Source organism: Dendropsophus ebraccatus, chromosome 7, assembly GCF_027789765.1.
Source record: "Dendropsophus ebraccatus isolate aDenEbr1 chromosome 7, aDenEbr1.pat, whole genome shotgun sequence".
Classification (NCBI taxonomy): Eukaryota; Metazoa; Chordata; class Amphibia; order Anura; family Hylidae; genus Dendropsophus; species Dendropsophus ebraccatus.
Window position 1 is genome coordinate 103878222 of NC_091460.1, and position 288358 is coordinate 104166579.

General features: G+C 40.3%; 1 protein-coding gene across 1 annotated transcript; it reads right to left on the reverse strand.

The window, feature by feature from the left end:
* Positions 1-62656: 62656 nt before the first annotated feature.
* EPHA5 (EPH receptor A5) lies at positions 62657-240751 on the reverse strand. The gene is made up of 15 exons (XM_069978056.1): positions 240132-240751; positions 151889-152044; positions 145258-145593; positions 102179-102303; positions 99345-99504; positions 96307-96412; positions 89568-89635; positions 88216-88359; positions 83949-84134; positions 80065-80126; positions 77397-77606; positions 73751-73900; positions 68976-69169; positions 66614-66769; positions 62657-63401 (listed from the first exon to the last, which is right to left on the reverse strand). Exons 1-15 carry the CDS (start codon positions 240727-240729, stop codon positions 63296-63298), a joined length of 2757 nt encoding a protein of 918 aa, XP_069834157.1. The 5' UTR covers positions 240730-240751; the 3' UTR covers positions 62657-63295.
* Positions 240752-288358: the final 47607 nt, after the last annotated feature.

Here is a 288358-nt window from a genome sequence, read left to right on the forward strand (position 1 = left end):
AGACATCCGACTTTTGTTCTTGGTCTGATTAGCCAATCTGGATATAAATTTACAATCTTATAATGGGTTATGCAAAATACCAAAGCCTGCAGCTATATGTTCAGCATTTTTCACAACGCCAACTATACTTTCTGAAGAAGAATAATAGCTCCCAATACTTCGGGCAGCTAAGTGACTTAAACTGACCACACTGACCACACGGACCAGAGCATCTATAGGGTTAATTATCGGGATTTGAACACGATTCCGGTCCCAATACTTGTGGTGGGTGCCTGGCTATGATTGACAGCTGGGACCCACTGCAGATGGCATGGGCAAAGCTACTGTGCCCGTTTCATCCATGGACATGTCAGCATGTTCATGTGTGGAACATACGGGGGTGGGGAGAATAAAAGTAGATGTGGTGGCACTTCCATATGCGGAAAGGGGCTAAGCATTTCTTTTTTCCTTCTTTATGTTTTGGACAAATGTCTTTCCATAACACTAAAAACAAATCTCTAAATCCGCACACGGAAATCATGAAATGGTTAATCTACATATTTTACAGAGATTTGCTTTCCCATCCCACTGTTTCTTCCCAGAGAATTGTTCTATAAAATTATACTAATTAGTTTTTAATGAAGTCTCCAATGTGCACTAATTTTGGCAAATAGAGTTGTCATGACCTTAGTACTCTGACAGTGCTGGAATTAGAACAGCTCCTAAGTACAAGCAAGAAACAACAAGCACATATTGACAAAGATAACTTTTTTTAATAACTTTGGAAGCATACAGCACTTTATAGTAAAATAGTTCAGTACAAAGTATTAGTAAGTGTGCTCAATGTATATACTGACAGCAGCTCCCTGTGTACCTCATAGAGCTAAAATCAGACTCCCCTTCACCAGGCTTGGCTGCCCTGCTCTGTTTTGTTTCTGTCCATAAAATGGCTGACATGGAGGAGCATGTGACCATGCCCTGTCCCCTGTGTCCTCCATAGACATATACAGGCTCAGTGGTGGACACTGGGGGGCGGGGCATGGTCACATGCTCCTCCATGTCAGCAATCTTATGGACCAAAACACCACAGAGCAGAATAGCCCAGCCTGGAGGAGGGGAGTCTGATATTAGCTCTATGAGGTACACAAGGAGCTGCTGTCAGTATATACAGTGAGAACACTTACTAATACTGTACACTGAACTATTTTACCACAAAGTGGCCAACCCCTTTAAATGAGGTTAACATTAGGTACTCCTGCAAATTATTTAGGGTATTGATGGAGGAGTTATTGGATTTCATCAGAAGAATAACCCCTGGTGGGCAACCCTTACAATTATAAAGTTTAAAAGGTTAAGGACACTATTACACGGAACGATAATTGGCCAAATCGGCCTGATTTGGCCGATTATCGCTCCGTGTAATAAATAAAACGATCAGCCAATGACAACGATCATCAGCTAATCGTTGATACAGGTTAGATCGCGCATTGCTATGTGTAATAGCGATGCGCGGCTGGCGACTAATGATATACATTATCTATCCACGCTCCAAGGCTGCTCCTGTGGTCCGCTTCTCCTCGGGTCCCGCGCGCTCTAGCTTCAGAGCGGCCTGTTGGCCTGACAGGCCGCTCAGCCAATCACAGGCCGGGACTGCCGCGGCTGACAGGCTGCTCTGAAGCTAGAGCGCGCGGGACCCGGGGAGAAGCGAACTGCAGGAGCAGCCCTGGAGCGTGGATAGGTAAAGTATACAGTTTAAGCAAGGGCTGCAAGGACATCGGTAACAATGTCCTTGCAGCCCTTGTTAAACAATTATCGGGCCGTGTAATAGGCCCAGTATGTTTCAATAGTTTTTTATGAACAGGAGTTTTCAAATTTTACACAAGACAACAAAAAAGATATTATAACGCATCATCTATCGCAAATTTAGAGTACAATACATCAAGTAAGCTTTGTAAGCAACAACATGCAACATACAAGGTGAAAATATAAAGCAATATCGAGTTTCCCTGGGCGGGCCAAGCTGTACACAAAGTCCTCAATGGTAAGTAATGATAAGGCTCGATACTGGGGTAAAAATAAGAAGTGCACGAAAACAGACAGCAACAAAGAGACATACGCTTGTGGTAAGCCAACAGGAAACGAATAGAGACAAAAACAGTGGACAACACGATCAAGACACACAGACAGGACAAGAAGAAGAACAACAAAGAAAAAGGAGCATGTTGCTCGTATGATAATGAACAGGACAGAGACTAACACGCCACTTTCCCATGCAGCCGAGTAAACAAAGTAGCATACAGAGAATAGTATTATATATAACCATATGATATGAAGTAAGCAATCCCATCAGGAAACCACAAGAGTAAAGTTTCGCAAAGCTAAAGGAGAAATGGGTAGTTACATGAAACTGAGCAAACATGGTATGGGAAAAGGCATAAACCTTTAAACAACATGCAACATTTAGGGCACCAGAGCTACGACATTCAGCCAATCTAGGTATCTGATCCGTAGATAGCGAACCATAGGTAGGGCACTGAGTCCGAGATGAACCGAGGAGTAGGATCTTAATCAGGTGTTATATAGGTCCTTAGGGCTAGACACTAGTCATTAAGACCGAGATCGGAGCCATCAGAGTCGCTGGGTGCTGGCGGGCCTGGGCCTGATGATTCATAGGGTGCCGGCTCCACTATTTCAACAATTGGAGACCAGATGTGGCATCTCTGATGAAAAAGGACTCTGATCCTTGAAAAACAGTGAGGCGAGTCGGATAACCCCACTGGTACGGAATGCATTGGAGTGAAGCATTGAAGTAACCTGGGTTAGCGATCTGCTCCATTGTAAAGTTTTTGAAAATAAGTCAGCATATACTGAAATGTTCTTGAATTTGTCAGAAGGTGCCGTAAAAAATGAACCAGACCATTATTTCGGGACGGAAATGCCGTAACTTACGCCCGTAGCGTTACATGCGGTCCCGTACGTAGTGGTGATTTCTTCATTTTGAAAGCTTTTTGTGCCGATCCAAAAGGTTCTGTGGGGTGTCCAGGGCTAGGCGAAGATTTCCAAGTAAAAGACCGCTGTCAGATCGCTACGAAGAGCGCTCAGGAAGCGTAAGTACACTACGGGCGTAAGTTTGCGTTCCGTACGTATCCGGCCGCAACTTGTGTAAAGTCCCGGCTGGAGTTTCATACGTATATGTCCGGCCGAACACGAACACGAACAATAGTATCTCTAGGGACACCTGGTTGTAAGTTGGCAGGTTTATTAATCCGCCTTGCCCAATCAACAGAGAGTTCCGCCTGATTACAATTCGGTAACACATCTCTCAGAAGAGCAGTAGCGATTTTAGGTAAGTCAGTCGGTGGAACTTCCTCAGATATGCCACGTAGTTTGACATTGTGATCTCTAGAGCGGTCATCCAATGCAGCCAGAGCATTATGCAGGTGTTGCGTTTCTGCTTCTAGAGACCCGTGGGAGTCGAGCAAATGATTAATTTCAGTGATGACAGCAGAGACGCGGTCCTCAGCTAGTTGCATTCTGCATTCTAAAGATTGTACAGAAGTCTGTATGTCACTAGTGGTGTGTTCAAAACCAAGCAATATAGCATTGTAAAGCAATAGTAGTAGGTCTTTAAAAAGATGAAATTCTAAGAGGAGCATCAGAAGCGGGTAGATGATCAAAAATGCTTTCTGGAGGAATAATGTGTCCCTGTATAGTGCCGTTGCAGCTGAGCACAATGATACTGATGACAAGCAAGAGGGGAGAGTAGTGCCTGATGAGCATACTTATATGACATGGGAAGAACAAGGTTGTTCACTGTTGGCAAGGACAGACCTCTGCTGCTGGGTGTCAGAGACAGACATTTTAAATGGGTCTCCGCTGTGCTGTGGTTAAGAGGGAAAGTCTTTAGTGTAGGCTGGCTTTATTAGGTCGCAGAGAGCGGTCCCCGTGGTGTGAGGTTGTTTGCAGGACGGCACAATCGGCGCACTCGTTGTATAGGAGGGAGGAGGGGCCGGAGGGGAGCAGGAGAGGGGGAAGGATGTTGCTGCATCGCTTTGCCAGAGCACACACGGAGCTCAGGGGAGCCCTCGGCGGAGTTCTTACCCCTCCGGTTGTTGTTTTCCACTGGATGCAGCGGTTTCCAGGCAGCCTCCGTCTTGTGAGCCAGGCTGTTCTTCTTCTCTACTGTTTTAGATGCCGGAGCGGTCTGCCACTCTGCTCTGACATCTGCAGGGGAGTAGACCAGGGGGCGTGCTGCAGAGAGGCCAGCGCTATGTTGTTTAGCCGTGGCCGCGGGGATGGAAGCCTGTCTCTTCCTCCTGAGTACAGCCGCCGCTCGCCTAGAGGACTTTGTGTCGGAAAGATAGGAGAAAGCTATACTCAGCCGCAGTAGCAAAATAAAGTAGAATTCTTCTGTGGATGTGTCGCTAAATAGCTGCTAAGTCAGGAGCTCTGTAGGAGCACGTCCTTTCTCCTAGAGACCACTATAATGACTGTAATAGGCCCAGTAAACGAGCGCCGATCTGGCAGATCGGAGCTCGTTTACAGTTGTTATCGGGCCCCTATCGGCCCGTGTAATACCACACTTAAAGGGATTGACTGGGGACAAAAAGCTCTGGGAGCAGCCAAAGTAAAATAAAAAGGCATACTCGCCTGCCTCAGTCCTCTGCTGCTGTAATCCTGTCATCTCTTGGTCCCCGGTGCCCAAATCTTCTTCCTGCTTCTTGTTACCTGGTAAATAGTTGGGAACTTCACACGTACCATATCCGTAGCGGATTTCACGCTGCAAGTTTGTAGTGAAATCTGCTGCGGATCCTGTACCGTGAAGCTGAATGGGTCCCATACACACAGCGGATCCGCTGCGTGTATGGTACCCGGCCCCTTTAAACCCCACCACCACCACCACCGCTGGCCGCCCGCAGCCCCTGCCCCAAGCATACATTACCTGCTCGGCGCCACGGCTGTGCGTGACGCTTCTGGCTCCCCTGGCTCCTTATCAGCCAGTCACTGCTGCCTGATTGGCTGATGAGGAGCGAGGGAAGCCGGGAGCATCACACACAGCCGCGGCACTGAGCAGGCAATGTATGTATGGGGCCGGGCGGGCGGCGAGGAAGTTAAAGGGGCCGGGTCCCATACACGCAGCGGATCCGCTGCATGTATGGGACCCATTCAGCTTCACAGTACAGAATCCGCAGCAGATTTCGCTACAAACTTGCAGTATGTGTGAAGCTACCCTATTGGTGCGTTTATACAGAGATTTATCTAACGTTTTCTTTAAGCCAAAGCCAGAAATGGATGTGAAAGCAGGATAGATCCCATTCTTTTGTATATGACCTGTTCTCTGTTTATGGTCTGTTCCTGGCTTTGGCTTGAAAGATCTGTCAGATAAATCTCTCTGTGTAAACGCACCATAAGACGCATCACTGCTGTCAGCTTTTGGCCTACATTCTTAAAGGGGTTGGCCACTTTGTAGTAAAATAGTTCAGTGTACAGTATTAGTAAGTGTACTCACTGCTCTTACTGACAGCAGCTCCCTGTGTACCTCATAGAGCTAATATCAGACTCCCCTCCTCCAGGCTGGGCTGCCCTGCTCTGTGGTGTTTTGGTCCATAAGATTGCTGACATGGAGGAGCATGTGACCATGCCCCGCCCCCCAGTGTCCACCACTGAGCCTGTATATGTCTATGGAGAACACAGTGGACAGGGCATGGTCACATGCTCCTCCATGTCAGCCATTTTATGGACTGAAACAAAACAAAGCAGGGCACCACAGCCTGGAGGAGGGGAGTCTGATTTTAGCTCTATGAGGTACACAGGGAGCAGCTGTCAGTATATATAGTGAGTACACTTACTAATACTTTGTACTGAACTATTTTACTATAAAGTGGCCAACCCCTTTAAGTAGTCATCACATCACAGGAAGCAGAGAGCGCCTGAGACTGGGAACCAGTGGGAAGTTTTCTAGATAGGTAAGTATGACTTCGCTTTATTTTGGCAGAACCAAAAGTTTAGTCACTGGACATTCATTTAAGGCCGGGTTCATGTTGCATTATTGTTTCAGTTTAATGTACTGTATATGACAAAAATAAAAAAATTAAAATGGATGGTAAAAAACAGTTCTGCTGTATACCAAACGGATTTTTTTTTAAAGTATGTACTGAAATGGAAAGAGTAAAATGGATAGAAGAAGACTGTGTTAACCTAAATAAGTATTCCTAAATATTGAAAGCTTATTCTATCAGCAGAATATTTATTTAGGCTTAGAATTTCAGTCATGTGTCTGTAGCTCAGCTGATATTTACAAGCCCAACCGATGGATGAGATACACTGGAAAGCTGTGACTTCTTCATATTGCCAATCATCAGGCCTCTTCATAGCATTACATACTGCTTCTAGTCCAGTGCCATCCTCCTGCCTCCCATGAGTGGTTGTGCTGCATTGGGGTATGCATTGTGTATGCTGCTACTTCTGCCCTGGTTCCTGGCTCTCTCTGAAGTTGATGGTTGTCTTGCTATTCTTACAATCTTAAATTTAAATATGTTTGGCTACCCTCCTTTACTTCTCAAATACTTAGTACTGAGTTGTGCTGCCATTTAGTGACTACTCTGGGGACCATTATGCAGGGATCCAACTATTTACATCCAGAAAATGTGCCTTTTCTTGACTTTAGTTAAAGGGGTACTCTAGTGAAATAAAAATTGTTGTCAGTAACTGGTATCAGTAAGTTTAACAGATTTGTAAATAGCTTCTAATTAAAAAATGTCTTCCAGCACTTATCAGCTGCTGTATGTCCTGCAGGAAGTGGTGTATTCTTTCCAGTCTGACACAGTGCTCTCTGCTTCCACCTCTGTCCATGTGAGGAACTGCACAGAGCAGTAGCAAATCCCAATAGAAAACCTCTCCTGCTCTGGACAGTTCCTGACATGGACAGAGGTGACAGCAGAGAGCACTGTGTCAGACTAGAAAGAATACACCACTTCCTACAGGACATACAGCAGCCGATAAGTATTGGAGCACTTGACATTTTTAAACAGAAGTAATTTACAAATCTGTATAACTTTCTGACACCAGTTGATTTGAAAACATTTTTTTATTTCACTGGAGTGCATCTTTAATTAAACTCAAGGAAAGGTTTAAAAACATTTACAAATCAACTTTTAAGGTTTTCAGTGCCTTATTATACACATTAAATTCAACATTGCCGTATGCTAGTATAACCCACAACAGGTTGCAACTCATCAATGTGAAAGCAATGTAGGTATGTTTCTCTGACATCTAAAGTTTTTTTTTTTTTTCTTTTATGACCGGTACTCCTAAATGTAATAGAAATATAATTATTAGTTTAAAAGGCTGAGTTACAGCACATCATGTAAATGAAGCTACATTCAGTGTCATGTAGTCTGTTTTTATTAGTGTTTTGCACATTGGAAGATGAATGTACATATAAGATATTCAGAAATATTTTTCAGTTACCAGTAGATGGCGCTAATGAGAAAAAGTAAGTAATACATCAGATTCCCCATAGGGAAATTATTCTTTATTCTTATAGAATTTAGTTTTGCTGAAAATGAGAGGTATATGGTACTAAGTCACTTCAGCTGCTTTATAATCAACTTTTAAGCATTGACTAAACTAAGATTTATTATTAAAAGAGCCGTGATATCATTGGCAGCAGTGAATTCTACTAAAAACTAAAAAGGGTAACTAATAGAGATGAGCGAACCTGGAGCATGCTTGAGTCGGTCCGAACCCGAACTTTCGGCATTTGATTAGCGGTGGCTGCTGAACTTGGATAAAGCCCTAAGGCTATGTGGAAAACATGGATATAGTCATTGGCTGTATCTATGTTTTCCAGACAACCTTAGAGCTTTATCCAAGTTCAGCAGTCCCAGCTAATCAAATGCAGAACGTTCGGGTTCGGATCGACTCGAACCCGAATCCTGTTCGCTCATCTCTAGTAACTAACAGAACAATTCCCAGCAACATCACATGGCTATTGATAAAGAAATGAGGGCCATATTAAGATTGCAAATGTGGGGACACGGCCTGCTGTTTATTTTATGCTCATTATTTTACTTAAAATAACAGAAATCTACACCATAAAATCCCTAGCATTAAACATGCAGAGAATTAATTATAGGGGAATGGACCCTTAGGGGTTAATCACACACCTGTGAAATGCTGTTCGGGCATGGGCTGCATTCTGTGGACTAGACCTCGGAGCTCTCAGCAGCATCATTCATTATGACGGTGGAAGCTCCGAAACGGTCTGAATATTCGTGCTACTGTACTGACATGCTACTGTACTGACTCACATTACCTTCAACTGAAGGTTTAATTGCTGGTATTATATCCTACGATTTTAACAGGTGCAATTTTCATAATCAGTGTTATTCACTTCACTGGTTTTATTGTTCTGACTGTTACATATTCTCATTGGTGTATGCCTTGTCCCCACAATTATGCCAAAGCTATCATAACCCCCCCCCCCCCCCCCCACACACACACACACAAAATTGTTGGTCTCCAGGACACCTTAAAGCACAGTCTGTGATGAGGTCAGGTGTCTAATTCAGCAGAAGAGGTTAATTACTAACTGATCCATGGGCTGCTCATATATAATCTCAAGCACACAAGGGTTTGTTCAGAGCCGGATGTTCTGCATTTGATTACTGGTGGCTGAAGTAGTTGGATGCATTCCTAGGGAGTCCTGGAAAAATGAATACAGCCTATGGCCTATGGCTCTATCCACGTTTTTCAGGCAGCCTTAGGTCTGCATTCAACTACTTCAGCCACCAGTAATCAAATGCAGAACATCCGGCTCTGAACAAACCCTTGTGTGCTTGAGATTTGCTCAAGGGGAGCTGGTTTGAGCACAGCACCCTGTGGGATAGGTGGACTCTATTGGCATTGGATTACCTGCTTCATACAGTTGGATTCAATAAATCTCTTGTTCCCCAGACAACCCCTTTAAAGTGGTCATAGGATAGACTAGGGTCAGCTGTTTATAGTATGCGGTTGCCTCTTGACTCTCCACTGACAGATTATGTCTGTAAAGAGATGCATTGGGTGTGTTAAATTAGTTTTGCTTGACCCCCACCCCCCCAAAGGTCATTCATGTATATGGGGAAGTTGGGAGAGATAACTGTGTACCAAACTGACAGTTAAGGCCTTATTAGAGGCCTGACTCTCAGTATCAGCGAGCATCGAACTGCTAGATTGGTGCTTGCTAGAGATGAGCGAACCTCGAGCATGCTCGAGTCGATCCGAACCCGAACGTTCGGCATTTGATTAGCGGTGGCTACTGAAGTTGGATAAAGCCCTAAGGCTATGTGGAAAACATGGATATAGTCATTGGCTGTATCCATGTTTTCCAGACAACCTTTGAGCTTTATCCAAGTTCAGCAGCCACCGCTAATCAAATGCCGAAAGTTCTGGTTCGGATCGACTCGAACCCGAACCCGGTTCGCTCATCTCTAGTGCTTGCTTATCAAGCCTACACATGGCTCAGGTGGTCCGTGCAGCCCTTGCTTTAAAGTGGTAAAATAGTAAGATGGTGCTTACCTCTTCATGCTCCCAGTGTGCTCCTGAGTTGTCATTCTGCACCCCACTGACTGCAGTATCTGTTTTTTCATTCCTATTTTTGGATATTTTCACCCCTTATGGAGTGTAAAAATGAAATATACAAAAATTAGAACAAAAAATATGATAAGTTACTGCAAGACACATTGGAACTTTAATGGTTCACCCTCATTTGACAGCATACCACCGGAGTTCTAATGTGTCTTGCAGTAACCTGAGCACTACGAGGTCCTCAGACGGACATAGTGTTGATTTAGCCCCCTAATGCTCAACACTAGGAATGACATATACTTACATAGTATGGTACAACTCTTAGCATAGGTTAAGTAGCCATGTGGGTGGTGCTAATCAGTAACTGACAGTTCTATCTTTGGGGGTCCCATACACAGCTGTCAATCACTAGGAGTCGGACCTCCCACGCACATTACTACTTTACCTAGAAGAAGCAGATGTTTCACATGAATAAATTACATGTTATCCTGGAACCTTTCTCACAAAACTATATATTAATCTGCTATGCTCCTCATGCTAAGGGAAGTGCCAGGGGCAAGGAGGGCTGTTAGAGAAGAAGAATAAGCAGGTATAGAGAGAAGGAGAAGACTGTAATGTGGGAAAGTAAAGATGTTTGAATACTTTATGAATGCCCTTTGATTGTCAGTTGCATGTTGATTTCGGTAAACATTTCAAAATATAATTTTACTTTAGCATTGCATTGTTTATTGGCAGTAGATGCTAAAATGGTGAGAATCTACTGTGATAACAGTGATTTGATGTAAGTTGAATATCATGTAGTTTGACAAATATTTCATCAAACAAAAAGATTAAAATTCTGAAAAAGAATATTAGTCAACATAAAAAAATCTTTAACCCCTTCCATCTTTGCTCAGTACTATACATGTAAAGCGCAGTGGGAGTTTACAATCAGCACTGTACATGTCTGTACATGTGTTGCACTTTAGGTAACTTTTGGTTGTACAGGCTCAGAAGCTGAGTCCATGTTATGAAAGGAATGAAATGACTGTCAATCACTGTATACACTGCTGCATCTATATGGATGATTCCTGTCCGCACACCACATCAGAGGAAATTTTGAAGACAGTGTCTGACACTGGGCAGCCTTGGGACCTAGGATGGGTAAGTATAAAGGATGAGCGAATTTGCAGTAATAACAAAGCGAATAGCTCTGTTATCTCAGTAGTCTGTTTATCAATCTGCTGCACTTGTAAATAAAAAAATATTAATCCAAACAATCCCAATTTCCTTCGCCACCATGGATGTCCACACCTTTGTTGTGTATGTACACAGTGAGATAAAAAAGTGCATGAAGGCATTACAGGGTGAGCGCTGGGTGAGCATATATTTGCTGTCTTGTGTGAACAAGACTTTAAGCGAGGACCATAGCCCATTTAAGCGAGCACTGAGACCATTTTTATGGTCAGGAAACACTGATCAGGATGCCTTTCAGGGGGCTTCAGGAAACCATTAGTGTTTCATGATCGTAAAAACGAAGGAGGAAAAAAAACATATTTACCTACTGCAGCAGTGACCTCCGCCGGCTTCTCCCTCTGTCTTTGGGCTTTGCGAGCACACAAGTGACATCACTCATACGCCACACTGCTGTGGAAGAGAGAACAACTTCTTGTGAGGCACATTGCTGCCAATGGCTAGAAAATTGATTGACAGGGTTGGAAGCCAATGGCTCCTTGCCCTGTCATCACACCTCCCTATTTAACTGTATGCACTCCTGATAAGAAGCATATACAGATAAAAGGCCAGCATCTGCACCCAGCGGTACTTGCCTAGGTGCTGGCACTGCACAGACACCCTCAGGAAATATTTCTGAAGGGTGTCCATGCACATTAGAACCCAATAGATCCTGATAAGAAATCCAGATAGATTTTCCTGAAATGTTAAAGGGGCCTAAAAGTTAAAGGGGTTATCCAGCGCTACAAAAACATGGCCACTTTCTTCCAGAGACAGCTTCACTCTTGTCTCCAGCTTGGGCGGAGTTTTGCTGCTCAGTTCCATTGAAGTGCTCAGTGACTCTGAACTGGAGACAAGAGTCGTGTTGTCTCTGAAAGAAAGTGGCCATGTTTTTGTAGCACTGGATAACCCCTTTAGGTGCACAAAAGCCCTCTACGACACGTTACCTTTAATGTTTTTGCATCACATTGTAAAATATCATTTACTTGTATTAAATTTTTCTAAAAATCTTACCAGCACAATCTGTATATAACATCCACAACAAATCCAGATGCTAGATAGAAGCTAGCACAAGTGTGGTGCATACAAGTATGAGCAGATGTTAACAATGAAGAGGTCTCCTCCAGATAGATGGTCTATGGTGGGGTACTAAGGGTCGACCTGCACTGTCCTAAAATTAATGACCTGTTCTGGAGATGGCCACCAATTTTCAATGTCCTTTCTAACCCATTTAACCTAAATTTATTTTTGCAAAAATTAGATTAGTAATACAACTTGCATGATGATGGTTTTAACAGTAATAATCTGATTATCCTTTCTAATCCATCAGTATATAGGAATTGTGTCAGACTAGAGATTGCTAGAGATTCTCTTCCTTTTTAAAGGGATTTTCAGGTTGTAAAGTCAAATAACAAATCTACCGTAAATTAAATAGAACCTCCTCAATTTACAATGAATTGTATTATAGATAGTAAAAGGTACATCATTGATACAGGAATAGAAATTATCAACACCAGACACAAATGCTGAGTCTTCATAACTCTGCTCTGGAGTCAGCGATCACCCTTCACAACTGTTATGTGAGAATAAGAGGTAACTGCAGAAGTACATCATCTTGATGAATCCCAATAGCTGTGGAGGCTATGATGATTTGTATAACCCCTGTATACCTGGCCTTGAAATTGCTTACGATTTGCTGAACAATGCACATGGATAGAAAGAATGATTCTGCAGTAAAAGAAGTAGACTTTTGATAGCTAACATCATGTTCTTTCCTCAGTTTGACAAAACACCTCTGATCTAAGCAAACTAATATAATTGCAATCATCTTTATACATAAGCATTGACACCATAACTACAAAATTAATTTTAAATCAACTGGTTTCAGAGAATTATATAGTTTTTTAATTTACTTCTATTTAAAAATCTCAATTCTTCCAGTACTTATCAGCTGCTGAATATCCTACAGGAAGTGGTGTATTCTTTCCAGTCTTACACAGTGCTCTATGCTGCCACCTTTGTCCATGTCAGGAACTGTACAGAGCAGTGGCAAATCCCCATAGAAAACTTCTGCTCTGGACAAAATATTAGAGGAGCTTAACAGTTTTACATTGAATTTTATATATATATATATATATATATATATATATATATATATATATAAGATTGCCTAGTGCCAACAGGAAAATTGCTTTCATATGTCAGTTTTAACCTTTTAAGCAAGACTGCATGATTTTGTTTACTTTAAAAGTCCAGCAGCAGTTAGCAATAGAGGTGAGTGAACTGGCCGAAAGTTTGGATTTGTCCAAGCAGTGAGAATCAAATGTTGAATCAAATGCCGGCAAGTTCGCTCATCTCTAATTAGCAATGATATTGTTTTTCTATATTAGTTGTGTCTTAGTCTTAGTAGAATTCTTTTTTATGCCCAACCCTAAAGATGCTTCAATATGAGGGAAGAAGCAGGACTCTAACTAATAAACATTAATTGGGGCATTTATTAAGACCCCGCCTACCTGCCCATCTGGGCAATTGGAAGAAATACGCCATAGAAAAGGGAACCATCTGCATTTTGATAAATGTCCCCTTTCGGCTTAATGCATACTTTATGTGGGCACAGTACTCTATACTAAGGAGTCACTGGCACTCCATGTGCCCCCACATTGAGCTTACAGATGGCACCATTTTACAGAACTATTTAATGACACAGAGGATTTGAGTGGGTACTACTAATGCGTACCATTGTCCAGGTTACAATTCGGGAACTAAGCGGTTTGTGGTGGTGCTTATCTTAAAAGTTGACAAGTTTGTGCAAATGTAGTCATTCAAAAAAACTAGCAGCTAGCAGGAGGGCACATAATAACCAAACATTACTTACCTCCTCATGTGTGCACGAAGAGCTGTGCCACAAGCTGTGGGACCCCCGCTTGAAGGCATTTTCCTCCATCTCTTGATGATGTCATAAGAAGGGGCAAAATGCCGACCCGACTGATAGAATATGCGCTCAGCCAATCAGTGACTGCAGCCGTGTCCCGACCCAGTCAGTGACTGGCTGAGTGGCCAGTCCATCAACTCGTGTCGTGTCATTGGCTTAGAAGAGATTCCGAAGCTCAGTGGGGGTCCCTTACCGGCGATCCAGCGCCGGAGAGGCACAGGGACAGGTTAGTAATGATAGTTCATTATGATCCCCCCCCCCCCCCTCCGGCCACCTTGTTCCCGCCTTTTAAAAAATTCTTACCAGCATCGGTAAAATAAGCATCACTGTCAGGGCAGGGCAAGGTACACCCAGGTGTTCCTGTTGATCCAATATTTTGGGAGGTATTGTTATAACTTCTTTACTTGCTATGCTGAAGGGGAGCCTCAGATATATACCTTCCTTTCCCTACAGGTTCTAAAATTTTTGAACTTTTTTTCACCCATAAAAATCTGAAATTTAGTAATTACCTATGTGTCTAGTGCATGTTAAAGGCTACTTTTCAGCTTTTGTAGCGGTATTCTGTTAGTTTTGCGATACAATCCTATGTTCTACTGTTGAAGCACTGAGCTGATACTGCTACTATTATTTTGGGAGAATGCTGTTGCCTTGTACTGGTTTCTCAGTAACCTGAATTAGGAGTCACTTTATGTGGGTGCTCCATATCCTGTGTCAGGATGGGGGGTCACCATGGATGCTACCGTTTGTCAGATAGACATGGGGGGACATTTACTATTGAATCTAGAACGTGAATTTTCTACAGAGTATTCTTCTGTTTTTCACCAAGCCAAATAAGACTCATTTGACAAACTATTTATAAGTGTGTGAATAGAATATTCTCATTATTTGCAAAAAAATTGTGCAAGCAAATTCACCTGGTACTGACCAGACGTAGGCCTGCTCCAGTTTGTGCAACTTTTAAAAAATTTGCAAAGGATAAATTTGAAGAAGTTTCCAAATTATACTAGTTTTTTGGGGAATACTGAAAATAGAAAGATTAGAATAAAATAAAAAATGCTTGTTTATAAATAGAACTTAGACCAAAAATGGGCTAAAATCCATTTATTCACCTAAAAATAGACGCAAAGCCCTTGATAAATTTACCACATTGCCTCTATTTTTGTCGGTTCTCTAAGATATGTACAGTTTGTGCTGCCCTATATGCAGTGCTCAATGATCACTGTCAGAATGTGGGAGATTGTTGAAATGTTCCCAAAGGAGATGCCGACATTCACAGGATAGTATAGTAACTCTGACATATCAATGCTTGATAGGCTCAGGAGATTGCTATCTAGTTCACTGCCTATTATGGAACAATTTGATATACGCTTTCTAATTGTCTGTCTGATGTCTATTTCTCCTTATAGCCCTTACCAAGCGTGCTTACTGAATGCACCTATTAAAATTTGCCATGCTTTACATTGTCTGACATGTTTTGTCAGTCCTCGATAACGTTATCAAAGTACTGGCACTGGCAGCCTGGAGTTATTGGGGTTTTGTATATTGGTTGTGGTGCCCCGATTGCTTACCTAACCTATTAATTGCAATTCCTGTTTTTTAATTTTCAAATGTACTAGGTAAGGTATTGCTATATTTGTACAACCAATGATATATATCAGATAAGGCGCTACAGCATTTTGCGTCTGCCCCTTTTCATTTTTTTTTGTATTTGCATTTTTCTTGTGCATTTGCTTATACTGTTCACGTTTGTGGACTACACAATTTCCTTTTTGTGTTTGGCTACATTGTGCATGTATAGTATTTGACTTTAGATTCTACACTAAAAATTAATAATAATTTTTATTTATATAGCGCCAACAGATTCCGCAGCATTTTACAATTCTGGGGTACATACATAGACAAAAAAATAGACATTACAGAGATATACATATAATTATCCATACTTGAGGAGTGAGATCCCTGCTCGCATGCATGAGCTTACATACTATCAGGAGGGGGTTTGAGACAAAATGGCAGAGGGGCAAAGTGCATCATTGTTCTTATGGTCCAGCCATCTTTATAAATAAGGCAGTGCAGGTAAGGGTGGGTGAACCTGTCACCAGCTAGTGCCTGCATGCAAAGGTCTAAGTGCTTAAATGCTTGGCGTGTGTGTATGTGTCTGTGTGTGCGTGGTGGAGGTGTGTGTGTGTGTGGGGGGGTTGAGGGTAGCAGTCAAAATTAGGGAACCTGGTAAGCCTGCTTGAACAAATGTGTTTTGAGGGCACTTCCATTCAAGAAAATCAAAGTCCGTGAACATGCGCCACAAGCAGCCCCTTCTGAAGGTTGTAGACTAAGAGCAATGTCATGCATGAATTTTAATAGCTAAATTCAGCTTGGCGTAGTAACTCACTGGTTGCACGCTTGGCAATAAGGAGAAATAGAGATCAGACAGATGGCTAGAGAGTGTATAGTAAATTGTTCCATAACAGGCAGCTAACTAGATAGCAGTCTCCTGAGCCTATATAGTACTAATACACCAGAGTTACTATACTATCTTGTGAATGTCGGCATCTCCTTCTAAAGCATTTCAACAATCTCCCACATTCCGACAGTGATTAATGAGCACTGCATCTAGGGCAGCTCAAACTGTACAGAGAACCGACAAACACAGAGACAATGTCTGACACTGGATACGGAGAACATTTAGTGACTCCTAACTGATCAGGTTACTGAGAAACCAGTACAAGGCAACAGCATTCTCCTGATAGACAAAATAATAGTAGCAGTATTAGCTCAGTCCTTCAACCGTAGAAGATAGAAGTGTATATCTACACTACCGCTACAATAGCTGAACAGCAGCCTTTTAACATGTACTTGACACATGGGTAGATTTTAATGAATGAAATAAAAGTTACATTTTAGAACCTGTGCGGAAAGGAAGGTAAATATCTGAGGACCTCCTTAGAATACCAAGCAAAGAGGGTAATAAACACAGGTAGCGCAGAGACAATTGTAGCCCTGGCGTTGTCCCACGTCTACTTGCTTTAACGTGTCCTAGGCTTCACAGGACAACTTGAAGCCACCCCCATGGTAATATAGATGGGACAGGACACAAGACAAATATTATACATACGTAAAAAATTACGAGACAAGGACAAATATACATAACAGTGGATGGTCAGCAAACTAGGGTCAAACCAGGAGAGGCAGATACCAGTGCAAAGTTGTTAGGCAATAAAGAGTCGATAAGTCAAAACACCAGAGGACAAAAATACAGACCAAGTCAGGAGATAAACACGTAGTCAGTGACACAAGCCAAAGTCAGGTCACCGATAACAAGATAGCAAATCATACGGTAGGAATCAAGTATATGCACACTAAGTATACACTATAGCAGACATCAAGTATAGTGAGTGATTGAGTTTTAAAGGAAACCAGGTCCCAGTCGCAGAGGTAATTGGACCCACAGACAAAGACTTGAGGAGGACATAGGCAGGATAATAAAGGTGCGTTTACACAGACAGATTTATCTGGCAGATTTTGGAAGCCAAAGCCAGGAATGGATTTGAAAAGAGGAAAAATCTCAGTCTTTCCTTTATGAAATGCTCCCTGTTTATAGTCTGTTCCTGGCTTTGGCTTCAAAAATCTGCCAGATAAATATGTCTTTGTAAACACACCATGAGGCTATGTTCACACTGCGTATGATTCCGTCCGTAGTGCGAACCGCGAATATACGCACATAGTTTTGAGTTTGATGCGTTCGCTTGAAAGTATACGATATTCGCCCGCATAGTGCACACTTCGTATGAGCTTACGGCCGGATCGTATACGGCGCCGTGAAAAATGAACAAGACCATTGTTTGAGGACGGAAATGTTGAAACTCACGGCCGTGGATTACTATGCGGTCCCGTACGGAGTACTTATTTCAGCCAAATTGAACTTGATTTTTCGATCCAAAAGGTTCTGTGTGGTTTACGGGGCTGGGCGAAGATTTCCAAGTAAATGACCTGCCTCAGATCGCTTCGAAACAAGCTAGGGAAGCATAACTCTACTACTGGCGTATGTTCGTGGTTCGTACGCATCCGGCCACATGTCTATTTTTCCCACGCCCGTAGTTTCAGCCGCACATGTACAGCGGCGTATGAAATGCAGAAATGACTCCAGAAAATGCACGGGCGTTAACCAGAATTCATTCAACTAGCCCAAGGCAAAATCAACCCATATTCACATTAGACATATACTGAATCATTCCAGCTGCATCTTCCGTAAAACAAAGGACGCCACGTCCCAGGTAGGTGCCTGGCAGCTGCTTACAATCACTCACCAAATGCGGTTTAGTGCGGTAGGTGGGACAGCTGTTTTACAGGTAAACAGGCGTGTTGTGGCCATGAATATTACGGACGTGTTCTTCTCCTCTATGATATGCAGTGGAGCATGCCACATTTTTCGGATTCCCTTTGAAAAACCTCTGTATGTCTCCATTAGACTTTAGAGGCATATGTATTGTAATAGACTTCTATGGGTGCTGCATCACAGTTTTGGAAAATCCATAATAGTATAGTGTGCAAAGTCCTCAACAAATTGTTACACCAAAAACACTTTATCAAGATATTCGTCATATGCAATTTTCTCTGGTGCGGCCTTCAAATCCTCACATGTTTTGTATATTGTAGCCCTTGCGGGCTCAATCCCTACGTTCCAGTCTGACATTTAACTTATTTATGTAATGGTTTTTGACTTTTTAATGTACTGTTTGTTAACCCTTATAGCTTGTAAAGTGCTGTGGAATCAAGGGCGCTTAAAATAAAAATTTGATATATCATTTTCATACTGGCCCTATTTTAAAAGTTTCACATTTTTGTGTAACTTTGCTAAACCCAGCATGCCCTCTCAACAGTAGTGAATACACTTTTTTTTTTTTTATCCCAAACAGAGCACCAAAAAAATTCCCTGGACAATCCAGTTACTTGTTTTTTTGAGGCTATGTTCACACAATGATTTTCAACGTCTGATATTTTAAACTCAAAACATTAATGATGGCCGCTTTTAACTTTCTTTTGGGTGTGGCTATTAAAAAGTTGCATTGGAATTATTGTAAAAAAAAATGTGGAATGGCGACCAGAAAAAAATCTATGTGTGGACAGCCAAAAATAACAGCCGTTGGTCCTAAAATAAATATCATGAATGTTAATATGACAGACACTGTGAACTTATTCTTTACATTGTGTGAACGGTGGCCATTTCTATGGGAATTATTGAAATTAAAAATAACATCTGTTATTTCAAAAGAAAAAAAAACAACAACATGTGAACATAGTCCTAGGGTGTATTTATTTATTTATTTATTTATTTTTTTGTAAAGCCAAAGGTGCACACACTGTTTGGTTTGTTTGTTTTTGCATGTTTGACAGCCATCTTTTTTTAGCCAATTTTGAGGCCAAATAACGGAAGTTATTTCATAATGGCGGTCACTTTTTCAAAATAACGGCCGTTATTTTACCTCAAAATGACGGCCATCCAAAAAGCCTAGTCATAGGTAGGAACAGATCATGATTGGAGAGCATGTACAAAATAAATACTGAGACTTCTCTTTTTAAACCAGTTCTTGGCTTTGGCTTGAAAAACATAATTAAAAAAAAAAACACTTTTTTCTGTAGCCTGTTCTCTCTGTATACACTGTAGGATAACCAGCTATAATATTGACTAAATCATAATTTATAATTGCCGCATACATTGGATTAAACATCGGAGAGGAAACTGTTGACAGACTGAATCAAATGAATTTACAACTTTGATCTGACCTTTCACTCAGCATGAAATGATTCCCTGTTTTGGGGAGTTCTTCTATTGTATATAGCCTCTCTTCTTTTCTCTTGCTATTTGTGATTCCGATCCTGGGACATTTATTCTCGTTTTGTTCCAAAAGGATGGACATTGTTTTAGCTTAATAAACGCCAAGTCGTTCTTGGCCAGAGATCAGCCGTACCACCATCTTGATTGATGGACCTTTTCTCAAGGAGACGTTAATATGCACATGAAATGTCAATTCCCTGAAATAATTTGCAGAAGATTAGCTCCATGGTGATTCTATTTGATAAGAAAAGGTATTAACATTACCTCAGTGGGCCTATTTGTAGCCTTACCCGCTGTATTGGTCATTTCCATAAAGATCACTGAAGTGTGAATGATAAAATAGCGGAAGAAAGGACTCTATTGCTAATACCAGCTGTGACTGAATTCTGGATTTCAATGTGTTCTGGTCCCTTAATTTATTTCTCCATTACATTTACGACTTCGGACCTGGCTTTGCAGCTATCATTGTCAGCCTTTTGGCCTCTAATTATGGTAAGCACAGCACCTGAATATTAATTATATTCACCATATTTCACCTCTGCGTGTAACAAAGAAACCATCTGATAGCTCCTGTCTGCTAAGGGAGGAGTAGATTAACACAGCATATCCCCTTTGAGATGATACAGAGGATTTAGAACTGTAGGCACTAAATAGTATACTAGTGAAAAGCGTTGGAAAGCGCCCAAATGGTTTCGTGGTTTGTGTAAGATTCTTTGATGGAATCTAATTAATATGGTTTAACCGCTGAGTAATCTAGCAGAAGATTTCACCCAGACCTCACTTTCATTCCCTTATCTTTTATATTTTAAAGGGATTTTCATGCACTCAGTATATAAAGATAAAACGGGGAACACAACAACTTACGTTACAATGCTCCTCTGATCAACTTTAGTGCCTGAATTTTTCAAACTGTGTTTTCTTGGTTGAAATATACTATTTAATAGTTGTGGAAGCTTTAGTTTATGAGGGTTTTATACTTTTGTTGAAAGCAAAGTAACAACATAAAGTAAATGCAATATTTTAGGTCCCGAAGTCTCTAAGGTGGCTGAGAAGTGAATAAATGGCATAAAACATGCCGCCCCCCCCTCTCTTTAATGTTTCAGAGTACATTTATTTTGGAACAAAAAAGCCCTTATGTGGCTCTCTAGAAGCAAAATTTTGATTTCCATGGTGCTTAAAGGGTTAAAAATAAACAGCCACAGAATAAGTTGACAAGCCATAATTAGCGCTATTTTGATGTGGTTTTTGCAATCAGCAGTAAAATAACTATACTCTTGCCCCTATTTTGACAGAACCGCAGCAAAAATAGTGCTATTTTACAGTGATTGCGCAATTTGCAGGGAAAATAGCGCCAATAAATCCTAATTAAACACTAAGTGTGAACTAAATAACTGATGCACACCATCAAAATGCCGTTCTTGTGAATGGATGTCATTTTTACAGCAAGTAACGACCATTGTTTCATACGGGCAGGCGGACATAGTAGGAACATAGCCTAAAATATTTATTTTTAAGCATTCCACACAAGGACAGACTAACCACCTGTCAGGTTAGAGAAACATGGCCACTTTCTTCCAAAGACAGCACCACTCTTATCTCCAGTTTGGGTGTAGTTACTCAGTTACATTGAAGTGAACGGAGATTAATTGGAAATCACACCTGAACTGAAGACAAGAGCTGTGATGTCTTTGGAAGAAAGTGACCATGTTTTTCTAAGGCTATGATCACACAGCGTATGTGACCGGCCGGTCTCTGCCCGGATCATACCGGCCAGTACTTAAGATGATCTTTCTGGCCGTAGGGTTCTGATGTGGGTGCATCAGCGCGCGCCCGCATCAGAACTTGCCAATGCCCACAATGAAGCAAGCGGACGGAGCCGCTCGCTTCATTGTGTGAACTGACAGGGTTTCCTATGGCCGCAATTCACTGAATTGCGGACGCAGAAAACTGACATGTCAGTTATTTGCGGGTCCGCATGGCATCCCGGCCTGAGCGTATACGATGTGTATACGCTCCGGCCGGGATCCCATTGAAGTAAAGGCAGTGCCGATGGCAACAATGACCATACTTTTACATAGTGTGAATATAGCCTAAAACTGGATAACCCCTTTAAGGCTAGTGGGACTGCTGATAAATGTGTATTACAATTCACTAAGTTTATTCATTTTTTACTATTTCTTTTTCGGCAAATACAACTGTAATGTATACTTAACGTTGGTAGTAATATGACACCACAATACGTCAGCCTTTTCATGTTATAACACCCAGAAGTGGCTCTCACTTCAAATACAAGAGTGCAGGTATCACAGCACATTGGTTTGACCTATAATCTTTTCAGGCCATCATATTACTTCCTCAAGGGTAAGTTATAATGACGATGACTAAAGGTGAGCAAATTTACAGTATAAATGAAGCAAAGTGCATCGTTGGCTATGTTAGACAGCCTCCAAATCTCAAAAACATATGATCAAAAAATACACAAAAAGTATAGTTGTCTCCATTCACTGAGCAGTGTGGTGCAGAACAACTGATTGGCTCAGGTCAACTAATCAGTGACTTATGAGCTATCCTGTGAAAAAACAATTTAAAATAACTTTCTCATATATACCCTGTCCTGGAATTAATAGAGCTTTAAATTGTACCTGTCACAATTGTGTACCTGTCAGAAAAAAAATTACAAAGACATGTGATTGGGGTCTGAGTGTTCAGACTATAACCTGCTCTGTCAGGAAAACGAGTGGGATGAGACGCGCACAGCTGAGTGAGGTGGTATCATAAACCTAGATTATGTGGATGTCACAGTGCTGGGAGAGAAAGTCATCAGCACGGACTCGCTCATTCTCCTGATTGGTGATGAACTAACCACTCAGACCCCGACCAATAATTACTTTTAATACTTCTTTTTTGGTGACAGTGCCCATTTAATAATACTAATCAGTTCCCTTGTACCTCTGCTATCTAGCCTTTTGTTTGACCTCTAGCTGACCATGCTTTACTTGCTGGTTTCTGAAGTACAGTTGCCACCACAATGAGGAGGAAAAGAGGACAGGACAAGCCCAGACTCCAAAATTGTGGTATAGACAGCCTATTTTCTGCCTCTGTAGAAAAACTGGAAAATCAACTGGTATCAAAAGGGGACATCTTGTCTGAGTGACTTGTGGGGGTGTCTTCTTTAAGTTAACTACAGGGGATGTCTTCTCTGATCAGAGTCTCTCACTTTATACTTTCTTCTCCAATCTAGATGCTACTGAGCACTGACTATGATGGTGTGTAATTTTATTCCAGTAACTAATATTTGATTCTTTTAATAAGCAAAGGTCAACAAAAACTACTTTTTATTAGTGGGAGTAAGTTGGGGTGTGTTTTAGGCTTATGGCTCTATTTCTTCAAGTGTGATATAAATCCACCCAGACTTGCCCCCTTTTTGGCACATTTTGTTTGGGAGCCCTATAGTAGATTGCCCCCTTTGTGTTGCCCCATGTATTAGATGGCCTGTCACATGTTCCCCCGAAGCTTTTGCTGGTTTCCAGGCACCCTCTCCTCTCTTCTGGCACAGGCAGCATGTATTACAGACCTGCCTATGCTGGAAGCCCTGGCCGCCTGCGCCCAATTAATTGCATGTGTCTATAAGACGCACTCACAATTGAATGGGGTGCTCCCTCAGGAATCCCGGACTTGTGTCCCAGATTCCTGCAATGGCCCTGAAGTGCTGCACAGTTTGACACTGGCCCCCTGTGGGCCAGTCCCATTTTCCTTCTAGCTGGTCACCCCCTTTCCCTATGGTATGGGAAAGGAGTTGCTGCGCCAGGAGGAGCACAGGACTGACCCACAGAGGCCCTCGGCCCTTCTGGCATTTAATCGAAATGCCAGATGGCCAGTCCGGCCCTGGCCTTAGGGCACCATCCAATTTCTGCAGCTGTGGGGAACCAAACATCCAGCGTTTGGGTTTGAAGAATGTTTCTAAACCCAAACAGTTTAACAGGTCCATTTAATGCTATTCATGTCACAAACAAAGGTGGCAGCAGAGACCAGACTGGAAATAGAACACCACTTCCTGCAGGATCTACATCAGCTAATAAGTCCTGGAAAACTACATAACTGTATAACTTTCTGACACCAGTTGATCTTAAAAAGAAAATTTTTAACACTGTAACTTTTGCTTTTAATCTGTTTAAGATTTTGTAAAATTATCCAAGCAGATTCGAACATTTTGACTTGTACAGGGTGTATCAGAAATATTACAAATTATTACAAATATAAACAAATGAATAACTCTAATGAGTTTAGATAAAGTTAATGAATGAACATAAACAGTTACAGAGTAAGTAAAAATGAACAAGATGTCACCTTATCCTATCAAACATTTCATAATGCAATGTCTCCTCATTAAAATACTTTAAGGTAAATTATTGCTGAAGAGTAAACAACTGTTCTTTTTTTCTGTAAACTTCTGTAAACTCATCTAAAATTTTTACAGCTTTGCCTCGATGCAAAGCTTTCATCTAAGCGTTACTAAGTGAATTGTTCTACATTGTGCACAGCAAGTCCTATCATAACATTTGATCAAAATGAGGTTGTACATTTGTTCTGCCTAGCTTTCCCCTCCTGGATGTAACTATGGAAGATTTTCTGACAGCTGTGGGAGGTAGTCATTATTTGTGGCCCAAAAAATCCTTATTTTTCTTATTACTGTCAAATTTAAATATAATTATACAAAGAAACTGTAATAAGGTTTGAGTTGTTGTGAGTCTTACATATAGGAGCTAAAGCTTTAAAAGTTAGTGTTTTAGCATCACAAGTATTAAAGGGATTATCTGGTTAGGTACTATACATGTTGAATCATTCCCCCACCTGAAGGCTAACAATTCGTTCTATACTTGGTATTATGTTTTTCTTCCCATAGTTCTGATCCTCTTGCTTTTTGCTGAAGACACAGAGAACTATGAGCTGTTTTCATAGTCTCCACTCTGATATCCCTTCTCCCTCTCCAGTCCAAAATGACTCATGTACACAGTGTCCCTGGATGTCTCTGCACTCTGTAATGCCAGTTTCATGTTTGTACCTGTTTGGAGCTCAGCGCTGCCTTCAGCTTGTAGTATGCGGCTAAGCCTGCATTTGTAGTCATGTTTTGTATTTGAATAATATTATTTAGCATTTGTCTGAGCTCTGTCTGAACACTGTCCTTCTTCTGCACTGCTGATTGATTCATCTGACACACCTGTCTCTTTCCTGCTAAGTTTCTTCTGCCCACTTCCCAGTTAACCTCTGTTTTGCCTAGGTGATTGACATCTTCTGTCTCCACTCACTCTTGCTGGATTCTGAACCTCTGTTCCAACCACATTCTGGTCTGGACCCCTGACCTCAAATATATGCTTCTTCAGTCTGTTAACCCTTTGCCAGCTATTAGTCTTACTCACAAAGCATGCTTAAATTTCTGGTGTACTGCTCTCTGTTTGCTATTCCTGGCTTTTCCTGACCTCGGCCCTGTTACCTGACTATTCTCTTGGATCCTGATTTTATACCTTGCTACCTGTTTGGTTTTGACCCCGGGCTGTTGGCCTTCCCTTGTATGTTAGCTTGTGTTGTCCCTGTTCTGTGTCATCACCTTATAGCAAGAATGTTTACTCATCACTAATGCCTTGTAGACTGCTGTATATTTTGACAGGCCTTTCCTGCTCTCTATGTTTCACAGTGTGGTAAATACTTGTAAACAAAGTATTTTAGGAGTGATACCTTTATTGGCCAACAAAAAGTTGTTAGAGCTGTGAGCTTTCGGGATTCACAAGATCCCTTCGTCAGACAAGTTTACAAATGAATGGCTTACAGAAACAGCACAACATTTTAGGGATATTACAAACAGGAAGGGAGAGACATCTGTGAATTGGGGAGGGGGGGGGGTGAGGGGGTATATACATCACATAGATAAGCCAGGGCAATAAAAAGGACGTGTTGTAAATTAAAGTTTATTTAGAAGTCCAAGATTCTTGGTCAGTTCAGTCTTATCTGTGGAGTGTGTCCATGTGGTGGGTCATAAATCCAGGTGCCAGGTTTAATCCATGTGTAATGACTGGAATGTTTTTATCAATTTAAATTCCCACACTTTCCTCTCTCTGTCACTCTGGAAGTGACCTTTGAGGATCATAACCTTTAAATCTGTTATTCTACGGTCCAGTTCTGAAAAATGTTGGCTAACAGGGGTGTTGAGACAGGGTATGTTTCACAGTAAAATTTTAGTGACCTCCGGTGTAGGCTGAATCCGATAAACTTCCTTATTGTCTGTTGACTGATATGCATGTCTTAAAGTGTACCTGTTGTTATAACTTTCAAAATCTAAACCAAAAGTAGATGTGATATAAATCAAGTTTGCAATTTACATTCATTGTTTTTTTTAGTTATTATCGAGAACACGGCACTTCCTGTTTTCTGACTCTTCTTTCTCATGTGATTGATGGACGCATTGAGCCGTGACACTCTGCACTGGCCGGAATTCCTGTGTTTAGTCTGTTTTTTTTTTTCAATCAGAACAAGTAAATCTGCCTTTAGGAGACTGGACCAGGATTTCTGGTTGAAAGTTCAGCTTTGTTTTACAGCATGATAACAACAACTAAAAAGTAATGAATGTATATTGCAAACTTGCTTTATATGACATCCACTGTTGATTTAGATTTTGTTATAACGACAGTGACAGTTAAGCATATGTATTCCAATCATAATTTTTCTGTCAACTTATATTTGTTTTTTAATTTTGCCTAGGTTTAATTGCAACCTCTAAAAATACATGTTTTATTTTACTTATAACCACATTTTTCAATACATTGCAATTTTGTAATGTATTTATTTTCCTGCGGTGCATGTTATTTTATAGAGGGTTAAAGACCATGGAATATCTTACCTGTAGGAGTTCTTTAACCCACCTCCAACAACCTACCAGCAGTTTAACTGAAGAATAACCATTCCACTTTTTCTTCTCTGGTTTACCTCTACTATATTATTACATCCACAGTCTATTTCATCCATCAGATAGTTATAAAAATCCACTTTCCCCTTTTTCTTCACTTAATTTAACCGTGACACTAAAAAGTACCACCGCAGATCTGGAAATACAAAACACCCTCTTTTCTGGGGTGCACAAAATTTGTTGAGGTGAAAGCGAACCTCATATTTAAAAAAAATCATCAGTGTCTATATCTTTTTTGAGGTTCTGAGCTCTATCCATATTGGACTTGCTTCAAAGAGGTAAGTAAATCACAGATTTTGCTCGCATCATTTTATCCACCATAGTCTTAACCAAATGAACCCATAATTCTATCTTTTATCTCAGATTTGCCTCCTTGTATTTCTGCATCTTGCTGGTAATGTTTGTCTCCATTTTTTAGGACTCTCACTTTCATCCCCCCTACTTCTAAACTCATTAGTGGGCATGAAAGAGGCATTAGTATTGACTTCTCCCAGTTAAAGGCCGGACCTGAAAATATCCCAAAGTATTCTATAACCATAATAACATGACCAATCAAATCTTTTGGCCTTTTTATTGTCATCAGCATACATTTTAATCTTTAATCTATTCTTCTTCCTCCAAATCCCTTCAACTGCTTATCCTGCACCCTTGCCTGGAGCCTCTTTCTAGAAGAAAAGTTTTTGAGTTTTTACCATAACTGCCGCTTTTGCCTTCTTATATCCTTTATCCTTATAACAACTTTAACATATTGATAAAATTGTCAATTTTACCGAATGATGAACAACACAAAAAAAGTGCTGCACAGAACAAGCCCTAAAGAGCCTCTGTAGATTAAAAATTAAAAATTAAAGTGTTATGCCTCTTAGAATGTTGGAAGAAAACAATGAAAATAAGTAAATAAATAAATCACGATCCGTAAGGGGTTAAGTAAAAATACAAATTTTAAAAATCTAACCAGACAGAAGATATCATAGGGTTAAACACTTACCTTTTCGTGTATTTGATTTCAAACCTTGCTATATCTCCTACTAATAGCTATAACTGCTACATTTCACATTGGAAATATGATTTCTTTCTCAAATCATTAGCAGTGAAAGTCTCATAGGGCATGAGGAGTAATATTTTTCTTGTGGGAAATCTAGGTTCTCTACAGAAGTGACATAAATATTGAATTGTATAGAGAAAAAAATATCTTTTATCATTTAAATTAAGATGGCTTCCAATCTGATCAGTAAACTGATACAAAATAACATTCACAATTTACCACTTTTTCACCCCCTGCCTGCTGGGATATCCATTATTTTTTCATCTGCCAGGTTTTTCTGAAACACATCTATTCCTTGGAATGGTGCAGGTGGTCATAGTAAGAAGAAAATGAAATCCTATCAATCCCAAGAAAAGGGCTTTTTCGTATAATAGAAGATTGACGTTTCATATCCTTCCATAGTGAAATCTCGACGATTTCTCTGTTATAATTTATATGCAAATAGAGTTCTTGTTAGTGAATACAAAGCATTTCCCTTAGATAGAACTTCCAAAAGATTTTCTGTGAAATATCTGGCAACTTGACAGCAAACATAAAACCTATTGTAATGACTGAAAACTTAGCAGTTTGCAAAAATAATCATTATTGAGTGTTATAAATGACATCCAGATACTCAGGGCATGCTATTATGTATAATAATAATTATTAATGTAGATGATTGATCTATCATTGCCAGGAACAGAAGAGATATATTTAAAGTATTTAAAAATACCTAAGCACTTAACAAAGAGAATAATACTTTTTTTTAATACAGCTGCTAAGCATTTACTTTTTGAAAAAGAACATACTTTCTATAATAAATCCCTAAAATTTGAGGGTTTTACATTATTATGTTACGAGCTGGCCATCATGCTTGGCTCCTGACACTGCCTGAGCATGAGGCAGGCCTCCTTCCGCCTCAGACGGCGTCCCTGGTAACCAGCCTGGCCTGGTGCACGGATCACGCCAACAACCAGTTGCTAGGGGCGCGTTGACATTGTCTTTGTAGCTGCAGCCCGGGCTTCTCCGCCCCCAGCCGATCGGCAAAAGTGTTTTTACATTTACTGACTGGTGGATGGCACCGTCAGTCAGCTGTTGGCATTAACCTGGAGCTGTAGTCTCAGCCCCAATCATGGCCTGTTGTTGGGACTCCAGGCTCCATAAGTATCCTCCCTTACGTGTCCTCCAATGCTTGAGATAGAGCCTCAGTACCTGAGTGTAACTAAGCTAGTGTTTTTGTAATTGTATTGTCTGTTTTTTCTGATTTCTTGCTTGGCTTCTCACTATTCTCCTGACTTCCGATTTTGTACTGCACCGACTGTTTGATACTAACCCTGGCTAGCTGACCTGGAATTATTGTGTTTGTTTGTGCGAGTGCAAGGGCCTCACCTGTCTATTGTCTCTTAATCCTGTCCTGACATTTGGGTGGGGGACTGTGATGATCAGCTGTGGGAAAGCATTGCATTCTTGGGAACTGCTCAACCAGGAGGTACAGAAACACAATACAGAACAGGTAGTTTCAAAACTGGGATAGACAGGTAAGTAATGCTATATGCCTCTGCAGACGTTTCAATTTTTTAAAACTCTACCTGGAGTTCCCCTTTAAATCTTTCTGTACCAATTCTTAGTCATGGTACAGGTACAGAATCATTGCCATAAGCGGTGGCTGCCTGCTGTAATTCAATAAATGCTGTAAGTCTTTATTGGCCTGCTAAGATGCCACAGTCAATGTCAATCACAGTGGTTTTACAGATGCAATGCCACCAGTGGTCCTGCAATCATTAGTAAAGGGAAAAAAGTTTATTTTTTATATAAAGTTAACATTGTATGCCTACTCCAATTCGTTTTACCCCCACACCCAAATATGAATAAAAGTTACTAAAGAAGTTGTTACCTTAACCCATAGCTGCACCAGGACGTTATTGAACGTCCTCGTGCCGCTATGGGAGTTCAGAGGGGGGTCGCGCGGCGACCACCCTCTGAACTGCCGCGATCCCGGGTGCCGCGTGTAGCCCGGGCTCGCGGCTATTAGCGGGCACGGTCCGATCGCCGTGCCCGCTAATTAAGTACTTAGAAGCAGCTGTCAAAGTTGACAGCTGCTTCTAAATACTTGCTTTTATTCATACCTGGTGGTCTAGTGGGGGGATCGCCCCCCTGCGGCGCGATTGCGGGGGGGGGGGCGATCCCCGCATCCATCCCGGGCCGGGGTCTGCTCCGTAATGGCGCTGATCCCGGCTCGGCATTCTATTGCTTTTGGCTGCAGCAGCCAAAAGTAATAGAACACCGATCTCATGGATTCATGCAGTATAACTATACTGCATGGATCTCTATGAGAGATCAGAGTGCATATACTAGAAGTCCCCCAGGGGGGCTTCTAGTATATGTCTAAAGTAAAAGAAAAAAGTATTTTTAATAACACAAAACCCCCTCCCCTAATAAAGTCTGAATCACCCCCCTTTCCCCATTTTATAATAAAAATAAATTAATTAATTAATAAACAAACATGTTTGCTATCGCCGCGTACGTAATCGCCCAAACTATTAATTAATCACATTCCTGATCTCACACGGTAAACGGCGTCAGCGCAAAAAAATCCCAAAGTGCAAAATTGCGCAATTTCTGTCGCATCAAATCCAGAATAATTGTAATAAAAAGCGATCAAAAAGTCATATATGCGCAATCAAGGTACCGATAGAAAGATCACATCATGGCGCAAAAAATGACACCTCACACAGACCCATAGACCAAAGGATAAAAGCGCTATAAGCCTGGGAATGGAGCCATTTTAAGTGACGTATATTTGTTAACAACGGTTTGAATTTTTTATCAGATACAATATAAGTTATACATGTTACATATCGTTTTAATCGTAACAACTTGAGGAACATGCATAACAAGTCAGTTTTACCCCAGGGTGAATGGCGTAAAAACACATTTCCCCCAAATAAAAGAAATGCGTTTTTTTTTTTCAATTTCACCACACTTTGAATTTTTTTCTGGTTTCCCGGCACATTTAGGCAAAAATTACATCTGCCATAGCAAAGTACAATTAGTTGCGCAAAAAATAAGGGCTCACTTGGGTCTCTAGGTGGAAAAATGCAGGCGCTATGGCCTTATATACACGAGGAGGGAAAAACGAAAACGCAAAAATGAAAACTGGCTGTGTCCCCTAAGGGTTAAAATAGAAACTTTAAAAATAGTCTGCCTTGCAAAAGCCATCGTAGAGCTACAGTGGAATTTTATAAGAACATTATATCCTCAACTGCCTGTACAAACAAAGAAACATAGAAGATTGTCGGCATTAAAAGACCACCTGGGTCAGCTAGGGCCATCATCAGGAATTTTGATGTCCCATACAGCCAAAGCCCCACCAAGAGCTACAACCCAAAAATTATATTAAAATCTGGGACATATTAAAGTACTAAATAGTTGCTGATTTACAAACCAAAATATCAGGGTCCTCTCTGTTTTCCATAACCAGTCAGATACATATGAAATAGTAATAACCTAATAAGACCAGGGTGGAAAAAGCCATTTAATAATGCCAGCCTGTTGCCAAACCAGACACTGACTGTGACCATGACAGTTGATAACTGAGATGATGGACCAATGCAGTATATATGAACTGAGTTGATCTGTATGAGTAATCAAGGCAAGGCATTGTACTACGGTAGAGCTTAAGAGTCCATTCACATATATTCTGCTGCAGATCCTGCACATGTGAATGAACTTTTAAAGGAGAAGCCCAGTCATTTGCAAAATTTTACAGCCAGCAGGGGGCAGGGAAGGACATACCAATCAATCATTGCTTACCTTTCCCTGTGCCTGCAAAGTGCCGCATGACAGACTCCGGGACCCTCGCTGGAGGGGATTTCCCCCCAAGTTCTGATGACATCACGACTTCAGTGAAAATTCCCGTCACAGTTGATGGATTGCATGCTCAGCCAATCAGTCACTGCAGCGGCAGCAACCCATCCCAGTCGCTGTCTGGCTGAGCGGGCAGTCCATCAAATGTTAGCGCCTTAAGAGATCCCAGAGCCTGGTGGGGTCCCAGAGCGACCATCCAGCACTGGAGAGGCATAGGGAAAGGTGAGTTGGGATAGTTTGTTCTGTTCCCCCCTGTTCCTGCAGTTTTAATTTTTTTTTACATGGCTGGACTTCTCCTTTAAATACTGTTTTAGTCCCCCTAAAACTCCTCTGTAGAGAGAAAAATTAAAGAGTTATGGCTTTTAGAATGTGAGAAGGAAAAAACAAAAGCAAAAATGAAAATGTAAACCTACATACAAAAATCTCCAAATTAATCACTCATAAATTCAGAGATTATATTTCTTTTATTTAATGCAGACAAAATCCCATAAAAATACAAATCACATGAGACAAATTAAAAACAATAGGTGGAAATCAGGACCAAAAAAATTACAATTACTTTAGGTTTAGATTTATTATTGTAAAAATCTTGTGTAGGTTTATACGCAGGAATTTTGTGATGTTCTGATACAGGTATTTGAATTGAAAAATAGCCCAATCCTTAACTCCTACATGACCGAGGTCATTTGTGCCCAGATGCAATATTCCTCCTCACCTTCTAAGAGTCAAAGTACTTTTATTTTTCCACCTAAAGGGCTAGTTGGGATTTTTATTTTACTTTTTTTGTTATCATATTGGTGTAAGAGAAAAATGTGAAAAATTAAAAAAAATTTAAATTTTTTTTTATTCTAAATATATATATTTTTTTAAATCAGCAATCCTGGTGGAGTTTTTCACTTTTCATTTACCGTTCACCGTGTGGGAAAATATTGTTTCATTTAAATAGATCAGATAATTCTGCACGCTATGATATTTAATGTTTTTTTTTTCTTATTTTATTTTTAATTTTTATTTGTATAATGGGAAAGGGGGTAATTAATCTTTATTGGGCCATTTTTTTTATATGTTTTAAAACTTTAAAATTTTTATCTTTTACACATTTTGCATTGCATATACTGAATTCTATGTCATAGCATAGCATTCATCAGTATTTTCGACGATCTGTAAATAGAGTCTGCCTGAGAGCAGACTCTACGAACAGATCGCTTATGCGACAGGAGGGAGATAAGTGGCTTGCCCCCACTTGACGGTACAAGTGATAGGGACCAGCTGCGGTCATACTGCGGGGGTCCCGATCAGTCAGTAACAAGTCCTTGTCCTGTCAGTGACTACCTTTAACGCAATGATCTCTGTGCATCACAGCGTTTAAGGGGGTTTATGACAGGCAGCTGCGGGACCGCGGTTGCCTGTCAATCCTGGGTCTGAGGATAGTAATGTTTGCAGGGCCGATGGCATTGAAAAGGCCATGCACACATTAAAACCCCTTCACAGCCAGGAACATTTACATACGTTCCTGCTGCATAGGGTGTGTGCAGCAGGAATGTTCATAGCCGTATGGCTAATGTGAACGAGCTAAAAGCTTAAAGGTTTCGAATATGTTCTCCCTTTCTCTACGTTCCTCCAGACAACACAGATTTAATTCTTTAAAGGAGAAGTCCGTTGAAAATTATTATTAAAGTATTGTATTGCCCCCAAAAGTTATGCAAATCCCCAATATACACTTATTATGGGAAATGCTTATAAAGTGCCTTTTTCTCTGCACTTACTACTGCATCAAGGCTTCACTTCCTGGATAAAATGGTGATGTCACGACCCGACTCGCAGAGCTGTGCGGGCTGTGGCTGCTGGAGAGGATGATGGCAGAGGGACACTGAGGGACACATGGCACTGAAGGGACACTGAGCATCCCCCTGCCATCATCCTTTCCAACAGCCACAGCCCGCACAGCTCTGGGAGTCAGGTCGTGACATCACCATTTTATCCAGAAAGTGAAGCCTTGATGCAGTAGTAACTGCAGGGAAAAAAGCACTTTATGTGCATTTCCCGTAATAAGTATATATTGGGGATTTGCATAACTTTTGGGGGCAATACAATAGTTTATTTAAAAAAAATTGCCGGACTTCTCCTTTAAGTCTTTTCTGATATGTTTAATGCTTCATCCTCCAGCATTTAATACATCTATATACCTATATATGCAGAGTGGTTGATGGTAGAAAGCATTTCTGTTTATAGGCTAATCCAAGTAGAAACTCAAAGCTGCTACAAATAAACATTTTTATTAAGATAGTTCAACAGCTTATATCAAAATGTCTAACTTACAGTGGAGCACATCAAAGTGCAAAACATTCAGTGTTACAAACTACTTTCATTTATCAAAGGAAAGGGTGAAGAATGAGTTTGACTCTTTTAATGTCAAGTTAATGTCATAGCATCTATAATTCATCTCATTTTGTTTTTTTTTATGTGGTTATTGAGATGAAACATGTTTGATTTTGCAACATCCTTCATGTTTTTAACAAAATTGAACTGGAATTTGAGCAGTCAAAAATTGTAAGGCTGGAAAAACACACAGCAATTTTTTTGGGAAAACCAGAAGATCCAAGAGAAAAGAGAAGTACAAGTCCTCCCTTTACATCTTCCATTCCATTTGACGCTGTGTGTGTTTCTTGCCTCAGGATAATTTTCTGCATTTGTAATTGTCATAGAAAATCCAACTGATAGAGGTTGTCCAAAAATTTTACTTTGCTAATGTGAAAGGCTTATCGTATTTTTCGGACTATAAGGCGAACCGGACTATAAGGCGCACCTTCAATTTTAGCCTGCTAAGCCATCTAGGTTCATACAGTATATAAGGCGCACCGGACTATAAGGTGCACCGCATTATAGTGTATAAGTTTGAATGAACGAAAAACGATCATACAAACGAAAAAACAATTATGGCAATAATGTGCATCTGATGCTGATTCCCTTTAAATGAAACAAAACTCAGACCGTAAATCATACCGTACTTTATTTAACTTTTTAACAATAACTCACAACTTGTTTAGTTGTAACTGTAAATCAGTACACTTGCGGTATATTCTCAATTCATTCCTCCACCACAAATCCATCAAATTCTTCATCTACAGTGTCGGAGTTTAACAGTTGGGTGATTTCGGCATCAAGCATGCTCTGGTCCCCCTCATAATCATCATCTGAGTCGGTCTCGTTGCTGCTAAGCTCTTCAGTGATGATTCCAACCTTCCTGAAAGCTCGGGTGACACTGGAGACTGATACCTTCTCCCAGGCATCCACGATCCATTTGCACATAGTAGCATAAGTTTCCCGGGGGTTGCCTTCCTGTGTTGGTGAATGTGTGGTCACCTTCTGTCATCCAATGCTCCCATGCAGCTCGCAATTTAACTTTAAATGACCTATTAATGCCGATATTTAGCGGCTGGAGCTCTTTCGTAAATCCACCTGGAATAACAGCAAGCTCAGAATTAGTTTTCTTCACTTGGGCTTTGACATCGGTCACATGGGCGCGAATAGAGTCACAGACCAATAGGGATGGGGATTTGTGAAAAAAGCCATCCGATCTCTTGACGTAGACCTCCTTCCGCCACTCAGTCATCTTCTCCTCGTCCATCCAGCCCTTTGGGTTAGCCTTGACGATGACACCAGCAGGTAACTTTTCTTTTGGCAAAGTCTTCCTCTTGAAAATTACCATGGGTGGTAGTTTCTGGCCATTTGCCTGACAGGCGAGAACTACAGTAAAAGATGATTTCTCATCTCCTGTGGTACGTATAGATACCGTACTGGTCCCTGTTCTCTCAACAGTACGTGTTACGGGGATATCAAAAGTGAGGGGGACCTCATCCATGTTAGTGATGTGTTCTGGTTGGATATTCTTTTCATTTATTTTGGTTTTGCAGTAGGTGCGGAACATGGCCAGCTTCTCATCATAATCCTTTGGCAGTTGCTGGCAGACAGTTCTGGTGCGGATGGAGAGATTACGCCTTTTCATAAAACGAAAGCACCATGAAGGACCTCCTTGAAAGTCCTTGATCTCCATGTCGCGTGCTAACGCTGTGGCTTTGAGTCGGATAGAGACAGTGGAGACACTTCTCCCTGCAGCTCTCTGTTCGATAACCCACTGTTCTATTTTATCCTCCAAATGTGACCATCTTGCTTTGTGTCCTCTGAAACTCAGTGTGCTCTTCTTTACTTGGCGTAGGGCATCTTTTTGTTTCCTCCAGTTATGCACCATAGATTCATTAATGTTAAATTCCCTTGCAGCTGCTCTATTTCCATGCTTTTCTGCATAGCTTATTGCTTTAGGCTGGGTTCACACTACGTATATTGCAGTCAGTATTGTGGTCCTCATATTGCAACCAAAACCAGGAGTTCATTGAAAACACAGAAAGGATCTGTTCACACAATGTTGAAATTGAGTGGATGGCCGCCATTTAATGGCAAATATTTGCTGTTATTTTAAAACAACGGCTGTTATATTGAAATAATGGCAGTTATTTACTGTTATATGGCAGCCATCCACTCAATTTCAACATTGTGTGGACAGAGCCTTTCTGTGTTTTTAATCCACTCCTGGTTTTGGTTGCAATATGAGGACCACAATACTGACTAAAATATACGTAGTGTGAACCCAGCCTTAAGCTTAAAATCAGCATTATAAGCATGTCTTTTAACAGGAGGCATTTTTGGGGTCTGCTGTAAGTCACCTGCTGATCACTGTACTTACTGAGGCTCCTTACTATGTCACCTGCTGATCACAGTACTGTATTTACTGAAGCTCCTTACTATGTCACAGTACTGAGGCTCCTAACTATGGTGGCCGTAATCCACCATGCAGGATAGGCAAAATTCTGCCAGCGAGTCCCGTTGGCAGAGTTCTGCATGGAGCATTGTGGCCACCATAATTAGGAGCCTCAGTACAGTACAGTGTTGCTCTATAACCTCCGGCCACTAGGTGGCGCTATTGAATGAAAGTCTATGCCTGAAGCCTATGCCTGAGCCTGTATGTGGGCTGCGGAGAGCAGGGACAGCGGGAGAGCGGTACAGCCCTACAACGGGAGAGCGGTACAGCGGGAGAGTGGGAGAGCGGGACAGCAGGACAGGCCTGCGGAGTCATGGGCCGGGAGTCCAGGTGAGGGAGCGGGGAGATGTGAGCTCAGCAGCCTATCTGCGCCATGGAGGCCGGAGCTGTCCCGGTCCATATATAATCCGCACTGGACTATAAGGCGCACTTACAATTTCTTAGAAAATCATAGTATTTTAAGTGCGCCTTATAGTCCGAAAAATACGGTACATGAAAATTTTATTACAGTCAAACACTGGAAATTTTAAATATGCAAAAAAGGGGTCCTGGGAACCTCGAGTCACGAGTCTCAAAACTCAGAAATAGCCTGATATCCCTCCTGAGAAACCTGTTGCTTAGGGGTGCCTACTAGTGAGGAGATCACCAAACCACCCTGATATGTAGCTTCTTAATACTCTCGATTGAGAGTATTAGGACACAAATAGGGAAATACCAGAGTGGCTCGTTTTACGTCAAAGTCTAACTCATTAGCGAGTATTGCGACATGACAAGGCAAAAACCAAAGCCAGGCATCCATCCACAGACAGCTGTTTCAGGGTATTGCCCCTCATCAGTGCAAAGTTGGATTCTGGGCAATAAATAGTAGACTTACAAAACACAACAATCAGAGAGCTCAGGGATATCAGCAAAAAAATTCAATGGAGTACTCATTCAAGAGTTGAAATTTTATTTGAATATGCAAAAAAAAGGGTCCAGGGAGCCGCAAAGTCTCAAAACACTCAGTTGTGAGAATTAGGACACAAATAGGTAAATACCAGGCTGAAAAATTGGTTTTTGACAGAAGCCATCACCTGATATTTACTCCTGTTATTAAAAAAGTTCTCCCCCATTTGACTTAAGTTGTCAAACATATTATAAACCCTATAAACCATATCTCTAAAAGAAAGACGTATCACACGAAAATCCAAAGCACTCCAGCATAAGGTGGAAAAAGGTGGTGGTTTATTACAAAAATGTGCAAAAACACAGGATGCAACGTTTCAGTTCTCTCACAGAACCATTTTCAAACATAAAAAAAAAGAAAAAAAAAGAGACGTATCAAGAAACTGTAGCACGGTTGTGCAATCAGGATATTCTATTTCATGATAGTAACATCTACATTTTTAGGGATTGACTATAGGTCTGGAGATCTACAGTCATGAGAAAAATACAAAAAAAGTACAACTTCTTTTTAACTATATGGAGTTTTATACCATACATAATAAAAAAATATCTGGTTCTTAAAAGGTCTTAAAATTAGGTAAATAAAACCTCAAATGAGCAATAATTTAGGATAATATATACTGTGCCATTATTTGTGTAATAAAATCTAAGTCAATATGCAGAGGCATTAAAACGTGAAAAATGACGCCCTTACTGCCTGCAAATAAATTAAGAGGGCAAGTAGCAGTCAGGTGCTGTTAAGTAAAAGGCCTTTATTAATTAAACATCAGTAAGTGTGAACACCACTGTAAAATCGGATATTTTGGTAAAAGTATGGCATTACTCATTGGTCTCTAAAAAAGGTTATTTAATATCTATAAATACTTAAAGAACTGAGTAAAAACAGATACTTACAGAACAGAATGAGTATGTATGAGCCCTTGGTCATGCAGCTCCCACATAAATCCTGCTGCTTCACTTCACTGGTGTTCACACTGACCATCGCAGCGACAGGTATGAGACATACGGGGAAACATTCTCCAGGGTCTGTCTGTGTTAATAGAAGTGCTGCACTCATGTCCCAAGTATATGTGATTTGATGTGTGCTGTCATTCTGTTTTGGCCCAGATGGTCCCAATGTTGGACCGTTCTTTTTTGCAAGAATTATCATCATCTTACCTGTTATTTGATCCAGGACTTGAGGGGTTAAGATGTGGACTCTTCTGATTACTCCGCCCCTTCTATGACCCTATTGGTCGTTCCACAATCCCAAGGTTTGCTCTGATTGGTCCATGATGTCTTCATTGTGTGGACCCCCCGTAGGCATGCACAATTTTGCGTTCCAGAATATCTGTGCATTCCAATTGATCTGGGCATGATTTATACACAGTGTTTTCAGCTTTCTACAGAATTTACTGTTCACATCAAAGTGTCTATTATGGGTGAGCTCTGTTCTGTCTGTCCTCATGTGGAGATGATTATGTAATTAACTAGAGATAAGTTTTTAATGCACTGTATTTTCCACTTATTATAAATACACATGTCACAACACTTATCTCAGACAATGTTTTATGTATATGAGCTTACTGGTTTATGCACATTTTTGCACATATATATATTGTTCCATGGGTCAATGAACCCACAGTGCTTTTTTTTAACTCGCTGGAGAGCTACTGTTTTTTGTATTTTTTTTTTGCTTTTTAGTATTTCGTTTTTTTTTTGCTTTTTGTATTTAGTACTCACCTCTGATATCAGGTGTTACTGCTGGCCCCCACCTTTCTTATTTATTTCTGTGTGCAGCAAGCCTATTTTTCGATAGATAGATATGATAAAAATTCCACCTAGGTAGACTATAGCGAACTATAAGTAATGGAACATTTTGTCATGTAAGTTTTTCCCATTAAGCATAAGAGAAATAGAAGTCTAGCGCCTTTTCTAATTGCATGGAGCCCACAGGCAATTCCAGGAAACCTGCATTAGCAGTGGAATTGATGCTATTTCAGGCTTTTAAAAATTGATTTTTTTTTCTTAACTTTGAATTTCACTGAAAAACAAAGATACAACAATCTATGATGATCAGCGTCTGTATTTAAAGAGTAACTGTCATGTTTTTTTTAATTGCAGAAATCAGTAGTATAAGCGATTTTAAGAAACTCTGTAATAGGTTTCATCAGCCAAAAAAGCCTCCTTCTGTACTCAAGAAGCAATCTCCCAGCATCCCCCCCTGACTTCTTATCTGTGCATTATCAGGCAAACACGTCTTCATTACAGAGAAGCCAGTGAAGACGGGCTCTGCTCTCTCCATTGTAAGCCTATGAAGGGGGGAGTTGCTGAGGGAGATGAGGGAGCAGGAAGAGGTGACATGAAGGTCAGCTGTTTCTAGACTCTCTGGGCACCTAAAACGCTAAATTCAGGTGTCAGAAAGGTCAGTGCTTATCTATGTACTTACTGAGAGAAGATTGCAGGGTGTTGTGCTGTGCAGAAATCCTCCGTGCTCAGTCACTCCTAACAGCCCCTCCCCTCTCCATAGCCACATAATGGACACAGAAATCCTGCTTCATCTGATGTGAGGGGGGAGGCTGGGAGATTGCTTTTTCAGTAGAGAAGGAAACTCTTTTAGCACATAAAACCTATTACAGAGTTTCTTAAAATCGCTTGTACTATAGATATTTAATGTTTTCAGAAAAATGACCCTGAAATGACAGTTACGCTTTAAGAAAGAAATGAGATCAAGAGTCTAGTTTTGCACATAAATTAAAAAAATGCGTTTTATAGGGTTTTTTATATTTTATGCAGAGGTGACTGTAGCTTGATCTAATGTCTGACTGTTCTGACACATGGCTCTCACACAATAATGGATCTCTCTGTCTATCACATTTATAGACAGCTGTCTTTATAGTAAACTATGTTTCCAGATCTCCAATTCTCCCTTAGGGTACAAACCCACTTGACGTATTTGCTGCGTGAATCAGTCTTAAAAATAAGCAGGCAAAACGCAGGTTGGCTTTATAAGATTGTTCTGCATTAAAATACGCAATTGCGTATTTTTGAAGCATGAAGCTTGTTGTTAGCAAAGCATCAGTTGTTAACAACCTGTGTGAAAAACGCATGTAGCTTCACGCTTCAAAAATACGCAATTGCGTATTTTAATGCAGAACAATCGTATAAAGCCAACCTGCGTTTTGCCTGCTTATTTTTAAGACTGATTCACGCAGCAAATACGTCAAGTGGGTTTGTACCCTTTTAATGAAATCAATCAGATTTATCCATCCACAGTCATATTGTCACCTTTGTGTTTTAACTTTGTAATTTAAATTCTGCATTTCAATGTACATAATCATTCTTTTATTTTTCTGCAGAATCTTATTAGTTAGGCCCCCTCTGTGTGTTCATATTGTAGTTAAGTAGTATTCCCCATGAAGGCATCAGCCCTGTAGGTAGTAACCTGGTAGATAGCACCACAGTAAGTTGGAACACCCCCACCCCCCTTTATTGTACATATCCCCATGTAGGCAATTCCTCTGTAAATAATCCTCTTAGTAAAAAGACTCCCCATGTGTGCAATCCCCCATTTCCCCCTTGTAGGTATTATAAAAAAAACAAACATCCATACTTACCTGGCACAGTCCCTGGCATCTCTTCTTTCCAGGGGCAGATTAACTTCACTATAGGCCCTGGGCTGTTCACGAAGCCTGCCCCTTCCCCCCACCCCACTGTAACTATGGGGGCAGAAGCGTGGTGTTCATAGTATAGGATAAATAATGTCATATTACCCTAATTTGTGCAAAATCACAAAAAAAAACAGCAATTTTTTTTGCAAATCATGGCAGAATTGTAGCCAGGAGACAATACACCACTAAAGCACAAGTCTGTTTGGGTGGCCATGGGCCCCCCAGGAGCTCAGGGCCCCGGGCTACCGCCCGAAACGGACCTATTATAATCCACTACTGCTTCTTTCTTCCCGGTCTGCAGGTATATAAGTAACATCACTTCTCTGCCATAGCAACATGAGAAAGAGCGGCCTCTTGTGACCACAGGCAAAATTATGCCAGCAGCCGTAAGATTAATTGGCAGGAGTGGTCCCACTCTCTTCCTCTATGGGCCTGGTCTATATGGGCCTTTACCTGTGGGGGTGCCCACTCTAAATCAGGGCTAAATGAGTGATTCCCTGGTTCCCTAGTGGACCAGTTCAAACATGTGGATAAGGTCTCTATAATATTTTAACCAAAAGGAGTGACAATAATGTTTTCATTCACTGGCAACAGAGATCTTAAAGCTGGAGAAGAATTGAAACTTGAAGAAGGATGGTTTCATAACTTTTTTATGTAGCACTGCAGCTTTTAATGCAATATTTTGAGAAAATGTCAAAAGTGGATCTAGGGTGGAGAAGAGGTATATTATAGTGGCTTAGGCAGATTGAGAAATCCTGATATATGTACACTGTCCAGTCTCTAAGGCTAGTTTCATAAGTCAGTATGTGGCTCAGTATTTTCCACCAGTATGCATGAGCCAAAGCCAGAAGTGGGTTCAAAATACTTTTCATGAAATTTATTTTTCTGTAGGTTCCTCTCCTGGTTTTGGTTTATAAATACTGATGCAAAATACTGAGCCAAATACTGCCATGTAAAGCCAGCTTTAGCACTGTCAAGATTTTGTTTATACTACCTATTAGTTGGCTTATTTCTGGTAATGATAATGTGCAAATATTTTGGCTCCTATTTTAGGCCATGCTCAAAAGTCGAGTCAGGCTTATTTTCCTGTCCTATTAGGGTCACACAGTATAGTAAATCTGGTCTAATTGCTGTGTGCCACAATGTCCATGCCCTTGCCTTAAGTGTAAATTAATACATTTTATACATACCTGTTCATGCTCACCGTTTTTCTTCTAGCTTCTGCATGCTCCCTGCTTCCTCCACAGGAACTTCTAAGCCAGTCTCTGAATTGACAGGCCGCTCAGCCAATCACTGGTGGTCCCATCTGAGCCAGTATTGTCACTGTCACTTCAGAGACCGGCTCAGAAGTTCCAGTGATGGTTGGAGCGGGCAGAAGCTAGAAGAACACAGAGGGGCATGGACAGGTATAAAATGTAATTATTTTTTTTTACACAGCTGCCGCTGTGCATCACTATTAAACGTTGAGATGTGCGGTCAGTGACCAATGATTTTTCAACATGTTGATAGACAAGAATCAGCTTATGATCGTTTCTTCAGCGGATCATTGTCATAATATTCTGCCAAGTTGTCCTGATCCATGTAATAGGGCCTCTACACATACAGGTGATAAGCCAAAAATGTTGGAAAAATAATTAATATGTTACTCTGCAGGCAGTACAGTAGGCATGTGCCCAAACCTCGGAGCAATTGTGGTGTTGTTGTCCCCCCAGTTCCATTTGCCTGTTTACCACAAGACTTAGGTCTTTAACCGATCTTCTACCTATACAGCCATGACCTTTGCCAACTGATCAACTCTTTTATATCCTTCTTCCCACTTTCAATCTAGACACCCAGACATCGTGTTTATCAGCCATCTTCTTTTTCATGTCTTTGTGCTTCCTGACAATTAACGTGCACAAGACTGAACCTGTCATGTTTTCTCCATCACAATCTGTTTCCACATCTGAAATAGTTTTATCTGTCAACAGCACCCCTCTATTTCCTCTTCACAAGACATTGCTTAGAAATAACATTACACTTGGCAGGGAAAGTGAATGCCTACAATCAGAGACAATGTCATCTGTGAGTTACTGGCTTTAATTGCTATTTACCTTGCCTCCAACTGCACCTGTTCAATACAGTATTCATGTCTGCAGCATAGAGATGCCCTGCACAACACCTGTTACCTGCTGGCTATTTCACAGCTATATGGTGAGAAAAGGTTTAATTTGTTCAAGATGAAGTAAGGTGCTAGTATATATGTTACCGTATGTCATTACTTTACACTTTAACAGTAAAGTTTACTTTAGTTTGCAATGTTAGATTAAATGTCAATTAGCTAAAAATTAGTATGAAAATAGTTAAAGTAAAAAGTATAACCACAGCAATGTAGACTATATTCAACCAACTTTTTATTTTTTTATTTTTTTAACCTTGTAGCAAATACACAAATTAGATGTAGGATAGAGTAGTATACACTACCGTTCAAAAGTTTGGGGTCACATTGAAATGTCCTTATTTTTGAAGGAAAAGCACTGTAATTTTCAATGAAGATAACTTTAAACTAGTCCTAACTTTAAACAAATACACTCTATACATTGCTAATGTGGTAAATGACTATTCTAGCTGCAAATGTCTGGTTTTTGGTGCAATATCTACATAGGTGTATAGAGGCCCATTTCCAGCAACTATCACTCCAGTGTTCTAATGGTACAATGTGTTTGCTCATTGGCTCAGAAGGCTAATTGATGATTAGAAAACCCTTGTGCAATCATGTTCACACAAAACAGTCTAGCTTGTTACAAAAGCTACAAAACTGACCTTCCTTTGAGCAGATTGTGTTTCTGGAGCATCACATTTGTGGGGTCAATTAAACGCTCAAAATGGCCAGAAAAAGAGAACTTTCATCTGAAACTCGACAGTCTATTCTTGTTCTTAGAAATGAAGGCTATTCCATGCGAGAAATTGCTAAGAAATTGAAGATTTCCTACAACGGTGTGTACTACTCCCCTCAGAGGACAGCACAAACAGGCTCTAACCAGAGTAGAAAAAGAAGTGGGAGGCCGCGTTGCACAATTAAGCAAGAAGATAAGTACATTAGAGTCTCTATTTGAGAAAAAGACGCCTCACAGGTCCCCAACTGGCATCTTCATTAAATAGTACCCGCAAAACACCAGTGTCAACATCTACAGTGAAGAGGCGGCTGCAGGATTTTGGCCTTCAGGGCAGAATGGCAAAGAAAAAGCTATATCTGAGACTGGCCAATAAAAGAAAAAGATTAAGATGGGCAAAAGAACACAAACATTGGACAGAGGAAGACTGGAAAAAAGTGTTGTGGACGGATGAATCCAAGTTTGAGGTGTTTGGATCACAAAGAAGAACGCTTTTGAGACGCAGAACAAATGAAAAGATGCTGGAAGAATTCCTGACGCCATCTGTTAAGCATGGTGGAGGTAATGTGATGGTCTGGGGTTGCTTTGGTGCTGGTAAGGTGGGAGATTTGTACAGGGTAAAAGGGATTCTGAATAAGGAAGGCTATCACTCAATTTTGCAACGCCATGCCATACCCAGTGGACAGCGCTTGATTGGAGCCGATTTCATCCTACAACAGGACAATGACCCTAAACACACCTCCAAATTGTGCAAGAACTATTTACAGCAGAAGCAGGCAGCTGGTATTCTATCGGTAATGGAGTGGCCAGCGCAGTCACCAGATCTGAACCCCATTGAGCTGTTGTGGGAGCAGCTTGACCATATGGTACGCCAGAAGTGCCCATCCAACCAATCCAACTTGTGGGAGATGCTTCTAGAAGCGTGGGGTGCAATTTCTCCAGCTTACCTCAACAGATTAATAGCTAGAATGCCAAAGGTGTGCAATGCTGGAATTGCTGAAAAAGGTGGATTCTTTGACGAAAGCAAAGTTTGATGTAAATACAATGTTATTTCATATACAAATCATTATTTCTAACCTTGTCAATGTCTTGACTCTATTTTCTATTCATTTTACAACGTATGGTGGTGAATAAGTGTGACTTTTCATAGAAAACACAAAATTGTTTGGTTGACCCCAAACTTTTGAACGGTAGTGTATATCCACAAGAAGAAAGCACAAAAGAATAGCGGTACTAATTACCTCTTTACTTTGTACATGGTATTCTTTTGTGGTTTCTTCTTGTGAATATGCATTGATGCTGTGCTCCACGGAAGGTTTGCAGAGTGTTTACAGAGTGTCAGTAGGGAGGATATTGCTGCACTAAGGGGCCATTCACATGTCAGCAAAATACTGCACAGACAGTATTTTGTGGACCAGACCTCAGAACATCCGACATCAGCATTTGTTACAATGCTGGGAGCTCCAAAACTGTTTAAACATTCCACTGTGCCATATATTGTATATATTGGAGCAAGTCATCTCCTGCACACATAGATTTACATTAGACAGAAAGCTATATAAAGAGGCAGGGGTATAGCGGGTTATAGAAGGTTGGTTAGGTATAAGGGAGAGTTAGCGGATAGTGGGAGGGTAGTAGTGTAAGCTGAGTAGTTGTGAAATTGCTCCTGTCCTGTCACTTTGTGTGTCAGTACACGCTATTCACTGTTCTCCTGGGTGAAGTTAATCCTGTGAAGCACCTGTTAGGTTACAACAGGTGGCCTGTCCTAAAACCGTGTCTGGCAGCAGAATAAGTGTGATTGTCAATGACACTTTTTCTGCTGCCAGACAGTTTTACAACAGGTCATCTGATGTAGCCTGGCAGGTGCTTCACATGATTAACTTTACCCAGGAGAGCTGTGGACAGCGGTAAATCACTAATGCACAATGACTAATTTTACGCCTGTGATCTATCAAAGTCACAGCACTCCAGTTTGAAGTTAACCGCTTGAGCCACCTGCCAGGTTACGTCAGGTGGTCTTTTCTAATACTGTGTCTGTAATAAGAGAAACAGATCGTTGATCTCAGGGAGACCAGCCAAACGAAAACACTGCCGGCTGCTAGTAAAAGCGCTCAATGCAGTGAAGTCCTAGGTGCATTGCATCCTGGGAAACAGAAGAGCCTGTGGAGCATCATCAAACAGTCTCAAAACACAGGACTAGCCAAATATCCCTCCGGGAAGGACCCTGCCAAGGGATGGCTCCTGTAAGGAAATCACCAAAACCACCATATTAAGTGGCTCTAGAAGTCAGTGTAATGACAAAGGAAAAACCAAGGCCAGGTATCCATCCACATACAGCTGTTTCGGGGTGTTGCCCCTCATCAGTGTGGAGCAGGATCCTTGCTAGGTGGGAGCAATGCCTAGTAGAGCCATAAGAGAAACAGATTGCTGATCTCAGGGAGACAAGTCAAACGACAAGACAGCTGGCTGCTAGTGAAAGCGCTCAATGCAGTGAAGTCCTAGGTGCATTGCTGTCTGGAAGCAGTCCTAGATGCATACTGTGTCTGGAAGCAGAATAAGTGTTAAGTGCAAAACCATCTCTCAAATACAACACAATATATATTTAATATAATAGCAGCATAGGTGAATATTCACAAATATAGTGCAATAACCATGTCAGTGCAGCCCTTGCTGCATGATGATTAAGCCATGTTATAGGCTTAGTAAACGAGCACCGATCTTGCAGCAGTCCACCATCCACATGGCTTTCACATAAGGGTATACTCCACCTTCTCACTTGGTTCTAGGTTATGCAGGTACTCCAGAAGAGTCTGCTTTTACTTGATTTCAGGCAGGCAGGTACACATATTTATCTGTCTAGGCTAGACAGATTAGAGAAACACACCAGCACAAGGCCTAGACAAAACTCTGGACTGCTCATAAGTAGGTGTACAAAGACACTCATACCAACTGTCTGTCATCTGCCAAAGCTAAATCTTTTAAAATATATTAAATTGGAGAATATTCAAGATAGACAAGCTGCCTGTAACAATAAATGTGAAAAATACTGAAAATAGGCCCAGGTGCCTTGTGTATTACCATAGGTACAAGGGAGAAAAGTAGAAGAAATGCTGCTCACCTATTACTTTGGGCTTTATGTGCATTGCCCCTATTCAGATGTGAGATATACAGAATCCCAGCACAAAACACAAAGCGCTAAAAAGCAAAAACTTCTTATATAAAGTAAACTATTACAGGACTAAATGGATCATACTCCCAACTAGGGATGAGCTAGCACCAAAGTGCTTAAGTGCTTGTTTTTTTGAGTCAAGTATTTCCCAAAGCTCAAGTGCTCGACTTGAGTAATGAAAGAAAGTAATAAATCAGATGTCCTCTGAGGCTACCTGGTCAATCTAAAAGTGACTGGCCCTCAGGTGGTTATGTTAACCCTCTGAAGCCCAGATTGTGGTCTGTTGGTGGTGGTGGTAATGGGAGTGGAAAGAAAGAAGTACACTTACCTTTCCGGTTTTACCTTTCCGGACAATGAAGACAGAAGACCAAAGTGGTTAGTACTTTACCTGCTCTCCCTCTTCCCATTTGGTGTAAAGTGAAAGTTTCCTGATCGGACATTTAGAATCAACAGTGAGATTCCCTGGTAGTCTGGAAGGTTGAGTCTCCATGGATACGGAGACACAGTAAGGCTATAATGCATTTTCATCTGATTGCGTCTCCATTGCCATGAAGACCCAATCTTCTGAATTAGCCGAGGATCTCGATGTTGATACAGAAGTGCCGATCGTGGCAGGTACACTTTAAGGCTGTGGAAATGCATCATGCTACTCAGCAGCCTTTCAACAAGCTTTTGTTAAGGAGCACCTGAACAGCATGCAGAACTTGCTCCACTATCGAGTATGTTCGAGAAGCCCGAATACTATACTAAATAAAGCGTGCTTGCTCCTCTCTACTCCCAACCTCCCACAGGGACAGGTAACTATAGAGGCAGGAGAGGAGGAGCCTGTCTTATCTTAAGGTCTCCTGTTCATGGGGATGAGGTCCCTCTCTCCATGATGCTGTCATGGTGATAGGTAAAAGGTTTGCCCATTGATCACTTAAAGAACAATTGGTCTGGTAGACCAAAGCATAAAAAGTTATGGCTCTTTGAAGGCAAAGATTAAAAAAAATGGCTCAGGGGATAACATAGAACTTCAGGTAGACCTACAGAATTGTTTTGACAAAAATAAATTCAGCTCTGTAATTTTGGTAAATAATAAGTACAATTACATGATAAAAAGGCATTTTAAGAGAGATGTTTAGCAATGTTGAGCTACAAAACACTACTGGTATTTTTATTTCAATAATGGGTCTTGCAAGGAGAAAAATGATGAGATCACAACAGGAAGCCCATACCTGAGGCAACCAGCTACAGTCGCTTTGGAAAATGACAGCACACACAAAGTAGTTATTATGCTGAAACTGTTTGTTCCAAAGTGATTATCTCAATCAGGAATATAGCTTCATCAGAATGTTTTGTCTGCTATTAATGATAATGCCATACAAAAAAATGAAAGGAATAAAAGACTTATTACTGGAACAAAAATACAAATCAATCTACAAAGTGACTAATACATGTTCCACATCATTTTCTGCAAGCCTAAGAATTATCTCTACATCAATATTATGCCATCTCTAGGTGAGTGTAATAATTCAACTAAGACTGAGACCTTTTCTATTTATCGGCTGTTAATATGGTACACTTATTTGCTAGGTTTTGCTGGGGTGACATAATAATCAGATGGAACCTTTACTAGACTACGCAGGATTATGCAGGGCTACGGAAAACTAGTCAGACGCGACATTGGGTGAATTTGTGAGATAAGAAATAAGTGTGGAATAATCGGATCAACTCACCTATCTTATACACGATTACTAGAGATGAGCAATTAGTGAAATATTCGACTTTCGAGAATCCAAATCGAATAGGCACCGAGATTCGACTATTCGAACGAATACTCGATCCCATTATAGTCTATGGGAAAAAAATTCTTGCCATTTGGAAATCCAAATTCGACCACTTGTAGGTCACCAAGTCCCCCATGAAACCTCCCTAAACGATGCCAACACCTCCGGAATGACACTGTGACATCAGGGGGAGCATGCCTGGGCGCACCCAACACTCCAAAATCGCTGTATAATGCCAATCTCCGCAGTTGTGAATGAAAAATGTTTGCGAATGCTTTACGAATGTTTACGGTAATGTTTACGAATGTTTACGGCAACGCATCATGCTGTACGAACGTTACTGGAACAGTATGTATGACGTGCCTTTTACTAGGCTACTGGAACAATAGCTACACGTGCCTTTTACTGGGCTACTAGAACAATAGCTACACGTGCCTTTTACTGGGCTACTAGAACAATAGGTATCACGTGTCTCTTACTGGGCAACTGGCACAATAGGTATCACGTGCCTTTTACTGGGCAACTGGCACAATAGGTATAACATTTACGTGCCCTTAGTGGGCTACACCAGGGACACTATAAGTCACTTGTTCACACAGGGTACTGGAATGAATACAGCTGCTGCTGATGATGATGATGATGATGATGCTGTTATACCATCTATGTCTTAGCACTGAGAAGTGCTTTGGATTCAAAGATGATTTTTTTCAGTTGATAATAGCCCTGAAAAGGACTTTTGGGTTCTGTAGTAAGCCTGCCTAAACAAAAGGCTACTAAAACCTATCTCTCCCTGCTTCGAGATCTTTCCCTGGCTAGGTTAAAAGCGCATCTGCGGTCTAGAGGCCGAGAGGCGGAAGTCAATTATCCAATGAGGGTACACGCCGTTTTCGCACTGCGTGCGTACTCCCAGGGTCCCTCACAGCCTCCCTGCATGGTGATTGGATTAAAAAAAGCGCCAACTGCAATGGGAGGGGTTTAGAATGTTTCCCACGTATTCGTCACACAACTCGATTGAATTTGAATCTTTCGAATACCGCAATATTCTAATCGTATTCGCTCATCTCTAACAATTACATTTCAAACAACTCCACTCGTCTTACATCCAGGGTACGGTACCAACCAACACCTGGGCCGAGTGTGCATAGATTAGTAGTGTTGCTTCCACTATAGAACAACATGAACAACACGTTTTGAGAGTAACTGGAGAGTTGTATATATCATGTAAAAATGTGGATTTTATTACTTCCAATCTTTTATGCGTCTATGGTCTCCGCTCATACATGGTGTCTATACCAAAACTTACGCTATTCAATTATAGACTAGGCAAGAAGATACTAATGAATTTAGTTCAAAAACATAAGTTGCAAAAAATAATACAAGTCAAGAGTAAACAGTAATAAAATAAAGAGTTAGGCTATGTTCACACTACGTATATCTTCGTAAATCTACGGCCATTGTTGCCGATTGCAACAACGGCTGTGATTAATACGAAAATATACGTTACATCATTGTGTACACTCCATCCTGAATCCCTAGCAGTGCTGCGAGAAACTGGCATGTCAGTTTTCTGCGGCCGCTATTCAATGAATAGTGGCCACAGAAAACCCTGTCAGTGCACACTATGGAGCAAGCGGCTCCGGCCGCTCGCTCCATAGTGTGCAGTGGGAAGTTCTGATGCAGGCGTGCATGGATGCGCCTGCATCAGAACTCTGTGGTGCTAAACATCATCCGGCCGATACTGCAGTACCGGCCGGGATGATCTTTTCTGAGACCGGCCGGGTCGCGGAACGGCCAGTCTCTTACATAATGTGAACATAGCCTTAATCCAGAAAGAGGTTCAATGAATTAGAAAGTCGAAGTGGAATATTGATAAATATAGTGACAAGGGATGCAAAAAGTATCCACGTAGCCTCATAGCAAAATTCTGAATAAAGTTCCTGTTGTTAACCAGAACCATATAATTATAAAACTAATTTGCTTTCTGCTGTTTGTTTTCCCTGTTTACTGTTTGCATCCCCCTTCCGCCATCCTCATTGATCCCTACAGTAAATGAACCTGACCTAGTAAATAACGTGGAGACAAGCGTTATTTGATACAGCCCCAGCGAATATGATATGCATAATGGCATGACAATTTATACAATATGTCTATCATGAGGTTTTTATGTTTAATTTTATACACATCCTTATTTTCTTTTTTTATTATTATACTTTACTTTATGAAGAAAAGTGCAATGGTGGAAGCGTGGTGATGTGAAGATATTAACTCAACTCGAGCATGTTTGGGTCCGTCTGAACCCGAGCTTATAGCATTTGCATAGCGGTGGCTGCAATGGCTCGATATAGGCCAATGAAGTCCTGCATAATACAAACACAGCACTGCATTCATGTTTTCTGGGATTCCTAAGGGCTGCATCCAACTTCTGTCACTGTTATTCAAATGCCACACGCTAGAGTTTGGACAAACCCAAACATGCTTTAGTTGTGCTCATCTCTAGTAATGTGTTAGAGGTTAGCTTCACAAACACCGTATCGCAACGGATTTTATGCTGTGGATCCTGCATGTGTGAAAGCACCCTTAGGCTATGTTCACACAACGTATGAGATCGGCCATTCCGTGACCTGACTGGATCACGGAACGGCCGGTCTCTGAAAAGATCATCCTGGCTGGTACTGCAGTACAGCCGGATGATCTTTAGCGCCACTTAGTTCAGATGCGCGCGCATCCATGTGCGCTGACATCAGAACCCACCACTGCACACTATGAAGCGTGCGACCGGAGCCGCTTGCTTCACAGTATGCACTGACACTGACACTGACTATACGAAAATATATGCAGTGTGAACAAAGCCTTAAAGGGGTTATCCAGCACTACAAAACCATAGCCACTTTTCCCTCTCTCTTGTCTCCAGATTGGGTGGGGTTTAAAACTCAGTTCCATTGAAGCAAATGGAGCTTAAAGGACAAGTGCCATGAAAAACTTTTTCCCAGTAATTGAAGCACATTACAAAGTTATATAACTCTGTAATATGCTTCAATCACCTATCTGCCTCCCTTCCCTGTCTTTTCCCCCTCCACCCCCCACCAGGAAGTGTCCTAACTCACACAGACCTGATTACTGTCGTCACCGTCACCAAGCTCTTCTCTCAGGTCCTTCTCCTGTTACAGCAGCCCCCCCCCCCCTCCCCTGCCTACTCAGCTTGCTCAGCTCCCATTGGCTGAACAACTGCAAGCCATCACTTGGACTGGGGAGGGGGGGCTGCTGTAACAGGACCTAGAGCAGCCCTCCTGCTGACGACTCATCCTCACAAGAAGGAGCTGCCTGGTGACGGTGACGACAGTAATTAGGTCCGTGTGAGTTAGGACACTTCCTTGTGGAGGGTGGAGGGGGGAAAAGACAGGAAAGGGAGGCAGATAGGTGATTGAGGCATATTACAGAGTTATATAACTTTGTAATGTGCTTCAATTACTGGGAAAAAAATTTCATGACACTTGTCCTTTAATTGCAAACCAAACCTGACCTGGAGACAAGAGAGGGGGAAAAGTGGCCATGGTTTTGTAGTGCTGGATAACCCCTTTGAGGTAACTATCACTTACCTCTGTCCTAATACCTAATGAGTAACTGTTATTTAATAACAACATAATAGTAATGATATTATTATTATGATTATTATTACATTTTTTCTATAGGATTATTATAACAAGAACAATGACACATCAGCATGGTCTGTTATTGAAAGTTTTATTTTTTGTAAAAATATAAAATTTTGTATCTTACACTACAAAAAAAATGTACACAACCAAAATGCACATAGAGCGTCAGCAGAGGGAAACTTGGAGGGGATAATCACAGCAATGCTAATCTACATATGCCGGATGGTGACAGTCAGCACTTCATCCAGAGGTACAGTATGGTGTTAAAGAGATACAGCCTTGTTCACAAATGAGAAGATGTTGGTTCTGCTTTACTCCCAAATATTTCAATGGTGTACGGATAACATAGAATATATTGTGGTGCCGAGCATGGCCGTAATTTGATGTTTTTATTGAAGAAGGTTAAATACATTATGTTATATTCTAATCATAGCATCCATTGATAAGGCTGTGTTCATACATGGCTTTTATTTGTTGATGTCTTTTATGCTGCAATTTCCAAGCTATTTTGCTATGAATTGCCCAACTGAGGCAAAATAGCCAAATTGTTGCAATTTTGGAAAAATCGTGGCAAAAATTGTGTTATTTTACCACATTTGCCACAAAAACTTCATGTGTTGACACAGCCTCAACAGTTGAAGAATTAAATAAAATAAAAAAAAAAAAAATGAGGCTACGACCACACAATGTTATTTTTGCCCATTTGACTGACTTTTTTTTTTGGACGACCTTCATTTCACGTCTAAAAAAAACAACAGCCATTATTTGGAAAATGATGTCCATTCAAAAAACAGCCACTAAACGGCCAAAAATGACATTGTGTGGTTGTAGCCTAAGAAATACAACTTTCATAGCAAGCAGGTTATCTTATGTGTAAACCAATGCATAAATGTAAGAGCAAACAATATAGACACCACATACAGCACCAGAGGATACTTGACATCAGTATGGACAAATGTATTAACACTCTAAGCAAACATACGTCCATTCGGAACTGGACAACCATTACAATAAGATGGTGAAATCTCCGACAGATAAATGAGTATGGAAAGCATATGTTACATTGTTGATGGGTTCAAGAGAACATATATTGTAACATTAAAGGATTTATTTTAATACTAAATACTGTTATGTTAATATAAATGAATATCCATATACATAGTAGTATGGATTGAATAAGCCCCGTATTAGCGTACATTGTAATCTGAATCATACCATACATAGTACATTGTAGCATGGCGTGGGTTAACTTGAGGGAACCAGACAAAATTTCTTTCAAATCAACTGTTGTCAGAAAGTTATACAGATTTCTAACTTACTTATATATTTTTTTTTAAAATCTCAATTCCAGTACTTATCGGCTGCTGTATGTCCTGTAGGAAGTGGTGTATTCTTTCCAGTCTTTCCAAAGCAGGAGAGATTTTCTATGGATATTTTCTACTGCTCTAGACAGTACCTGACATGGACAGAGGTGGCAGCAGATAGTGTCAGACTGGGGAAAATGCACCACTTCCTGCAGCACATACAGCAGCTGATAAGTACTGCAAGACTGGAGATTGTTAAATAGAAGTAAATACAAATCTATATAATTTTATGACACCAGTTGATCCTAAATAGGTATTCCTTTAAAAAAACAAACAACTCCATTTTAGTATAAAGCAAATTAACCTCATTGTACAAATATACAGTTGTATGGGATGAATGAACTTCAAAATACGTATACAGTGTAGTATGGACCTCAAAATGTAATACTATATGCATATTTGTTGTTTTAATCCATTCATTTTTAAATTTTAATTAGTTTTTCACATGCGGATCATTCAAGAGAGCACAATACCTGGACAGTAATGTATATTAATAACCCGTTTATTCTTCAGCACCATGACAGCATCATTTCATTGACATGAACGCATATCACATCCATAACATTGTGTGTATATTGCTAAAGCGATTCTTGACAAGACAAGCATATCTAAACAATATTACCCATGATGCAATCCAAGGGACGTGGCACACTATTTGCTTATGTACTTACTTATGACAAAGTTGAATGAAAAAAAATTAAAACCATAAACTGTTAGAATTTGCCCCAACACCCTTCTAGAATTCTAGGATCTGGTGGGGAAGTATGTACGTCTTTAACGCTGTCATTTTATACAGATTAATCTGTCTTCCTTGGAATTTATTAGAGATGATTTAACTTACGCTTGGGCTGCATCCACCTTCACCAGGCAGCAGGATTCAAATGTCAATTGTTTGGGTTCATGTTAACCCAAACTTTGGGGAAGTTTCAGCAATTTCTAGAATGTATATTATTTTTCACGCTTTTGATCATGTAAAAACAAAATTGTTTGTCAGTAAAATTTATCCAAAAATCATCTTTTGTTTAGGTGGGATCTGATCCTGTCGTTAGGTGTGTAGAGACAATTGTCAATGAGAATGACTTATGAATGGTATTTACTTCTCATCTGTGTTTACTGTGATACCTGTCCATTTTACAACCTTCAGACTTCATGTCATAGTGTCATGTCAGAAGCTTTGATATAACAGAATTTGGCTTCACGAGGCAGAGAAAATGCCATATTTAAGCATCTTTACTATATGTATAACATGTAGACCCCAATGACTGTATCACAGAGTATTGGTAACTCAAACACTAAAATTTGGCAGTATCCGTACTCTTACCTAAACATGGGCTCATAAAGACAGTCACGTCACATTATTATGACCACTTTCTACTTTTGACATTAGCTCATGAAGGAAGTCATGTGTGGTGAGCTGGCTTGATGCTTATATAAGCCGTGTGACGTGAGAGGACAAAAGTAATGTGGAAACTGTGGAGCACCATGTACCATTGATGTGAGACTTAAACATTGGCTACACAAGAGTGGACCAAAACATTATATTGAAGCAGCCAACCACCCCAATGAATCAGGGGGCTACCAGACATGTGTCTTAAATAACAATGTAGTAAACCCTTCTTCCTATGAGGCTCCAAAAGCGGATGGAGGGTCACTGCACCATACAAAGTTGTATCACCAGAAAAGGCTTCAATTTTTTCCACAGTATCAGAACTAGGTTTTCCACCTCCGATGGTTGATAAATAGAGATGAGCGAACCTCGAGCATGCTCGAGTCAATCCGAACCCGAACTTTCGGCATAGCGGGGGCTGCTGAAGTTGGATAAAGCCCTAAGGCTATGTGGAAAGCATGGATATAGTCATTGGCTGTATCCATGTTTTCCAGACAACCTTAGAGCTTTATCCAACTTCAGCAGCTCCAGCTAATCAAATACCGAACGTTCGGGTTCGGATGGACTTGAACCCAAACCTGGTTCGCTCATCTCTATTGGTAAAGAGTTGCATTCTCTGATGAGTAATGTTTACGTCTTCACAAAACGGATGTTGGTGTCTCAGGGGAAAACATCAGAGAAAAAACACCCCGCAATCATTGTTTAGAGAACACAAGCTGGTGGTTGCAGCATTATGGTCTGGGAATGTTTTCGAGTGGAATGTGGAAGACACAACTTCAGCATGAATCCATCCTTGAAGATCACATACAGTACACCCAAACATTCTAATTATCTTCCCTTGGGCAGATGGGATCTTGTAGTAAGACATTGCACACTGCCACACTGCTAGAAATGTCTAACCCTGGATGGAAAAGCATGGATAAGATTTCCAAGTACCAACCTGGCCCCCTAATTCCTCAGATTTAAAAACAATTAAGCATCTGTGCCACTGCCTTGATCGCTTTGTTCGCTCTATGGATCCTCCCCCAAGCACCCTCCGGCAGATGTGAGATGCACTGCAGTCAACATGGCTCCAGATACCTGTGACCAACCACCAGGACCCTAATAGGTCACTCCCAGCCCATCTAGCTGCTGTCTCCACTGCCCAAGGTCACTACTGGATAACATCCGGTGGTCATAATAATGTGACTCAACTGTTTTGGTTTAAAAGATGTGAAGTGCTTAAATATCAGCAAAGCCTTTTTTTCCTCCCCTTCCCTGTTAGGTGTGTCCATTATTTTCACAAAAGTTTCACAGTGCATATTTTCCTTACGTTTTTGATATATTTATTATTCTGCTACTTTTTATTCTTTGCTCTGTAGAAAAAAAACAAAAACATAATTTTTGCTTCCTGAAAGCTGTCAATAAACCAATAATGTGGCCTTCCTTTTATTCTAATTATATGTTGGGGACCTTACTACTCCCAACAACTCAACAAACGAAACTAATATGATCAGCTAAATAATCTACTAAACATATACACATTAACAACCAGAGCTGCTTGGGATGTTTAGGGCCATGTACTACTTTCAGGTTCATTCACAGTAGGATATTCTAAAACAACAAAATATAGTTACTAAAAAAAATCCATCAACTGTGTACTGTTGATTATTTTCAAGTTGTTTTTTTATAAACATTAAAAAAGTCACTATAGTGATTTTTTTTTTTTTTTTTTAAATCAACAGAGGCTGGGATCACAAGCAGTTTTGCAATATACTCTCTTACTTTTTTTTTACATTTTCTATGTTGAAATAAACATTACACATATGGCCACTAGGTGTCTTTCTTTACTGCGCATGTGTGTACAGAGAATCTTGTGGGGGGCTTGCATTGTATGGTCAGCTCTCCTGTCACACAGCACCAAAACCTCTGTAACCACACAAGGACATTATACTGGCTGAATTGTTACATAACAAAGAGCATTGTCTACAAGTAAGCTGCAGAGGTAATAATATAGTTAGCAAAAATAATAATATAATTAGCCTAATTTAATTGCCCTGATGAACAGGTGTCTTTCCTTGTGTGAGCGTGCAACTGACTGGGACTTCCTGTGTTGGGTCTCTTTTTGTTAACAGAGAAAAGGCCAAATATTGTCATGGAGCATGGACCACAGTTTGGCCATATGTATAACATTGATTTAAACACTGAAAATTTTTAAAAAATAAAATAAATTGCAAAACTGCTTGCGATCACAACCCTTGTTGATTTCTTAAAAGAAAAATCGCAACAGGTCTTCTTTAACTGAAAAATAGGAAAGCACTGAAAATAAGCTAGAAATACAGCATAAAAAGGGGGGCAGTTCAAAAACAGACACACATGACAGTATAGGGTAGATGTATCGCTAATAGTGAGTATGTATAATTAAATGCAGATTCATTTCAGGATTTTGCTACATGAAGTAGAAAGGACTGAAATGATAACTCTAAAAAAGTACTTGCCATATTCACTTTTAATTGTACTGCAACATGAATATAAGGCATGTCTGGTTGAAAATATAAATCTGTAAAAAAATAAATATGAGATGGTAGTCAAAATGCTTAGATTAGAATTATACATCATAGGCCATGAAAGCTATTTGTAATGCAATAAGAATTTATGTATTCAGATAAAGTCTGTATAAATAGGAAGTAGGGAGTATGTTGATAGCTTTTCATTGTACATTCATCTATTGTGCATTGTTTTCATATAAAGGACTATCACGAAATATTAGATCTAAGGAAACACTGCAATTGTAGTAATATAGCTTAATGTTTATATACATATTTTCTTTCTTTTCTTTTTAGTAGATTACTATCAGGTAAGTTGGTTAAAAGTGCACCTGTCATTTCAAAAAAATTTGACATGTCACAACGTCAAAAGTTTTGATGGGTCTGGATCTGAGTGTTCAGACCTGTACCAATCAAGAGAATGTGTCACATGATTAGTCAGGCTCCTAGTGTACGTCTATGGAGCCTGACTCTTTTTCTTCTCACACAGAGCGTGCTGCAGGGCGGTCCTCTCTCTGTTCATTCTCCCAATCGGTACCGGTCCGAACTCTCATATCTGGTTTAATCAAAACTTTTATCATGACTCTGTGATATGTCAAAAGTTTTTTTTTTATAATGTCAGGTACACTTTAAAACCTCCCAACATCATCATTTTTAAACTGATACAAAATTAACACCTCCATGTAACTTAAGGTTATGTTCCCACTTCGGGAATGTATCGGGGGAAGGCGGCCATCTTGTAATATAGACAGCCACTAATAATGTTCATGATATTATGAGAGGGCAGCTTTTCCCTGATATGTTCCCAAAGTGGGAATATAGCATTAAAAAAAGTAGATCAGCGACAGGTCCTGACATTCGACTATGCTTACCTAGTTATTGTTTAACCACATTTGGATCTTGAGGATTCTGTTAATTTCTTGTTCATTTCTCAATCATTGAGAAAAAGAGCTTTAAGTCAGGTTTTAAACTAATTGGCTTACGAGGTATTCTGGATACAGGATTTTTATATATTGTGCTGGGGCTGGCATAAAAAAAGCATACTCCTCTAACTAACTATCTTAGGGTTCTCTCAAGATGATTTTCATTCCCTGCAGGTCGCTACTACTTTCAAAACCGACTCTCCTCGGTAGTGATGGCTCTCAAGGCGGGGCACCACTACAGTCAGTGATTGGCTGAATGGTCTATCACTGCTTCCATAAGTCCACCTTGTAGTCATAGGTTTATCAAGTGAACATTAGCTTAGGCTATGTTTACACACAGTAAGAGACCGTCCGTCACCGAACGGCCGGTCTCTGCCCGGATCATCCCGGCCGGTACTTAAGTATCGACCCGATGGTCTTTCCGGTCGGAGGGTTCTGATGCGCTCCCGCATCAGAACCTCCCATAGCACACAGTGAAGCGGCCGCTCGTTGAATTGCGGCCGCAGAAAACTGACATGTCAGTTATTTGCGACGCCGCACGGGTTCCCGGCCGGAGCATATACGATGTGTATACGCTCCGGCCGGGATCCCATAGCAGAATAGGCTATGTTCCACAACGTGAAAAGTACGGCCATTATTGCCAATGGCAACAACGGCTGTACTTTTACGTAGTGTGAACATAGCCTTATACTGAATATGGAAACTATTATTAAATGAGAATCTACAAAAAATGTCATTTGGATCATTAGAAGGTCAACACTGCAGCTTTGTTGTTAAAAATTCTGGGCTTAAGAATAAGGGTACCTTTTCTAACTAAAGGAACACCTATTTTTACATTCTAAATTCTAAAGAATGTATATTATCTGTATATACTATAAAATATTTTTTTTCATGTGCTTAACAATACAAACATATACTGGAAGAAGGGGAGTCATGGTGTGAAAAAAAAACTGTACTCACCCCTCAGCATCAGTTTTTCCCACTTTTTCCCCAAGTTTTAATATAATGTCCCCATGCACTGAACATGTGATGTACATGTAGTAAGAGACTGCTGTGATCAGTGATTGAGGTCATCATATGCCAACAGAGATGAGCGCAACTCGAGTATGTTTGTGTCCGTTTGTTTAGCATTTGGCTGAGGAAGTTGGATGCAGCTCTAGGTCTGGGAAAACATTGCTAGGTTACAGCTTACGACCATAACCATGTTTTATAGACAACCTTAGGGCTGCATCCAACTTCTTCAGCAACTGGTAATCAAATGCAGAACAATCAGACTGAGGTATGCGCAAGCTGTGCTAATCTCTAATGCTCAATATAAGGACATCATAGCAGCACTTGTAGCACTTCTAAGGCTACTGGGGTGAGAGCAAGCTGAAGGGTGAGAAAATGTTTTTCCTCCTCATTCCCTACTTATAAAACCAGATAAGCCATTTAATGTGGTTTCCCCAAAAACACATTTTGGCATATCATTAAGATACTCTATTAATGTCTGTTTGTGGAAGTCAAACCAATGGAAACTTAATGTAAGAACATTCATTTTAATTCTACTCTTTTTGACAGTTTCAGATTAAAAGTAATATAGAATGGACTGACTAGAACATGCAGTCCATTCTTCTATCTATAATTGTTGAGGTACTCTAGCTAATATGTTTTAGCTATCAATAATATCCTGTTTCTCAAAAAATAAGCACTAGCTTGTTTTTGCAGGGTTTTTGGAGTGGGCTTGAAAAATAAGCCCTACTCCAACAATAATCTCTAATTACAGTCAGCACCTCCAGCACTAGGTTATGCCATATGATATCACGGAGACGGTGAATAGGCATACTGTCCTGGACAAGTGCCCCACTACCTCCCACCATGACAGGGCAAAATCCCATCACCCGCTTCCAAGTCCAGCTCCAGAGTCCCCCCCCCCCCTCCCCTCTGACTCCTGGGACCCAAGTTCTGAAAAAATCTATGAATAGATCTGCTTATCTCTAACTGGTATACTGTATAGGTAATGGTACAGTTTTACCCCCAGTTAAAAAAGAAAAAACTACTTTGTCAAGTACAAGAAAGGAATCAAGCATAATGGGTAAGTGTCGTTCTTGGAAAAAAATAAGCCCTAGTCCATTTTTTGGAGAATTTTTTTTTTATAAGACCTTATTTTTCAGAGAAGTAGTTCAGGTTGTTTTGTAATGCAAATGGGGCATTTTTAATAGAGTTGTTTTAGTGAGTGGATTTTTATTTGAGTGGGTTGATGCCATACCAACCTACTAGAGTTATGGAGATTCTTTGTGAAGGAGATCATACTGTGGCACTAAAAGGTAAGTACATTTGACAATATTTCCTGACCTCATGTCCAACCCATATGTATTGTTATCATTTCTGAATTTCTATGGAAGCACAAGTTGTTCTTTGCTTTAGTTGTTATTTGCATGAGATCATGTAATAATGTAAAAGTGATCTTTTCGAAGATCATTGGTGCGATATTTACAATCAAAAATGTCAGCTGAAAACAGAAGGAGAAGCTTACAATGGGTAAACCCACACATACACAACTGGATGAAGACTGACATTAGATCTGTAGAGATGCTTCAGGCAAAGGCCTTAGAGATTCCACTCAAAGCTAATGGCATTTTTTAAATCAGCAACTATTACCTGATGTTTTACTATTAGATATGTAATATATGCAATATAAACAACAAGACAACAAAGCAGGGATGCACAACCATTACTTTTGTTGTGCCTGGCTTTATAAATGTGGGCACTTTGATAATAGGTAGCACTATGTTAACACTGTTAAGGCTATCTTCATGTGGGGTGTTTCGTGGCCACTGGCAACAATAGGGGGACGTTGCTGGCAAAAGGATTTAAACAAATACTAACCTCTGGCACTGCTGGTTATATAACTCTAACGATAAACCATAATTATCCAGAATTGTTAATGGGTTTGTAGTAACGTCATCAGGGTCTAGAGCAAGGAAAGGGTTATTGTTTGCAACTCTTTCCCTGCTGGTATAAAACAGGAAGGGGTAACTGCAGGGTTCCTGGGTGGTCTTAAATAGTAGGGGGTTATTGTCAGTATTTCTTACAGTCTAGGTCAATATAAATGATGGGCTCAGTGCAACTGGTAAGTTAATGTTGGTATCCCTCGTAGTCTAAAGAAGTAAACTTAATAACTCTGAAGGTCTAGGCTTAATATTATGAGACCGCAAGGAGGTTAAGGCAAGTGTCCCTGATGATCGGGGGCAAAGAAGTGGTTAATATCCAAAGTGTTATCCCTGGTGGTCTAGGGTACAATAAAATGTTACTACTTGAATCCCTGGTAGCCTAGAGAAATAGAGGGGTTTAATCTGCAGTAATTACTGAAGACTCCAGCATTTTGCTGGCTGTAAAAGGAGACTGATGGAACAGGTTTCCGTTCACCTAAATGATTCTACAAAAAAAATTGCTGGAAATCAAGTGGGTTGACTGCGCCGCTGTAATTCAGCTATTTCCCTGTAGGGACCAAGCATTTCATAAATGGCCTGCCCAATCTCTGTGTGATCAGTTGTGTCTCTGCTCAGCAGGTTGGGCACTGTGGGGACACATGCAGTCTGGGGAGGGGGGCACGGGTTGTACACCCCTGCTCTAAAGCCTTGTTTGGTTACAAAAAGTTTGAGTCTCACATATCAAAACTAGGGAAAGAAGTATCCTTGTTTCCCACAATAACCAAACTCAAAAACCAAAACGTTTTGCAGAAAATTTCACAAGGGTTCCTATTGGTTGTCAAGGAAATCCACTTCCTCCTTCCCCAGAAACAATTTCACTACACAAGTCCAATTTATCAATATGTAATGTTTCATTCTTTAAAAACAGGAAGAAAAAAAAAACACAAAATGGATATTTAAATGTTTTTTGTTTTTTTTCTTTTCATTTTTCTTTATACATATACCCTGTTGTTGTTATATATATATATTTTTTTTTTATGAATAAAGCACAGCGGCCTTGGACAGAAGAGTATTTCGCTGACAGTTGCAGAAAAGATATTTTAATATCTTTTTAAATTACTTTGTTTATAATTTCTCGAAACTCATCATGAGTGTCATAGGAAAAGAATACCAAACACACGGACATAAGTGGCAGCACATAAATGTACCTGGGAGTGTAGCAAACTGTACAATATTTACATAGTCATTATTTAATGCATTTTACCTTACCGGAGAGCAAACTAATAGGAAAACTCAGAACACAAAAAAATAAATATATTGTATTTGCAGTTGATCAAGCAATTTGTTTGTACATACGCTTCCATTTAATGCTGTGTAACAGCATTTTCTTTTACTTTACAAAAAAAAAAAAAAGATATCTATCAAGGAACTCTAGACATATTGCTCTTCAATACAACTTTGTAGACAATGGAGACTTAGTAAACGTCAGTAAACTGCAGCTTTTCTTCTAGGCCATACAGGGCTACAAAAACATTTTAAATGATCCATTCAAGTAAGTCCTTGGAAGTATTTAGCGTGCTGCTACAATAAAAGCACTATCAAGATGCTATATACAATTCATGTACAAAGCATCATGGGAAGTCCTTCGTTACAGAAGCCAAAGAACAGGCTAACCTTACTTTATACCTCTATATCCAGCTCCAGGTCCCATGCAAGTTGCAATTACTTATGACGAACGAAGACACAAACAGAATAAAAAATAAATTGAAGTTTGAGTCAAATACTGATTTTTGAATCATCTGCTGTATGTTCATTGTGTGGTTTTCCGTTTTCTATAGCAGTATACTTCCCTTTTTCATTTCAGGTTTCTCTATGTCTATAAATCACTGGGCAGGTTACAAAGTGCAGACTTGCTTGGTTGTTGAATGGCACAATTACAACGGCACCATTCCGTTCAATAACTGGGCTCTCATTTCTTGGATGCTATTCATTATCTTCTTCTGATGACCAGCCAGAGTCACTCCGAATCTCCTCAGATCTCTAAAGAGAAAAACACAGGGAGGGCACTTACTAGCTGAGAAAGTAGAATCATTCCCCACCAGCAACACAGTATACACAAGTAAATATTGTGCAGTCTTAGGCTATGTTCACACAACGTTTTTTCAGCTCCGTTTAAAATAACTTCGGTCATTTTGAGTCTAAAATAACGGACGTAATTTAGCTGTCTAGCCTTCTCTTTAGTGACTGGTGTTTGCACATTATTCTAGTTTGGGTTACTAATTGGCCTTTGGGTGTGGCTAATGATCATTATTTTGACGTCTGTGGCGATAATGTCCGTTATTCAATACAATGTGTGCATTGGACGCCTGTCTTCCCATCGACTGCAATGCAGTGTATTGCAGTCAGTTAAATGACGGCAATAACGGACGTTTTTTTAAATTGCAAAAGCGTCCACCTTTTGTCTATTTTTGACATTGTGTGACCATAGCCATGGGGTGTTATTACACTTGACCATTTTTTGGCAATTAACAATTAATGATAAACGATCTCAAATAACCGCTATGACAAACGATCTTAACCCTTAGAGGCCAATTTCAATTTTTACGTTTTTGTTTTTACCTCCTTGTGCTCAAAAGGCCATAGCACTTGCATTTTTTCACCTAGAAACCCACATGAGCCCTTATTTTTTGCATCGCTAATTGTACTTTGCAATGACAGGCTGAATTTTTTCATAAAGTACACTGCTTTTTATTATTAATGACACTTTTTTTTTTCACTTTTACACATATACTAGAAGCCCCCCTGGGGGACTTCTAGTATATTCACACTGATCTCTCATTACGATCTATGCTGAATAGATATACAGCATAGATCGATGAGATAGGCACTCGATTGCTTCCGGCTGCTGCTGCCTGAAGCAATCGAATGCCGAGCAGAGATTAACCCCATATACGGCGCAGACCCTGGCCGGGTGAAGACACAGGGATCACTCCTCAATGCCTGCTACTACACAAAAAGATTATCGTTCAAATCCAAACGATCTTAAAACTTTTAGAAGGAAAATCGTCCCACGCAATACCACCCTTAGGTTATGTTCACACTACGTCAAAAATAAAGAAAAGGCGTCCAAATTTAATATTTAAAAAAACTTCAGTTTTTGCAGCAATTTAACTGACTGCAATAGCAATGCATTAAAGTCAATGGGAAGACGGACGTCTAATGCGCACAATGCATTGAATAACGGAACAAGATCATTTTTTTTTGGACGTCTTTTGCAAACAGTGGATGTTTTTTATTAGTTGTTCACACAGTTTTTCTTTTGTCACCGTTCTTTTTCCTGTTTTACTTTTAAATTCAATGGACTTTTCAATTAAGCCGCATCCAAAGTCCAATTAGTAATCCCAAACTAGAATAATGTGCAAACACCAGTCATTGCACAAAGGGGAGCCCAGACAGCTAAATGACGTCTGTTATTTTAGACTCAAAATAACGGAAATTATCTTAAACAGAGCTGAAAAAATGTTGTGTGAACACAGCCTTAGAGTGCCTTTACACAGAAGGATTTATCTGACAGATTATTGAAGCCAAAGCCAGGAATAAATTTGAAAAGAGGAGAAATCTCAGTAATACTCTCATGATCATTGGAGACCCAGAAGTCAAACTTTACCAAACATGTCCAAGCAATATACTATATATATATATATATATATATATATATATATATATATATAAACAAAGCCAATTGATATCCTGAATATTTCAAAATCTAAATTGTCAATCTGATTATATACATAGGCATTACATTGTTCAAACATGACTAAGGTTTGATTAACTAAGCCATAAAATTTGTTTATGAGCAAAATAAAAAGCAATGATGTTAAACCTTGGATGTGATCTGAGGAGAAATGACAATTATTTTAGTCTGTAATGAGATAAAATTGGCAAGAAACCAATCAGCAGTAAGGGCATGTCCACACTACTGATTCCTGGTGGATCACCCACCGCGGATTCCGCAGCTAATCTCCGCTTGCGGCTGCTGTCAGCCACACGCATCTTTATAGTTTGCCAGATTCCGCTGTACGCCCGAGTGCGTTAATTTTTTGGGTGGATGGCGGAATCTGGCAAACCATAGAATGAAGCCTATGGGACCAGTGGAGATGTGTACGGCCGCTGAGTGGGGACGGCTGCAGCATCCGCAGTGGATGATCCGCTGGAATTCTGTAGTGCGGACATACCATTACCCTTTCTTGGTTTAGAGTTAAACATTGAAAACAACTGGATAGGTGGTTGTTGTTGTAGTGTGGTCAAAACATTGTCTTACATGCAGTATATTGAGCTATATACTTATATTTATTGGGGATATCAGAATTAGTGTTGAGCGGAGAGCCTGAACTGTTTGGGTTTGGCAATGTTCTCCAAACCTGGCCTCTACATTCAACACTATTCAGAATACAAAACTGACTATCAATTTGTTAGGTGTTTAACTTGTGATAGAAGCGTACTGGATCCTCAGGTCTTTCAGAGATATCATGTTATATGAGATGCTCTGCCTCTTGACCAACTGGAAATCAAAATTTACCAGTGAGGTAATTCTGAGATACTCAACTGACAGCATCAGGGGTGGGTCCATTTTTGGAATCTCTTCACTTGCAGGGTACAAGTGGCACAAAGGAGCCCTTTGGCCGAGCCCGGTTGACAAAACACTCAGTGGGCCCATTTTGGAAGTGGAACTTTAAAGAGGTTCTCAGGTCAAAAAGTATATATTTTCGTATAAACTGGTGTCAGAAAGTTATGACTTCTATAAAATATCAATTATTCACGTACTTATGGTGGCGTATTCTTTCAAGCCTGAAATAGTGCTGCCAGCTGCCACCTGTCTGTGATAGGAGTTGTATAAAGAAGGATAGGTTTGCTTTGGGGATTTGCTAATGCAGAGGTGGCAGTAGAGAGCAGTGTGTCAGGCTGGAAAGAATACACCACTTCCTGTAGGACATACAGCAGCTGATAAGTATTGCAAGACTTGAGATTTTTCAATGGAAATAATTTACAAATTTGTATAACTTTCTCAGACCAGATTTGAAATCTATTTTCTTTTTGGCAGAGTGCCCCTTTAATGGTATGGTTCCACTACAAGTGGGACTTAGGAACATCTAAATCCCTGCTAGATTTAGATGAAAAATATTCAGCATGAAGTTTTAAGTGGAATTAAGACAACTACAACTAAGAATACATTGAATCACCTTGTTACTTACTCCAAAGTCATTTGGGTTACTGCATCCATTGAAGTGTATCCATTCTCCACAAATGTATCAGCGTACCTTCCCATCTTTATGGCCTCTAGCCACTCATTTACTGATCTGTATGCAGCACTTCCAAGTGTATTTTGTTCAACCAGTAAATTTGATACCCTGCAATGCATATATATAATAAGTAGAAAAACATACAATGATACTAGCCCTGTATGAAACACTGCAGCTCCAAAGTTGTATATATGTATTCATATATATCCATTGCAAACTTCATGCTAAATGTCTTCCATAAGTCATCGCTCATAAGACATGAGAAGATAGTTTAGGGAGTTTTTACCACTTTACCCTCTATGGTTTGCTTTTACGCCAAGTCGCTTATACTAAACAAATCTGTTTATTTTATTAAAAGAAAGCTGTTCTTGTCATTTCCATGGAATAAATGAAGTTTCCGTCAGCAGATATGTGTATCTCTCCACTAATTTACAGGTAGCGGCATCATTTTTCATAATTAACGTAATTTAATTTCTTGATGTGACCTTGAGTGTCAGCCAAAGCCATCATTATTATCTTATTACAGTTCCCTTCTCATCACGTCCTCCTATTTATATTGCTGAACATCGCTCCTGTATCCCGCTGATGAGTTACATTGTTGTGTATGACTCTTTGGAACGCTATGTTATCTTCTGACTTGTGCAAATGATGCAACCTATCCCTAAATTCTGTGATGGTCATGCCTGGTCTATGGATTGGTGCGGACGGTTTAAAATAGCATTTAGATAATTAGGACTTATAAACTCAAATACAACTAGAATAATTAATTGTGCCAGCTAGATATTTTTTTTACAAAATTTTCCCTAATGCTTTGACAATGCTTTGTCAATGGTTTCCTTCCACAGTCCAGAAACGTCTTTAGTGTAAAGAGGAACTCTGGGCAGGACCAATCATCAAATTTCCTGGGGTGGGGGTGGGTGCAGTCCCTGGCCTTGGTTTTTTGGTCTAGAGACGTCACTTTCCAGACCCACTCAGACAGTCAGCGGCAGAGGTGGGACATTTCTGCAGTTACTGACTAGCTAAGCGAGCCTGGGATGTTACATCCCAAATTCCGTCTCTAGACCGGGAAGCGCACAGAAACCGGCGTAATGCGAGCACCAGCACTGGAGTCGGGGGACTAAGTGGAACCCGTCCATTCTTTGGGCGGAGGGCGGAATCTGCCTGACCATAGAATGGAGTCTATAGCACAGGTGGAGAGTGAAGCGGTAGTGCGCGGGGACGAGCGTCAGAATTCCCCGCAAGTCCTCCGCATGTTTTTCTCAGTGTGTACATACCCTTACACGGAAAGATTATTGTGCAGAAATTGTCATATCATTAGAATTAAAGCGATAATTTGTTTGTGTTTCGTTGATGACATCTTTTGAGCTGAATTAAAATTTTTGTTAATCACTCGCAAATCATTCGGTGTACAGTATATACACATTGTTCATTCATTATTACGATCGTTTGTATACTAGAGTATACAAACAATTGTCATAGCGATCGTAATTACGATCATCACTAAAAACTATCATTCCATGTATGATGAGGAATGATTTCAGGTCATTTGCAAAAGCGCTTGTTTGCAATTCTTGTTAATCGGAGACAAAAAAAATCGCTTTGTGTAGTTGGACCCTAAAAATTGGTGAACACTGCAAAAGTTGGTCCCCTAGGAATCACACCTATGGCATATGTAGTCATATTTACAAATTAGTGTTATCATTTTCTTAGTCAGCTACTAACTAGATGAAACATGGATGAATAGACAGATAGGTGGATGGATGACATTATATAGATTGCAGGCTTTAATGTGAGAAAAAGTGAGATAAACAAATACTTGTGAATAGTGAAGTAACAATCATATTCACTGCTATAAAAAGCATGGAGCTAAAGGGGTATTAAAAAAAACCTTTCAAATTAACTTTCAAAGTTATGTATTCTTTAGAGATTTGCCACTGCTTTGCACAGTTACTGACATGGGCAGAGGTGGCAGCAAAGTATACTGTGTCAGACTGGAAAGAATATACCACTTCCTGCAGGACATACGTCAGCCAATAAGTACTGGAAGACTTGAGCTTTTTTTTTATAGAAGTAAATAACAAATCTGTATAACTTTCTGGCACTAGTTGATTTGAAAGAATTTTTTATTGTGAATTACCCCTTTAAAAAAGCTAGCATAGGCATGACATATCAATCTTTCAATCAATGCCTATAGAGTATTAATATTACTACTGATTATCCCATTACAAATTGTACCAATATTATATTTACCAAAGCCCTTGTATACATATTGGCAATGTAGACTATTGAACTTATTCAGAAAATATATGTTTACCTGTTAGAAGAATTAACAAGTGTCTTCAAGCTGCTTGGGTTACGGATCAACTTATCCAACATACTGACAATCTCTTCAAACTTGGGCCTGCTGTTGCGCTCTTTCTGCCAGCAATCCAGCATGAGCTGATAAAGAGCAGCCGGGCAATCCATGGGACTTGGCAACCGGTAACCTTCCTCAACAGCTTTAATTACCTAACAAAGACAAATTGATTTGTTGTAGTCGTTCACGTTTCAAATAACATATGAAGTACATCAGCCAAATGTGGGATTACTATTGTTTATTTAAAGCTACTGTAAATGAGTTAAAATACATTGTAACAATATTTGCATATTCATTTGGGAGCCATTCTGTAGAGGTAGCGCCACTTTATTCATCATGGTAAGCGGCCACATTCATCAGCAATTCTCTAGTACATATTTATCACAGGAATTAGATTCTTTGGAGTCTGAACAATACAGTGGCTATGAATGGTGCCTGTGAATTGTGCGAATGGAATGAGAGTATATATGCTGGAAAACTGAATACCTTGAAGCTAAATAAATTAAAAATATATATGCATAAAAATGTGAAGCAGGAGAGATGACCATACAATGCGAGCTCCCCCGGGATTCTCTGCTACTGAATGTGGATGTGCAGCAGCTGTATACACGTGCAGATAAGGGAGACACCTAGTGGTATAACACTTAAGTTACACTGATTTAAATATAGAAAACAAATACAGCGAGTACATTACAAAACTGCTAGCAATCACAACCCTTCTTAATTCTTAAAAATACATTTTCATGACACTGAAATTAGATATATTTTGCACAACATTTTTCACACAGACCTCTAATATATCACTAAGTTTTGTACTAAGCTTTTTTCCTATTACTGTTAATGCCTTCAGTCTCCAGTCTCTGTAAGAAGTATACAGAGTTTTGTTTCTGGCAAAATCAAAATTTTTTTACCCTGCTATATCATAGTATATATATAGGGTATGGTAAAACAGCAAAACTGAGTCCCCTGTGGCTCCATACCACAAATCTGCAGAGGTCTCCAATACTATCATACAGCCGCCTGCACACACCTTATACCAAGAAGCTTTATAATTTATAATCAAAATTATATTTTAGCTAAAATTATTAAAAGGGTATCCTGGATAATTTTTTTTTAAGTTATACAGATTTGTAAATTACTTCTAGTTTAAAAAAAAACTTAAGCCTTCCAGTACTTATCAGCTGCTGTATGTCCTGCAGGAGGTAGTATATTCCTTCCACTGCTCTCTGTTGCTTCTGTCCATGTCAGGAACTGTCCAGAGCAGCAGTAGTGGATTATAATAGGGGCGTTTCGGGCGGCAGCCCGGGGCCCTGAGCTCCTGGGGGGCCCATAGCCACCCAAAAAGACTTATACTTTCAGTGGGGTATTGTCTCCTGGCTACAGTTCTGTCATGATTTTCAAAAAAACACATATTTTTTCCGCAATTTTGCACAAATCAGGGGATTATGTCATTATCTATCCTGTAGTATGAGCACCACGCTAGTGCGGCCATAGTTACAGTGGGGTAAAGGGCCCAGGCTTGGTAAACAGCCTGGGGCCTATGGTAAAGTTAATCCACCTCTGCAGAGCAGTAGCAAATCCCCGTAGAAAACCTCTCCTGTTCTGGACAATTCCTGACAAAAACAGAGGAGGCAGCAGAGAGCACTGTGTCAGACTGGAAAGAATACACCACTTCCTGCAAGACATACAGCAGCTAATAAGTACTGGAAGAATTGAGATTTTTAAATAGAAGTAGTTTACAAATCGTTGTAACTTCCTGGTAGCAGTTGATTTGAAACATTTTTGCCTTTATCAGGCACAGCTGTTTTCAGATGCAATTTTTTTTCCAATCGTATACAGCCTGTATAATTTTCAGTAATGCACTACGGATTCGTGATGATACATAACACATAAAGGAGGAAGCAACATCAACAGAATTCTGCCAAAATACATGTAGGCTATATAAATGCAAATCAAGAGCATATGTCAAAAACAGCAAGATATGCGGCTGTTTTAACATGTGTAACCTCCATGTAGAAACTAATTTTAATGAAAACCAGAAATTCCAGGTGAACATTGAGAAGTCAGCAGTAATAATCCTATTGCTACAGGGTAGTGAACATAGCAATATCGGCAGCAATCAATACAGCTGTAACAGGAATAGCTATTTTACTCCATTCCATAGAGAATGATAGGGAAATCTAAGCATTATCCCTGCTGTTTCTGGGAATTCTGCTCTGCATACAGTATATAGTCTTCTCAATTGATTGGTGAATGTACTTGCAATCAGTTTTGGCATCTGATTAGGTGATCAATGTGCCTCTCAGTGAAGCATACAGGAACGGCCCTTCTCTACATAAGCTCCTTACATTTAGAAACATGTTTCTGCATTTTTAATTTCAGTTTGATTTCTCTTTCTGCAATCGCAAAGAATGTAATAAAGTGATGTCCTGATTCATGTGCCATGTTATTATCTGCCATAAACCATAAACAAACAAAAAACCTCTGTTATTACTGACTTATAATTGGAGTCAATGGATTGACACAGTGTATTAAATATCAGACGTTTCATGATTAAAAAACAGAAGCAGAACAATACACAACACAAAATGTGTACTGTTCTGCTTCTGTTTTTTAATCATGTGTTTTCCAAATTGTGTTGGATTTATTGAATAAAATATACATTTTTGACAGTACTTGTCCTGCATGTTCTTTGTGAGCCTTAGTTGATGTGTCTTTACTACAAAATTTTATGGACCTTCAAAAAAGAACCACACCCAAAGGGGCCTGAACTACAATGATGTACCAACAGCCGAGACTGTAATACTGGGCGCACAAAATGCAAAAATGACAGATGTCATTTTGAGAAAAAAGAAAAAACGGACAGAAAAACGTCATGTGAACATGGAGTTGGCACCAAACGGAATCTTTTATTCGAGTGCAGGCAAAGGCTGGATCTGAAAAATGAAGGCCTTTGTCAATCTTATATATGCTTTGTCAATCTTGCTTGATGTTTTATTTTCAACAATAGTGTCAGCAAAGTTTAATTCTGATATGTCCCCTGCTCGGCGGAGTGGAGGGTGCCTGGTTCACCATATTTTTTCATTCTAATTTATGTACACTTCATCTATTGAAGGGAGGTGTAAATAAATGTACAAAAATTAGAACAGAAAAATTGAATAAATTACTGCATGAACTCTGGTGGTATGCCTTCATCCCTTGAAGGGATGTGTAAAAAAAATTAGGGATTCACAATTACGTACTTGAGAAAGTGCCCATTGATTTATCTTGAGCTGTTCACACAATCATTGGATTACGAGTCTGCGTTCTGATCCGTCAAAACAGAAAAGAAAAAAAGGACATGTCCTAGTGCAGACCTGTTCTTTTTATGGATTAACCAATAGAAGTCAATGGGATCTGCTATTTTTTACAGATTGTAACGTTTGACATCCGTATCATCCACAATGGGCAAACTGGTTACATCTTTTTTTAACCTGATCAACTTTATTAAAGATTAACCTTTATTACAGGTTTAACAGATCCACAAAAAACAATTTGGATTGCGGATGTACTACTGATGCACAAGCCATTTTTTTTTTTTTTTAGCGGATTGCGAATGTTGACAGCTAAAGGAATGTAAAGTGTGCCTAAGGCCTAAAAATGTTAACAGTTTTGGAGCTCCTGGCATCATAATGAATGATGATGTTGGGAGCTCTGAAACTGTTTAAATATTCGCCCTCTTGTACTGGCATGCTGTGTCAGTACAGTAGCATGGAAATTTAATCACCATCCCAGCATGCATCAATCTCGATCGAGCACCCTGATGCTCAACTGAGCACTATGCTTCACCGAGCATGCTCGCTCAGCACCAGTATTGACCATATGATGTTATATCTATATTTTATTATACATAGATTTGAATATGTTGAATTCTTAAAAAAAAAAATATATTTTTTCCATGACTTTTAGGGGACACAGATGATGGAAGTCACCACATATTTTTTGACCTCACTCACATCTTCAGAAAACATTCTCTTAGCTACATTTTAATATTATCTTGGGGATATGCTAAACAGCTTAAAATGTCATGTATTTAAATAGCACCTGAGCACCACAAGGTGCTTGAGTGAGCATCAAGCTTAAGCCTGAAGCCCCCTGATGCTTGACTAAGCATGTTTGCTCAACACTAGAGATGAGCGAACCGGGTTCGAGTCGATCCGAACGTTCGGTATTTGATTAGCTGGGGCTGCTGAACTTGGATAAAGCTCTAAGGTTGTCTGGAAAACATGGATACAGCCAATGACTATATCCATGTTTTCCACATAGCCTTAGGGCTTTATCCAAGTTCAGCAGCCACCGCTAATCAAATGCCGAAAGTTCGGGTTCGGGTCGACTCGAGCATGCTCTAGGTTCGCTCATCTCTACTCAACACTAGATATCAATAGTAGTAGTTAGTAGTACTAACTTCAGCGTGTTTTGGAGAGATATTCTTGCTGACAATTTTTTTCAAACTCAACAGAAAACTGATGAATCCCAATCAAATCTATTTTTTGGCTTTTTTTAGGCTATGTTCACATGTAATGTAAAAATAACAATGACTATGGCCTGAAATAAAGAACTTGATCATGTGAACATGGTTTAATGCTATCAAATGTAACAGAGTCTTAAATATTGTCTCATTTTTAACAGCTTACATTTTTAAATAATAACTCGAAAAGCGATGACATGGAAAGATCACTTTTTGTAATACTCACATCTTGGTTTGTCATTTCCCAGTAAGGTCTCTCTCCATATGAAATGACCTCCCACATCACAATGCCATAGCTCCACACATCACTCGCAGAAGTAAACTTACGGAAAGCAATGGCTTCAGGGGCAGTCCATCGAATTGGTATTTTTCCTCCCTGTGAACAGCATATCATATGGTTAAGTGCTAATGTGAATGCCCTTGCTGTTCGAAAAGTGATAAATGGGATAAAGCAAATAAGGTGAAACAAGCCTCACAACCATGAACACACATATCACCGATGCTCAGACAGTGTAATACAGAAAATAAAATGTTCACTTCCAACAACTGGTAATGATTTTGTCTCTGGAGAAAAATAAAAGTCACCAGTCACATGATGTATTTCTAAACAATGAATTGAACTCCATTTACAGATAATTCAAAAGCAGCGCTGTAATCTTCCTTCCTGAACAGTTATTACAGTCCTGCATGAAAGTAATAAACACTACAATAGTACCAGAAGAAGGAGGCCATGGTCCTGAATGTCAAGTGCAATACATAGCTTAGATGGGGAGATCAAACCTGACCTCTGGAATCCCGATACTGGCTGTAAATGTGCAATGTGTCAATTGTACCGGCTCATTTCTAAGCCAAAAGCTAAAACACACAAGGTCTGGTGTACAGATGTAACAGAGTTAGGAAAATTTCCTTTGTTGCCACAAAAAGTAGTAAAACTTGTCACTGAGGTTGGAATAGCTTTGGCCACATAAGACAATTACTGAAACAACATACTTTATATCATAGTCGTAGGATTTCACATATGGATTGGAGCACATTGTAGTTCAAAATACTGTTAAATATGATAGCAATGAGCACTGAAATATTAAGAATAAGGACCGGAGCGATAATCTGCAGAATCAGGCTGATTTGGCAGATTATCGCTATGTATAATAAAGACAATGATCAGCCGATGAAAACGATCATTGGTTGATCGTGTTGTTTAATCCTGCCTAAAAATCATCAGCTGCCGTGTAATAGTGTAATAGAGATGCGGGGCCGACAAATGATCAATGTGTAAAAAAAAATTTAAAAAACTGTCCAAGCTCCCTACTGTTCTTCTCGCTTCTGCCCTCTGCCTGCAGCCACCGCTGTAACTTCTGAACAAGTCTTGGAAGTGACAGGCGGCTCAGCCAATCACTGGCTGAGACGGAACACTGTCACGGCCAGTGATTAGCTGAGCCGCCTGTCACTTCAGAGACCGGCAGGGAGTGGACAAAAGTGCGAAGAACACTGGCAGAATGCAGTAGGGATCTGGGGGGTCACTAGGTTAATCTTTGTATCTGTGGGCTACCATAATCATTTAAATCATATAAAAGGGTATTATTAGGTCATTATGATGCATGCTCTCTGTTTAATTTATAGGTGTATTAATGATAGTATGCGTATAAGGACTGTAGGTGGGGAAACATGTAGCGGTCATAAGAGTTATTTTGTTGATTTAAAGTGAACACAATTTTATAAACTTACTCATCTTGCCCTATACAGAAGTCAGAGAGGACAGTACATACATACATACATACATACCTGTGGTCTTGATCATTCAGCTGGCATGACCGAGAAAAAAGTTGTTAACGCTGCCGGTTCCACTGACGCAAATTCTCAGGAAGTGGAATCTACTTGGGTTCCAGACCCAGAGCGTTTACAGCCCCTCCTCTCAGCTATGACTGATAGCTCAAATGGCCAATCAGCTGACTGTTATTGCTGAGAGGAGAAGCTGGGAATACTCTCAATAAAGAGTGCTCTGGTTGCCTAATAAGTAGGTACTAGGTATGAGCGAACCTGAGCATATTCAGGTTTCTCCAAACACAAACTCTCGACATTTACCGGTTACAGGTGGCTGAAGAAGTTGGATGCGTGGAACACATGTCCGCACAACAATTTTGATAAATAGCAATTGTGTAATTGTGCATTACTTCATGCCTATTCTTCTTCACAGCTGTACTAAAAACTAAAATGCTGGCGGACTATCTACACAGCTTACTGGGATGATTCATATCTAGGAAATTTTAGTTTTTAATGTATAGTAATCTAAAATAAATCCATATTTCCCAGAATGCTATGCAGCAGAGAACAATGCCTTTGAGAAGCTTTATGAAACTATTCAAGGAGTGCTTGATGAAGGAGTGCAATGAACATGTAAACCAGCTGAACTTATACAGGCTGTGAGATGCGACCACTAAATCAAGCCATACGTCTACATATTCACCAGTGGCTTTATCTAGGTACAGTATGAACAGAAATAACGAAGTGGTCTCACTTAGACAGATCTGGACAGAACTATGACTGAATGTACAATACTACCGGTACACAGTAAGTAGCTCTACATCTATTATAACATTTACGTCATGTGCTGTAAGAAATATGCACATTACATGTTCTAGTCAATCAATTGTGCGGAGGCCAACATATAATACTTTCCTTGCAGGGAATGTGTAATGTACTGCTACAATCGATAGTTGTAAAATAGCACAAGGGATTCATCTTATCCTCTGTGTGGAGAATTTTATTACAGGACATATATCATGCACACACAACCTACATGCACACAAAACACAAAGCCAACAAGATAACAATTTAACTCTTTGTGTAACATGTTGTTGCCGTGTCCATGCCTGTTCAGACCTCAGCACGGTCCTGTGCCCATAAAGTATGTCCAAGACTGTGATTTTCTTTGCAACAGTCTGAACAGTGTCTTATTCTTGTACTTGTGTGGTGATTGACAGGTTTCCCCCACACCCGTCTGGGTTCTTCTGTTAGCCCCGGCTGGGTTACAGATGGTTTACAATGGGTGGTGATAGACAGTTGCCTTCACCACTCACCTCACCTTCCTGCCAGTCTGTGTTCTGTGTGGTCAGAGGGCCAATCCAATCACTCTCTGGACTGGGACCAGAAGTTCACTGGCTTTCATATTGGATTGGTTTGCTTGGTATTTTGACCTCTTTGCCTGTCCTCCTGACCTCCGTTTTTGCCTGCTGTTCTTGTACTGTTCTACTATCTCCACTTTGACCTGTATCTGCCCGACCATTCTTTATTGTGTTTCTCCATCTTGTCTCGCTCTGTGCTTCCCTTACCCAGCATAGGGACCGCCACCCAGTTGTCTATTGCCACCTAGCTTAAGACCAGCAAGTAGGCAGGGACAGTACCGTTGGGCCTAGCACTAGGGCTCACACTGTCTATCTATCCTGTCATTGATCCCGTTCCTGAGGTCCCACAGTTACAGTTCTACAGACTCTTAGGCTTCCAAAGCTACAGTTATAATGTTCATTGTTTGATAATCATTGTAAATAGAGATGAGTAACAAAGCAAACGCTGCGTTACAATCGGACATCAGCTTTCAGGCTGCTGCTTTTGAGCTCTGCTCTGCGTGCCTGAAAAAGCAGGGAAAATTCTCCCAGGACTGCATCCAGCTTTTCCAGGCATCAGAGCATAATTCAAAAGCAGCAGCCTGACAGCTGATGACCAAGCGTAACAAAGCACTTTGCTGTGTTATTACTGTAAGTTCTCTCTTCTCTAATTGTAAACCTTATAATATGAACATTAAACAACATTATATGGTGGACAATACTTGTTATAATAAGCTATATAGACAAATCATCTTAAATGTATTAGCTTACTCTTGTTGTATATGCAGCTTCAGGATCATCCTCAAGAACCCGGGACAGACCAAAGTCAGAAACCTTACAGACCAGATTGCTGTTAATGAGTATGTTCCTTGCTGCAAGGTCTCTGTGTACATAGCCCATGTCTGATAGGTACTTCATTCCGGATGCAATGCCCCTCAGCATACCCACCAGCTGAATGACAGTGAACTGCCCGTCATTTTTCTGCAGGAAAAAGTAAGAAAACTGTTTTCATATTCAAAGACATTATCTGTGTCGAATGCAGGTTAAGTCAGACTCTCTTCAAAAATGACAATAAAATCTGCTAAAAAAAAGTATAAGAATGTATTCCTGAAGTAACCTGCTCTTGTAAATGGGATAAAGTTATGACAATAATGTATATTTTGGAATTAGATCATGAGCAATAAACTAATAAGGTACTCCAGAGCGGTAAAGAGGTTTTCCAATTTAAAATTTCTTTTCCCCTATCGACAGGAAGGGGGACAAGTAAAAGATCGCAGTGCTCGGCTCTTTACGGCAGCTCTATAGAGAATGGATGGAGCTGGGGGTCAAGTGCCGATCCGTGGGTCCATTTAAAACAAAGGAGCCAGGGCATCGATCTAGAGATCCCCAGGGAGTACTGTAGTTGGACACCCTGCAATCTCATACTTGTCCCCTTTCCTGTGGAAAGCCCCTTTTGTTTTTGAGTTTTTTTTGATGTGTTAATTTTTTTTACTTTTTTGCTAATACATTGCTTTAATATTACCTTGTAATTACCCTGTAATATAACTTCAGTTTAAAATGTACTTAAATGCACTTTTTTATTTACCACTTAAAGGGGTTGTTCCCCACTTAAAGGGGTGGGGGACACAACAGTGCGATACTTACCTGTCCTGCTCCATCACAGCTGCCAGTTTCTGGGCTGCCCGCTGTCTGCTCTTTTATCAACATCCGCTGACGTTCCGCTTGAATTGAAAATAGCCAGTCACCATAGACTGCACTATGCTGAGCTTGATTTCCAGTGGGAGCAGCACGTCAATGAATGTTTTCAAAACTGTCAGCTTTGACAGGTAAGTATACAGCACTGTTGTGTTCCCCTCAGGCCTGGCAGAATAGTAGATTTCCAGTTTATGCCAGACAACCTCTTTAACGTCCGTCAAATCAGAGCAGGGTCTAGAGACTGCACGGCTTAGACAGCCCTGCATTTCCCGAAACCAACAATGGTGGCTGCCGAAGGGTCATCAACAGAAGTGTACATTTATTTTAATGAAGTTATATTACAAATTATTATAAATTTATTAAGGCAATGTATTAGAAAAAAAATGGCTGATGTCAGGGAAGGTCATCCCGGCCAGTACTGCAGTACCGGCCGGATGATCCTCACTGTTGATTAATTCGTCTCTGCACACATTGGGGAAAATTTATTAAAAGGCTAAAATGCCTTTTTTAGGCGCAGAAGGGCCCGATCGGTGTAAAAATATTCTTGAGTGGTCTATTTGCGAATATTTATTTTGCATCGGGCCAATCTGCGCCTCCTGCACCAGTGGGGGGGGGGGGGAGGGGGCATTACGGGAGGTACGGCTGCATGCAGAGGGGGTAGAAATCGGCAACAATGGCCGTGATTATTACGAGACTTTCATAGTGTGAACATAGCCTTAAGGATACTTAAGGATACCTTAAATTTGAGCCAGCATATTGCTATGACAGCATGGAAAAACATAGTGAAACCTTTTTTTACTTTTGCTGCAGGCCACATTTCTTTGCAAGCCTTGTATATTCAGTCTTTCTTTCTGCCATCCCTTCACAAATGTACAGTATTTCATACATTTATACACTATTATTCAACGCAGTGTGGCAGACTTATCATTTTATCATCTGGCCAAAGGAAAAATATGCCATTTAGATATTTTCCAGCCCTATTGAAGTGTAATGATGTGAAAATGTAAAATTATCATTGTTGTAAAAATTTCAGCTCTCAAGCAAAAAAAAAAAAAAATCTTGAGTTCATTGTTGAGCACATATCATCCTTCCCCATATATAAACTCATGGTAAAAGTCATAATAATCCTGCTTTTAGAATTTTGCTGTACATCATTTTCTCCAATCCTGACAGAAGCAGAATAGAAGATAATGGCAGTCATTAAGGAGTGTGCCATAATACAATATTTACAGTGAACCTTAACTATGCGATAATATGAGCAATTGAAGGCTTGGCGGTTTCCTGGGAGACATATCACACACTTTTCATGCTCGCCACATTGTAACAATTACAGCACAAAGTGTTAGAAACCCATTGATAGAATAAGCCCTCTATAACATCAGATTATATTATACTAACATTGTATTACACCCTAATTGAAATAGAAGCATAAATTCAATTATCTAGGGAACTCATGGTCTCTCACCATATACCTATAATAGTTGCTCAGAGGAAGAATATTACATAAAACACGATTGCCTTCAGGAGATTCTTAAGGATAGGTTAATCTGGGACAATGTCTAGAGCAATATATGTAGCACAGTTAATGTTTGCCAGACACACACTGGATGAATAAAAGATTTGTACATTGCCATCAAATCTTACAAAATTGCCCCCCCCCATCCGTATTAAAAAAGAACTAAAAGGACGACCCAGCCTCAATGCTGTTTCTTACACTGACTTATTAACCTCTGCATGGACTTACCTTTAGGAAGGTATCCAAAGAGCCATTTTCCATGTACTCTGTTACAATCATTACAGGTTTGCCTGCAAGAAACAATCCAAAATAGATGAACAATTCTAATAAACAATTTTAATATGTATATCGAAAGGCTGTTATACACATATGTCACTGAGTTGAACTCAACAGCTGAACTGTACAAAAATTTTAGGACTTAAAAAACCTGTATATTTACTAAAATAGTCTTTGACTGTAACGTTACAATTGTAGACACCTTGCCATAGTCGTAGACAGAATTATTATTTGGGACATGACCACGTAATTGTGGCACATCAAAGTGTGAGTGTTCTAATAAACTAGTGCTGTCCTTATCTCACTATGTAAGTAATGAAATTTATTAGCCAGATCAATGATTGTATTTCAAATGTGGCAGCACAACTAAGCAGAAATATTTAGGATATATTATTAAGTCGGTTTAAGGCTATGTTCACACTATGTTTAACCTCCTCCCGCTGTGCACTGTAAATTAAAGTCGCTGCAGCCTAAGCCTGATACTGCAGCCACGTTAATTTACGCTGCAGGATGACACAGGTGCAAGAGCTGTGCCTGTATCATCCGCGGAGGGTCCCGGCTATCTGTATTAGCCGGAGACCCGCACGACCGCAGCATCTATAGGGCAGCTTATGGGATCATTATGATCCCATAAGCTGATGTCCTAAAACAACCTGGGCATTGAAGCATCAATGACCCATGGTCGTGAAAGGGTTAAGAAACATAGTCTGCTATTACCGCCGTCTGCTATTGACGCAAATTAATTGATTTCAATGCAATGAATTGAAGTCAATGGAATGATGGACGTCCAATGCACACAGTGTATAAAATAAGGGACATTGTCTGAATGGACAGCAAAATAATGATCATGACAATAATTTTTGGAAGTCTTTGCAAACAACGGACATTATTTTTTAGTTGTTCACACAGTTTTTCTTTTTTCATTGTCCTTTCACCGTTTTTACTATAAGATTTAATGGACTTTTTTAATTTAAGACACATCCAGAGGGCAATTAGTCCAAAACTAAATCCAAATAAATGTATACAGTGTATTTTAAAAAGATAATTATGTCATTCTAATTTTAATTCCTTATGTTACATATTGTATAATTTTTAAATCTTTCTATTATTTCAATTAAATTCTGTTTATTTTACAGTGGTATTTTCTTTGCTAAGTTCTGATTTGCTATGTGTTTTATGTCTTTAATTTCATGCTTTGTGATCCAGTGCTAATGTGTTTAACAAAGACTTTCATACCACATAATGCAAAGATACATACATACACTAGAGATAAGCGAACCTGGAGCATGCTCGAGTCGATCTGAACCCGAACTTTCGGCATTTGATTAGCGGTGGCTGCTGAAGTTGGATAAAGCCCTAAGGCTATATGGAAAACATGGATATAGTCATTGGCTGTATCCATGTTTTCCAGACAACCTTAGAGCTTTATCCAAGTTCGGCAGCCCCCGCTAATCAAATGCCGAACGTTCGGGTTCGGATCGACTCGAACCCGAACCCGGTTCGCTTATCTCTAATATACAGTGATATACAATGGCCTCAGGATACAATATTTTCAACATACAATGTTACTTTCTGGACCATCGTAACTTGAGACCAGACTCAACATACAATATACAATGCTGATCGACCAATGAAAGAGGCCATTTTACTGGTAAAATCCCAGTATTAGTGCTGCTCTTTACCTGGGCCAGGATGAGTTTCACCTTTGTGCATTAGTAAGGGTGGTTTCATTTTATTTTTCAGGGACCCTGTGTGACCTGTATAGGACCTGAAAACGCTCCAGTCCTCTACATAGAAAGAAATTTAGAGTCTCTTGTAGCTCTTTCTGACTGTTATATGTAAGCACTTACTTTATCCATATCAGTAAGCTGCTTATTTTCCTTTAAATTTTCATTTCTTTTAATCATTTTGGGGGATTTAGAACCAATTACCAGTTTTCCATAGAGTTTTGGTCTCAACATACAATGGTCATCCTGGAACCAATTAATATCGTATGTTCAGGGACCACAGTATGTATATATATATATATAGAGAGAGAGAGAGAGAGAGAGAGAGAGAGAAAGAGAGAGAGAGAGAATAATAGAAGGATGGACGGCACTGTGCTGGCTTCAAGTCAGAATAGCTTCAAGCTGGTGGGTGCACGTCCCTACAAAAGTCGACCCCCGACTTCACTGGATAACCAATTTGTAGAGAAGAGGACGGCACTCCAATAGTGTAAAGTGATGATTTATTCACCCAATCACATACAGCGACGTTTCGACTCTAACCTGAGTCTTGAAGCTTGAGGCTGGGGTTGGGTGAATAAATCATCACTTTACACTATTGGAGTGCCGTCCTCTTCTCTACAAATTGGTTTTATATATATATATATATACATATATATATATATATATATATATATATATATATATTTAGTGTAATATTAAGGGTAAACACGTGAATAAATGAATACATCCCCCAGTTTAATGTCAACCAAGGGAGCATTAACATTTATATTTCTATTAAACAAGTGCGCTTCATTTCTTCTTCTTCTTTCTTCTGAAATTTTTAAATTGGATATTTGGGCTATGTTTCTATGTTTTTTCCTCTCCGTTTCTTAAATGAAATCTGTCATTTTGAGTTGAACATGATGGACATCATTTCTCTGATTTGCCGCCTGTCAGTGCAGTGACGGCCGTTGGTACATTATTCTAATTAAGGTAGACTAATTCCTCTTTGGGTGTGTCTTTAATTTAATTTAAACGGTAAAAGGATGTTAAAAAAAAAACTGTGTGAAAAACTAAAAAATAAAGTCTGTTTGCAAGATAATGTCTGTGCAAATAATGTCCGTTATTTAATACATGCGTGCATTGGACGTCCGTCATTCCATAGACTTCAATGCATTCCATTGAAATCAATTAAATTGCAGCAATAACTGACGTCTTTTTACATAGAATAAGTGGCCGTCTTTCCTGCTTTTTAAATGTTGTGTGAACATAACCTATGTCCATCAAGGTGTGAACACAGGCTATTTTTAGGGAATTTGAATAGCTCATGGCTTTCGCCCTCCATGTGCACGTCTTTCCTGTTAGGAGCCAGATGAATTAAGTTTATGGATCTCTCAAAACAAATGAAGAAATCACATAAGTACCTCTATATGTAATAAAATATTTTAATGTGATGTCTTTTTTTAACTTTTAGTAAACAAAAAAGTATTTGTTTTATGCAGTATGTGCATTATTGTAAATATTCTTAGAAACCACTCTAAACATTTTCATATTCAAAGGGTTATTCTGGAGAAGTTTTTTTTTTTTTAAGATCAACTGGGGTCAGAAAGTTATACAGTTTTTATGTAACTTGTATTAAAAAAAATTGTGATACATCTTTCAATGACACCTAAACATTTAAAGGGTGCTCTGGTAAAAAACGTGAAAGTTAATATATCAAGACTTTCAGTACTTTTCAGATGCTGTATGTCCTGCAGGAAGAGGTGTATTGTTTTCTTTCTAGTCTGACAAGGTGCTCTCTGCAGCCACCTATGCCACTTTCTGTCCAGAGCAGTCAAAGGTTTCTATGGGAATTTGTTAAAATTCTTGACAGTTCCTGACATGGACAGAGGTGGCAGCAGAAAACTCCATGTCAGACAGGAAAGAATACACCGCTTCCTGCAGGACATACAGCAGCTGACAAGTACTAAAAGACTTGAGTTTTTAAAATAGAAGTAGTTAACAACTCTGTATAACCTGTATAAAACCAGTTGATCTGAACAAGAACAAAGAATCTAAAATCTCATCGTAGAAAATAATTTTTCATTGGTAAGCAATTTATTCACTATTTTTCTTAATAGTAGACCTTACTTTTTGTGACAACTCCTTCCAAGTGGATAATGTTTGGATGGTCAAACTGTCCCATTATACTGGCTTCACCCAAGAAGTCTCTTCTCTGCTTGTCAGTGTATCCAACTTTAAGAGTCTTAATAGCAACCGGAAACTCCCTTTTCCCTGGAAGTTTAATACGGCCACTACAAACTTCCCCAAATTCTCCTGCAAAAACAAAAAAAAAGATTGTTTTCAATGTAACTATTAGAAAATATCTACTATATTTACCTATCTGTATTTTTCCTTTATTTTATTCAAAGGTACATAACAACTTTAAAGTCAGGTCACCCAGTGGAGTGTTCGGTCATGGAACGCCTATGAAAGTAAGTTGTATATTTTGCATTAAGAAGGAATTCAGTTTGAGAATAAAACAAGAATACATTTACTAAGATTTCCCATTAGGTAGTTTCCTCCCACTGGGGACGGGCCGGCCCGCCTCCACAGCTTCACCCCTGACCGGTGCCTGTGAATAGAATGGGGCCGTGCATGGGAACCGGGCCGCAGTTAAACAAAAGGACCGCAGCACCGGCTTCCTCACACCAGCGTCATTCTACACATGGGCAATACTTAAAGAGGACCTGTCACCCCCCGTGTCGGGGTGACAGGCTCCCGACCCCCCGTTAGAGCCCCCTATACTCACGTGATTCCGATGGGTCCCGCTTCCTGAGCCGGTCGGGTCTCGGAGATATCAGTGCCCGAAGCCCAGCGCGCGCGCTGACAGGAGAGTACGATGCCCATAGAGAATGACGGAGCATCGGACTCCCCATTCAATTCTCTATGAGCGTCGGACTCTCCTGTCAGTGCGCGCCGGGCTTCGGGCGCTGATATCTCTGGGACCCGACCGGCTCAGGAAGCGGGACCCAGCGGGATCACGTGAGTATAGGGGGCTCTAAAGGGGGGTCGGGAGCCTGTCACCCCGGCACGGGGGGTGACAGGTCTCCTTTAAAGCGAATGTACCTGATGGTACATTCGCTTTAAAGGGATACTCTGGGGATTTCTGTTTCTCTCAGATCACATCAATTGGTGTCAGAAAGTTATATAGAATTTTAATTTACTTCAATTTAAAAATCTCAAACCTTTCAGTACTTATCACCTGCTGTATGTCCTGCAGGAAGTGGTGTACTTTTTCCAGTCTGACACAGTCTGACTCTGCTGCTGCCACCTCTGTCCATGTCAGGAACTGTCCAGAGCAGGAGACGTTTTCTATGGGGATTTGCTACTGCTGGACAGTTCCTGACATGGACAAAGGTGGCAGCAGAGAGCACTGTGTCAGACTGGGAAGAATACACTTCCTGCAGGGCATACAGCAGCTGATAAGTACTTGAAAGCTTGAGATTTGTTAATAGTAGTCATTTATAAATGTTTAAACTTTCTGCCACCAGTCGTTTTGAAAGGAAAAAAAAAAAATCACTGGAGTGAAGTAAATACAACCCACGAACTGAGGACAAGAGTGGCACTGTTTCTAGAGGAGAGTGGACATGTTTTTCTGACCCTGAACAACCTCTTTTATTTAGCTCAAACCAGAAACAAATCATAAAAGGTGCATAACTAGAAAAGGCTGGGTCCCATGGCAAACTTCTGATTAGGGCCCCCCACCTTCCTGACTGACCAATAAGCTGTTAAGTCTAGTCATAACTGCAAGCGCTTTTCAGGAGTGCTTGCAGTTAAAGGGACATTTGCCGAACCCGGGAGGCCTGCTCGGCTACCTGGTGCTGCAAATGATGACAGCTCAGGGGGCCCAGTGTACTTTAGTAATAGGCAGTGGGGCCCCTGATGCAGTGGGCCCCATAGCAGCCGCTATGGCTGCTACAGTGTTAGTTACGCCCCTGGTTATCTTTTCTTTTTTGGGGTCCTTTTCCAGTTTTAGCTGAAGTCAATATACCACTTGGTTCCCATGCACCGTACCAGTTTATTCCCAAGAACTGGCCTGGCGTGAAGCACTGGTGGCTGGTCTGCCGCCCCCCAGTGTGACAATCTCCCCTCTGTGACATGGCTTCATTAGAATAAAAGTAGAAAACAAAAGTAGTGAGCGCACACTTAAAATAGCTCAAAATAAGTAGGAGTGCAAGCCACCTCAGAAAATAGTAACCAAGAACATAAGAAAACAAGCCTGAGGAAACATGCTCAGCACATCCAGTAATATGTAAAATAGAAATTTTTTATTGTAATACTGCAAGCTAAAACACACAAAAAGGCTGTATCCAGTGATAAAACCCTAATTCAAGGAGGGAGAACAAAATAGATCAACCCTCCAAATAAATATACATCACATATCAAAGTATCTAGCATCCCTCACTAATAGCCAGTTAAGGATATGTGGTTCATATATATACATGCGATATAATATATGAACATAGTACATGGGAAACATACAAAAAAATTTATACAAACCACAATAATAGATTGGGGAGAGAGATGAGAGTGACCTCGGTATGTACCCTGTCCCACGCGTTCTGTCAGCAAAGTGCTGACTTCATCAGGGGTCATTAGAATAAATGGATCTGCGTATTAGAGTGGAGATAATCACATTGGGGGACGGCAGGCCAGCCCCCAGTGCTTCATGCCAGGCCGGTGCTTGGGAATAAACCGGTGCCGTGAACGGGAACCACGACTCGGTTAAAAAAGAGGAACGCAGCACCAGCATCCCTGCACTGGCGCTGGTCTATTCATGTAAAAAAAACCCACAAAGTAATGTACCTAGTGGTACCATAAGAACCCAAAGAACTACTTCTTTATTATTGTTCATACAAACACTGTATTATGCTTCTATTATACTAGCATTAGATAACCCTAAAATGAACATATAATCCTACTCTTACCCATACACAGGCACTACATCTAGCATATAAAATAAGATATAAAATGGAAATGAGATGTTTTCTTATGCTGCAAGGAAAAATAACAGAAATCTAAGATAATAAAGCATAAAATAGAATCCCACAAAGACAATAATATACTGTGCAGTATGGCTAAGTCTAATAAATGTAATGTTACACTTTAAACCGGCTAGCTAATGTCTTTCTAGAGGAAAGTAATACTTTGCCTTGGACAAAACAATTAATGATGGCGGAGAAATCCATTTGGCTAAAGCATGACTAGCAAGCAATCAGTTCAGTGCTCCCAGTATTACACTAAACTTAACGTAGCATTCTCCTTGCTGTGACTTTTAGCTGCACTGAGAATAAAAACAGAAATGTGCTCATCTACGGAGTTACAAGAGGCATCATGAAATCTAGTATAGAGTATTACCTTTTAGAGTCATATCAAATTTTACATTGAAATAATATTCCGTATTGTTCTCAAAGGGAGGTTCTTTATATTGTTCAGAGAGAGAAGAGTAAAAAAGCTGCCTATAAGACCTTCTAATGCACTGCAGTGACGTAGCCATAGGCCTGGCAGAGATAGAAGTTACTATCAGGCACCACCCTATACCTATTGTACTGGACCTGTCGTCTGTCTATGCTGCATTATATAAATGAAGGAATTATATTACTACAAGCCCTGCCCCCCCCCCTTTTTTTTTTTTTTTTTTATAGAAAAAAGTAATATAACACTCTTTCTTATTTTTTGAGAAACACAGTAGTCATCTTAAAACACATATTTTGGTTTATGCTGAGTCATAAGGAAAGGTAAGAAGGGACACAGCTGTAGCATTGTCTGTTCTACTGGATAGTCACACAGGCTAAAATTTTAAATATATTAAATGCGGAAATCTATAAAAAATATATTAAATTACAGAAATCTATAAAAGCAAAGCAAAAGGTAGATTTCTTCTCTATTGGTCATGTTACACATATACAGTGAAAGGTACAGTATTTTTATACTAACACCCTAAAACTGGGTTCACACTCAAAATCATTGTAAATTTGACCAATTTTATTATCTAATTATATGCTACAGTTTCTTTATAAGGATGGCCATAAACAATGATTAATATTAATGACATTATCATAAAAAAGCAGTTTTTTTTCAACTAAAAGACATTGTAAGAAAAAAGCCTTTGGAAAAAACAAATGTCTGTGCATACATTGTAAAAAAAACAAAAAAAAAACATTTTGTGCAAAGACATTTTTACAAAGAATTTAATGTAGCACAATATTAGATAAGAAAAACATCAGATTTTCTTCTTATTTGATGTTGTATTTTTCTTTTATCTTACTCTGCCTAAAGCTTACGTACAGTATTTAGAGTCAGAACAGTTATAATGGATTTAAGTTCATTGCCTGAGGGTGTAGTAATTACATACCTGCTCCAATAACTCGTTCAATGGTTATACAGGAAGCATCGATTTCTTTGGCAAATTCATGCACTGCCTGGTTTGGGTCTTCATAGGTATGAGGATCAATGTACGTCTTTATTCCTGGAATTTTAACTGTAGTGGAACAGAAGACTAACTCCTTATTAGTTGTCACAGTGGTGCACAAGTCACATGTTAAAAATAAATAAACAATTAAATGAATTAAAATTAATTTATTAAATATAAATCAAACAAATATAAGCATTTACCTATAATAAATAAATATATAACAAATACAAGCTAAAACATTATTAGTACAGTATGAACTGCGGTATGGTCAAGGCAAATGTAACCCGGAATATTTCAGCTTTTCTTTTTGCCTGGCAAAGAAAATTTTATGAGGTGCCACTCAGTAGCAGTATCAGAAGATACTGTAGGTGTAAGGTAAACACAAGGGCACATTCAAAATTCTCAGCCCACTGTGCAAGCGCAAAAGCAACATTTTGTCATTTAGCAGGGAAAGGCGTCCCTCTATTGATAGTGATGGCTGTCAATAGTGATCGGGGAGGAGGTGGCTCCCCGCATCACGGCGCTCCGGTGCCCGGTTCCCGGCCGCTTCCGGGTGTCTGACGCCGGCCGAGACGCTACGTCTCAGGGCCGCTCAGCCACTCAGTGAAGGAGGCGGGATCCGAGCGGACTTTAAACGGATCCTGTCTCCTTCACTGAGCGGCTGAGCGGCCCTGAGACGTAGCGTCTCGGCCGGCGTCAGACACCCGGAAGCGGCCGGGAACCGGGCACCAGAGCGCCGTGATGCGGGTCCCCCCAAAAAAGTGCCCCCACGCTGGAGCATCCCTTTAATAGACGGCCGCCTTTTCCCCATAAGGTTCGTAGTGGGAGCATATCCCTGGGCTTAAAAAATATTGTGCACACTTCACTGACAGGCTAAGTCCCCAAACTTTTTTGGGCACTCGATGGTTGTCTTTTTGGATGTCCGCCATTTTTAAGGCCAAAATGATGGACGTCCAGAAAGATGGCTGTTGAAAAGCCCAAAAAAGACGAGGTGTGAACTTATAAATATCACTGATGCAATATTTTACATTTATTGATATATTTATTTAAAATTCTAAATTAATTTATGTGCTTAGTGGGTCTAATATTGGTAAGCAAAAGGCTGGGTTCACACAACTTCTTTTTTGGCCGTTTGACGTCCAAGGTCAAAATAACGTCAGTTATTTTGCAATGACCTCTGTGATTTCATTATTTGGCCTCAAAATGACAGGTGTCCAGAAAGACAGACATAAAATGACCAAAAAAAGACACAATGTGAACCGAGCCTAAAGCAGTAAACTTGTGATACTTACTGTGTCCATTGTGAAAGTGCATTTTTTCTTCCTCTGGATCTTGTTTCGCTTTGCTGTAGCCACATCGTCTAAAATAGATCATCTTATTGTTATTATGTACTGTTTGTTAAATGAAAATTTGATTTGTACTTCATTATGGAAGATGAAAGTAATTCCTTCTTTATTGGCTTGCCTCTTTATCAGTCAGTTTGTGCTGTTTCATAAGACTTTAGCGATGAAATGTCTGACAGTGTTCTGCTAAAGGTTTCACAGGTCAGGTCTGAGGAGTGTCCCTACTCCTGCCCTGATAAGTCTACAGGGACCTTCACATCTGCAGGTACACACCTGCTGTTTACCACTCTGCAAAAAATAATCTGCAAAACCAGCTGCATTTGTAGCTATTTTTTTTTCAATGCATTTTTTGTCTATATGATAATTACTGGTAAAATGTGGTAAAATGCGTTCTTAAAGGGATCCAATCACGCCGAATATGCCCCTTATGATAAGGAAACATGCTGGTACATCAGCCAGCACGCTTCCCAAACATCCCCCTGTACCCTCCGTCCCCTCCTTCTTTACTCCGTAGTCTTACATTTCTGAAGTCCCGCACTGTATGGAAATTAGCTGTAAGTAGTCACGAGGGTCCTGGGCGGTCGTCAGCGCTGAAGTCACTCCCAGAGGGGCGTGATTGAAGATCTGCGTTCCGCTGGCGTCCCCCGGGGCCTGCGTTCCACGACTGTGGCACAGTGACGTCTTTAGCGTGCCACGCAAGCGCAGTACGTCAGTGTCTTCTCCTGCCGTACTGCGCATGTGGAACGTAGGCCCCGGGTGACGTCAGCGGAATGCAGGTCTTCAATCACGCCCCTCTGGGTGTGATTACAGCGCTCATAACCACCCAGGACCGTTACTACATACGCCCACCATGACTACTTACAGCTAAATACCATACAGCGCAGGACTTCAGAAATGTAAGAATACAGCGTAAACAAGGAGGGGACGGAGGGTACAGGGGGATGTATGAGAAGCGTGCTGGGTGATGTACCAGCATGTTTCCTTATCATTAGGGGCATATTCGGCGTGATTGGTTCCCTTTAACCTGTAATCATTCAAAAAACTACATTGTAAGACACAAATGGCTATTTTCTTCAGATGTATTGTGGTTATTGAACGAAAGCTAGAACTATGTCCGAATTAGGTACAACATACAAACCTTGCTCTTTTCTCTTTTTGTGTTTCACTTCTAGTTTTTGGCTTACACAATACTGATCAAATGCTGTCCTATGAAAGTGGCCAAAGACCTTTTCACACAAGCACATGGGTATAAAGTGGTCCCCTGACATACAATGAATGAAGCATCACACCTTGCTGCTCACATCAGTATGCCAGGACATTACTCGTCTCTGCCTGTGCCCGACTACATTGGTAATAGCAGCTCTACATTATCAATCTAGGCACCGTAGTGCCTGGGGTTTAAGGACCTTCAATTACATCTTTTAAGGTGCTTAAACTCCAGAAAGTATGGAGTGTTTCTCTTTGTGTACCTATGTGTGTGTTTGTCTCTTTGCGTCTCTGTATGTCTATTTGTGTCTATGTGTGTGTGCGTGTGTGTGTGTGTCTGCCTGTCTAATATAAAATTCGGTATTGTAAAGGCAATCACCTATTTTCCTGTTCTGAACTACAAGACACACCATGGCAGACCTTCTAGACCTGCTGGGACGTGTTGTTTTGTACATCTATGTACATCTATGAAACTTGCTGTAAATCATATCTCTAAATGCTGTTAAATATAGCTCAGGCAAATGTAAAAATATAAATAAAAATATGAATAAATACAAAATTACAAGCAAAAAATATATATAGATTAGGTAAAAAGATTTTTTTTTTCTGGCTATAATGAGTAAAAAAAAAAATATATCTATCTAGGTGATGCATCCCCTTTAAAAAGTATATGTGTGTGTGCACTATATTTTAAATAATCCCAAAAATGTAAAATCCTGTAGTTTTTTCACTTTGTAAAGTCTAGAGAATTGCTATGTAAGCCTAGGATTGCTGAGGGTGTAAAAAGGGCTTTGTCACTGCTAAATGGTTCATAGTATATTATCTAAAGTGAGATTAAAAAGGTGATAAAGGCAGCTTATTTTTCATTGTGAATTTCTCTGGAGATCTATAAACATATACAGCAGCATGTCATATTAACATACAAAATTAAGTTATGAAAACCCCCAACGTGTCATAAAAACATGTCTCAACATGATGCACTGCATAATACTATAAAGCTTTTGCTGGTTTATGTTGGCATCATAGCAATGGTTCAGCTTCACTAATAATGCATGGCAGGAAAGCTTTCCATGAAACATTATCTACCATGGAGCTTCCAGATGTACTAAATTTACTGATCAGATAAACAGGCTATAAATTTGTCACTTAGTGAACAAATTATGCCCTGTAACGTCTGGCATGAAAATGTTGGATTGCTGGAAAACAGATGTGCTGTGGTTTCAGCTTCAGTCGGTGGCTTTAGTCCCGAAATCCAGCCTTCACTAATGGGGTGGGTCAAATAATCTCTTTGCTTGGCATAGCTAAATCCAGCAAAATTACTGACCAGTAAAAACTGGGCATTGATTCTGTCTCATAAGCCCATCATTATTATTACTCATTGAAAACTTGACCTAAACATTTAGTTATATTTGTCTCCTATGAAATATAAATGGAGAAATGAATGTACCGTTTTCCAATTCTCTACTACAGACTCAGTTCTTGGCTCTCTAGTTCTTGGCTACCTGGTCATAGGAGCCCATCTTGAGGCTATGTGTACAGTCATGGCCAAAAGTTTTGAGAATGATACAAATATAAATTTTTACTAAGTCTACTGCTTCAGTTTTTGAAATGGCAATTTGCATATATATGTGTATTTTTTACACTGTGTGCACAGACTGACTTTTTTTTCTATAGGTTTAAATGTAGCACCTTAATTTATACGAATTGTATGAATAACGACCACTGTTATAAAATAACAGCCATTATTTGTCGTTAAATGTCAGCTTTCCAATAAAATAGGCCATCATTTTGACGGTGTGGGAACATGGCCTTCGGTTTATCAAAATTCGTCCGTGTTTTATACCTATTTTAGGCTCTGTTCCCACAATATCTTTCCTTAGCCGTTTAACATAATTTGCATAATACACCCGTATTTTGGCACCAAAATGACGGCCATACAGTCAACAGTAAAATGGCCGTTGGAATGAAGTCCAAGGCTACTGTATAAAAAACAGCCTTTTTATGTTGGGCATCATCATTTAATGACAAATAACGACTGTTATTGGTAAAATAAGGACTATTATTAGCTGTTAAATGATGCCCATCCAATGAAAATGGGCGTCTTTTTGACAGTGTGTGAAAAAAGCCTATTTGTTCTATTTTGCTTTAATTTGTGTGTGTGTGTGTGTGTGTGTGTGTGTGTGTAGGGTGAATATACACAACCCAGATATGTTGCAGAAAGGTCAGCGAATTTCCCATTCATCGGAGTGGGACTTGCAGAAAACCATGTGACTGTTGGAAAATGACTGCATTCAGATTATTCAGATCCTTCCATTATGCTTCTTATTACTAATTGAAATTATTTAATTTTCAGGAATTGCATTTAGTATACCTAAACAAAACATTAACCAAATAATCAATGCCGGAGAAAGAAGTAAACTCCCGAGATATACCACTTCATTTTCAAACTGTGAATATGGAATTAGATTTCAATCATTAATGTCTGTCATTCCCTACAAGTCAGGACCTAATGGTTGCAATTTATGCAAATACATTTCTATTTTGTCTTGTTCGGGCACCAATTATCTGGATAATTACTGGAAACTTTCTGGAAGGACAAATTAACCATCTACAATGATTGTCAATATAGCCGGCACGACCCGCATTAGGGCAAAACTAGCTGAGATAGGGTTAATAAATAATCCTATTATTTTGTTAGAAAATGATGTGGCTGCAATTTAATAGGAAACCTAAACGTATTATGGAGTTGATTGGAAAATAAAAATAATTTAGGAAATAAAATAGCATAATAATGGATATTTGTGTTGTGCTGATGAAATTTAGTTTTCTAAAAGTTTCAATCCTTACAATGTAATCCCAATGGGAGTGCAGTTTTTTTCTGCCAAAAATAGTAGATAGGAAGGCAAGAAATTGTGAAACTTATAATAAAAAAAAGTCTGCACAGAAAGTATTGCTGAAATGCATAATATGTAAACAGTTTTATTGAATATAATGTGATACTATTGTGTGGCCAAATTGTAGATGATAGATCTCAGAATAGGAATCCGTAGGTCTTGATGGTAGACCATCAGTTTTTTTGCTGGATTTAAAGCGGTTATCCAGCATTAGAAAAACATGCCCACTTTCTTCTCTTGTCTCCAGTTTGGGTGCAGGTTTTGCAACATGGTTCATTGAATTAAATGGAGCTTAATTTCAAATCACACCTGAACTGGAGACAAGAGTCATGTTTTCTCTGGAAGAAAGCAACCATGTTTTTTTAATGCTAGACAACCCCTTGAACAAACACTCGGGAAACCTGCCCCACTAGATACATGTTTCAAAGTGCATGTGACCAGACAAGTCAACACCAGAGTTGTGTAAATCCAAAACCAGCACTTTTGCACAGTATTAGACTATGTTCACACCGGTGAAATAATGGGCATTATTTTATAATACAGCTGCAATCTCCCCTTTGTATATGTCAGACCGGTAGTGAATGCTTTCATTGTGGCTGCTCATCCAGACTGTCTTGCTCCTTGCTTCACATTGATGCCAAATAATAAGGATGCACCTCGAGAGTGCTGTCATATAGACTGTCTGTTTCAAAATATATAGTTGAAACCACACTAACACACTTAATGGTAAGGTGGATCTCATTTATTTAATTATGGCAGCCAGTGTATATATCCTAGGGGGCATGTTTTCTTCTACTAAGGCTTGTGTTAGTACTTCATTGGCTAAAGTACGAAAACAGTTACTTGCATAGCACTAGTGTTTACTTATGTAAGCTTTAAGGTATGGAAAACTTCTCTATGTGTTTAAAAAGTCAAGGCCATATTGTAATGGCTTCACTAAATATAGAAAATATCCTAAACAAGTATGTGAACATAGCCTTATACTTCTATTCTATTGTTCTCCCCTGCAAATGTCTATGTAAAAGTAATGTATGCTGTATCTAATATATTTTAAAGCGACTCTGTACCCACTTTCTGCCCCCCCACAACTACTCATACCTTCCTGTAGCTGATGATAAGTTCTTGCTGGTGGTATGTTTATCATCGCTGGTGTCGCTTTCCAGTGCCCAAAAATCATACTTTACTGTAGCCGGAACAGTGTCTAAGAGGAGTGACCTAGAGCGATCGTGCCCTAGGCCAGCACCGCCTGTGTGGTGGTCTTCTCTGTCTCCCCCGCCTCCCCCTCTGCCCGCTGACCGCCCTGTGTCCGGCGCCCAGTCATGGCAATGATTGCGCATGTGGCGCCTCGCAACCCCCCGGCGCCGATGCAATGACATGTGTGGGTCACTGCCGCCTCTCTGGTGTGGCCGCTCAGCGCCATCCCTGCCCTGTGTTTCTAAAGTTCCTGGCCTTTCCCCGCCTCTCTTGCCTGTCCCCGCCCCCCCAACGCATACCATGGTGCTGCCCGCTTCCATCATCAGCTGGTCGTCTTCCTGGCCCATGCGCCACTGCGCTCCCAAGCCGCGCACGAGCAGTGATGCTGCCGGCTTTCTCCGACTAGCTGCGTGCAATGACGCATGGGCCGGGAAGAAGACCAGCTGATGATGACAGCAGGCGGCACCATGGTATGCGGCGGGGGGCGGGGAAGGGAAAGAGGGGCGGGGAAAGGACAGGAACTTCAGAAATACAGGGCGGGAATGGCGCTGAGCGGCCACACCAGAAAGGCGGCGGTGACCCAAACATGTCATTGCGTCAGTGCTGGGGGCTTAAGAGGCGGCGCATGCGCAGTCAATGCGATGACTGGGCGCCGGACAGAGGGCGGTCAGCGGGTGGTCAGCGGGCGGAGCGGGAGGCGGAGGAGACAGAGAAGACCATCACACAGGTGGTGCTGGCCTAGGGCACGCCTCTTAGTGTATGATTTTCGGGCACTGGAAAGCAACACCAGCGATGATAAACATACCACCAGCAAGAACTTATCATCAGCTACAGGAAGGTATGAGTAGTTGTGGGGGGCACAAAGTGGGTACAGAGTCGCTTTAATGACATTGAGTGGTTACCCAGTGATGAAAAACTTTTGATATATTATTGCCATTCCATACAACATATGCAGTCTTCAGGTCCCCCACTGAATGCTCCCACCACCACTTCCGAGATGGACTAAGCACTGTCCTGTCTCAGTCAATAATTCGCTGAGCAGGCTGTCGCTGCAGAGACGAGTCAGAGTTGTTCAGCAAGGGACCTGGAGACACCGAATGAGGACACCAGCGAAGCACGGTAAGGTAAGACTAGAATGTTTATTATGTTATACAGAAGGACAGCAATATATCAAAAGTTAAATCAAGGCAAAAATAAAAAATCTGCACCAGAGCTGGTGGAATTTGAGAATTTTTTTTATTTAGTTGTTTTTATTAGGTAAATCATTTTAGAGATTTTTTTTATTGTGTATGTTTTTTTTCCCCCTCCTAGACATACATGTAGTGGCAGAAGGTAGTACATAAAAAGAATGCCAACACATTATATTTTTAAAGCTTCAACACAATCCCACATACCTTCCACTGAGAAGAAAACCAACCATTCCAGCCAGAAGAATAATTCCCACAGTGACCGACACAGCTATAATAGGAATCTGACTCTGATCCCCGGTTGCTGCAAATGCTGAGTAGAGAGACAGAAATCGGAGATTATGGTTTCAGTTATATGTAACTCACAGGGAGCCTGTAATTTTTACAAAAATGATCAAATGAAAATCTGCATGGAATTTTTCAGATAAAAATGTTCCTCCCACTCAAAATAAAATAAAAAAGTGCAATAAGTGTGTGAAATACTTCTTTTACAAGCTTATCTGTTAATGCTCCGGACGTCTCTGCTTTCAGTATCAGAGTCAAAAAGTAATTGTCTGATAGCTTCCATTGTCAACCATGTCGGGGTTTTTTTTTTTTTTTTTTTTTATGGGATGCTGTCTATATATTCTAAAGCTCACAGCGTTTTTTTCTGCTCACCATATGTCTCAATCTGTTGTCCCTGGTAAATCATCTTTATTAGAAAAAAAAAATAGACCCCATACTCCAAATGTAAAATATTTTAATAAATTCAAAGCAAGGCTGGGCCAAGCTACATAGGCTCTTTACTATATAAAAGATCATGATTTACTCTATTCACAAAAGGTGGCCAAATTTTGCTTCTCTTTAACTGTGGGGATACAAAGTTTAGCCCTTAGCCATGTTCACACATCGTGAAACACTGGCTGTTCTGTGACAGCACCGGATGTATGATCTTTAGAGATGAGCGAACCTCGAGCATGCTCGAGTCGATCCGAATCCGAACCCGAACTTTTGGCATTTGATTAGCGGTGGCTGCTGAAGTTGGATAAAGCCTTAAGGCTATGTGGAAATCATGGATATAGTCATTGGCTGTATCCATGTTTTCCAGACAACCTTAGAGCTTTTTCCAAGTTCAGCAGCCCCAGCTAATCAAATGCCGATCGTTCGGGTTCGAATCAACTCGAACCCGAACCCTGTTCGCTCATCTCTAATGATCTTCATTTGTGCTGATCTGGGATGCGGGTGCATCTGTGTGTGCCCGCATCCCAATTCACCACTGAACACAATGGAGCGTGTGGACAAAGCTGCACACTCTACATTGTGTGACCTGTAAGGGAAGTGCGTCCGCTATTCAATTAATAGCGGCCACACAAAACTGACATGTCAGCGATCCCGGACGGAGTTTTTACTATGTTTATATACTCCGTCCAGAATTCCCTCAGAATGCAGGGCATGTAAGTTGTGTATAAATCACGGCTGTTGTTGCACATCTGCAACAGCGGCCGTGATTTATACACAACTTACGTTGTGTGAAAAAGGCTTTATGGTGCGTTTTCATAGAGAGATGTATCTGGCAGATTTTTGAAGCCAAAGCCAATAAGACACTATAAAGAGAGAACAGATAATAAAGGAAAGATTGATATTTCTCCTCTTTTCAAATCCATTCCTGGCTTTGGCTTCCAAAATTTCTCAGATAAATCCCTCTGTGTAAACACACCATTAGACTATATTCACACAGTTTTTAATGGACAGCCGTCATGTAACAACAAATAAGGGCTGTTATTTAATAACAATGGCCGTTATTATATAAATTATGACTTTTTGGGAACATAGCCTAATAATGTATCCCTACAGTTAGAGGGATGCAAAATATGGCCACGAAATTTGACAGTGTATTTTCATTTTGATGTAGTGTTAACATAGCCTTAAAGTGTAACTGACAGTTAACAAAACATTTGACATATCATTAAGTTATGTCGAAAGTTTTGATCGGTGTTTAAATTTCCACCAACCACCAGAATCTGCTCTCCCTGTCTCACTGCAGGAGATGAACTTTATAGTAAGTCTATAGAGCCTGTCTGCCACAGTGAGCCAAGGAAAGAAGCACTTGACTGACTGCTTCTCCCAGTTGGTTCTAGTGATTGGTGGGGGTCTGAACACCCAGGACTTAACCATCACAACTTTTGACTAAAAAGTTTTGTTGAATAGCAGTGATGCTTTCAAGACATGGCCTATTATGGCCTTCAGAACATTGTGCTTTTTTATCTTCACTTCCTGATACCCAATTTTCCATCCCCCTGGCAATATGAAGGTTGTTTTTTTTATTGTGTAACAAGTAGTAACATGGCATTATTTTGTGTGACACTAATTGTTTTTTTTTTTAATGGTCATAATTTTAACTTTGCATTTCATAGACTTTAATGTACATTAAATAATTGCTGGTATAATACACAATATTTTGGTATTGCAGTGTATTATGCCTGCGAGCAGGCCCATTTCTGCCATGGGGTGAGATGAGTATCTCTCCTCAGGTGGCAGATTGAAAAACCCCTGAGGAGCAGCATGTTGCAAGGTTTGGCCATAAATCATGCTATCTATCACTCTTCTCTCTTGTTCCTACTGTCAGATCCACTTACCCTAATCAGTGGCTTAGGTATAGCTATCACAAAGGTTGAAATTGCAACTGTGTTGACTAGCCAGGGGGCCCACAGCCCCTAACCACACTAAATTTCATAGCAGCTGCCTGACAGGGTAAGATCTACTTCTCCTGACTCCTCCATGCTAAGAAGTCCTGGCATGTAAGACACAGAAAGGTGTCAGACACAGGGTTGCCATCCGAAAGGCAATTATTTACTGGATATTTTTTTGTGCATTTTACAGCAAAACAGCAGACTTTTATGGTATACCAATATAAGGTTATATAATCACAAAGCATAAACATTCAAAGCAGGACTTGCAGACATAGAAAATCCACACCATGTTATTCAAACTAAAGTTTTCTACAAATATTCTATTCTGTAAGTGCAGAACAGAATGACATTCACCCCCGCCATCACTAGATTAAATGAGGTGAGAAAACAAGATCCAACGTGTTGACTTATCCAGGTGAGTGACATGAATGAGACCTCTGCACTCAATGCACAGGGCTTGGGAGAGGAAATCTGGAGCACTATAAGAATGACAGTTCCCTGTTATGGTATTGATCTGCTGACTCTTTCCGCTAACTATTACATGGACATGAGCTGACAGTAATTAAAATGACTTACACACTGGGCTGGTTTCAAACTCAAATCTGCGACTGAAGGCACCGTACCCTGCGGCCGTGCGTGCTCGGATCTGGAATATGTAGGATGATGCAGGCTTCAGTCCCTCTGCTGTGATTTCTGTTTCCTTTGACTTGATGATTGTGTAACTGGTTTCTTGGTCCTTCAGTTATAAGCAAAGAAAAAAGAAAAACATTACTTACTGTAAACTGATGGAAGAAAGAAAGTGAAGGGCAAGTAGGGCTACAAAGCTTTCCTCTGCCAATCATTCCTTTCCAGGAAATGCATGTACTCTTCATACAATATTATTATTTAGACTTGTCTCCAACTTTTATCCAAGCCCATTTTATAGTCCAAACTGCAGCCTGAATGCTTAGATCTCCTGAGGTAGCGTTTTATGGTGGTCTATGTTCTGGTTCAGATGAGCTGTGAGGTGTCCTAGTGGTTCGGTAATAATAAAATTACCAAGATGTGGAACATTACAGCCCTATGAAACATGTTAAGAGTATGTTCCCACACAGTATTTTTGCTCAGTATTTGGACTTTTTTTTTTAACCAAAACCAGGAGTGGATTAAAAACACATAAAGGCTATGTTCACACAATTTAGTGGATAGCCGCCATTTAATGACAAATAATTACAGCTGTTGTTTTGAAATAACGGCCGTAAATTGCCATTAAACGGAGGGCATTCACTAAATTTCAACAGTCTGTGAACATAGCCTTTCTGTGTTTTCAATCTGTGTTGAAAAATACTGAGCAAATATACTGTGTGGGAACATAGCCTTAAAGGGGTTATCCAGGATAAGAAAAAGAACAGCTACATACCTATATAAAACCCTATGTTTTATGCTATATGAGACTGCTTTAAAGTGAAGCTTATTTTCTGAGTAGGTCTTATTTTCTGAGGAATACAGTGTGCTACATTATAGCCCCACTCATTACACTAGTTCGCTGCCATGTCCCACTGTTGTCCCACTGCTCATGTACTGTAAGTTCTCTTGAAGTTAGGCCTTACTGTATACCTCCCTCCCCCCACTAGTTCTTCCTCCAAAACTGTATACACTCTCTCTTCAGTAAGGCCTCCATACTGTATACCCCCCCCCCTTCCTGTACTTCTTCTTCAATACTGTATATACCCCTCACTGCAGTAAAGTACTGTATATATACGTCCCTCTGCAGGTAGCCCCCATACTGTATACCTACCCCCTCTGGAGTTCTTCCCCCATACTGTATACAGCCCTCCTCTGCAGGTAGTCCTCATACTATATACCCCCTCTGTAGTTTTTCCCCTATACTGTATACATCTCCCCTCTGCAGGTAGTCCCCATACTGTATACTGACCTACTCCCTCTGGAGTTCTTCCCCCATACTGTATACACCCCCTCTGCAGGTAGTGCCCATACTGTATACCGACCTACCCCCTCTGGAGTTCTTCCCCCATACTGTATACAGCCCCCCTTGGCAGGTGGTCCTAATACTGTATACTCCCCCCCCCCCCCCGTAGTTCTTCCCCTATACTGTATACATCCCCCCTCTGCAGGTTGCCCCCATACTGTATACCTACCCCCTCTGTAGTTCTTCCCCCATACTGTATACAACCCTCCTCTGCAGGTAGTCCCCATACTGTATACCTCTCCTCCCCTCTGTAGTTCTTCCCCTATACTGTATACATCCCCCCTCTGCTGGTAGTCCCCATACTGTATACTGACCTAGCCCATTTGGAGTTCTTCCCCCATACTGTATACACCCCCTCTGCAGGTAGTCCCCATACTGTATACCGACCTACCGCCTCTGGAGTTCTTCTCCCATACTGTATACAGCCCCCCCTTGGCAGTTAGTCCCAATACTGTATACCCCCCCCCCCCGTAGTTCTTCCCCTACTGTATACATCCCCCCTCTGCAGGTAGCCCCATACTGTATACCTCCCCCCTCTGTAGTTGGCCCTCGTATCCTCTGTCCACCAATATTCAATGCCCCCGACTGTGCATCTTCTTACCCCTCCTGCCTCCCCTGCAGCTTCGGTTGAGCAGCTGGGGGAGGAGCATAACAAGTCTCGCACTGTCTGGCTTATAGTTCAGGCCTACTCCAAAAAGGCTGCAAAATGAAGCTAGGTCCTTTTTTGGGGTAAGTCTTATTTTCAGAGAAACACGGTATGTACTAAGCAATACAGCACAAAGGCCTGTATATTTTTCAAGTACTGTATTAAACTGCTAATTTCCATTCAGTTTTTTTTTCTTTGATCACTGCCAACATAGTGGTTTCTATCCCTTCATTTTTAGTAAGACTCGCTCTTATCACATCACATAATTGCTTTTGCCTCTGGCACAGCACAAAACTAGGAAAGAAAAATTACAGACTCACGCGCTGTTAGCAAGTTTAATGTTTCAAACTTGCTTTCATTTCCCGTGTTTTGTTTCCAGCTCTATGAAAACAATCAATGACTTACAGCCAGCATTCTAAGTAAATTATTTACATGGGAAAATGATTTCTTGCACTGCCTGTATGAGATCCATATTCCGGTATACTATAACAATATGTTGTTAAGGAAATTAGAACACATATTAGCAGTATAATGCTCCTAGAGTCATTTATTGGAGTGACCTTTATTCAGATGAGCAAAGTCTGCCAATATCTCCGACCTGAACTTTTAATGTGTTTTCCCATGCCGATGTGCCACACTAATGAAAAACACACACTGGAAGTCACCCTGGTAATTTACTGCAGACACAATCAATTAGTGATCAATTTCCCTATGTAGTTGACGGCTCCCCAACCATGAAGAGTTAGTGAGAACAAATAACACAAAGATATAATTGTACATTACAGAAGGTCAGACCTTTTCAAAGTATTTGATCTCATATTCCAGGATGATACCATTGGGCCGCTCTGGTTCCTGCCAAGACAAGGAAATGCTATTTCTGGAAATTTTTCCTTTCTTCACATGAGTGACTGGAGACGGGGCTGCCGAGACAAAGAAAGAAAATCGTTAGTAGTTGAAAGTGCTTTCTTTTCTTGCACTCTTGCTCTTAGCTGAAAAGTAGCTATGCTTTACCTAAATGAGTAGAACAATGGGTTATAGAAAGGTTATAGAAAGGCAACATAATTTCCTTCTGCACATTAGCCTACTGCCTCATATCAACTCTATCTATCTATCTATCTATCTATCTCCTATCTATCTATCTATCTATCTATCTATCTATCTATCTATCTATCTCCTATCTATCTATCTATCTATCTATCTATCTCCTTTCTATCTATCTATCTATCTATCTATCTATCTATCTCCTATCTATCTATCTATCTATCTATCTATCTATCTGAAAGACCTGAAGACCAGAGAGATCAGGCAAGAAAGACACAACAGTGAGCTAGCCTGTACATGTCAGTTACTGTCCAGTGCAGTAGCAAATCCCTATAGAAAACTTCTTTTTCTCTGGACAATTCCTTTCACAGACAGAGGTAGCAGCAGAGAGCACTGTGTCAGACTGTAAAAGATACGCCACTTCCTGCAGGACCTACAGCAGCTTATAGGCACCGGAAGACTTGGGATTTTTAGAAGTAAATTACAAGTCTATATAACTTTCTGACACCAGTGGATTTAATTGATTACTCCAGTCTGATAAGCATTTTTACAAATTCTTTTTTTTCCCCTAACTGAATTTAGTGGAGACTAACACGTCAAAAATATTATTTAAAAAAAACTGCACATTCTGAAAAAAGAAATTACAGCTCATACCCAGTTGTGTTTTCTAACCTAAACAAATAACAAAAAAACACCATGCATGGACACATAAGCATAAAGTGTTATAATAAATGTAGTCAATGAATGACCATATGGCTATATACCCACTAGAACCATTTACCTCCTCCTATTGTTCCTGCAGACCTGCTAATATACTAAATAAAAGAGATAAAAAGAAGAAACACTATACGAAGAGTAGATGATAAAGCTGGTAATTTTACCCCTTTGAGCTTCCTTTAATAGAAGTGTTAAAGTGTAACTGTGCGATAAAGACCAATTAAGTATATCAAATCGATCCCCAAGGTATTCAGATGATAGCATCTTTGTATCCAGAGCACATCTGCGTTACAATGTACCACGCTGGAGTAGAAAGGTAAAAGTATTTTGGAGTTTTCTTTCTCAAACAAAACGTAATTTAATCTCAGCATCCGCACAAAGCCTGCAATCATTCCATCTTAAAAGTCTGCAACTGGATACTGCACCGTATGATTTAAAAGGAAAAGTGCAATTGCACAGGAACCTGTTTTTAAAGGTCACTAATTCTGCAAGGGCAAATTTCCCAGAATATCAGAAGGCCGGGCTGCATTCACACTAAACTATGCTTCAACACATTTCTGAAAACAAAACAACATAAACCGTCCATTTGTGTCTGAGAGCTGTGTTATTAGTATGACACTGAAATCATACTAGGCTGTTTGTGCTGTCATTGGCTACACCTAGCACCTGGCCTATCACTAATGTTTTAAGAGGGTTGAAGTGGGCATAAATAGATAGATAGATAGATAGATAGAGCAGAGTAGCAGCCGCACATCCAGATCCAAAGCAGTGGGTGCTGAGCAGTGAAAGTCCTATGGCGTAGGATCCCCAATACAGAAACGGCAAGAGTCTGCAGCACACCGAAGTAAAGGTGAATAGTGTTTATTCCATCTTCAAGGTACATACAACGTTTCGATTCAATCCAGAATCATTATCAAGCATGCTTGATAATGATTCTGGATTGAATCGAAACGTTGTATGAACCTTGAAAATGGAATAAACACTATTCACCTTTACTTCGGTGTGCTGCAGACTCTTGCCGTTTCTAGATAGATAGATAGATAGACAGCCAAGCCATTGAGTTGCAAAAGATCCAGTGGAAAAAAGGGCCTTTTTACGTATGGAGTCAAAGGTACTTAAATTCCATTACATGAATTGGGCCGTTTCTCTGCAGCACATCCTGACTCACACCCTGAAGCTGCTGAAAATCCTCACTGCCCATTCCATTCCACTCCTCTCCACTCCTCTGTCCTCCCCCTCCCTTCTAGGATAGAGGTCACATGATCTGTCTTCTTTGTTGCCAGGCAAGCTGTAACACCTCATCTGTAACTCCACCCACCACTGACATCACACAGTAATCACCTGGTCAAGGGCGGGGAAATAATAGCCTCTCCTGAGTAGTATAGGGTAAAGGAGACACTGTTGTTCTCTCTCTCCCTTTATAGTTTGAATCTGCGCTTAGCAGCAGCTTAGACAAGTGAGAAAGGTATCAATCAATCAGTGGGGATCGCTGAGTATGCCTTTATGCTTTTGTGCATAATATTTTTTTTATGAGATCACTGTAGTTCCCCTTTAAACAATCTAAACAATGAATCAGTAAAACACACATAACTTGCAGCAAATCCAGCAATATTGTTAAAAAGTGTTAAATTGTTAAAAATGCACAGACCATGTACAGCACACATCTGAGCTATCATCAGTCAGACACAGGCTTCCCGTCACATGACTCAGCAACAAGCAGCAGAGGGCCAGCAGCAGACACATCACACATCATTACAGGCTTCATACCACTCACTAGAAGAGCACATGCTGCAGTGTGCCTGTACTGGACACCATTTTTTAACCCCTTAAGACCCATGTTCCTGTTTTAATTTTTTCATGGTAATATGTGATACAATGTAATCTAATGTATTTCAACCAAGTACACTTTTATATTGGCTAATAACTCGAGTTATTTTAGCTCATTATACGTATGGTTACATTAGATCCCATGTGATGGGGATTAGTGTAAAATTATTGTTGTGTAAATATTGAAATCTGTTTTACAAGCTATTCTTTCTTTGAGAAAGTTAGATCCATTAATTGCGTGGGCCATGATTCAGCTACTATGTTAAAAATTGGCTTCGGTATTAGGGCATTCATCATGAAGACTGATTGCTGTATCATGTAGACTGGCAGGCTTGGCACTAAAGGACGTTTCCCACACAGTCCAAGCAGGCCTGGGTGATTGGTGTACTTATTTTTCTTTGAATTTAATAGCAGCCTGGGGAAGGATGCAATGGTCCCTGCTAAAGGAAAATACTGAACTGAAGATTAGAACAGCAAATGGTGGGCTAGTTTTACTTCGACACGTTTAGATTCAAGGAAGAAAGATTTATTTTTCACTTACAGTATATAAATGATACAAAATATTTAAAAAAACATGATGAGTTTAAGGCGTTTCCAGGCTTTTTTCTGGCCGTTAAAGGAGAAGTCTGGCGAAAATTTGTATTAAAGTATTGTAATGCCCCCAAAAGTTATACAAATTACCATTATACACTTATTACAAGAAATGCTTATAAAGTGCTTTTTTCCCTGCACTTACTACTGCATCAAGGCTTCACTTCCTGGATAAAATGGTGATGTCACGACCCGACTCCCAGAGCTGTGCGGGCTGTGGCTGCTGGAGAGGAGGATGGGACACTGAGGGACACAGGGAACAGGAGGGAACAAGAGCATCCCTCTTCCATCATCCTCCCCAGCAGTCACAGCCCGCACAGCTCTGGGAGTTGGGTCGTGACATCACCATTTTATCCTGAAAGTGAACCCTTGATGCAGTAGTGAGTGCAGGGAAAAAAGCACTTTATGTGCAATTCTTGAATAAGTGTATATTGGTAATTTGTATAACCTTTAGGGGGGCAATACAAGACTTTAATAAAAACATTTGCTGGACTTCTCCTTTAAGGGAAACTAAAGTAGGTTAAAAGATTCGAACCTGCTGTTATGATCTCATAGCGCAGGGGTGACTGAATATCTAGGTATCTTTATTATGCTTCACTTTCTGTTTTAGTGAAATCTGACATCATATGCCAGTGAGATTACTTTACCCCTTGTTGCATCGGTACACCCACTTCCTTCTCATGAATGGGTGCACCAAGGGTAAAGTAGCGCTGGGACGCACAGTTGAGAGCCCATTTACAGTAAATATTTTGCTATTGGCTGTTTACACAGGGAAATGTGCAGACAGTTGTCTGATTGTCTATATACCATGTTCTAACTACTTTAAATGCAGTTACAGTAATAAAGAAATCATTGATGTCTAAACTACTGACAACAGCTTGTCTGAAAAAACTACAAGTAGACGTGGTTGACCTATGATTGTGGGTCACCTGTGGTTTGTGTGCAGCTGAACTTTATAAAATGATTTATAGAAGGTTGCATTAGTGTAGCTCAGTAGGTGTTTACTGGATATAAACATGCAGCAGGTAAAATGTATAAATCCATCAGGCTGGGTTGGTCATCATCATTAGAAAAATTGTAATAGGTGTATATAAAGTACAGCCGCACGGCAATGTGTCAGCCGCCTTTAAAGGGACGATTTACTGAGCAAATAATACACTCCAGTGAATACACTGAGCACTATTGTAAGATGGCTACAAAGTAACAGCAGGAATAAAAAAGAGAAATATTAAAGCATTCTAAATATTTCACAGACAAACTACATTACTACAATATCAAAATACAATACTAAGAGTAAAGAAATTATATAAAATAATACAATACTATTATACAGTACTTCTGTATTATATACAGATATATTACTGAATTACTCTATAGACTTTAAAGGGGTAATCCAGCCAAAAAAAAAAAAATAATAAAATCTTTCAAATCAACTGATGTCAAAAAAGTGCCTAATAATAATAATAATAATAATAATAATAATAATAATAATAATAATAATAATAAAGAATCTCCAGTCTTCCATTACTTATCAGCTGCTGTATGTCTTGCAGAAAGTGGTGTATTCTCTTCAGTCTGACAGTTTTCTTTTACTGCTACCTCTGTCCATGTCAGGAGCTGTCCAGAACAGTAGCAAATCCCCATAGAAACCTCTCCTGCTCTGGATAGTTCCTGACATGGACAGAGGTGGCAGCAGAGAGCACTGCTTCTGACTTGAAATAAAACACCACTTCCTGCAGGACATACAGCTGCTGATAAGTACTTTAAGACAAGATTTTTTAATAAAAGTAGATTACAAGTCTTTTGCACTTTCTTGCACCAGTTGATTTGAAATAATTATTTATTTAGTGCTGAAGTACCCTTTTAAGGGTTAATTATTTTAAGAAATTTATTAGAATTATTATTATTTTGTATTTTTTTAAGTTCACGTGTCTAAGTATTGCTTTTATAATTACTGTGGTGCCCCATTTTTTCCCTTTAATCAGAAAGTCCACCTAATATGTCCAGCGAACTCACCACCTACAACAAAAATGGTCAAGCTACAGTATATAAAGTATAATACCTATAAAACAACTCACACATAAAGATATACATTTATGCAAAAATACTTAGAATTTGAAACCATTAAAAAACTGAACAGCAGAGAATTGAGGAACCAAAACAGCAATTATATGGTCCTTATACTATGCTGTAAATATAACAAACAACATTATCAAATATGCCCCCCAAATCTTCACAATGGTCCCTGGTGTATGACCCATACACAATTGTACAATAATGGCCCCTTACATAAAACAATCCACCCATGGACTGTTAATGGACCAGCAGAGTGTGAGAACATACTGAGAATAAAATCTGTTTTATTGTAATAATCAGTTGATTATATACAAACCAATTTTCTGCATGGTACACATTGTATTCTGAATGCACAGTAATGTAAAAGCAATAAAGAGAAGAACCATCTAAAGAGGCAATCACGCGTCCGCAAAATACCATCCGTACACAGACATGATCCATTATTATGCCAGAAGCTCTGAAACTGTTTAAAAGTTTACACTAATGTACTGACACATGAATCATGTAGTCGGGAGCTCTGAGGTCCGCAATACTGTCCGTTCATGGACGTGTGAATGGGGTGTGAATTCACCATCTTCAGTTCCCACTTCACAGACCACGCCCGGGGCATATCCCTCTGGGAGAAGATACCTTGCACCTTGATGTTCCAATTATGAATTTTTATTAGATTTAATAAAGTTACCACTACTACGCTGGAACAAACCAAATTAGTTGTCTTGCACAGTATTATACCTAGTACAAGTAATCTAAGTGGAGAAATGAATGTATCTGTAGTTTGGGTTTGGTAGTATGGTGAGCAACTCTCAGCATCTACTATGTAGAATTCATATAATATGTAAAGCAGATGGCAACTGAACTAGAGATGAGAAAATTTACAGTAATAACCAAGCGAATCGTTTCATTATCTCGAACATTTGTTTATCAACCGGCTGACAGGAGCTTCGCAGGTGCTGGGAAAAGTTGAAACCAGTCCTAAGTAATTAGGAGAAGTTTGCTAGGACTGGATCCAGCTTTTCCAGGCACTCAGGGAGGAGTGGCAAAGAGCCATATTGCGTTATACAACTGCATATGACTTTTTGTTTGTTTTCAGTATTAAAGTGAATTTGCATATAATATGACAGATCGACCATTCTAATAAAACGTTCAAAAATCCCACAGCACTCCAATCAGTTCAATAATAGAACTCAAAATAATGGAAAAAAGAAAAAAACATATAAGTAAGGATGAAGCAAAGTTTCATGTTCCGTAGTCCAACAGAACCAATGTCCATAAAAAGAAAAAGTAACAGCATCCAGGCGATTTTAAAGTGCAAAAAGCAAAAAGTGCTTTATCACCTCATGGCACATACACAACAGCGACATTTCGACCTACATGGTCTTTCTCAAGCTCAAGCTTGAGAAAGACCATGTAGATCGAAACGTCGCTGTTGTGTATGTGCCATGAGGTAATAAAGCACTTTTTGCTTTTTGCACTTTAAAATTGCCTGGATGCTGTTACTTTTTCTTTCTTTAGATCGACCATTCTGGCTTTAAATTTTATTACCACTAAATTAGTATTGTTAGTATAGCGTTGTTAGATAACAAGTTTATAATAATAGTATTCTATGTTTTCTTTTAACACATCAGACATTCATATTGCCTATAATGCCATCCAAAATTCAAAAAAGGAACCACTGTAATGTTAGCAGGGATTTCTTTAAGCTCCTTTGTGAACAACCCCCTTTTATAAGCCAAATGCAGCAAAAAACGTAATTCATAACTCTATGGTGGTTTCAAACGACAGCTAAAATTCCAACCTCTGCAGTATGAATCATTACCTTTTAGATTGGCTCTGTGTTTAAAATTAATAGGTAATAGAATTTTGCCGAATACACACTGGGGACCTTATGGAAGCAAATAATGAGCGAACAGTGAAAACACATATTTCTGTGTTCAAAACCCAATTGCTTGATATGATTTATTTCTCTAACAACGCTTTGAGATGTTTCTGGTTGTAAAGCAAACAGAATGTAGTATTGCTAGCAGACAGTTTAGGTGGGTACAATAGGCGGCCGTGCAATGTGTCTACACATACTGGGTTATCTGCAATACAATGTGTGTAAGTCATTCTTACTACATCTGACAGATAAAGAAATAAACATCATTTCCTCTTGTAGGTTCTGTCTCCAGCCTGTTGAAGCAGATAACAGTATAATGGGACAGTACAACAAATAAGTCGTTTTTCATCCCGGAACCATGATTGCCAGGGCCAAAATGAATGTAACAGATAAATCCTTTCTTGTTTACCCTTTACCCTTAGCAATGGGCATGGAGCTACAACATTAAAACGTAAAGGGGTTATCCAAGATTAGAAAAAGTAAGCTGCTTTCTTGCACAAAACAGCACCACCCCTGTCCTCAGGTTGTGTGTGGTATTGCAACTCAGCTCCACTGAATAAACTAAACTAAGGACAGGAGAAATGCTATTTCAGGAAGAACAAATATGCAAATAGAGTTTGTGGAGCCTCATTTAAGAGTCTTGAAACACAGGGCCTCCGGGGAAGGACCTATCTAAGGTATGGCTCCTGTAAGAAGACCACTAAAGCCACCATATTAAGTAGCCCATTCAGTCATTGTCCAAATCAATTTATGTCTAAGGATATGACAAGAGAAAAACTAAAGCCAGGTATCCATTCATAGAGAGATGTTTTGGCAGTGGCGTAACTACCACAGTAGCAGCCATCGTGACAGCTACGGGGGCCTGTGCATCAGGGGACCCGGCAGGGCCGCCATCAGGACAGTATCATAGTGACATTACCTGACCTTCACTGGTGTCTGCAGCTCCGGCGTCTCTGTTTTGGCCACTGTACTCCTGCCTGTCATCCCACTTACAGCCTCTGTACAGTGAGCTGGATAAGCACCCAGCTTAGGGTATGTTCACATGACGTTTTTGGCCGCACATCAGGCTACACGTCAGAAATCAGTGATGGCATTGGGTGGCACGGTGGCTCAGTGGTTAGCACTTTAGCCTTGCAGCGCTGGAGTCCTGGGTTCAAATCACACCAAGGGCAACATCTGCAAAGAGTTTATATGTTCTCTCCGTGTTTGTGTGGGTTTCCTCCCACACCCAAATAAAAACAAAAAAACATACAGATAGGTGAAGCGCTGCGGAATCTGTGTGCGCTATACAAATAAAAACATTCTTATTATTATTATAAAAGGATGCTGACGTGCAACCCAACGTGCGGCCGACGGCCACATTGACTTAAATGAGCAGGACGGAGTCATTATGTAACAACGTTCTGCTCATTTGCCGGACGTACACGGCTTTTGTGCAGGACTCAAAAGCCTAGTCGACCACGCTTTTGAGTCCTGCACAAAAGCAGTGTACGTCCAGCAAATGAGCAGAACATTGTCATTTATGTCATGTGCCTATTTGTGCTGTCAGCATTTCCACACCATCCGCTGAAGTGCTGCTCCTATAGGAAATGGCCAGTCAGCATACACTCTATATTGACTTTACTGACTAACTATTTTGTCAGCGAATGTTGTAAAAACACTGGTGGCGGCACAGAGCGTACGGCCCAGGAATGAAAAGGTGCGGCGGTTAAGGACAGGTAAGTATACTTTACTGTCATGTCCCCTGAAGCCCTGGCAACATGACTAAATCCCTTTAGTTGTAGATTCATAATGGAATATGCCATGACTGTAACATACCAGAGTATCTAATAACAGTAAGGTCTTGAATTAGGGATCTACAATAAAGTAGAGGACAGAACAAGTAGAGAGAAGTGTCCCCTAAATCTGTTCTCTCCTGTGCCACATGACCGAGACTCCAATGTGAACCTCTGCTGCGCTGTTCTCTCCTGGCCTGTTCTAGTGATTAGACTATTTTTGCGCTGCGGAATCTGTTGGCGCTATACAAATAAATATTATTATTATTATATTTTTATGTATTGAGGCTGTGTTCACATATGGTATTTCAGATGTATAATATGTATTACGGTGGTGTGGTGGCAATTAAAAGTTTACTATGGGGCCCAGTCATTTCTACGTTGCCCCTCAGGGTGGAGCAGGATTCTAGCTAGGCGGGAGCAATGGCTAGTATACCACCATGCTAAAATGATCAGTAATCGCAGGGAGACCAGCTAAAGAAGACAGTGTAGGTCACTAGTACAAGTTCTCAACACAGTGAAAATCTGGGTGCTTTGCCCCCTGGTAAATACAAATATGCAAGTGTGGAGTATCATTTTAGAGTCTCAAAACACAGGACTAGCCTGATATACCTCCAGGGAAGGACCTAGCAAAGGGGTGGCTCCTGTAAGGAAACCACCAAAACCACCATCTTGAGTAGCCCTTTTAGTCAATATCCAACTTTTTGGACAATACCTTGAAAAGGATAACGTAACACTGCTGGGTGGGATAGGGCATCTGTTTGACTATGCACATTTGGCCTGATCTCCAGTACCCTGCACTGCCACTGTCTCGGTCTTGGGACCAGATCCTACCCACACTGGGCTATGCTTAAAGAGCAACCTAGTTTCCTCTGATTGCAGAAGTAAAAACGTATACCCCAATGTACACAATAGACTGGGCCAGACCCTATTCATCTGAATGGCATTTCTAAGACTTTGAAATGGAGTCTTTGAACTTATCCTTTAAATATGCCTTTATATAATGTGTTGGGTTCAAAGTCCAGGAACCCCCAGTGGTAAGATTGAATGGGACTGATCTGTTTAAGTTCAGGCACAACACTGTACATATGTTTGCACTTGATATTGCAACTCATTCACCTAACGTGTACCTGCCACAAAAAAACAAAATAAAAAACTTTTGATACTCTGACTGACCAGTAGAGTGAGCATTTAGACAACCTCACAACTCCCTTCTGTGTCTATGTAAGGAGACGCGCCCCATAGTCTTCCATTATGTAGCCATCACTTTATGTGACACATAACTTCTTCCCACTCATTCTCCCGGTCGGTCATGATCTGAATAATCAGACAATCTCTCTGACATGCCGTTTTTTTTTTTCAACAGGTACATCCTCTTTAATCCGAGCCCACAGATCAAACGGCACTATCACGGGGAAGCCGGTGCCGCGGTCCGTTTTTCAGACCGCGGCCCGGTTTCCGTGCACGGCGCCGTTCTATGTACCGGAGGTGGGGTGGCCCGCCCCCAGTGGGAGGGAATTCCCTCCCCTGTATGACACGGCTCCATTATAATGAATGGAGCTGCGTCATACAGGGGAGGGAATTCCCTCCCACTGGGGGCGGCTCGGCCTACGTCCAGTGCTTGAGCACCGGCCTGTTCCGGTGCATAGAAAGGCGCCGTGCACGGGAACCGGGCCACGGTCCGAAAAACGGGCTGTTCGATCAGTGGGTTCGGATTAAAGGGGTAGTGCGGCGCTAAAAAAATATTCACAGAATAACACACATTACAAAGTTATACAACTTTGTAATGTATGTTATGTCTGTGAATCGCCCCCTTCCCCGTGTCCCACCACCCCTGCTCATGTGTGGTGCATTATACATTACCTGATCCGTGTCGAGGCCGTCTGCCATCTTGTGCCAAACGTCATCTTCGGACGCACGGCCGAATCGCTGCCGCCGTCCCCCCTCCGCCGTGTCATAACTGTGCTCAGCCGCAATTGGCTGAGCACAGTTATTGTTATGAAGATACCTGCTGATGCCTCCACTGCTCTCTCAGCACACCAGCTGGAAAGGGGGGAGGCGTCTGGACTGTCTGACAGGCATGCTGTTCAGCCTGTCAGAGTACAGAGACGCCGGTCCAATCAGAGCTGATGCTCCCTCCTTACTCCCTCCCTGCTCTGATTTAAACAGGTGGATGCTTCCATGCCTCGCCCGTGATCAAGTCTTTTGGCTGGCTCGTGCGTTTATTGTGTGCTCCTTTCTGTGTTTGACCTCTTCATCTATATTGTGGACTTGCCTTTTGGATTCTGATTTGGATTTGACGTGACCTCCTGGTTCTGACTCGGCTTGTTTGGTTTGTTCTTTGTTTCCCTGGACTGCTTTCTCTGTTTGACTTCTGGCTTGGACTTGTGGTACTTCTGGATTGTGATTCTGTGTATGACGTGACTTCCTGGTTTGACCTGGCTTGTTGGTATTTGGTTTATCTTTCTCCTTTGTCTAGCCTTAATGGTTAGGTCTGCTGGGACTTGTAGTTCTCCTGTTTTTGTTGTTGCCCTTGCTTCCTCCAGACTTGTACTGTTTCATCTCCCCTCCTGCACTTAGCCAGTGTAGGGACCGCCGCCCAGTTGGGGACTGCTGTTTAGGGCAGGTCGTCCAAGCAGGTAGGGATAGGGGTCTGGGTTCAGAATAGGGCTCACTCTTCCCTGCCCCGGACGTGACAGTATCACGGGCCCAGAGAGTATATATATATATATTTTTTTTTTATTTTATTTATTTTTTTTTTTCCCCTCCTCTTTGTGCCTCAATATGGAGGCTATGACAGCCTTGGTAGAACAGATGCAGGGTTTGACTCAGATGGTTCAAGATTTGGCTGAACGGGTTCAGCATCAGGAAATGTCCCAGCCGCAGCTAGTAGTTGCTGCTCCAGTGGTTCCTTTGGAACCACAGGTTAGTCTCCCTGACCGTTTTTCTGGTGACTTGAAGGAGTTTGCTGCTTTCAAAGATAGTTGTAAACTGTATTTTAAGCTTAGACCTCACTCATCAGGGTCTGAGACTCAAAGGGTAGGCATTGTCATTTCCCTTCTCAAAGGGGATCCCCAAAAGTGGGCATTTTCCCTACCCCCCAATGCACCTGAATTAGCATCTGTGGACCAGTTTTTTGATGCCTTAGGTCTTTTGTATGATGATCCTGATCGCACAGCAGTAGCTGAGAGTAAGTTGGCGTCTGTTAAGCAGGGTAATAGAACTGTGGAAGTTTATTGTGCTGAATTCCGCCAGTGGTGTATTGCTTCTGGATGGAACGACCCAGCTTTACGTTACCAATTTCGTTTAGGTCTGTCTGACTCTGTTAAAGACATGCTTGTTGGTTATTCCCCTCCTACATCACTGGACGAGGCTATGTCCCTTGCTATAAGACTTGACAGACGGCTTCGTGAACGACGTAAAGAACGGACCACACCATCTGTGTCACGCACAACTGGGGTACGCTCTTCGCTCGAGTCTGCAGTCGAGGGTCCCGGGTCTAAAGGCGAGCCCATGCAGATCGGAAGTATGTCGGCTCAAGAGCGAAAAAGATTCCGCATGTCTAAAGGACTCTGTCTTTATTGTGGTGGAGCTGATCATCTGCTAAAGGACTGCACTAAAAGACCACAGCAGGGAAACTTCAGCGCCTAGGTGGTTACCGGGGAGACCACCTAGGCGATCAGGTAATTCCAATTGTCTCCAAAAAGGTATTGTTACCAGTTACTGTTTGTTATGACGATCAAGAGAGATCAGGCCTTGCATTTGTGGACTCAGGGTCTGCTTCTAACTTCATTGATTTTGGTTTTGCTACTTCTCTGAAAATCCCTCTGCAGTCTCTCCCTGAACCTGTGAGGGTTACAGCAGTTGATACTACCCCATTAAAAAAGGGGTTGATTCAGTATGTCACTCCTGCAGTTAAGATGGTGGTTGGTTCTATACATTCTGAGCATTGTACCTTATTTGTTATGGAGAAACTACCAGCAGACATCATTCTGGGGTTACCCTGGCTCCAGGCCCATAATCCTGTGTTTAATTGGGAGTCTGGAGAACTGGTAAAATGGAGCTCTTCATGTTTAAAAGATTGTATGACTGTAAGTCTTGCCAGTTTGGAATTGAGTAAAATTCCAAGTTTTATTCAGGATTATGAGGATGTGTTTTCTGAGAAAGAGTCTGAAAAACTCCCCCCACATAGAATGTATGATTGTGCTATTGATCTGGTACCTAATGTTAAGTATCCTAGAGGTAGGATATATAACTTATCCGGACCTGAGAGAATGGCCATGAAAGTATACATTCAAGAAAGTCTCCAAAAAGGCCATATTCGTCCCTCTGTCTCTCCTATGGGGGCAGGTTTTTTCTTCGTGGGGAAAAAAGATGGTGGTCTCAGACCTTGTATTGATTATCGGGAATTAAATAAGATAACAATTAAGAACCAATACCCCCTTCCATTAATTCCCGATTTATTCAATCAGATCATAGGAGCTGTTTGGTTCACCAAGCTTGATCTTAGGGGGGCTTACAACCTCATCAGAATTAAGGAAGGGGATGAGTGGAAAACCGCTTTCAACACTCCGGAGGGGCATTTTGAATATCTTGTTATGCCCTTCGGATTAAGTAATGCCCCAGCAGTGTTTCAAAACTTGGTGAATGACATTTTTCGAGAATTTATAGGCAAATTTCTTGTTGTTTATCTGGATGATATCCTGATTTACTCCTCTGACTGGTCTTCACATGTTCAGCATGTACGAATGGTGTTACAAAAACTTCGAGAGAATTCTTTGTTTGCAAAACTAGAGAAGTGTGTGTTTGGGGTTCAGGAGGTGCCTTTCTTGGGGTACATCTTGACCCCTAATGCTTTTAAAATGGATCCTGCCAAGGTCCAGGCCATTGTAGATTGGGTCAGTCCCTCATCATTAAAAGCACTGCAACGCTTTCTTGAGTTTGCTAATTATTACAGAAAGTTCATTAAAAACTTTTCTGAAATAGCGAAACCCCTTACTGACATGACCAAAAAAGGGGCGGACCTACTACACTGGCAACCTGAGGCCACAGCAGCATTTGAGGCCTTAAAGGATTGTTTTACTAAGGCCCCAGTGTTAACTCAGCCTGACCAGACAAGGCCTTTTGTGGTGGAAGTTGATGCTTCCGAGGTTGGGGTGGGGGCAGTCTTGTCTCAGGGTACTTCTGCTCTTACCAATCTCAGACCTTGTGCTTACTTTTCTCGCAAATTTTCTTCTACTGAGAGAAACTATGACATAGGAAATAGAGAATTGCTTGCGATCAAGTGGGCCTTCGAGGAATGGCGCCACTTCCTCGAAGGTGCACAGCATCAAGTTACTGTTTTGACTGATCACAAGAATCTAACCTTTTTGGAATCTGCTAAACGTCTTAACCCCCGTCAGGCTCGCTGGGCATTGTTTTTTACTAGGTTTGATTTTGTGATTACTTACCGACCTGGGTCTAAGAACATCAAGGCAGATGCCTTATCACGTAGCTTTTGTTCCAGCCAGACTCCAACATCCAATCCTGAACCCATCTTAAAAAAGGGAATTGTTATATCAGCTATTACCCCAGATTTGGCATCTGAAATCAAAACCAATCAAAACCTTGCCCCTAAAGATACTCCTAGGAATAAGTTATTTGTTCCTAGTCAATTCAGATTTCGCTTATTAAATGAGCTGCATGATTCTGTTTTGTCAGGACATCCTGGAGTGGCTGGAACAAGAGCATTAGTGTCTCGTGGATATTGGTGGCCTTCTATGGGCAGGGATATTAAAGCATATGTTGCATCTTGTGAGACCTGTGCACAGGCCAAAGTTCCCAGAATGAGACCTGCTGGGGAGCTTTGTCCATTGCCTATTCCACTTAGGCCATGGACTCACATATCAATGGATTTCATGACAGATCTACCTGCTTCTCAAGGAAAAACTGTGATTTGGGTAATTATTGATCGGTTCAGCAAAATGTGTCATCTTATTCCTTTACATGGTTTACCTTCTGCTAAGGAATTATCAGGACTATTCATTAGACATGTTGTACGGTTGCATGGTGTTCCAGACAACATTGTTTCTGATAGAGGGGTACAATTTGTTTCTAGATTTTGGAGAGCCTTCTGTAGGAGGTTAGGTACTACTTTGTCCTTCTCATCAGCCTTTCATCCAGAGAGCAATGGACAAACTGAACGAGTTAACCAATCTGTTGAGCAATACTTGCGTTGTTATATTGCTGATCATCAAGACGATTGGGTCTCTTATCTTCCATTAGCTGAATTTGCGTTAAATAATCATGACAATGCATCTTCTAAAATGTCACCATTTTACTGTAACTACGGATTCCATCCTAGGTATTCTTCTCTTTCCGATAATGTATCTGATAATCCTGAAGCGGATGCTATCATCACTGATCTGTGCACAGTCTGGGACCAGGTTCAGAAGAACCTGAAGGAGTCCCAGGGCATCCAAAAGAAAAATGCCAATAAAAGACGTTTATGTGGTTACGTTTTTGAAGTGGGGGAGAAGGTTTGGTTGTCCACTCGTAATCTCCGTCTTAAAGTACCATCTGGGAAACTGGCACCTCGTTTTATTGGTCCGTATGTCATTGTGGAAAGAATAAACCCAGTATCCTATCGTCTGAAATTGCCTGACTCGTTCAGGATTCACAATGCATTTCATAGGTCTTTGTTAAAAAAATATGTTCCTTCTCTTTCCGTGTCCAAGAAACCTCCTGCTCCTGTGGAGATTCAAGGTGAACTTGAGTATGAGGTTTCTAGAATTTTAGATATTCGCAAAGTCAGAAATTCTTGGCAGTACTTGGTTCACTGGAGAGGGTACGGTCCAGAGGAGAGATCATGGGTCCCTGTTAAATCTATCCATGCAGACAAATTGATTCAGAAATTTCATGAATCTCATCCAGACAAGCCCAGTCCATTTAAGGGTCCTGAGGCCCCTCATAAAAGGGGGGGTACTGTTATGAACATACCTGCTGATGCCTCCACTGCTCTCTCAGCACACCAGCTGGAAAGGGGGGAGGCGTCTGGACTGTCTGACAGGCATGCTGTTCAGCCTGTCAGAGTACAGAGACGCCGGTCCAATCAGAGCTGATGCTCCCTCCTTACTCCCTCCCTGCTCTGATTTAAACAGGTGGATGCTTCCATGCCTCGCCCGTGATCAAGTCTTTTGGCTGGCTCGTGCGTTTATTGTGTGCTCCTTTCTGTGTTTGACCTCTTCATCTATATTGTGGACTTGCCTTTTGGATTCTGATTTGGATTTGACGTGACCTCCTGGTTCTGACTCGGCTTGTTTGGTTTGTTCTTTGTTTCCCTGGACTGCTTTCTCTGTTTGACTTCTGGCTTGGACTTGTGGTACTTCTGGATTGTGATTCTGTGTATGACGTGACTTCCTGGTTTGACCTGGCTTGTTGGTATTTGGTTTATCTTTCTCCTTTGTCTAGCCTTAATGGTTAGGTCTGCTGGGACTTGTAGTTCTCCTGTTTTTGTTGTTGCCCTTGCTTCCTCCAGACTTGTACTGTTTCATCTCCCCTCCTGCACTTAGCCAGTGTAGGGACCGCCGCCCAGTTGGAGACTGCTGTTTAGGGCAGGTCGTCCAAGCAGGTAGGGATAGGGGTCTGGGTTCAGAATAGGGCTCACTCTTCCCTGCCCCGGACGTGACAGTTATGCTCAACCAATCGCGGCTGAGCGGCTGATGAAGCGGCCGGCCTCGACACGGATCAGGTAATGTATAATGCACCACACACTTCCGGGTACACGGGCGGGGGTGGTGGGACACGGGGAAGGGGGCGATTCACAGACATAACATACATTACAAAGTTACATAGGTAGTGCTGTACCTGGGTAAATAATATAGGGGTAACATATTCAGCTAACCAGCAGGATTGCTGTGAGTAGGTCCAGCGCTGATTAATATCAAAGTCCCAGAAATGCAAACCAAGAAACAAGATTCCATTTTGTACACTGTGCGTCAGCCACTCATTAACATAGGACATGTTTGTTTTCATAACATATTCTTATTGGACGATTGAAAAATCATCAGTAAAGGGCTGTCTATGAACTCCAATTAGGGATGAGCGAACTTTTGAAAAGTTCAGTTCGGTTCGATCCGGCAAACTTTCGTGAATTTCGGATCGGTCCGAATCAAACCGAAAACGAACCTTGCTCTAACGGCTGAATAATTGCAGCTACAATAGTGGGAGTGTGATAGGGTATAGTTTCGTTTAGTTGCAGTTGATATTACAATGAAAAAAAGTGGGGGAAAAAATTTCCAAAAATAATGAGAAAAAAAAAAATAAGAAGAAGAAGAATAAAATATAGTGAATTAAAGTGCCAAAATAGTGAAAAAAAATATTGGAAAAAGTTTACAAGGAGGATGCGGCAGCACTTGATTGCACCCAGGCCAGTATTGTTGAGAAGAGACAAGTCGAGAACCAGGAGGAGGCAGCAGTAGATTGCTCGCCTCTCAGTCCAGTATTGTTGAGAAGAGACAAGTTGAGCAGCAGGAGGAGGCAGCAGTTGATTGATTCCAGTCCAGTATTATTGAGGAGAGGCTACTTGAGGAGGAGGCAGCAGTTGATTGATTCCAGGCCAGTATTATGGAGGAGAGGCTAATTAAGGAGGAGGAGGCAGCAGTTGATTGATTCCAGGCCAGTATTATCGAGGAGAGGCTATATGAGGAGGAGGCAGCAGTTTTCATCGATTCCAGGCCAGTATTATTAAAACCAGACTACTTCAGGAGCAGGAGGCAGCAGTTGATCGATTCCAGGCCAGGATTATCAAGGAGAGGCTACTTGATGAGGAGCAGGCAGCAGTTGATCGATTCCAGGCTAGTATTATCGAGGAGAGGCTATATGAGGAGGAGGCAGCAGTTGATTGATTACAGGCTAGTATTATCGATGAGAGGCTACTTGAGGAGGATGAGGCAGCAGTTGATCGATTACAGGCCAGTATAATTAAAAAGAGACTACTAGAAGAGCAGGAGGAGGTAGCAGTTGATTGATTCCAGGCCAGTATAATCTAGGAGAGGCTACTTGAGGAGGATGAGGCAGCAGTTGATCGATTACAGGCCAGTCTAATTAAAAAGAGACTACTAGAAGAGCAGGAGGAGGCAGCAGTTGATTGATTCCAGGCCAGTATTTTCGAGCAGAGGCTACTTGAGGAGGATGAGGCAGCAGTTGATCGATTACAGGCCAGTATAATTAAAAAGAGACTACTAGAAGAGCAGGAGGAGGCAGCAGTTGATTGATTCCAGGCCAGTATAATCGAGGAGAGGCTACTTGAGGAGGATGAGGCAGCAGTTGATCGATTACAGGCCAGTATAATTAAAAAGAGACTACTAGAAGAGCAGGAATAGGCAGCAGTTGATTGATTCCAGGCCAGTATAATTGAGGAGAGGCTACTTGAGGAGGATGAGGCAGCAGTTGATCGATTACAGACCAGTATTATTGAGGAGAGGCTACTTGAGGAGGATGAGGCAGCAGTTGATCGATTACAGGCCAGTATTATTGAGGAGAGGCTACTTGAGGAGGATGAGGCAGCAGTTGATCGATTACAGGCCAGTATTATTGAGGAGAGGCTACTTGAGGAGGATGAGGCAGCAGTTTATTGATTACAGGCTAGTCTAATTAAAAAGAGACTACTAGAAGAGCAGGAGGAGGCAGCAGTTGATTGATTCCAGGCCAGTATTATCGAGGAGAGGCTACTTGAGGAAGATGAGGCAGCAGTTGATCGATTACAGGCCAGTATAATTAAAAAGAGACTACTAGAAGAGCAGGAGGAGGCAGCAGTTGATTGATTTTAGGCCAGTATAATCGAGGAGAGGCTACTTGAGGAGGATGAGGCAGCAGTTGATCGATTACAGGCCAGTATTATTGAGGAGAGGCTACTTGAGAAGGATGAGGCAGCAGTTTATCGATTACAGGCCAGTATTATTGAGGAGAGGCTACTTGAGGAGGATGAGGCAGCAGTTGATTGATTACAGGCCAGTTTAATCGAGGAGAGGCTACTTGAGGAGGATGAGGCAGCAGTTGATCGATTACAGGCCAGTATAATTAAAAACAGACTACTTGAGCAGCAGGAGGAGGCAGCGGTTGATTGATTCCAGGCCAGTATTATCGAGGAGAGGCTACTTGAGGAGAGGCTACTTGAGGAGGAGGCAACAGCAGTTTATCTATTCCAGGCCAGGATTATGGAGGAGAGGCTAATTGAGGACGAGGAGGCAGCAATTGATCTATTCCAGCCCAGTATAATTAAAAAAAGACTACTTGAGCAGCTGGAGGAGGCAGCAGTTGATCAATTCCAGGCCAGTATTATTGAGGAGCAGCTACTTGAGGAGGAGGAGGCAGCATTTGATTGATTCCATGTCAGTATTATTTAAAACAGACCAGTTGAGGACCAGGAGAAGGCAGCAGTTGATGGCTCTCAGGCTAGTATTGTTAAAAACAGACAAGTTGAGAAGGCAGTTTCCACCCAGTATGTTTCCAAATAGACAATTGACTGTGGGGGCATTAGTAGGAGTAGTATTCTTTTGGACCCAGAAGGACCTAGTACAGACAATTAAAGTTTGAAGCTAAGGATATACATGTGTGTATAAATTATTCTTTAAACATGACAACATGTTAATGTAGAGTTCAGCACAGGACAGTCAATGTTAAAAAAAACCCCCTCTAACATTACACCTATTCTAGCAGGATACGGATACGGTAAAATAGACAGAGAACCTCACCCTCAGAATCCATGAGGTGAAGAAAGGACATTTAAAAAGGTACAGATTCAAGAAGGCTTTACCCCAGTTCCATTATCCAAAAATACGTGTCCAATTTTCATTAAATTGACACCTCACTGGCACTTGCTTTACAAATTGACGCAACTACTCTGGTGTCAAACCTGTTGAATCTGGGCCTATGGCTGTTGGCGATACACATATATATATTTTTTTTTTCTTAACACCAGTTTGATGTCCTAACCGGGTGTAGCGTCCAATACAATGGATGTATGCTTTTGTGTTTTTTAAGTGCTGTCACCAGCTGGCTTAAAGGATAAGTCCGGTCAATTAATACATTTCTGGGTCAAGTAAGGGTACAGAAAGTTATTGACTGCCTGGACTTATCTTTTAAAGTGGGTAGGGGAAAAACCCCTGATGGGGTATGGGAGTAACCTCTCACCCTCGCTTTTGTCACTCCCAAAAAACCTCACCCTATGGGTGCCTTCACATGTGGCTGCGGGTCTGCTGAGTAAAATCCACAGGGCCTTTTTATACCGTTCACCAAATGGCATTCAGTACTAGGGTGACGGCCGGACATACACAGTTCTGCGCTGAACTGGGTATTTGCACCCAGCCCCATAGTACTGAAGGTGGCTTAAAATCAGCCAACGATGCGCTGTGGATTTTAGCCAGCAGGGAACCACAAAAAAGCCTCCTATTGTAAAGGCACCCGTAAAGAAGGCAAGATAACCTGCCTTTCAGCAACTGTTTCTTGCTGTAACTAACTGTGGTGTTTTTTTTATATCACAGTTGAAGGACAGCAGCCTCCGTGATATATGCCCCATAGACAGCCTTATTCCACGCGTGACTGCATGAGAGGCGTGAAATAATTTGCACACAGAAGAACCCCATTGGGATTTGCGGTGCAAGATTTCACTACTCTCATGATATCCACAAAATACCTCAAGAACAGTTAGTACCCGCTCACAAAACGGTGAGTAGTGTTCCTTGGCACGGGTGCCAGGGATAGAACCCCACGGCTATAGTTCACAAAAGGTGAAATCCACACTTTTTGAAGCATAGTCGTGGGGATTATTTTAGGGTTGCTACTGTTCTTGGGGTATGGGTCGGACGGTGCACTGGTGCAAGGCATTAATCTGGTGTGGAGATGTTAAATGGCCAACACACCATGGGCATCAAATTTGGAAATGGGGATCTGTTATTTCAAATGTATCCCAATTAAATTGGGAATTTTTAAGGTGATTTTTAAAAAAAATTTGGGGTCTAAGGGGGGAACATTACTTAATAAGTTACATTACGGATTTTTACGTTGGGCACATATTTAGGATATTAAGGTCAATTTCTTGGACACACGGATTGCCATGCAAGACGGGTGACTGATGACTTAGTCATTCACATCAGGCAGGGGGGTGGTATAATCCGATGTAATCCAGGCACGATTCATCTTAACAAAAGTGAGCATCTCCACACTGTGGCAAGAGAGCCTCGTTCTTTGTGGTGTTATGATGTTACCCGCCGCACTAAATACCCTCTCTGACGCCACACTACTGGCTGGGCAGGACAGCAGAGCCAAGGCAAACTCTGCCAGTTGAGGCCAAATCTCGAGTTTTTCGGCCCAGTACTGCACGGGGTCTGTGACACTTTGGGGCAGGGTAGAATCAAGGTAGGCAGTGACCTGGTGGCTGAGCTCATGCTGGTCCATGCCATGAGTCCGGTGCTGTGTCCTTTCTTCACCAGCTGGCTGCATGAAATCACTCATGAGGGCTTGCAGGCTGTAGCGACTTCTGATGCCTCCACTAGTGGTGGTGGGAGTAGAGCGCGCTGGTTCCCCCCCAGAGGATGTTGTCTGGGAATCTGGCTGGTCTCGCAGGTAAGTTGAGACCAACTGACTGGTGAGCATGTCCCTGTAGTACACCAGTTTAGCCTCCCTCTGTGATGGCGGGAAGAATTCTGCCATTTTGCGGTGGAAGCGAGGGTCCAACAGGGTGGCCAGCCAGTATTGATCCCTCTGGCGGATGTCCACAATCCGGCGATCATTCCGCAGACACTCCCGCAGACACCTTGCCATCTGCACCAAGGACAATGACCGCCTCTCCTCTACACTGTCCTCAGTGTAGTTCCAGGGTCTGCTGGGGTCTTCCTCCTCTTCCTCTACCACCTCATCCTCCATCTCCTCCGTTGATGGAGAGGCAGAGAAGCCAGGTGGTGGTGTGTGGAATGGCTGGGGGTAGACATCTTCCTCCTCCTCAACCTCCATCTGCACTTCATCCAGCTCTGGGCTCAAGGCGATGTTCAGCCTTGGAGTTGTGGCCTGGGAATCCTCGCTGATGTTGCTCAGCGCACTTTCCAGAACATGGAGGAGTGGGATGATGTCGTTGATCCCATAGTCCTGCCTGCTCACAAAGAGAGTCGCATCCTCAAAAGGGATCAACAATTGGCAGACTTCCCGCATTAACTGCCAGTGTGTTACTTGGAAGTCGCAGTGTAGCGTGAAGCTGCCTGATTGCCCCATGAGGTAGTCTGTTACGGCTGACCTTTGCTCGTACAGGCGGTCGAGCATATGGAGGGCAGAATTTCAGAGGGTTGGCCCGTCGCAGATTAGCCGATGTTGGGGCATACCGCGCTGTCTCTGTATTCTGAGCAGGGTGTTCCTTGCAGGGTAGGAGTGGCTGAAATGTTTGCAGCTCCTGCCCACTGTGGCTTCGTTGACCCAGGCTCACCAAGTGGAGGACAGCCTGAGAGCGGCGGGCCTGACATCGGTGGTAAGATACTGGGTCAGGTTGGACTGCAGTGGTGGTGGAGGAAGAACTTGTGCTACCCGCTGCTGGCCCCCTAAAGCATCGAGGAGGTGACAGTGGCAAGAATGGGCCAACTTCCTGATGGTCTCCTGGGAGGATGTTGACCCAATGGGCAGTAACTGCCATGTACTGGCCTTGCCCATAATTAGAGGACCAGACATCAGCAGTAGTGGCGGCTGGGGACTCGCCATCTGGGGTGCGCACACGCCACGAAATCCCTGAAAGGCACAAGATTATATGGCAGGGACTTAAGCACCAGCAGCTTAACCAGGTGTCCAGACAGTTTCTGTGCCATGGGATGGCTGCTGGAGTACACCTGACGTTTGCCCATGGACTCGGTCAGGGATTGCTGCCTCATTAGGGGTGTACATGGCAGTGAGACTGTGCTGCTGCTGGCAACTGAGGCTGACAAAGCCTGAGTTGCAGTGACAGGATGCTGCATGATGGGATCTGCAGTGTATGGTGCATCCTGACAGGAGGTGGTATTGGGGTCACGTTTTTTCCAGGCCTGTTGGTGTTGCCTTTCCATGTGCTTCCTCATGGATGTTGTCCCAAGATAATCACCCCTACCACGACTGACCCTCTCGTTGCACAGCAGGCACAGAGCGATGTGCTTATCTGTCCCCAGCCGAAAGAACTGCCAGACGACAGAGGACCGTGGTTTGCTGCCAGCCACGGGGTGTCTTGCGGTCTGTTGGCTGCCACTGCTGCCTGAGGGTCCCCTCTCAGGACCAAGGCTTGGAGGTAAGTGACTCTGCCTGGTAGGTTGTCTTCTACCCCTCCCTCTTGTGCCTCGCTTCCTTGCAGCAGTGGGGTGTTTTGCTTCTTCGGTAGCACCTCACTTTCCTCCCCTAATGACACTGAGGATAATGGTGCTTGGGGGCGCCACGTCCGATCGACGACATCATCATCACCAATACTGCTACTGTCCTCCAGTGGCTGGGACAGGATCTCAGGTGTGGCACTGGATGCCCCTCCCTGGCTTACAGCCACCACCTCCTCTGCAGTCTCTGCACGTTCCACCTGCTGCCTTTGGTGGACTACCTCATCCTCCTCCTCATCATCACTAAAAAGTGGTGGAGAATCCAAAGGCAGATCAAGATTTGCCAACAGTTCCCTGGCAGAAGGTGCCCCATAGGTGGGTGGCATAGTAATAACAGGGGACGGGGCAGAGGACTGTCGCTGACCCTCCCATGTAAGGGTGGTGTCAGATGATCCAGCCGACCTCGTTTGGGAGCTTTGGGCGGTGGAAGTGGAGGATTGGGTAAGCCAATCTAGAACCGCTGGCTGTGTGGTTCTTAAAGAACCACTGGCTGTCTGGGGTAGCTGCACCCTGCTGCCACGCCTATTGCCCCGGCTGCCGCCGTGCCTGGTGCTGCCACTTCTCCTACCCTCACCGCCTGCCGTTGCAGTCCTTGCCTGGGAAGTGCTGGAAGTAGGACGCTTGGACATAGTTCTTTGGTTGGTGTAAATTTTGAAAAAGAAATAATCTATTGGGCAGAAGGCACAGACTTTCAGTGACTATTGCTTTGTGGGTTGGAGGCACCCAGCAAAGCAGAAATTTACAGGTTATCCCCAAAAAAAAAAAATTATTATTTTTTTTTTTTAACTTTTTTGGTTGCGGGTGGCTAGAGGGGTTTGACGGCAACCAGCAGAGCACAAACGGACAGCTTTTGTGGGGCGCTGACTTCGCCTCAAATAGAACAGCTGATCACAAACAAACAAACAAACAAACTTTTTTGTATTTTTTTTTTAAGGTTTGACAGCTGCATCCGATTACTGTATTAACGGGCACGGCGATTGGACCGTGCCCGCTAATAGCCGCGGTCCTGGGCTACGAGCGGCACCTGGGACCGCGGCGGCTCAGAGCGCCTCGCTCTGAACACATGGAGGTGGCCCTGGACGTACGCGTACGTCCAGGGTCGCCTAGGGGTTAAATAATTTACTTCCTGGGGACAAATACACTTGCCGTCTCCGCAGCCAGTCCTCTCGCTGCGTATTTGCAGCGAGACTCGCTGTGGATCCAGGGCCCTATTCTTTCAATGTTACACAAAAGTTTGTCCCCAGCCCGCCCCGTTAACCCCCTTCCGCCGGAGCATATACTTTACCTGATCCCGGCTCCGGAGCCGGGATCAGGTAAAATATATGCTCGCTCCAGTGCCTGCCCGCAGCCTCGGCCGTCTTATCACCCCCCGCAGCCCCGATCACCCGCCCACAGCCCCGGCCGTCTGATCACCCCCCTCCCCCGCAGCCCCGATCGCCCGCTCGCAGCCCTGGCCGTCTGATCACCCCCCCCCCCCCGCAGCCCTGATCGCTCCCCTGCAGACCCGGCAGCCCGATCGGACGCCCGGGGCTGCGGGCTGGCGATTGGGGCTGCGGCGGGGGGGTGTGATCAGACGTCCGGGGCTGCGGGTGGGCGATCTGGGCTGCCGGGGGGGGGGTGATCAGACGGCCGGGCTGCGGGCGGGCGATTGGGTCTGCGGGGGGGGGGGGGCGTCCGTGGCTGATCAGACGGCCGGGGCTGCGGGGGGGGGGGGGGGCGTCCGGGGCTGCTGGGGGGTGATCAGACGGCCGTGGTTGCGGGCGGGCACTGGAGCAAGCGTATACTTTACCTGATCCCGGCTCCGGCTTGCTGCGATTCTGTCTAACATTGAAAGAATAGGGCCAGAATCCGCAGCGAGTCTCGCTGCATATATGCAGCGAGGGGACTCGCTGCGGATCTGGCAAGTGTGTTTGTCCCCTCCAACTGATAATTACATAGCAACATAGTAACACAGTAAATAAGGTTAAAAAAAGAGAAATGATGCCCTAGGTGGCTAGCCTGTGCATATGATTCTGTGTCTGCCTAGTGCTATATTTAAAGACGTAATCTGAATTATTTCTCTTTCATATTACCTGGTGTCAGAAAGTTGTATAAATTCTTATTTACTACTATTTAAAAATTTCTACTTAAAAAGTGTTCCAGTACTGATCAGCTGCTGTATGTCCTGCAGGAAGTGGTGTATTCTCTCCAGTGTGACACAGTGCTCTCTGCTGCCACCTCTGTCTGTAACAGGAACTGTTTAGAGCAATAGATGTTTTCTATGGGGATTTGCTACTGCTCTGGACAGTTCCTGTCACAGACAGGGGTGGCACCAGAGAGCACTGTGTCACACTGGAAAGAATACACCACTTCCTTTAAGACATACAGCAGCTGAAGACATGAGATTTTTAAAATAGAAGTAAATTACAAATCTATACAAGTTCTAAATAGTTTTCACCAGAGTACCGCTTTTAAGTCTCCTTTATATTCAGTCTGAGATCAAGTCTTTGCTGTTAGTTTAAATTTTCGGTTTAAATAAAACACACACCAAATGGACTACGCTATGTCATAAATGTGTGACACAATCCCCTCAAACATTACTAATATGGATTGAATGATACTAATAATGAAGTCTGGTGATTAAAAAAAAATTGTCAGTCAGCAGGGGCAGGGGGAAACCTGGAAGGGTACCAGAGCGGCAATACAGTGCTGCCATGGTACAGGGAGAGGTAGTAGTGATTGTTTATTATATTATATCATTTATATATTTTAAATTGCTGGACTTCTTCTTTAATCATCATCATACGTAAAGGAAATGTGAAAAATAGGGGGAAAGAATCCTGTATTTAGATGTGCTATAGCAGCTTTCTTTCAAACCTTGCCAGCTTTAATTATTGTGCCTTGCTTTGGAGACCGTCTCCGGATAAGGACAGAAGCACATTGGTAGCTTGTGATCCATGGATACTAACATTCTCTATTCAAGTATTAATCACCAGGCAGTTGAGAGGCATTTATGGCCTTTGTATTCCTCTTATATCAGGTGATCATGCTATTGCTTGGATTAACTAATCATCCAGGCTGGTCTGTGAGCTATGTGAGTCAGATTAATCTCTGTCCGCAGCAGACGGAATAGCATTGTTCGATTTTCTGCTAACAATAACCTGTGCTTCTCCAAACCTGCACACACTTCACATTAGCCAAACAGGCCAGGACTGACAGCGTAAGCTTTGACTATGCCAACTGCGATAATTCAGCCTTGGATTAAACTACAACTCCCAAAATACTGTTATTTGCAAACCAATGGGTGTAAAAAAAAAGGTATTGCAATAATTGTGATATATACTGTACATATATATATATATATATATATATATATATATATATATATACTTCCCAAAAAATTGAGTAAATTTAATGTAAAAATGTAAATAAAATGCAATGCAATGATTTGCAAATATCATAGACCCATGTTTTATTTGCAAATTGCAATAGAACATAGAACACATAGCCAATGCTGTGAAAGCGAGACATTTTGCATGTCAAGGACAAAAGTTAATTCATTTAGAATTTAGAACACATCTAAAAAAAAAGTCGGGATGGGGCAACAAAAACCTGGAAAAAAAAGTGCCACAAAAAAAAAAAAAAAAACACAGCTAGAGGTGCATTGTGCAATTCATGTGACTAAGTATAAAAAATAATTCTCTCAGAAATAAAGACGGGGAAATGTTTAACAAACTACAAAACTTCAGAGAAATGTTTAACTGAAAAATTGCAAAGACATATCCCACAAAGAATATCCCATTATCTACAGTATATAATAATATTATAAAAAGATTCAGAGAGAGAAGACTGTAGTTTGGGCCTCCCCTATAACAGCAGTCCGGCTGTGTAGGCTGGACCTTCCCCTATAACAGCAGTCTGGCTTTGCAGTCTGGACCTTCCCCTAGAACAGCAGGTTTGCAGTTCAGTCAGGACCTTCCCCTAGAACAGCAGTCTGGCTGTGTAGTCTGGACCTCCCCCTAGAACAGCAAGTTGGCTGTGTAGTCTGGACCACACCCTAGAACAGCAGGTTCTGACACTGTGCTGTATTTGACAGTTCTCTGGGGAGCATGTTACCTTTTGGTAATTAGTCCGTGGAATGGATTATGCACAATCTTGCATCTACTACTGTAATGAAAAGTCAATGAAGAGTTGTGACTCAGCGTTTGTGTTTCATACTGGCACGCCTCACCACTGCTTCCTCCTCCCTCTTCTTCATAAAAAATCAATGCTCCCCGGCCTCCTGCTCCCTCAGCTGTCAGTATCCGCCAACAAAGGACTGATTTGCAATCAGAACCTCCTAGCTTGTATATATATTATATTTTATTTTCATTAGGGGAATCAATCCAAATAAAACAAATTGGTGCTGGTCTCTAGACTGGTTATTTACCCATAGACCACTGCTCCTACACAGGCTAGGACATTTAAATATATCTGATTGCAGATCAGTCTTCTGTTGGCAGATACTGGCTGACAGTGCGAGTGATCAGGTGGCCGGGCAGCATTGATTATTCATGAAGAAGAGAAGGAAGGAGGGGTGAGGAGTGATAGAGTGAGGCACAAATACTTGGTCACAACTCCTCATTGACGCTTCAGTAGGAGACATAAGGTTGTGCATAATCCACTCCACAGACAAATTACCCAAAGGCAACATGGTCACAAGGGGACTGCCAACTACAGCACACTGTCAGCACCTCAGGTAGGGCCCAAGTGCTGACAGGTTCCTTTTTAGTTTTATTTATAGATGCTGCAGATAGTCTGAATTATTTCTGTACATTCAATAAAATAGTTCTGGAAGAGAGATCTTTTTTCATATAGCACAAATTATCCTACAGCATCCAAATTTCTCTTTTAAGCAATAGCATTCCGTCTAGATAATGCATGCAGCTGGTATCAAATTTGCAATCATTATTACCAGAAATTAAAAACATCAATTAAAATGTGCTCCACTTTCCATAGTTATAAAAAAAAAATGCTTAGAACAAAGCACAATTCTAAAACCAGCCAGAAATACCCACAGGGAAGACACAGACTGGTAAACATGGATATGATATACAAAGTTATTTCAACAAATACAATATAGTAGGTTTTCACGATTGCGTCATGTGTAGAGATTAGTGAGTGCACTCAAGTCTACAACTAGTATAGTATTAGCTTAAACATCAGCCTACTCTAAAGTACTCGAGTGAGTAATGCATGTTGCTCAGGGGCTAGTTAAGAAAAAGCATGTTGAAAGACTGCTAAGCATAATGCATTTCCACCGTCTCCGTGGATACAGAAACATAATCAGATGATAAAGCAGGACACCAGACTCTGCTCGGCCAATCCGTGCTCTCTGCTGCCACCTCTGTCCATGTCAGGAATTGTCCAGAGCAATAGCAAATCCTCATAGAAAACTTCTTCTGCTTTAGAGAGTTCCTAACATGGACAGAGGTGGCAGCAGAGAGCACTGTGTCAGACTGGAAAGCATACAAAACATTTCATTTCGGTTGTTTTTTAATAGAAAAAAAAAATCCCTGATGAAATCTAAACTTTAGTCTCACTGTGTAAATAAGATAAGGGAGTGACTGAGGGGTATGTGTCTGTCAAACATTTTTAAATAATCTCCCTCCCTGCCGTGAGAGTTATGTCAAGTTTGATTCTTGGCTCTGTTTATTGTCCTCCAATATCCACAGAAATTGATAAATATATCAATGATCAAATAAATGACCAAATAATAATTAGTTGAAAATAGTAGCTTTATCATATGTTAAGAAAAAACAGAAGGGCAAGACTATGTTATGAAGAAGCAATGCTGGATTATGTCTAGTTGGGGAAAGAATGGAATAAAATGGCTAGATTTTATGTTAATAGATAAGTATGGCTGGATCATAGTTGAGGAGAAAATGCTGGGATCATATCTACTAGAGCAGTCATGTCAAACTCTGGCCCGGGAGCCAAATCTGACCCGTGGTGCCATTATTTTTGGCCCGCCGTGCTTTTCCATTACTGTGTTAAATTTGGCCCACCTGACGTTGCAGCAGATTATAATATGGGTGGTCAGTGGAGCTGCTTGGACCACCCATATTATAATCTGGTAGGCCACAGGCAGTTTTTAGCCTGTGGTCTAGAAGTATCTCAGTTGTGCCCCAGCGCTGGAAATGTGGTGAAGTCATCGTGCGCATCCTCCTCCTGCAGCCTATGGAGCCACAGGAAGGGTGAGTCCAAGCTAAGGGGGCAGTCATGAACAACTACAGTAGGGGCTGGCTTCTATTTTAGAGACTGTTCTTGAGGACTGGTGTCTATGTAAGAGACTATTGGGGAGGGCTGGCTACTATATAAGACTATTGGGAAGGGCTGGCTACTATAAAAAAAACTTGTGGTGGGCTGGCTACTATATAAGAGACTATTGGGGCTGGATTCTTTATAAGAGACTATTGAGGAGGGTTGGCTTCTATATAAGACACTATTGGGGTCTGGCTTCTACATAAGACTATTGGGGAGGGCTGGCTACTGTAAAAACTATTGAGGAGGGCTGACTACTATATAAGACACTATTTTAGGGACTGTCTTCTATATAAGAGACTATTGGGGAGGGCTGGCTTCTATATAAGACACTATTGGGAGGAATGGCTAGTATATAAGACACTATTGGGAGGGCTGGCTACTATATAAGACACTATTGGGAGGAATGGCTACTATATAAGACACTATTGGGAGGGCTGGCTACTATATAAGACACTATTGGGAGGGCTGGCTACTATATAAGACACTATTGGGAGGGCTGGCTACTATATAAGACACTATTGGGAGGGCTGGCTACTATATAAGACACTATTGGGAGGAATGGCTACTATATAAGACACTATTGGGAGGGCTGGCTACTATATAAGACACTATTGGGAGGACTGGCTACTACAGTATATAAGACACTATTGGTTGGGCTGGCTACTATAATAGGCTCTTAGGAGGGCTGGCTACTATATAAGACACTATTGGGAGGGCTGTCTACTATATAAGACACTATTGGGGGCTGGCTACTATATGGGACACTATCGGGAGGGCTTGCTACTATGTAGGTCTCTAATAGTAGGCCTGGCTAGTATGTGGGGCACCATTTGGGGTGGGATACTACATGGGGTAAAATTATGGGATTACCTACTGCTTGAGGGATATAATGGGTAACTTTCATGTGGGGAAAATTACTTTAGTATGGACAGTGCCAGGAATGCCGCATGCTGCTCTGACAGTGCCAGAAACACTGCATGCAATCTTCATTAAATATCATGGTTGGCCCACGACTTTGTCCAATTTTTTTTATTTTGGCCCACTGTGTATTTGAGTTTGACACCACTGTACTAGAGGAAAGGATCAGCGGATCATATCTAGCAGGAGAAGGATATCTTGTAGAGATAAATGTCCGGATCATATCTTGTTAGGAATGAATGACCTGACCCAATGTTCTCATTAGTAAAAAAAAGAAATATATCAAAAGGACTTTACATGCAAGGATTAAGTGAAAAAGGAAGGGAAAATGCAATATCCAGTTTTCTATGAAAAGTCAGACAAGATGCAGTAGACTCGAATATAAATAGTCAATCATTATTTTAAGTATTTGAATTTTTTTTGCTGTACTGCTAAGAGTATTATGGAGGACCTTCTCATAGCAGTGAAATAATGAGGAAGGGGCTGTTGTTGTATGAGACATAAACCTACTGAGTGTTTAATTACTAATTTAGGAAGTATTTGCTCACAGCGCCTAAGGCTACGAATGGCTGCAGTAGTAAATAGATGGTGTTTTTGGCTGATAAAAGTATTTGCTGGGTAGAAAGAGCTCGAGATATTGCATTATGACATTCAGTTTGTGTGACTGTGAGACTGGATATGCAGATGCACCTCATCACATTTCATCACTGTGAGCTGATTTCTCTATGGAACTCATTTTACAAAAAGTAATTACAGGTCTCATAAATATTGCAACCACCTGCATGCCATCCCAAATTAACCAATAAATCTGTTAAGAACACCTTTTCAGTCTTGATGGAAAGATAATGTGAGATTCGTGTTACTAAGTTTTAACCACTTAACATAAATAATTACTTATATGTACAAAACTCAGGTTTGTAGAACAAGAGACAAGCCTGACACATTGAGAAAGGAATCAAATTAATAGAATCTCTTCTACCTTTATACTGACTAGGAATCTTTAGAAGGTATCTGCCTGTGCAGATCATCACCTTAAGGCAATGTCCCTATGTTTTTTGACCATTTGAGTCCAAATAATTAAATTTGTTGCACAAATGATGGAAGTTATTATGAAATTAAAACCCTTGAATAAAAAATAACTAAAAGATAACAAAGGGAAAATAGCCTAAAATGAATCTATGAGTAGGTTAAGACATCACAACATCACCATAGTGTCTTTAAACCGTTCCACTCCATTAATATGTTAATGAGGTGCAGTTGGGGAAGAGGTAAGGACAGTGGGCATTGCTTCTAAACAATACTGAGGCCAATCTTAATAAATGCCCCTCAATATTAAAATTGTTCTATTACACTCAATCCCTATAACACTTTTATCATTTTTGCGATGGTCTGTACTGGTCTGTAATCGGTACCTTGCTTGCGTTTATGCGACTTTTTGTTGGCTATTTATTCCAATTTTTCTGGATGTGATGTGACCAACAATCAGCAATTTAGCATTTTTTATCTTTATCTATTATTTGACAAAAAATATTTTTCACTTAAGTATCCCTTTAAGAGGGCCTGCTACATTATATGGCCATGGTCACATGGTGTAAGAGACCGGCCGGTCTCTGAAAAGATCATCCCGGCCGCTACAGCAGTACTAGCCAGATGATCTTTCGGCCGGAGCCGTTCGCTTCATAGTGTGAACTGACTGAGCTTTCTGTGGCCGCTATTCAATGAATAGCAGCCGCAAAAAACTGACGTGTCAGTTGTTTGTGGCGCCACTAGGGGTCCCGGCCGGAGCATATACTATGTGTATAGGCTCCCGCCGGGACTCTATAGACAGCAAGCCAACATATTTTTTTGTATTAACTACGGCCGTTGTTGCAATCGGCAACAACGGTCGTATAAATACGAAAAAATACGTTGTGTGAACATAGCCCTGGGCTATGTTCACACTACGTAAATCTACGGCCGTAGTTCTTGCCGCAGAACTACAGCCATAGATTTGTGGGTGGAACATAGCATTATTTGCTATGGGATCCCGGCCGGAGCGTACACACATCGTATACGCTCCAGCTGGTTCCCATACGGCGCCGCAAACAACTGACAGGTCCATTATTTGCGGACGGAATTCAATGAATTCCGCCCGCAGAAGGACCTGTCAGTTCACACAGTGAAGCTTCACTTTTTGCTATGGGAAGCTCTGATGCGGGCGCGCGCTGATGCGCCCGCATCAGAGCTCCACGGAGGAAAGATCATCCGGCCGGTACTTAAGTACTGGCCGTGATAATCTGGGCTGAGACCGGCTGTTCCGTGACCCGGCCGGAGTCATGGAACGGCCGGTCAAATACGTAGTGTGAACATAGCCAATGGGTGTACCGCCAGAAAATGCTTTAGGGATCACTCAACTTGTGCAACTAAATATTTTGTATATTCTTATCAAGGTCATTTAGATACCTTCTGAGTTACAGTATGCCATTGAGAAAGAAATAAAAACCTTCTATTAAAAAATTACCTGAGAAAAGGGATAACTAACAGAGATTTGTGGATTTTAACATATAAAAAGAGTTTTATGCTTTGATTTAATAAATTATGATAAAATAAGGCAAAGATGTTTTCTCTAATATAATGTAACACTGTGTAATCTCTATCAATTATCCTTAAAAATTTATGTCAAACATGTGAAATAGAAAATAATATTTCTGAGTTCGTTCTAGCCATCCATTAACATGAGCAATATGGTGTTTATTTTTACAGGGAGTGTAATAGAAGTTTAGGGAATATCTTCATTCATTAATAAAATGTTATTATCAGGAATGCTCCTATTAGCCGTGAGAGTTCAGATAACAACCTTTAGGGCTTCCATGAATTTCAGATTATCCTAATGGTTGCCCTAAAGGCAATCATGGCCGGTGTCTGGAGGGAAACCTCCAAAAATACTAAATTCCCTATTCCCTTGCATGTTCTTATCAGAAACATGTCCTAGCCATGGGGAACATCCCGGCTAATGGTCTAATATTAGAAGATTGCTATTTAAGCATTTCCCTAATATATTCGGTAAGGTTACTCCAAGGTGAAGCTTCATTTTCAGGATTACATTTACATATTTCACCCGGTCATCTTGTTTATTTCTTATGCAGCATTCACAGTTATTTTGCATTGACTAGTTCAGATGAGAGGGTGCAGAGTGGTATAAAAGTGGTATAATCATTAGTTTTCTAATTCCAAACTGTAATTCCAAACTCTCAAAGAAACCAGTGCAGCCAGCGGTATATGCGTTTGGTAATGTTTACAGGATCAAATGGAATTCAAATAATGGTTGTCTACGTGATGTATGAAAATGTGATTGCAGTTACAAAGTAGTTCTCCATTGTAGCACATAAATGTGGTCCTGAGTGGGTTATTGCCCACTCATCTGTATGCATTAAAAAAAATGTCATGTGCTCACAAAACCTGTATGATTAAAGTGTCACTGTCATTATGACTTTCAAAATGGAAATCAACAGTAGATGTGATATAAAGCAAGTTTGCAATTTACATTCAATATTTTTGTGGTTGTTATCATGCTGTAAAACAAAACTGAACTTACCAGAAATCAAGGTCCAGTCTCCTGAAGGCATATTTTTAGACCTCTGCTGGTGGAAAAAACAGACTAAACACAAGAATTCTGGACAGTACAGAGAGTCACGGCTCAAAAAGTCCATCAGTCACATGACTGCCTTCTCTCTGTGAGCGCTCAGGTGGCCTGAGAAACACAGGACTTCCTGTTTTCTGACTCTTTGAGGAAAAAAAAAGTCAGAAAACAGGAAGTCCCATGTTTTCCATGATAAAAAAAAAAAATTAAAAGTATGTATATTACAAACTTACTTTATATAAGATCTACTGTTGATTTAGATTTTGAAAGTTATAACGACAGTGACACTTTAAAGCTGCCTATACACCTACAATTAGTTGAGCGAGTACTAAAATGCTTAAGTGCTTGTTACTGAAGTTTCAATACTCAAGTGCTCAACTCAACTAATGAGCCTACTGGAATCAATTACTTTAACAAGGTGACTCCTGCTCAATGTAGCCAAGGGTACCTGGTTAAGGCCATTAAGTTTCAAAAATTGTCACTGTTCAACCATCAGTTATTTCTCCCGCACAAACACATCTGTTTCATTTTTTTGCTCCTTCAAGGGACAATTAAAAGACATAAGCAAAAATTAGAACAAAAAAAATATGTTTTTGCAAAAGAAGTCGAGCAGGATGCCTCCAATTGCCTCATTCCGCCAGACTTCTAATGTGTACAAACCTGTACAAACCTATTTCATTTTTTATGGTAAATTTTATTTATTTCATTTAAACATCCCTTGAAGGAATGAAATAAACTAAATTTATAACACAAAAATTCATTGCGGGAGCTCTAACTGAGCATGTTCACTCAACTCCAATATCTAGTAAGCCAACAGCTATCTTTTCTGATGCCACCATATCCTTTGTTTGCACACATATGTTCTGAAAGGGGCTAGTGTAAGCTGCTGCCAGACTCCACTGGCATCATTTTATCTCCCCAAGAACAACAAAGATGATGCAGTCAATATCCAACTTGCTTGTTTCTTCTCTCCACGCATTTCACGCCATGGTATATGTGTCATATATTTTGCTAGTATTTTGGCATACACTAACAGTCTGCACCTAGCTTGAACCTAGACATAAAGTAGATGCATTCCTGAAATGCATGATGTGCGAATACAATATGAAACAATAACGTGCAAGATTTTACAGTCAACCTATTGGGGTGCTGATGGCAAGTCAGTCTACTGAATAATAAATTGGCTCAATCTGATATATAGTAGAATAAATGTATATCTTACTTTTTTTTAATGGTGGGAGCATCAGCAAGTACCATATTTTTTTTTATTAGATGGGGGGGGGGACCTCAATGTTTTTGTTGCAATAGAAGAAAAAAAAGGGCAGAACAGGCCAATTGCTATTGTGATTTCACTTTTACTGCATTGCAGGTTTTTTCTATCTAACTCCTTATAAATTGTACATACAGATGCACAAGCTTGCATATGGTTTGCACAGAGATAAACTACAGTAGATGGATGGATAGTTAAGTCGAGATGAACTGGTTGAAAATAACTAAATAATAACATAATAAGGTAAGTATTTGACTAAACGTAAAGGTAAAAGCAGCAGTAATCTCCGTTTGGTTTCAGTGCTAATCCTTGAGATTCACCATGCCATTTTCATCTGTTCCGAGCAGCTAATTACTGCAATGCATTCCAAGTAATTATAATTAACACATGCCATCATGTGGGAGTTCAAGCTGGTAATATTATTACTATGCATATGTATAGTGATTAGATAAAAATATTTCTATAATCCAGAACATAGATTTAGAATAAATAAGAAATGAACATTGTTTCATTAAGGGTGAAATATGTCACCCTATGCAAATTATATCAACAGAACCTAAAGCATTCAAGATTGAATTGGGACGAGTTGGCAGCAGGCGCAGATGGCTCGAATGAAGCTGTCTCTGGTTCGTGGGGAAAGCGCTCATTGTAAGCCCCCTTCCCCATCTTCACACATTGCTAACATATTGCTTTTTCAGGTCACAAAGAAACAGCTGTTAGATGACAGCCATTCCATTCTATCCTTCCTGTGCCGATAACTGATATACTATAGGACCCTTCCTGTTACTTATGGAGATGAAAGAGTAGAAACAAAACACTAGGCATTAGTGTTAGAGGCATAAAGTACTAGACACCACAAAGGACAAGGCAATATGCCAACACCCAGGGCACAAATTTCATCGACACCAGAAACAGAAAAGCAGTTAGTAACCACAAACATTAAAGGGAAACTATCAGCAGGCTAGACGAACCCAACCTGATATCACCCTAATGTGCACAGGGCGCTGAGGAGGAAGGTAAGTTTCTTATATTCATCCGTGGCGCAGTTTCCGTTCCGTTCGTCATTTAATCCCCATGCTAGTAAGGCAGATTGATGCTTTTGGGGTGGGACTACAACCCGCAGTGCACCGATCTGGCCTGCCCCCAGCCAGCCTGCTCTGCTGATATTTAATGGAACCTTTTTTTGTGATTTTAGCCATTGTTTCTTTTTTTTTTCCGTCTAGGGGTTAATCGCTTTAGTTATGGCAACCATTATGATATTGTAGGAGCCAACAGGCTAAGCCCCCTCCCGCTATCAAAAACCACCTCCCTACTGCTGTGAATGGCACTGACTGTGGCATCTGTAGGCTTAAAGTGACACTGTCACCCCCTTTTTTGCAATATGACATCTCTGCACAGGTGAAAAGGGCAAATTTTGCAGTTTTCATAACTTATTTTATATCCTACGTCATGGTGCTTGTTTCAGTAAAAAGTGATCTTTTATCATCTGTGGATTGGGCTATCTGGGTGGGGCTTCACGGGCAAAGCACCACTTAGTCCTGTCCACAATGCGCACCATTGGCAGCGCCCCGTTACGTTATTGGCTCATAGGCCCCACCCCTCAACGGAACAGGCCAGCCTAAAGATCTAGGCCCCGCCCCCTATGCACCAATGACTTCACAGGGACGGGGCCAATGGTAGCATTATGGGAGCAGGGCTAAGTGGCGCTTCGCCCGTGAAGCCCCACCCAGATAGCACAATCCGCAGATGATAAAATATCACTTTTTACTGGAACAAGCACCAAGATGTATGATATAAAGTAAATGATGAAAAATGCTAAATTTACCCTTTACATTTGTGTAGAGAAGTCATAATGCAAAAAGGGGCGACTGTGTCACTTTAAAGAGAATCTGGAAGCTGTAATTCATGTTCCAAACTGCTAACAGTTAGATGGCTGTTAGGTCAAGGAGACACATAGTACCTTTCCTATATCTGTCTGTGCTTCCTGAACATAAAAAAATTATATATTTTTATTCTTTAGTACAAAGAGTCAAAGAGGTGTTGCAGCAAGCTATAACATCTCCTTCCTCCCTCCAGATCCTAACCTTTCCTTTGGACTTTGCACTTCCAGGGGTCAATCAAGCAAGGAGAGGGAGAGAGGAGGCATTCCAGCTTGCAGCACATCAGGAGCTTAGAAAAGCCTTTTTGATTCTTTGTACAAAATAATAAAAGCATCTTTGAATATTCTGGAAGAACAGTTGGATATATGAAAGGTACCATGTGTCCCTATAATTTAACAGTGTCCACAGTTTGAAACATGAATTATAGTTGACAGATTCCCTCTAAACAGTCAGGACTGGGATTAACTCTAATGCCATTTATTAACGAAGGATGTTGGTTGTATATTACAGCTGACATCTGTTGGAGATGCACATCTCCATATACTTCTACAGCGGGGTGTAGAAAGAAGATTTTAATCAGATTTATAAGGAAGGACTAGGTTAGAACACAGTTCATAACTGTTAAAGGGGTTTTTCACTTAAACATAACTTTTCATATATCATTATCGTGGTGAGACTAACTATTAGAATTACAAAGTTGCTACAAAGTTGCAAATAGGGACTTATTTACATCAGCTGTCTTGGAAGCAAGGGGGGAGGAGGGGAGACTGAGAGAAAAGCTCACACAGTTGTATGCCTTTAGCAGAAAGCAGCAGCTCAGAACTGGGGGAAGGAGACTGAATAGATAATAACAAGTATGGAAGGAATTTTTAGTCTCACCATGGGCAGCAACTTAGGAAAAGTTATGTCTGAGCGGAATACCCCTTTAATTCATGCCTCTGGTATTAAAAGCAAGATGCGTCTGGAACACAAATTGCTGAAGTCATTTGTTAATGACGGCAGTTACTCCACATAATGGTTCATGAGCGCAGTCAAGATTACTATTCTGGCTGGAAGGTTTCTTTACAAAATAAAGGAAAACTAAAATGAATCTCTGTTTTCTCGGGGTGAACAGCAGTAGTTTGATTACTGTAGTTATTACTAAGCATAAACATGACCACGCTCAATAACCGTCCATATAGATTTTCTCCTCTAAATACAGACATCTTTTATACATTTCTCATAAGTCAGCTGTGTATGTTTTTACTGTGCTGATTTATATGGCTTAATAATTCAGCATTTAAGCAATGGAATATATGTTTATCAGCCAAGTAAAAAAATAAATAGAAAAAGCACTGGATTTATTATAATTTTATTCACTTTGTTCTCTCTTTGTGTCTTTACAACCTTTCAGTAAATCTAGGAAGTGCTGAAGCTATTCGGGTTGTGCATTATTTAGATCGTCTTACAAGCTATTTTGTTACAGTTTAACACTGGTGTACATCTGCTGCTACATTATCAAATATATTGCTATCACCTTTCATTGCAGCACAATAGACTCTTTTTACATACAAAATGTACCACTCTTTTATGTTGTTGATTTATTGCGCTTTTGCTTCCATAGATAAAGAAATGTAGCGCAGGCCTGCCCGATCAAAGTAACAGACTAAATAGCCATTGAGAAAATTCTCAGGATGTTTTCACAATAGATTACATCCTTTCATTAATCTAACCGTTTTCCAAAGGCCAATAAACTGCGGCTAAGTGCAATTACCGACTGGGGAGTTATAAATAAAGCTATAAAATATTCAACTAATTCATAACTCATCTAGTAACAGAAACTTGGCCATATGTGGTGATGTCACTGCACAATGGAAGAAAATCTAAAGGAATACAAAGATTTTTTGTAATATACAGTAATATAATATTTAGTGGTCAAGTAAAGTGGGCACATGTAAATATTGACATATAATTAGTAAACATAGAATGTATACAGTGCAAACACTATATTCTTTTAATCAATACTGGTATATAATGGTTCTACATTCTTCGTAAAGAATACAATAGGTTCAGGTTCCTGCAAACCGGAACTTACTGTAAGTTAGCTCATCTCTAATTCTTAGATATCTTTCCAGAAGAGAAAAACATTGGAAATGTAGATCCATCTATAACAACATATTAAAGCTATGTTCCCAATGTGTCTTTTTCTGTCCGTTTTAAGGACATCTTTTTGAATGGCCATCATTTCAAGGCCAAATGATGGTCGTACAGACCTTATTTGGCCTCAAAGTAATGTCTATTCAGAAAGACGTCTGTTAAAAAAAAAAGGGGGCATAGGTACTGCGGAGGAGTGGCATAGGTACGCTGAGCTTACCAACTGAGGGCCTTGGCTTTAGGCCCTTAGCGCGCCTGCACCGCTCCTCCGCACTATGGCATATACGCAGATCCGGACACTGGATCAGTGGACCTGAGTGATCCAGGACGCTTGCGAGAACTGTGAAGTCAGCAATGGCTAAATATTCACGAAAACAGAGAGAAGGAAGTAGTGGTGAAGCGTGCCGAAGTGCAGCCCAAATGCTGCACCAATACTCTTCTTTGGACACTTGAGTTGGGCAAGATTGTCACACATCTACAGCACCAATGGTGAAAAGAAAGGTAATAGACACAACAGGGGACACATACCAACACTACACTGCCAGCACCTCAGGTCAGCCCAGGTGCTGACAGATTCCCTTTAAGGCCAATATTAGCCCAGTCCTGAAACGGTTAAAGAACTCTCTGAATAAATTTAGTACTCTATGTAGAGGTAGTAGGTAGCAGAGGTTGTAGAGGCAGATTCAGTAGGACCACAGAAGTATTAGTTCATAGCAAGGATTTTTTTTCTGTGGTGTTCTACCTCCTCCTACTCCTCCTCCTACTCCTTCTCCTACTGCTCCTCAGGGCTAACAATAGGCTTAAAAGAGCATATTGGTCTAGCGTAGTGTTCATTTAAGGGAATGGGATTATATAAATTACATTAAAATGTAAAAGTAAAGAAAATCACATGTAAAACAGTACAAAATTGTTTACAAACATTTAGTATGAACTATGAAAGAAAGAGAAAAAGGTTGATATGAAAGTTAATAAGACAGTAAGACAGTAAATATAGTTGTTATTGCTTCAGAATTCGGTTTCTTTTGTAAATAAAGCTAAATAAGTCAGAAGTATCCTGTGGCCAGAAAACAAGAACATCTTATAGTCAATTCTTATGCAGCTTATGGTCTAGCGAAAGCAAATTCTAAGAAATTTAAGCACAAAAAACGAGTAACTGTATTATGGGAAAACGTACTTGAGAACAAAACCAATCCAAACACCTATCCCTAAGCCAAAAACTTTGATATCAAAAACAGGAAAGCTGGCAAAGGATCGTGCTGGCAATGAACTTCAGAGTTGTATTCTCATTCAGAATGTCTTGTAGCAACACAAAAACAAACCAGAACTTGGCTCAGCTCGATTTTTTTTCTAAATTCTAAGGAACATAAAATCAAAACTGATGTCCAAGAACTATGTAATTTATTAATACCAATAAAAGTACAGAAACCATACATATTTGTGTAAGACAAGTCTAGCAGAGCAGAATTAAAGGGGTACTCCAGAAAAAAAAAAAATATATATATATATATATACAGTATATATATATATATATATATATAAATTTATTTATTTTTCAAATCAACAGGAGTCAGAAAGTTATATAGATTTGAAATTAGTTCTACTTCAAAATGTCCAGTCTTCAAGTAGTTATCATCTGCTGTGTGTCCTACATGAAGTGGCGTATTCTTTCCAGTCTGACACAGTGCTCTCTGCTGCCACCTCTGTCCATGTCAGGAACTGTCCAGAGCAGTAGCAAATCCCCATAGAAAACCTCTCCTGCTTTGGATAGTTCCTGACATGGACAGAGGTGGCAGCAGAGAGCACCGTGTCAGACTGGAAAGAATACACCACTTCCTGCAGGGCATACAGCAGCTGATAACTACTGCTTGACACCAGATGATTTAAAGACATATTTTTCTCTGTAGTACCCCTTTATGGCTTCTGGCTTTGCTTTTAAAATATCCGTTTTTTAGGTTTTGTCATGGTTAAAAATGTTGATTCCTCTCTAACAACTTTCCATCAAGTTCTGTCTCAATTTCCTGTTCTGTTGAACAAGCAGTTCTCAACAGATTTGTTTTTGGTACTGTGCTATTCTTTGGTATATGGATGTGAGTTAACAATGTTGCATCATTGTTAAGGCACTATGACACACATACTATAAAAACACAGTCCTGTAAGTCCCTATGTGATACCACAGATAGTGATTTCATGTTGTTAGGGGCAAGCAAGCGCCGACCATATTTAGATCGCCCGGGTGGCCTGTAGAAGATAGCAACGGTCTCCTATTACACGGACGATAATCAGCCAAATAGGACCGAGAATCGTTTGATGTAACAGGGCCTTTTGTTACAAACTTAGGGCCAATTTACATGGGTCAAGCAGCTGCTAATAACAAGCACCAGCCAACAAGATCAGCTTCTGAATCATTTGTGTTGCCCACATCTCCATTTAATTTTTTTTGTACTTCATAAAATCTGATCTGATGAGCAAACAAATGGGTGTTTTCTCCTTTGTCAGCTGATCGCTGGCCCTTTTATGCAAGGTAGTTATCCGGAAGCGGCATTCCTATGAATGCTCATTCAGCCAATCATTTACCCATGTAAAGGGGACTTTAATTAAATGTCTATATTTTAAGGTAATTTCATGTAGAGAAAGAAGAAGCCAAGGGCACTCACCCGTCGGTAGTGAAGATTCCTTTATCTTCACTACCGACGGGTGAGTGCCCTTGGCTTCTTCTTTCTCTACATGAAATTGCATTTTGATGTTCTATACTATATAAGGAGCACCCCCGGCCTCGAACTACATTAGTCCACTTTACGTCCAGCTGTAATCACTGACTAAGTGCTAGGAGTAGTGAAAGCTTCTCCACACACCATTGTATATTTTAAGGTAGTTGTGAAGGTGAAACACCATAGAGGTATAAAAAGAAAAGTCTGTGCTCCCATGGAAAATAATTAAGCACATGGTCTAAATATAGTTATTAATGTTACTAGTGTCAGACTGGGGTAACTTGATCGCACCATAGAAGTTGTTTTGTTCCATCGTCTATATAGAACATGTGGCTGTAATCTTTACACAAGAGGGCAAAAACAGCCAATGATTTTAAGCATGGGCCCCATTGGAAGATACTAAGTACTCTGCTGAACCAGCGTGACCCTGCTTGTTACTGTGGTATCTGACCTGTCACTCTCCAGCTGCAAAAGAACTACAATTTCCATCATAAATGGTAATTTTTTGACCTGTAAACGAGGATCTTATCCAATGGTTTAGCAGGGAACTGCCACCACCATAATATCTCAGCATTGGTGAGAGTCCCTGAGGTTGGATATGCCATTACTTTTAGTTTTAGTTTTTGGTACTCTTGAGGAAATGTTTTTTTTTTTTATAAAGCTGTAGACAAGCATTCACCACTGCTCCATACAACTCTACAACTGTTAGTTTTGTTATAATGTATATCATTTCACAATATTTAGCAAAAAAAAAAAAAAAAAAATACAGTAATTTTCATGTACTATGTTTAAAATCCAACTCACCAGCCTGGTTGGTAGTGACATTCACTTCGACATACTGCCTAGATCCAATGCTCAGCTCAGAAACACCATTTTCAGCCACAATCTCGAAGGTATAATTTGTATGGGCCTGAAGATCTATTACCATCACAGACGTGTTTCTGAGGCCGCTTTGCTGAGGTATATAACGGACATGAATTCCACACTCCTCACACATTCCAGCAATGGAGTTACATTTCTTGCATACTATATTATAGTAGACATCTTTTCTTCCCCCAGTGTCTGCTGGAAACATCCATTCTAGGAAGACACTAGTTTCATTGATGTTGGAAATTGCATTGCGTGGGGCTGATGGCGGTCCTTAGAATAGAAGAAGAAATACTTATTCTCAACAATGAAACAGAAATAAAATGTAAAATTATATTATAAGACTTCAACATGTCAAGATATGAGAGTATCTAACAGAGAGAAGATCTATAGCAATTCCTGATGTAGAATAGTAGCAATGTTATATCACATGTGCAATAGTAAGTAATAATACTACAATTCTGAAATCATAAATCTAAAACTAGAGTGCTGGCAGGGGGTAAGAAAAACATAATAAGGAAAGTATACTTACCGACCCCGTGCCCGCGTAGTACCACATCACCAAGCTTCCAGAAAGGGGGGAAATAGCTCAATCAGCCTGTTAGTCACTTTAGCAGTGTCTTACCCCAATCACTGGCTCAGCGGGGCATCCATCAGACGGGTTATGACACTGAAGTAGTGATGGAGAATCTTGGCAGGGGTCCAGGAGTGGAACATGGTAATTACCAGGGCCGGTAAGTATAGGTTCTTTGTTATGTTCCCCCACCTCCTGCCCGAGCTTTTTTTCCCCCAATGAGATGAGCGAGCATGTTCTAACATGTTTTTTACTTACTTAGAATCGGGCTACTCGAAAACACTCGATATTCAAGTAAGTACTGCATGCTACGCAGGTGCTTATTAACAAAACACTTATTGAAAGGCTTCATAATACATCTCCACAGCCTTAAAAGAGCACCTGTCACATTAGCAGCATTATGCATCATCATATGATTGCATCTCCTAATCCATGGAGACCTAACATTCCGGAGTAGCAGAGGATATCGCCGCTGATCCAGAAGGGCCAATTATGACAAGTACACTTTAAACTGCAAAGGTAGGGATTATACTTACCGCTCCCTTCGGTTTGCCATCTGTCTTCACTATCCACTCAGCCAATCAGCAACTGCAGTGGTGTCCCACCTCAGCCATAATTGGTTGGGCAGTGATAGTAAAGATAAATAAATGACCAGAGCAGTAAGTATAACCCTCCCCCCCAAACAACAAAACAGTCTGGCCAGCAGTCTGGTTATCCTTTTAAAGTAAAACTATCAGCAGATTTGTGCATATAAAACTGTTGATAGTTCCCGGTAGCTGCTGAACTCTTCTTACCGTCACTCTCATGTTTGTTTTTGTGATATCCAAAGCTATAAATTCTTTAGGCGGACAGATAAATTTGCTGGAGAATATCATTGAGTCTATGGGACAGGTGGAACTTCAAACAGAGGCCTTGCGACTGAATCCGTTTGAGGTCTCTGCATGTATTCCCTAGTGTGTATTCCACAGTATTAATCTGAATAGCTGAATCTGAGCATACTACGGTCAGCTAACTGGATTTTCAGATGTATTTATAGAATATGAATTTTAAGTTGATTTCCCTTTAAGCTATATAAAGTGGGGAAAAAAATACAAATTTTGCTTTAATAGGTATTTATTACAGTTATACTTGTACTTTCATGAAGCAAATGTTTTGGTTTCTTATTATCCTTTAGTGTATTTGTGTAAGAATTGCCTTGCTGAGAAGAAATTAAGACTAATGAATGAGGGTAATAAATGTGTATTGGGCAATAAAGTTCTTTATAGTTAAATTAAAAGAGGAATCACAGACTACAGTTTAGTACTAATTAGCTTCAAGATATTCAAGGTGCCATCATAGCTCACTGTTGGTTTAGTCATCAGGTATGGTGTAGAAACATTAACTATTTCTGCTATCCAGACTCTATATTCCACTCTTTCCTTGCTAATTTAGGTCCTAAATCTAGCTAATCTTTTATTCCTAGGAAGATCATTATGCTTAAAGGGGTTATCATCTATTGGCTATGTTCACACTACGTTTAACAGTGACCATTGCTATGTAATGGACGCTGTAAAACTGCCGGCTACTGGGCTGCATTGAGGACGTTCTTAAAAACGGGCATTAAAACAACGATGTGTGCATACAGCGGACTGTATTAACGGCGTGTCACTGAATGGCTGCTGTCAGTTAAGTTCACGCCGGCCAGTACAGCAGTGTCAGCCGAGTGAACATCACTTCTTTTGATTTGGAATGTGGGCGTATTCGGTTGTTCCCTCCAAATCACCATTGCAGACAATGTAAAGTGTGGCTGGAGCCGCACTTTACATGGTCTGCACTGTCAGTTTTGTGCCACTTCTATTCAATGAATAGCGACTGCACAAAACTGACATGTCAGTTTTCTATGCTGCCCCATGGAATCCCGGCCGGAGTGCATACAGAGTGTATACGCTCCAGCCAGGATTTCATAGGATACAATATTATTTTAATTTTTAATAAATAATGGCCAGTGTTGCAACGGTAATTATTTATTGAAAATTTACATTGTGTGAACTTGGTCTTAAGGCATATTCTGTCCAGGAAAAATATAAAATCCTTCTCAATCAACCTTCTAATACCCCTTTGTGTACTATACTGTACATTTATTACTGCATTACACCATTTCATTGCTTTTAGCACTGACAAACCTGCTCTTGAAGTCTAAAATGCTCCGAACAGAGTTGTTCTTTCCTCTCCCCCTCCCCTTAGAGATGGTGAACACGTGATTTACATCTCCTTTGTGAACCTGCTTTGCTGTTCTATGTGATCACTAACCAGACCCACTACTGTCATGTGACCGCCATCGGGCATGCAATAAAGAAGGGGGCGGGCACCTTGAAGTATTATGTGAGATATGACAAAGAACCTGCAGCCCTAAAAAAATATGATGGAGTAGTCCCAAACGAATGTTGGTCAATAGGTGAAACGATACACTTGTACAAACAATCAGAAGATTGCATTTTATAACTTTTTTCAACCTCATTATGTAACTATTATGACCCAAAGAATAAAGTTAACCTGTTATTGAAATTACATTTTTAATGTTAATATTTTTGCTATGGTATCATTGAAAAATACCACTAATCTCACAGAAAACATTCTTTTTTTGAATGAAAAAATAGAGCTGTATCCTCAAGGCCGAAGACTGTCATATCAGAATAGTCATACAGCCATGGCAGGTAAGGGGGTCTTTTTTTAGGCCCCAGGTTGCAATGTCAAACATTGACATTAATGATCCCATTCATAGGGTAACAGCTGGTAACAGAGGATCCCCCCTTTAAATCACAAGATTTAAAGGGTTATATTTAAGGGATCAGACTCATTTCTAATACCAGCAGTCAGATCCTGGCTGTGTATTCCAGCTGTTTTACCACTGATTGTGTGGTAACATCCATTTACTCTCCAATTGTATTTAGGACCAGAATTCTTTATTAAATTGTTTATAATTCCTTTTAACCCCTTGCCTCCGCAGCCTGTTTTGGCCTTAATGCCCAGGGCCTATTTTTCAAATCTGATCTGTCTCTCTTTATGTAGTGATAACTCTGCGGTGCTTTTAATTATCGCGGTTATTCTGAGACTGTTTTTTGTGACATATTCCTCTTTATGTTAGTGGTTGATACATTCAGTATTTTTTTGTAAAAAAAAACTAATATGCGCAAAAATTTACTTGTTAGGATGTTAGAGGGCTTCGAAACTTTGCAGGCTGCTGACATGACAGAGACCTGGGGAATTTTGGGGCCTTTTTTTATTTCAGTTTTTTTTTAGCCATTATGTATACCATTTCACAAAGGCCTTGCAGTGCCAAAATATTTGAGTAAGACAAGTTGACGTTTCCATTGGTTCTGGGGGACAAGTGACACCCTGATAATTTTTTATTTAATTTTTTATGAGGTGGTACGAATAAAAAAATACAATTTAGCAGCTGTTTTTATCATTTTTTTTTACGCCATTATATATACATTACATATGACATGTTATCGTTATTCCTCAGGTCGGTACGATTACAGTAATATCCATTTTATATAGCTTTTGTTATAGTTTATGGCATTTATACTATAAAAACTGTTTGCGTCTTTGTAAGAGAAGTAATATTTTTATTTTTTGGAGTTATGTGAGGGCTTTTTTTGCGGCAAAAGCTGACGTTTTTTGCGGTACACCTTTTGGGTACATGCGACTATATAATAGCTTTTTTCTACATTTTTTAGGGGGCGGGATAAACAAAAAAAAATGTCATTTTGGTTAGTTTTTTTTTTTTTTTTTTTTTACAGCGTTTGTCGGGTGGTATAATTAATGTAACAGGTTAATAGACGGGGTCATTATGGACGCGGCGATACCAAATATATATATTTCATTTATAGGGGGATCATTTATAAAGGGGTGGGGTGGGGAACTTGTATATTTATTTATTTATATTTATTTATTTAACTTATTTGTTTATTTATTTATGTATGTACTTGTGTGTGTGTTTAACTGAAACTTTTGCAGATACCTCTAAATTACATTACAGCACATGATCAGTGCTGTAATGTATTATAGAGTGAATGAGCTGCAGGCGTCTAATCCTTATAATCCATAGCAGCCCAGACGCATTAAGCAGCGTCTGGGTTGCTATGGTAGCCCCCCGAAGCTGCACGATCACTCGCTTGGCTACGGGGGTGAAGGGTGGGTCTGAGGGAGCAGATCTTCCTCTGGATTCCCCATAGACGCTGTGGTCCCACAGACCGCGGTTAACTGCCTGGTGGTGGTGGTGGGGGGGGTGAAAGCGTGGCTTCCCTCCAGGCAGGGACAGCTGGAGGAGGCTGTGTAACACAGCCTCCTCCTGCTACCCGATCGCCCCTAGGGACAGTGGGGGGGGGAGGCAGGAAAAGCATGACATTCCTGAAACGACATGTTGCAGAAACTACCTGCTTTACATGACGTCCTGGGAATGTCATTTTGCAGCATGGGGTTAATACCTTTCTTATGTTACATGCTAGTTACATTCAACCTCCACTACAAGCTTACTGAACACTGTGTCTCGAGTTCAAAATATAAGGGTATGTTCATACTGAGGAATAGGAATATATAAGGAATTGAAGAGGACATTTTTCTGCTGTAACACATTGTTGCAGGAGGTTAGTTAAGGGAAAGATCAGAAGTAATGTGAGAAAATATTACTTCACTGAAAGAGTAGTAGATGCTTGGAACAAACTTCCAGCAGATGTGGTTGGTAAATCTACAATAACAGAATGTAAACCTGCCTGGGATAAACATATCTCTATCCTAAGATAATAAGAAGGGAAATACTAAAAGGGCAGACTAGATGAACCAAGTGGTCTTTTTCTTCCGACAACCTTCTATGTTTCTATAATCAGACTGCAAGGTACAGTAAGCTTGTTTGTAGCCTGCAGTGGTAATAGTGTTAGGCGAGCACTAAAATGCTAGGGTGTTTGTTACTCAAGTTGAGCATTTTTCCAATGCTTGAGAGCTTGACTTGAGCAAAGAACTCCACTAAAACCAACAGGAGACTCGAGTGTGTAACCAGGTGCCTCCGCCTGGCAGAGCGGAGTGTGCCTGGTTCACCTATTATTTAATGTAATTTTTGTACATTTAGTCCCTCGAAAGGATATGTAAACAAACTAACCCCATACCACCAGAGTTCTAATGTGTCGTGCATCTAAGTATTGTATTTTTCTGCACACTTTTTTTTATATATTTCGCCTCTTGAAGGCATGTGTAAATGAAATATACAAAAATTTTAATTAGTATTTAAAGTTTGAGTGCCCAGCATCATGATGAATGACGATGCTGAGAGCTCCGAAAATGTTTAAATATTCACATGACATCAGAACACTAGCGCAAAATATTTAAACAGCACCCTCAAGTATCACAAGGTGCTTGGTTAAGCATTGAGCTCGATCAAATACCCTGATGCTCAATCAAACACTAGTTTGCAACAGGTGTGTATAAAAATATGATGTTTTTATCAATACTATTTTATTTGTTGCTTCATTTTTACCCCCTTTAAATGAGTACTAAAAACATGATTTCAAAGTGCACATAGCCTTGGAGAACCTATCATTTCCACAGATTTTGTTGTTGTTGTTGTTGTTCCGAAAGCAGTCTCTTTTAATTTAACAGCAAAGTGGACAAAACAGCCATAAATTCAGCTTAAACTAAGTGACAGATGAAGAAATAAAATCAATACATTATTACAGAATTGGCAAAAGTGTGCAGCTGTGATGTCCATAAACGTTTGAAAAAGAGCCAGAAACGATATTGAGTTGACCATTGAGTGAAACATGCAACTATCAATGCCAATTTTACTCCCCATTAGTACAACAAACATGTCTTTCTAATATTTCCAGCACATTTTTAACACATTCAGATAATGATCGTTGTTATATTGCATTCATAGATGTCTAAAATTGTGCAAGTCAATATGTTTCCATGGAAGCCAATAAGTTTGAATAATAAATGAGTACTTTGAGGAGTGCTTACTTGTACATGCCATCGTATGTGGGTCAGATTCTCTCCTATAATAGCGTTCTTCACAGACACATGACGTCGACGCTTCCTCATGGGCATAGCTGTGAGGTGGGCACTTACTACATGTCTGACTCTGAGGGGAAGACTTGAAAAATCCTGGACGACATGCTATAAAACAAGAAATAACATAAAATATTACGCATATGACGCATATTTGATTATACTGGATCTTGCTGTATTTTTTATTTTATTTTTTGACTTGGAAAGAAAAGCACATGACCAATGACATGTGTGCCATATAGGTGGTTCCTGCAAACTGGATCTGTGGCAGTGGAGGGTTTTGATTCCCCTCTCAATGGACATCTTGACAATAAAATTAAGAATGCATGATGTTTTGAACAAGCACTAAAATCCTTGACTGCTTGTTATTCGATTTAAGCATTTTTTAACACTCGAGTGCTCGACTCAAGTAATGAACCCCCTTGATATCAGTGGGAGACTTGAGGGAAGGGGGAGGTGCCTGGTTCACCTTCAAGTAACCTATTGCATTTTTTCATTCATATTTTTGTATATTTCATCACTTGAAGGGATGTGTAAGCAAAAAAAGTTTGTTTCATTCCAATTTTTGTACATTTTGTTTACAAATAATTCAAGGGATGAAATATACAAAAATATGAATGAAAAAATGTGGCAGGCCGGAAATATAACTGACTGCCAAACATTTGTTCAGCTGTCTGTTATTGAAGGTGTATGGCCACCTGTACCTGAGTACCACAAGGGGAATGGTCCATCATCGAGCTTGATCGAGCACCCTGATGCCTAATCGAGCATTGAGCATCGAGCTTAATAGTAGTCATGGTCACACTCTTCCATTTTAAGCAGTGTAAACCAGCCATGGGTGAAAGCCCCACTTTTAATTTTGCCATTGGACCATGTCAAAAGCTTCATGATAACAATAATGAATTATTTGAATTTGTACTCAATTAAATGAAAGACTCAAACACCCACATTTCCTGTAGTAATTTTTTCAGAAAACTATGTTCAAATATCAAACTGATCCCTGCTAGGCAAATATTTATCAGGCATCAACATAAATCATGCAGTAAAATATTTGCCAAAGATTACTGTTTTCCGTTTCTACTCCATACTAAGTGCTTTAAAGCACGAATTTGACATTAATACCAACTTTCAGAAATTGTGGGGATATGCAGAAAAGTTTTAGTCAACTCAATATACATATGCACTGTAGAAGAGACTATACACTTAAGCACAAATTTGACACGAATACCAACTTTCTGAACAAAAATGTCGAGCTACGCAAGAAAGTTTTATATATGCATCGTAGTAGTAACTAAACTTAAAGGAAACGTAAAGTATCAACTACTAATTAAAACCAGATAATACATTTATTTTCTTCTCATCTGTTATTGTTCACTGATTGTAATTTTTTTTTTTTACTTAATTTCTGCACATGATTATGGAGTTATATGTTTTACAGAAGCCACGACGACAAGAGGAATCTGTAGACTGGAACATTGAGCTCAATGGGAGAGTGTTCTAGGCATTGGATAAATAGTTTTTGTTTAGGTAAAATTAAAGAGTACCTGTCATTAGAGAAAAACTTTGACATGTCAAAGAGACATAGCAAAAAAAAAAAAAAAAAAAAAGTAAAGTCCAACAGCATCCAGGGATCAGATCTATATGCCAGCAAGTAGAGGATGGACACTGAATGGCTGGTACTCCCAGGTTACCAGCGAGGTAATATAAAAAATAAAAGGTTCGATGGGAGTAATAGTCTACAAAAAAGCTTTATTACATATTAGTTGTCTTTGTTAAGCTTCATCTCCGACTTGTCAATTTTTCTGAAGATAATTCTCAGTGGAGTTCTCTAGGACATGATGCAATACCTGTGCCCCTATCTTTTTAGATTGGATAAGAATGAATACATATCTATCACTGATCAATATATAGTAGATCTGAAGGCTTAGAGCTTTGTTCATAGGAATTGCTGGCTGCTTCCTGTGTCTGTGGAGCAAGTGTGTGACCTCTTGATTTACAGAAGACTCCGTCTTGTAGTCAATTCTGAAATCTATGTAGGAGGTACCTCAATAAGGGATTTACTTGCTACATCCCTACATGTTGTGCTGCTGAGGGATGTAAGGAAAGTTTGGATTTTAATGTAAATCTGTTTACCATTAGTCCCATCAGCAGCACTCTTCATAATGTTTTAGGGCTCTATTACAAGGGATGATTATCGTGCGGAACATCATTTTATTGCACAAATTTAAATAATAATCTTTATGTGTGTATGCAGTGAACGATCAAACTAACGAGAAGTCGTTCATGTGTCATTGATTGCATCTTTTGAGCTGACTATAGAATTATCATTAAGCGACTGTTAACCATTTGCAAATCTTTCAGTGTATGTACAAATCTTCCGGTCGTTTGCTGGTTGCTGGTGGGAGTATACTTCAAAAAAACGTGTAAAAAAAAAAAAAGATCACCAAGCATTAGACAACCGCAACAACGATCGTAATAATGACTATCGTTCTATGTATTATGGTGACTGATTTCAGTTTGTTTATTTTCAATCGTTTATTATTAATTGGCAAAAATGAAAAATCGCTTAGTCTAATAGGACCCTTAAGGCTCTATTACAAAAAATGACCGTATTCGGCCGATATCGTCCGTTACAAACTATTATCATCTTGTGTAACAGAAGACAGCGATTAGCTGACATGAAAGATGTCAGCTGATCGTTGCAGTCGTTTGTCTCTCAACATGTTAAAAGACAAACAAGTTAGATAGCAGCGATCTGCTGCCGTCGCTACGTGGAATAGGAGCAGCGGCAGCAGACCGCTGCTATCTTCTATTGGCTGCCCGGACGATCTAACGATAACCCTGGAAGGCCCCCCCCCTCTGCATCTCCCTGCGGCCCCCTCTGCACTCACCCACTTGCTGCTGACGCGTATAATAGCATCATCAGCTGACAGCGCTCTTTTGCTACTCTTCGTCGCCCCATGTAATAGGGGCTTTAGTCAGTCTGCTAACAACAACTGAAATACACAAAGGGTGAAAAGCTGGGGAACTTTTATGTAGTGTTCAGGTGACATGGAATTATAAAATTATGGTAAAAGGTTAAGTGGTGGGAACTATCAGAATTATTCATGATTCTAAATAATTACAAATTTTGTCTAGTTATGGCTAAAAAAGTCTCAGCCTAACTACACCGAAACTTCTTAATGTGAATTGGACAATGTAATTTGGAATTATGTTGATCATACAGTGAATATGTACTGTAGTCCGGCTACTCTGATAATCCTACCCAAATGTGCCAGATTACTGGTATTCTACAACTGACTTGCTTTCGCATAATTAGTCCAATCATTATTGATTACATCTGCATATTTCCTTTATCTCTCTATAAAGATTGTAATCACTCACATCAGACCATGCCGAGAATGGGAAGGACAATTTTTAATATTTCTATCTCACTAAGGCCAATTTTATAGAAAGACAACTAACATACAGGGGCGGTCTTGGCATTTCTGGGGCCCCAAGCGAAGTTATGTCGCCCCCCCCCCCCCCTCGACACGCGTTCCAAAACAATAGACCGCTGTGTGTTGCCCCCAGTAGTATATACCCCTTGTGCGCTACTGCCAGTAATATATACTCCTTGTGTGCTGCCCCCAATAGTATATACCCCTTGTGTCCTGCCCCCAGTAGTATATACCCCTTGTTTGCTTCCCCCAGTAGTATATAGACCCCTGTGTGTTTCCCCCAGTTATATATAGCCCCCCCGTGTGCTCCCCCCAGAAGTATATAGACCTCCTGTGTGCTGCCCCAGTTGTATATAGACCCTCTGTGTGCTCCCCCACTAGTATACAGGCCCCCTGTGTGCTCCCTCAGGGGTATTTAGCCCCCCTGTGTGCTCCCCCACTTGGATATAGACCTCCTGTGTGCTGCCCCCAGTCGTATATACCCACTGTGTGCTGCCCCCAGTTGTATATACCCCCTGTGTGCTCCCTCACTAGTATATAGCCCCCCCTGTATGCTGCCACACTTGGATATAGACCTCCTGTGTGCTCCCCCACTTGGATATAGACCCCTGTGTGCTCCTCCAGTAGTATATAAACCCCCTGTGTGGTTCCCCCAGTAGTATATAGACCCCCTGTGTGCCCCGCCAGTATTATATAGATGCCTTGTGTGCTGCCCCAGTAGTATAAAGACCCCTGTGTGCTCCCCCGTTATATATAGACCACCTGTGTGCCTCACAAGTAGTATATAGACCCCCTGTATGTTCCCCCAGTAGTATATAGACCCCCTGTGTGCCCCACCAGTAGTATATAGACCCCTGTGTGCTCCCCCAGTAGTATATAGCCCCCCTGTGTGCTCCCCCACTTGGATATAGACCTCCTGTGTGCTCTCCAAGTTGTATATAGACCCCATTCTGCTGCCCCAAGTAGTATATAGACCCCCTGTGTGCTGCCCCCAGGAGTATATAGACCCCTCTGTGAAGCCCCAGTAGTCTATAGCCCCCCTGTTTGCTCCCCCTGTTATATAGCCTCCCTGTGTGCTCCCCCTCCATTTATATAGACCCCCGATGTGCGCTCCCCCAGTTAAACAGACCCCTGTGTGCTCCCCCTCCCATATAGTATATAACACAATAAAACAAACACTTATACTCACCTGGGTCCGGGCGTCTCCTCTTCTCTTCACTCTTGTGGCCGCAGGAAGGGTTTTCCCTGCGATCACAAGAGACTGCACTCCCCTTGTCCTGGCGCCGATGCTCCACTGATATCACTGGAACGCCGGCACCACAAGGACAGAGCGGCCACTTGTGACCGCAGGGAAAACCCTTCCTGCGGCCACAAGAGTGACTGACAGGAAGGGAGCCAATATCTCCTGCCCTGTCAGTGCTGCTGCATGTAACTATGAGCGCTCATTACGAGTGCTCAAAGTTACAGTTCAGATGGTAGCAGCGAGCGGGGCAGCGGCCCTGTCCAGCGGTCTTGAGCACAAGAGCAGGGCGTGGGGGCCCCCCTGGATGTTGGGGGCCCCAAGCGATCGCTTGGGGTGCTTGGTGCCAAAGACCGCCACTGCTAACATACACCCTTATGTTTTTGAGGTTTAGAAGAAAACCAGAGAAGCTCACAACACAATAGGAAGTTCACACATATGGAATGTACAACCCTCTTCTATGTTTTTCCATTTTGAGAAATCTGTATTAAATCTAGTTTAAACAGCAATATTAATATGGTAATACATTTTTGCATTAGAGATTGCATCCTAGGGCGATAAGGATATTTAATAAACTATTTGAAATGTCTTTTATGGTGAATATTAAAGTGATCCTTTTAAATATACTCATAACTGTTTCCGTATATCTATATGAAAATATCCACTATAGGATGAATACCACACAATGCTGCAGGTCTAAAACCAGAGAGGTAAAAGTCTGTACATGAAATTATATGACTGTATTGTTTCATAGATCCACCTGTTATGTTGCCTATTACAATTATTGCACAACTTTATAGCCATAAGAACTACTTATAAAAATCCATCTGATCATTTTCAGAACTGCTACAGATAGTCCCTTGTGCTCCATTTAGCACAGAACAGACAGAAGTCCACCTTCCTGCAACTTTGTACCGCTTGCAGATTTTGCTTCCAATTTACATCAAATGTCTCACAATGCATTGAAAGGGGTGAAATTGATGGTGAAAATAAAAACTGAATCTTCAGGAACCAAGATTTGTGCCGCAGCCAATCCATTGTCTCTAGTCTTGGGAGTGACAGGCCCCTTAGCCAATCACTGACTGACTGAGACTGGACAGCACCAGTGATTAGCTGAGTGGGCTGTCACTCTCAAGACAAGAGTGATAGCCTGCTCGGTCAATCAATGGAGCTGTACCATCTCAGTCAATGGTTGACTGGGAAGATTTTGGTCGCTACAGGGGACGCCAGAGGACACTGAGGGAGTGTGGACAGGTATAGATGAGCAAACTTTTTGAACCACACTAAAACAACTAAATACTTGCAATTCTTTAGCTGTTTAAGTGCAGTTCATCTAAGGTTCGGTTTGTATGAACCCAAAACTTTACGTCAAAGTTCGCCGATCTGCCAAACCAAATTTTTTGAAAAGTTTACTCATCTCTAGTGGAGCTGGTTTCTGTGTGGATTTGTTCCCCCCACTAATTGTTGATTGTCATATTTAAATCTTTCCTTACATGTACTATACAGTAAATTGCCGCCAAGATCTGTGACAATTCAGCCATGTTTGAACCTATTTCTCTTGCAGAATAATTTGCTATGGCTGTCAGAGGTCAATGTAACCAAAAAATCTGTATATGCTTTAAATAATATACTTCATAGATCCCTTAGATACAATGGAAAGATGTGTACTCCAACCTGTAAGAGAAGAAACTGGCACACATCCATGTATATGTTATGAACATATAGACTGGGCACTGACCACGTGTTCCTATACATATGTTATCAATCACTTAATAGTTTGTTTAGATCTAATTTACAAACTCTGCATACAGTATTACACCAGAGCTGCATACAGCATTACACCAGAGCCGCTGTTTATTTGCTATAACGCCGCCACAATCCTGTTTGAACAAAAGATTTGTCTCACTAAGGATGGCTGTTCAATGTATTTCCCTGGCTTTGTGTGTTCCTAGCCGAGGGGTAGATGCAAAACATGTTTAACAGTCCTGTGCTTTACTGACAGTTCACCTTCAATCCGGATTACGAAGGCAGTGGTGCTAAAGATTACTGCAAGAAAGCAATCAGTGGCTTTATGAGTTGAAACAAGCGCACAAAAGAGACTTCTTGCAGAGACAATTCTGGTAGTTTAATAAAGTACTGGAGGGCAGGAACCATGGTAAGAATATTGATGGGGCGCAGAATGTGCATCTTCAGCTCGAGATAAAGAATATCAATACAGCTGCTAACAAGCAGCCTCGTCTTTAATGACCTCCGCGTTTTACATATCACAAAGTAACATCCCATGCACACGTTAGCTGGTTAAGATTGCTACGTTCTCAAATGCACTCGCCGTATTCTATCAAATTATAATGTTAATAATGTGAATTTCTGCCGAGAGCCTCCAGCCATCCGGGTGACTATTATTTCCCATAGGCCTTTTGTAGAAAAACCTGTGGAGAGTAGGAGATAGCTGACAGCTCTCTCAATGTACATTGTGAACCAGACATGCCCTCTATTCAGTACGTTTCCTGCAGCTGTAATTTATATGTATGATAGCTTTGACAGATTTCAGCTAAGACCTCTACCTTGTGATTTCTTTTGTTCTGGACCAGACAAAGCCCTCTTTGTGATGAGGATAAGATCCTCGCTCATCTCCCAGTTCAGATCTGTATTTTAATCCAGATGGCCTTTCCGATCGGCACTGGATGTATGTATAATTGTAATTGGACTAATTAAGAGCAAAAGAGAGCTAATTCATGAGGAATAATTACTAGAACCCCACGTTACAGAAGGACCCATCACCCTGTGTGAACATGGGCCATGCAAGTTACAAGGCTTCATAATGAAACGCCATGAACCTATGTCAGAGAGTTCTCTTACATTATTCGGCTATGTTCACACAACGGTTTTTTCAGCTCCATTTAAAATTACGTCCTTTATTTTGAGTCTAACATAACAGACGTTTTTCGAAGCCTGGCATCCCCTTCCCAACGTCCGTTTTCCAATACATTGTGTGCATAGGACGTCTGTCTTCCCATTGACTTCAATGCAATTGCAATGAAGTCAGTTAAATTGCTGCAAAAACTGACGTTTTTTCAAATAGCGAAATTGGATGTTTTTACTCCATTTTTGACGTTGTGTGAACATAGCCTTAGGACTGCAAAGAGGAGGAATACATACAATAAAAAAATAGGGATTTTCAGAATAGATGTTGACATGGGAAAATAATGTGGGTTAAACAGTTTCAATTGACATAACCTGCATCTCATAACTTTTTGTATCCTTTGGGTGTCACTATTGCTTTCTATGTTTTATAAAAAATGAAGTCAACTTTAAAGGGGTTGCCCAGCGAAAATCTTTTTTTTTTCAAATCAACTGGTTCAAATCATCAAGTTATATAGATTTGTAATTTACTTTTATTAAAAAATCTCAAATCTCAAACTTGCACTTTGTCTATACTTACCATTTGTTTACAAAGAATTTAAATATCCTGTGGAAAGCTCCTCAGTACGCTTTGCCCAGAAAAACCATTTAAAGAGTAAACCATTAAAAAAAAAATAAAAAAAAAATATATATATATATATATATATATATATATATATATACATGTCTGGTTTTACCAAAATCCAACAATAATTCTTATATTGATACAAAATATTGCAGTGTAGCCCTGTCCTTAAGGTAGAATGCTATCTATGCTGTACAGTAAAATGGCATCAAACTAATAACCATATAAATTGGCAGATTTAGTAAAAGTTAATCAGTAACTAATGTGTACCCCCTAAAAAAAACAATAAAATTCTATTTTTCCCCACAAAATCAAACTCTCATACTGATTTATTGACATAAAAAAAGCTATGATCCAGTTGTAATCCACAGATTAATTTAAAGAAATGCTGACAAAAAGAATTTTGCCCCTTAGGGGTTTAAATCTTTAATCTCACCTACATATTTCCCTCACCCAGAGTCTTTAAAAGAAAGCAGCAAAGGTCAATATTCTCATTACAGTGTCCAATATTGCTCCTTCAAAAAAGAGAACAGTTTCCTAACAATGCCTAGAATGTCACATTGCCTCTGTCAGGGGTACACATTAATACATAATATAGTTTTACTGCCATTGTATCATAAATGGCTCTCACCGCCATATTAATATGCACTTTTCAAACAATTTCCTATCAATTGACAACTTAGGCCTTATGCATTAAAGCTAATATTGAGTTATACACTACAGAGCCATATCACAAAGATTTAAAGGGGTTCTCCAGTACTTCCAGTACTTATCAGCTGCTGTATGTCCTGCAGGAAGTGGTGTATTGTTTCCAGTCTGACACAGTGCTCTCTGCTGCCACCTCTGTCCACGTCAGGCACTGTCCAGGGCAGCAGCAAATCCCCATAGAAAACCTCTACTGCTCTGGACACTTCCTGCCATGGACAGAGGTGGCAGCAGAGAGCGCTTGGTCAGACTGGAAAGAATATACCACTTCCTGCAGGACATACATCAGATGATAAGTACTGGATATGTTTAAATAGAAGTAAATTACAAATCTATATAACTTTCTGACACCAGTTGATTTGAAAGGGAAAAAAATAGTGGGGTACCCCTTTAATGAAGCATAATACAATATTTTCTCTTCGATCCATTCAGAATCCATTACAGTGGTGCCTTGGATTACGAGCATAATTTGTTCTGAGACCACGCTTGTAATCCAAATCCACTCTTAAACCAAAGCAAATTTTCCCATAAGAAATCATAGAAATGCAGACAATTGGTTCCACACCCCCAAAATAATGATTTATTGTTCTGAATAATATGGAAAACAAATGAAACAAACATTCAGAAACAGCAGAATATGTGATATTATAAGTTACTGTACAGTAATGGAGAGGATGGGAAACACAAGGGCGGACAGAGACTGCAGGGAGCATGAAGGAATGAGCAGGGCAGATGTGTGCACATACATGCAGCGCTCTCTGTCCGGGGAGAGAGGGGTTACAGCTATGAAGAGATTACCTCCACAGTACTGTCCCCTGGGGCAAGCCCCAGCCTGCAGTGGATCTGCTATGATTTGGAAGGTGAGGGAGACTTCCTGGGTCAGAGTACAGTGCTGTAGACCCCCGCTATGCAGACCTTGCCCTTCCCCCACTCGCCCTTCCACCCAGTACAGGGAGCTCTCAAACCAAAGCAATGCTCTTAAACCAAATCACAATTTTCAAAAACTGTGAGCTCTTAAACCAAAACGCTCCTAAACCAAGTTACTCTTAAACCAAGGTACTGTACCACTGTCTATACATCTTCATATGTTTCTATAGTAAGTGAAATCATAAATGTACAAAAGTACAGAAGGGCCTTCCAGAATTATACAGAGGTTATATGCACCCATGATACAGTACTGTGCAATGAGCCCTAATTGTTACTGTACTGTGCATAACAACATGTCAGCTCACATTATATGTTTGGCAGCTACTACAAAACTGACAACTGGCTTTCCCTTTGTAAAAATAGCAGCTAATGTACAATGTAATAGAAAAATATCAATGTTCCTGGAAGTTGCTGGTAATGACTTATCTACGGTGGTCTGAGCTATCTCACTATACAAATACTGTAGATAGTCATCAGTGACGTCACTAGCAGGAATCCTAAATATAGACTATGTAGGAAGCCCAAAACACTCCAGCTACTGTATATTTCTGATACTTGTTGCTTCTGCAGTACGTACCATACAGCGTCCCTTTACAAAGGGAGCGGCTTTCCAAGTTCTCTATGAATTATTCTAAAGGTGGATCAAATCATTTCCCATAAAAATCACCCTTCAATTGAAAAATACACATTTCTTACTAGGGAATGGCAGAATTTTAATGTTTCACATATATATACAGCTCTGCCGTGAAGAATTTATAACATATTCGCATTGGAATAGAGCTGTGCAAACATGCAGTAAATTTTTCACAATAAGCCGAAGCAGAAAACCGTTCTTTGTGCTGAAGGGAGCAGATTGCTCTTTGCATTGTGTTCCTAAACCTTTCCTTTTCTACCTAAAGTCTAATGCTGCCAGTTGTATGAAACAGATGAATAAATATCTAATTAATTTGAAAAAAAAAAAAGCGAGTAACACATCCTCCTTTTGTAAAGCAGTATTAATGTGTGTCCATGCACTGTATGAACAACGGATGTTATTTAACATGTTCACACAACGTATATTTTCATAAAAGTACGTCCGTTGTTGCCGATTGCAACAACGGCCTTGATTAGTACAAAAATATATGTTGCATTGGCATCTATGGAATTCCGGCCGGAGCGAATACAACTGGTATAAGTTCCAGCCAGGATCTCTAGCGGCGACGCAAATAACTGACATGTCAGTTTTCTACGGCCGCTATTCATTGAGTAGTGGCCGCAGAGAACCTGTCAGTGCACACAATGAAGCGCGCGGCTCTGGCCACATGCTCCATTGTGTGCAGTGAGGAGTTCTGATGCACACCGATGTGCTCGCCTCAGAACTCGGCGGCTCTAAAGATCATCCGGCCGGTACTGGTCTTATCTGAAACCAGCCGTTCCGCGACCTGGCCGCTTCATGGAACAGCCGGTGTCATACAATGTGTGAACATAGCCTAAGACATTATTTTGTCTCAATATTGACTGCTGTCCCGTTTGGGTGTGTCCTGTAATAAAAATTTATTGACTTTAATGCAAAGGGCGGGTCAAAAAAAAACAAACTAAAAACAATGGTTGTTGTTTGCGAACACGTCGTGCGGAAAAAATTGACATGTTCATTATTTTTGCAGCTCCGGAGAGCAACGGAAGTTGTTCGCTTCATTGTGTACACAAATGGACGTTGTTTGCATCCAACACAATGGAAAAGATTGATGTTAGAAAACTGCTGTTTTGCAAAAAAGTACCTTTCTTGAAAATAGCCTAAGACTATGTTACTGCCTCAAAAAAAGCTGTGGGAACACAGGTATCTTTTGTTAATGACGGCCACAAATAATGTTCATGATTGCTATTAAAGGCCGTCTATTGCGCTAAAGTGATGGTCATCCACAAAGTTGGCCGTCATTTTCCCAGGAATATAGCTTTACTCAGACTTACTTGCCACAGTATATGTGTGCAACTGTCCTGTCCTCTATTATCACTAGTGGTTTAGTGTTTTAGAATTCCTAGTGTTTTCAGAGCAACAAGTAAGGTCAATTTCATCCAAGTGTGTTAAAGGGGTTAAAGGGGTTATTTGAAATTTCATAGAATCCTTTCCTACAGTTGGGTCATGTGAACTCATGGTAACCTTCTGGTTAATACATGTCTTTCTGTGCTCTCACTGCATTATATATAAAATATTCAGTAAATATATATACAGGGTGGTCAAAAAGTAGGTGGACAGTATGTGTAATAATTTTATAAAGAGGAAGATTTATCAAACATGACGTAAAGTGAAACTGGCTCAATTGCCCTTAGACATCAATCAGATTCCACCTTTCAATTTCCAAAGAGTCTGTGAGAAATGAAAAGTGGAATTGGTTGCTAGGGGCAACTGATTGGTTGCTAGGGGCAACTGAGCCAGTTTCACTGTACACAGTGTTTGATAAATCTCCCCTAACCCTATTACACATACTGTCCACCTACTTTGGACCAATATATATATATATATATATATATATATATATATATGCTATGCAATGGGCACTGTTAAACCGAGTGTGAACATATCAAAAGCATTTAAATGGAGCTATGATTTAAATAAACTCTTTTAGATAAATACAAATTGACTTTTAAATCCATATATATCATGTATGTTTCCTACAACATCCATTGAATGCAAATTGTAACAGATACAGTATAAACTGACAGTTAGTATGAATATTTTTCAAGCTTCTGTATAGTCGAAGTAAATAAAGCAGAATACTGTACGGTATCTATGCTAGTACAGAATACCTTACCAGCTAATAGTCTTATGCATAAAACTTGCTTTTTTACTCAGTACCCATGAATGATGCACACAGCATGTTTACTTTTCTCTTTTTTACATGTCAAATGTCAGAACATTGGTTCCAATGTTTCCAAATGTTAAATAACGCACTTGAATCCTCTATCTGAGTATCATATCGGCAGTACTGTGTTGGAAAAGAGTTCAGAAGAGAAGGATTTAGGGGTAGTGATTCCTGATAGCCTTAAAATGTCACCAGTGCAACCAGGCGGTGGGGAAAGGTAATGGTATGCTGGGCTGTATACAGTAGCTGGAGGTATAACCAGTAGGAAGAGGGAGATTGTGTTCCCGCTGTATAGACCTCTAGTGACACTACTCAAATCTGGAATACTGTATCCAGTTCTGGAGACCTCACCTAAAAAAAGAGTATTGATTAAAAAAATAAGGAACGGGTCCAAAGATGGGTGGAGAGTATCAGGCATAAAACATATCAGGAAAGACTTAAGGATTTGAAGGAAAGAAGAGAGGTCAAAGCCAATTTTTGCTTTTGCACTTTAGCTTTTTCCACTTTATGTTTAAAAGGCCATAGCGCTTGCAATTTTTTACCTAGAGACCCACATGAGCCCTTATTTTTTGCGAAACCAATTGTACTTTGCAATGACAGGCATTATTTTTCCATAACATATGCTGCGAAACTGGAAAAAAACTATTTGCACTGTCAAATTGAAAAAAAAAAGGAATTTGTTTTGGTTTCGGGGAGTTTTGCATTTACGCCGTTCGCCCTATGGTAAAACTGACTTGTTATGCATGTTCCACAAGTTGTTACGATTAAAACGATATATAACATGTATAACTTTTATATTATCTGATGGCTTGTAAAAAATTCAAACCATAGTTAACAAATATATGTTCCTTAAAATCGCTTTATTCCCAGGCTTATAGCGCTTTTATCCTTCGGTCTATGGGGCTGTGTGAGGTGTCATTTTTTGCGCCATGATGTGTTCTTTCTATCGGTACCTTGATTGCGCATACGCGACTTTTTGATCGCTTTTTATTAAATTTTTTCTGGATTTGATGCGACCAAAAATGCGCAATTTTGCACGTTGGATGATTTGAATTTTTTTACGCCGTTTACCGTGCAAGATCAGGAATGTGATTAATTAATAGTTCGGGCGATACTAAATATGTTTATTTATTTATAATTATAAAATGGGAAAAGGGGGATGATTTGGACTTTTAATAGAGGGGATTTTTTATTAATAAAAAAACATTTTTACTTTTATTTTTACTTTAACTAGAAGTCCCCCTGGGGGACTTGTATATACACAGCACTGATCTCTCATAGAGATCAATGCTGTGCATATACACAGCAAAGATCGATCAGATCGGTCATAGATTGCTATGGCCTGCTGCAGGCCATAGCAATCTATTGGCGAGCCGGGATCAGTGTCATTCCGGCGCTGAGTGCCGGCCCAGCCAGAAGAATGGATGTCCCCCCCGCGATCGCATCGCGTGGGGGAGATCCGTCCCACTAGACACCAGCGATGTGTTAATCTAAGCATCTAAGTGCAGCTGTCAGAGTTTGACAGCTGCACTTAGAGGCTTAATTAGCCGGCACGGCAACGGGACCCGCACCGGCTAATAGAGGCACTGCCCGGCTGCACATGTGAGCTGGGATCAGCCCCGTTTGAACACCCCCCGCGGCACCATGATGTATCAGATACGTCATGGGTCGCTAAGGGGTTAAACATGTTAACAGGCTAAATAAGGTTCGGGGGGAGTGTTTTTAGAAAAAAAAACTGAACTTAAGATCAAAAGGGCACAATGAGAGGTTATTGGGGGAAAGATCAGAAGCAACGTGAGTAAATATGAAAGAGTAGTAGATGCTTGAAACAAACTTTCAGCAAATGTGGTTGGTAAATGTACAATAACACCTACTAGATGAACCTAGTTGTCTTCTACTGACAAGCTTCTATGTTTCTATGGACTAAAGTCAAATATATTTTAATTATGTCCAATTCTAAGTCTCTATCACATTTTCTTTAGCCTATAAAAATCCTGTAATTTTCTATAGCTTTTTTAGGCCCTTTTTTTGGTAGTGTTATATTATACATTCATTTTAGGCCGTTGTTTCACAATGATGACTGTCATTTGTACAATAATGGCCGTTAATGAAATAACGTCTGTTTTTTGAACTCCAACGGCTAAAAAAAGGCGTCGTGAGAACATCGCTTTGACAAGCATTTTTTCCTATAAACCAGCCTATTGAAAAACAACATAATAGAAAACATACCTAGAACATGCTGTGCTAAAAGAAAGAAAAAAGATATGAATCCAAAAACATTTCAAAATTGAAGAAGGCCTCCTAAAATAAAGCATCATTGCTTGGAGAATATTTTAGATAATTTTTTTATAAGCTTTTAACAAACATCTGGCCACATCATAGTTTGGAAGGGGAAAAAAGCATCAAAAGTGCCAGGGAAATGTTCACAAAAAATACTTCTTTTCTAAATAAAATAAAAAAAATACCATTTGAAGTTATTTCTTCTCCATGCTAAGCTCCATTTAACTGCAACCTTTGCCAATAAAGTATTTCAGACATTTAATAGCACATAGTGTAGCTGAATGCTTTTCTCTGGCTGGTATCACTACTTTATAGGTGTAGTTGGACACTCATAATCATTTTCCATAAAGCTATGATACAATACACTAGTATACTAGAATAAATGTGTATGTGCACAGGTAGAAGTTTAGCTATAGGGGGTGCAGAGAGTGCGGATGCATCTGGCCCAGGAGCCCATGAAGTCTTTCTTCTGCATATAAGGAGGCCAGTACTAATAATAAAGCATCATAGTTGAAGGGGCCCTGTGACAGATTTTGCCCTGAGGCCCATAAGCTTCAAGTTATGCCTCTGTGTCCAAGGTGATAATTAGAGATGATTTACCCGCACATCACCAACAGATATTTGTTACGAACTGTGCTCCCCCATTGTCCACCTAAAGGTCTGTGGAGTACCCTGCCAGCTTGTTTTGTGTATATTTACTTATCACAGGATGTTTTCGTTCCAATGCTGTGGTTGGAAACAAAAAACAAAAAAAAAAAAACCCCACTGAAACAAAAAATGTGATAAGTAAATATGCAGAAAACAAGTAGAAAGCAATACACAGGGATTACGTCTTTGCAGGGCTAGCATACAGAAAACTAAATTCTATGCAACTGCCTAATCCCCTAAAAGAATAAAAAGTATATTGTTTTACAAGATTAAGAAAAGTTCAGATTCGTCTGATCCGAACTCGAACTTTGTTATAAAGCTCAATGGATCTGTGATGTTTTTCAAGCTATGTACAGAAATCAACTTGATTGTTGTTCACAAGGTGGATGCCTGCCATTTTATGGCAAATTATTGCCATTATTTGAAAACAATGGGGAAGATTGATCAAACATGGTGTAAAGTGAAACTAGCTCAGTTGCCTCTAGCAACCAATCAGATTCCACTTTTCATTGGTCATAGACTCTTTGGTCTAAAGGTGGATTCTGATTGTTTGCTAGGGGCAACTGGGCCAGTTTCACTTTACACCATGTTTGATAAATCTCCCACAATGGCCGCAGGCGGCCATCCACAAAATTTTAACAGTGTGTGAACATAGCCTGTGTTTTCAAATATACTGTGTGAGCCTAAAAATTTGTAATAGTATCAATGTAAGCCTACTGGGCCATAGAATAAAATAATAACTTATTTTTTTTCCATAGCAACCTATAAATATTGTTTTAGGTTTCTACCATTAACATCTTGTTCCACAAAAAGTATTCTTGCTATGGCGATGTCAATGGAAAAATACAATTGTTACGGCTTGAAAGAACATAAAATATACATTGGCTGTGTGTCCTACAGAATTAATTCCAAAATATTTTTTTTCACTTGATTTTGTTTGAAGACATTTGCACAGGACTACAATTACTTCTCATATTGAGTTGTAAATTACACACTATACTGGTTGGTTTTACTGTATATAATACAACACAATTCAATATTACATTATATATGTTCCTTCTATGCAGCAGGAATATCATCTGCTTTTCATGTGAACTAGGTCAGCTTCAGTAAATGGGATCTCATCTGTTGCATTGCAAATTGCATGTAATAATATAATATAAAATTGGCAGCTGTGGCGGAATGGAAATCAGATGCTCAGACAGAAACCATACTGAATAAGATCATACTGCTAACATGCAAAAGCCAACCAGTCTCTCAACATACAACATGTTGCAGAGAATACATTTGTCTTATAATTTAGTTTTGTCAACTCCACTACATCTGTAGGCTATGTTCCCACGACATCTTTTTTACGGGGGAAATGTCCATCTTTTAATAATAACAGACGTTGGTAATGATCATGATCACTTATAATGTCCGTCATCACCAAAAGAGGGGGAGATTTATTAAACATGGTGTAAAGTGAAACTGGCTCAGTCGCCCCTAGCCAGTGGCGTCGCTAGGCTTAATCATTCGGTGCTCCAGCCCCGAATGATTTCAGCCTAGCCCCAAAAGTCTTTTTGATCACGCCAGCGCCGAAGTAACAGCAGCTGGGTCTGTGATAGATCACTATCAGAGGCCTCAGGCTGCTGTTACTTCAGCGCTGGCGGGCCGCGGGAGCGGGATCGGCCGACACCACTTCCGGATGCCTCGTGACGTCACCCCTCCCTTTATTGGACGCTGCACGCTCCGGCCCGCCTCTCTCCTGCTCTCCAGGGACGTCACAGCCAGCTGTAGCGCCGCCAAGCTTCTCCCCCGCAGCGCTCCTCCACCTCAAGCTGCAGCACAGGGGTGAGTATTGTAACTAGTATTATTACTTTATGAGGGGCACAGCAGTTGACATTATTACTATATGAGAGGCAGAGCAGGGGATATTCTATACGGGAATAATGAACAGCGGGGGTATTCTATATGGGGATGCTGCACAGCGGGGGGGGGGGGGGTTATTCTATATGGGGATGCTTCTCAGCAGGGGGGTTATTCTATATGGGGATGCTGCACAGCATGGGGGGCTATTCTACATAGGGAGGATGCTAAGCAGGGGGGCTATACTATTTGGAGGCACAGTTGAGGCCTATAATTCATGCAGACACAGAGGGAAGGGGGGGGGGCTACAACTATGTGGGGGTAGAGAGAAGGCCTATACTATGTGAGCACAGATATGGCATATAGGGCACAGAGGAGACCTAATTACTGTGTGTGCTGGAGCAAGGAGCCTAAAATGTTTTTCCTGGCAGATTCTGTAGAGAAGGGGGTTATGGCTTGGGCTGAATGGAAAAGAAAGAGAAAAGCGAATCTGATCAGAGAAGACGTCAACTGTGAGTCACAATTTCAAATACCAGCCTATGTGATCATCTGTTTAAAAAAAAAAAAAATTACACACACACATTATATATATATATATATATATATATATATATATATATATATATATATATATATATATATAGTTTGTGTGTGTGTAACGACACTGCAGAAGTCAACTCAGGGGGCCCGTGCCCCGGATGTTTTAAGAGTCTAGCAACGCCCCTGCCCCTAGCAACAAATCAGATTCCACCTTTCATTTTCCAAAGAGTCTGTGAGGAATGAAAGGTGAAATCTGATTGGTTGCTAGGGGCATTGTAGGGACAAAGCTGAATATCATGATTGCAGTGTTTAAGGGGTCAATGACAGTCTGCAGAGCGATCGCTGTAGCCTGTCATGAAGGGTGAGGCCCTAACTTGCTATGAAGCGTGCTCCGCTCCTGAGCTCGCTTCATAGCGGTATATGCAGTCAGGACATACTGGTACACCCAGGGTCATCTGGTGCCAGGTGGCCATGACATACAGGCACATCCTAGGTCATCTAGGGGTTAAAAAACTCTTCCAGTACTTATCAGTTGCTGTATGTCCTGCAGGAAGTGGTGTATTCTTCTCAGCCTGACACAGTGGTTTTCTATGGGGATTTGCTACAGCCTTAGACAGTTCCTGACATGGACAGAGATGGCAGCAGAGAGCACTGTATCAGACTGGAAAGAATACACCCCTTTCTGCAGGCCATACAGCAACTGATAAGTAACTAAAGAATTGAGATTTTTAAGTAGAAGTAATGTACAAGTCTAAATAACTTTATAATGATAGTTGATTTAAAACAAAATTGCTGGAGTACCCCTTTAACTAACTACAGTTTTCTATTTTACTTTCTGGCCGCTAATCTTTTCTTCAATGGGAACTCTTTCTATTTCCAAAGTAACTGACTGATCCAGATCGGTAAGTATACACTTACATAAGCCTGTGAAGACTATCCAAAATTTACAGTTCAGTAACTCCTATATAAAAACTTTCTTGCTGATATCAGTCTGGTTCTTGCATCCAACTGGGTTTAGAGACTGGTGTAAGAGAACACGTGCAGGTCTATACGTCTATACAGGAAGTCACCACTTCAGAGGAAATGTTAGTGTTTCTGTTTAATGTTTAAAGCAGATTGTTAAACCTCGATCTGTATTTCCTCCCTACTGTCCTTGAACAAGAGAATAACGTGAAATTGGTGCCAAGAATACAGAATCCTAGGAAATGAGTTTAGATTCTAATATTACTTCTTCAGTTCCTAATTCTCCTTTGAACAAGGGTCTACAGTATGTTTATAGTAGAAACCTGTGCTTATTTATATGTCAAAGGGGTTCTCCAGCGCTACAAAAACATGGCCACCTACATCCAGAGTCAGCACCCCTCTTTTCTCCAGGTCAGGTGTGGTTTGCCATTAACCTCCATTCACTTCAGTGGAACTAAGTTACAAAACCTGCACCCAAACTGGAGACAAGAGTGGTGCTGTCCCTGGAAGAAAGTGGCTATGTTTTTGTTGCGCTGGGAAACCCCTTTAAACACTTATCCAGCTGTGTTTCCCTCCGGTGCAATCAAAATAATGATTATGACAATTATTCGCTGACGTCTTTTGCAATTAGCGGACGTTACTTTTAGTTGTTCACACACGGTTCTTCATTTTTCACTGTCCTTTGACCATCTTTACTATTAAATTCAGTGGACGTTTGACGTTTCAATTAAAAACATAATTAATTGCCAAAGGGCAATCATTCCACCTAAACTAGGATAATTTACCAGCTGACACATGCTAAACCATGGATGTTATTTGATACAACGGCCATTGCTTTAAGTATGAAATCACTAACGTCACATGAAGATAGCCCTAAGGTTAGCGCTGCTTTCTTCTTCCAATGACGTGGAGTCAAAAGACACCTGCAGAGGTCTTGTCTTATATATGATATGTATATATTTTATATATATGTCCCATCTCACTTAGATGCAGACCTCCAGAAATAATAAAACATGTGTGTCTAGAAGTTAGCTAGACCAGTAATAATAGAAGATAGCTGGAGACCTAGTTTTTTTTTTTGTGCTGCAGCTTTTGCCAGAAGCATCTGCATTCTCTCCAAGCTGCAGGTAAACAATTACGTATAAATTGTTGCTGAAAGCTGCAGTTTAGCATACTCCATTGAGAGCACAATGTTGTTCACAAATTAATGCTGGCGTCTGTTTTATGTTTGCATATTCTTCTCTTGGCTGATATTTCTTCTGGTCTGGTGGATTAATAAATTTATTTTATTTTCCCTATTTTAGTTTGATTCTTACATTGCCTCTCCTTTATTTTCCATTAGGAATATATATATATATATATATATATATATATATATATATATATATATATATATATATATCCCTCCAAAACCCACGACAATCAAATTATTTTGAATATACTTTATTTTGATATCCAAAAAAATAATTAAAAACCATCCCTTTTAAAAACACATAATAACCAACAGTGTGGGGTCCCACCAATTCATACAATACAATAGTAATAATGCCAGCAGCCCATCATGTACACACATATATAAAGTGCATATCGCAGTGGAAGCCAAGTATGTACCTAAACTAATTCTCTCTAGGACACCAAACCCAGCAGTGTAATACAAGTAAAGTTTAAAAGCAGAAAATGCACTCAGATAGGAAGTATGCACAATGCCGGCTGTTTGTGTCTTTAATGTCTTTCAACATGTTAAAAGATGAACGACAACGATAACAACAATCTTCTGCTGCCGATTCATGTAATAGGAGCGAAGGTCTGTTTACATGGATCTCCTATGGGCTGCCCGGACGATCTGGCGACCTGAAGAGGAGCATGTGAGGGCTGACCTGACAGGTCGGCGCTTGCTTGCTACCTCTGATTGCCCAGTGTAATAGGGGCTATAGATCATTTAGTCCAGGTTTACATAGTTTAAAATGGAGGGAGTTTTAGTCAATTTGAGGTAGTGTTTACACTTGTCTGGATGTCATGTCTGGAGATCATAATGTTGTGAAAGGCCGATAATCTCAAGCCATACATCTGAGGACATGTTAGATAAATCATCTATCTATCTATCTATCTATCTATCTATCTATCTATCTATCTTTACAAGTCATAGTCACAACAGATTTTCTTTATTCCCCAGACTGAAACTAAAAAACATTTATCTTCCTAATTTATAGGAAACATGAAGTGTTTTATTATCCCTAGATATAGGCGACTATATCAGCACTTGTAACCACTTATAATACATATAAAGAAATGTGTGTCTCATCCTCCCATCAATACAGTGTTAGGCCTCCTTTACACATCTGGAAAATCTGGGTTTCCAGAGTCATAAGGTTATATCAGTCCAGGACACCCTCAGGATTTTTCCAGAAAATAGATCAGGATTTTTTAGATCCTTACTGTCCTATTTTCGTCAGGAATTCCGACATGCACTCTGCCATAGAAGCCTATTGGAGTGTTGGAATTCCAGAAGCTTTCCTGATGCACCTCATCAGCGGAATTAGAGATTGGTTGGCAGGACAGCAAAGGGTCAGTGTCACCAATTGGAGAGGATAAGCTGGAAATGGAAGACTGCTACTTGAGCATTTTACCCTGGGAGCAGACTGCCAGAATGGCCCAGATCACAGCCCACTGCCTCTTACCTCCCCATCACTGCTGCAGTGGGGAGATCTTGGCAAGAGCCACCACGGGAGCAGCAGCATCCCCATGCAGAAAGAAACCCCTGCACCCCATGCACCGGGGTCTAAAGCCTGGTCCTCATCCTGATCACCCTGTGCACCACTCACAGCCATACAGAAGGTGAGCGCCTCTACTGTCCGTGCCCTGTCTGTGCCTTAAACTATGTTCCCACTATGGGAAGGGGACAGCTGTCTTATCATAATGATGGCCACAAATAATGATCAGGATTAGGGATCAGCAAGCACGCTCTATCTAGTATAGTATTCATTTGAATATCGGGCTACTCAAAAAATACTTGATACTTGAGTGAGTACTGCATGCTGCTCAGGTGCTCATAAACAAAAACCTTGATGAAAGGCTGCTGAGAATAATGCATTTCTATAGCCTTAAAGAGTACCTGTCACAACCAGCCCATCTGGATCAATGGTGAGATCTTCTGCTAAGGTCATGACAGGTACAGGTACAGAAAGTATACTTACTGCCCTGGTCTTCTGTTTCCCCATCGCTGCTTAGCCCATCAGTGGCTGAGGCGGGACACCTCTGCAGCCGCTGATTGCATGAGTAGCAATAGTGACGACAGATAGAAGTTTGGAGTGGTAAGTGTAATTCCCCACCGCCACCAGCGGAGCATAATCTGGCCCAGAGAGGGTTAACTTAACCCCCGGGGGGTTAGACTGTTCCTTTCAGACTAAGGGTCAGTTCACACGGAGTAAAATCGTCAGAATTTCGCCGGAGAGCCCCGCCTGCCTCATTGTGACACTGTTTATTTATGGGAGGGCTCACGTCTCCGCTATCCGCGGCTGTCAGCTCAAAGAATTGACGTGTCAGCCGTGGAGAGCAGAGGTGCGTGAGCCCTCTGATAGGGAAACAGTTTTGCAAATCTAACAAATTTACTCCATGTGAACTGGCCCTAACCAGGCACCCTCCACTCTGCCAAGCAGGGGGCACCTGGTTAAATACTCATATCTCCTCTTATTTTCAATGACGCTCATGACTAGAATAAAGAACTCGAGCAAACAAAAATGCTAAACTCGAGTAATGAGCACTCAAGTATTTTGGTGCTCGCTCGTCTCAATGTATTTTTATAATGCATAGAGATCAAAGCTATCTGTTTCTTATTATCCTTGCTGCAGCTAATTGCAGACTTGCAGACATACATCTGATGTACAGTATATAACCAGAAACATGTATATATATATATATAGTAATTTTTCCACACATCTCTGCAGCTGATAAGACATCTTATTGTCTTACTGTTGTGTTCATTTACCTCTAAATAAAGCTCTAGTGGTTTTCGCTGGCTAATGCATTTAACAGCTGCTAATTGCCTAGTCTCATGTTTTCTTCACAGGTCATCGGAGGAAGAGCAGAAAATAACAGATGCTCCCAAATACTTTATACGTGAGTCTGCGGTGACCGAGATTTAATGTCAGGAACTGTGATGCAATAGACTTTTGCTTTTTCTCTATCTCATAACACAGGGCAGGTTTAACACCTTATAAAAGCCACTTTATAGGCCAATATAGTCAGCAAATCCCTCCATGTACTATGTAATCATCTTGTAGAAGGAATGTTCTTTTGTTTCCACTGGGAAATCATTTTATTACAGAATGACTTTACGCAAGAATGTCAGTGGTAAGAGCCTATGATTACTCTTCCGTACACAGACGTGAAGAGCGAGGATATCCCTGTATATGTAAGCTCAACAATTCATGAACTTTCCCCAGAGTTTATAGGACACCTTTAACTGTCATACTGGCCATTGAGAGTAATGTATGGTGATGTGTATTGGCCGAGAGAACTATCATTATCATCATGGAAAATGCAGGCATCACTAAAAAATTACTCATCTTGACCCAACACCTAATCGATATGCTTTGTAATGCATCATATTAAAAAGGAAATAGAAGGCCTGAAATTACGTTATGCACAGGTTTTATGTTTTACTAGTGTGTAAATTGCATTCTTTATTGTTCTGCATCACTTATTACTCTGCAGGGTAAAGCTCAAGAGCAGCAGATGTTTCCTGATGACATCTTAGCTCCGAATGGGATAATGCGGCCAGAAAGGGCACCTGAATCTCAGTTCTGAAACACTGCATATTTATTACAGCTGATTTGATTTTCTGCAAACCATATTTTAAAAATATATTAATATTAAATATTACATAACATTATACATCTTTAATAATACTAAAATAAGTTATGTACCGGGTATCAAATGAAATGCTGTATACAGCCAGTATTTCCAGCAACAGTTTTTGGATTATTTATTTTGACACTTTTTATGTTATTTATGTATTACAATGCTGCATGCCTAATGTACAGGTGTGTCCTTTCTTAAAGGGGCCTTCGGGTGTCAACAAATATTTTCTATATAGCTGCAGTCATAATGATATATACACCACACTTGCCCAGTGTCCTGCTAGCAGTGTCTCTGGTCTCCCCTGCTGACTTCCCGCTCAGCCAATCACAGGCTGCGTTGCTGTCTCATCTCAGTCAGTGATTGGCTGAAAGGGCTGTCACTCCTTAGAAGAGCCCGCTGCAGTCAGACACCACTAGCAGGACAGCGAGGGACACTGACAGCATAGAAAGCTTATTATTTTCTATATGACTGTAGGAATAAAGGAAAAATTTGATACCGTCAGACAACCCCTTTAACTTATTGCTAAACCTTCTATAACCTGATAAATTGTGAGAATACCAGTTTTTTTTACACCAGCCTGCTGTTTTATTTTAATAGGAGATTGGTATCCCTGTTCCTGAGATTGCGGGGGTGGTTAGGGGGGGCAGGGTTGTCGACAACAGTCATACCCTTCGCTATCAGCTAGTTATCCCCCATCCTGTGTAGTTGGGATAACGTTTGAAATACCAACAGTGTTAATTGTCTTAGCATAATTTTCCTTAGGCTATTTTCTAAATTGAACATTTTCCACCATCTTGATTTTGGATAGTACATATAAGTCTTTAACTAGCTACCTGACTTCTTTACTGTGAAAAAAAATCCAGAGCTCTGTCTGTTTTTGATTGGCTTCCTGGTATTCCTTTTATTTCTTTCATATTAGAAATGGATGGGGCGGAGATTGTACACAAAAAAGTTGGGAGGGTATACATTCAAGGCACCTCAAACAGGCTGCAGAGAGGGAGGAAAACAGATGCAAGGCAGACTGCAGGAAAAGTGTGGGCTGTGTAGACAGAACGTTTGGCTCCCACAGTAAACTCTAAGCTCCTGCACAAATAGGCATCACATACAGCGTTTATTATTAGGAGGATGCACACACATGAGAAAAACCAGAGCCTATAAGCTAGCAGCAAACTGAGTATTGGGGGTCCCAAAATAAAGGAAGTAATAGAGGTAGCCAATAACATAATGTATTTAAAAATCATTTATCATAATAATAACAACAACAATAATAATAATAATAATAATAATAATTATTATTATTATACAAATTACTAATATTTCCTGCATTATATCTAGGGATGGTCCGAACCGAGTTCGGTTTGGGTTCGTACGAACCTGAACCCTCGGTAATGATTCCCGCTGTCTGCCCGCTCCGTGGAGCGGGCGGATCCAGCGGGAGGACCGCCTGGAAAACTGGGATACAGCCATAGCCATAGGCTGTATCCCAGTTTACAGGGCGTTACTCCCGCTGGATCCACCCGCTCCACGGAGCGGGCAGACAGCGGGAATCTGCTGCCGAGTGTTCGGATTCATACGAACCCGAACCTCGGCAGGTTCGGGCCATCCCTAATTATATCCCATAAAGGTCAAGGAAAGCAAATTACAAAGAAAAGACAATTCTATTTTATTATTTATTTATTTTATTGTTAACACATGCCTGTGCTATTTGGGCTGTCATATGAAAATAAATCTATGCTATGCTGACATGGCAAACATTCTCCTCATGGAATTGTGTAAGAGGAATTAACCATACTTGAACATACAGCATAGCTTTCTGCAAGCAGTTACACATCTATGGGGAATTCATTAACATGTCAAAAAAGTGCAACCAGTGATAAGTTTCTGTTAGTCGGGTCATCTATTTAAAGGACGAAATTCACTTTTGGACACACCTATATGCCATCAGCTGATAAAAAAAAATGATTGTCAATGATATGCTTAAAACTCTACAATGACCAAAAAGAGAGAGCTGGAGAATTTGGTGGGCAGATCAATACCTTATACCCCTTGTCATGTTACTCACATCATTCCTGAGCAATGCTTGCAGGGTGGATTCTCCTGCTGAAAGAGGCCACTGCCATTAGGGAATAACATTACCTTGAAGAGGTGTACTTACTATTTTTATTTGTATAGCACCATATAATTTCGCAGCACTTTACATAGTTTGTCAATTTTGCAAACCCACACAAATGCAGAGACCATGCAGCAATGTTTTAATAGGGGGCACATGTCAAAGCAACAACCACATAAATGCCAGGACAAAAGCTCTTGCAGTGGAACGTTAACAAAGCATGACCGGCCTTTCACCGGCCTACCCATGCCTCCTTCATCCATTCATCTTTGGTCAAGTTCTGGTGCTCAAATGCCTTCAGTGGGCACTTTTGGCAGTATACAGGGGCTGTTACAACTTCAGGGGTAGCCATAATTTTTTTTTTATCATTTTATGCTACAGTAGCTCTTTGAAGACGAGAAATCTCAGTCTTTCCTTTATGACCTGTTTTCTGTTTATAGTCTGTTCCTGGCTTTGGTTTCAAAAATCTGCCAGGTAAATCTCTCTGTGTACAGTAAATGCACCATTAGAGTCAACATTAGACACAGGAATAAGGCCCTACTACATGAAAGGATTTGACCTTACTTACTGTGGGACAATAATAATTTCATGTAATAAGATATGTTCAAAGGCCACGATCAGCATACATGCTCGATGTCAGCTGACCATAGTCTTTCAATATGTGAAAAGATTTCGATCATGTCAGAGAAATAGAAGTACAGTATTTTCCTGCGTATAAGACTACTTTTTAACCCAGAAAAATTTTCTCAAAAGTCAGGGGTCGTCTTATACATCGGGTGTCGTCTTATAGGGCGGTTGCTAAAAAAACTTCGGAACCAGACTGGAGAATCTGCGGTCCTCGCATACGGAGGGAGGAGCTCGAAAACGGCCGCATCCCCACTGTATTCGGCAACCGTATGGAGGGCAGAACAAACTGCAGGCGTCTGGGGGTAGGCAAAAAAGAGATACAGTCTCTTTCACCCAGTCTCTTTCACCCGACTGGCCACCCTAGTATCCTACCAGTATTACTGTACCTTCTTCTCTGCCTCTCAGATCTCACTGCTGTCAGATTTTTTTTTATTAATTTGGTGAGTGTTTGGAGAGGGGTGCTGTGTAGTGCAGTAGCCCTAAGAAGTTCTTTTGGGGTCTTGCCTGCCTAAAATCACCTAAATTCTAAATGTCCCTACTCCAAGATCTCTCCCTCACTAGGGAAGTCACATGAGTAAGCCATCCAATGAATGTAGATGCTGTTCTTGCAATGCCTGCTTGCTCCTAGGGCCCGTCACAGCCTCCCTACATGGTTATTGGCTAGAAAAAAACCATGGTGGGAGAAGAATTAAATTTTTACAGTGTTTTGCTCGGATACTAAGATATCGAAAACAAATCTATCAAACAGATGAGTTTAGCTTTTGCAACAGATTCTTGAAGCTTCAAGATGCACTTTATGGCTTGAGGTGGCAGGTGAAACTGTATAATGTAGTCATGTCACCTGTAAGAACTTTGGAGTGATCATATGGTCTGCCAACTACGCATGTAAATTGCAAGAATAAAATATGCTAAGACTGTGATATAATTTAGTGTAGTGTCTCATGCATTTTCATGCAAGGGTTAAATAATCAGCATAAGAAGCAACTTAAAGTGAAATATGGAATAAGGTGTTGTAGAAGAGGGTATTTTAAGTGGATACCTGTGGAAAAGAAATCATGCATGATCATAAAGTGGATGGCCACCATTTTACAGCAATCAACAACCGTTATTTCAAAACAACGCCTGTTGTTTTAAAATAATGGTGATTATTTGTCATTAAATGGCACAATGTCACAAAATTTTAGAGAGAGCACAGCCTTTCTGCGTATTCAATCCATTTCTGGTTTTGGTTGAAAAATACTGAGCAAAAATACTGTGTGTGTTAACCTAGCCTTAAAGGAAGGGGAACTCCAGGTAGAGGTAAAAAAAAACCTGCTGCAGAAGCATATAGCATTGCTTACCTATCCTATCCCAGTTTTGAAACCACCAAAATCCATTTGTTTTGGGGGCTTAATTCTGTATTGTGTGGCTGTACTTCTTGGTTAAGCAGTTGTTCAGTACTACAGGTTCCAGAATGCATTGCTTTCCCTCAGCTGTTCACCTCAGTCCACCACCCTGCCCATTCCCTGCCCAAATCTGTCAAAGAATATCTAGGCTGTGTTAACACATTGAAGTTTCATTGCGTTACTGAATTATTTGCAGTACTTTATAATTTCATTGGGGTCCCACACAGCTTGCTCTATTCTCTACCTGTAACACCCCACAGCACGCTGTATTCTCTACCTGTAACACCACACAGCACGCTCTATTCTCTACTTGTAACACCACACAGCACTCTGTATTCTCTACCTGTAACACCACACAGCACATTGTATCTCTACCTGTAACATCACACAGCACACTGTATTCTCTACCTGTAACACCACACAGCACACTGTATTCTCTACCTGTAACACCACACAGCACACTGTATTCTCTACCTGTAACACCACACAGCGCTGTATTCTCTAGCTGTAACACCACACAGCACGCTGTATTCTCTACCTGTAACACCACACAGCACACTGTATTCTCTACCTGTAACACCACACAGCACACTGTATTCTGTACCTGTAACACCACACAGCACACTGTATTCTCTACCTGTAACACCACACAGCACGCTGTATTCTCTACCTGTAACACCACACAGCACATTGTATCTCTACCTGTAACACCACACAGCACACTGTATTCTCTACCTGTAACACCACACAGCACACTGTATTCTCTACCTGTAACACCACACAGCACACTGTATTCTCTACCTGTAACACCACACACCACGCTTCATGTGTGAAAGTAGCCCTAATTGCACTGCAGACTTTTGCACAATCAGTGAAGTTGCAGCAGCTGTTTTTGTCACTCCTTGCCTGCTTAGGTGTAGGATGGAGGTGCTGGTCAGAGATAGTGAATCACTCAGGGAGGGAGAGACAAGATCCAGCCAAGCCTCCTGTGACATCACGCCCTGCCCCCTGTCTGCATAATCAGCCTGTGCTCAGCAAACACACAATGTGAGACAGAGGCATGGAATTCCTGAGGGAGGAGAGCAGTGGGAACAGGAGACAAAGTGCATTGGCACAGAGCAAAGTTTTCTTCACTTCCTTGATGTCAATCGACTACCAGTGTGGCAGAACCATACAGATATTATAATACATTATATAGGCACATCTATATTACTTTTCATGTACTTTTAATAGAAAAAAGTTTTCCCTAACCGGCGTTCCCCTTTAGGTGCTGAATTTTGGTGGAGCCTGGTCAACTTATAGAATCCTATGGTATGTTTGTGCTGTATTTGCTAAATATAGAGGTATGTTTCACATTAAGGAAATTTGCAATGCTTACAACTCTAAATCTCTGACTTAATGTAATTGCAAACTAGGTTACCTCCAGCTGAGGGCTGGAATAAAATATACAAGGGAATATAAAGTTATCATGAATATCTAATGCAGCTCATAATTCTTATAATGATTCCATCTTAAATCTATCAATGAAGAAGTAACACAAACATTATCTAATTTATTTACAATAGAACCTCATCATGTAAACATTGGCTGTGTGCATAGTTATTTCCCCATCTCTCCATTAGGACAGTGTAATTTAGTTACTTATTATTTTCTCATTACTTCAAGTATGAATGACTCCCATATATAAGATTTAAATATATGAATACATAGCTGAGGATATATATTCGACTTTATATCTGCAGCAGCAAATTCTGGACAGTTTGGTGTTTGGTTTCCCACTGTAGCACTATTATTAGGGCTGTTGATCTGCATGGAGTTTGTATACTGTGTTTTGTTTTTTGGAGTCCTCCCACTTGCTAGATACTAATAGGGTAACTGAAAATTGCTGTGTGCGTGTGACAGGAAAGTGAGTACTGTATATTTAGCTTTATAAGACACACCCCTGGTTTAGACAACTAAAAATTTTCCTGGTGGTTTAAGGGAATGTGCACACTACGAAATCCAGACAGAACACCCGCTGTGGATTCTGCAGCACCCGAAACACCCGTCATGGACTCTGACCCACTGATTCTTTGGGCGTAGGGTGGAATCTTGCAGACCAGAGAATGGAGTCTATAGTATCAGCAGAGATGCGTGCGGCCGTCAGAGTCTGCGAGTTGACGGGAGCTACGGAATCCGCGACGGGTGTTCCGCCGGGATTCTGTAGTGTGCACATTCCCTAAGGCAGCAAAGGGATCAATCCAGTGAAGGGATCGAAATGACAGGGCCAGTTTAACACTCTCCATAACAGAACATTATACACACACATACACAGCTCTGCTGCATAAACAATGCACAGCCAGCTCTGCTGCATCATACATATTCAGCACTGCTACATCAAAATACACACACACAGCCCTACAAAACATACCCATAGACATACATAGTGCTGCTACATCAATATGCAAAGACCTCTGCTACATCACCATACACAAACAAACAGATCTGCTATGTAGACACACCCACAGACACGCACACCTCTGCAAACATCACCATACACAAATAGCTCTGCTACATAGAGGCACACAGAAACACAGCTCTGCTACATAAATATACCCACAGACACACACCTCTGCAACATCACTATGCACAAAAAGCTCAACTACATGCATACAGACAGACACAAACAGACAGACATTTTACTACAGATTGTCCTACAGCAGGGAGAACGTCATGTTCCCGGCAGGAGAAGAGAGAGGACTGTGCAGCTATCAGTAGCTGTAGTTTACCCAGCAGTCAGGCACAGCGCTCAATCCTCTTTTTGCCCGAACATTAGGGAAGGAGTCAGGGCGGTCTGACACTGTGGGGGCTGCTGTGTCTGCGCAGTAAGATGCAGGCACTTTTTAGCACGACATTTTTTTGCTAAAAAGTGCATCTTATAAAGCATAAACATAGATACAATCAATATATACATTGCTGCAGAATATGATGGCTCTACCTACAGAATGCAGTTTTACAATCCTATTTAGTTTGTTTGTCAATATGATGGCATACTTGGAGTCCTGTGTTTTATGTGTAACAGATGCAGATGTTTGAACTTTAAAGAAAAACTACAAAACAAAGTTCTGTCACTATGCAGCAGCCTTGCTAACCTGACTACTGTTTGTATCCTGACATTATTTTCACAGAACTTGACTTGTACATGTCTCCAAGTACAGGCCTAGAGCAGGTTTAGCAGCAGCTGTTCTGACCACCCTCTGCGCTACTTAGATTTAAAGCTGTCAACAATTGATTCATGGAGGTTTGATTGTGAGACTATTTTGTGGCAATATGATTGCTCCGCCAAGGTCTTACAGCTCTAGAAATAGGACGAGGGAAAAAAAAAACAAAAAAAAAAAACATCACGCCGTGCGTCCTAAGCTTGCTCACTAATAGCAATCAATTAATTATCTGTCATTATTTGAAGTCTATAAAATATGACCTCTAGATTCTCTAAGCACTTGTTCAGCAAACTACTGTGTGAACAGTATACAGAATAAATGGGGATGTTCCTATTATACACTTAGGCTATGTCCCCTTTTTATGCAAAATAAGGTCATTATTTTGAAATGACGGCTGTCAATAATGATGATGATCATTATTTATGGCCATTGTTATCAAACAACGGCTGTTATTTTGCCTAAAAAAGACATTGTAGGGACAGAGCCTTAGCCTATATTCCCACAATTTTAGGATACGTCCACACAATGTAAAAACAAGTGGAAAAAACGTCCGTTCTTTACACTTATTTTTACATTGGGTGAACATAGTGATGTAGTTAACATAAAGCGCTGTGAATCAAATTTAAAAAATTTATTAGGTTTGTCAGGAGCTATAACTGACAGCCATCATTTATTCGAGCAACATCCGAGCATGTCTGCTCAACACTCATTGTAATCACTTACATATATGAATATTACATTCACATATAGAACATTTTATTGGATTCCAACAACCCCTTTTTGGTGCAGTATTTTTGTTGTTGTTGTCAAAGGCTATGTTCCCACAACTTTTTTTTAGTTGAAAAAACTGCCATTTTTATATCATGACGGATGTTTGTAATGATCATGACAGTTAATGATGGCTATCAGTAGCAAAAAACGGCCATTTTTCATTCAAAAAAGATATTGTGGACATAGCCATAGCCATACATAGCCAAGGATTGTATAAGCAACGTCTATGAGGTAAGTTCCTTCTAGGGCTATGTTCATACTTAGTATAACACTGGTGTTCTGCGTTCAGCATGTTCTATTGCTGTATCGGCTGCAGGAACATTATCTTTTATCTTATTACAATTGAACTGCAGTCATCGTTGGGTGTGCCCGCAATTCAATTAACTGTTGACTATAATGAAAAGTACGCCCGCCAACTGTTCGGCGAACAGAATCCGGAAAAAGAAGGCATGTTCATTATTTTAACTCCCGTTCTAAAGAACAGACATTAAAATAACAAAGTGGGGACACAGTGGGCACCATTGCATTGAATTCAATGCAACGCCACTACTGCAGAAAAGAACAGACACCGATTTCATTGCAATCAGTGTCCGTTCTTTTCTAAAAACAACATGTAGTGGGAACATAGCCTAACACAGATTAATGTTTTTTTTGTATGTAAGTACATCATTTTAGTAATCTGTGTAATATGCTACGAAAAGAAGTAAAAAAAAAAGCAGAGAGCAGAGTCTATTTAAAGCACCCACTCAAGTGGCACTTCCTTTCTATTCTATACATTTTCTGACAGCAGTTTTTGAACGTTGAAACATTTGTCAAATATTCCATTTGTAATTATGAAATAGGATGACAAAAGGCAATCTGAGACAGGTTCTGGGAAAGTAATATAGATTTTAGGGAAGGAGGATTCAGACTTTCCTTTCACTGCCAAGGAAATGTTGAAATGTAACACGAATGGGATTGAGAAGTAAATTGCAGCATTCGGTTTAGAGCTGTGTGTTCTGTATGTCTGTAATGTATTTATCATTTTCTTTTTGTTCCAGAGCTATTTGAGAGACATAAACCTCGGAATGATCTCATGCTGTAATATGTTCCTTGCTAAGGTGTGAACAGTGTAAGCTGAACAGCCAGATAGCTTCTGCTCAATGATGTGCGCTCACGCTAAAGAGCATTATTTCTCATCTAGTGTTTTATCATCTTACGTTTCTATTTTTGTTCTTTATACCGAGTAAAAACAAAAACAACACAACAACAATTAGTAATAAAAGTAGACCACTATCATGGAAGAGCATTGACTCTTAAGAGGATGTAACTCAACTTGTGGGAATAAAAAGATTTTCCAAGGAATGGTTTTGTCAATTGTGGGTCATGTTCATAGTGTGTAAAAAACAAACAAACAAACAATGTCCACTATTACTGAATTATAACTGAAGTCGATGAAATGTGGGTTGTCCGTTACACATAGCATATTGCATAACGGACGTTGTTTGCGCAGACATCAAATTAATGGTCGTGACAATTATTTGCAAATGTTATTTTGAAAATAATGGATGTTTTTTAAGTTGTTTACACACATTTTTTTTCACTGTCCTTTCACCGTCTTTACTTCTAAATAAGTATATAAGGTCTATAACGGACTCTGATGGCGGTTCTAAACAACGGTTGTTAAACAACCAAAAAATGACAGGGTGCTAACATGGCCTCTGTGATTAGAAAAAACAGTAATTAAATTTAAAAAAAAGGAATTATTTATTACATTTTTATGCTACGCTCACAGACCATCAAAATGACCATCAAATTATTTTATAACAACGACCGTTAGTATACAAATAACGGCTGTTCATATATAAATAATGGCCGTTATTTGCTGTTTAATAATGACTTTCCAATAAAACTAGTCATCATTTTCAAGGTATAAACATAGCCTCAGAGTGTTAAGGTTTTGTTCTCAAAAAGTAAAATAATACCAAAATACAGCTGCAATTTTGAGTGAAAATTAAGCAATGTGTGAAAAAAATGGCCATTTTTTGCAAAACCAGGTTATAAATTATTTTGATGGTTGTTCTATATTGTATGTGCACTTCCGGCCAATTTCGCAATGGGACATATTATTACATTAAAATTACTGCGGTATTTTGCTATAACTTTACTTTTTAAGAAAATAGCCTTAAAGGGGTTATCCAGTGCTACAAAACATGGCCACTTTCTTTCAGAGACAACATGACTCTTGTCTTCAGTTCAGGTGCAGTTTGCAATTTGGACGTCCACTTACAAGAGGTAAATGGTGAACTTCAAACAAGTGGATATCGAAAACCAACAGCTAGCAATATGCTGCTTAATTATGCAAGCGATCACCCAGCCCATGTTAAACGTGCGGTACCGTACGGTCAGTTTGTGCGGTTAAAACGCATTAATAGTGAAAAGGAAATTTTTGAGCAGCAAGCAAAAGAGCTGGGTGATCGATTGCAGAAGCGAGGCTATCCACAGAATGAGATAATTAAGGCCCTGGAAAAGGCTAGAAAAATAGACCGCAGCCAGTTGATACGTGGTAGTAAGAAACGATCTGTGGGTGAATCAAATAGATTTGTCTTTACATTTGGCCACAGTCCTATGGACAATGTTATTAAGGCGGCCATTTGCAAACACTGGCATCTGCTGAGGGGAGATCCAGCATTAAAAGAGTTAACTAAGTCACATCCTATTGTAGCCTTCCGTCGAGGTAGGAATTTACGTGATGATTTGGTGAGAGGACGGTTACAAACAGATAGAAGTAAGACCGATACGTCATGGTTAGGAAGATCCACTGATTTACTGGGCAACTTTAAATGTGGCCGTTGTAGCAATTGTGCACAACTGAACGATGTCCGTGAAGTTCAGCTAGGAGGTAAGAAATGAAGAGTAAATGATCTAATTACGTGCAAAACCCCTTTTGTAGTTTATGCAGTGCTATGTAGCTGCGGTATGTACTATATAGGGAAGACAGAGCGCCCAATGCACATTAGATTTTCTGAGCATGTGCGGTCTTTACGCACTAAAAAAGGTTGTCCAAAATTAATGGAACATATGCTGACCGTACATAATAATGATAGCTCTGAGATGTGCTTTATGGGGTTGTTACGCCTAAGAAGTTCAACAACAGGAGGTAATAGACGCATACAACTTTTGCAAAAGGAAACAGAATTAATTCTGAGATTAGATGCATTAGGACCATTAGGGTTAAATGATCGCGCCGCAATACATGGTACCTGTTGGTAAGAAAGAAAATATAACTATTTGTATATTGCATTGTGTGAGAAGGTCTTTTTATATTTCTACTTTGTATATGTGATAATTATGTTTTTAATTTAATATATTCACATGGGTGAGTTGTATATAAGGGGAAGTATACGTACTGACGCTAGGGCTGTGAAAAAGCACGCTGCGACGTGAGAAACAGCTGTTGCCTGTTCAGTCTCCACATTCATGTATACTGCCAAGTTGCTGAATAAAGACTAAGATTGCTGCATTCCAAGAAGTGCTCCGACTTTCCTTCTTTACATTGGAAGTGTCAGGTGCAGTTTGCAATTAACCTCCATTCACTTCAATGGAACTGAGCAGCAAAACCCTGCCAAAGCTGGAGACAAGAGTGGGGCTTTCTCTGGAAGAAAGTGGCCATGTTTTTGTAGCACTGGATAACCCCTTTAACACACAGGAATAAGCCAAAAAAAGCTCTAGATCTGTCAGCAGAAAAACATGGGTCTCCCAGCAAAGCAAGATCCCTGATACCCAAATTGTTACTAGATAAGAGGAGATGGGCTGCTTTTCAGTCTTATAGCCTAAAAAATACAACATATAATTTCAGATCATGGCTCTAACAAATTTTCACCTAAAAAATGTTGACAATAATCCTGTTATCTTCCCATGTTCAGAAAGAGTAAAGCCAGCAACGGGTCACCATCCACACTGCAGGTGCCAATCCAGATCCTATGAACATATAACACAATAAGATCGCAGTGGAGGTGGAAGTCACTGGACCACCGCTTTAAACAAACAAACATGATTTTAGTTTCTATTGCTACTGATATATACCAAAATAAACTAAGACACATTAGAAAAAAGTTTTACTGTCTATATCATACAGCTGACTGTCTGGCGGAGCGGCAGATAGTTGAATAGACTATTGATTACGCTCTCATAATTGTTAAGTTTAGCAATAACATTTTTATTCAAGTACAGTGAAATCAATTTAAGTTTATTAGATAGAACATAGTGTATTTATTTCTGCCAACATGATTTGATCATTCTGTAGAATCTAGCTTGTTCTGCAGAGCTGACAACACATTAAGCTGCATATATTAAGTTATACTGCAAGGTTTTATTATATTTTGAACTTTTATGTGGCTATAAGCAAAAAAATATATATATATTAAAAAATTTTTGTTCCTTTTAACAGATGTCTTATTCTCTATTCTAGCCTGTCCTCTATAGGCACAATTTGAGGGTATCTATAATGCTCTCAGTTCTGGTAATTAAACCTGTGGGGGGCTGGGATTTGCAGAAATTTAACAAGGTTGCACCTCTAGCACACCAGGGTGAAGACGCAGATTCGTCCCTTCTCCCTGGCGCACTCCAGCCATATACCCTGCTCGACTAATGGGTGGACGTGGGAATGCAGCAAGGCAGGGGGAGGCGCGTCTTTTACCATGACACATTTACTCCTGATTGACAGATGCAGGTCAGACCGATTTCTCCTCCTAGTGAATCCAGTGGGGTAATTCTGTGTGGGCCTTAATTTAATACCGGCGTATGAGTACACAAGACTTCATAAATGCCCCCCCACACACACACAATATTGACACAGTCTGGTCAGTCAATCCCGGACCAAAACAGGACACTGCTGCAGGCAGTGACTGGCTGAGAGGTCTGTCACTGCCATACGAGTCTGTCTTGGAAGTGGATGCTGAATTTCTCAGACGGGAACCCGAAGATGATGTAAGCAGACATGAGGGGAGCACAGAAAAGTAAGAAGAAGCTGTTCGTTATGTTATCCCCATGGGTAGCACCATATGAAAAGGTATTTTTGAGTGGAATACCCCTTTAACTGTCTAGACAGGTGAGTTACCTTAGAAAGACTGCTAGGAATATATTCAATGGAATGACGGATGTCCAATTCACCCAGTGAATTAAAAATCAGACATTTCACAGTTTTTCTTTTTCACCATCCTTTCACCGTTTTTGAATTTATATATATTTTTTGCCCCCAACACATTAAGATGGAACGTATTATCTGTACATTAATCTGATATAGTTGTTAATACTGCATAAAATAGAAAATAATAGGTAAGGCAGTACAAACAAAAAAACCAAAAGACTGGTAGAAAGTGATGAAAGCATCAAAAGTTTTAATAAAGGATTAGATAAAACTGGAAAGAAATAAAAAGCCCTGCACAGTCTACCGTATATGTGAACATCTTACTGATAGTAAAATATCCAGAATAAAAATGTAAAAGGAATTTCTAAGTACTGTGTGGGTAGTGGAAGGTGAAGCAGAATGAATGCTGTATCAGATACATACTTTATTGAACAGAAGTGAGATTAAAGAAAAAGGAAAAAAGGTAGTTGACCTTGAAAACTGATTCAATAGATTGGTTTGAATCGGATTCTTACATGATAAACATAAAAGATGCAAAGCACAGTTTACAAGTATTCTTACATAGATATATAGGTTATGTATAAATTTGCTGCCGCTGTCTTGATGCAATATTCTGAGTTTAGCAAGGCCAGGTTGTGTTAGTATGTGAACTATATCAAAAGAGATGAGAAAACTATTCAAAAGTTTGGTTCGGCAGTTTCTACAAACTTTGAAGCAAAGTTTGCGTTTTTCCAAACCGAACCTTAAAGGGAATCAATTTGGGCTGATATGGTTCCCTGGAGCAATGTATACAGCTCCTGAGAAAAAGAAGTTTTGACTTCTCTACCCATTAATCATCTTGCCAAGTGTGCTGACAGGTAGAGAGCAGTGACTAGACACTGGCGGGGAGCCGCCCAGATGACTAACTCTCTGCCTCTGCCTGCCGAGCGCCCGGGTAATAAAACTTCTTTTTTTCCCAAATAAAGCTTTTGCTGCAGCCGTGGCCGGTATGTGACACGAGCTGCTCAGGAGCTTTATACAGTGCTCCAGGAAACCATATCCACCACTAAACTTCACTAAAACAGCTAAATGATTGCGAGTGTTTAGCTTTTTTAGTGCAGTACAGTGAATAGACTAGGCAGTGATTGGCTGAGCGGGCTTACAGTCTCGAGACAAGAGTGACAGCCCACTCAGCCAATCACTGGCCACCGCACTCGTCTCGTCTCAGTCTGTGATTGGCTGAGCGGGACATGGTGGCTGCAGGGGACAACAGACACCAGGGAAAAAGGACACCAGGGGAGTGTGGACAGGTAAGTATAGATGAGTGAACTTTATGAACCTTATTAAAACAACTAAACGCATGCCATCATTTAGCTGTTGTAGTACGATTCATTTATGGTTCAGTTCAGCCGAACTCAAACTTTACATTAAAGTTAAGTGACCTGCCTAACCAAACTTTTTCTAGTGGCCAGTGTTCCTTTCTATGAAGAGGTGTTCAGAAATGTTCAAATTAAAGCTACATACTAACCTTTTGTATTATGGTAGGTAAACCTGGAAGCCACTTTTAGGCTGTGTTCTTACAGTGAAAAATTAAAAAAACAAAAACCCAGTAAAATAGGTATAAAAATTGTGCTTCCTAAAAACTGTGTTCTGTTGAAGTTGTTGGAATTCTTACTTTTTTATAGCAATTTACTGATTGTTGTGTTTTGCCGGTCTACAATTCATTGCCCCTATTAGACAGAATACTACTCCACACTGATGAGGTTGCCCCCTCAAAACCAGAAACAGCTGTGTGTGGATGGATGCCTGGCTTTGGTATTTCCTTTCACCAATTTAAGCAATGGTCCAATATGCACCATAAGAATCCAACAATAATTTACCAATTCAACTCTCCAGTAGCCCCGAAGTGTCATCATCTCATCTCGTGTCATCGGTCTGTACACACTTCACCTAAACGGTACTGAGTAGTATAACTTTTTGTCCTTTTTGTCTGTATGTGTCTGCATGGCGCATGACTAAGGGAACCCCATCTCCTGAAACGTCACAGCGGGGGAAGGAACGCCAGCTATTCCAGTGTTTAAACACTCAGTTATGGAGAATGCCGGATTGCACATACAAAGAAAATAAAGTCATTGAGGAAGATGACTATCCATTTGGTATTTCCCTTGTCAATTCGCAATACCCGCAACTGAGTTAGACTTTGGTGCAAAATAGGCCACCATAGTATTTCCCTATTTGTGTCCTAATACTCGCAACTGAGTGGGACTTAGGGGCTACATATGAGAGTGGTTTGGGTGATTTCCCCACTGGTTGCTTTCCCAGGATCAATATCTGGCTATTCCCATGTTTTGAGACTTGAACTTTTCATTACAATAAACATCCTTGATGTTTGCTAATGATATTTTTCTGAAGTTTTCTGGTGATAAAGCTGGTTGGAGTTTTCCAATTGTTTTCATTTATGAAACATTTATAGAAAAGATAAAAAAAGAAAGTAAGCAATGTTTGCTGCTTTCCAAATGAAAATAATTGGCTGATTCTGTAGTTTTTTTTATATATCTGAGAATGTGCTACTAGTGCAATTCTGTCATTTATTTACATATCTGTATTTAACAAATTATTCAGATTAGCACTAGAAAAGGTTTCTGCATGAAATAGATTATGATGTAAACTTTATCATTTGCTACTAAATTGTTCCTAGTTTACCGCAATATATTTACTATTAGAGTCTCATTCGCATGGAGAAATGCTGGAGAAACAAGGATTAATGGAGGTCACTTGAAGAGTGGAGCACTGGAAATTGAAGTTTTGAGTAATGCCTTATGAAACTATAAATTTCATGGGTATTTCTGAATTAAAGAAAAGGAGCTAATAATTTTATTTAAAAAATTAATGACTTTCCTAAAAAATAGCTATCACTTCGAAGGGCTTGCATAAAATATTCATCATTCTTTTAGGCTCTTCCACTGTGCAGGTCTTAAACGTAATATTTACAGGCAAGATATAGACTTCCTATTAACCTGAAAAGCAAGCCTCACACCTACTGCAAATAGCCTGCGGTGGATTATTTCACTGGTTATGTTTGTTTTAGCACAAGGTTAATGTCAACTACGCCAAATGTGTTTTTATAGATCATTCGGCATTTCCTTTTTAATGCAGATGTAAAGATATTTGTTATCATAACCTAAAGCGGAAAATGTTTTATGGAATGAAAGCTAGAAACAAACATTGAATTAGTTTTGTCCAAAGGACTTCACACAAATATAATTGGTGGCATGCAGAGCCGTCCGCAGGAATTTCGAGGCTGAAGTGCCCGCCAACAAAAGCTTCAGCCTTGAATTTTTTTTTATTTGGGACATATTATTGGCCTTCCATAACTCAATTTAGAGATCTTTTCAAAAGTTCGGTTTGTTAGGTTTGCCAAACTTTAACGTAAAGTTTTGGTTGGTCTGATCTGCACCTTAAATGAACTGCACTAAAAGGCTAAACGGTTGCAGGTGTTTAGCTGTTTTACTGCAGTTCAAAAAATTTATTCATCTATACTTACCTGTTCACTCTCCCCTGGTATCCTTCTTCTCTGGTGCCCCCTGCAGCCACAAAAATCTCATTCAACCAATTACTGACTGAGATGGGACACCATCGTAGCCAGTGATTGGCTGAGAGAGCTGTCACTCTTCTCTCGAGAATGACAACCAGCTCAGCCAATTACTGGCCACAGTGCTGCCCCATCTCAATCAGTCAGTGATTGGATAAGTGGGCTGTCACTCCCGAGAGGATCTCCTCAAGAAATCGTTAGGGTGTGGAGTGAAGAAGCCAGAGTACTTGCCCACTGGGTTTGAGTAAGAATTCACTACTATTGTGTCTGTATATACCATGACAGTGTGATCACTATGGGGATAACTTGGGCTGTGTGCAACATGTATTGAACATGTTATGGCCACGTTTTCGATGTAATGGCTGCTGTGGCATTGGTACTGTGGGCAGGTGTGCAATACAATTAATATCATGTGATGTGACAACTATACAGGAACTGTCCTCTCATCAGGGTAGGCGTCAGCACAGGGCTTACCCGGGCAAGTGCCAGGGCCCACAGCAACTCTAGGGGCCCAGAGACGGAGAGGGGCCCGGTGCTCTAATGTTTAGCCTGCTCACTGTAGTGCAGGGTGAGTGCTGAACAACAGAAGACAGAGAAGGAGCAGGACTTGCACAGAGAGAGAAATGTGTGAAGGACCTGATCATGTGACCCGAAGGTCCTCAACCTTACAGGGGGGAGAGCAGCTGACAGAGAGGAAGAGGGAGAAGACTGAGCTGTAAGTGCTGTGTGTCTGTGTGTGTCAGTGTTAGTCAGTCAGTGTCTGTGTCAGTAATGTGTTTGTGTATGTTAGTGGTGTTTCAAGTGATTGTGCATAGTGTGTGGATGATGTGTGCGTAGTGGAAGGATGGCTGAGGGGCCTACCGAGGCTCTGTTGCCCAAGTCCCACAAAAACCTGGATCCGACCCTGCCTCTCATGGTTGCCACATCACTGTTAACAAAAGAAGCCAAGACCACTGGGGAAGAGAGGCCAGCAGGATTGCAGTCATGGGGAGGTGAGTTAGGTGAGTATTGTTTTACTTTTAATTTTGAAAGCACCCCTGGCTCTTTCCTGATGCATTATCTTACTATTGTTAACTGTATACTATTGTACTATTAGCTCATATAAACAAGCTGTTTGCATACATGCAATCTGATGAAGGGAGATGAAACTCCCGAAACGCATACTTGCTTATTTTATGTAAATTTTTACTGATTTTATTCAATAAATCAGCCATTTTATGTTTTATACTCCACTTGTTGTGAAGGAATTTTTGGCACCGTCAGGATACCTACCCAGGTACTTTTTTCTTCTCTTAACTCAATGAAACCACGGATCCCGACACTGGGAGACTCCGTTTCCTGGATCCTTCGGCCGGCAGGCATCGTCCGACGATACAAGCTACCCCAAAGCGGGACATAAAGCCCACAGGGCTCAAAGGTGAGAGTGCACCTATAGTTTTATTTCTCACATTTGCACGTAACAGGATTACACGAGGCGCCATTCTCCCGGCTTCTTTTTTCCTCTTGTCCTATTTCTTTCTAAAAACTGCCACACATACATTAATCCATTACCCCTCCATGTGTTAATCCAGCCTTATTGTTATTGGTACCTACTCTTACCCCAATTTTATGGATGTGCGATAAATATCTGAGAAGGGAACATTCTTAAAAATAAAAAGATAATTAATTACTGGTAAAAATTAGGCATGTCTAAAATAAATCTTCTCTTAGTGGTCTTACAGTAATTAGCTAATAGGTAAATAATAATAATAATAATAATAATAATAATAATAATAATAATAATAATAATAATACTATAAGGAATAGGAATTTTGTTCCAGCCATAATAAACCAAAATCTGGAAAATAAATAACTAATATGTATAATAAAGAACAAAATAAATTCTCTCTACAGTCACCTGCTTATTACTGGCACTGGGCTGTTTGTATGGAAAACATTCATCCAGCATAAAATAATAAAGATTTAATAAATGACCCTGACATTACAGAGATATCAGGAAAATAAGAAATGACAAAATCATCTGCCCACATCTAATAAACTAAATGGTAAACTCATTGTGTCTGATCACTATGTGTTCTCAAGAATCCAGCTCAAGTGCAATTTTCACACTTTGCAGCTGTAAAATTGTAAAAATGATATCTTTCCATGCAGTTTCGCTGTTGTTAGTATTTTGTTTGGCACACTTGATACAAAGCCTAAGCGCTTCTTTTGTAACTTCCCAAGGTGTATCTGGCCATGAAATTGGAAAATCTGATCATTTTCTGCTATGTTTTCCCCTTCTGTTAGTTGATGAGATTATATTTTGCAATACTTGAAAGACAAATCTTATTTAGGATTCTACTAGGGACACTGTACTGACCTTGCAACGCATTGTAATATAAAGTACTGTATAACTGGGTATGTTCTAAAAATATAAAAGGATTCTTTCAGCATTGCTGGTATGACAATTGGGAAACTATTAGCACTGGATCTGTAACTCAGGTTACAACACGGTTTATTCTCTGTACATAGAACTTTTATACCTTGTTTACAAAGGTCATGTTGACCGAAAAGTCTGAAAACACTATACTACTCGTGTTGATAACTGTCTAAAACTTTAAATGCAAAAATAAAACCCCGAAAAAATTATGGCAATCTAAATGTGTGCAGATGATAATTCTTTTTCTATGACAATTTTGTTTAACTGGGACCACCCTTAAGAGTGTGCGCAGACATATTGGTACAGAAGGCACAGGGGACAGCCCAGATGACTTATAATTCTGGCAGCATGAAAGTAGTGACAGGTTCCTTTTAAGCAATATCAGAGTGACAATGGGAAAGAACTCATATTGACAAGAGACAAAAAACTTTTATGTGAGGTAGGAGACCATGGCTCAATAATCTTGTGTCAGTAACTTTAGAGACTATTAAAAGGGGAATTCCAGTGAATTTCTTTTTTAAATCGAATGGTACCAGAAAGTTATACAGATTTGTAAATAGCTTCTATTTAAAAATCTCCAGTCTTTCGGTACTTATCAGCTGCTGTGTGTCCTGAAGGAAGTGGTGTATTCTTTCCAGTCTGACACAGTGCTCTCTGTTGCCACCTCTGTCCATGTCAGGAACTGTCCAGAGCAGTAGCAAATCCCCAAAGAAAACCTCTGCTGCTCTGGACAGTTGTTGTCATGGACAGAGGTGGCAGCAGAGAGCACTGTGTCAGACTGGAAAGAATACACCACTTCCTGACGAACATACAGCAGCTGATAAGTACTGAAGGAGTTGATATTTTTAGATAGAAATTATTTACAAATCTGTATAACTTTCCCCTTTAACAGTATTTCAGAAATATTCTAATAACAATTTGCACCCACTGCACCAATAGTTGCTTCAATGAGTTATCCAGTTGCATATATATATATATATATATATATATATATATATATATATATATATATCTCACACAGAGATTTCAGTTTACAGAATAAGCTTCAACCCTTGGTCTGCAAAGCCTCTACCAGTACTTCATATTTTGATGAACTGTCTGCTGCAAGAAAACAACAGGTTATTAAGAGCAGAAGCTGAGAGGGGTGATACACTATATAATGTTCTGTACAAGGCCGAATCCTAGCTAAATAAGCTTTTGCCCTGTAATTATTAATAGACGTTTTCTATAAAATATGAATGACCAGGAAGGGTCAAAAGGGGCGAAATAAAACATACCTAAAACACTTGGTCAAAAGACAGGCAAGTTAAAGAAGAAAAATACAAATATAAAGAAAACAATGAAAGTCATTTTTTTCTTCTTGTAGTAATTCAATGTCTTTAAGAATGCAATATTATAACTTTTTTTTTTTTTTTAATGGGACCCAAAGTTAAAATCATCAAAACTTTCAATCAAAACTTTATTGATGACAGGACACAGGGCAGGGGAGCTGGGACCAAAGTGCTGGATCTGCAGTTATGTAATATATTACTTTACTACATCCAAAATATCTCCAAATCTTATGTTCCCAGTTGCACAAAAGTGCAGCCATACCTGTTGAAAGAAGCTCGATTTCTAGCTCTCATCTCTGGATTGTTTCCTGCGTTCACCAATACACATTGCTGAACTGCTACTAACCACTACAATGAGTTCTGTATCCTTCCTACCACTCCTTATCTATCGCTTTCAGCTTTCTTAGTCTTCATACATAGTTACATAGTTGAAACGGTTGAAAAAAGACACATGTCCATCAAGTTCAACCAAGGAGGGGATGGATACAGGGAAGGGGTTCACACACCATCCTTTGTGGCTGTTTGATGGCCGTCTCTTAGGACGGCCGTCACTTTGAGGCTAAATGATGGGTGTGATTGTACAAATATCGTGCAAATAATGGCCCTCATTATGAAACCACAGCTATTATTTGGCCTCAAGATCATGTCCGTCTTCAAAGACGGCCATCAAACAGCCGCAAAGGCTGGTGTGTGAACATAACCTAAAGGCTGGTGTGTGAACATTCCAGCCGACATTCGTTTGGTGTAATAGCTCATGTTAAAAGACCACAGTCAGCTGACATGCACATTGTCGGCTGATCGTGGTCTGTCAACCTGTCGAAAAATCATGATCATGACAGCGGCGGTCTTTTGCCCGTCACTTAAAAAGAGTGGTGGCAGCAGTCCACTTCTCTTTTTAAAGGGCAGCCCAAACGATCTAAGAATCGTTTTGGCAGCCCCTCCCGCAGGTCCCTATGGTCTCTCCCGCTCCTCCAGCTAGCTGTAATTACGATCAGTCATATACTCTAGTATACGAATGATCGTTATTACAAACGAACAATGTGTACATACACCAAAAGATTTGCGTACGATTAATGAAGATTTTATGGTCAGTTAAAAAAATGCAATCAGCGACATACGAACAGATTTTCATTAGTCGTTTGATCGTTGCCTGCATACACGGAAAAAAATATTGCTTAAATTCTAACGATATAACAATTTTTAGCACAATAATCTATACACAATAAAGTTCACTGAACTTTTTGTTCTCAGGGAGATAAACCACTGTCAGAGGTGTTTGGCAGTGACTTTTCCTCCTCTCTCCATTTACACCATAATTTAATTTAGCCATTTGAAGAATAGATATACAGTGGTACCTTGGTTTAAGAGTAACTTGGTCTAAGAGCGTTTTGGTTTAGGAGCTCACAGTATTGGGTGGAAGCACGAGTGGAGGAGGGGCAGGCTCTGCATAGCGTGATCTACAGCCCTGTACTCTGACCCAGAAAGTCTCCCTCCCCTTCTAAATCATAGCAGATCCACAGCAGGCTGGGGTTTGCATCAGGGGACAGGCCTGTGGAGGTAATCTCTTTATAGTTGTAACCCCTCTCTCCCCGTACAGAGAGTGCTGCATGTATGTGCCCACATCTACCCTGCTCATTCCTTCTCCTTGCAGTCTGTCAGTCCTTGTGTTTCCCATCCTCTCCATTACTGTACAGTAACTTATAATATAACATATTCTGCTGTTTCTGAATGTTTGTTTGATCTGTTTTACATGTTATTCAGAATAATAAATCATTTTTTGAGGTGTGTGGAACCAATTGTCTGCATTTCTATGATTTCTTATGGGAAAATTTGCTTTGGTTTAAGAGTGGATTTGGATTACAAGCGCGGTCCCGGAGAGAATTATGCTCGTAATCCAAGGCACCACTGTAGTTAAAAAACAAAATCTCAAAATGGCATGCCAACATATCTGTGGTCAGACAGGCATTGGCCACATTGAATTTAATGACCCAAACATTTTCAGCAAGTAATTTTATGAGAATATATGAGTTTAAGATATTTTGAGATATTTCTTATGTATGGTATAGTCTTTACATGTTGCACTAGGTTTACACTCCCTCTATTATATAATGTACCATGTTTTATATAAAATATACGTATGGTGACCTATGGAAAGCCTTTAAACTTTTTCTGACATTGTTTAGATTAAGAAAAATAGGATTCCCTCATTCCAATGTTCATAGACAATTTAGTCAGTGAAAATTCTATCTTGGTTGATACTATCGGATTGACAACAAACTGTAACATGAAGAAAGTTATTCCGCAGGTCTGATTTACATAACTAAAAAGCTTTACCAATTTAAAAGTCAACAGTCATTGACTGGAATTAACATTTGGTGAAGCTGGTGTATTAACTTGGATAAATTTGCTTGTGTGAAAATAATCTTGTTTCTTTATATTTTTTAGCAAGTGGCCTGTCACTGGTATTTCCAGTTGGGGTTAAGAAAAATTCTGTATTTACGCTTCTGATCTACAGGGCAAAGCCACTTCTGTTTTCTTTCAAAGCTACAACCGTAATTGCAGGATCGAAATGCAGTCACACACTTATTTTATTAGAAACATCCAAATAGAGCTCATGCTAATACTAGTAATGTAATGTAATGGAACCAGATACATTGTTCTTGCATCTCTAAAGTCTTGGGATGAAAAAGAGCATGAGAATATGAAATACTTATAGACACCCACCAAAGATAGTAACCACTGAAATGCCTTTTACATCACCTTATTGACAAAAAAATAAAATAATAATAATTTACACAGATAGACATGTCGGATTGCTGCAAAACTCAGGGGTTATTTAGGCATTTTGTGCATGGCGTGCAATTATTAAAGATGTGCTACGGAATGGACTTCGGAACTCCCAACATCACTGTCCAGCTCTGAAACAGTTAAAATCTTTGTGATACTGTACTGACACATGCACATGACTGTGTCAGTCCAATAGCACAAAGATTTAAACAGTTTATAATCTTGATGGTTCCGAATTCAGGTCCATAGCACATGGTCCGTGCATGGACTGTAATTGCAGAACGTGTGAATGCCCCCTTAGGCACTTGGGGGGGAACTTATCAAAATTGGAAACTGGTCTATTATGTTTTTCACCTTTATGGTGCGTTCACACCTATAGGATCTGCAGCTGATTTTCTGCAGCAGATTTCATTTAAATAACTGAACACAGCATCAAATCTGCTGCAGATCTGCTGCAGATCCTGTAGGTGTGAAGGCACCCTTAGGGTGCCTTCACACCTACCGGATCCACAGCGGATCTCACTTTTGCGGATTCGAAGCGAGAACCGCTGCGGATCTGGTACCATTCACCCGTATGATAGCACATATTCACAGCGGGATTAACATCCCGCTGTGAATATGTGCTTTAACCCCTCACTGTCCGCAGCCCCGCCGCCGCATTAGCCCATCATCGGCCGCATCCCCCATCTCCGGCCGCATCCCCCATCCCCCGCCGCATCCAGCAGCCCGCAGCCGAGAGCATAAAGTACCTGCTCGGCGGCGCGGCTGCAGTGAGGCTCCCAGCTCCGGTCACTGCAGCCGCGCCACTGAGCAGGTACTTTATGCTCTCGGCAGCAGGCTGCAGGATGCGGCCGGGGATAGGGGATGCAGGCTGCTGGATGCGGCGGGGGATGGGGGGATGCGGCTGGAGATGGGGGATGCGGCCAAGGATGGGCTAATGCGGCGGCGGGGCTGCGGACAGCGAGGGGTTAAAGCACATATGTGTTATCATAGGGGTGAATGGTACCGGATCCGCAGCGGTTCTCGCTTCGAATCCGCAGAAGTGAGATCCGCTGTGGATCCGGTAGGTGTGAAGGCACCCTTAGGTTAGATTAACATCCCGCTGTGAATATGTGCTTTAACTCCCTGGTGCCCGCAGCCCCGCCGTCGCATCCCCCGACCCCGGCGGCACATCCCCCCCATCCCGGCCACATCCCCCCATCAGCCCATCTCCGGCCCGCTGCCGAGAGCATACGTTACCTGCTCGGCGGCGCGGCTGCAGTGAGGCGGGCTGGGGGTGGGCTGATGGGGGGATGCGTCTGGAATGTCACGGGGGGGCTGCGGGCACCAGGGAGTTAAAGCACATATTCACAGCGGGATGTTAATCCCGCTGCGAATATGTGCTATCATAGGGGTGAATTGATACTGGATCCGCAGCAGTTCTCGCTTCGAATCCACAGAAGTGAGATCCGCTATGGATCCGGTAGGTGTGAAGGCACCCTTAGAGTACTTTTTCCGGCAGCAAATTTATCAAAATGGCACAGGTACCTTTATAAATTTGGAGTAAACTAGTGGATGCACTATTTCACCCACTGAATTGGCCACTTTTTACATTTGCTCCATTTTAAGGTGTAATTTGTGTCATTTGTAAGCGTGGTTCTGACTGGAGTAGCTTTGTGTCATCTTGTGCCTTTTAGCACCTTTTTTTCCTATTTTAAAAAAAAGTCACATTTGTTAATTTAGCGGTGACACTGAAAACATACTTACTAGGGATGGACCGAACCCTCCGAGGTTCGGGTTCGTATCAACCCGAACGCTCGGCATCTGATTCCCGCTGTCTGCCAGCTCCATGGAGCGGGTGGATACAGCGGTCCTCCCACTGGATCCGCCCGCTGCACAGAGCGGGCAGACAGCGGGAAGCATTACCGAGTGTTCGGGTTCGTACGAACCCGAACCGAACTCGGTTCGGACCATCCCTAATACTTACCAATAGATTTATTCTGAGAACAGACATGAGTGGTGTAAAATTTTTAAAAGTTGTGATGATCAATTCCCTCCTTAGTTTTGTCATAAAAGGGTACTTTATAAAAAAAAGTCTCTCAGAGGCTACTTTTGGAAAGTGTACCAACCACTAGAGATACCTCTATGATTAGACAATGTTTCTGTTAACTAGGACATTTTGATAAAGCTGTTAGGTGTTGGAGAATGAGTTACATAAGTGCATGCATACACAGCAAAGAAACCAGTAGTAGAGAGGATAATCACCAATGAGCATTTAGCCTCCCCGTAGAGCTTGTCCACTATCTGGACACAAATGGGACCTTCATTACACACCCCTGTCTCTGAACAGAGCATTTTCAGATACTTAGCAGAAAGAAACTTGGTGTTACAGTGTCAATTATACAGTATGTCCTGTCATTAAACAAGCAACCTTTGCCATCATTTGCAGTGGGGTTGTAAATGAAAAACCCGGATTACCAAGAAATCCAAGTTGTGTTCGGGATCTTATGATGATTTGGTTTGACCATTGAGGCCTTGTGGTGAGCATTTCAATTTTGCATTTGCTGTTGAGCGACACAATGCACAAACTGCCTGTGTAATGATCTGGGGACCTATCGCATATGAGTTAGTCACCCCTAGTAGTGATTCAAGGAACACTAATAGCTCAGCGATTCATGCAGGACATTCTGTAGGTACATGTGTTGCCTCTTATGGCGGGGCTTCCACACTTCGACCACAAAAACAGTTTCCCAGGAATGTCTCTACCAGATTGCAGCACTTTCTTAGGGGCCTATTCCACGGAGCGATAATCACCCGAATCAGAGCAATAATCGGCCGAATTATCGCTCTGTGGAATAGAGAGAACAATCAGCTGATGATCGTGTCATAGGTTCAGACCTAAAATCATTGTTCGCCACCAACGCATCGCTACAGTGGAATAGCGGTGTCCGGTGGCGACCGACGGCTTCAGCAGCATCATACATTACCTGTCCGAGCTGCAGGTCTTCTCCTTCTTCCTCCCGGTCCCGCGTTGCAGCAGCTTCGGAGCGGGGCTGTCTGAACTAACAGACCGTTTAGCCAATCCGGAACCGCCGCGGCCAGTGATTGGCTGAGCGGTTTGTCAGTTCAGACTGGGCCGTGGAATAGGCCCAGTAAACGAGCGCCGATCTAGCAGATTGGCACTCGTTTACATTGTTGATTGGACCTTGCTCGGCCCGTGGAAAAGGACTCTTTGCCTGCCCTGTAACCAGATTTATCACCAATCAAGCATTTAGGACAGCTTTGGCAACACAGGATCTATCGAATCTGTATGCCTTCATGCCAAACCTGAATATACAAAAGAAGAGCCCATGGAGGCTCACTGAAGAGTCTTGAAACACAGGACTAGACAGATATCCCTCCGGGAAGGACCCGGCCAAGGGGTGGCTCCTGTAAGCAAACCACCACCATATAAAAAACAGATCGCTGATCTCAAGGAGGCCAGCCAAACGATAACACTGCCGGCTGCTAATGAAAGCGTTCAATGCAGTGAAATCCTAGGTGCATTGCCCCCTGGGAAACATGAATATGCAAAAGAAGAGTCTCGAAAGACAGGACTAGCCAGATATCCCTCTGGGAAGGACCCATGCCCAACTGTCTCTCAACATCTAGGCTAAACACAGTCCAATGGGGGTCTTGAACATTACGGTACGGTCTCATTGCGTGTTGGTATCCACTGCACACTTTAAAATACTTTTCATTGTTTCTACCCAAAATAGATTTTTTAACAATTCTTCCTTCTCTGCATCTACATCAGCAACGATATGTAATTTATTCTCCCATTCTCCATATTAACAGCAGCCTCTTAAACTATCAGGAGCTGTGAGTATAGTTTCCTAGACAGTAGTCACCTTCCCCTTTGTTAACTTGATGCCGGAGTCAAGGGAGTATCGGAAATTAATTTCTCTGACATTTAAACAATCATATTGATAAATAAGCTAGATAGACAGAAGGATAGTCACAAAAGTGTATATATACACACACACACACATACACACATAATATATATAGCGATAAGTATAACTAATTTTGAAATGTAACACATAGTTATATAACAGTGTTTCCAATTACAAGTGATCCTTCTATATTTTAGGCATTGCTGTTGAACAATACATTTTGAGTATCTCCTTGAGCCTTAAATAAGAAGACAATGTCAGTTTCATATTTTTCACTGTTGATCTATTCAGCTAACGTGCTGTTACCTTAGCAACATACAGGCCACATGACAAAATTTCTAACTAAGGAATGTAAGGAATCCAAAGCAATCTTGCTGCATTGTTCTCTATGCAAGCTTGAAGAACCCATATATTACATTTTAAGAAGTGAAAAACAAATTGCCTACAAAACTTGAATATTTTTACAGGTGCGGTCTACTCTTATTCGAAAAAAAAAATTTAAAAAAATGGGGTTTGGGTCTCTTTCCCACATCTATTTTTTTTTGCATTTGCAGATCCCCAAATGCCGACAGAATAGAAACCCATTCATTCCTATGGGTCCTTATACACATCCGTAATTTTACAGATCCATATATGGGACGCAATCCACAAGCCATCGTGCAGACCGTAATTGCAACACAGTCCATAGGAATCAATAGGAATCCGCAAAATATGGTTGTATTTTTGAAAGACATCTGTATTTCATCCACAAAATGCCTACCAGTCACCTAGTAACTCATTTTTACAGACAATAAAAAATTTTTGCAGATTGAATTTTTTGAAGAAAGCATACAAAATGCTGACACTTAGTAACTGTTTGGTCAGCAAAAAATGGCCAGCCCTTGAAGGGCATCATAACATAACTAGAGATGAGATGAGTTCGAGTTTGCATGAAACTGGACAATTGCCATTTCAATCCTTCTGCCTAGAGAAGGTAGATGCAGCCCAAGGACTGTCTGGAAAGCATGGATACAGCCATAGACTAAGGTGGACACCCTCAGGTATGTGGTACTACTCTGCATATAAATGAAAAAAGTCCCATTTATGAGGAAATGATGTACAAGTAGATAAATTCTTCACATGTTATTATTATCAAAAGCCTGGGCAACCCTTCAGTAACATTACTTACTATTATTACTTCATATGATAGTGTAAAGATTATGGAACACATTCGTGTTACACAACTACAAAATTCTGTACTTTTAATTTTTTTAACTGCTGATATATTATAAAAGGCTTAATTAAACACTGTGCTGGTGTACTTCTGGATGACTAGAAATAATTTGCTGTATGTAATTTGAAATATTTTTCCCTATATACTGTTTTCTTTTCCAAGTACATTTTTCCATTTTAAAGTGTACTTTTATTTTTACTGCTGTTATTAAGCCTTTGAGTCCCCTCCATGGTGCAGTTGTTTCTCATTCTCTCTATTTTGGGTGTGGGGGGCAGAGCTGGGCTGTTTGAAAGCACATACTCCTCTCTGCCATTTCATGACATATGGGTTGGGGGGGACTACTGATGCAACAGGTTTGCAAGGTACTATGTGGGCAGAATAAAAGAAGCAAAGAAAAAAGCAGAAGGATCACAGCAGTACAGCAAGTGAACTCCCATTAATTAGGATGATGGCTAAATGGAGCGGGACACTGATATTACATTTACATTCATATACAGTTGTACATAGCAGGTACACAAATATTAACACAATGTACGATTGCCTAGAACTTTATGTAAGAAATAAAAATAAAAAATAAGAATAAAACCTTAATTTTACATTTTAGGTATGGTATGGATCTTCAGGTTTCAAGTCAAAGGTATTGATAAAGTAATGTGGGCCAAATAAACCAATCCAAACATATCCTTTTTTTCACACTAAATAAATGTCATTTAAGGTGCAAGGAATGATTTTTTAACCTAAATCTAGCAGATAGTGTCTAGAAAAACAGCTGGCAAGGATCTGTTTATTTTTTTGAGAGGGTTGGCATGAATCAACATTTTTTTTATGATCATTGTGTAATAACTAGAGAGTGAACTTAACTTCACAAACCGAGATTCATTACAAACCTTGCAAAAAGTTTGGTTCATTCCAGAACCAAACTTTTTGCAAACTTTATAACAAGTTTGGAAAGAAGGCAGCTGCCCGCACATTTTAATAAACATGGAAAACAAAAAACAGCCTATGCTTACCTGTCTACACTCCCCCGGTGTCCTCCTATGGGTTTCCGGTGTCCCCCACTGCTGCGGCTTCCAGCTGGCTTAGCCAATCACTGACTGAGAAGGGACATAGCCGCGGGGCAGTGGCTGTTACTACTGAGACAAGAGTGACAGCCTGTTGAGCCAATCACTGGTCCATGGCGCTGTCTCAGTCAGTAAATGGCTGAGTGGGCTGACAACAGTGACAGCCTGCTCAGCCAATCACTGACTGAGACAGGACAGCACCTGTCAGGAGGCTGCGATCAGCAGGGCACACCGTGGGAGCGCAGACAGGTAAGTATAGATGAGCGAACTTGTTGAACTGCACTAAAACAGCTAAACACCTATAATCTTTTGGCTGTTTAAGGTTCGGTTCCGACTTTTCTTCAAAGTTTAGTGAACCCTGTTGAACCAAACTTTAAAACGTTCTACCATCTCTAGTAATAACTGTCCTGATCTGTTTTGGTGTCATGGGAAGTTATGTTGGCAGTTTGAAGCCTAAAATTAATCATGTCCCTTTATTGATTGGAACTATTGAATGGCATAATATCTGTTCATCAGATGTTGTTGTAACTCTAGCATTGCATGTTATCTTTCTTTCTTCATTCAGTTCTGCCATTATTACCATTATTTGTTTACAGGAGATAACACATGAATACTTTGCTATTATTGTTTTATGGATCATTTGTATAACAAAACAATAAAAAATGAAAGCGAGATAGAGTGAGTATCGCAACTAATAAAAACAAATCTCGGAGATTATAGATGCAAGGAAATGAAAAACAGAAAGTTATTCAACCAGAGTCTTCTTCAATACAGGATATTAATATATATATAATCCTCCAACCATCACAAGATCTTTTCATCATTAAATTTACAGTGCCGCTCAGCCAGAATGTTAGATTACTAAGATGGTCTTGCTGCGAGAGGAAAAAAAAAGTTGTTACTATCATTTTACAATTTTTTGTTGCATAAAAAAAAATAATGGCTATGGAATTTCAAATGAAAAGCTTATAGGGCTGAGCTCTTAATCTCCGTGTATCATAGAACAAGAGAAACACTACAGAAAAGAATTCCCCACGCTGGGAAACTGAAGATTTTTTCTTGGCTTCATTCATTCATCTTTACTATTCTACAAACCTTAACAGATAGTGTAATTTTCACGCTGACAACCAACCACAAGAAGAGACAATTGGAAAATCCAACAATACACCCACCTCAAGTAGCTGCCGAGCAAAGGACATTTTTTCCATTGGTCTTTTATTTATAGATGAAGTACATTTCTAAAGGTCAAGCTCCAGGCCACAGGAAACTATTCAAAGTTTAATGTCTTGTGTATAAATGTTGACACACATGCTAGATATTGCCACGTATCAATTTCATTATTGACTGAAAGCAACCATGGCTGGGTTCACAGCTTGTGATATCCATACTGCCAGGCTTTATCGAGACACAGTTAAAGGACAGTTCAGCCTGATGATTTAATACAATAGTGTATAGTAAGGTTGCTTGCTTTTTCAGGCTTTATTGTGTAAAAACAGTAAGCTGTTATGGAGTTTATGATATTTTTGTCAATGATCAAGGGAAAACAAATCTTTACAACATTATCTATAAAAATACATAAATGCATAAATAGGAAATACTAATATAGCAATAAAAACAGGTGTACATTCATATGTGTCCATGGCTATACCCTTTATTGCAGCTGGTCCCTATTCAAGTGATGCTATACCCCATAGCGATATCTGCTGTCCATGTACTGTGGATATGTGTTAAGTAAATATAATGTATTCTCAGTTTCAACCTGTTTCATATGGTCCAGATGAAATTTACTGGCTAAGATTGAAGACCATAAAAGCATTATGGCATTCCCAATAATAGCATTCCCAATAGCATTGAAATTAAAATGTTTAAAATGTTATAAATACAGTACCCAAAGTGATACCAATAAAAGATTTGCAAGATTCAAGCTGTCAAACATCTTTGTAGATAAAAAAAATAAAAATAAAGGAAACATCAGAATATGGCAATGATTATTTCTCAATTAATTTTCCCCCAAAATGTTTAGTATCACATTATATGGTAATGGTATATATGGTATATAACTTGTGCCATTAAAGTGGCTGTTAGCTGTAATTCACGGTCCAAACTGCTGACACTGTTAGCGGCCATTCACACGACTGCAATATATGTTCTGTGTATGAACTGTATACTGCAGACTCAACCTCAGAACTCACAGCATTATCATTCATAATGACGTTGGGAGCTCCAAAACTGTTTAAGTATTTGTGCTACTGTCTGGACATGCTGCGGAGGTTCTGAGTTTCGAGGTCCGGTACACAATATACAGTCTGTGCACATACCGCATGTTGCAGACGTGTGAATGGCCCCTTAGATAGTAATTAGTTAAAAAAGAAGAAAACCTTCTGGCCTGATTAACTGAAAGGACCCATGACGTACCTGTACGCCATTGAGACCGGTAGCTATCAGTCCTCACTGTCATTAATGGGCAGTAGCAGCACCTCATTAACCCTGAGCTGAGCTCCTGTCGCCCAATCGTTTTCCCTGACTGCTGGATGTCTCATAGTTATCTCTGTGCAGTCTCATCCGATCTTCTCATAGAGTCTCTATGAAAAGATCGCAGAGAACACTGATCAATGCTATGGGGGACTTAAAAAGCGTAAAAAAAAAGTTAAAAATACTTTTAGAGATATGACAAAGGCCCTCCCCCAATAAAAGTTACAAATTAATTCACCCCCTTTACTAGTTTACAAATAAATGTAAAAACAAACATATATATTGTAGCGTGTGCAATAGTCCAAACTATTAAGATATAACAATATTATTCCTGTATAGTGAACAGAGTACATGAAAAGACGAAAAACAAAACAGAATTTAAGATTTTTGCCACATTATCAAACAACTGAATTTTTTTTTTTAAGAAAAATACTTTTTAAAAGTTAACAAATATGATATGACTAATAAAAACTAGAGATAATAGCGCAAGAAAATGATGCCAAACACCCCAGTAGGTGGAAAAATAAAAGTGCCAAGAATCCACTGTGTCCTTAAGAGGTTAAAAACACCTTTGGTGCTGGGTTCATTACCGACAGTGAAATGTTTTATCCAAGTTCAGCAGCCACCGCTAATCAAATGCTGAACATTCGGGTCTCGAGGTTCACTCATCTCTAATCCTATGTATCAGCCTTGGGGGGGGGGGGGACCTTTTTTAGGTTTGATGCCTTAACAACTGAGATCCAAAGTTCCTATGCCTCCCAATGTCTTTATAACCAAATAATAATGTTGCTAAGGACGGCATCACTTTGCAAGACTGGATTTGATTATTCCAGGAGTAATATGAATTGTGGGAATAGATGAAGTAGCCGTGTGAAGCCATGACTCATAGGAATGATGAGTATCTACTGTATCTATTATGACACATAATGGGATACAGCAGTGACTAATAAAACTAACAGTAGTACTAAGTCATGGTAGATACCGGAATGTGTTAACTATGAAAGAATGAGAAGCCATTTGGTCAACTGTTTCCTTTACCCAAGAGGTAGAAATTAGGACTGCCTAGCACTATATTCGTATAATAAATTTAATACTGTAGCTTATAAACAGTTATAGGTACAATAGATATGCAATTATTCTACATTTTCCAATGCTTCATCTCTGCCTCTTCACTCTGCAGCAAAGTCGCACCGCTTGTCTACACTTAGAGCAGAGGGGGCAATGAAGTCCAACATCGGCCTCTGTGTATTTAACCAGGGCACCTGCTCGCATTCCTTAGTGTATCCAGTTTTCCTGGTATCCCGTTTTACTGCCTGACATCTGACCTTGCTTTTGATTGATGACTTAGACCTAACATTGACCTCCTGGTCAAGACAATGTAACACAACAAAAATTTGAAAATCCAACAGTATATACAGTATATAATGATAATAATAATAATAATAATAATAATAATAATAACAATCTGAGCATTTATTGGGTGGTCAGTACAATAAAACTTTTTAAAAGTGGTGGTCTTTATCAAGTATACACCACATTGGAAACATTGTATTGTACTTGAGCACCCAAAAAATGCTTCGATTATCTTCCTGACCAAACCGGCCTATTGATAACTGGTGCGGCTTGATCTCTCTTTACTAAAAGACAATGCAACATGTTATTTTGGTGGAAATGTTCGATATTGGGTGGAAAAACACGATCAAGACTTCCAGGTGCCACCTTTTCCCCCAAAATCCCCAAACTTGAATCCATTTTGGGGGACCACCTTGATCCTCCCCAATGCACGCTCCAGCAGCTAGGGGAGGCATAACCGTTGGAATGGCTCCGGATACCTGTGACAACCTAGCTGGAACTATATTAATCACTCCCAGCCCATCTAGCTGCTGTCTGTACTGCACACCGTGGTTACTCTGCATATTAGCTGGTGGTCAGAATAATGTGACTTGACTGTGTATAATGCATATATAATTTGTGTTTTGGGGATTTTTCTTTCCTTTCTTTCCTCAATTAATTATTTTTTTTTCTTAATTTTTTAATCTAGTGAGCCATATGATAGCTTGTTTTTTGTGTGACCAAGTATACTTTGTAAAGACAATTACAATGACAACTATAAAAAATGACTTGTAAGGTTGAATTTGAAAAAAAATGCATTCATTTCCATTTTGTTCAAGATTACAATAGCCAATAGTTGTTTATTTTTTTAGGATTTACTAGTTAGAAAACAAAAACTTTTTTAAAACAAAAATTCATATGATTTAAATTTAAATTGCTGTTTTCTTCTATAAGTTTTTTTTTTTTAACTTTTCTGTTTATTTGTTTTTTTCTAGGGTGTCACAAAAAACAATTCTGGCATTTGGTATCATTTTCTGGACACACTGTTCACCATACGGGATCAATATTGTTATATTTTGATGGTTTCGACAATTCCACACTTAATGATACCAAATACGTATTTTTTTGTTTCTTTGTTTGTATTTCCATTTTTTTTTTTATTTTATTACTTAATTAGGGAAAAAGGGGGTGGTATGATTTATATGAAGTGATTAATGTAATACTATAGATTAGCTTGCTCTGGGTTGCCCGTACAATAAATCCGCTCGCTATGATCATGTAATAACCTTGCATTGTTTGGAAGTTTGTTTTTTAATACCTTAAAGGGGAACTAAAATGAAACTTCTGCAGAAGAAAATAGGCTTACTTACCTATCTATCCCATTTTTTAAACTACTAAAAATCCATTTGTTTTGTTGGGTTTTGTTCTGTATTGTGCGGTTGCACTTTTTGGTTGAGCAGTTGTACACAGTACTACAGGTTCAAGAACTACTCAAGGTCCAAACAGGTTTTCAATAATTATATATGCCAAAATTTACTGAAACATTTATGACATCATTTTCAGGTAAGACAGCGGGTAATTCCAAAACCCCATTTCCCATATCATTTTAACAAGGGTCTAAGAACGTGAGAGCGGTACTGTTCTTTGCCAGGGTCTTAAGGCTATAGTATGCGAACCAGTATTCACCTGAGACTACAAAATGACTGTATATATACAGTAGAACTGACCACATGTCTTCTTCAACTTGTTTATTGTAATTGCTTCTAGTGCTAGTGGTGTACTGCCATCTCTAGCTAGTGAGGAGTCTTTAGGGCAATGCTTCCTGGGAAAAAAAAATATGCAAAATAGATCTCTTACAAAAGGCAGAATACTGTTCCAGCTCTAAATATCTACAGTATATATCCAGTATACAGGTTACCAGCCTCTCACTGGAAAAGAGCTATTTTTCCATACTTGAGCTCATACTTTTTTTTAGTCCTACAGTTCTATAAAGAATATATTTCTTTATGTTTCTTTTCATTGCTAATGGATTCTAACCCCCCATTGTGATCCCCTATAATATATCTGTAGCCAGTGTAATATTCTATAGCTGGGATTAAATGTATTTCCACAGTATTATACAAGCTGCTTGCCAACATCCTTCTAAGGTGATCTTTATTATATGTGTCATTTCCTACAATACATGCCTTTATCTATGGATCATGACCCCTTTCATCAATGTACCGCATCCTCCAATTACTCCGATAAACAAAAACCTGGTAAAGTAGCATGAACTGATATACCAGGACATTCCAGTCACGGTTTTACTTGGATGAAAAGAATTGACTTTTACGTGGCGGATTCTTGAGGCCGTTTCCTTATTCCTAAGCACAGATAAGATGATGTTTAATAAATTGTACATTTCACATAAGTTGTAGCTCATATAATGACGGGTTTTATCTCATTTGTGAATAGAGGATGATTGCTTGAATTGTGATTAATATGCAAGTGAATCCTTAGTAATCTGCACCTATTGTGTGATGTGCCATTTTGATGAGAAACTAGCAAGTGATTGAGACCATCTGCCTTCTGTGACACTGACGACATACATTCTCAATATTCTGGACAGTGGAGCGTGTTTTTATTCGCGTGATAGCGTTATATAACTATAATTGTGAAATTCCATATTTTGCTTTAATTTGTTAATATTATAATTACTTGTTTCTAATATCAAATTTCTATGATGACTTACTGGACCATTTAATTGTGTAAAATATCATGGCCGAAGAGTAATTATAAAATGTGCTATCATGTGTGGAAGATAACAGATCTGCATAATAGCGAAAAAATGTACATTGGTTTAAGAGTTACTTGGATTAAGAGTGTTTTGCAAGAAGAGCCTACAGGTTTTCAAAATTGTAACTTGGTTTAGGAGCATTGCTTTGGTTTAAGAACTCCTTGTACTAGGTGGGAGAGAAATGGTCTGCATAGGGGGGGTTATAGCTCTGTACTCTGACCCAGGAAGTCTCCCTCACCTTTCAAATCATAGCAGATCCACTTCAAGCTGGGGCTTGCATCAGGGGACAGTACTGTAGAGGTAATTTCTTCATAGTTGTAACTCCTCTCTCCCTGGACAGAGAGTGCTACAAGTATATGCCCACATCTGCCCTGCTCATTCCTTAATGCTCCCTGCAGTCTCTGCCAGCCCTTGTGTTTCCCATCCTCTCCTTTTTTGCTATAATGTGCCTGTACTCACACTCTATACAAACTGCATCTATAATGTGCCTGCACTTACACCCAGCCATACATACTGCTGCTATAATGTGCCTGCACTTACACTCAGCCATACACACTGCTGTATAGAAAAGTTTCTGTCACTGTCCCTACTGCACAGCTCTGTGATTCTCACATCCTGATTGGTTCATGTTGAACACACCTCCTTTCCCCATTGCTGTCATGTGACCACACAGACCTCTGACAGCAGCTCCGCTTCTCTATTCTATCCTGTTGTACTACGCTTCTGCATTATGGAGCTCTGCTGTTCCATCCTATATCTACAAACTGCGGCTGTTTTTCAGGTTTATGCACTTACTATACATTATACTCCACATGCTGATTGCTATACTGTACAGTAACTTATAATATGACATATTCAGCTGTTTCTAAATGTTTGTTACATTTGTTTTACATGTTATTTAGAAAAAAAATCCTTATTATTTGGATTACAAGCATGGTCCCGGAACAAATGCTTGTAATCCAACGCACCAATATAAATAAATATATATATATATATATATATATATATATATATATATATATATATATACTGTATATATAATATTTTTTCTGAAAATATCTTGCTAAAAAGTGACTGCATCTTCTTGGGGAGATTTGCTCACTGGAGTTCCAGCGAAGCAGAAGCTCGGGATGTCAAGGCGCTGAAAAGCTAGAGGAAAGCTCTCTCGCTCTTTAGGTCTGATACTTACCTTCACGCCATAGTAACATTCCATAAACTTAGCTGAGAAATATTTGTCATTATAGCCAATCATCACACAACCTGAAGGATTCCAATCACTGAACATATATCAGCTAGCTGATTTTAATATGACATGTAATATGAATGGAACTTTTAGTAAAGGTGTTTCTTTTAAGTTTTTTTTTAATTAATGATGTTTTATTATGGATTTTTTATGATTCAGAAACATTAGGACATTACTATCATCCAATGAATGGAATTCCTGGGCTTTTTGACATTTTGAATTCCCGAGTTTCTTGCACTTTTCTGTTATAAAAACCTGCTTTATGTGAACAATGTATATGAATTTGATGAAGAGGGCAACCTTGAAACATTATATACTAAATAAAAGTTTATTTTATATAAACTACTGTCCTCATTCTGTCCTTGATTTGGTAGATTTCTTCTAGTGGTTCAGCTGAAGGCCCTGCAGAACATTCACTGATGTCACAGCCATGTGATTAGTCACATGACTGTGGGGAATGAACTGTACCACATACAGATACTGTAGGTAGGAACAATCTGTATGAAAATTTGCTCGTCTTTTATTGTCTGTATGTATGTAGCAGAGCTGTTTGTGTATGGGGATGTAGCAGAAGTGTGTTTGTCTTTGTATATAGTCAAGTGCATCTTAGAAAAGGAAAAGCTGAAATTATATATATTCAAGTATGTACAAACCTGTTATTAAATACATCTATAATAGACTATTGGTACAATAACAGGATAATGGTGCAATACACCTCAGAAGTAGGGATGGTCCGAACAGAGTTCGGTGCGGGTTCGTACGAACCCAAACTCTCGATAATGATTCCCGCTGTCTGCCCGCTCCGTGCAGCGGGCGGATCCAGCGGGAGGACCGCCTGGAAAACTGGGATACAGCCATAGCCAAAGGCTGTATCCCAGTTTTCCAGGCGATCCTCCCGCTGTATCCACCTGCTCCACGGAGCGGGCAGACAGTGGGAATCTGATGCCGAGCGTTCGGCTTCATACAAACCCGAACCTTGGAGGGTTCGGACCATGCCTACTCAGAAGTTTAATGTGATTTTGGCCAAAATGATTTAAATAGTCCATTATTGATAATTGACCTATTCCCTAGGCCTAATGTTTTATTCATTCTCCTCACTATATATGTTTGTGCACCCAGAAGAAACAAATGGTATACCGACGCATATACAAAATACCCAAGGACTGGTAGATTTAGTTGAATCTAGACTCAATTTATTCATCCCTTGCAGCCATGAAATACTAATTATGAAACAATTTTCTAACTGCTGACAATTTCCCCTCTCTGTTTGAGACCCTAGAAGTTGAATCACAGCTAGAAAACATCTAACCTTGAAACTGGTTGCCTTAGGCAGGTGTGAGAAATGTGAATAGGGACATAAGCTTCAATGCCACAATTTACTTTTATCGGGATTCTAGACCGGTGCAATATTCCAAATAAGAAAATTATTCTTATTATATAAAGTCTTAACATAATTTTTGTCAATTTTAGATCTAGAACACTGCAAAACAATAGTTGTAACCATATCTGAAGCACATAATGGTAGTATTTTCATGTGCTATGATGTTATTTCCAAGCGTAACATAATAGGGTGTATCTAGTCACATAAACCATTGATACAGTATCAGGCCATGTTCCCATTTTGTAAGACACCGGCACAGTAACCAGCACTGGCACAGAACGGCCGGTGTCAGAGAAGATAATCCCGGATGATCTTCACTCCTGATGAGTCGGGATGCGGGTGCATCCGTGCGTTCCCGCATCCCAATTCGCTGCTGCACACAATGGGGCATGCGGCCGGAGCCGCACGCTACATTATTTGCACTAACAGGTTTTCTGCGGCCGCTATTCACTGAACATGTCAGTTTTTTGCGGTACCACTAGGGATCACGGGCGGAGTGTTTACTATGGGGGACATTTATTAAGTCCGGCGTTTTTTACGCCGGACTTATAAATGTCCCCGTATCTCCGGCACTACAGAGATTTATGTAGAGGCGGACTGCCTCTACATAAATCCCGTGCGTGTCGGTGCGCACAGCCGAAAACGTACGCCACCTGAAAGGTGGAGTAGGTTTCCGGCGTATCTTTGAGTAGAAAAAATGATAAATCGCGCCCCCTCTGACTCTGAGTCCGCGCCCCCCGTTACGCCCCCTCCGCGCAGTATGCATTTTCTGCACTGTGTTGGTGGTTTACTAAAGGTGAAGCAACATTTATTTCTGCACTTTGTTGTTGCTTTTAAGCTTCTCTGGGATTTTATGTGCACTACATGGCGGTATCTGGCGCTTCATAGCTGTATATGTTTGTTGGTGAGGCCCCAGCATCAACATGGATTGCTGGGTGAGGCCCGAGAACAAAAAGTTTGAGAAGCACTGATGTAACACTTGGACATGGCATCATAGGTCATGTAGATACTAGAGCTACTGCCTGTAGACAGGTTTCTGATAACTGCATTCAGCTCAAGAATCTTTTCATCCTTAGACACAATAAAATGATTATTCTCTGTTATTCATTACCTACCTACAAGGTGCTATGTCAAGAAGACCCAATTGACCAAGCATTGTAGAATTTGCATTTACTTCTCTCATTATTATTCAAAATTACATAGCAATTTTGTTTCTTGTTTTCAACAAAGGGAGGTAAAAGTCTGAGGGTTTTTCTAATTGCATAAAATTGTCGCCTTTATTTCAGTAATAATTACAAATAATGATTAACATGGTAAACGGATGTGTTTCCTTCCACGAGGGCCGACTACAGCCAGTAGGGCAACTATTCACACCATTGTTCTCAATGTCTTATGTTGGCCACAGTCATTGGGCCATTACTGATGTATCAGGCAACAGGCCTAATTTTTCAGTAGTGGCTTCTAAAAGATATTTGTGGCTGATAATAATGTCTATTATGGATACTTGAAAATTTGAGGAAAAAAATCTTTTTTGGGACCTTTGTGTAGTCTTTTAATGTACTGTAGGTACTGTAGGTACTTGTGTCTGGGCACTTGACTTATTTAATAAATTTTAGTGTTACATCGAAACAAGATCTATATAAAGGGCTCGTGGGATTGCGGGTAGCCTTTTTTAAAAATATTAGCAAATGCAAAAATACAGGGGTACTCCCTAGTGTAGTAACTTAAAGTGTCACTGTCATTTGGAAAAACTTTTGACACGTCATAGAGACATTTATTTGCTATAATTATACCATATAGACCTGTCAAGCGTTTTGATCGGTCCGGGTGTGAGTGTTAAGATAAGCAATGATCGGGAGAAGGAGCCAAGAGAAGACCGCATTAAGCACGATCCTTTCCTGGCTTTGTGTCACATGAGTTGGGTTCCAACTGGTTGCCTATGTAACTCTAAGGAGCCTGACTGATATCATGTGACACAAAGCAGAGAGCAGATGCGTTAGTTCTCCTGATCAGTATGCGTCTGTACACCCAGACCTGGACCAGTCAAAACTTTTAACATGTCTGTGTTACATTTCAAAAGCTTTTCCAAATGACAGTGAAACTTTAAAGTGCTGAAGATTTGGAAAAGCTATGCAAGCCAAATGTTCATCACCTCCATATGAACGCAACACCATGTATTGCTTGTAAGAAAAATGTTACGCTCCCTTGGGAACTTCAGTTTAATGTTTCCTAATGTTAAATAGTGCACTTGGGGAGGAGGAATCCTCTATCTGAGTATCATATTGGCAGTTCTGTGTTGGCAAAGACTTCGGAAGAGAAGGATTTAGGTGATGTAATTTCTGTGATTTCTACAAATGAGTCACCAGTGCAGCCAGGCGGTGGGAAAAGCTAATCATATGCTGGGCTGTATAGGTACAGGTATAACCAGTAGGAAGAGGGAGATTATGATACTGCTGTATAGAGCTTTAGTGACATCACATCTGGAATAGTGTCCAGTTCCTGGAGACCTCGCCTACAAAAAGACACTGTTAAAAAACTAGGGGTTCAAAGACGGGCTACTAAAATGGTGGAGGGGGGAAAGACTTGAGGATCTAAATTTGTATAGTCTGGAGGAAAGAGGGAAAGTAGGGACATGATCGGAACCTTTAAGTAAATGTTTATTATTTAAATAGGTTCGGGACCTTACAAAAACAAAAAAACTAGAACAAGCGGACACAGTGAGAGGTTAGTTGGGGGAAAAGATCAGAAACAACATGAGAAAATATTACTTTATTGAGAGTAGTAGATGCTTCCGTCAGATGTGGTTGGTAAATCTACACTAGCAGAATGTAAACCTGCCTGGGATACATAAGGGCAGACTAGATGGACCAGGTGGTCTTTTTGTGGCCAACAATTTTCTACTGTATGTTTCTATGTTTCTCCCCAAGTACCAGTCAGTTGCTCTTGGACTTGAGCAATACTCTAAGGATCTAAGTACCAACAATCCATAATATACTACAAAAAAAACTGCTTACTTCGACCCTAAGAGTTTCTGGTATACAAATCTAGGAGTCTTGTCTTAGAGCTGCATATGCGTGCCAAAATTTTTTGTCAAATAAAGGATTTCTATGATTTTAATTGACAGATATTCTGTACCAAAAGCACCCGGGGACAAAGTGAGCAGTTTTTTATTTTTGCATATATTTTACTGTAAAAAGCATAAAGGCTTTATTATTAAAAACATTATTTATACTTATTAACCAAAAATATAATGAAGAATATGTATACAAGACATAACCAAACACAAATAATAATCATTATAACTAGAGATTAGCGAAGCAACTCTGACGAATTTCGATTTGCAGCAAATCGGGTGTTTAATTTGCCTCATTGCGATTCGTGAATTCGCCAGATTCGCTTTGCAAATTCGCTAAAAATAGCAAATGCACATGTTAGCTTACACTTACACAGTTGCGTACATTACGCAGTTGAGAACATAACACAGTTGCGTACATCATAAACGTTCACATGTTCGAAAAATATTGTTATAACCATTCCGATCATCGAACAAATTGTTCGTATGGGCAAACATGGACATACGAACATTTACGAACATGTTTGCTCGCCACTATTATTAAAAAAATTTGTTTTATTCGCGATACGAATTTCCAAGTGATTCACTCATCTCTAATTGTAACCATCCTCATCATTATAAATAGTTGTACTAATACTATAATTACAGCCAAAATACATGTGTTTGTGTAAATATACAGTACACACACACTCACTCATATGTATTGCTATTTGCACAAATGTAAAGTAGATAAACAAATCATATGAGCATATGCTGGTAGACCCCAAATTTGGTTTGTTTGCATATGTATACCATGGAATGTCAGCACTTTTGGTTCTGATTTACATTGGTCTATGGTGAGAAAATTAGACCCAATAAATATATAATAAATTCTATTAGATTTGAATTTATTATAATATTCTACTGACTCACTTTAACACTAGATACAAGAAGTTGAGTTCTCATATATACACTTAAATCTATAGTGTTCCCGGAAATGTGTTTATTTCGGTAACGATTAGAAAGACATTACAAAGAGACAGGATGACTGGATGAGTCGTCTATTGCCGAAATATTATTCACTCGGTGTTAGAAATTGTCTTTGAGTGAAATCCCTCGAGACGGCTCAGCACTCCACCAATTTAATTCACAGCAGTAAAGCTGGGTGTCCGTAACCCTGCAGCACTTCAGTGGCTGGAAACATCTGCCAGTTAGTAATGCCAAGTCCTGTCAGTTGTGTGAACATTGGACTCTCAGTACTGCACATGAAAGATGCATTCAACAGGAGGCAGTCACTGTGACAGAGCACTAATTATTAGACATGAGGAGCTACTCCACACATATTTGTATTCCTTTTCAGCTTGAAAACTGAATCCCAGACGCTATAAATTGACAAACACTTCACTGGAGGCTTCAGCCAGGAGAGGAAGGCAACACCTAGTGGGAGAGATTGTTTCCATGTAATTGCTCTGATGATTATCAAAATATCTGATTGTCTTCTTCCACTACAGGACTTGACTTGTGAACCCTGCTTACTGATTTCTTATTATTTAAGAAAAAATAAAATGAAACAACTGTTTACTAATAATTTATAATAGAGGCACTGAAGAAATCAACAGGAGTTGTAATCGCAAGCAGTTTTGCAGTATAGTTTATATTTTTATGTTTTTAAGTTTTCTATGTTTAAATCAGCATTATTCATATGGCCACTAGGTGTCTCCCTTCACTGCACATGTTTAAACCTTCTGCCCATCTAAACTCAGTAGAACAGAATCCTGGGGGTGCTCGCATTGTATGGTCAGCTCTCCTGTCACACAGCACTAAGATCTCTGTAACTACACAGTAACATTATACTGACTAAATTGTTACATAACAAAGAGCATTGTCTCCTGCTAAGCTGCAGAGCTGATAATATAATTAGCAAAAGGTAATAATATAATTAGCCTAAGTTAATTGCCCTCAGTTGCCCCTGCATGATGAACAGGTGTTTTTCCTTATGTGAGTATACAAAGGACTGGGACTTCCTGTGTTTGGACCCTTTTTTGAACAGAGAAAAGACCAAATATCAGCACAGAGGGAGCATGGAGCATAGTTTATAAATAATGTTAATTTAAACATAGAAAACTGAAAATAAAAAAGCAAATCTATTGTAAAACTGCTTAGGATCACAAGCCCTGTTGATTTCTCAAGAAAAAAAATTGCTAAATGTATGCTTTAAGGCTATGTTCCCGCTACATATAAACAATGGTCATTATTTGGCACTCAAAACAACGTCTTCAGTATCAAACAGTCGTAATTTTACATGAAAAATTGCATTGAAGTCTATGGACAACGGCCGAAAACAAATGAAATTAACATATTTTTGACGGCCGTAGCCAAACAACAGCCGCTGTTCAATGCATTCTGTGAAACAAAAGCTGTTGTTTGCATTGACTACAATGCAAATTACTGCATTATGAAAAGAATGTCTATTTTTTTAGTTGAAGACAACGGCCATTCTTTTAATAAAAAGTTTGGTGTGTGAACATAGCCTAAACATGATTATTGCATTACATTTGTTACCAATAATGCAAATAAAGAATTATATGAAATTATATTTTAAAGTAACTTTGTCCTCGGGAACAATATGTAGGAAATTATGTACTGTACCTGTAAATATGAACATTTATTTTGCTTTTGGACTGAAAATCAGTAATGGTGAATAATGGTTTATTACGTTGGGAGCTGCAGAAATCTGTATGCAGTATTCTCTATCTAGAAGCCAGCAGTACAGGCCATCAAAATGTGTTGTGTAAAGTACAAATTTAGGACAGAGGGACTCAACCTAGGAAGTAAAAAAACGTTATGAAAGATTTCCCCCGACCTGGACAATACTGAAACAACATGCTTCAATTAGGGGGGTGGGATGCAAATATGTAGAGAGGCAAGATGCTTTTATGCATAGTGCTAGGGGTGTGTTACTCTGTTACCTTATTTTATGCCTAAAGCTAAGTGCTCATACTGGCACATGTGGAGGCGCCAATGTCCATGTGCTGTGGCAAATGGCTGCATAATATTGCATGTTGATTTTGCTGGTAAGATTAAGGTGTTGCTAGCAAAATCTGAAACATGAGGTCCGTAACTAAAAATGTAATCGATTTTCATAGTAGAGCTATCCTAACTAGAACATTATATGTTCACGCAGTATTTTTGCTCAGTATTGTGGTCAGTATTTTGTAACCAAAACCAGGAGTGGATTGAAAACATGAAAGGCTATGTTTACACACTGCTGAAATTAAATAGATGGCCACCATTAAATGGCAAATAACGTCCGTTATCTTAAAACAACAGCTAAAGGCTGTGTTCACACACTGTTAAAACTGAGTGGACGGCCCCCAATAACAGCCATTAATATAATAATAATTTTTTAAAATTTTTTAAAAATATAAAACGCTACTTAAAAAAAAATGGTGTAAGAACATAGCCCAAATCCGCTCCAATGTTTTAAGAAAAAAGTTTGATGTAACTAAAGCTAAAATATAAAAATCGATTTACAAATTTGCATTGAATATATGAGACAGCTTTCATCTCAGCCCATCTACAACAGCTAATATTTAACTTGGACATTGGTGATTGTTTTTATTCTAATGCATTGTTTAGTAAGATGTCAGTGCCATTCATCCTGTATATCTGTTATTCCTCCTTCTGATCTGTCATCAGTCTTTTAACATTTAATTATAGCAGAACGTGTTTTCAGACAGGTTCAGTGAGTGCATTAGAAAGTGCTGACACTCTCCCAGCATGAACAACACAGATTACTCATTCTGTTAAGCACATTATACCCAGCTATCAGACAATATAGACAGCGATGAGGGGGAATTACATTATAGAGGTTACAGTGCTGGAATACAATGACATATTGGGTTTTATCACTTGCTTTACAGGGTACAGGGAGCTATGAATCACAGCATTTACAATGTCAAACCGTAACCTGAATGTACACAATGTGATTTGTAAATTCTTTTTCAATACAAATAATAGATGCTGAGAAGTCTTGAGTGCAATTCTGCAGACAGCGCTTGTCAGAACTTGGGTGACAACTGCTTTCTAATGTCTATGTGATTAGGTGAGTGACCAGAAGAGTGACTGACAGGGCTGGGAGCCAATGGCTCCTTGCCCTATCAAACACAGCGTTGCATTTTAATATATGCCCTCCTGATAAGAAGCTACAGTATACATTTAGAGGGCTAGGCTCAGCACCCAGTGCTACTTTGCTAAATATAGGATGTCCTATAGTGTCTGGACCTATTTTCCAGCATGTACAGCCTCAAGAATTTTTCCAGGCTCCGTAAGACCCTATGAAATGTAATTTTAAGGGGTGCACTTTAGGTCTGGTTAAAGGTGCCATTTAGAAGGGCGTAAGCACAAAAATCATCAATAATAAAATAGTCCTTAGCACACTAGTAAATGCATAATGGTTTCAGTTTATTTACAACGTGATTAAGGCCAAACCAGTCAAATAATATTTACAACAGCATTTATCTGGTGCAAAACGTTTGATAGTTTTTGTATGTGACAAGTGCATGTTTTGACCCGCCCTGGGTCTTTCTCAATGTTTCTGCAGAGAATTACTAGTGTGCTAAGGGCTCTTTGTTCTTGACAAATGAACGATATGGATCAGGAAATCTATCTGGATTTCCTGATAAGAAATAGATTTTCCTGATGTGTGCATGGGACAATTGGCAAAACTGGTGCAAATAAAGGCTATGTTCACACATGGTATTTCTGACAGTCTTTTGGTCAGTATTTTTTCAAACAAAACCAGAAGTGAGTTGAAAACACAAAATGGCTATGTTCACACAACATTGTTTTTAAGTAAAGAACGGACACGGATTGCAATGGAATCAGCATCCGTTCTTTACTGCAGAGTCGATGTACACAGATCGTCATTTTAATGCTCGTTCTTTAGAACGGGCGTTAAAATAATGTACATGCTTATTAGCTGTTCACACAATGTAAAGTGCAGCAGCAGCCGCACTTTGCATTGTAGTAAATGGTTAATTGATTTGCGGGCACATCTGACAGAGCCCACAAGTTAAAGTTAAAAGAAGAACGTTCCTGTAGCCCATACAAAGGTATCAGCTGCAGGAATGTCCTGAATGCAGCCCGGGAGTTTAACTTTGCAAAGGACGCTGTTAAACGCTGTGTGAACATAGCCAAAATGTGCTAATATTTCCATTATAACTTTGCCCAGTTCCATTTCTGATTTTGTTTGAAAAAATACTCACCAAAAGACTGATGGAAATATTATGTATGAACATAGTGGAACAATGGCCCACTATCAAATTACATTTTAAAAGAACTTAGATCGGTGCTGTACTCTACTTTTCCCATGCCCTAGTTTTTTTAAATCATACCCATTCTCCTTTCTACTTTTTAAAATGCAAGGAACAATGTAGAAAAAAAGTTCTGAATTCACAAGGAAGGTGTCCATTTAAGATAACAGTAGTCATCACGGGCTGCCATACCGGGTGGGGCCACTTCTAATGAAAAGATGTCCCAAGGTGGAGAATTACGAAATGAGCACTTTATAAAGCATCAGTTGAATGTGTTCTCTCCATATTAACTGAGAGTTAAATTTATCAACAAATGTCAGAATCATCTATTTGCTCAAGTTCTCAGCTTCTCGAATGCCTCTCCTGTGGCTCTATGTGCCTGCAAATGGAGATTAAAACAATACTGGTGTAATCTTTTGCCAGCATGTTCTGCAGCCCGATAAGCATCTGTGTACCGCACCAAAACTCACAAAGGTTTGGAATCTCATAAAATGAAAGTATATTTTACTCAATACAACATAGAGATGGAATCGCCTATATTTTTCTTGGCATCTGGTTTCGATAATATCAATCTGGCGAAAAATAGCCAAGTGTATTTTTGTAACAGGTGCAGCACGTAATGCTATACATTTTAGCCATATCGTGAATATCGCAAGACCACTCTTAGACAAATTGTCAACATATGCAAGGAAGATAAGATTACGGGCCACATGAAGAAGAGCACAGAAATAAATCAAGGTCTGTCATGTTTCGGCTTGAAAAATATCCCCTTAATGACATTAGTGAGGCATGAAGCCACCAGTATACCAACAATATAGCATAGCACAGCCTTCCTTAACTATCCAGAACAAAACTAACAGATCTATTCATCAAGCTCAGATGTGGATCATCAGCTAATTCCCACTGTTAAATTGCTATTACATTCAAGGACAGTTACTGCCAGAAGCCTAGGAAATTAATAGCAGCTCTTGACAAATAATAGCATGGTTTGGAAAGATACCCTCATTTATGAAATGGCTTTAAAATATGCAAGATATGCAAAGACTAAACAGTTGTTAAAAGCTTAGGGATAGGCTCACACAGGGCAATTTTGCTAATGAGAGTCAGGCCACGACTGTTTGACGTATTTTTGGACGACCATTATTGCGTGCCTATTTCAAAACAATGCCGGATGTTTTTAAATAACACCCATTATTTGGACGGGAAATGACAGCCAACCAAAAAAGACATTGTGTGGTCATGGCTTCAGGCTATGTTTCTAGTATCTGTTTTGGGGCCTTTTCTGGGGGCATAAACCATCCTCTAGTTATCACACTTTACGTTTTACAGCTGTAATTATTATAACCATAAAAAGTATTGGACCTATTTTTCAGACATTTATATTCCTATATAGGATGTAAATTGGGACATATATTAGGCCATCAATAGGCTTAAATATGCCTCTAGTTAAAACAAAAATGTTTCTTAAGTTACAGCTTTTGCTTCAGCCAAAAATGTTAACAAAATTAAAACATTTTTACTCAAAAAGTTGCCCAAAAACATTGTATGCACACAGCCCAAAGCTCTTATTTTTCATCCGGTTCTTGATTTGGTTAAAGACATCAACAAAATTTTTAAAAGAAATCTTCATTTTTGGAACCTACATGTATTAAGTAACATAGTTAATAAGGTTGAAAGAAGACAAGTGTCCATCAGGTTAAACCTAGGGAAACCCTACTGTGTTGATCCAGGGGAAGGCAAAAACCCCTATAAGGCAGATGTCAGCAATCCTGTAATATACATTTATTATTGAACTAGCTCACTTAATCCAATTATAAGGGAGGGCAGCTGCAGGGAACTCAAATTCCCCGCACCACTGCTGCGGCTTATCTGCTGTGTTACAGAGACAATTTAAGGCTGTCATATTCTGATACCTGGGAGGGAAATGACATGAATAGTATTGACATTATTGGACATATTAGACCATGTTCACACTAGCTCTATGACTTTCATTATGGAAACCATTTTCCCATAAAGGATGTGTTATGTGTTATGTGTAATTGTCTGTAATGTAATTTTGTAGTGTGATAGTCAGGAAAAAAAATGAGAGAAGTGGAACATGTGGCCTTTCTTTAAAGGGGTTGTCTGGGATAACACAATTCATAGGCTAAAATTGTTAATCAGCTGGGTGCCAACACCAGACTCTCCTGCTCCATTCAGTTCCTTGCCTGCACTACAATAAGAATGGAGCTGGAAGCAGTTGGCTCTGTTTGCTTTGTAGCCATGGCACCTATGTACTGCAGCCTCGGCTTCTATTGAAGTGAATAAGAGCCACGGCTGCAGTCCATACCGAACAGGGAACAGTGCCAACTGCTAGTGACTCAGTTCTTACTGTAGTAATTCTCTATTATTATTATTATTATTATTATTATTATTATTATCGATGCTTAGTTGCTAGAATTAGGGACTCTCCTCGGAATCCTGCCTGCCTAACTGTCTCAATGTGATGTGTTGCTCGCCTCAAAGAATTGACGGGATTCCGAGTAGAGTCCGCAGCAGCTTCTGCTCATAATTTCCACCTATTTTGCTCAGTATGAACATACCTTTATGGTAGACAGAATATTGCAGACATAACACCGATGCTTAAATGCAGGCTGAGGCTATGTTCATATATGACTTTTTTTTTCCATAATTTATTCTCAAAATTACAGCCATCTTTTTGATTTCCAAATGAAGTCTGTCATTTCGCGTTTTGGGGCCCCATCATTACAATGACGGTTGTTTTTACATTATTCTAGTTCAGGTGGACTGATTGGCCCTTTGGGGTTTTTTTATTTAAAAAGTCTATTAAATTTAATAGTAAAGATGGTAAGAGGACGGTGAAAAAAAAAACTGTATTAACAAGTAAAAATAACGTCCGTTGTTTGCAAAAGACGTCCGCAAACAACGTCCCTCATTTAATACACGGTGGTCATTCCATTGACTTCAATGCATTGAGGTCAACAATGAGGTAATGATGGACATTATTTTAAAAAGCAAAAGCAAACGCCTTTTTTTTTTTACTTAGTGTGAAAATAACCATAGGCTATGTTCACTCTACGTTTTTCCTCTACGATTTTGAAAAGAAAAAGTTATGTCCATTGTGGTAAGTTCATAATGAAATCTGTCATTTGGCTGTTTGGCCGCCAGTCAGTGCAATGACAGCTGTTGGTACATTATTCTAGTTTGGGGTTACAAATTGGCCTTTGGGTGTGTCTTTAACTAAAAAGTCCATTGAATTTAAAGGGGTTATCCAGTGCGACAAAAACATGGCCACTTTCTTTCAGAGACAGCACCACTCTTGTCTCCAGCTCAGGTGTGGTTTGCAATTAAGCTCCATTCACTTCAATGGAACTGAGCAGAAAAACCCCGCCCAAGCTGGAGACAAGAGTGGGGCTTTCTCTGGAAGAAAGTGGCCTTGTTTTTGTAGCGCTGGGTAACCCCTTTAATAGTAAAAACGGTGAAAGACCAGTGAAAAAAGAAAAACTGTGTGTAAACAACTAAAAAATAATGTCCGGTGTTTGCAAAAGACGTCCAAAAATAATTGTCTTGATGATTATTTTGATGTCTGCGCTAACAACGTGTGAACATAGCCATACACTGTACCTTGATCATCTGAAAGCATTCGTGTTGTTTTAAAAGAAAACAGTGGACGTATAGAAGGTAACTAGTGATGAGCGAACTTGCTAACCGTTCGCGTTAGTCCAAACCCCAAAAACTTTGCATTTGGCTCGCGCTGTCTAGAGAAGTTGGATGCAGCCTTAAGGCTGCCAGGAAAACATGGATGCAGCTTATGGCCTATGGCTGTATTCATGTTTTTTAGGACTCCCTAGGGCTGCATCCATCTTCTCCAGGCAGCTTGAGTCAAATGCCTATTGTTTGGGTTTGGACGAACTTGAACGTCCGCCAAGTTTGCTCATCAACAAAAGTAATACGTAAAAAACTGAAATGGCTTCTCCACCACTGAGACCAAAACTTTCTACCACATTCTAACTAGAGGGATGCGTTCCACATGGCTGATTTCTTTTTAATAATCACTGTCATTTCACTAAAAGCAGGCCGGCAAGTAAGGGCTGGCATATGATTGCTTACTAATTGCAATCCTGTTTTTCCTTTCTCATCCATGATCCTTGTAATTGCTGGTGGGTTTTCAGTAGCTTTGCAGGTATGTCACATTACTCCCTCTTTGAAGAAACCCTATCATACAAAATATTAAAATTGGTTGCAAATGTCTTTGCTTTGCCAAATGTCGAAGTCTGACAACTTTCTACTATCTTTTCTAAACATTTCAAAAGGTATAAGTCAAATGTAGAAAAATGTGCCTGTTCTGCCATTCACTTATCTAATCTTCTGACTGCTAAGAGATAAAAGCAGTTTGATATTAAACTGTCAGTTTTCTATGAAGATGCTAAGTGCTCATCCCCGTGTACCTGACAACTGCCTACTAAAAGTGAAAGGAATTTAGAAAAATGGTTGACAAAATATTTAGCTTGAAGTGTAACTGTTGTAACAAAAAAAACAAAAAACTTTCTGGAGCGGTGACGAGATGAGTTCTCTTTCCACGGTGCACAGCTATTTCTCATTAACTCTATTTCAGGGGGTCGGATCAGAGCTGTTTTAAAACAGTTACTCCTCTCTGCTATGCCATGACATAGTGTTGGTGAAAGTACACTGGATTTTGGCTTTGAGTTGGGGAATGATTTACAGTACACTATTCCAGCTGGCATGTTTGGAAGAGGTTCCCATTGCACTAAACTATGGAGATGAGAGGGAAGCATTGATTTGCCTTTTTTAAGGGGCAATTTACAGTACAACCTCTGGAGAATGGAGAAAGGCCAACAGTGCATGTACACAGCCCAGGCTTGCCCTTCCCCTCTTCTGCACATAGCTTTAGTGAAGCACTGCCCCCACTTCTGTCTTGTTGTTACTAGGGATCGATTTTTCCTAACAAGTAGATTACAAAGGAAGTTGATGCCTAGTGGACAAGACTGTGAAGTTTTTTTTCTCTGGGGTAAGAAGTCATTTTGGTTACTAAAAGGTGAGGATTTACTGTACATTATTACATAGAGGAAAGTTATTTCAAGCAACACTGACCACTGATATATTAGTATAGGACTGATGACTGCTCCTATTTACACAGGCAATGTGGAAGGATTATTGAGCTCCACCAGACTTCAGGGTTAAAACAACTGCTAACTTGTTCTTATGGTCTTGATCCAGCATAAAGTCGGCCCACATTTTGCCATCTGTATTATGTCTGAAAGTCCAGGCCCCACGACATGTCTAAAGACACAGACTGGCAGCATCACAGGGATGCGGCGGACGCACATTACATTGAATATGCAAAAGAACACTGCAGAGACACCATCACATGTCTCGACGTCAGTGAACTAGCCAGACCTTCCCTCCGGGAAGGAACAACCAAGCCAAAGCGTTCTCCAGTCAAGGAAACCACCTCAGCAAGGTATCCATCCACAGACAGCTGTTTCGGGGTTTTTGCCCCTCATCAGTGTGGAGTAGGTTTCTGGCTAGTGGGAGCAATGACTAGTATGTGCATGCAAAAGGACGCTGGTTGACCTCAGGGAGATCAACCAAAACACCGCGGTGTTTTGGTTGATCTCCCTGAGGTCAACCAGCGTCCTTTTGCATGCACATACTAGTCATTGCTCCCACTAGCCAGAAACCTACTCCACACTGATGAGGGGCAAAAACCCCGAAACAGCTGTCTGTGGATGGATACCTTGCTGAGGTGGTTTCCTTGACTGGAGAACGCTTTGGCTTGGTTGTTCCTTCCCGGAGGGAAGGTCTGGCTAGTTCACTGACGTCGAGACATGTGATGGTGTCTCTGCAGTGTTCTTTTGCATATTCGATTTCCCAGGGGGCAATGTTCTAGAATACACTGACGTTGAGACACGTGATGGTGTCTCTGCGGTGTTTTGGTTGATCTCCCTGAGGTCAACCAGCGTCCTTTTGCATGCACATACTAGTCATTGCTCCCACTAGCCAGAAACCTACTCCACACTGATGAGGGGCAAAAACCCCGAAACAGCTGTCTGTGGATGGATACCTTGCTGAGGTGGTTTCCTTGACTGGAGAACGCTTTGGCTTGGTTGTTCCTTCCCGGAGGGAAGGTCTGGCTAGTTCACTGACGTCGAGACATGTGATGGTGTCTCTGCAGTGTTCTTTTGCATATTCGATTTCCCAGGGGGCAATGTTCTAGAATACACTGACGTTGAGACACGTGATGGTGTTTTGGTTGATCTCCCTGAGGTCAACCAGCGTCCTTTTGCATGCACATACTAGTCATTGCTCCCACTAGCCAGAAACCTACTCCACACTGATGAGGGGCAAAAAACCCCGAAACAGCTGTCTGTGGATGGATACCTTGCTGAGGTGGTTTCCTTGACTGGAGAACGCTTTGGCTTGGTTGTTCCTTCCCGGAGGGAAGGTCTGGCTAGTTCACTGACGTCGAGACATGTGATGGTGTCTCTGCAGTGTTCTTTTGCATATTCGATTTCCCAGGGGGCAATGTTCTAGAATACACTGACGTTGAGACACGTGATGGTGTCTCTGCGGTGTTTTGGTTGATCTCCCTGAGGTCAACCAGCGTCCTTTTGCATGCACATTACATTGAAGTGAATAGCTAATTGATTTGCGGGAACACCCAATGGTGTCTGCAAATCAATAGTTAAAGAAAGAACATTCTTGTGCAGATACAGAGGTATCAGCTGCAGGAACATCCTGAATGCAGCCTGGCGGTTGGCAGTTTAACAGTGTCCGTTGCTATGCAACAGACGCTGTTAAACATAGTGTGAACATAGCCTAAATATGTAACTGTGACTTACAGTATATCCTATAAGAATATTTTTTCTTAGTGACTTTTCTTCTACCAACATGGTGAGATTTTGCACCCAATGTTAGGGATTGGTGTCGCACTGCGCACACAACTTTGCTTTCATAATTGTGAATAATTCTTGCCCAATACATGAATCAGTCTTGTAAACAAATTTTCAGAAACCATATTCATGCATCTACCATAATTTATAACTGGTCCGGGTTGCACCTTCCTTCCTGTAATAGGCTGGGTACACACCAGTTTTTTTTCCCTATTTGCGAACGGATCCATCCATGTTGATTGAACAGATAAGCATAAACTGATGAGCAGACTGATGTGAACTGATTGCAAAATGTTCTTTTTAATTTTTTTTTTTTAATGGTCCATTTACATTTTTGACTTAAAACGTTGACTTTTCTACATCAGTTTGCATCAGTCGGCGTCTGTTTGGATATCAGTTTATTTGTCTTCTTTGGTTTCTCACTTCTGCGCATGCTCTGTGTCAAAACTGATGAAAACTGATAACTTCCAAATGGATGTAAATTGAAATACCTTCTGTTTAGATCTGTCCTCATTGACTATAATGTAAAAAAAAAAAAAAGAAGTGCACTGTCCGTATGTGTTCCGTTTTTTTAATGGATAAAAAAAGGTGCATGCAGGATTTTTTTTCCTTAAAAAAAAAACTGAACACAGAAGGTATACATGCAAACGGAATAAAACTATGACAAATGGAGCGCAATAATACATAGAAATGAATGGCCGGTTGGATCAATATCTCTGATTCACTTTATTTCCTTGAAAAACGGAACAGTTTAACAAAACTGTGTTGGAGATAATAACGCCAGTGTGAACCTAGCCTTAGTTACAGAATTGTCTGGCTCCTTCTGTTTTGCAGCTTACAGGATGGGCTTTCCCACTTCACTAATACCCTTTCCCAAACCCTCAATAACTTTCACATGAATGATCAATAAGCTCTTTCAAGCTTGGGTTTGGCTTTGTGTGTGGCCTTAGTCTACAATGACCTGCGATGTATCTGTTGGTATTACTACTGTCTAAATTCCCTGCTGCTGGCTTTGTCAGAAGAAACTACTGCTGTCACAATACAAGAACAAGTTCTAACTGTTGTGACACTTCATTTGTCTGGGCAGCAGTATGCTTGAAAGGACGGCTGCCCTGTTTTAGTGGAAGTATGTCAGACAATCCAACCCAGTTAGGCAAATGAGTTGTGACATATTAAATCATGCTTGAACTCTGAGAGCAAAAATAATGTAGAAACAACTCTGAAAGACCAGGAAAATAAATAAATAATGGGCTCTATAGAAACCCGCTCATGGCACATAGTGAAAGCTTTGTCTTAGGGACATAGAATGCACTTGTAGGTTGTACTTACAGTAACATAGAATATTAATGAGGTGATATAATATTCATATTTTTATGAAAATATAAAATTGCTGGGAAATGGGAAATGTAGATGTGAGTACAGAGTTGATGCATTGTCCTGTTTTGTTGTCTTTTTACATGGTATACAAATGTCATTTTATACCTATATTTAATAAGTATATGTATTAGTATAATACATGAATATAACATGATTGTATTTTTAACCTGAAAAAAGAAATGGTAGTGCTAAGGATATGAAGAAGGACTTGTTACACATCTACAGGACAGATATTATTGACCCTGTAATATGTAAATGTCTTTGTAATATCAATGTACTACTATAGTCATGGTTTTCTTAGAAATCATCATGTCCTCTTGTCTTGTGTAATTTAAAAAGAATTGTCATTTAGAAAACCTTTGACATGTCACAAGGACATCCCAAAAAATAGTAAAGTCCAACAGCACCGTGAGAAAACTTCCTATTGTAAGTAGAGGGTGAATTGAATGTGAATACAGTATATAGTGTAAAATGTTCAACATCATCTCAAGTTGTCAAAATAATCTTCAAAGCTTTATTACATTTCCTAGTACATTTCCAAACAGGTATTCATCAAGCATTCATTAGGCAGGTGCAAGCATTTACATATATATCAGTAACTAAGTAACTAATGCAGTAAGCAATGGAAAGCTGGGTGGCTAGTGAAACACACATTTAGGTAAACATAAGAACACAAAAATAAAATCCATGTGGTACATCATAGAAAGTGACCTAAAAAATAAAGCATTCCGTCCCTTTTGTAAGTAGAAGTATAAAGTTTCATGGCTTGAGACTGCAATTGTTCTTTAGTGGACAAGGACTGGAGTTGTAGTGTGTCTTGTACAAAACTTGAATAAAATTCTGCCACGGACATAAGATAAGACTGACGGCCGTATGACCATTCAGCCATCAGTTATTGAAGGCGTATGGTCACCTTTACCCAAGCACTCAGTGAATGAAAGTGAATGGTGCCAATTCGATATTGGAAGGCTGACTCCAGAGGGGTTACTCCATACCGGTATTAGGTGGCCAATACTGAGCAGAAGCCCTTGAAATGTACATTGCTGCGGTCTGAGTACACTGATCATCATAGCCACAGTATTGATATTTTGATTATAGAGCCCGGGCTGTCATTTTCTTATCCTATTACATCCTGCCACGTAATAGATGGGCAGGTATCCACCTGACGATTGGTGGGATTTTGATACATGCGCTATGAGTTTTGTAGCAGGCCAGCTACTTACAGCCTGACGGGTGTTTTCACACAATGTTACCTATACCTCGTTTAGCCATATGATGACGTCAGGGTGAGTGGTATTTACTGTTTCTTAATGAGAAATTATTAATCAGGATCTTTTGATCAAATACTTACATGAACTGCATTACAGGAGGATGCGTTTTTCAATATGGACTTCATTGTCCACACAAGATGTATGCTTCTTTGATTATTTTTATACACATGATTTGATGATATTTTTACACCTTCTTCACTTTATTAATTGATTTGTGTATCAATTATCTTAATTCCTTACACTTGTATATATACTACTCTGTTTGGCACATGTATTGCACAGCTTGATAATGACTCTATTGAGGAGTTGAAACGTTGCTCACTGCCTGGTGAAATAAAAAGCACATTTATTTGAACCTTATCTGGAGTGATGCGGTGACCTTCTATTGCTAGATAGATAGATAGATAGATAGATAGAAGCAAATTATGTAGGAGCTGCCAACATAACCGCTATAGCACTACTTTATTATGGCACAGCACGCCACAGACTGTCTATCACTGGACAGCAATGTACACATCCACCACTAACAATAAAGTACTGTATGCTTTGCCCCTCACTCCACAGCCATAAGTCCGCTGTGCTTTAAAGAAACACAGCCAGCAGGTGCAATATTGTAATGACAAGATGCACCACCATACTACTGTTGGCATGTGCTACATCTCTATGTACACTTCCATGGAGATTGTTTCCTCATGGTTATCATTTAGCTATCCAGGTTTCCGGTTTCCTCCCACACTCTGTAAGCATTCTGATAGGTTAAGTAGTTTCTTACGAAATTGGCCCTAGTGTGTCTGAGACAGGGAAATAGGACCAAGAACAACTTCCAATGCTGCAAAACATTTTGTTGCTCCAGTACATAGTCAATGGAAAATATCTATCTATGAACACACCATAAGTTACACATTGTGTCAAAAGCCTTGATTGCTATTCTTAAAGTCTATCTGACTTTTGTGACCCAGCCAAAAATGGAACCATTTGTCAGAAGAGAAGCGGTAATTATCCACCACTAATTGCACATTTCCATCTGATTACCATAGAAAGTGTTCCCACATTCTATTAGAATAACCCTGCTTTGTAGGACTCATCAAGTTCATTTCTGTGATCTCTGATCTCTTTATGAAAAGCATATGGCTAGGATATTTTAACTCTGAACGCTGCAGGTTGAAAGGGTAAAACAAATCAGTAAATCAGAATATAAAGTGAAAAATAAAATAATCAGGCCCTTGAAATACTACACTGAGGTCTTTGTGGGCTCAATAGAGCGACTTCTAAAATAGTAAATGACCTTTTAATCATTACTCTAAATATACTTTAACTTCGGCGAAGAAAGGGCTATTATTACTTGATGGTTTTTGAGAGACTTGTCAAAGTCTACGTCCCCGGGGAAAGGTATGGACATCACAAAGCGACCTAAACTCCGAGCTTGTAACCTCATGTGAAAAGAACAGTAATTGAATCAGCATGAAATTTTCAAATGAAAGCTTATTCAAGGTAAGACTGTATTCTTTGTAACAAAGAATAAACATCTAAAAATTAGTAGTGTAGATCCCGCATTGTTTGGGGTCCATAGGGTTAGCAGCTCAATGCTCTAGGTACAGGGTCTCTACAGTTTCAAGCGTATCTGTTGCAATTTTTTTTTATTTTTTAAAAAGACATCAACAGCAGTTTTGCAATAAACCATTTTTTTTTTTTTTTTGTTTTATAAGACACACTTTTTACCCCCCAAAGTGGGGGAGGGAAACTCAGTAAGTCTTATAAAGCGAATAAAGAACTCCATCCACTGTCACCTACCTAATGTAAAGACATGCGCCCCATGTTGCCGCTGCACTCCAGCCTCTAGCACCAGGCTCCACAAGTCTCTGAGCTTTATCTAGCCTCTAGCACTAGGCTCCACAGGCTGCCATGCTTAAGCTTTTAGCAGCCCCAGCCTCCACAAGCTCTACAGTCTGCTGCGTTCCAGTCTCTAGAACCAGCCTCAACAGACTCCACAGGGCACCACACTCCAGCCTCAACAGGCTGAAAACCAGGCACTTCTAAATAGCAAGAGTAGAGAAAGCTGCAGCGCACAGATATGGGAGAAGATCTATGCAGTGGCTGCATAAGCAGGTGTCTGGATTCCCTAAAAATCACGCCCCCCCATGTTTTTCAGACACAAAGCCCACCATTAGCACCATGTCAGTGACCCTACCAGTTGCAACATATAGGGTAAGTACAGCTTTCACACATCTGTTCATCATGCAGGTTGTATATAAACTGAGGACTAATTATATTACAGTGGTACCTTGGTTTAAGAGTAACTTGGTTTAAGAGCGTTTTGGTTTAAGAGCTCACAATTTTTCAAAATTGTGACTTGGTTTAATAGCATTGCTTTGGTTTAGGAGCTCCCTGTACTGGGTGGGAGGGGGGAGTGGAGGAGGGGCATGGTCTGCATAGCGGGGTATACAGCCCTGTACTCTGACCAAGGATGTCTCCCTCACCTTCCAAATCATAGCAGATCCACTTCAGGCTGGGGTTTGCATCAGGGGACAGGACTGTGGGGGGGTAATCTCTTCATAGCTGTAACCCCTCTCTCCCCGGACAGAGAGCTCTGCTATACTGTGCGCACATCTGCCCTGCTCATTCCTTCTTACTCCCTGCAGTCTCTGTCAGCCCTTGTGTTTCCCATCCTCTCCATTACTGTACAGTAACTTATAATTTAACATATTCTGCTGTTTCTGAATGTTTGTTTCATCTATTTTACATGTTATTTAGAATAATAAATAATTATTTTGGGGTGTGGAATCAATTGTCCGCATTTCTATGATTTCTTATGGGAAAATTTGCTTTGGTTTAAAAGTGGATTTGGATTACAAGCGCGGTCCCGGAACGTACCACTGTATTACCTTTTGCTAATCATATTATTAGCTATGCATTTTACCAGGGGACAATGCTCTTTGTTATAAAACAATTCAGTCAGTATAATGTCACTTTGTGTCTACAGAGGTCTTGGTGCTGTGTGATGGGAGAGCTGACCATACAATGCAAGCAGCAACAGGCTTCTTTGATAAAAAATGTGGACATGCCACAGTTGTACAAATACACAGGGAAGGGGAGACACCTAGAAGCCATATATATTGTTCATTTAAACATAGAAAACTTAAAAATAGAGTATATTGTAAAACTATGTGTAATCACTTGATTTCTTAAAAAAGAATTGTTTCGACAGTGCCGCTTTAAGAATTACACCAGATTTTTTTTTTACATCAAATAACTTGTTTTACTATAATCATTATGGTTCTTCCATTTTCCTTTTTTAGATAGCTGCAATAAAACACAAAATGTCAATAAAGGCCATGCTAGGGTGAGCTTCAGGTAAAGCATAATATCCATGAAATACGGCACATGCATCAGTTTGAGTAATGTCCTTATAGACAAATAATGGGTAATTCACTGTAAGACCTTCCAGGATTGAACATTACCGAGACACAGCTGCACAAGTGTCCTATGTAATAGACCTCACTGGTAAATTTGACTCTAATGGAGCAACTCGACTTTATGAGCTAGTAAGTGAACTGGGAAATCCGGGCTGACTAAAATAGTGCTGACAGTCACATTCTGTAAAACAAAAAGAGGGGTTACTAGAAAGTCTAGCTTGCTGAGAAGAATGTTTTTAAAAGGAGACATTTGATGATTCGGTGAAATCCCGTTGGGGCACGTGTATTAGACATTTTGAAGAATCTGTAGCTTATAACATTCATTTCTAAGCATTTTATTACCAATGTTTTTTGATATGATCTATAGATGGTAGTTATGGTGCAAATATGAGAAATTGTTATTTTACAGGTTTACCCTGGCATTAGAAGTTCACAGAGCAGGGCATTAGTAAAGGAATGGGAGGCCTCATGCAATTACCATGCTTGTCCCATATGCCTGAAGAATTATATGATATTCCAAGGTCCACAGAACAGAACGTAAACCTAGCGGTTGATGAAACTGCTGGACGTGCCCTAGACTGCATTGTTATACACTTCTCGGAGTTCCATATCCTGAGAATCCTGTGAGCCAGCGAAATGATAGGTACACAATAAAAGGAAAATACGAGAGATGATTGGGGGGCACTCATCATTAAAACTTGACTTTTACTTTCATCTCATTAAAAACATTTCATTTTCATCGGACGACTCGGACGCCAGCACCATGCGGCAAACGTGCGTTACGTGACAGCTGTTTCGCGTGCGTCAGCACGCTTCTCCAGACTGGAGAAGCAATGAAATGTTTTTAATAAGATGAAAGTAAAAGTCAAGTTTTAATGGTGAGTGTCCCCCAATCATCTCTCGTATCTTCACTATATGACTGGAATCTTTGGTTCTTGGTGAGGAGCACCCCAATATATGACTGTATTGGCAAAATGTCACAAGTCAAACAAACAGGATTTGTATTAATGTTTGTATTAATATTGTGGTAGTGCCGATTTCTCTTTCTGTGTTTACAAAATAAAAGGGTTATCCCACAAATGGACAAATTGTTAAAGGGGTTTTTCAGCATTAGGACATTTTTTTATATAATGCTGCCCTGCTGGAGAACATAATGCACATGCTATACTTATCAGTCTATGCTCCCCCGGTGTCCTCCACTGACTGTATTCACCACCACCTCCAAGATGCCAATCAGTGACTGAGACAGGACAGCACCATGGCCAGTGATTCGAGCAGGGCAGCATTAAACACAAAATATCCTTATGCTGGATAAGTCCCTTAAATGTAATTTTTAAGAATTTTTGGTGATTTTCTGTAAATACACAGTAATCCTGAAATTTTGCAGTTTACGTTCTCACCTCGAGGTCTAAAACTAAGCTGGGACTTCCTGTCCTGTCCGTGGTCATAAGGGGAGGCTGCTTTAAAGGGGTAGTGCGGCGGTAAAGAATTATTGACAGAATAACACACATTACAAAGTTATACAACTTTGTAATGTATGTTATGTCTGTGAATGGCCCCCTTCCCCGTGTCCCACCACCTCCACCCGTGTATCCGGAAGTGTGGTTCGACTCACGTGCCGACTCGTCTCCGATATTCAGTCTGCGATGCCGTCTTCGGACGGCCGGGCCGAATCCCTCTTCAGCGTCATTGGCTGGTCAGCCGCGATTGGCTGAGCCAAACTGTGCTCAGCCAATCGCGGCTGAGCATCTGATGACGCTGAAGAGGGCGGCCGGCATTTAGGACACTCGGAGGGATTCGCCCGGGTGTCCGAAGACGACATCGCAGACTGAAGATCGGAGACGAGTCGGCACGTGACAGGTATCTATAGCGCACCACACTTCCGGGTACACGGGTGGGGGTGGTGGGACACGGGGAAGGGGCCATTCACAGACATAACATACATTACAAAGTTGTATAACTTTGTAATGTGTGTTATTCTGTCAATAATTCTTTACTGCCGCACTAACCCTTTAAAGATCTATACAGAATTAAGGCGAAATGTGACACCAGTATATAGATAGCACCAGTATAAGACAATAGAAGCTCCCTGTGGAGTGACCTCTTCAAAGGTCACAAAGTATGCTAAGTAATGTTTCACTTTCATCTCAGTTGGTGAGGGACATGTATATTGTCGTCTATGTACATGCGGCTTGCTGTAAAGTATATCCCTAAATGAGTCAAGAGGGCAGCTCCCATAACAATGTAGAAAGACTTAAATAAAATAAAAAAAATACAATCATAAAATAGACTGGCTCAAATCTGTAAAAAAAATCAACAGTACTTGCATCCCATTGTAGAAATATATGTGTGCATAGCTTTGCACAATGTATGTTGGGATCCGTCTGAACCTTGTTATAATTGTGCCAGGGTTACTTTTACACTCTTAATTCTTCATATCTTTTATCATCTGATTACATGAATTAATATTACAGATCTGTCTTTGAAATAGGGGTTATTACCATACTGTAAATGAAAAGTAAAGGGCACTCATGTTTAAAATTCAAGTATTTTTTTCTTTTTCTATTATCTCACCAAGTTGATTCTTTTTAAGAATGTATTCAGGCTCATGGTAATAACCTTTACTGTTATTCCTTACTGTAACCCTTTCCTTGTCTTTTAATACAACTACAGTCGGAGCTGTACATTTCTTTTTTACTTCAGGTAGACAAGTAAAATTTGTAAAACCTATATATAACACTTAAGGATTATTTTTGCAGCACATCATTTTATATTTGTTTAATGTAGTGTAAAAATAAAAAGCAGATATACTCACCTACCCCACTCCCCCAAAGCTCCCAGTACCCACTGCTCTTGTCTGGTTCCTGTGAGGTGTTCTCCCCACAGGCCAATCGCAGGTCAATGATCTGCCCACTGATTAGCTAAGCGCAGAGTTCCTGATGGGACAACAGGCCAAAAGAATGACTTGAAAAAGTTATGTAGCCTAATATTTTACAAGTGTGCAATGTAGTAAAGCTGCAGTAGACTGGGGAGTTCCATTTGGCAAGGCATGTTGCTATAGACAAGCAATTATTTTATGCGCTTTACGAGTTACTTAGAGTTATGAAAAAAATGCAAAAATAAATATTCATCACCAGTTTCATCAGCAAAATGCCAACAGAGAAGAGGTTAAATACGCCCGATCACCGCAGTCAATTCTGTTACACTGTGTTAGCAGGCTGGACTTATTTTATTATCAATACTAAATAAAAATAAATTTTAAATCAACAAGTGGATAGCTCAATCAGTCATCATGATTAGGCAAGTTCTGCTGGAGCGGATATAATTACAATCTGACCTGTTTACAAACAATGAAGAGTGAAGGCGAAAATCATTGATCTGGAAGCAAATGTAATAAGCTTTTTAATTTCATCAACATGAGATGTTGCATCAAAATGCACAAATAAATTGAGATATACTCATTTGGCATTTGGTATACCGTATACTTGTACTGCTTTGTTATTCAGTATGTTTCACTTTATATGCCGGGTTTGTCAAAAATGTAAAATGACATTATACATTCTTAAAGGGGCATATACATTTTAGATGATAACATTTATTTCACATAAAAGAAAAACGCTCCACATCAACACCTTTTAAGAAAGCCAACCTTTATCCACACAAGATTATTATTTTTTTTATCCATTTTTCTATCTTCTATTTTCTGAACTCTTCTTTGAGAGGACCACCCATGTAGAAAATGTTTTTCCTAGAATTTTTAGGTAATGGCCAGAGATGAGCTAAATCAAGCACAAACTGCATTTGGTCCAAATGCCACAAAAATTCAGATTTCTTAAAATGCTAAATTTTTGTGATTGATTTTGAATTAAATGGGAAAGCATTAGGAAAGCATGGTCACTTTTTTCTCCAGAAACAACATGACTCTTGACTCCTGTTCAGGTGTGGTTTGCAATTAAGGTCAAATCACTTTAATGGAACTGAGTTGCAAAACCCCACCCAAACTGGAAAAGTGATGCTGTCTCTGCAAGAAAGTGGCCATGTTTTTCTAACAATATATAACCCCTTTAATTTCCCACCTTCTCATGTACACTGCCCGGAGGTAAGTGACGATTTTGTGTACTCTCTTTACATTCTTTACATTCTTTACATTCTATAGGCCAGGAACCCTGACCCCAACTCAGTCGTTCAGTCTACTGCAGCGGAGCAGGGACTTTGCACGGGCATACTTAAGGCAATTCTGGGGTCCTCTGGTTTTGAATCTGGATCCAAATCTGAAACAAATCTTTCTAATTTGCCGTATCTGACCTGAAATATTTTAACACGATCATTGTTTCATTGTAAAATAGACACTTACCTTGACAGGTATTGTTCTTTTCCTCATAGCCCTCCTTACACATACATTTTCCAATTGGAACAAGCCACTCCCCTTCAGCACTGCAGTGCATTTTCGGGGCCTCTTCTGTCACCGAATAGTTGACACACACTCCAGATACCTCCAAAAGCTGTGATGAATCTGATCCAGTGATGGTATCTTGGAAAAGTGCTAAGTTACGTACCACTGAGGGACATTTCTTATAGTACACGCGGACAGAAACTAGGGCAATACATGCTCCCACATCTTGGAAGGCAAGGTAGAAACCTTTCTTAGTCAATGGTCCAACATCTCTCACCTCTGTGTTAAGCTTCATGACCCTATCCCCCAAATCCAACTCTGTGAAGCTCTCATCAGCAGCAATAGTATCAATCTTAATATACTGATTTTCCCTTATATTTCTTCCATCTTCTTCATTTGATTCAAAATAATATACATTAAAAGTTTCTTTACAAGTACCAAGCCCTCCTGGAAGACTGTTGCAATCCCGTAATGTAAATTTGAGTTCAATGAAGAATCTTGACGCTCCTTCATTTGAGATCCAACTTGTCAAAAGCCAGTTGTTTTGGTTCTGTTCCATTACTTTGCAGACTTGATATGTATGTATTGGAGCATAGTTCTCATCGACCTCACCAATTTCTTCCCACTGCAGGAAAAACAAATAAAAAACACATTCATTCACAAATCAAACGATAAACTTTTCATATCAACTTTCATTCATAGTCATTAGGCCTATCTAAATAGTGGCTATGCTGTGCCTAAAATTTTTATTTGGGAGGGTTGTAGTAATTAAAAAAAAACAAACAAAAACAACATTATTGATCTACTGGACTGAAGTACTGTGATCTAGTTGTTGCCACAGGAGATGAGCTACAACTATGTCCTATGGGTATGGCTAGCTTACAGTGGTTATTCAATTCTATCTTTAACTGCCTAGTAAATGAACATATATTGGTAAATATAACTTATTTTTAACTTAATATTTTTTAATATAACTTGTTTTTTTGGCCATGTCTTTGATAAAAATCACCTGCTGTATTTTCTTTAGTTCAACGTCCTGTCTGGTGTACATCCTGTAATGGACTTCCTGTTCCTGTACAGGAATTCAGACAACTCTATTTGCCTCTAATTATACTTTCTTGGTTATATCCCTTCCCTCACAGTGTGAGGGAGACCACGTTTGCTGAATTGATTGGGTGTAAACGGAAATAGGAAGTCTGTAACACTATGTATCTTAAGGTCTTGATACACCTTAGGCCTTATTCACACATGCCGTAAATAAATCTGTAATTGTGGATCTACAATTACAGAGAGATTTGGGTCTCAATGGTTTCTATTTGGCTATTCACACTGTCCATACTTTTACAGATCCACAATCCGTAGACACAGACATAGAGGTCTATAAGAATGTCCATAACTTTTGCAGATCCATAATCTTTGTTAAAGAAACACCTGTAACATTGCAAAAAATGCGGATCACCTTAATTTAACTATCACTTTGTATGGGACCTCTAGAAAGGAAGTTGGGCTAATAAAGATAACAGAGCATAACGTTTCCATTAAAAGTGAAATTAAAGCATGACAAACTACAGAAAAGTTGTAAAATAGCTTTATTTACCTATATATGTTCTATTTTTAGACAGTTGAGAATAGATTTTATCATCAGAAAACCTCTTTGGGGCTGGTTTCATTTGCCCTTAACCCCTTTGGGACCAGGCTAATTTTCGGTTTTTGCGTTTTCGTTTTTAACTCCTTCTGCTTAAAAGGCCATAGCACTTGCATTTTTACACCTACGGACCCACATGAGCCCTTATTTTTTGCGTCACTAATTGTACTTTGCAATGACATGTGGAATTTTTGCATAAAGTATACTACGAAACCAGAAAAAAATTCAAAGTGTGGTGAAATTGAAAAAAAACCCGCATTTCTTTTATTTGGGGGGAATGTGTTTTTACCCCATTCGCCCTGGGGTAAAACTGACTTGTTATGCATGTTCCTCAAGTCGTTACGATTAAAACGATATATAACATGTATAACATATTGTATCTGATGGCCTGTAAAAAATTCAAACCATTGTTAATTAAAAAAAATTGTATAGTATGGTATCGTGTTAGCCAGAAAAATCCATATCGTGGTAAATACTTGAAATCAAAGTATTTTAGGAGTGATACCTTTATTGGCCAACAAAAACCATTGTTAACAAATATACGTTCCTTAAAATCGCTCTATTCCCAGGCTTATATCGCTTTTATCCTTTGGTCTATGGGGCTGTATGAGGTGTCATTTTTTGCGCCATGATGTTTACTTTCTATCGCATATACGACTTTTTGATCACTTTTTATAACAGTTTTTCTGGATTTGATGCGACCAAAAATGCGCAATTTTGCACTTTGGTATTTTTTTGCGCTGACGCCGTTTACCGTACGAGATCAGGAATGTAAGTAATTAATAGTTCGGGCGATTACGCACGCGGCGATAGCAAACATGTTTATTTATTTATTTACTTTTATTTAAAACCTGGGAAAAGGGGGGTGATTCAGACTTTTATTAGGGGAGGGGGCTTTTTACTAATGACAATCCTTTTTTTTTTTTATACACATATACTAGAAGCCCCCCTGGGGGACTTCTAGTATATACACTTTGATCTCTCATAGAGATCTCTGCAGCATAGATATGCTGCAGAGATCCATGAGATAGGCACTCGTTTACTTCCGGCTGCTGCAGCCGGAAGTAAACAAGTGCCGAGCCGGGGACGGCGCCATCTTGGAGCGGTCCCCGGCCGGCTTCAGTAACGGAGATCGCTCCTCCGGTACAACGTCCCGGAGGAGCAATCCCCGCCACTATACACCAGGGATAAGCTGCGTCCGGTAATCGGATGCAGCTGTCATGTTTGACAGCTGCATCTGATTACTGTATTAGCTGGCACGGCGATCGGACCGTGCCCGCTAATACCGGCGGTCCCGAGCTACAGGCGGCACCAGGGACCGCCGCGGTTCAGAGCGCGGTCGCCGCGTGGCCTCGCTCTGAACGCCCGCACCCGCGCGAGGACGTACAGTTACGTCCTTGTGCGGGCAAGGGTTAAAACACCCACATTTCATCCATTATACATAAGCCAGAACACCTGGATAATTCTTCTCAACCGCACAGATTAAGGGATGTTGATAGCCAACAAAATTGAACCCTCTTTCTAGATTATGTCTATAATAAATAATTATTATAGAGAGATGCTTAGATTCCATGATTTAGGAGCATATTGGAGTTATACGATCAGTAACAGCAATGGTAAAGTCAGTTCTGACACTTTATAATTTTAGTTATGTATACAGAATGATGGGTCACATTTCACGAAAAGAGAATTTATTATAAACATTCTCGAAAATCATGAAGGAAACCTTGTAAGTTAAATAAATATGAAATGGTCATTTTGTGGTTCCAGTGATGCATGAATGGCACCTCCACTTTTGGTAAGAAGCAAACTCGTATGTTAGATTGTAAAGTCCCATAACCGTACTGGACAGGTGGACTCTATGGAGAGTCTGTTTATAGAGCAATTAATCTTCACAGTGGGACCCTCAAATTCTTGAAAAGGTGCCACAGAAAACAGAAACAATTTCACTTTATGTGGGAATGTAAAAGAAGCAAAATAGAAAACGATGTTTAGTGGAGCGGATGCCATCACTCATTCTAATATGACTTATCAATCCCCATTTGTCCCACTACAATAAGCCAGTTATAATTTCTAAACCAACAATAGACCTTTTATGGATCATGGTGATTATATTGGTGTTCTTTTATAAGCATTCATTAAATTACATTTTCAGATGGTGCGATAAGTGCTGCACTGGGGGACATTAAAATACTAGGAACATATAACATTGAAATAGTTCTTTGAGAATTTCAGTATTCCATTGTATCTGTTTGTTATTAAAAGTGTACATTTTCTGTATGCCCCGTGGTCACGTGCAGATGGTAACCCCAGCTCATTGCCAAGACATTGTTAAGGTGAATACAGTTGACTTAAGCATTTACAATACAGGCTGGTATAAGCCTTTGTGTTTCTTGGGGGTACATTATATGTGGTACAGTACATGACACCTATTGAAAACTTGTCCAAAGAAGTACTGAAAATATTTAAAAAGTAAGGTAGCCTTAGAAGGTATTAAATCGGCCGATGTGCGTTGAAAGTGCCCCACTCACCGCTGCCTCTTCTCAGCCAATCACTGGCCTAAAAGAGGCTGGGAAGAGGCCCGTTACTTCAGAGATGGCTTCGAAAGCATCAGCAGCAGCTACGGTGGCAGCAGGACACTGGGGAGCCTGGACAAGTGAGTATAAATTATTTTCGGTTGGAGGCGGATGATTTTTTTAACTGTTGAGAAACAACGATCTGTTGATGATCTGCCTTTTATTACACGGTGGGATATAAGCCTCAATCGGCCTGATTCGGCAGATAATTGATCTGTGTGATAGGGCACTAACATTGCCTCCTTATTTCCATACAGCAACAGATTTGTTTTATATGATTCATAGTAAAAACAAATCATAAACAGATACAAAATAAGGCTATGTTTACACTACGTAAAAGTATGCCCGTTGTTGCCTATTTCTCTATGGGTTCCCGGCCGGAGTGTATACACATCGTATACGCTCCGGCCGGGATCCCGTACATGGCCGCAAATAACTGACATGTCAGTTTTCTGCGGCCGCAATTCAGTGAATTGCGGCCGCAGAAAGACCTGTCAGTTCACACAATGAAGCGAGCAGGTCTGGTCGCTTGCTTCATTGTGTGCTATGAGAGTTCTGATGCGGGCGCACGCTGATGCGCCCGCATCAGAACTCTGCGGCAGGAAAGATCATCCGGCCGGTACTTGAGTACCGGCCGCAATGATCTGGGCAGAGACCGACCATTCCATGACCCGGTCGGGTCACGGAAGGGCCGGTCTCATACGTTGTGTGAACATAGCCTAAATACTGTATGCTCTATTTTCCATTTACTTTTTTTTATTACTAAATCTTAACCAAATGTAGTCTCACTAAAAATAAAGAAAAACAACAATACATTACTGTCTAGTAACTATTAAAAGCAAAATGGAGGAAGTTTGGGTACTACTACTGCAGCAACTGCATCTGTCTGTGTGTTGACAAAGGCAAGCACATTAAGTTGAAAGCTCTAAAGCCCCTATTCCACCAGCCGAAGGAGAGGAGCAAACAAGCACTGTCAGCGCTTGTTTGCTTCTCGTTCCCTGCTCGCTGCCACCGCTATTACATGTGGCGGCAGCAAGATCGTTTGGGCAGCCCATAGAGAATAGTGGTGGTCTGCTGCTGCCGCTCCTATTCCACAGAGTGACGGCAGCAGATCGCTGCTATCACAGTCGCTTGTTTTTCAACATGTTGGAAAAATAAACGATTGCAACAATCAGCCGACATGAATAATGTCAGCTGATCGTTGCCTTCTATTCCACGGGACGATTATCAGCTGTAACGGCCGATATCGGATGATAATCGTTCTGTGGATAGGACCTTAAGTATGTATGTGTAAGCTACTATACAAGCAAGACTTTAAAAAAAATTTTTTCCCACAATTTAATTTTTGAATTTATTTCAACAAAAATGAGTAACATCGATATGGAACCCATTCCCTTGTCTCATAAAGGAGAAGTCCTGTGAAACTAACAAATGACACAGACAGGCAGGTGCAAGAACATAATAAAAAAATGTATACTGGTGGTGTCCTAGTGGTGTCCTGCCCCAGTTATTGATTGGCTGAACAGGCAGTCCATCAGCCAGGTAAGTCACATTGCAGCTGGAGGAGCTGGAAGACACCAGTATGGAAGAATTATGGGGGCATGGGGACTGGTAAGTACACTTTCTTTATGATGTTCCCATACTACCTGTCCGCCTGTCATTTGTTAGTTTCATGGCACTTCTTCTTTAAGTATACCTTCCGAGATGACAGGAAAGCAAAAGGGCAGTGCTGGGGAGTCAGCTTAGATGATGTCTTTCTCCCTGCTCCCTGGACAACCACTTAAGATCAATACATATTATAGTGATTATCATCAATGAAAATAATTTACAATACAAAGTGATTATAGGCAAATCTGCTCAGACTAAACCATACCACTATCTCATAGCCTCCATCAAAACATTTAGAATTGATCTAAGATATTTTTTAGGTACCAATTGACATTTGACTGTGTAGAATTTCAACCAACCAATGGCCATTGCTTCTGATATACAAGAAAAACACCATTTGATGTGTTGACAACAAAGATATATAACAAATCTAGTACTGCTTTATGAATTGCACAGAATGTGACCTGGCAGTTATCTGCTCCTGTACACGCTTCACTTCTATTTCTGATGTAATAGACTCTGTGTATCAATACGTATTTGTGATGAAATTATGCCATCACGCTTGAACCGTTCTTCACAATGGAAGAAGCAAACAAAAGAAGGAGAAAAGTAGCCAGCTAATCCAATACAAATCATCAGATAGACTTTCATTAAAATTAATGCAGGCGCCGAAAAGGCAGGAGAAAAAGATGTGCTAAATAGTAATTTGCTAAGGCTGCTTATCTCTGGCAATTCACTAGGGAAGGACGGGACAATCATATCTTGGCACATGCTTAGTGCTTTCTATACAGACCTCTGTCCTGCCTCCTAATCTTATCTCTGTGATCTGTATCCCAAATTGTATAACAACCTCTTATTTATTTTGTGATTAACACAACCTGACTTGGAAGACCCTTGAGGTTATTTTAATTCTCAAGGGTCCTGTAGACTTCAGGCCAAGACTCATTTGTTCATCTAACAATAAATAGAACTGTCACACACATCTAAACAGTTCATAGGACAATACCAGATTGCGGAAAAGAAAAATAAAGAGGTATTCCATAAAAATAAAAACAAATTAAACTGAAATTATGTATAGATATTTGTTTTAGTTAATTGTACAACTGGCATCAAGCAAGTGATATGAATGATTGTATTATGCTGAGCTCAATTCTAAGTATTACTTAGCTTAAATCATCAATCATTACTTAACCCCTTTATAACCAAACATCATTGATGCCCGGATGTCCAGGCCACAGTGAAGCAGCAATCGCCTCCTCCATAACGCTTATTTTTCCACCAATGAAGCTGGTTGGGGGCTAATATTGTTGTAAAGGAACATTTTTGATCACTTTTTATATTGTTGTAAAGGAAAATTTTGATCACTTTTTATAAAAAAAATTCTGATATATAATTTTTTTTTTAAAATCAGGAATCTTGGTGATTTGTTCCCTCTTTTCCTTTACATCGTTCACTGAGCAGGAACACTATTGTTATATTTTAATAGATTATTCCAGACAATTCTGCACACTACAATACCAAATATGTTTATTTTTCTTATTAGTTTACATATATATATATTTTCTTATTAGTTATATATATATATATATATATATATATATATATATATATTTTTCCAATGGAAAAGAGAGTGATATAAACTTTTATTTATTTATTTTTTTAATAGGAGATTTTTTACACCTTGAAGCTATTTTTATGCAACACCTTTTTTGGTCCTTTTGCAGCTTTTTTTTTTTTTCTTTTTCTTTTTGGACTGCTGTCATTTTGGTGGCAAAATGTGGCCACTTTTTTGTAAAGGAGAGTCGTCATATGCATAAAACGTCTGTATTTTGGTGCCAAAATGGTGCCTGTCATCATCCCCAGATCCTGCCACAATGATGCGAGGCTGATCACACTTACATTCCCACTCACATTAAAATCCCTTCAAACCAGGAATGTATGTATACATTCATGGGCAATTACAATGTATATAGCCATATGACTGACATGAAGGTTTTAAATGTTGTTGTTTTTTCTCTCATTTGGGGTGTGATTGGTAATGTGTGCTAAATGTCTGTTTCATGTGCAGCGGATAGCATAGAAACTGTACCATTTCCGCAGACAAAATTACAAATCAGAAAACGCAAAAGTAAAGTGACACTTATTATTATTATTATTTAACGAGACGAAAACCAAACAAAAATAAAATGAGAGAAAGGACAAATAACTACATTACAATTTTTAAGGTTATTCATCCATGTCATGTCTATAAACATGATATATTTGTATAGAATAAGAAACCACTATATCATTTATAGAAGTGACGCACGTGACTAAATTAGATTATTGCATTTGAAGGCGTTCTATCTTCCTTAAGGGCAGTTTCAGACAGCCTTAATGCAATTCAGCATCCCTATTATTGCTTCTATAAACTGGACATCCCGCAGTTCTACTGAATCAAACATATACTGTTATAGAGAGGTATGATAATCTGAGCGCGGTTCAGTAGAACCATGGGAGGTATTGCGACTGTAATATGCTGAATGTGTCCACATAGCAGCATTTTCAAGCTAAAGTATTGGGTGATCGAGAAGCATTGACTTTTTGGTCATTGAAGGGGAAACTGATGAAAGGGAATATTTTAGATTGGTTTGTAGTGCTGCACCGACGTAGGTAATTATTTTAGAATATACCTATGACCTACATCATTATTAATGTATGATGCAAATAGATTATAACTGATATTCCTTTTATCTATACAGTGATCATTATACACGAGACTGTGAATGGATCAATAGGAACATACACATCAATGCCCACAAATACACATGAATACATCACATGATTTAGTATGTGGATGATTGAAGGATACCCTGGACCTAGCACCAGCTCTACCAAAGCCTTGATTAAAAACCTATGGCTGGATGCAACATTTATTGGAGAAATGCTATTGGTGGCAATACATAACCAAAAAGCCCTCCTTCTCTATATAACCTCAGCTGTGACCTGTTATTGTTCTTTACCCTCTGGCTGCCAACCATAACCCTAATAATTAATCAGTACTGTCTAACCTACTACTGTGCTGGGCCAATGAATATGGAAAGCACATTAAGGTGTGTGTGTAATAAGTAGGCTAAAATATAAGTCAGATACTAAAAACGTTTCCTTCCTTCCTTCCTCCCCTTCCTCCCCTTCCTTCCCTTCCTTCCTTCCCTTCCTTCCTTCCCTTCCTCCCTCCCTTCCCTCATCCCTGCCTTTCTTCCTTCCTCCCTCTCTTCCTTCCTTCCTTCCTTCCTTCCTTCCTCCCTCCCTGCCTCTCTTCCTTTCCTACTTCCTCCCTCCCTTCTTAAATTTATTTCACTATTAGCTTTCTTTCACTTTCCTTCTTTCTTCAAATTTTTTCCATCCTGGGTTATTTTATTTATTTTTATTTTTTTTGTTACGCCAGGGAATACAACTTAGTTTTACCTTCATCCCTTCGCTCTATTTTCTTTTTTTCCCCTTCCTCCCTTGTTTCCTTCCTTCATGCCTTACCCTTTCTACCTTCATTCCTCCCTTCTTTTGTTCCTTCCTTCCTACCTTTCTTCTTTATTTACTTCCTTTCCCCTCCCATCCTACCTTCTTTCTTTCTTTCCTGCCCCCCCCCCCCCCTTTTTTAAACTTATTTTACTTTTGTCTTTCTTCCTTCCTATCTTCCTCTTTTCTTCTATTCATTCAGCATGGGTTACCTGTTTTTTTTTCTTTACCCTAGGGCATACAACTGAGTTTTACCAAGCTAATAAGCCCGTAATAATGGATAAAGCATACCACTACATGAAAAATAACATTTTTACTGGGAAGACAAATCTAAAACAATTAGAGTAATACAGTATCTATTGGAAACAATCCTTCAGAGCTATATATTGCTCCATTTTGCAGGGCCTCAGATGGAAATTTGTGCTATAATTCAAGTCTAACACTAGGCTGAAATTTGCTGTTCTGCATTTACTGTTCCTCTGAGCTTCTGTTAGCCACACCAAGCAAAACACAAATGTGATTCAACTTGGTGGTACTCAATCATTTATGAAAGCATTATTTTTAAGCCAGTGCATTTCCACTAAAGCAAGAGTGTAAAGCTATGTAAGAGAAGAATAAAGATATTAATAATAGTAGTATGATCCTCGTGTGGCAAAACGGTCTGCGAGAAGAATAAGCTTTTGTATTTAACCTCGCTAGGCTGTAGAAATATTACATTAACAATCTCAGCTCTCCCAAGAAAATCCCATATTAAAATGTTAAGCCACATTGTTTCTTTTCCTAGCTTGTCAGGCATTATAGCATGAGAAATAGCCATGCCTAGCTTGGTCTTCTGTTAACCTGCATCACAATGCTATATTAGTCCTGTGGCAAAATGGGCAAGGATACAATAAGGCCGCATTCCCACATTCCATGAATATCGTCAGTGCACAGAAGATGTGCTATGGACTGGATTCACGGACCTCCCGGCATCATGTATTATTATGATGCAACTGCAACTGTTTTAGGCCATGTTCACATAACGTAAGTTACGTACTAATCACGGCCGTTGTTGCAACGGCCGTGATTGGTACAGAACTTATGTTATGCTGCAGGCCGAGTGAATCCCGGCCGGAGTGTATACACATGGTATCCCTAGCGGCGCCGTAGAAAACTGAAATGTTAGTTTTCTACGGCCACTATTCATTGAGTAGCAGGCGCAGAAAACCTTGCCAGTGCACACTATGGAGCGCGCAGCTGTGGCCGCACGCTCCATAGTGTGCAGTGGGGAGTTCTGATGCGGGTACGCACTGATGCATTAGAACTCAGCGGTCTAAAAGATCACCCGGCCAGTACTGCAGTACTGGCCGGGATGATGTTTTCTGAGACTGGCCGTTCCGTGATACCAAATATGAAGATAGCCTAAATCTTCAAGGTATTGTACTGACACAGTACCTTGTCAGCACAGTACTGCAAAGATTTAATTTAATGGCACATTCTCTCAATGTTGTGTGGCATCTGTTCTCAGTGATGCAGAAGTAGTATCCAAGAAATAGGGCATAACTAAGAGATTTTGGGGGGAGGCGCATGTGGCCCCTGTATTCTCAAGAATAAGTGCCATCGCTCCATTCATCCTCCAGTGGTCAGAACCCTGCAATCTCTTAGTTATGCCCCATCCCATAGGCTGTGTTCACACACTGTCAAAATGATGGCGGTTTTTATTTGACAGCCATCGTTTAAAATTAAACAATGACCGTCCAATAAAATGGCCGACATTTTGACGGTGTGTGAAAATAGCGGATAAGACATAACGTATCAAGATGGGAAATTTCTTTTAATGGTATGTTTAAACACTTTTTTCGCCCGTAATTTCATCAAATAATGGACGTCATTATGAAATAACTGCCCCACAATCATGGCAGTCCTAAAAAAAAAGCCAGTCAAATAGCCACAAATAAACAGTGTGTGACATTAGCCTCAGGATTAGAATTTCTCTTGGTGCAAATTAAATACAATATTGTGATATGCTAGCAAAATGAGAATTCATGTAAAGAAGAGAGATTCATCTCAGCTACAGCATATACCAAGGCTTGTCTCTTTTACATACATACACATGTTACTTTAGGAACCAATTCAGAATGCTGAGATAATTTCCTCTTCAGCACCTGCTTGTCCTTCATGGTGATTTGGGGATTTCATGCACCACTGTGCGTCATGATGGTATCTATCAATTAGGAGGTTGCGAGCAATAAAATAGCATCATGTAACTTGGCATATGTTATTGCACTACCTGTAATTTCCAATGTTTCCAATGTCTGTAATTTGTTATTTATTAGATCAGGGTCACAACTAAGGCTTCCCTTTACCTGTCACTTTATATAAAAGGAAAACTGAATGCTCAGCCTACCGCTATTATGAAATATACATTGTGACTATGATCCCTCAACATCTTTATTTTGGTATTTTTGGACTGCCATAATTTTCCTGCCATTACACAAGCATTTTATGCAAATTACAGCTGTAATTTGCATAATACGCTAGTGTTTTGGCAGAAGATGATGGCCATCCGAAAAGATGGCCAAAATAAAGATGTTCTGGAAACAAAGCCAGAAAGTGTAACACTTTTTTTTATAGCTTAAAATTCTATCTTAGGCTATGTTCACACACTATTTTTTTAAGTGAAATAAAAAATTATATAAATAATGATCATTTTTGTCATTTGATGGCCATTTTTGGACAAATGTTATTTCAAACCAATGGCCGTTATTTGTAGAATAACCAACATTGTTTTGAAACAACAGCCATTATTTGGGTGCAAAATGATGTCTGTTCAAAAAAAATTACCGTCAAGCAGCCAAAAAAAGACATGTGATTGTAGCCATAGACTGAGACACCTCAGACAAAAAGTATAGGGTCCCTATGACTCAGTAGTAAGGGATTGTAGGAATAGGCTAACAGACTCTTTTTCACCAATCACATAAATTCCCTGTGTGCAATATTTTATATATTTTATATATTTTTCATATTTTTTCTCAAGTTTCGGTTTATTACATCCTTTTGGTGACTAAGAAATGTAATAAATATTTCTTTTAATTTTTCACTAAAGTATGAATCACTTTGGTTGAGTCATGCCTCGTGGGATACTTGCATTCAAAACCTTAATCCCGTTATTGTTTGCTAACTTTGTATTTCATTTGCAGCAAATAAAAAACTTAAGTCAATATTATCTAGTGAGACTCAGGGGGCTGGTGAATGTGAGGTATTTAGCAGAAAGGTGATCGGAATAAAAATACTGCCCTTGCAATGAGCCAAGGAAGTCAAAGTCAATGGCAGCTGTTAGCAACCAGCCATGCTTTCTGGACTGGGTTCCTCAGTTCTTTATAGGATCCCTGGAAATAAAAGATATTTAGTTATTTCTATTGTTTTTTTTTTTTTTAATTTGTGTTTCAAGTGGTAAAGTCACTTCTATTTTATTTATTAGACAAAGGTCAACATAGGCAACTTAATAGATCAAACAACTCCCCCTTTTCTTTTTTTAGTGGAATAGGAAAAGATTGAAAGTTGAAAAAAAGGGGTGGGGGGCATTGAAATACATTTAAAGAAGGTAGGAACAAAGTCCACCATTACAGGGACAATGCAAAACAGCTATATACCGTGTTTCCCTGAAAATAAAACATCCCCTGAAAAAAAGACCTAGTGCAATGTTTTCCAATCTTAGAAAAATAAGGCCTCCCCTGAAAATAAGACCTAGCGGCATTTATTTCTAAAGCTCCCCCCAGGCCATACATTAGTGCTAGCAAATACTGTAGGTCTTACCACTGTCCCTACCTGGTCCGAGGATTGTTGCGGAAGCACATGTGGGCTGGAGAGGCTTGACGCCACCACTGTCCCTGCACTGTAGCCACCGCTGAGGACCGTTGGGTGCATATGAGCTGCAGAGGCCCACTGCCGCAACACCTATTGTCTCAAACACAGCTGAGCTGGAGAGGCCTGCTGCCACCGCCGCTGTCCATAAACTGCAGCCAATACTGAGAACCAGTGTGTGCATATGAGCTGCAGAGGCCCGCTGCTGCAACACCTGTTGTTCATGGTAACATAAGACATCCCCTAAAAATAAGACCTAGTGCATCTTTAGGAGCAAAAATGTAACTAAGACAATGCCTTATTTTCTGAGAAAAATACAGTGGGTAATAGTAAACTTAGGGATTAATTCGTAGTGTGTGGGTTGGTTACCCAGACTCTCCAAATCGTATAAAAATGATCTTAGCATCAACACACCAAGTATTTCAAGTAGGTTCCAATTGAGGAGAATATTTTTGCATAGAACAGAAAAAGCATCAATAGAGAGATTATTTTTCCAGGTGGTACTAGATACTCAAAATATAAAAATCGGCAAACTTTTGGATCCAACAATGTTCTTTTTTAGAAATTCCTCCAGACCTCCCTCCAGAAACCCATAACAATATGACAGGCCCAAAACATATGAAGACCGCTTCCCTCATCTTGGAGACATCAGGGACAGCATTAAGAAGGGTTTAACACAAAATCATAAACCATGTCTGATGGGGAGACCCAAATTATCCTAAATGTTGCCCTCTATCATGATTTTTAAATTAGCCATTACAAGTTATCAACACCCTTGGACTAGCTAGCACAGCACAAATACAAGGATAGGCTATCAATATGTTTTTTTTTTTCCTGAGCACTTTAAAGTGGTTTAAATGTTATGGCTGATTGTTATCAGCAATCCCAATTTTACTACAAATACAACCCTATGAAGAGCGAACTAATCAACCTACATCCTGGTCAAGATGGTAAATGGATGCAATATTGAGCCTGCCATCATTCCTGTTCCCTGGGCTGTAATCTGTCCGAAGCATTTCCTGCAGATAGCATTACCATCCTGAATTATGCCTTGACAACTGTGCCCATAAATCAATTTAGAATCTTGCATTAATCATTTTTCTGTAATCAGGGGCTATTCACCACACATTTACATCTCATTTCTGTTGACCAAACTGCCACATTAGGCTTCTGAAGCTTATTCAGGCTTAAACGATTATATTCCCCTAATAAACACTGAAGCCTTTTCAGCCCGGACGTCGTGAGCTGCATTAATGTGATCCAGGAACAGGGGCTGAGCAAAGTCAGCATTGTCTGCAGTTGGTGGCAGAGACGCTGAATGGGAGAACTGTTCTGCTCTTTCAATGCCAGCTTCAGCCATCACTAGTGCTCACCAGTCACAAAGCAGAAGGGTCAGAGGATTTTGTAAAGAGAAACCCTTTAAAGCTTTGTCTTAATTATCATTCTTGTGACTGGCTCCAACTACTTTGTAACTCTTGTTGAAAATTCTCCCTGCTCCAGAGCTATAGGATTGGCTGGCAACTGGGTAAAGCCTTACAAGTATTAGAGATCAATGTTGGGACATGCTAAATGAAAATCTCGTATGAAGTCAAAGTCCTTTAATGTGGCATTTCATTTAGCAGACCTGTCTGACATTTTGGAAGCCTACAGATTATTATAGGGTGTCACAGTAATACAGGGAGATATAAAGTTGGTACATGCAGAAAGTGCAATGAAAAGTGGAATGTGATTGGTTGCTAGCGGCAACTGAGCCCGGGTCACTTTACACCATGTTTGATCACTTTCCTTCTTTGTTTTTGCATCTGTTTCACTGCATCCAGGGCCAGCCTTAGGGTAGATGGCGCCCTGCGTGATGTCACCATCTCTAAGCAGCATCTACAGCCTAAACCACCATCTACCTAACTGTGCAATAGACTGCTGTAAAAAAAAACATGCTCTGCAACAGCTTTGGGGAGAGGAACTGGGTGAGGTCTCCAGGAACTGGACATGGTATTCCAGATGTGGACTCTATTTAGCAGGATCACAATTTTCCTACTGGTTCTAATTCTAGCTATACAGCCAAGCATACTATTAGCTTGCCCTACTACCTGGCTGCACTGGTGGCACATTTGAAAGTGAATCTGTACCGACCGATACCCATCCTCAAACCTCCGGTACTGTTTTGTACACTGTTTTGTCTCCTATGGGGTCAGCCTTTCTCCAGGGGCCGATATTTTGGGGAGATGTGGGGAATCATTAAGGGGCGCCTAAAGCATCCATGTCCTATGCCTGTAGCACCTCTTTCCCCACCTCCATCCAGCCCAGGGGCCTGTCAAAAAAAAAAAAAAAAAAAATGTAGAGAAAGAGGCACTGCAGACAAGGGCATAGATGCTCTAGGCCCTGCCTTATTGATTCCCCACTTCGCTGGGCTACTGGAATAAAACTTGAATTTTGCCAAAAATACCAACCCCAGGAGAAAGGACAATGTCTGGACAAGGTGTGATACAATGTACAAAACTGTACTGGTAATTTGGGGGGTGGGTACAGGCTGGTACAGATGCACCTAAAGCCTGTTAAAAATCACTACTCCTTAATCTTTCTCTTCTGAAATCTTTGCTAACACAGATATAATACTTGGACAGAGGATTCCTTAACCCCAAGTGTATTATTTAGATTTTTCAAACTATTAAACTGCAGTTTTCATTGTTTTGACCACTTATCCAGTAAATCTAAACAATTTTAAAAATATTACAAGCAACTCCAGGTATACCAACAGTCAATGTCAGTCTTTGTAAATCTCCCCGATGAACTTTCATGAGCGTACATTAAAATACATCTGGTCCTGGTCACCAGTTGAGCAATATGACTGGAAAGACTATTAATTCAGTAATGAGATATCTTTGTCAAGATGTGACGTGACTGCTGGCCCGTAAGGTCATTGCTTACCCTGATGCTTATCGGGCATTGTGATAGGTGTTAATTAGCACAAATAAGGCCAGGAATTGCAAGCTCATGAAGCGCACAGCGTCAATACAATACATGAAGCACACAACAAAGCCTCACTCAGAGTGACCTTCAGGAAGCCGTGCTTTACCGATCAGCCTGCGCTCTGGGTGCCCCTGACAATATCAGACATTTTACACTTGCAGGCAATAACATTTATTGGTAGTGGCTACAAAGAGTTGAAATCCTCAGTCCTAAACTAACAGGTGTGAAAAGGTTAGTATACAATTACACAAAGTTCAACATGAATATTTATAACACATTCTAAAAAATGAAGTAGGTTTAAGCCAATGATTCTGCCGTAACCTTCAACGAGAAACTCAAGGATATGATTTCAGATCCTCTATTAACGCTTTATGACACAGAGAATATTAGAGACTAGTAGGTTTTTTCGTATTGGTCTCTAAGATTTGTGTAAATAATACAGTAATATAATCTGCTGATCCCTAAGAACAAGTATGGCTACAGAATACATTAGTGATCTCCTCATGATGTTATTTCTCTACATGTTCCCTGCAAAAGCCATTCTAGGCAAAATGTAGTTATACATGCTGGCCATTCAAATGACTAGCCATCATGTAATATATAAAGGAAAAGGCCTGCCAAAGCTTACTTTAGCTTTTATTTCTTAGCAATTTATTCAGGCAATGAGGATTGTTTTCATTACCAGATGTGTTTACAAAGGTGTTCAGATATGAGTGATGGACAGACAGACTGCAGGAGCAGGTTCCAGGCTGAGGGCCCACAGGAGGATCCTCCAGTCCTCCGGTGGGGCAGTCCGACTCTGGGTATAAATTGGCTCTTGGACAAAAGTCACATTGGGTGTCTTAAAATCATGTGATTAAACTAAGACTAAGGTCCGTTTTATGTCAAGCCCCTTAACTACACAAGTGCCAGGTTACTAGCAGTGATTTTTTTTGTCCTGCCAATAGAAAGTGATGAGCTCATGAACGAGTTTGTTTGTCAGCTGATCCTTAGCCCTATTCCATGGGGCGACTTAGGCCAATTTGACCAGCAAGTGCCCTGTGTAATAGGGTGCTTAGGCCTCATTCCCACGTTCCATGATTACGGTCCTCTCGAAATCATGAATCATTATCAGGCAGAGAGTTCTAAATCAGTTTAAATATTTGTGCCACAGTATTGACACAGTTACACGGCTGTGTCAGTACAGTTGCATGAAGATTTAGGCTATGTTCACACTGCATATGATTCCGGCCGCAGTGCGAACCGCGAATATATGCACGTAGTTTTGAGGTTGATGTATTCGCTTGAAAGTATACGATATACGGCCGCACAATGCACACTACGTATGAGCTTACGGCCAGATCGTATGCGGCGCCGTGAAAAATGAACAAGACCATTGTTTGAGGACAGAAATGTTGAAACTCACGGCCGTGGATTTCCATGCGGTCCCGTACTGAGTACTTATTTCAGCCAAATTGAACTTGATTTTTCGATCCAAAAGGTTCTGTGTGTTTTATTGGGCTGGGCGAAGATTTCCAAGTAAATGACCTGTTTCAGATCGCTTCAAAACAAGCTAGGGAAGCATAACTGGCCGCATGTCGATTTTTCCCACGCCCGTAGTTTCAGCCGCACATGTACGGCGACGTACGAAATGCGGCCGGACTCATGCGCAGTGTGAACATAGCCTTAAACTGTTTTGGAGCTCCCAACGTCATAAAGAATGACGACATCGGGAGCTCCATACTCCTTTCTGTAGCACGTCTTCGATATTTATGGACTGGGCAGAGAATGTGGGAATAAGCCCTTAGTCTTAGTGCTTGATTAGTGCTTAGTACTTAGAATGAATGTGGTAGACAGCAGTGATGCAATGTGACATATTTTACAAGGTAACGGGATTAGTTTTGACCTTTGACCTCTGTTTCTAGTTCTGTCTGCCACCTGTGCAGAATGCAATGTCTATGTTGCCTTTGTATGATTCTCATCCTAATCCTTGCAGTGGTTACATCACACTATATACAGTATGGCCAGCCTATGCTTTATCCTTTGGCATGAAACAGTACATGCACCTGCCCACTGCAAGTCAGGCTTTATGTTCCAAGATGGAATATGTCCAGGCTCCTTTTGCCTTCAAAAATCTGAAATTGCTCAACCCTTTTCCATCTAAAAAAAATAAAGTTGCGAAACAGTATGCTTGCCCCTACTACATGCCACCACATTATCCACAATGCACTGTGGACATCACTTTTATTAAGTGCATATCTAAGATAATGATATTAGAAAAAAACAAAGGCTTTGAGTCTAGTAGCTGCTCCTACTCCAGGCAGGGAGACACGGCAGCATTATTTGTTGTGTTGTCAAGTAGAACAACCTTTCGCTCTACTGAACTATATCATTGCAACACTGTGTATCCCCAGAGAATACCATACCGCAGTATATTTTTGGTTATAAAGAAATGCAAATTTACCTGCTTTTGCATTATTAATTTAGACTCCAGTTTTTATTAACGTGCAATGTAACTTTTTAATTTTTAACCTGGTAAAAGAAATTTACTGGGATATTTATCTATGGCTGAAAATGCATTTGTGTATTCATCAGCATGGCCCGTAGTGTTACACCAATGCCAAAGAGTTCTGCAGCCAAGGTGTCCAGAGATAATGCCATGCTGTCTGCAGCTGGTACACAACCATGCAGCCAGGTTACTTTACTTACAAACCAGCCTTGTTCTCACTACATAACAGATGTCATCTGCTCCCTTCAATAGATGCTTGGGAAACGCCAGATACTGAACGTTTTATTTATTGCTGGCTGAGTGCAAATATGATCATAAAATCTGCAGCCTGTTTTTATGCGCAGAAGTGCATTTAACACCATGTGGATTTTGCAGAACATTGCACTGGTAATGCAAACTGACAAATGATATCTCTCCCTTGTTTAAACAGACTTATATATTTACTTAGAGGATATAAATACAACAATCATCCGCTATAATAAAACCACCTGTCTATTATAATCATATCCAAGATATGAAAACAGCCCTGACCCATTGAGGCATGATATCCACAAGACCCCTGGAGGTGAGCTCATTAAGTACTCATTAAGATGTTACCAGAAGATCCTTTAAAGGGATCATTTAAAGGGGTACTTATACAGTAGGGGTACAGCTACTGTATATTCTTCACAAAGTGGTGTATTCTTTCCAGCCTGACACAGTGCTCTCTGCTGCCACCAACTGTCCTGAGCGGTAGCAAAACCTGATAGAAAATCTTTCTCTGGACAGTTCCTGACATGGACAGAGGTGGCAGCAAAGAGCACTGTTTCAGACTGAAAAGAATACACCATTTCCTGCAGGACACACACCAGCTGATAAGTACTGGAAGACTTGAGATTTTTAAATAGATGTAAATTATAAATCTATATAACTTTCTGACACCAATTGATTGGAAGGGAAAAAATTGCCAGAGTATCCCTTTATGTTTAGTGAACACGTCATACGAAAATTTGTTTCTCTCTGTAAAATATAAGTACTTCAAACAAATTTGTGGCCTTAGAGGCGAGTTTGCTGAACCAAGCAAAGACAGTCATTGCTCGGCCTTCAGGGTAGAGCTACATGTTATGGCAGCCACATGTAGAAGAAACCATGCTCAACTCTGCCTTAAAAATCTGCAACAATTCCACCACGTCTAAACATGATCTTAACCGTCCCTTCCGCTTACACTACAATTAACCACTCATATTAATTATCAACTGATTGTTGTGCCATTACTCACAATACCCGAAATAGAAATGTACATTACGTGCCGCAAAAATAATGTTTAAAGATGTTTTCTGTGAAGTGCGCGAATGCATAATTTAAGAATACTATATATTTAGCGCTCTCTGTAAACAATATAGAATAATTATCCAAGAGAAAAATCCATCATTAGCGTAAACCGCTTCCTATTCATAATCATTCATTTTAATTAATTTGCATTTTAAAAAAAGATGACGGACTGGATGCATAGAGAAGTGTCACTCAGATAATGAGTAATTGCCGGCATGGCGTACAATGCGTTACGCTTTCTAATAATGTGTGCGCTCATCCCTAAATTATTAAGCACAAAAAGAACTAAAAGTGCTAAGCTGCGGAAGAAATGTCATACTAAATCTAACAATGAGCTGCCACAGAGAAAGCAGCAAAATGGAAAATTCTGTTATCGCATCTGGCAAGCAATGCCTTGATAAACATGATTATAGTCTGGAATGTTTTGGTCTGAAAAGTGCAGAAAGTGTAGGATGTGTGGAGCGCGCACGTCGGAGACTATGATACAGCACTGCTAGACGTATAATAAAGATCGGCAATAGCCACATGGCACATTGTTTCCTGGTCCTATATTATATGGAATTTAACAGATGAGAAAAGGGTTAAAGATGGCTTATCAAAGTCCGTTAACAAATTTCATAGCAGCAGCCTGGTAGTACCCTATGTGACTGTATTACTTGATTTCAGGTCACAGATGGATTTAGTCTTCTGCCAGAGACTGGCACCTCTATAAACCATTTAGTGATGGGGATTTATTTCCTTTTTTTTTTATTCTTGAGTTATGTCATGGTGACCTGTTTTCCCAATGTTACTGCATAGTAAAGGTATAGGAATAGAGACACTGAGGTCCTGTAATAATAGTGTTATTTGCAGCCCTGGTTTGTTTTCACTGCAATACTAAAACCTGTGTTGCCTATCATATGTGCAAATTACAACAAGGCCGTGATTTATACAAAACATACGTTGTTTGTGAATGAATGGAATCCCGGCCAGAGCGTATACACAATACACATAGTATACGCTCCAGCCGCATGAAAAACTGATGTGTCAGTTTTCTGTGGCCGCTATTCATCGACTAGCGACGGCACAAGACATGTCAGTTCACACAATGGAGCACACCATAGTGTGCTATGGTAAATTAGGATGTAATTAGGAGGTAAATTAGGAGTACTGCAGTAACGGCCGGGATGATCTTTAGTAACACCAGCCGCTCTGTGACCCGGCCGGGTCACAGAACGGCCGCTGTTATACGTAGTGTGAACCCAGCCTTACTATGTTATTTTTGCAATAAGTTGATGCACATGTTGTAATACTATGTTTTTATAGCCATGTTTCTTTTCTATGACAGCGAGAGTCGGGATTCGCTTTACTCTTTCGAACCACCATATTTTAAAGAGGGCCCTCCTAAATAAACAGCTGTGATTGGTTTCAAATGTCTAGGGCAGTAGAGTTGATCAAGTACTTAAATCCTCAGGATTTAAGTACACCGCTGCAGTCACTGACTGACTGAGTGGCGATAGTAAAACTAGAAGACCTGTGCGGTAAGTATAACTTTACCACCCCTCCCATGGGTTTAAAAGGTCGTGGAAATGCATTATACCTTTTAACTTTTTTAATCATGAGCAGCATGAGGTACTCGCTTATCTCTACAGGGCAGCTTGTTATAAATCAAAGCAATAAACATTGCAAAAATTATTGAAATGTATTATATAATATGATACATCATAAATAACAGTGGCATCAGCGGTAATAAAAACATTAACTTAGATCTCTACTCCACTGCATCACTACTAGGGATGAGCGAACCGTTGGACTTTTGGTCCGACGGCATCTTCGCTCAATTACTATGCCTGCAATGCCTGCGATCCCGGGTGCATAGTTGCGTTCCTGGGAATCTGTGGGCAGGATCTTCCAGGGAATTCAAGATACATTCCCTGGATTTCCAGGGAATGTATCTTGAATTCCCTGGAAGATCCCGGCCGCAGATTCCCGGGAGCGCAACTATGCACCCGGGATTGCAGACATCGCACTGGAGTGAGCGGTTTTCGGACCGAAAGTCCGAACGTTGCGCTCATCTTTAATCACTACCACTTGAGTGCCTCCTGGAGGGTTCCTGTCCTATTTCATATTTAACCTATAGGTTAACCTATATTCATACGTGTTCTAATTTTTATATATTTTGTCCCTTGAAGGGAGGTTTACAATAAATATAAAAAAATGGAATGAAAAAATGTAATAGGTTACTGCAAAACCTACATTTTTTTCATAAAATTTTTCGCATTTCCTTTAAACATTCCTTTAAGGGATGAAATATACAAAAATTAGAACAAACATAAACTAGGTTTCTGCAGAAGATATAACTGATGTCCTAGCGTTCAGCCATCGTGTAATTATAGGTGTATGGCCACCTATACTTAAGCATCCGAGCACTCAAGGTACTCAGTTAAGCATTGAGCTTGATCGAGCCCCCATGACCAATTACTATCCTTAGCCGAGCACACCTTTGCTTAAAGGGGTTATTCAGTGCTACAAAAACAGAGACAACATGACTCTTCTCTCCACTTCAGGTGCGGTTTGCAATTACACTCCATTCACTTCAATGGAACTAAGCAGCAAAACCCCGCCCAAGCTGGAGACAAGAGCGGTGCTGTCTCTGGAAGAAAGTGCAGTAGACAGAAGAAAAAAGTACCTGGGTAGGTATCCTGGCGCTGCCAAAAAATCCTTCACAACGAGTAGAGTATAAAACATAAAATGGCTGATTTATTGGATAAAATCAGTAAAAATGTACATAAAATAAGCAATTACGCGTTTCGGGAGTTGCATCTCCCTTCATCAGATTGCAATCTGATGAAGGGAGATGCAACTCCCGAAACGCGTAATTGCTTATTTTATGTACATTTTTACTGATTTTATCCAATAAATCAGCCATTTTATGTTTTATACTCTACTCGTTGTGAAGGATTTTTTGGCAGCGCCAGGATACCTACCCAGGTACTTTTTTCTTCTGTCTACTGCATGAAACCACGGGTCCCGACACTGGGAGAGTCCCGTTTCCTGGATCCTTAGGCCGGCAGCCATCATCCGACGCTACAAGATACCCCATAGTGGGGTGATACGCACATAGCCCAAGGGGCTAAAAGGTGAGAGTCCACCTATACTTTTAATTCATTCAGTTTCATGTAACAGGATTACACGAGGCGCCATCCTTCCGGCTCCTTTTTTTCCCTCTTGTCTTATTTCTGGAAGAAAGTGGCCATGTTTTTGTAGCGCTGGATAACCCCTTTGAACTATCCCCAGGGTGTTCCTCAACTCATCCAATAAGGTGATCCCTGCACTCCACACAACATTCCTGTTAACCCTAAAATCCTCTGTCATACTCTCACTTGTTTACTAGTCAAAAAGTGTTAAAATAAATAGAAAACTAGAATAGAATAGAATAGAATAGAAAACTCATGCCCACACGGCTCACATAATGTATTCCTACTATTCAGATTTAATGTTTAATTAAGACAATAGTCCAGCTTTATCTCCCCTTATTACAATGTAACATACATCTAGGATTGCGTCAGTCCTCCTATCCTCCATATATTATTTATTCAGGATATTTTCCCCATTCTCATCACTCCCGCTCTCCATAATGCTAATGACACATGAAAAGCCCCCGCGTGAGAATTACGCAGTGTAATTCCCCAGATTTAACTTTCATCTTACGAACTGTGTGTTTTGATTACATGCCATTCAGGTAAATTCATCTAACTGACAGAACTAATATACCATCATTTGGATATAAAATGTAACCTGGCAGAGAGAATCCCCAATCTGACTACATGACTTTAATGGTGATTTGATTGGCTTCTGTTTGGGAAGCTTCCTCCCAAATGTTATGTTTTGAGAGAGTAAAATGTACTCTCAAATCAGCCAGGAGGCACAGAGCAGACACAACACCAATGAAGTTAATCACACAAGGAGTGCCAGTTGTTCGGCTTGGCATCAGCAGAGCACACCAGAAGGAGCTTGCACTGTACAATGAACTCATTCCAACTTAGAGGATTATTTTAGTGGTTATGACTTTAATTGTGTCATCTAGGAGGATTTGTCCCGCAAAATGGCAATATCCTATTATTGAGATGATTTGCAATCAAAAAAGGAGACATACTGGCCTGATGGATATTTGCTAGTTAAATTGAGTAATACAGTATATAACCATATAGGTCATTAGGAGTCCCAGACCCGATTACAAGCATTATTGTGTTACTGCTTTTACTTTAGTATAGATTACTATTCATGCCAATGGTTTCTCTTCTAGTGCCAGTCATGTGCCCTAATAGGCCAGGTGTTCAGGATATCCCTGATTGAGCATGTATGTCATAGAAGATGAATGTGCTGTTGATTGAGCCACCTGTGCTCAAGTGCGGATCATCTTAAAGGGGATTTATCACTTATAGGGAACAATCATTATTGGGTGATTATCATTATTTTAATTGATCTGCCTTTTTTCTATGATTGCTTCCCGTTTATAGATGATGAGATCTGCAGTGCACATTATTATTTTTTTCTTTCGATATACTGTAAAACATTTAACATATAGAAATTTTAGATTACTAGTTTAAGTTGTTATTTGATATAGTCTGTGGTAACTGCATATGGATGCAATTTACGTTGTTTATCAGTAAATAGGAGAGTATGTGAATAGCCCAGTTGTGGGCAGACCACAAACCAGAGGACCACAGGGGTGCCATTGTGAAGAAAAATATTATGTGGCCGATGTACTAGTCTGTAACTCTTTGATGGCCCGGGATCAGGTGGCAAGTTTAAACAGTCCGATTTTTTTTAAGACCTACGTTTGCATTTTGGTATTTAAAAAAAAAGGCTGTAATATTTTTCACATCCCCAAAAAATGCCTGAAAAAAAATAAACTGTCTATGAATATAAGAAACACCTATATTGTACTGTGTATCCCGCATAGTAACCATAACAGACTACAAGTTCATATCAAATTGACAAAACTTTATTTATCCCATCACAAAAAAGAAAAAGAACAACTAAAATCAAGACCTTCACTCCCTGAGGAGTGAACAGCGTTGGAGTGAGGTGGGAGGCCACCGGACTGGGACCATGTACACCCTTGGCAACTGTGACCCGTGACCACTCTGTTCAGCGTACTAGAGCAATACAGCACAGCACTTGCACTTTATGTTTTTGGTATATGCATTTATGCTGAATGAGTTGTATACAAGGCTTACTTTCATGCACATGCACTTTAATTTATCCACTGTTACCCTTGTCCCAGTAGTGGGGTCTCCCACCTCCTAGTTTTTAATTTTAATAGTTCTTTTTCTTTTTTGTGATGGAATAAAGTTTTGTCAATTTGATGTGAACTTGTAGTCTGTTATTGTTATTATGCGGGATACACAGTACAATATAGGTGTTTCTTAATAAGTTGGATACTTGGTATCATTTGTTTGGGATATTTCGTTGTATTCTCCTAGGAATATAGGTGTTTTCTGTGTTTGAATATAACCTCAGAATATTTTGCTAGCTAAGAGGTGAGGCATCACACTAGTATTTTGTGAATATTCCCCATTTAAATGGGGTTATTAAGGTTTCGACAAATCATAGTTGCTTCCTTAACCCCTTTGCGTCAGTAATATTTATATATATGTTCCTACTGCACATACCCTGTGCAGTAGGAATATATATGTTCCTACTGCACATACCCCGTGCAGTAGGAATATATATACAGTATACGTTCCTGTACTGACGGGGGCTTTCTGATGTGAGCGGGAGCGCTTCAGTGAAAGCGATCCCGCTCACATCAGTCTCCAGGGCTGCAAGTAATGAGAGTCAGCTGCAATCCTGCGGCCGACTTTCAATAACCCCTTAAACCGTTTAAGGTGCTCAGCCGTGCTGCGGGGGTTCTGATCGCATGTGCCGACAGGCGGGGATAAGCTCCTTACCTCCGTCCTGTCGGATCAGCGATCTATGTGTAGAATCTGCTCTCAGGCAGGCTCTATACGTAGATCGCCGATTGCACTGATCTATGCTATAGCATAGACCAGTATATGCAATCTAATGATTGCATATTTTACAGTACATAAAAGTGTAAAAAGTGTCACAAAAAAATTATTAAAGAGCAATCAACATTTTTCTGTTACACCAATATGATATTTATAAAAACTAGAGATCATGGCGCAAAAAATGACACCCCAACAAGCCCTGTAGGTGGAAAAATAAAAGCGCTATGGCTCTTAGAAGGCAGGGAGGAACATTGCTTAATTTGACCCAGACTTTTGTGCATCAGGGCTCTGTCTTGAAGGGGTTAAAGAAACCCAGTACTCCTGTCCTTAGTTTGGGTGTGGTATTGCGTCTCACTTTTATTAACCCCGTTAAGGACGGAGCCCAAAATGACTTTAAAGGGGTTGTCCGGGATTTTTCAATAAACTAGCATTGCATTGACCTCTGTGGGTGTTGCATATTCTACATACACTTCTATTTTTTATTTAGAGCGCTTACTGTGTTCTCAGGCCACATGGTCACATGACCACTCTGCCTGTGTTTTCTTTACTTCCTGTGATGTCACGTTCCATTTCTGTTTCCTGTTCCTGCCAGTGAGGGAACAGTGAGTGATCAGGTGGGTAGGGTTATGCCTCCACATTTTTTTTGCCCCACCCCTAACATTTTACACACATCTGATCTCAGGAGAAGCTGCAGCAGTAAGGACAGCATGACAGACTACAATATCTGTACTGCACTGCAGCATAGGTTGGAGCTATAAACAGTAAATAAAGGAACTATGAGGGGGTGATTTATCAAAACTTGTGCAGAGGAACAGGGAATAAGTCACCCATAGCAACCAATTAGATTCTAGGTTTCATTTTCCAAGGCCTTTTTAAAAATGAAAGAAGCAATCTTATTGGTTGCTATGGGTAACTGCTCCCCTCCACAGGCTTTGCTAAATCTTCCCCTATATTGTTATTATTGTAGTGTAAGGCTGGGTTCACACTACGTACATTTCAGTCAGTATTGTGGTCCTCATATTGCAACCAAAACAAGGAGTGGATTAAAAACACAGAAAGGATCTGTTCACACAATGTTGAAATTGAGTGGATGGCCGCCATATAACAGTAAATAACTGCCATTATTTCAATATAACAGCCATTGTCTTAAAATAACAGCAAATATTTGCCATTAAATGGCGGCCATCCACTCAATTTCAACATTGTGTGAACAGAACCTTTCTGTGTTTTCAATCCACGCCTGGTTTTGGTTGCAATATGAGGACCACAATACTGACTGAAATATACGTAGTGTGAACCCAGCCTAAGGATGTACAGTGTAAGGGCAGTGCTGCTGCTGTGTGTAATATGGAGAGGAGACTTCACCTCATGGCAGTCAACATTCTATCTATTTCTTGCTTAGGTAACAGAATGCTGTCTCATTGAGACCCCGCCCACCAGTATGATGGCTACTATAGTGTATATGTAATCCAGGACTACAACTCCTATCATGTACATGTGGGCTGGGGTTTGTAGTCCTACAACAGATAAAAGAGTGAAAAAACTAGTTAATTTGATAACATAAGTAATTGGCAGACATTGAGCCACCATGCTGCTCAAAAGGACACTTGTAGTAATACAGACATTTCCTGCCTATAGGTAGAGTAGGAGGAGATAGATTCAGAGAGGAGGGGGTGGAGCTATAGGCGTGCAGAGCTATGATGTCACTGCTGACCCCTGTGACCTGGAAATTCTTTATGTAACCAAACATAAATCCAAAAAGCAGCAACAGAGGAGGATGAGGCTCAGGGACACAGAGGCGAAAAAAAGGTTAGAGAAAACCACTAAGGGAAAGGGACAGATTACATATTATTCACATTTCCAATAAGATAAAAATGTTGGACAACCTCTTTAAGGACATAAACAATTTTCAATTTTGCGTTTTCGTTTTTTCCTCCTCGCCTTCTAAGAGCTATACCTCTTTTGTTTTTCTATCTACAGGACAATGAGAGGGTTTGTTTTGTTCAGAAACAAGTGTACTTTATAAAGGCTCCTTTCAATCCACCATGTATGACGGAACCCCCAAAATATTATATATGGGGTAAAACTGAGGGGAAAAAATACAATTCTGCAAATTTTGGGGGGCTTTCCTGTTTATGTAATGCACTTTATGGTGAAACTGACATGATATCTTTATTCTATAGGTCAGTTACAACGATTGGCAGTCACACTGCGGGGGTCGCGATCGGACAGTGACAGGAGTGCAGCTCCTGTCACTGTTGTAAGTGCCGCAGGAGGCACTGCAGGGGTTAATTAACATTGTGACATTAACAATAGCAGCCAGTCCCCACGTGACATGACATGAGCTCAGCTCCTGAGCTGACTTCATACTACCGCCCGACCCACAGGCGTACCGATACGCCGTGGGTCCTTAAGGGGTTAAAGTGAGTGGAGCCAAGTTGTAATACCACACACAACCTGAGTACAAATGTGCTGTTTTTAGTATAGTAAATTGCATCACTGTACAGTTTATCTCCCCCATAAATCTAACCACATCCTGGATACCTTTCTGAACTGTGACCCTACCATGCAATAGTGCACACAATCCACCTTTCTGCAGGCTCAGTGGAGACCAACTGCCAGTACTTCCTGAAGTTTTCAGTTGAACTGAGCATGCCTGCCCCCCCCCCCCCCTTAGTGCGTTGTTATCAAGGGCTACAGGTTATCCAAACAATGACTGCACATGGGGGATTAGTAACTCTATCTCTCTCAAACAGAACATTTCTGAAATGCTTGTATATTTGAAAAATGTTTAATTTTAAATAATGCATCAGTATAGACCTAGTTTTCTTAATAAAACAACCCCTTCAAGGATTAAATTATCATTCATTCTGAGGATCTTTGGAACTGGCTTAGCATTCTTAGTTACCATTTCATAGAAGGATTTTGGATTAATTCTCTAAACATAGTAAACTCACAGATCCAATTATTAGGGCAGTAAGTATTAAACTTATCTTGACTTTCCTATGGTAATATTATTGGTTTATTTATTTTGTATTCACAATATAGGTTATAGCTTGTATCTTAGTAATAAAATATACATACAACTTCAACATTATAAAGAGGTAAAATTATTAACATACTCTACGTCTGGCAACTAAAACTTGGTTTAGTTTGTAGAAGGAAGTAAGCGTTATTTATATGTATTATATGTATAAGCATCCTTACAACACTGATGCAGCAGTATTACAATAATGGATAAGCTACACTATCCAGAGGTCAATATCTCAATCAATAATGTAATAGGCAAAAAGAACTAAGCGTGTCAACCATAAACTGTTATGAGATTTGTTCAAGGTGATTCAATGAAGCTTCACAATTTACATTTATTTATGAATCAGCAAAATATTCTTTAGACATACGCAATTACACTGACTGACGTAAAGCACGGCAAGGGTCAAAAAACTAACCAACGCCACACTAGACAGATAGAACTATGTGTAAATCAGTCAAAGGAGTGGTGGCAATACATATAGAAAGTAACAAAACCCAACCAAACAACTGGCTACCTCTCAAGCCTTAGCCAAGATTATCTTCAACACCCCACAATAGAAAATAAACCATGTCGAGATTTAGAAATCGCACTTTCAAGTACTTCAAGGCTTTGGAACATCAGGCAAATGTTTGCATTACATTGACAGCCAATTAAGGTGTCCCTGTAATTAAAAAATAAATAAATAAATAGTTTCAAATGTTGCAGGGCCATCACAAAGGTTTGGGTCCAGGAAATGGCAAATAGAGGTAGGAATTAACGCTAGAATGTCAATAATCTCAACTGACCACACATAAAAGGGAGGAGTTCAAGGCTACTGTATGTTCACACAACGTCAAAAATAGAGAAAAGGTGTCCGCCTTTTCTATTTAAAAAGACGTTCGTTATTGCAGCGATTTAATTGACTTCAATGCAATGCATTGAAGTCAATGGAGTGACGGACATCCAATGCACACAATGTATAAAATGACAGACATTGCTGCACGGACGTCAAAATAATGATCATGATATTTTCAGACGTCTCTTGCAAACAACGGATGTTATTTTTTCGTTGTTCACACACAGTTTTTCTTTTTTTCACTGTCCCTTCACCATTTTTACTATTAAATTCAATGGATTTTCCAATTAAAGATGCACCCAAAGGCTTATTTGTAACCCCAAAGTAGAATAATGTACCAGCAGCTGTTATTGCACTGACAGGTGGCCAAACAGCTAAATGACTGACGTCATTTTTTCTTTTCAAAAGGGGAGATGAAAAAACGTAGTGTGAACGTTGCGTGCCCAAAGCATCCGGTATATTTTTCTTTAAGCTTTATTGGATGTCCGGGTACATAACAGCAACGTTTTGATCCATTGGGCCTTTACAAGGCATACTATACTCAATTAAGACCCGATGGGCCAAACATCGCTGTTGTGGACGTGGACAAACAATACATCTTGAAGAAATTTGTTATATACTGGATGCTGTTGGACACTTCCATATCATAGTCCTCAGAGCCATGTCAAACGTTTTAGTTGGTCGAAGTCTGAATGTTCAGCCCTCTACTGATCATTAGATATAGGCAGGAGAATTCATTAGAGGTTTCTGTAAGAAGAGGGGAGACATAGGGTCCTTTTACACGTACAGATAAGTTGCTTAAGCACTCGTTTAGCGAGCAATTATTTTTTCTTCGATATGAAGTGAAAGACTTATAGGGCCACTTAATATGATGGTTTTGGTGGTTTCCTTACAGGAGCCATCCCTTAGCTGGGTCCTTCCTGGAGGGATATCTGGCTAGTCCTGTGTTTCGAGACTCCACAGGCTCTTCTTTTGCATAATTATGTTTCCCAGGGGGCAATGCACCTAGGATTTCACTGCATTGAGGGCTTTCACTAGCAGCCGGCAGTGTTATCGTTTGGCTGGTCTCCCTGAGATCAGCAATGTTTCTCTCATTGTTATTAGTGACTCCGGAAGGACAGGGTGTTCACTCAACAGCTATCATATATATGTATCCCTTAAAATTATGTACAATGCAGTGAACATGGAGGAGAGACACAATTGCATGACAAGTATTATGTGCACATACATCTAGGGCTCACCAGCTGAGCCTATAATCAGATTTATCTCTCGCGTCTGTAAATTGATATAGATGTCTGTAGGGACAGCATGATGCTTTTCTTACAAGAACACATATACATGTTTCCTCTAAAGATTCCTATGTACACTCAACACACATCAAACAAATCTCACATTCTGCACAGGGTTCACTTGTCGCCAGTTGTTTTGACAGAAAACACTTGAGAAATCTTTCATCAAAGGACACTTATCCAGCGCTCCCATTTTTCTCACAGAAGGGAATAAGCTACTTGAACACTCACTTCAAAATATATCATAGCATTGTGCAGACCGCAGAGAATTTTACAATTACTTTTATGTCACTGGACAGGAGCCACTGTTTTAGTCTCACATCCTTTTTTCACACTGTGCTGTGTTTTCCATGCATTCTGTAAAGAGATGCAGCCAGGTCTAGTGCAATAACAAGATGGCTTATGTAGATGTCTATTTAAAGAGGACCTGTACCCAACCACCAACCCCCTCTTACAGTTTCTCAATATGTCCTGCTATTTCCATGATATGTAGGTTTAGGCTATGTTTACACTACGCCATCAGCAACAACACCCGTACTTTATGCGCCTGTGAACACTGCCCTATGTGCTATGGGATCCCGGCCGGAGCGTATACACATCGTATACGCTCCAGCCGGTATCCCATGCGGACCCGCAAATAACTGACATGTCAGTTTTCTGTGGCTGCAATTCAGCACCGGCCGCTTGCTTCATTGTGTGTTGTGAAGTGGTCTGATGCGGGCACGCGCTAATGCCCCCACATCAGAACACTACGGCCATAAAGATCATCTGGCCGGTACTGCAGTACCGGCCGGGATGATCTGTGCAGAGACCGGCCGTTCTGTGACCCGGCTGGGGTCACGGAACGGCCGGTCTCTTACAGAGTGTGAACATAGCCTTATAGTTAAATCAACTGGTGTCAGAAAGCTATATAGATTTTTAATTTACTTTTATTTAAAAATCTCCAGTCTTCCAATACTTATGAGCTGCTTTATGTCCTGCAGGAAGTGCTGTATTCTTTCCAGTCTGACACAGTGCTCTCTGCTGCCACCTCTGTCCATAACAGGAACTGTCTAGAGCATTAGCAAATACCCATAGAAAACCTCTCCTGCTCTGGACAGTTCCTGATATGGACAGAGGTGGCAGCAGAGAGCACTGTGTCAGACTGGAGAGAATACACCACTTCCTGAAGGGCATACAGCAGCCGATTTAATAAAAGCAAATTACAAATCTATGTAACTTTCTGACACCAGCTGATGAAAGAAAAAAAAATGAGTCAGATGGATGTGAACTTAATTTTAGTAATAGGAGCAAATATAGGTGTGATCATCCAGTCAGGGGGTGTGTGTTACTAAAGCAGGCCCCTCAATGTACAGTATAATCTCACCCATCACCTGATTTTCATAGCCTGATGAGCTTTAAACTTCTACTGAAGCACTGAAACATGCCTTTGTACAATGTATAATTATTATGATGGAATATGTACATTATTTGTATATTATATGTATATCACTGTTTACAGTATGTGCCTATGGTAAATGTACAATGACCTCAGGCTATGGTTTTGTTCTATTTAATGCTAATGTGTAGAGATGAGCGAACCTGGAGCATGCTCGAGTCGATCCGAACCCGAACTTTCTGCATTTGATTAGCGGTGGCTGCTGAAGTTGGATAAAGCCCTAAGGCTATGTGGAAATCATGGACATAGTCATTGGCTGTATCCATGTTTTCCAGAAAACCTTAGAGCTTTATCCAAGTTCAGCAGACACTGCTAATCAAATGCCGAACGTTCGGGTTCGGATCGACTCGAACCCGAACCCGGTTCACTCATCTCTACTAATGTGACAATGTGTCGGTATGTTTCAGGAAAGATCTTGGTGCATACTCCAAAGGCTAATATAAAGGAAAACACAGCAAGTCACCAGAAAAAGCCATAAAACACGGTATATTTTCTTTTGCACTATGGTCAATGACTGATGTTTGCTTTTATATGGCTTTACAATGGTATGTGTCAGGGAATTCTCCTGGAATACACCGGCAATGTACTGATCAAGCACAATGTCAACAGATAACCGGCAGCTTAATGTAATAACACAAGGCTAGTGGGGAAAACAGTAAACATTGCAATCGTGGCTGCTGACCCAATCTGGGCTTGGGCTGTAGGGGCCGGCATATTATATTTATATATTAACTATGGTGTCCCAACTACTTTGGAAGAAATGGACATTGTTCCTGCACATTCAGAATTGTATACATTTTCTTGATGTTTAAGGCTGCATGCACATGTCCGTCATTTACAGTCTGCAAGAGGACTGTATGTCGCAGACCGAAGTTTTAACCTCTTAACATCTTGGAACTCTCAGCATCATTATAAGCTCCAAAAGAGCTTAATGGTGTGTTTACACGGCGCAATTATCATTCAAATTTTCGCGATAACGATCGCCGTTGAGCGATAATCAGCTTGTGTAAACACAGAGAGCGATCAAGCGACGAGCGAGAAATCGTTCATTTTGATCTTTTAACAAGTTCTCAAATCGTTGTTGGTCGTTCACTGAATATTAGCAGATCAGTTTGTGTAAACAATCTTTCACTGATTCACCCAATGTGTGATTTTTCCAAACGATATATCATTACGTCTAAACGCTGATCATTATAAAAACCACATTGTTATTTCGAAATCATTAATCGTTCGATTGGGGGAATTATCGCTCCGTGTAAACGTACCATAAGGCTATGTTCTCACAACGGTTTTTCTTGTCCGTTTACAATTTTTAAAATGACGTCCAGCATTTTGATACCAAAATGACAATTGTTATTTTGAAGATTGGCCGTCCGTTAGTACAATAACAGCTACTGGTACATAATTCTAGTGTAGGTGGACTAATTGCCCTTAGGGTCTGTGTTTAATTGAAAAGTCCTTTGAATTTCTTAGTAAAAGCGGAGAAACTGTGTGTGAACAACTAAAAAAAATGTCAGCTGTTTGCAAAAGACGTCCAAAAATAACTGTCATGATCATTATTTTGACGTCCGCACAGATAAGGTCCGTCACTTTATACACTGTGTGCCTTGGACATCCGTCATTCCATTGACTTCAACACATTGCATTGCAGTCAGTTAAATTGCAGCAATAACGGACATCTTTTTAAATAGAAGAAGCGGACACCTTTTCTCTTTTTTGATGTTGTGTGAACATAGCCTAAGGGGGTACTCTGGTGGAAATAAATAAGTAAATCAACTGGTGTCCAAAAGTTATACAAATTTGCAAATTATGCTGTATGTCCTGCATGAAGTGGAGTATTCTCTCCCTTCTGACACAGTGCTCTCTGCTGCCACCTCTGTCCATGTCAGGACCTGTCCAGAGCAGAAGAGGTTTTCTCTGGTGATTTGCTACTGATCTGGACAGTTCCTGTCACAGACTGAGGTGGCAGCAGAGAGCACTGTTTAAATTCCGTAAGACGTCAAGAGTTTAGACCGTGACATACCATTGGCTTGTGGACCATATATCATGGAAGTGTGTATGCAGCCTTAGGCCGGAGCTAAACTCTAACCTTTTGTAGCACTACAGATTGATCCAGCTGCAGTATAAAAGGATAATATGAGATGTGCGGAATCTCGTAGACTGCAGCTGTCACTCACTAGTTATTATCAATCTAGTAGTGTTATAAAAAAAAGGCCTTATTGTATCCACATTTTGCATATTACATTGGCAGTAACATACATATAAGCATTTAGTCATGCAAATAAAAAGTTTGATCATTTCCATGTAAACTCTCTGATCTGGATGGCACACACATTCCTACCTGGATAAGCCAATTACCAAGACAGCAATGTGACAGGACTTCAGGAGGCCAAAATTCCTTCTTTTTTTTCTTTTCATCCCTTTGTCTCTACGGTCTCATGCTCTATAAATCCCACAATGCATTGGCTGAGCGCTTATGCCAACTCTCCTCAATCACTAGCTACATTGAGGCCAGAGAAGAAACACTAATGTGCTCCTGAAGGTTGCTGACTAATCTAAATTGTATGTTCCTAACCTCTGAAAACACAAAACAGATAAGATTATACAAAAGAGCCCTCCATGACCAGCCTGCTGAAGGCCTAAGATTAGCTCAGTGTAACCACAAGAATGCAAATCAAGAAAGAAGAAATAGCTTTTTAAATTAATGTTAATTTTGGCGATATACTGCTGGTCCTGAAGTAATTAAAGGGGAACTCCGGTTAAGAAAAACGTACCAATGTTCAATCCCTCACTCATAGTCTAAACTTGTAGGTTTCTATTACGTGAATTGGTCTGTTTGTCTGCAAAACATCTTGACTCACATCCTGACGCTGCTGAAAATCCCTACTGCCTGGACCACTCTGTCTCTAATCCTCTGTCCTCCCCCTCCCTTCGGAGACAGAGGCCCCATGGTCTCTGTCTCTTTTGTTGCCAGGACAGCTGTAACACCTCCTCTGTAACCCTGCCCACCAATGACATCACACAGTGATCACCTGGCCAAGGGCAGGGAAACAGCATCTCCTGAGTAGTACAGGGGGAAGGAGACATTGTTGTTTCATCTCTCTCTCTCATTCACTCTCTCTCTAATCTATCTGTGTAGATAAACAGATAGACAGAAAGAGAGACAGATAAATGTAGAGATAGACAGACAAATAGCTAGATAGATATGAGATAGATAGGTAAATTGGTTGGTTCTGAGGTGCAATGCATGCTGGGAAATGTAGTTTCTGGAGCTAGGAGCAGCATAGACAAGTGTGTGAAACAATCTGTGTGGGATCGGTGAGTGCAACTATATGCTATTTTTGTATTTTATCTTTTCATGGGATCGCTGACGTTCCCCATTAAGAAAGCAAAATCTTGCCAGAAGCTGTTCCCATGATAACTTGGATTTCTAGCCATATGCTTTCATCTTTCTCTATCGCACACAAAATATTTTTGGTACTCATTTTATCCTATAGATACATAAATACTGATGTAATAAAGATTATGTGGGTCATCCCCCAACCATTTGTTCAACCTCTTGTTTAGAAGCAATCTTCTCTAGCTGACATTATGCCAATACCACAGCATTCACTGTTCCCCACCATCTTTTATCTTTTTAAATCATGTAGCTTAATTCCTCCAGTTAGATATGGCTCTGACAGCATTAGACGTCCCATCGCAGCGCTGTTGAAAGGAATGCTTATAATGCTGTTTGAGGAGAGACAGAAAGGGAACGTGTTGTGCAGCCAGCCACACCACATATTCAATATTCTCAGCGGACTAAAGAGGGTTATCTTCCACACTGTGCAAAAAACTCCCAGAATCCTTCCAAGGAATCTGACTGCCTACAGTAAGCAGATGTGTATTTTCCTAAAGAAAGCAATTGTACTCCAGAAAATGTAAATAGTGGAAAATAAAATCAGCATGATAAGTAGAGTAAATGGGTCATAAGGGTGGGAGCTCGCTGTAGAATGATTAAATCAGTCTGTACACATGGGTGTAACGTTAGGCACCGGCTCTAGGCTCAAAGAGATTTCAAAAGAAGGGAACTGCTTGATAGCTCCATTATTCCAGATGACTTAATTAAAACTTGTACCACACAACGGCTATTGGTAGTTCATAAAGCAAATTACGCATCAGAGACTGTAATATCACAGAAGTCTGTGTACGTGCAAAGTAAAGAAATGAATAATTTATTTGTATAGGATATTTTTGTATATATTTTGTCCTTAAAGGGAACCAATCACGCCGAAATTGCCCCCATTGATAAGGAAGCGTGCTGGTACATCAGCCAGCACGCTTCCCAAACATCCCCCTGTCCCCTCCGTCCCCTCTTTTGTTAGCCCGTAATCTTACTTTTGTGATGTCCCGCGCCGTATGCTAATCAGCCCCAAGTAGTCAAGGTGGGCTGAACTAGTCAAGGTGGGCTGTACTAGTCACGGTCCTGGGCGCTTTAATCACGCCCAGAGGGGCGTGATTCAAAGACCTTCGCTCCGCCGACGTCATCTCTGGCCCACGTTCACGTCGGCGGCGCGCCGTGTCTTTCGCATGCCGCGCATGCGCAGTACGGCGGGAGAAGACGCTGACGTACTGCGCGTTAGCGGCGTGCGGAAGACGTCGGCGGCGCTTGCGTTCCAACGCCGACGTCTTCCGCACGCCGCGCACGCGCAGTAAGTCAGCGTCTTCTCCCGCCGTACTGCGCATGCGCGGCATGCGAAAGACGCGGCGCGCCGCCGACGTGAACGCGGGCCAGAGATGACGTCGGCGGAGCGAAGGTCTTTGAATCACGCCCCTCTGGGCGTGATTAAAGCGCCCAGGACCGTGACTAGTACAGCCCACTTTGACTAGTTCAGCCCACCTTGACTACTTGGGGCTGATTAGCATACGGCGCGGGACATCACAAAAGTAAGATTACGGGCTAACAAAAGAGGGGACGGAGGGGACAGGGGGATGTTTGGGAAGCGTGCTGGCTGATGTACCAGCACGCTTCCTTATCAATGGGGGCAATTTCGGCGTGATTGGTTCCCTTTAAGATATCACTTTCTAGTACTCAACAGTGTTGATTAGAGATGAGCCAATCTCAAGCGCGCTCTTGAAAGTGCAGACTTGAGAATGCAGCATTTGATGAAGAAGTTGGATGCAGCCCTAAGACTGCCTGAAAAACATGTGTACAGCCTATAACTCCTTAGGGCTGCATCAAACTTCTTCAGCCACCGGTAATCAAATGCCGCACACTTGAGTTTGGATAAACCAGAGAATGCTTGAAGTTTACTCATCTCTACTGTTGATATTAACTAATAAAGCTTATTACATTTATGGGGGGGGGGGGATTATCAACCAGCACAGGTGGTGGGAAGGGGCAAAAATCAGCATTTTTTTTTTTTGTTGCACAAACACACTGCAAATGTTTGCCCTTCTACCACTCAAACCAGAAAGGCAGCCAGAGGACGGGACAGTGGGCGCGGGTGCATGTATACATTTATCACCTGCAGCTCTGAGCTGGTGTAGATTTCACTGACAGGGCATGGGGAGCTTTTGAAGACTGGCGTGTGAGATGCCGTTCTTGATAAATCCCCAAACCCCCGCAACTCCTAAACTGTATATAAAAAATCTCCTATTGTTGCATATTTGACATAAAGAAGGATATCTGGTCTTTATTCCGATGGTAGTTTAAAAATGTATATGCTAATATGAAGAGGGTTACCCTATGAAACACAATGCCTTTCCAATAAATTTATTACTATAACTCTCCTATAGCTCGTCAATATTTTCTGAAGCCAAGCGGAATTCTTTGATGCTGATCTGAATCCTTTGATGCTGTAGCCCCTATATCTTCATGACTCTTTTGAAATTCTTCTCCTGCACCTAATACCGGTAGAAGGGCAGCGGATGGCTATACATCTCTTCATGCTGTTTGCAGTACCGTGCCCGGAGCACGACTGCCTCTGGTGAGCAGCACTGATACTGCTATGCATGAGCGTTTCGGTATGTCATCAAATTCTCCGTGCAGCCCCCAGGGTTCCTGGCTTTATCACCGTGCAATGATTTTTACCTTTTCTATTCTACAAATGCTATAAATAATGTTTCATTTATTTCATTTTAGTGAAAACAAGAACAAAAAGAGTGAAACTGGGTGCTACTAATGCTCTATAATATCATACAGCAATGAAAAAGAAAAAGCTAGAGCATGTAGAAGAAATGTAAGCGCACACCACAATTGTAATATAAAGTAGCTTTATTACATCGGCTATTTCTACATAAAAACACTTAAAAACAATTCACTCTGCAACATCCTGAATATAAAGGATGAGCCACACTGCTATGAAGAAGAATATACTTCCAATAGAGTCCAGGCCCCCCCTAGCTTAAGAGAAAGAACAATATATGATATGTGCCATCAAATAAACATCTTAACAACCAAATCATACATATATACATACATATATATCTTGGTTGTATATGTATGATTTGATTGTTATGCTGTTTATTTGATACACACCAACGAGGTAGGAAAGATCCCAGCCCTACTCTCAAGCAGGACTATTGTAGATGGCAAAATGAATGTAAGCCGGACTGTATGTCTATTTGCTACCAGGTGCTCTTTACATGTAATCAGCAAGCATAAAGCAATAAAAGAGACGAAAGCTGAATAACTCTCCGGAGTAGATGCAAAATGTCATATTTTTCATGCGGTTAAAAACTGCACGGCATCGCATTCAGGCAGAAACGCCAAACACTCAGTTGTATGAACATGACAGCTGTTTTGCACGCATGCGCACTTCATCAGACGTAGCGCGCATGCTCATACAACTGAGTGTTTGGCGTCTCTGCCCGAGTTGCAATGCCCACTGTTTTTAACCACATGAAAAAATAAGGAAGACATTTTGCATCAACTCCTGTGAGTGCCTTAAGGTTTTGTCTCTTTTATTGCTGTTTATTTGATGGCACATGTTATATATTGTTCTTTATCTTAACCTAGGTGGGCCGGACTCCATTAAAAGTACATTCTTCTTCATAGCAATATGGCACATTCTTTATATTCAGGATGTTGCAGAGTGAATTGTTTTTAAGTGTTTTTATGTAGTAGCCGGTGTAATAAAGCTACTTTATATTACAATTGTGGTTTGCACTTCCATTTCTTCTATATGCCCTAGCTTTTTCTTTTTCCTTGCTCAATGGTCATTTTTGGCTAGTATCATAATCAACATCTACCATTGGCCTAAACTATGCCCACATTTCTTGTATTCTAAAAAAAAATGTAACATGCTCTCTTTGTATAATACTGTTTTCTGACTCACAGCATGAAGCAAATGGCATCATGGAATAAATGCAGCATAAGCTGATTTCTCCTACCAAAGAAACAAACCAGTAATTTGTCTCGGAACATAAAGGGAAAAAAATAAGGGAAAAGAAAAAGCATCTGACGCTTGCTGACAGATACATCATGTACAACATAAATGAGCAAACTGTGGGAATCACACCATAAAAATTTCAAATAAAAAGTTCTATTGGCAAAACAAAAGCAGTAGATATTTTTTCATTAATTTCTCATGAGCACATGGATATATTTTTGCACCATATAACACCTTACCCCATTTTTCGGGTATGCTATCCATCCAAGGTCACCCATGACAGACCGAGAATCCAGTAAATTCACTGAAAAAGAAGAAAAAGAATAAGAAAAGATTATTTTGGAATCTGTAATCCAGTATTTAGGTGTGGTAGTTAGGCATTATGCAATTATTCATGGGCTGGTCATATAATAACAACTGAAATAACTGGGATACAACTGTACTTCTCTTATGTCAGCTTAAAGAGACGAGACTCTGTAGGTTTATGGTGTCCTATCTCAGGGTAGCATAAACTAGTGACAGAGAAGCGGAACAGAATGATGTATCATTTACATTGTTCTGTGCGGCTGATCCAGAGATATCCTCCTGAATAACATGGACAATAAGTAGTCCTTTTCACTACAATCGTGAGCCCAGTAGTCCTAGATATTCATGAGCGGCAGAAAACCCTGCCCACCAGCTGCTGATTGGCAGTTATCTATCCATGCTGTGTATAGGTAGTCAACTGTCAATTAGCAGCTGGAGAGCAGGGGGAGGGGTTGGCAACAATTCTATTCTCCTACATATTAGAAGAACGGCTGAACAAAATGATGTAAGTAATACAATGAGCTTGTTTTTTTCCTTTCACCCTGTAAATCTATGTATGCATATATGATTTATTCTATTTTACATTCGGAAACTATTAGTTTATTAATGCTATAAAAAAATCTTTTATTACATAATGGCACATATATTATGACCAATTTGGTTATAGGAATTCAGGGGAGCCCCACCTCCATGATTGTTTTCCCTGACCTGCTGGAGGTAAAATACTTACTGTACCTCTGTGTTGTCCCATTTGCAATCTGCATGTAGAATCTGTCTCAGGCGCTGATAACACTGTTATGTAATGGCATAGCATTGAACGGTATAAACAATCGAATGATTGCTAGTAACCCCTTAAGGACAGAGCCTAAAATGGCCTAATGACACCTCACACAGTCCCATAGAGCAGTGCTTCTCAAACTGTGAGGCGGGCCTCACCAGTGAGGCGCCCCCTAGTTGTTGGTGAGGCCCAGCTGGGGAGGCAGTTTTCACAAAAGTAACTATGATCTGCTCAGTCCTTTTGCTGTTTGCAAAAATCTCCATTTTAGCAACATTATTAATTGATTTTGTACTTGCTTTATTAGAATCTAGAGCTTGGCAGATGGGTGACAGGTAGCCCTAGCATTATTTTCAGCTTTTAATTGGACTTTGGTGAGGCCCAGGAACCCTCTTGGTCATTCTGGTGAGGCCCGGGCATTGCCTTGGTCTGTTGGGTGAGGCTCCAGTAGAAAAAGTTTGAGAAGCATTGCCATAGACCAAAGAATAAAAGCGTTATGAGCATAAATAGGAATAAAGCGATTTTAAGGAACATATATTTGTTAACAATGGTTTGAATTTTTTTACAAGCCATCACATAACATAAAAGTTATACATGTTACATGTTGTTGTAATCGTAACAACTTGAGGAACATGTATAACAAGTCACTTTTACGCGGCGTAAAAACAAATACCCCCCAAATTTAAAAAAAAATGTGTTTTTTTAATCAATTTCACCACACATTGAATTTTTTTCTGGTTATAGAAGTAGTAGGCTCTCTAGCGTAACTCCCCTTAAATTATCCAAGTTAATATGTATAGTCTTAGATATATATTGTTTCTGGTTATATCATAAATGGTTGATTATAATAAGTCAGAATAGTGTGTAGAGATAAATAATTTTTATATTCATAAGATGAAACAAATAAAAAATCTAATTAACCAGTGAAAAATACAAGCAAAATTAAAAAAAATTTATTTTTAATTTTGCTTGTATTTTTTCAGTGGTTAATTTGATTTTTTATTTGTTTCATCTTATGAATATAAAAATTATTTATCTCTACACACAATTCTGACTTATTATAATCAACCATTTATGATATAACCAGAAATGATATATATCTAAGACTATACATATTAACTTGGATAATTTAAGGGGAGTTACGCTAGAGAGCCTGCTATTTCTATTACTCATATTTGCTGGTTCTTGGTGCCAACCAAGTAGTGCACTCGCTGTACACTCCTCTTCCTAGCAGTACTGTTAGGTTGAGTTCTTACACTAGAATATTTTTTCTGGTTATGCAGTGTACTTTATAAAAAAAAATCTGCCTGTCATTGCAAAGTACAATTGCAGTCATCTAATAGAATCTGCACAGGCCACAGGCCACAGAAGATCACAGATATCACTGATCTCTGCTATGCTATGGCATAGCAGTGATCATTGTGAGCAATCTAAAGTATGTAATAGTCCCTAAGGGGGACTAAAAAAGTGTGTAAAAATAAATAAACAAATGTTTTTAAAAATGCCACAAAGCTTCTCCCCCAATAAAAGTCTAAATCACAACCCTTTCCCACTTTACAAATAAAACACATTAAAATAATAAAAGAAACATATTATATGTCGTAACGTGTGCTATCATCCTATCTATTAAAATAAAACAGTATTATTCCCACATGGTTAACGGCGTGAATAAAAAGGCCTGGATTGTTGTGTTTTTTTTATTACATCTTATATATTAAAAAAATAATAATCAGTGACCAATACATCCGATCTACGCATATATATACATATATAGTTATATATATATATATATTTATATGGCACTAATAAAAACTAGAGATCATTGTGCAAGAAATGACACCCTGTACACCTCCATAGGTGGGAAAAATAAAAGTGCTATAAGAGTCACAATAGGGCCATTTTAAATTTACCTATTTACAAAAAAAAGTTTTACTGTTAATAAAAATAGTAAAACATTAGAAAAGCTATGTAACCTGCATATCACTGTATTCAGATTGATCTATAGAATAAAGATAAAGTTAGTTTTACTGCAAAGTGCATTATGGAAACCCCCCAAAATTAGCGAAATTCAATTTTTTGTCCCAAATTTACCCCATAAATGATATTTTGGGTGTTCCAGCATTAATTTTATGGTAGATTGAAAGGTGACACTACAAAGTACACTTGTTCCTGAAAAAAAGACCTCCCATGGCCCTGTAAAACAATAAAAGAGTTATGGCTAATAAAAGGTGAAGAGGAAAAAAACAAATATGCAAAAATAAAAATTGGCGCAGTCCTTAAGGTCATTTTAGGCTCCATCCTTAAGGGGTTAAGTTTGTCTGTGGCAGACTGCATGCAATGATCGCCAAGCTGACTTCCGGGAGGAAGGTAGGAGACCTCCAGCAGTCAGTAAAAACAATTGTGACCCCCACATTCACACAGCCAGTCCCCATGCGCTATGAAGTGAGCTCAGCTCCTGAGCTCACTTCATGGTGCCGCCTGACCCCCTACATCATGGGTCCTTAAGTATTAAGTGACAGGCTCCCATGACGTACCGGTATGTTACTTAAGGGGCTAAAAAACATATATATATATATATATATACAGTCCAGGTATATCTGTATGACTCCAGATGCTTGAAAATCGTGATAGGATCGCCAAAAGGCGTGTCCTGATTTTGTTGCCGTGCTGCATGTTATAACCACGGTTTAGATGGAATAAAACTTCTTTGCACTGATGATGAAGTGCCGCTAAATATCTGTATGCTGAGATAGTTACACCCACATACATCATTTAAATCACACAGCTCAGCTGCTTGCTACAATACTACCTCAGGTATAGAAGCCCTGTCACTTTTTTAGGATAATAGCACTGAATCTGTCTTTGTAAAATCAGTCATTTTCATGCAATTGACCTTAGAATAGGGTTAGTAGAGGATATACTCTAGGGCTCATCCAACCAGATGGTTGCCCAAAGTTTAATCTCTATTACTATCTTTACAAAAGATCTGACTATTTTTCACCTTCATCTGCTCCAATGTCTATGGTCCTCTTAGACACTAGAAAACTACTGTGAGCAGTTGAGGTGCTAGAACAGTCATACACAATCCTCAGTCATGGCCATTTTCTTAGAGGCATGTCTAATGCTACACAGTGATTGATGTAATGATCAGCCAGGGTCATACCATAATTTCGGCCTTTAGGTTGCCCCCACTGACACACAGCATTGGCTTTCCATTGTATTTTTCCACAACTACAAAACATGTGATTGAAATGTGTGTAGGAGTCGTAAATTGCTTGCGAATCATATAAGGAGAAGCTTGTTGTTTGTAACACTTGACATATATATGGCTTGTAATGTATTATAGAAGAGAGATAAGAATTATGAGTCACCAGAACAAAAGAAATGGCTACTTTGATCATGTTTGAGAAAAAAAAAAAAAAGATTTCAACAATGCCCTGTACTGTTTATAACCAGAAGCCCCAACTATGATACTGCAGAGTGAGGTCATGAATATTTGAGCAATGTCAGTGACCAAGACAGAGATATTTCCATTTGTTTTCATTATTATTATTATTATTATTATTATTAGAGATGAGCGAATCTGATTTGTTTTGCTTTGTACCAAGCAAAACTGATTTGCGCTCATCTCCCTCAGGCTGCCAGCTGCCATTGCTGAATACATGTTTTCCAGGCATTTTCCAGGTGGTCCCTGGGCAGTATCGTCCCTCTGCACGGAGCTGGCAGCCTAAGGGAGATGAGCACAGACCAGTTTTGCCTTGTTATCACTATTATCAATGGAGAGGACAGGCGCTCTGGAGCGGAGGAGTTTACCAGGATTAACTGCACATGCGTCGAGGAGGCACCTTCCTCCTCAGCATCCACCAGCGCTATACCCAGTTGTCAATGTAATACATTACCTCTATGTTTTGCTTATCAGACAATGTAGTTGGGCTATGTACTATTCAGCCTTTAGGCCAACACATGTGTTTCTTTGGCACTAACTGGTCTAACATAAGGTGTAACTTGCAATGTACGTTAAGGGCGATTATCGGCAATCAGCATTCCTAGAAACTCATATGTAGTTGATAATCGGCTGGTGTAAAAGTGGTGGGAAATTGCCTGAATCTCAGCTGATTGCATTTTTAGAGCTCATTTCAAAATTTATCACGGAATTTATCAGGGAAACTGACAGCATATATCCATGCTGCCAGTTTCCAAATGCCATCACATCAGCAGTGTCTACTTACCATCAGTGCTGCTGTGTGATCAGGCATCTTCACCTTCTTCTTTCTGACAGTGTCACATGTGTCCTGTTCCCAACCTGCTTTCCACCCTCTGTATCTCCTTCCCCCACTCTTTCAGAATGATTGACATCTGGAGGAGCAGGGGAGAGAGATACATAGGATGAAGAGCAAGTCAGGAACAGGACGCATGTGACACTGTCAGGAAGAAGGTGAAGATGCCGAATCACACAGCAGCACTGATGGTAAGTATACACCTATCCATGCTGTCAGTTTCCCTTCTCTAAAGAGGCACACAAATGATAAAGGCATCATTTGTGCTGTTTGGCCTGTTTGACTGCAAACAAGTCCCAATCTAGCTAATTTGTGCTTTTTCGTCTCTGCAAGGCGGCAATGCAAAATACACTGCTAGATTTAAAAAAAAAATAAGGAGAAGATGAGATAGAATCCGACAGATGACATAAGTATCTGGAAACCATAAGAAACTATTGCATATTCTGCTTGTTTGAACACTGTATATACATATGTATTGTATTTTGGTCATTGGGTTAACTTTATCCTCAAACATCTTTAATGTCATTATTTAAGAATGTATAGAAGAATATGGCAAATACAACTAAGTACAGAATGATTTCCCAATGAAAATTACACATACAGGAAAAATAGCTGCTGATATAACAGCCCCATAGTATAGCTTTAGGAGATATGGAAAGATCATTGTGCTTGGTATTAAACTTGTCAGATACAAATCTTCTAATTGATTTCAGACCTTTATTTCAGGCTCACAGGAACAAGAGAGATGAGGAATTAATCACAAATGGATAAAAGTCTGGATGTTCCTTGACCCGTTCTGCTAAGTAGCCTCATAGGGAGTGAAGAGGTCAATGAATGCAGCATAGATTACAGCACAAGACGATTTTCTATTTCTTTGACACAGCGCTCTATTTAAAGCATTATTTAAAATACTGCCCTTAGATGCAAAACATTAGTGGCTGCCATATTAGGAGAATGGGTTTTCTTAGATCATGTTGTTTTTAGTTCTTGCATTTTGTGTTCATTTTTTTATATACCTTAAAGTGGTTAATACTTTGTTTTACTGATACAAATGTCCAAATCTCCTGCAAAGCTCCAAATCTTCCCCATAGACAAAGATTGCCACACACACTGATTGCCACACACTGGCTGTCTGCAGCCACCAATAGAGGGAACTAAGCTGACTCTAGTAAGGCTAGGTTCACACCAGCATATTACCATTATCCGAATTCCGTCTCTGTTTTCCATTTCCATGGAAAAATCATGCTTGTCTATCTGGAACTCTGGAAGTTTGTTTTTTGGCAAATGTCAGGGGCATTTTACCTCCCGGACTGTAATACACCAACTGTAAGGTTTGGTGGTGGAGGGATAAGGCTGTGACATTGTTTTTCAGGATTTGGCCTTGACCCCATAGTCCCAGTGAAGGGAAGTCTTGTGGCATATCAAGGCATCTTGGACTTGTATGCTTTCATCTTTGTGGGGACTGTTTGGGTTCGGGCTTTTTCTCCTCCAGCATGTTTTTCCAGACTCCCCGGTGCTGTATCCAACTTTTTCAGTCACCGGCTTTCAAATGCCAAATGATTAGACTCAAGCATGTTTAAGATGCGCTCATCTCGACTACCGACACATTCCTAAATCTTAAAAAGAGTTTCCCCAGAAGAGTAGAAGCTGTTATAACTGCAAAGTAGGAACATCTGTATTAGGGATGAGCGAACCAAACCATTATGAACCAGTTTCGTTACAAACTTTGTAAAAATAACAATGGCGAGGCAAAATTGTACTTCTTTCACAGAATAGATCAGGATACAAGGGATTATTACTCCTATAATCCCTTGTATCCTGGTTTTCTGTGAATATCAAGATCTGTGACGTTGCTCCTGTTAGGGTGAGACCTTAAATTAGGCTCCTCAGATATACTTGGGTGTTGCTTAATCAAAAATGTAATGTGACAGCTGTCTGTGAGTATTAACATGAAAGCAACTTCAGTGTTCAAGCTTATCGAATTTATTAAGGGAAAATCAGTTCATATCTTTACAATCAGGTTCAAAAAATAGGAGAACCCCGTTTAGCCGCAACAAAAAGTAAAAAAAAAAAAGTAAAAAAAAAAGTCCCATCACTGTCTGAGAAACAAAAAAAAGTCCAAAAAAAAGTCCCATCACTGTCTGAGAAACAAAAAAGTAAAAAAAAAAGTCCCATAACTATCCAAGAAACAAAAAAAGTCCCATCAGCTGTCCCATCAGCTGTCCCATCACTGCACAGTTGTGTAGAAAAATGTTGGTGACTTCGTGTCCAAGACCATGCACCCCAGTGCTGATGTCTGGTCCTTTAATTATGGGCAAGGGCAGTACATGACTGTTACTTCCCATTGGGTCAACATTCCCCCAGAAGACCACCAGAAAGTTAGCCCATTCTTGCCACTGTCACATCCCCGGTGCTTTAGGGGGCTAGTTCTGCAAAAGTTCTGCCTCCACCAGCTTGCAACCATCCACCGTTTTGACTGCAGTGCAACCTGCCCAGGTGTCTTACCAAAGATGTCAGGCCCGGCACTCTCAGGCTGTCCTCCATTTGGTGAGTCTGGGTGAACAAAGCCACAGTGGGCAGGAGCTCCTCTGGACCCTCAGGTAGGAGATATATGAATGGCCCAACCCAAGGTCAACTAACGGTGGGAAGGGTTGTAACCCACAAAGCGAGGAACCTTTTCTCTGCAGTGCAGCAGGGAGTCATACACTTTGTATGGCACATGTGATGAACCTCATAGTGCACAGGTTTCTTCGAATATGTCGTGCCAATTGTTGATCCCTTTTGAGGACGCAACTCTGTGAGCAGGCAGCAACGACATCATCCCACTCATCCGTGTTCTTAAAAGTGCGTTGAACAACATAATCAGCGAGGAATCCCAAGTCACCACTCCAAGGTCATCCTCCTCCATGAATAGTCTGTTCGCAATCATACT

What these genes read in the sequence shown, in the direction of transcription:
- EPHA5 (XM_069978056.1), bottom strand. Translation starts at nt 240,729, where the DNA reads ATGGAACAGAACCAAAACAACTGGCTTTTGACAAGTTGGATCTCAAAT. An exon ending in GTTTGAAACCAGCCCAGTGT is followed by an intron (nt 96,413 to 99,344) that starts GTAAGTCATTTT and finishes CTCTCTACTCAG; the next exon opens with CATTTGCAGCAACCGGGGAT. An exon ending in GGAAGGAGTTGTCACAAAAA is followed by an intron (nt 80,127 to 83,948) that starts GTAAGGTCTACT and finishes TGTTTCTTGCAG; the next exon opens with GCAAACCTGTAATGATTGTA.